General features: G+C 38.4%; 1 protein-coding gene and 1 pseudogene across 2 annotated transcripts; one reads left to right on the top strand and one right to left on the bottom strand.

Annotated features, from left to right (window-relative positions):
• Positions 1 to 56,947: 56,947 nt before the first annotated feature.
• On the bottom strand, positions 56,948 to 284,415 carry NUBPL (NUBP iron-sulfur cluster assembly factor, mitochondrial). Of its 2 annotated transcripts, none has more exons than XM_065906714.1 (11): positions 284,292 to 284,415; positions 283,586 to 283,733; positions 279,997 to 280,031; positions 236,379 to 236,469; positions 191,553 to 191,592; positions 191,370 to 191,460; positions 117,777 to 117,870; positions 100,305 to 100,390; positions 74,238 to 74,358; positions 69,855 to 69,937; positions 56,948 to 58,774 (listed from the first exon to the last, which is right to left on the bottom strand). In XM_065906714.1, exons 1-11 carry the CDS (start codon positions 284,397 to 284,399, stop codon positions 58,676 to 58,678), a joined length of 996 nt encoding a protein of 331 aa, XP_065762786.1. In that variant the 5' UTR covers positions 284,400 to 284,415; the 3' UTR covers positions 56,948 to 58,675. The 2 variants fall into 2 exon arrangements, with proteins under 2 accessions (XP_065762786.1, XP_065762787.1); XM_065906715.1 differs by having other exon boundaries at positions 191,403 to 191,460.
• Positions 75,604 to 87,307, top strand: LOC136147470 (5-hydroxytryptamine receptor 1D-like; annotated as a pseudogene).
• Positions 284,416 to 288,358: the final 3,943 nt, after the last annotated feature.

The following is a 288,358-nucleotide window of genomic DNA, read 5'->3' as shown; positions in this document are numbered from 1 at the left end:
TGGTGCCTGGGCTTTGTGTAAACGAACAACAACGCTTAGAACAAGAAAAAGAACAAGAGAGGTGTTGGCCTACTGCTTGGGGCAGATGACACTGTTAACTTTGATATGATATAGTGAACACAGAATTACTCAATTACGAGTTTGTTTCCATCTTCCCTATCAAGAAGAATGATCGGTGAGCCAGAAAGGAGAACAAAAACATGGCCGAGAGGAAATTAAAGTCTGAGATAGTGAGGGGATAGGAGGAGGGCACCTGCTGCTGCGTTTAAGTTTCCAGGCTCTGATGAATTCCATCTCGGCAGCATCTGTAAGGGCTCCCAAATACTCATTGCAACAGAGACACAAGACAAACAGCCCCAGGACCCTCAAAGAACGTAAATTCATCATTACAATATATGAAAAATGGCACTATGATAACGTATAGGTTTATGAAGCATGAAAGAATTTCCAGAGACTTGCAGAGGGGCAAATGCTTCAATTTTAGTAGCAGAGACTGTTAGCAAAATTTACACCAACTTCATCCATCTCAGAGGGTTCCTCAAATGTTAATTTGTTCCACAGACATCCTTGTTTGGAAATGGTAACAAACAAGGCTGCACAGTCTCTTTGTGAACCAAGAAGAAAAGCAGAGACTCCAGGATAGTACAAGTAAGAGAACTCAGCATAGCTCAACTATAATCCCCAAAGAGGACTAGAGAAAATAGGCTAGCATCCATCTGTAAAGGGATTTTAATGGCGCACGACTTGGTTTCCAGTGCCTCTGGACACATACAGACAGGGGTCTGGCTTGTAGAACAAAGGAGGTATGCTGACATCTGCTGGGAGAAAGATCAGGAGGCAGTGGGTGGGGTGCAGGAGGGGTTCAGAGAGCAGCTGAGGAAGCCGAGAGTCTGTGTTTGGATCCCAGCTCCACCCCATGCTAGTCTTGTGATGTTGACAGAGTTACTTAGACTCTGACTCCATTTCCTCCCTCTGGAAAATGGGAAGAATAATTGCTTCGACCTCACTAGATGACGTAGTTCCCATCAGTGTGAATTAAAGCATTTAGAAAAGTACCTGATTAGAGAAGTTATTGAGAGCCCAAACCATCTTGTCTGGCTGAAACTATGGAATCTTATAAAATGAAAGCTATAAAGTACTTATAATAAATTCTAATGCCAAATAAGGGAAACAGCCTACCAGTTTTAACAATATGGGGTTGACAGTACACATGTATGATGGAATATGACAGCCGCCAACATCATGTTACAGAAGAATAATAAAAGCAATGATGAAAATGAGTCAGGTTTAGGGAGAGGTGGGGATGAAGGCAGAGGAGCTCTTTGGGGAAGACGGTCTCTTGAGGGATGGTCCTGACCGGGGCTGAAATGAGTCTGGAGCTGCACCGTGCTGGGAACACAAAGGCCCTAACGCAGGAAAGGGCCTGGATTTGAAGGAGGCACACGAGACTGGAGCGCTGTGTGCCAGGTTAGAGGAGGAGGAGATGGGGTTGGAGAGGCCTCGCCAGGCAGCATCCTCCCAGCCAGGGAAGTTCTAGGGTTTTATTTTCTGTGACATGGGAATCCACAGGAGATTGCAAGCAGGAGAGAGTTAAGATTTTAAAGGATCGCACTGGCTACTTTTTGGAGCACAGGCTATAGGGGAGTAAGAAAGGAAGTAGGGAAACATATTTTGGGCAATAGGAATTTAATAGTTCTGCGGTATTTTAAGAAAAAGATGATGATGGCTTAAGCTGGGAGGAAATGGTGAGAAGCGGCAGACTCAGAATACATTTTGAATAGTATGACCCTAATTTTGTAAAAAAAAGAAATACATACATGCATATATGCTGGGAAGATGTATATGTAGGGAAGAAGAATGGTTATCTCTGGATCATGCTATTCATGGTGATTTTAATTTTCTACTTTGTGATTTTCTGCATTTTTCCCAACGAACATGTAGTAGTTAAAATATCAGAAAAAAAAGAGGACATTTTTGGAAAAGAAAAAATCAATTATTCAGGGACAGGCCACATGAAGTGTGGATCAGTAACTGCCTAAGTAAAGAGATCTTGAGGATTTGACTGACAGCAATTTCAATACCTGTTGACAGTATAAATGACTAACTAAAAATAGTAATAACGGCAGGTAATCGGACATAATTTAGGGACTGCCTGATAGGGAGCTCGCTCTCTGTGGGTGGTGACTGCCCCTTGCACTCTGCTTTATCCAAGCCCACCTGGTGAATGTTCTGGGTGCCACATTCTAAGATCTAAATGAGCTGGAGGAGAACCATCAGGAGAGGGAGAAGGCTTCAAACCACACACATGGTAATAAGGAGCAGTGACTGCCCCCTGAGGACCCACTCTGTGTCAGGCACTTGATAAATGTGAAGTGGTTACAATATGAGATGCTCAATTTGACCAGAGGAAAAAGGTGGCAAATGAACATTTTTTGAGCAATAATGGAGCCATCGCACTAAACATTTTTTCACACTTTATCACAGCTGATCATTACCATGATATCTGAGATAAGTATTACCTTTGTTTTGTAGAACTACAGTTCTATAAAATTGAGTTAAGGAAACAGCATTGGCATCCTTATGGACTCTGGAGTCAGACAGCCTGGGTTCAAATCCTAGGCAGCTCTGTGACCTTGGGCATGCTACTCAGCCTTCCTAGGTCTCAATTTCCTCGTCTACAAAAGAGTGGGTATGACATCTATCTCAAGGGACTGTTTGGAGATTGAATTATTTAACACATCAGAGCACTTTGCACAGTATTTAGCATTGTTAAGAAAACATGCTTAAAATCACCCTGTGAGTTGGGGAACCAGTGGAGAAGAAAAGAATCCTAGTTACTTTCTAGGAGGTAAAAGGCTGTGGATAGAGAAGGATGGGGAGGCTTGTACTGACTTTAAGAAGTAGAACCAGACCCATTGAACATAAGTATAACAGGGTGATTCAGTTCAGCTCAGTTCAGTCATTCAGTCATGTCCAACTCTTTGCGACGCCAAGGACTGCAGCATGCCAGGCTTCCCTGTCCATCATCAACTCCCGGAGCTTACTCAAACTCATGTCCATCGAGTCAGTGATTCCATCGAGTCAGTGATGCCATCGAACCATCTCATCCTCTGTCATCCCCTTCTCCTCTTGCCTTCAATCTTTCCCAGCATCAGGGTCTTTTCCAATGAGTCAGTTCTTTGCATCAGGGGCCAAAGTACTGGAGTTTCAACTTCAGCATCAGTCCTTCCAATGGATATTCAGGGTTGATTTCCTTTAGGACTAACTGGTTGAATCTCCTTGCAGTGCAAGGGACTCTCAAGAGTCTTCTCCAACACCACAATCAAAAGCATTAATTCTGTGGCATTCAGCTTTCTTTATGGTCCAACTTTCACATCCATACATGACCACTGGAAAAACCATAGCTTTGACTAGATGGATCTTTGTTGGCAAAGTAACACCTCTGCTTTTGAATATGCTGTCTAGGTTTGGTAGGGTGCAACCTGAAATTTGTTGGCAAGGTAATGTAGTTTCTTTTCTGCCAAAGTAGACACAGATTTTCCTGGTTCAGGGAAGAGTCATTAAGTGGTCACTCCATGATGCTGTGAGATGCTGGGCCCACTGACCTGGAGAGCGATGCAATGAGGAGCCAATTTCTGGTGAGAGGTGGGACAACTGCATGACGATCAAGAAGCCTCCTGGGAGGGATGTATTAGAATCTCTCTGATGGGTTAGGACAGACTCCATAAGAAACCCCCCAAGAGGAAAGGAACCAAGGACCCCAAAGGAAAAATTCACCATGATAAAAGGGGCAGTCTAGTCTGATGGTCTTGGGTTACCAGCAGGGATGCAGGGTAGCCCCTGCAGGGGTGGAGAAGGTTGACTCCTACACAGCCCGTGGCTGAGACTAGAAAGCTTTCTGATGTGGGAATGACTTGAAAACAACTGAGATTATGAACTAAGAGGGCTGCCATCTTGGTGCCCAAGGATACATACCATGCAGAAGCTCGAGGGCGAGAAGAGAATCCGAGCACCTGTGGGAAGTGGTGCTGGACCTTGCAGAGCCAGCGTTCAGTGTCATCACAAGGTGAAAGGCAGTGACACCGGGAGACCATGCAGACTCCCTTAGGTGTTCTTCTGCCTGCATTTGAAACTGGGACTAACCCTTGTGGAATGTTCTTAGTGCTCTTATATGTTTAGAAGAGGTAGGAAATGCAGGGTTTAAGAGAGCGGTTTTGGACTCTCTACTCGTCTGAGCAGGAAGATGTTCCTGGCAACTGATAGGGGAGAAAACTTGTAACCCCCACCCTATTTTACCCCAACCTAAAATATGTTAACTCACTTGTTTAAGCTCAATGTTAAGGACTTTCTAATAATAATAATAATAGCTAATATTTATTTAGTGCTTTATTATACACCAAAATCTTTACATGCCTTAGCTCATTAATCTTCACAAAACCTCATGAGATGGATATTACTTTTTATCACCATTTATAGATGAGGAAACTGAGGGTGGGGGAGGCTAAAATATCTTGTTCACAGTCACACAGAAGACAATGATGGAATAAAAATTAGATGACAGAGAGACCCAATCACAGAGATTATCCTTTTAACCACTGTATCTTTATAAAGATGGAAGGAGAGTGCATACAGAGTGGCACCAGAGCTGATGGCATTAGAACAGACGCATGTTTGGGCTAGAATACCCATAAAATCTTAGGCTACAACACTGAGATTTTACACTTCCTTGCAACCTTAAGATCTGTGTGTTTCATTTATCCCTACAGAATTGCTATCGAAATGAATTGTTTGTTATGAGTGGCAAATAAGCACAGGAACTACTGCTAAGGAATATAAAGATAAACCACACGGTGAGATGCATTCTAAGTCTGTAGGTCAAATTGCATTACAACAACCTTCAGGGGCATGGTATTTGTTCATTCAACAAATATTTATTATACAACTTTGGCATGGTTCTAGGTGCTTAGTATATAGCAATGAACTAAACAGTCAAAGGTCCCTGCTTTGTGGATTTTACAGTCTTGTAGGGGGAGGGAAAATAAACAGCAAACATTATAGCTGAGCAAATTATATAGTATATTAGAAGGCTTTAAGTACTTGATCACAGTTGTAGTTTTAAATTAGGCTGGCAGGGGAGACCTCTTTGACATCTAAGCAACAACTTGAAGGAGGGGAGAGAGTCAGTCACGTAGGTCTCTGAAGGAGAAATGTTAGAAGCAGAGGATATAACCAATGCAAACAGCCTGCCTGGTTGGAGGAACAGCAAAGGGGCCCCCTGGGACTGGAGCAGCGTTAGGGCGACAGCAAAGGGGAAGAGGGGAGGCCCAAAGAGCAGGGCAGGGGTGACAGGTCTTCCAGGTCATTGTCAAGACTTTGGCTTTAATTCTAGGTGAGATGAGGAACTGTGGTGGGACTGGAAGCAGAGAACTGACATGATCCAACTTACATGAGTATATTAAGATGCACCGCATTTTATGTTGTTTTGACTTTAAAATGTTCTTTACCACTGAGGTCGCTGCACCTGAGGAAGCAAAGCTGACACCTAAATGGTCTGTACAGTGTGCTGAGAACCGCATGGGCCTTGTGACTGGAGTGGAAGGAGAGGGGGTTGGTGGGTTTGAGTAAAAATAGTTTTGTCATTTAGTGTAGAGCTGCTGGATGAAATAACTAATAACAATAGCTGTAAAGGTCACTGCAAATAATAAGTGCTATTAAACACTAACCAATACTTAAAAATAAAAAGCCTATCATTATTCTTTGGCCCAGGAGTCAGGACCTCTGGCCGCCCGCAGGGCTCCACCAGCCTGTTATCGCTCTGGAGTCTTTAAAGGACTTTTCCTTCAGCGGGGTTATCTGATGACTGAATCTCCCATTAACAGCACTGGTGGAAGGAACCGAGTTGTTTGCCATATGTACTCAGCAACAAAACAATCTTGAGGGTAGGGGTTGATGAACATTTGTTTAAAAAAAAAAACACCCCACTGATTCATAAGTTGCCCTTACAAGACTCCCTGAAAAGCATTGAGTGTTTGAATGAGTGACATGGGGATGCAGGTAAAAAGCTCTGGCAACAAGCTGTTCATACCAATCCAACGGGTCATGGAAATTTTGCTCGAGATTTATTTGTGTGGGAATAACACTAGAATACTAGCTTGCCGGTGCCAGCTTTGAAACCGACACAATGAATAGCTATTGTTCTTGACACTGTATCCGGCCACTCACATCCACACACACTGAAGATGACCTTCCTCTCTAGAAATAACTTCCAGCCATTATATATATTTTTAATTGTTACTAGGATACTCAATGTTCTAGATGCCTGGCGAGGAGGGAAATTGTATAAAGATACTTCAGATTCTCTCCTGAAAGGATTCCACAACCTCTCTATTTTGGTAAGTCAGGTCACTGTATTCCAGCATAATGAGATATGCTAAGAGGTTATGAAATAAAGGGTGGAGAAACTAAGTTATTAAAAGTTATTAAACATCTATCAAGTACCAGAGTCCGTGTGATGATATCATTTTGTTTCACCATCACAAGCCTGTAAGAATAGATACTCTCCTCAACGTTGAAGATGAGGCAGCTAAGGCTGGGAGAGATTAAGTCACTTGCTTCAATTACTTAATAAGTGTCAGAGCTGGGATTTGCACTTAAATCAGTTGACTCCAATCCAAGGGCAACTGACACACAGATCTGCCCTCGAGAAGACTGTCATCTAGTGGGTGAGGAAGGACTTACACACAGAAATCCATTGGAGAAAAATACCAGCAGTTCAAAATCAATGCTCATAATCCATGTGACCAGGACTCCTGATTCCAATTCTATAAATGAGTATGGAAGTGAAGTCAAAGTGTTAGTTGCTTACTCATGTCCAACTCTTTGCTACCCCATGGACTGTAGCCTGCCAGACCCCTCTGTCCATGGAATTTTCCAGGCAAGGATTCTGGAGTAGGTGGCCATTCCCTTCTCTGGGGGATCTTCCCAACCCAGGGATCGAACGCAGGTCTCCTGCATTTCAGGCAGATTCTTTACTGTCTGAGCCACCAAGGAAGCTCAAAAGGCCCTAAACAAAGTACTTACAGGGACATTGGTGAAGAGATCAAAGGAAGCATGATTTTTCTAACAATGACAAAGTTGCTTCAAATGATCTAGGATGCCTGAGAAGATGGGCATGTGGCTGCAGGCCCAAGACAGCACTGCCCACCTTCTGACTCACACATTCTCCCTCAAGTTCCATGGTGTGCAGGATAATAGATGTGGGGTGGAAGGTGTCAGATTAAAAGCAAAGTCCTAAGACATTAAAGTAAAATGTGAATTAAGTCACAAAGACAGCAAATAGTACTCACTGGTAACTATGAAAATAAGACTGAAAGGTGACTGATGACCTGCTAAAGTTTTAGGAAATCTTTAGCTTCTAGCATGTCTGCCTTCTTTCTTGTCATGCACTGGGCTTTACTCTGGGAATGGCCATTGCGCTAGTTACCAAGCTAGTTACTAAACTATAAACAACCTCTGATGTTCTACCTTGTGATTCTGGAAATAGAACCACAGGAACAGAAATGGCTGTTCAGGATATTGACTGGAAGAAAAGTGGTTCTTCCGGCCAGGGCAGGACACTACGGTGCTGAACGGTCTACACAAACATCACTAAAGTCATACATGATCCCTATCATGCAACAGGGTAAGCGATTTCCCTACTGGGAATCTAGAACTCAGCTATTCTGTGTCACCAATCGTGGGGATCAGGATATTGCTCCTGGGAGTAACTGGTCCAGGCATCCCAGTGTGGTCAGGGGTCCCACACGGAAGAGGCAGTGGGAACACTTTCTGATTGACTGCTCCATCAGGGCAGTAGGATATTGGCTATCTTACCCCTCGACAGCTACTTCTGCCACCACTGGCTAATCATGCATGTACTCCACCACTTCAATGTTCCCTCAGGTCTGAAAGTACCAAGCAGGTAGATGTGGCAATACCTGTGGGACCCTGGACCCCAGGCAGCGCAAATCCAACTCCTACCAAGACCACAGTGTACGTTAACATTTTGGAGGTGAAACTGGAAAGGAACAAAGGCCAAAAAAAAAGTACAGCTTCTCTTTGTCCTATAATCTATCTTTTGATCTTTTAATATATAGATATAATACAACAATATGCATCTGTTTTTACATGGTGAAAGGACATGAGTTAGTTTGGTCAGAGATTAACTGTGACCTCTCTAAGAAAGACTTCACTCACAGAGTGGCTAAGAGAGTTGCATTTGCACACAGGCAGACATCACAGGGACTCAACTGAATCTTACCAAGAATAAACAATTCCATGGCCCTCCCTCAGGAGCAACTACATCTGTTAGACTTTCTCTCGCTTTATTTTCAGGCATCTCTGCTGAACAGTTGCACACCTATTTGCTTTTTTATCATTCTAATACTGAAATTTTGTATAAATGTGACTGTGAAAGAGCCACCAGAGAGATGTGGCTTTGGTGTGACAACAAGCATAGCATGGAGCGTGAAGCCAGTTAGCAACAAAAAGAGATACATTTCCGGGTATGATAAATTTAAAGAAACAAGCTAGATCTTTCACATCTTCTCCATGTAAAGAGCACTTTCCGTGGATGGGAACTGTTTTGAAAAACTCCACAGAAGAACAACGATGGACAGTGGGCTGGGTTGTCTTCCCTTGGTCCCTCCACATCCACTCACCACCCTCTCTTGAGGGCTGTTCCAGAAAGCCCAGCCTGTATACCATGTCAGCGGGTTCTCGTGCTTCCCGGCTTCCTGCTGGCTTCTGCCAGTGGGGCACTCACAGGAGATGGGGCCACTGTTCACACTGTCACTGGCAAATCGGAATTTCTGTCTTGGGACCTCCTGGACCACCTGGAGTAGGTGGCCATTCCCTTCTCTGGGGGATCTTCCCAACCCAGGGATCGAACGCAGGTCTCCTGCATTTCAGGCAGATTCTTTACTGTCTGGTTGCCCAGTGGTGAAGAATCCTCCTGCCAGTGTAGGGGACACAGGTTTGATCCCTGGTCCGGGAAGATTCTACATGCCATGGGGCAGCTAAGCCCATGCACCACAACTCCTGAGCCCACGCTCAAGAGCCCATGCACCGCAATGAGAAGTCCGTGCACCACACCTAGAGTAGACCCCGCTTGGTGCAGCTGGAGAAAGCCCGAGCGCTGCAACGAAGTCTTAGTATGGCCAAAAATTAAAAACACACAAACAAAAAGCCAAAACTAAGACTCCAAAAAAAAAAGTCTCTGTCTTCAGGATCCCTTCAGGTTCACTGTGTCCTTGACCTAAGGTCACTTCTTTCAAGGCAGCTCCTCCCCTACCCATCAGGGGTCAGGGTGAGGGCAGTTTTCCTGCTCTTAGTCCTGGGTTCCTGCTTGACCTCTGTGCCCTGCTCCAACACACACCCACATCTCTGCAGATAACCCCCTTATAAGTAAACTCTTTTTTTTTTTTCAACCTGAGTCACAGAATTTAATCACATCATTGTTCACAGCATTCCCTCTCCTTTTCATGTCCGTGGGGGAGACGTGGTCGGGGAGTCCCGAGGGGATGGCTGAGAACTGCCCACAGACAGCACAGCAGAATGGCCCCCATGACCAGGCAGCCCATGGGCCCACAGAACACTGACACCACCCCACCCAGCTCCCAAAGCCGCACATGAGAATGGGCCAATCCGGGGTCTCCGAGTTAGAGGGAAAGCAGAGGCCATGAGGATAGACGTGGGGAGAGCGGTCACCAGGGGCGATCAGACCCTAGACCTGCAGCCTGATGTTCCTACTGCTGCTACTACTGCTGCTGCTAGTCGCTTCAGTCGTGTCCGACTCTGTGCGACCCCACAGACGGCAGCCCACCAGGCTCCTCCTTCCCTGGGATTCTCCAGGCAAGAACACGGGAGTGGGTTGCCATTTCCTTCTCCATAAGTAAACTCTTAACAAATCGCTTTATTTGGTGTGCCATCTCTTTCTTGTTAACTGGACGATGGACTCTAACAATATACCACTCCATATGGGCAGGGGGAGGTAATATTCTAGTCTTATATTGAAAATCTGCTTTTCAAAGAGTTAAGTAATATTTGTTATTGTTAGGTAATATGCAGAGATGCTATTCAAACATTTAACATGGTGCTCTAGCAGGATCTTGCTGAACCAGGCATTATCCCTTTAGTTGCTGGATTATGGAAAGGCCTAGAAAGTTCCATGGGAGGGGTTGTGGCAGCCAGGGCAGAAAGCACTTGGTGGGAGGGGGTGTCAGGACTGTAGCTATTGACCAACCAATACTGGAGGGTTTAGTGTTTTAACAGCTGGTGCATTCCAGCTGAATATTTGTTGGGTAACATACCTACCTATCTATTTTCACCTTTGGGCCAGCAAGTTCTAACCACAAAGTTCATTTCTATGGTTATTTAATACACTCTGTAGGCAGAAATGCAGATGAAGAAGGAGCAGGGAACAGATGTTGCCTTGTATGTATAATGAATGAGCAACAAATTTTGCATTCCCTCCCCCTACCCCAAGTGAACCAAGAAAAGAACCAATTTTAAGCCTCTGGCAGAATGGGTAATGTATTGACAAGCTCGACATATGAACCAAATTTCAAGGGCTGCCCAGCACTACCAGGCGATTTTTACAACTGTGACATTTGCATCAAAGATTGTGTCTGTGCTAAGCATTTTGCATTTCTTATGACAGTCCTTTTAATCCTGGACTTTGGCTTCTTATGTTTCAGCCCATAAAATAAAGCACTGTTTGATCCTAAGCCATACACAAGAAATTTCTTGGTTCTTTTAGCACTTATCCTATGTAATATAATTGGTTATTCCTCCTCTGAAACAAAATTATATCACATATTTTTATATTTCCTTCTACTGCTTCTATGGTGACACCATTTACATATCTCAAGTGATTAGTCATAAAAACAGGCCATATGTTTGTAACACTTAACTATCTGGATTTTTAATCCTATTAGTTTCAGTCATGGACAATTATATAAATTCCCTTCTTATTTACCATGTTGAAAATAACAAATAGCTAAACTACCTAGCTAATGTAGCATCAGGTTTAAAGAAAACAGAACACCTTATGAACTTGCCAGAATTTCAAAGGAATCTTTAGCTATAGGACAATGGTTTGATATGAAAGAACACGCATGCCAGCAGCTAGCATTTCAAATACCGTTATTTCTCCTTTGTCCCATTATCCACTGGAGGTAACTTAATGACAACAGACTCAGGAAGCAGGTATGGAGTGTGTGCATATATGTGCAAGAGGCTAAAGGATATAGGATCAATTAAGTTATAGAAGAAATGTGATGATCACAAAATGTACCACGCTGTAAGCCAACCCTTGTTTAGTATTAATATCATTGTCAGCTGATATCTATAACATAATTTATAAATTTTACTTCTGTTTAATCTCCTGTTCACAAGAATAACTGATCAAGGAGGATATCCTGTCTTGATATGAAGATACATTCTTCAAAGCTTATTTGTTGAGTTTTTCCTTATGAGGTTTATGAAATCAAATGTTTCTCCTTCTTAAAGAAAAATATTACACCATAAGCCTGTAATTAAATAAGCATCTCTGGAAACAGAAAAGTAAAAAGAAGCACAATTAATTAATTGTGTTAACTATTCATCCCCGAGGATATTAGCCAGGGCTTCAAGAATTAATTAGAATAATATTAATGAAACAGAATTATCAAGCTACATCTAGCACTTTTCCATCTTATAAAACACTCCAAGAAAAGACAGGTACTTGGTCCCATTGAGTAAGCAAACAAATTCAACGTTTCTAAGTATATTGTGTTAAAATTCCCTGAGAACAGAGGAAGTCCTGGGGTCTTTGTTCATCTTGCTTCCCAACATGTTCCTAAACGCACCACACAAAAGATCTCAAGACATGGAAATAATAAGTAACCCTCTTGTTTTCTAGTAAAAAGTTAGTTGTTCTGGGAATAAAATGTACCATTACCCAACCTCCAAGTGGGGAAACTCAATCAAACTGCCACACAAGTATAATGTTAAATAGGCAGCAAAGTAAACCCCTGACTTCTAGTGCTGCTAACAAACGGGCTGCTGACCACCCACAGAGACAATTACAGAATCCCCCACAATCCATTACCTCAGTCAAGTAAATTCCCATTTACTACTAAGGAGCAGAAGCTATAAATTTTCCTCTAAATGTGCTTCCCCAGCAAATCTGTGATCAGAAGATGCCAACAGCACTGCTTCAGCCAACAGTGTTGGCTCCCCCACCTGACCGACTCCCCCACTTCAGCTCTGGGGCTGCCTTTCCGGGGGCCTTTCTTTAGTCAGAAACAGACAGCAATCAATTTGATAATAGAAAAGTGTCAAATCAATCCATTTACAGCTTAAAAAAAAATACTGCTGATGTTACAGTCTCAAAAAATCCAGACACTGAACCATCTGGATTCACAGTGGGAACTCAAAACAGAAGAGGATAGAGGCACAGAAGTCCAGGGGGCCTGGACTTCTAGTGGGATGGTTGTCCTCACACTGAGGTCACCTCTATGCCACTCCTGGCAGAGGGGCTTTTGCAAGGTGGCCCGTGGCTGCTCAGTTCAAACAGGCAATTGCTTATGCATGTGTACTAAATCACTTCAGTCACGTCTGACTCTTTGTGACTCCATAGACTGTAGTCCTCTAGGCTCCTCTGTCCATGGGATTTTCCAGGCAAGAATCCTGTAGTGGGTTGCCATGTCCCCCTCCAGGGATCCTCCCGACCCAGGAATCAAACCCATGACTCTGTTGTCTCCTGTACTGGCAGGCGGGTTCTTTACCACTAACGCCACCTGGGAAGCCCTGGCAAATTGCTCTTATGGATCTAAAACTTCCACCTGTTTAATACTCCCTTTGCTTTTAACTTTTTGTTTTTCTGAGGAAGTAGCTTAAGACTAACCCTTTTCTTCCTTCCAGTTCTGCATAAAGTCCGTGTTCACCATAATGTCTTCTCCAGGCCTTATTCCTTTACTGGCTGCCTCTATCAGGCTAAGAACACAGAGGATTCAACAATGAGCAAATGCAGTGCCAGGCACACATGTGATTAAACAATTCATTAGGATGGCTGCTATACCCATGAAGTCCTTTAGAAACTGCCTGTTAAAGTTTTTTTTTTTTATCCATACAATGTAAACCTTTTTTCAACAAAGTCTATATGGAACACAGTACATGGGTTGACGAGGAGAAGCTGCTCTGGGTGGAGTAAGATGGGGGCTCAGCCTCCCTCTGTTCCCTTCAGAGGCCCCGGAAACACCCCCACCCCATAGAGCCCCAGGGCCCTGTGCAGCACCGTGGAAACACCACGGCTCTAGAACTTAAGAGAAGGCAAGCTGATCAGATGTGGGGCGCTGGAGGGTGAAGGTATAAAGAGCAGGCAATGAGAAACATCCCTAGCATAAGTGGCACCTGAGCTGGACAGTGATGGCTGAACAGACTTGAGCAAAGGAAGCTCGCTCGGCATCCTGGCTGCACTGAGGGAGTGATTAGCACGGAGTGTGTGAGGGAGTGTCGTGAGCCAGAGCTAAAAAGCAGACTGGACAGAGGGAGGAAGGCTTTGAATGCTAGGCTAAGGAATCTGTACTTTTCCTAAAGGAAAAGCCATTGGAAGCTTTTAGACTGGGGAGCGACATGAGAAGATCTGTGTTTCAGAAAGGTAAGTTCGGTGGTGATAAGGAGTATACACCACAGAACGGAACAGAGTGGTGGAAATTAATACTGAGGTTGTTGCAGTGGTGAGATGATGCGTTCTTGTTGGAAGGACATTTTGGAGACAAAATTGGTAGATGTTGTTGGCTGGTTGATTAAAGGAGAATTTCAAGATAATGCTAAAACGCCTTATTCATTAATTCAGTTAACAAGAACTTACTGAGAACCTACTATGTGCTGGACACAATTCAGAGATGAACAAAAATAGTTTTTGCCTTCAAGAAAGTGACAGCCTGTGGCTTCCCTGGTGGTCCAGTGGTTAAGAATCCACCTACGGGGAAAAAAAAAAGAATCTGCCTTGCGATACAAGTGATACCAGCTCGATCCCTGGTCCAGGAAGATCCCACGCGCTGTGGAGCAACTGAACCTATGTGCCACAACTACTGAAGCCCGCGTGCCCGAGAGCTGTGCTCCACAAGAGAAGCCCACACACTGCAACTAGAGCAGCCCCCACTCGCCGCAACTAGAGAAAGCCTGGGTGCAGCAACGAAGACTCAGTACAGCCAATAAATAAATTAGTTAAACTTTATTTTAGAAAAGAAAATGACAGCCTATTCAGGTGAGACCGACAGGTAGGCAGTTAAGCAGAACATGAGTGGTGAGTGTGTCCACAGAATGTGTAGATGAGGGTAAGAGAGCATAAAGGGGTGACAGACAGACGCACATGCTGGCTCCTTCTACTCTGTTCCACCCTCCTTCCATCACACCTTACCGTGCATCAGGGAATGGACAGCTAAGGACTCCTTTATCTTGCAGCTCTGTTTCCCCACATGGACTTAGCCTCTGCCAACTGAAAGCAAAGACTGAAAGGTTTGGAACATAAGTATAAATGCCATGATGTAGTGGTTACCTGTGACTGGTGGCATCACTTATCCTAACAAACAAGGGTGTAGCGGCTTTTTTAAGGGGCAGCCCCCAGCTTCCCGGGGGTGCCAGTTTCCAGTTGACATGGCTTTTGGCAGAGGCAGTGAACCTTTGGTTGGCCAGTTCTGCGGTGATAATTTTGGAGTCACCCCTGGAAACTCAGCTTAGAACCTGCTCCTTCAATCCTACGATAACTTTATGAGCACCTGTTCCTTCTTTCTCTCTTTTTTTCAAGCTAGCTGAATAGATTGTTAGCTACAACTAATTCCTAATTGAATCAAAGAAATTAAGGTAGGCTGGAGGTGGTCAGGGAAGGCTGCCAGGAGAAGATAAAGCTTGGATGAATCTTAAAGGCTGAGTATAATTTAGTCAAATAGAGAACCAGAAAAGACATTCCAGGCAAAGCTGGGAAGGAAAGGAAGAGAGAATGATGCGTCCAGAGAACCACATAGGATTCACACAGGGGAAAGCTAGGAGGTAAAGACAGAAGGGCAGGCAGAGGCACATTCATGACAGCCTTTTAGGAGGCTAAGCAATCTGAGTTTTATTCATGGGAAGTTATTGGAAATTATAACCAAAGGAATAATATAAGCAGAATTAAATGTTAAAAAGCTATCCTTGCAGAATTGTGAAATGTAGATTGGCACAACTAGAGAGGAAAGTGGAGAGACTTCAGCAGGAGGGAACTGCAATCATCCTGGCAAGAAATACGGAACATTGAGAGAACAGCTAAGAGACAGTTGGAGCGGAATGGCAGTTGGGACAGATTTTAGAAGTAAAAAGGAACCAGAATCTCTGAGACTGTAAGATCATCTAGGTATAGGGTGGATGTGATTAAGAAGGTGTTGTTGAGGGGGTGACACTCCATTTTCTGGCTTTGCCAATGGGTGGATGATGCTGCCATTTATTCAGACACGGAATAAGGAGAGGGGAGTATGTTTGGTGGGGGAAGATGAAGAGTTCAAGTTTGGATATGATACACTGAAGAAGCCCATAGACAACTAAGTAAAATTATAAGCAGGCCTTGGGATAGATGAGTTTGTAATTCAGAGTTCAGTGTGAGAGTCCTTCCATGTAAGTGAATGCTAAAGACTAGGGTAGAAGGATTGAAGAGAATGTATAACCTAAAAAGGAGGTAGGGCTGATGATGGAGAAGCAGGGACAACACCATTAATAAGAGAAGAATGGCAAAAGAGGAAGATGGGACCAGAGAGAAAAGAGAACACGAAGAAATGGTGTCTTGGAGGGCCAAGAGAGAGACGTGAAGAAGAGAGTAGTGCAGTATCAGATGTCCCAGAGCGCACACACACACACACACATGCACACGCACACACATATACACACTCTCGTGCACACGCAGACACACATAGAGTTTTTTGCAAAACCTAAGCAAAAGTGTTTTAATGGGAGAGTGGGGCAATGTATTTTAATAGAGGGGGGAAAAGTAAGCACTAGAACAAGGGAGAAAATATCAAAGGCTAATTTTTTTTCAAGAAACTTCAATATGAGAGCAGAAAGAAAGAGACAGTTGCTAGGAGAAGACATAAATACTAAAGTTTCATGTGCTTTTTAAGATTGGAATGACTTAGAATAGCATACAATTACTGTGAAGTTGCTATATGCCAAGCATTGCTCTAAGTGTTTCACATGTGTTAATTCACACAATCCTTTTAACCACCCCATGTAAGAGGTACCATTAATCTCCGTGCTTTCCAGAGGAAGAAACTGAACAAGGCTGAGCTTAAGTAACCTGTCCAGGGTCACAGCAGCAGCAGCACTGGGATCCACACCTGAGGATTCTGTGAACAGGACTGCACGCATAACCACGTGGTAAGGGAGAGCCCTAGATCTGAGTGAGAAGAGCTAAGGTAACTGCTAAGCAAAGGACAGACGGCATTGTTGACAGACAGTAAAAGGACTGAGGAGCTGCCCTGAGCTGCAGCTGGGGCTGGAGCCCGGACTTTCCTCTGCCTTCAGTTTGCAAGGTGTGTGATGGGAATGAACAGGACTCACATCGGAGCAACAGAAACTAGGAGGTTTTGAGCATGAGGAAAAGGTATGGAATGATACTGGAAAGAAATAGAAATAAATAGATATTAATTTATTTAACAAACATTAAATAGTTAATTATGATGTACCAGACACTCTTTTAAAGATTTCTAAATATTAACTCATTTTAAAAGGACCATCAATAATCACTGTTTCCATTTATTGTCCTGTCTATGAGCAAGGTGTTTCTTTAAAACTCTTATGATCCTCACAACCTCCCTATAAGGAAGCTGTTATTCTCATTTAAGGAAAGTAAGTTTTAGACATACTAATTAATTTGCCCAGCATCACAAGATTGAGCAAGTGGTGAAGCCAGGCTTTGAATCTGTATTTGTGTCTCCAGAGCCTGTGCTTTCCACCACTACACCCCATCTTCTTTGTACAGAATATGGTGATGAATCAGATGTTCAGGCTAGATAGAAGACATAAGGCCAAAAGAGGACAGTTGTTTGGCGAAACTGGAGGAGCATAGGTTGGAGGTCTCCATGTGTTTCAAGGGCAAATAGAAGGGGGTTAAACTGAAAGGGTAGAGGTTGGGGTCAAACACTGGTATTCCAGAGTTTAGGATTTCAAATGCACAGCAAGAGCCATGGCTCTGGTTGGAGGGGTGCTGGGCTAAGATCTTGGATGGACTCAGGATCTGAAAATGACAGCAAGAAGGTACCATGAAGCTCAGGAGAGAAAGATTTTGACAGAAGGATGAAGAATCAGTGGGTTGGTCAGGGATGCAGTGTGGACGGCTAAGAGTGTAGCAGGCAATCTCTCCCCCTACCCTCCTACCCATTCCTACTCACCCCTTCCACTTGTAATAGAGTTAATTGATTAATTCAACACAACTCCAATGAGGTCAATGATCAAATGGTGCCACACACACACAAGATTGTTCAAAACTGTTGAAGGAAGAGCAAGAACTTGGTATAACCTGACTGAAGGTAAGCATGTATGAACACATGTATTTAACATTTTTTGAGTTCCTAGTACACTAATAAGTTGCACTGGAAAGAAAGAAAATAAATAAAACAAGGCTGATGGTAAGTGCTATGGAATAGAATAAGAGTTCATTAAGGAGTACAGGCAGTAAAGGAGTGAAGAAGCATGTGTATTGCTATTTTATACAGGGTATTTGGGGAAGGACTCACTGAAAGATGACATCTTTACACAGTCTTGCAAATATCTAAGAGAAGACACATGCATGCTAAGGATCTAAGGTGGTGCATGCTTAATGTGTTCAAGGAACATGAAGGAGACCTGAGTGGCTGGAGCAGAAAGGAACAAAACGGAATAGTAGAAAAAAAGGTCGAGGCAGGAACAGAGCATGCTCATAGAACATCAGAGTTTTTTTTTTTTTTAACAGAGGATTAACATGATCTCACTCATATTTCAAGGGCTCACACTCACTGCTGTTGTTCAGTCACTCAATCATGTCCAACTCTTTGTGACTTCATGGATTGTAGCATGCCAGGCTCCTCTGTCCTCCACTCTCTCTCAGAGTTTGCTTAAATTCATGTCCATTGAGCCAGCAATGCTATCTAACCATCTCATCCTCTTCCACCCCCTTCTCCTTTTGCTGTCAATCTTTCCCAGCATCAGGGTCTTTTCCAATGCATTGGTTCTTCACATCACGTGGCCAAAATATTGGTACTTCAGCATCTGTCTTTGAGTATTCAGGGTTGATTTCCTTCAAGATTGACTGGTTTGATCTCCTTGTAGTCCAAGGGACTCTCAAGAGTCTTCTCCAGCACCACAATTTGAAAGCATCAATTCTTTGGCGCTCAGCCTTCTTTGTGGTTGAACTCTCACATCTGTACTTGACTACTGGAAAAACCATAATTTTGACTACACAGACCTTTGTCGGCAAAGTGATGTCTCTGTTTTTTAATATGTTGTCTAGGTTTGTCATAGCTTTCCTTCCAAGGAGCAAGCGTCTTTTAATTTCATGGCTGCAGTCACTGTCCACAGTGCTTTGAAGCCCAAGAAAATAAAATCTCTCACTGCTTCCACTTTTTCCCATTCTATTTGCCATGAAGTGATGGGGCTGGATGCCATGATCTTAGTTTTTTGAATACTGAGTTTTAAGCCAGCTTTTCCACTCTCCTCTTTCATGATCATCAAGAGGCTAAAGAACTAAAGTAGTTTCTATTTGCTTTCTGCCATTAGGGTGGTATTATTTGCATATCTGAGGTTGTTGATATTTCTCCTGGCAATCTTGATTTCAGCTTGTGTTTCATCCAGCCTGGCATTTCCTAAGATGTACTCTGCATATAAGTTAAACAAGCAGAATGATAATAAGCAGGCTTGTCATATTCCTTTCCCAGTTTTGAACCACTCACGGTTCTCTGCTTCTTGATCTACATACAGGTTTCTCAGGAGACAGGTAGGGTGGTCTGGTACTCCCATCTATTTAAGAATTTTCCACAATTTGTTGTGATCCACACAGTTAAAGGCTTTAGCATAGTCAATGAAGCAGAAGTACATGTTTTTTCTGTAATTCCCTTGCTTTCTCTATGATCCAACTAATGTTAGCAATTTGATCTCTGGTTCCTCTGCCTCTTGGAAACCCAGCTTGTACAACTGGAAGTTCTCAGTTCACATACTGCCGAAGACTGCCTTGAAAGATTTTGAGCATAATCTTGGTAGCGTGTGAAATGAGTGTAATTGTATGGTAGTTTGTACATTCCTTGGAATTGTCCTTTTTTCGGATTGGAATGAAAGTTGACCTTTTCTAGTCCTGTGGTCACTGCTGGTGTTCCAAGTTTGCTGACATATTGAATGCAGCACTTTTAAGCAACATCTTTTAGGGTTTTAAATAGCTTAGCTGGAATTCTGTCACCATCACTAGCTTTGTTTGTAGTAATACTTCCTAAGGCCCACCTGACTTCACACTCTAGGGTGTCTGGCTCTAGGTGAGTGATCACACCATCATGGTTATTCAGATCATTAAGATCTTTCTTGCACAGTTCTTATGTGTATTCTTGCCACCTCTTCTTAATCTCTTCTGCTCCCGTTAGGTCCTTAATATTTCTGTCCTTTATTGTGCCCATCCTTGCATGAAATGTTCCCTTGCTATCTTCAATTTTCTTGAAGAGATTTCTAGTTTTTCCCCATTCTATTCTTTTCCTCTGTTTCTTTACATTGTTCATTTAAGAAGGTTCTTGATCTGAGTCACAGTCAGCTCCAGTTCTTGCTTTTACTGACCGTACAGAATCACTCTCACTACTGAGTGTCAAATAGTTTGTGCGCAGCAGGCCTTAGGACAGAAAGATACCATATCAGAAGCTACTGCAATAAGCCAGGTGGACCAGGGTGCTAGCAATGGAGGTGGTGAGAAATACTTGAATTCTGCACATATTTGATAAAAGAATGGGAGAACTGGATTGTGTAGTTGGCAGCTTCTATGATGGTCCCCAGTGAGCCTTCCTTCTCCTTGAGTGTGGGCTGGACCTAGTGACTCACTTTTAATGAAAAGAATACGGCAAAGGTGATGGTATGTCAGTTTCAAGACTAGCTTATTAAACGTGACTTCTGTCTAGCTGCCGTCTCTCACTCTTTTTCTGGCTAACTGTGGGGAAAACCAGATGCTATGTTGCAATCTTCCCTTGGAGAGGCCCATGTCAAGAAACTGTCATCTACAGCTAACAGCCAGTGGGGACTTGAGGCTTGCCAACAGCCACACAGTGAATTTGGAAGTGGTCTTCCATAGTCAAGCCTTGAGATGACTGCAGTCCTGGCTAGCACCTTGACTATATCCTCAAAAGAGACTTTGATCCTGGAGACCCAGCTAAGGGGTGTCCAGTTTCCCAGCATGCAGGAATTAACTTGTTGCAAAGCAATACAGAACTAATACAGACTGGAGATAAGAGGGAAGAGAAAGAATAATTGAGGATGACTCCAAGGATTTTGGGGCTTCCCCAGTGGCTCATCGGTAAAGAATCTGCCTGCAAGGCAGGAGCTACAGAAGACACAGTTTTGATCCTTGGGTTGGGAAGATCCCCTGGAGGAGGAAATGACAACCCACTCCAGTATTCTTGCCTGGAAAATCCCATGGACAGAGGAGCCTGCTGGGCTATAGTCCATGGGGTAGCAAAGAGTCGGACACAACTGAGCACGCACACGCTACCCGGTTGAGAGGGAGAGGAGGAAGCAGGAAGTGTTTTCGATGGGTTAAATTTAAGACGCCCGTCAACAGAGATCATGAATATGCAGTTGTATTTTCAAGCCTGGAGTTTAGGGGAAACATCTTGGCTGCTCAAGCCTTTGCTCGTTTCTCTATTGCTTTGTCCATCTTTTTGTTATTATTTGTAGTAGTTATTTGCATGATATAGATACAGGGCTTTTGTCAGATACATGCATTATAACTATCTCCCACTCTGTGGCTTACCTTTTCCCTCTCTGAATAGTTGTTTGGTTTACAGTCTAAATTTTAATACAGTTTGACTTCACTTTTCTGTTTTGACTGGCACATTTTATATTCTAAGAATTTTTTCATACTCCACGGTTATGAAGATGTTTATAAATATAAATTTGAAAGTCTACAAGCAATAAATGCTGGAGATGGTGTGGAGAAAAGGGAACCTTCTTACACTGTGGTGGGAATGCAAACTGGTACAGCCACTATGGAGAACAGTGTGGAGATTCCTTAAAAAACTGGGACTAGAACTGCCATACGACTCAGCAATCCCACTGCTGGACATATACCCTTAGGAAACCAGAACTGAAAGAGACACATGTACCCCAGTCTTCATTGCAGCACTGTTTACAATAGCTAGGACATGGAAGTGACCTAGATGTCCATCGGCAGATGAAAGGATTAGGAAGTTGTGGTGGCTTAGTCACTCAGTCATGTCTGGTTCTTTGTGACCCCATCGGCTGTAGCCCACCAGGCTCCTCTGTCCATTGGGATTCTCCAGGCAAGAATACTGGAGTGGGTTGCCATGACCTTCTCCAGAAGAAGTTGTGGTACATATACAAAATGGAATATTAACTCAGCTATAAAAAAGGAAAGCATCTGAATCAGTTCTAATAAGGTGGATGAACCTGGAACCTATCATACAGAGTGAAGTAAGTCAGAAAGAGAAAGACAAATGCTGTATATTAACACATATATATGAAATTTAGAAAGATGGTACTGACGATCCTATAAGCAGGTCAGCAAAGGAGACCCAGATATAAAGAAGAGACTTTGGGACTCAGTGGGAGAAGGCAAGGGTGGGATGATTTGAGAGAATAGCACTGAAACATATACATTACCATATGTAAAACGATGACCAGTGCAAGTTCGATACATGAAGCAGGGCACCCAAAGCCAGTGCTCTCGGACAACCCAGAGGGATGGGGTGGGGAGAGATGTGCGAGAGGGCAGGAAGGGGGACACGTGTATACCTATACCAATTCCTGCTGAAGTATGGCAAAAATCATCACCATATTGTAAAGTGATTATCTTCCAATTAAAACAAATAAAATAATTGTTCAAAAAAGAATATAAGTTTGAGGATCATCAACAAACTGAATAAAGTCACCTATGGAGTAATTATAGGAAGAGGAGAAATTTCACACACATGCCTAGGCATGTCAATGCTTTAGAAAACAGAGGGATGAGGAGAGTCAGCAAAAGAGACTGAAAAAGAGTAGATGGTCAGTAACGTGGAGAAGACCTAACCGAGACAGAGTGGGGGCCTGGAAGTTTCTAAGTGAGGCTATTAATGCTGACATATACTGCTGATAAGCAGAGAAGGATGAGACCCAGCAAGGACCACCAGAGTTGGCCGTGTAGAAAACACAAGATAAGCACTATTCTTATGAATATGCGTGTATGTTGGGGGTAGGGAAAGCCCTAAAGTCTAATTGGAGCAGAACAGAAGAAGTGAAGACAAATACAGATCACTCTTCTGAAAGACTGTGCTATAAATGAGAGGAGAGAAATAGGGTGGCAGCTGGAGGGAACTATGTGACCAAGGAAGGTATTTTTTTCCAGTGAAAGATGTAATAGTACATGGGAACAGCTAATATGTGTACAACCAGTGAGGAAGATCAAACTGAGGAAATAACTGATAATGAGTAGCAGTGGCTTAAGTTCTGGAACGATGTTCTTGAGTTGGCAACAAGAGATGGGACCTAGTGCACAGATGGAGACGCTCGTCACGTATGCAGTTGGCTGGCAAATGTGGGTATGGAAGCAAGTGGCAGGCGTTTTCTGATTGCTTTGGTTTTCCCACACAAATATAACAGAATGACTGAATCTAGACTGTGGGCTAGGCCACCACGGTTCACATCCCAGCTCTCCCATCTAACAATGTTATAACCTCAGGCAAGTAATTTCACCTCTGTTTTCTCAGCCTTCACATCTGTGAAATCCAGATAACAGGACCTACCTTGGAGGGCTGCTACAATGATTAAATGAATTAATATGCATAAAGCAAGGTTTTACTTGCATTCCAGACAACATTGAGTTTCTGGACGTTTTATTCTAAGGTGCTAGTCATGGACTAAAGGGAAAACACCAAAGTGCAGCTCCAGGCATCTAAGCGTTTCCCTGGGACACATACTAATGTTTCCCATGTGGATTGGGGGGAGTTCAAAGGCAACTTGGCAGGAACACACTGTGACTCTCCTGCATTGTGATTCTCAACTCTTGGCAGTAGTTACGACCTCCTGCGGAGCTTCATAAAAGCATCAGTGCCTGAGCCCTACCTTCAGAGCTTCTGACTCGCTGATCTATGGTGGAGCCTGTGTTGGTACTTCTGGAAAGCTCCTGCCATGAATGTAATGTGCAGATAGGGTTGGGAAGTACCTGTACTAGGTGGGCCTGCTGTGGAGAAGGAGGATGAGTCATGAGAGGTGTAGTCTATTAAACATTCTACTGATCCCATAAACTCTGATTCTCTATCTACCAAGCCACTTTCTAGATTTACTCTAGTTCTGTTAATGGTTTTTGCATAAGAGAACAGCGTCCTGGTATCTAGCCTGAGTGGCAGTCACCTTCTCACTGTAAGTGTCTCACTGTAAGTGACTAATGTGTCTCTGTGGTCACGTGCAGTGGTTGGCGGTCACCTTCTCACTGTGAGTGACTGACGTGTCTCCGTGGTCACGTGCAGTGGTTGGCGGTCACCTTCTCACTGTGAGTGACTGACGTGTCTCCGTGGTCACGTGCAGTGGTTGGCGGTCACCTTCTCACTGTGAGTGACTGACGTGTCTCCGTGGTCACGTGCAGTGGTTGGCGGTCACCTTCTCACTGTGAGTGACTGACGTGTCTCCGTGGTCACGTGCAGTGGTTGGCGGTCACCTTCTCACTGTGAGTGACTGACGTGTCTCCGTGGTCACGTGCAGTGGTTGGCGTTCACCTTCTCACTGTGAGTGACTGACGTGTCTCCGTGGTCACGTGCAGTGGTTGGCGGTCACCTTCTCACTGTGAGTGACTGACGTGTCTCCGTGGTCACGTGCAGTGGTTGGCGGTCACCTTCTCACTGTGAGTGACTGACGTGTCTCCGTGGTCACGTGCAGTGGTTGGCGGTCACCTTCTCACTGTGAGTGACTGACGTGTCTCCGTGGTCACGTGCAGTGGTTGGCGGTCACCTTCTCACTGTGAGTGACTGACGTGTCTCCGTGGTCACGTGCAGTGGTTGGCGGTCACCTTCTCACTGTGAGTGACTGACGTGTCTCTGTGGTCACGTGCAGTGTCATGACTCTCGGGGGCACAGGGAAGTGTTTTAGGACTTAGCACTGCACATGTCGAAGGGAAGCCATGTAAGTGGCGCCATCTTCTCAGCCTCATCTGTGGGCACAGATTGGCAGACTGCTCCCTGAAAACACTTTCATCTCAGGAAGGGAGCAGCTAGATGTAAACACCACAATTCATAAGATGTGTGGGGAAAGGGAGAGCAGAGAATGCTGGCTCAGCTCTCATACCTGTGGTGTTGGCACAAACACTGGACATAATTTCTTACAGTCTAGAGCCACAGCTCCTAATCTACGACTCATGGACTTCCTGTATCAGAACCCCCCTGTTAAATGATAATATCTGGAAACAGAGCAGAAATCCACATTCTAATAGGTTCTCTGGGGAAGTATTATGTATGAGAAAGCAAGGGGATTTAGAAAGTTGAACTGATTTTTATTTTCCATGAAGATAAAACGTGAATAAGTCAAATAATCCAGAAGACCTCAAAACCTACTGTTTCCTTCTCTATCTTCCTGTGGCACTACCCAAAGAGCAAACTTTCTTAATTTTTTTTCTTTTGAAAGTTATTTATCCCTTCTGGATAATATGTTGGATAAAATTAAGAATTATTTCTGTTTCTTAATTTCTCAACTGAAACAATTTTACTGACTGTGATAAAAAGATAAGGATTTTTATACTATCCCATTTCTCGCCTCTCTTTTCAATGTTTTAATTTTTTTTCAGTTTCTCTAATAATAATCACTGTAATACTCAAACTTCTGTTTCTTTTTACATAAAATTTTATATCTTGTCTTGACTTCCCTATTCTCTTCCACATTCTACCTTGTGTCAGGTATATTTTTAACTTTACATGACTAGATTCTTCAAAAAATAAACCTTGAATTGATAGACCACCTCCTCTTCCCCAACCCCCAGCTGCTCACACCTGCTTCCAAAGGCCCTGTTGCCTCTCAACCCAGTGCCTTCTCTACTAGGCCAACAGCTTCCTTGGCCCCTGCAACTGGTGCTAGGCTGTCTGTTACCTTTCCCTACCTCTCATCTCTCAGCTCACTCTCAACCTTCCAGAAATGTGTTCAGGTTTCTCATTCTTTTGTGAACCCTGGTTCCATTCCCTTCCCTGCTGTGGGTTTATTCTTTTGGTAGTTCTATGCTTTCATTTTGGTTGGTCTTGGGAGTAACGGAAGGCAAATGTTTGCACCTTGTTCATCTCCTTGAAACAGATGTCTTGGAACTTATTTTATAGAACAAACTGCATGGTCATTGCTGTTTTGCATATCAGTCCCAATTCCCTCTTAATTATGTTTGTCCTGCTCTTTCTTACATAAAGACTGTTCCTAATAGAATATGCATTAAGCAATTTTTCATTTTCTTTGTCATCAGTTTATAACAATCTGTTCTCCTTGCATTACACTATTTTAAAATCCAACTTAGTGCCATTAAAAGTATTTTCAAATATCTCATGTCATTGCATCTACAATTTTTGAATGTTTGTCCTACTCTTGGGTATTTAGCACTGGCCATACCGCAACCTCTCTTTTTAAGTCTAAACTTTTAAAAAACAAGATCTCCTAAAGTAAGTAAAAAAATAAAGTTGAATATCTCATTTCCAAAGACAATGATCCCACTGCTCTACAAAGCCAGTGCCTATGGGGAGTCTGCTTTTAAAATTCAAGTCCTCTGCGGTGTGAATGTCTGGTACTGTGGTTCAGATGTCAGCTTTGGAATAGGACTGACTGTATTCAAATCCTTCTCTGGCACTTACTTGGCATGAGTTCTCTAGTCATACACATAACATAGCAGAAATTACTGAGCCATTCTCCACACCACTCTCCCTTTCCTCCCGGGAATACAGGTAGACTCAACTTCCTAGCTTCCCCTGCAGGATGGATGGTGTGACCACATGATTGAGTTCTGGCCACTGAAACGTAGGTGGAGATTCTGGCCCACAGAAACTGCAGAGTCCTTCATGACCTCAGTCATCCTGGCTGCTGGCCTGATATGAATTTCCAGGGCAGGCTTGGAAGCCACAGATGGAGTGGAAACCAGCCCACCCTCAACTGATACTGACAATGAGATTTTACATGATCCAGAAATATCTTTTATATGATTAAAGGATCCGTTTCCTTTTTGCTAATCCAATGAGGTTTCAGGTTTATGTTATAGCAGTTTGATTTACTCTAACCAATGTACTTAACCTTGCTAAGCCTCACCTGTCTCTTTAGGATAATTCTAGTACCTACCTTCATAGTGCTGTTAAGAGGATTAAAAGAGAAGCAATGAATATAAAGTATGCTAATGCAGAGTGCTTGGCAAATGGTATATACACAATAAAAGTTCATCATTATTATTCTGTGAAATTTGTTAATTACTGTTGTCTGTTAAGTGTGATGTAACAGAAGTCTCTCACACACACTAAAATGCCCACTCCCTGCTGTCTGAAATTCCACCATTCCTTTCTACAAATCAATGTCCTCTCCTTTAAAGAGTAACTTTCCCACTTCTAATTATATGATGAACATGTTTATTGCAAAAAATCTATAAAATATAGAACTTATAAAGAACTAAATACTGATAATCTATAATCCTATCATCTGAATAACCATTGCAGGCATTTTGGCATATGCCCTAATCCTTCTATTAATACAGGAATGTGTGTTGTGTATATACATATTTACACACACACACATATTGGGGTTTTTGTTGTTTAGTTGCTAAGTTGGGTCTGACTCTTGCATTCCATGGACCGTGGCCCACCAGGCTCCTCTGACCATGGGATTTCCCAGGCAAGAATACTGCCTGAATTGGCAGGCAGATTCTTTACCACTGAGCTACCAGGGAAGACCATAAATACATATGTAAAATATACACACACATATAATCAAATCAGGAACAATACTAAACATACAGTTTCTTTTTTCACTTAACATTTCATCTTAAACAGTTTCCTAGTATTCAAATATACTTTGAAAAGATGATATCTGGCTCTTATTGATGTGTAACAACTTGTCTAACTATTATGGATATATCACACTTCAAACATTCTTTTTGTTGTTTCCGCCAGAATAAATAATTGGAGAATCAACCTCTTGTATGTAAATCTTTGCCTCTCTGATTATTTGCCTTTTCTGCTCTCACTTTCCTTAACCCAGGCCCTTAAAAATAGCTTTTATTCCCACAAATGATACAATAACTGATGCTTATTTCATCTTGAACTATGTTTTTACCTTTGCTATTTATTATCTTTTTCTTGGAGTTTTAAAAACAAAAAGGTGCTTGGAAAAGTTCACAGATCTTTTCTCTGACTACCTCACATTAATATATTTATTAAATTGTTTTATTTGCAGAAAGAAAACACTAAGTGAAAGTGAAGTCGCTCAGTCGTGTCTGACTCTGTGATCCCATGGACTGTAGTCCATCCACCAGGCTCCTCCGTCCATGGGATTTTCCAGGCAAGAATACTGGAGTGGGTTGCCATTTCCTTCTCCAGAAGATCTTCCCGACCCAGGGACTGAACCCGGGTCTCCCGCATTGTAGGCAGACGCTTTACCATCTGAGCCACCAGCGAAGTCCACAGGGTGATATCTAAACTGTGAGTTAGAAGCAAAAGGAGTTCTGTGAGGAAGAAAGGGACAGGCAGTGGACGTGAGGTTAGAGGCGAGACTCGCCCCGCCTCAGGATTACACATCAGAGAAAGTCTCCTCTTCTGTTGTCCCAACCAGCACCAGAAGATGAGCTACTGAAGCTCCTCCTTTATACGTAATCAGATGCAAAAAGAACATGAAGTGTTAGCAAGCTAGGATCTTGCTTAACTGAGTTTTTGCTGAGTATACACATGGCACTGACAACAAGAGTAAACAGTGGTCCCGATGAAACATCATCCTTGCTTGGGACTCTTGTTTATTGAATGGCTTTGGTCAGTGTCTGTAGATAAATCAATAATGATTCTAGCTACCTCTGTCTCCAGCAGCTAAATCAATGCCCATTCTTCAAGTCAAGGAGACGTAGGATTTCTACACTACATGGCATCTTGGCAAAATGTTTGGATATGTGTAGGAATGCAGATTGCAGCCTCCCTGGAAGGTTTTCATGAATCACAATTATCTATTCCCACAGCTGGAGGGGACCACGTATGTCTGCAACTGGCTTGGAGCATGCAGCAGTCATCATCTGAGGTGAATGCTCCTTTACCTTATTTGCATTTACTTCTGAATTGTTACCTATCATTCTGAAGGTCTAGCTACAGATATTTATTGGAATGACAGTGTTGCTCTGCTTTTTCCCTCAGGCTTATGTCAAAGTGTAGCATTAAAATAATGGACACAGATCTGCCTTTCTGTCTTCACACAAAGGATGGTCACTGTCAATAACATCCTCTTCAAACAGAAAGGGCCACAATAGGAGGTACAATCAAGATCCCAGCAGGAAACATGGCGTACTCAAATCAAGGTGATTCATGGATGGCTTAATGGAGGGAGTATTTACAAAGGTGTGGGCAAGGTGTAGGGAAAACAGATGACAGTGTGGTACTCTAAGTCTAGTAAGCAGTAGGGTAGTGACCAGCCCTAGGCTTGAAGGGGTTAGTTATCAGACACAAAAAGCACAGAATCACGTGGAAATGTCTGTGCTGACTTACTTTCTAAAAAACTGAATTATAGTTAACTTGGGCTTCCCTGGTGGCTCAGCAGTAAATAATCCGCTTGCCAAGCAGGAGATGCGGGTTTGATCTCTGGGTCGGGAAGACCCTCTGGAGAAGGAAATGGCAACCCACTTCAGTATTCTTGCCTGGGAAATCCCATGGACAGAGGAGCTTGGCAGGCTACCGTCCAAGAAGTCACAAAAGAGTCAGATGCAACTTAGAGACTAAACAACAAAAGAGTTAACGTACAACATTATAATAGAATATTACATTAGTTGCAGGAATATAAACATTGATTCAGTATTTTTGTAGATTCCACACCATACCAAGTGATTATAAAATACTGACTGTATTTCCTGTGCTGTACGTTACAGCTCTGTGACAATGATTTTGTAACTGGTAGCTTGTGTCGCTTAACCCCTTCACCTGTTTTGTCCTCCCTCCACCTCTCTTTCCTCTGCTAACTGCCACTCACCTGTGAGTCTGTTTGTGTTTCGTTATACTTTCTTCATTTGTTTTGTTATTTAGATTCCACATACAGTGAACACATGTCTTTCTCTGTCTGACTTATTACACTAAGCATAATAACCTCCAGGGCCATGCATCTTGTCACAAATAGCAATATTTCATTTTTTTTTTTTTATGGCTGAGTAGCATTCCATTTCATATATAACATCTTTTTTTATCCATTCGTCTGTCTATGGGCATTTTGGTTGCTTCTGTATCTTGACTATTGTAAATAATGATGCAATGATACACAGTGCCTGTATCTCTTGGAATTAGTGTGCTGACTTGCTTGTGATAGAGGGATGCAGCCAGCCTTAGGTGACTCTACAGGGAAGGACCCTGAGGAATAAACACCTTGACATCACTCAACTCTTTCCCTTGATCTCCTGCTGTGCTTGCCTTGGTAGAACCAACTAGAATGGAGTAGCCATACAAGTCACTCTTGCAGGGCAAAGAGCAGGAGAGTGGGGGGAAGGTGAAAAGTGAACATGGCGAGATACATGGAAGACGGCTGGCAAAGGAAGAAAGACCAGAGCTTGGTGTGGATGTGCCAACATGAGACATCAAGAGGAGCAGACAGGGAGGCAGGGTGCTTATGACTGCTGTTCAGGCCTGAGCTGGATACACACACTGAGGACCCAGCACAGAGATGCTTTTTAAGGCCATGAGACTGCAGGCAATAAAGAGGTGGGTATGGAGGGAGATGAGACCAATGGCAGAGACCTAAGTCTTTCCTAGCAAAGAGGCCTGAGAGAAAGGAAAGCTTGAAAGCTGCAGAACCCGGAGGGCAGGTGAGCAAAGACTGAGCAATGGAGCGTGAGAAGAACCCAGGGCCAGCATCACAGGAGGCTCTTGGGCTGACTTGGAGGAAACCTGAGACACAGCATCCTCTGCTGTGTTGTGGTGGAGACGGGGAGACCAGGGCTTGACTGGAGAGCATGGCAGAGAAGATGGGAGCAGGCGGATGGACAGTGTGAGTGTGAGCACATGTTGAGGAGCTTCTGCTGCAAAGAGGGGAAAAGAAATGTGAAGGAGCACTGGCAGGGGAAGCGGAGTCAAGAAAAGGTTGACGGCTTTCAACAGAGAGATAACATTAGGTTTGTATACTGATGAGAATAATCCAGAACAAAGAGCAAAAATGATGGCAGAGGAGAGGCGGAGGGCCATGGCAACAGGACGCTCACAGGCCCCTCGGTCAGGAGGCAGCTGCCACCCAATGCCAGCAGATTGTTGCCACATCTATGGTTTCTCTAAGAGAAGCCAGAGATTGATATTTAAAAAAAAAAAAAAAAGAAAGAAAGAAACATGAAGTCTCTTGCTATTTCAATGATGACAGGAAATTTAAAATTTTTAAAAATTTTCTGAAGTCCAAACAAAACTCATCTGCAGGCTGCCAACTGGCTGCCTACAATATGGCAAAGCTTCATCTCTCTCATGGTTACCAGGACCTTTACGGACCTTTGAAAGACACTGGCAGCACAATCGCTAAATTCTTTCACCTTGTAAGGACCCCCGGGGTGGTGCTTGGCCAGGGTGGCTAATGACACAGTCACTGTCCCCTTCCTAAAGGGCAGCGGAACTGAGGTTGCCAGCGCGGGCTGCACATCCTATACTTAAGTCCTCACAGCTAATACTTAGGCTTCACACATGCCCTTTGCCTCCTCCCACCTCCTGCTCACTAAGGAAACTTATTATCTGCAGGCCAATGCAAATAAAGGTCACCAAGAGACACTTTCCAGCCAAACACCGAATGCTGGCTTGCGGTAGAAGGGCTGATTGTTTGTAGGCTCCTGGCTAATAAAAGAAACGCCAATCACAGGAGGCCGTGGCCTGGTCTGAAACTCACAAGGAGCCCCAGCTGTCAGCGATGGCCTCAAGCAGGCCAGCACTTGGATTTCCAAGGATGTCCAGCACCTGCAGAGAAAAACTGCAGAGCCTGGCGAGTGGACGGTCCTTCACTGACCCAGGCAGGGCACACGACCTGCCAGGCAGGAGAGCTGACATAGCCATGCAACTGCCCTCTTCCAGAAGCAAGAGTGAGGAAAGCCACCTCGGGTGGGTTGCTGCGATTTTATACTCAGGAAACTGGTCTTTAGAATAGGGTTAAAATCGTAGACCTCTCCAATTTTCACCGTGTGAATACAAGCGTTAAAAATGCTTCTCTGGTCACAGTGCTGGCTTCCCCTAGCGGTACCTGGTGCTGCCTAGAAGCATAGTATCAGCCCTAGAAAAACTGTATTTTAAATGAGTCTCCCCCCACCAAAATAAATAAATAAATAAATGAGTCTCCCCTATTAAGAATGAGTCACTAAAGCTTCATCTGGAACAGAAACAACTTTCATCTCTGAAACATTCTGCTTGCTCAGTCACCTTTCAGTTTGGTCCCATGGAGAGCAAGGCAGAAAGGGTTCTGTCACACTGTGAGGCTCTAACGCATACCTGCTTTCCCTTCCATCCTGCGAAAGTCTGCCCAGGGAGAGGAAAAACGGCTTAAACAGGCTGAGGAGAAGAGAGAGTCCTCCATCAGAAGCACTTTTAAATGTCTTCAGCAGGGAGGTTAAAATGCTTCTCCCTGCTCCCAAGGAGAAGGAAACTGGGCAAACATCGATCAAGAGCTCCTTTGTACGGCAGGATTCTGGAAAATTGCAGAAGCAAAAGGCTATGGACAACACTTAAAACTGGACAACAAGGTGTCCCCATGCACCCCAAAATATAAATGGGTGGGGACAAACCAACACTCACAAGACCTGCATGGTAGCCCATCTGTGCAGGAGGAAGAAGACAGAAGCCACGGGGCTCTGACTTATGGACCCAAGAACAGGAAAACCACAGTACAGCCTTCGGCTTTCACTGGGAAATGTGGAAGACCGGTTTGAGAACAGAAGCTAAAACCAGGAGGTTTTACCCTCACCAATAGAAAGTGAGGGCAAGGGGCCTGAGGTTAGCAGGACACAGGGGCCCCTGTGGGATCGGGGCTCCCTCCTAGAATAGGGCCTGCACTAGGGAGGAGCTGCTGGGAGTGCAATCAAAGGTGAGCAGAACAGGGACAACAGAGAGAAAGGAAAGAGAAAGTTCAGGCCAAAGGAGAGGCGGGAAACAGAGCCAAGAAAGCTGAGTGAGCGGGCTACCATATGTTTGAACACAGCACAAAATCAACAAGAGAGGTGCTCTGTGAGGAAGAAACATTTTGTTTAATCCCCTGCCTCATCCTAAAGTTGAGAAAAACTAATTTCACTAAGAATGAGCGATAGGAAAATACCAAGGTACACACCATATAGATAATGATAAGAAAAAGGAAAATAAGGAACTCAGAAGCATCCCACAGGCAAGGAAAGCAAGCCAGAAAGACACATCCACAACACAGTACAAAACTGTAACCTAATTACTTTAAAATGAGTTCAAAGGCATTAAGGAAATAATAGGAGACTTGAAAAAAACAATCAAAATTAGAAGAGCTCAGAAATGAGGTGACGGAACACATACAAATTAGAAATAAAATCATTTCAGAAATGAAGAGTAAACTAGAAGGAATATAGAATGAATATACACAATAATGTCCCTAGAGAAATAAAATATGAAAAAGAGCAACATTTTAAAAACCAAAAAGAAATGAAGAAAAGAATTAAAAAGACAGCAAGAGAAAATGAGGAATATTAAAGATACACAAGGGAGCTTGAATGTATAGGGAAGAGTCCCTGCAGAAGAGAAGTCAAAGTGAAAGAACAACTACTAAAAATTATAACTCAAGAAAAAATCTTCTACAGTGAAAAATATAGGGACTTCCCTGGAGGTCCAGTGTTAAGACTCCATGCTTCAATGCAGGAGGTGCAGGTTTGATCCCTACTTAAGGAACTAAAGTCCCACATGCTGCAGAGCACAAATTAAAAAAAAAATAAAATATATATATATATATATATACACACACATATATTTGAAATACATATTGAAAAAAAAAACACAGTATGTACCTGAGAATATCAACCCCAAATGACCAATATGAGGCTGTATCTGGAAGGGAAAGGAAGAGACAGGAAGGGAAAATTGTTCGGACACCCAGAAAAAAGAACAGATGAATTATAAGGCAAAGAAAATGAAATTGCCACTCGGTTTTCCCCACAGCAATGCTTTTTCTCAGAAGGAAATGAGGTTAACATATTTATGATAGTCAAAGAAAGAAAGTATGAATCAAGGATGTAATATCCAGCAGGAGTTATTTTCAAGTATAAAGGGCACAGACAAACTCTGCAACATGCAAGGACTTAGGCAATACTATTCCTAAGACCCTCTCCTGAGGAAGGGCTTCAGACTACCAAGATGGCTAGGGTGACATTGATGTAAGGACTGATGGTGGACATGCATATGGTATATTTTACATGCGCAGCGAAGACTGTGGGAGGGCTGAGAAACACTGTAGTCAAAGTGCAACTAATAAAAAACAGGGGAAAGATGAGATGTGAAATAGATGTATAGATGTATGCATGTATTTGCAGACATATCTTTCCTAGCTGTGTCCACTGAAAAGGCCTAGAAACAGACTGACCCAGAAGAACTAGATATGGCTTTAAAATATAATTTCTCTTGAAAGGAACCTGTGGCTCATTAGAATAATGGAAGATTTCAGGTGCAATGTGGTAATTTTATATAGACGTGATAATCTGTTTCAATAATGATAATAAATGCAACATTTTTAAACCTATAAATATGTTTAAATCCGTAAGTTCTTAAACAGTCTTTTAAAAAAGGAAGTGGTCACCTTTGAGGTATGGCAGGGAAATAATTCATGAGAATTAGTAAATAAAAGGCAAGAATCAAGCATTTATCCTTCTTTCCCTATGTGAACTATACCATTGGTTAATGAATAGTAATGAAGAATCTCTCTATAAGTGTATTCCAACTAATAGAAAGAAAGAATAGAGCTAAGATAGCATCACTGTGCCAACTCTAATGAGTTAAAAGATGTACACATTACAGCACCAAAGTTGTTCCTATCGCTAAAAGAGAGACAACCAGATACCACGTACCTCCTATGATCTTGCCAAATACCACCTACAATTTTGCCAAAGTGAGTCTGATCCAGTGTCTGGACCTAGTTGCCAATTCTCAGGAAATAGAGAGATCAGGGGAACATGTTGCACTGCACCAAGAGATTGCAATCAACACAACCCAGATTTGGGGAAACACTAAAGGTCCAGTGGCCTGGACTCCTCTATATAGATTTTAAGGAAAAGAGAGGGAATCTGTAAGTTAAAAGAGACTTAAAGGCACCTCAGACGTTTTAAATGAGCAAGAACTAAACCACAGTGCTAAGGCAGGCACATATACAGAACAATAAAAAAGGCAGGTAAATGATTACAGTAAAGTCAGGATATGGTTACTTTTGTGGGGAAGGTGGGACTGCAAGTGGGTGTATTAGTCCGCGTTCTTGAGAGAAACAGAATTAACAGGATATTTATAGATACCTACAAATACACATATATAGATTTATTACAGGAATGGACTCACGTGGTTGTGGAGGCTAAGAAGTAACACCATCTACCACTTGCAAGCTAGAGAACGGGAAAGCCAGTGGTGTGATCCAGCCCAAGTCTGAAGGCCTGAGAATCAAGGGACTAGTGGTATACATCCTGGTCTGAGTCCCAAAGCCCGAGAATAAGGAGTGCCAGCATTCAAGGGCAGGAGAAGATGGTTGTCTCAGTTTAAGCAGAGAGCAAAGCCAGACTTCCTCTGCCTTCTTGTTCTGTTCAGGCTCTGACTGGACGGGATGATGCCAGATTTAGGGCAGCTCTAAAGGTCAAATGGCCCAGAGTCTTCTGCATAAATTTTAAGGAAAAGAAAGGGAATCTGTAAGTTAAAAAAGACTTAAAGACACATCAAAGTTTTTAAATAAGCTAAGGGCAATCTTCTTCACTCAGTCTACTGATTCAAAAACTAATTTCTTTCAGAGGCATCCTCACAGACACACTCAGAAATACAGCATGCTTTACCAGTCAAGTAAATCCTATTCCTAAGAACCTTTCCTGAGCATGAGTTTTGAACAACCTAGATGATTAGGGCAATATTAACATAAGAACATTCCTTTGCCCAGTCAAGCTGACACATACAATTAGCCATCATAGTGGGTGACAAAGTTCTATTTATTGACTTGAAAAGTACTCTCACCTCAGAATAATTAAATCATACCATCACTCTATGTTGTTTTCTGCATCTATGTTCTATAATAATAAAATCATATTATTATAATAATAGTCCACCTGAAAGGGCTCTCCAGGGTTGGTGGGCAGGAGAAGAGCTGGATGCCAGGTTAGGAGGTGGGAGGAATTCCCCTGCAGACCTTTGGGAAAAAACAAACCTTGTTCTAGCCCTCACTGTCAAATCTTGTTTCATCTAGAGCTGAGGTCAATTCAACTGGATGTGCTATGCTACGGTTATCTAATTCCTAGTGATTTAAAGGCTTTTAAAATATGTAAAATGGAGGCATTTCAGCCAATTAAAAAGAAAATTTTCCATTGCAAAAAGCTTCTTAGTCACTAGAATAAATGACTAAAGGAAGTTCTGCTCTTCCCCATGAACGTGAGAGCTGGACTATAAAGAAAGCTGAGCGCTGAAGAATTGATGCTTTTGAACTATGATGTTGGAGAAGACGCTCAAGAGTCCCTTGGACTGTAAGGAGATCAAACCAGTCAATCCTAAATGAAATCAGTCTTGAATATTCACTGGAAGGACTAATGTTGAAGCTGAAACTCCAATACTTTGGAACTGACTCACATCAGGAAAAGACCCTGATGCTGGGAAAGATTGAAGGCAGGAGGAGAAGGGGACGACAGAGGATGAGATGATTGTATGGCATCACTGGCTCAGCGGACAGGAGTTTGAGCAAGCTCTGGGAGCTGGTGATGGACAGGGAAGCCCCTGCTACATGCAGTCCATGGGGTTGCAGAGAGGTGGACACAACTGAACTGATGAACGGCCACAGGGCTATCTACTCAGAACACCCTTAGGTGCCGGCACATGTGAAGACAGGCCTGATAGATATCTCTTTGGTGTCCCCCAAGGAGATCAGGATTGTAGTGTCACTGCCCAGGTGTGCTGGCCATCATAGGAAGGCAGAATAGTGTGGTGGCTGGGGCATAGATGTGTGTCAGAAAGACTTAAGTTCAGATCCCGGCCTTGGGCATTTACTAACTCTGGGCAAATTCATTAACCTTTTCAAATGTTTGTTTCCTCACCTACAGAATGAGTGTAGTGATCACAACTATTTCATTAAGTTGTGTGAGAAATGAATGTAATGATAGATGTAAAGGGCAGAATACCTGATAATCCACAAGACCTCACTAGGTGTGAGCTATTCTATGTTTATTACTATTAATGTCACTGTCATCACCAGAAGGACAGCCTGTTAAGGAAGAAAATACTTCAGACCAGTGGTTCTCAAAGTGTAGCCCCCATAGTAGCATCATCTGCATCACCTGGGGACTTCTTAGAAATGCAAACCACCCCACTCCCTCCAACTCCAGACCTACTGCATCAGAATCTTGGGGGTGGGGCCCAGCAAGCATCACCGACTCAACGGACATGGGTTTGGGGGGACTCTGGGAGTTGGTGATGGACAGGGAGGCCTGGTGTGCTGCGGTTCATGGGGTCGCAAAGAGTCGGACACAACTGAGCGAATGAACTGAACTGAACTGAACCAGTAATTCTAGGCATGCTAGAATTTGAAAACCATTCATCTCATATCGTCAACTGTTGAAGTCTCCCGACAAACTTTCACAGCCAGAGAGGTTGAATTTTTCAGGAAGGCTGCTAAAATTTTGCTTTTTTTTTAATTGACTGAGAGAACAATGAACTTGAAACCCAGTCTTGATTTTATCAGCCAGTGATGCTGAAGAGAGAACCCCTGCCTGAAATCCCACTAGCATTATAAGTACACTGAAAGCAAGACTGTGGATTGTTATCCATGTGTCCCCAGCATCTCACTTGCTGTCTGACAGGCTGTAGACACTCAACGAATATTCACTGCCTGAACAATGAATGAAGACTTAGGAGAAAGATGGAGATGATCAAAGCATTCAACCAGCAGACAGATTCAAATCTCAAGTAATCTAACAGGATTTTGCTTAAAAATGCTTGCTTTGTAGAACTCAGGAGATAATTATTTGCTTGGCTTAGTCAGTAACATAAGCATATCTTATTAAAATGTATGATTTCCAGTTGAAATTGGAAAATAAAGGATCAACATTGATTTTAAAACCTCAAATAACTAAATTTCCAGTGAAACTGAATTTGGGGCAGGGCTCAGTGAGCCCTTGGATTAAGAGACAACCAGAAGAAAACACTGGATAAAAAAGGATTTTAGCTACTGTTTCAAACGCAATTCTGGGGCTAGAACCTGAAGATAAAGAGACATAAATGACTTTCTTCCTCCATGTATGTATATATACATATGTATAGTTCTATATTAGAAGTATAAATGATCCTTTATGTCCCAAAGCAAGATGAAATATAGAAGATAAAAGGGCTATACTGAATATAGTTTATTAAGGCAGAGAATTATAAAAATTTTGTTTTAGGAAGATTTCAATAATTCCAAATTTCAATTTATCTGCATATTTTGTTTCTTGTTCAGCTGCTAAGTCATGTCCAACTCTTTGCAACCCTATGGACTGCAGCACACCAGGCTTCTCTGTCCTTCACTATCTCCGGAGTTTGCTCAAACTCATGTCCATTGAGTGGGGGATGCCATCCAGCCATCTCATCTTCTGTTGCCCCTTCGCCTCCTGTCCTCAATCTTTTCCAGCATTAGGGTCTTTTCTAATGAGTCAGCTGGTCTCATTAGGTGGCCAAACTATTGGAGCTTCAGCATCAGAATCAGTCCTTCTGGTGAATATTCAGGGTTGATTTCCTTTAAGATTGATTGGTTTGATCCCCTTGCTGTCTAAGGGATTCTCAAGAGTTTTCTCCAGCACCAGAATTTGAAAACATCAATTCTTCGGGGCTCAACCTTCTTTACGGCCCAACTTTCACAACCATACATGACTACTGGAAAAACCATACCTTTGACTATATGGACCTTTATTGGCAAAGTGATGTCTCTGCTTTTTAATATGCTGTCTAGATTTGTCATGGCTTTCCTTCCAAGGAGTAAGCGTCTATTAATTCCGTGGCTGCAGTTGCCGTCTGCAGTGATTTTGTAGTCCAAGAAAATAAAATCTGTCACTGTTTCCATTTTTTCCTCTTCTGTTTGCCATGAAGTAATGGGACCGGATGCCATGATCTTAGTTTTCTGAATGTTGAATTTTAAGCCAGCTTTTCCACTTGTCTCTTTACACTTTCATCAAGAAGTTCTTTAGGTCCTCTTTGCTTTCCACCACCAGAGTGGTATCATCTGCATATGCTAAACTACTGTACTTAGAAAGCAGCAGTCACATCATCAAGTCGAAGCACCACATCTTCATACAGAAAAATATCTTTTTCTTTAAGAATTAATACATAAAACTAATAAGTGTAATTCTGGCAGGCATAGCAAAATTGTCAGCCTGGCATCTATCCAGACCTACAGACTGTATAGAAAAATATTAAAGTAATAAAAAAAAAGTGTCAGAGGCAGTAATGCCAGGATCATCCATATTTACTTTGCATCTTGTATTTGACCATCTATCAATGTGAGTAGCCCTCAGTAAAAATGAATGGTTTTATCAATACTCCCAGCAAAACACATTTGGTTTTACCAGTGTAAGATCTACTGCCACCAGCCTTCAAAAGTCTGGTCGCCTGGCCCCAGGACACCAGTTCTCTTGCAGATCAGTATAATCTGATGAGAAGCATATATTACCAAGAGCAGCTCTGTACATCAGAGGAAAAGAAAAAAGAAAACTGGGTGACTGACAGCAATTCCTTGGTGGCACTTGACAAAATAATGCAAGTTAACTAATGAATTAATAGTCATATTGGAACTATCATCTTTTACTTTGGGATTAGAAGTAATGAAAGACTCTGGGGCACTAAAGAAGCATCATCCATTCATTTCTAAGTAGGCTGAGAAAGATAAGGAACATCCCAAAGAGTTTAACTTACCCTTAAGGTGATACTGATTCATACTTCCATTCATCCATTTGCTCATTCATGTAGTTCTCTGTAATTCTGTACTTAGTTCCACCTTTAGATTTACTTTCGTACTTAAAAAGTAGGACAATGGACTTGTCCATTTTTCTATGCATTCTATTGACTCTGTTTTTGGTGACTATTAACTCTTCAAAGATTTCCTTGTAAAACATTCAGAAACCTCACCAATCTTTCTGAAATTAACAAAAATAGTTTTAAAAATTTCTCTAAAAATTTCAGTGTTCTGTCCATTTATTTTTCCACTTAAAAAGGTTATTTATACTTATTTATACCCTATAAGTATCTAGTAGCTCAGACGGTAAAGAATTCGTCTCAGTGCAGGAGACCTGGGTTTGATCCCTAAGTTGGGAAGATCCTCTGGAAAAGGGAATGGCAACCCACTCCAGTATCCTTGCCTACAGAATTCCACAGACAGAGGAGCTTGGTGGACTACAGTCCATGGGACTGCAAAGAGTCTGACACAACCGAACGATTATCACACACATACCTTATAGCAGTGGTTATTCACAACTGTAATAATGGAAAAAATACCTCAATACTCCTTATTTTAAAGTGTCACATGCCTACTGAATCTCTGCACAGTTAAGGAGAATATAAATTTCTAATACTGAAATTAAGGAATTTGGGAGTTGAAGAATAAAAAATTACCTAAAAAAAAAAAAAATGCTCCAACCTCCACCAGAGTGTAATGACTCCCAAACTCTATCTGAAGCCCAGCCACCTTTCTGAGCTCCAGGTTGGACACAGAGCTGCCTTCCTGTCCCTATCATTCTAATGGTAAAGAGGTCTGCAAGATCCTCACACACACACAGACACACACACACACACACACGGCACTTGCCATCATGGATTCATAAATGGCCTTTCAATAGCAGGCCTTTATATGGGAAGTGAGCCAGTTTCCCCGTCTAGAGATACGACTTGGGAGACGTAGCAGCACGTTTTCTTCCATGCCTGTTTCTGATGCCAACCAATACTGCAAATAGCAGATGACAGTTCTGATCCTTCCAGATGTCTGCAGGGCCGTTAGGCACTGCCCTCACTGCTGTTCTCCTCTTCGCTGGCTAGCATCTGAAGGAGCAATTTTATTACTTGCTCAGGTTAACTGATGAAGAAACAGAGGTCTTTTGAGAAACCTTACTTAATAGCTCTGCAGAAACTCTGCATTTGACCCAAAGAATAAAATGAGTGGCAGTGACTATAAAGGTATATTCCGGGCAGGTGGGGTAGGGGGGCGGGAGGGAGCCTCAAGAGGGAGGAGATATGTGTATACATATAGCTGATTCACACTGCTGTACAGAAGAAGCTAACACAATGTTGTAAAGCAATTATGTTCCAATGAATACTTTTTTAAAAACATGCATCCCAGCACTTCACTACTGGCTCACTAGCATCTGAATCTTTTCCTCAGGGGTGAACCTCAGACCACCAACAGCTGGGCAAAGATGACGAGAGACTAGGACAGAGACCGAGGGGTGGCTGGCACTGCCACAAGCTGGGACCTGTCTCTGTGTATGTATTCCCGTTGCAACAGGGCCTTTTCAGTTACACATAATAAATCCCTCCTTGACTAAATGATGGGGACTAGGTGATCAGTATTGTTTTTTGTTTTAGCAACCTATAAGGTGAAACGTGAACTCACATGGCCTCAAGGGAAGGGTGTAAGTCAGGCTGTATGATAAAGGCCTAATAAAAACCCATCAAGACGTCACAATGATCACATGTTCCATAGGCCTCTGAAAGTTAACATGGCCAAAGCCAGTTGTCATCCTCCTCCTAAAACACCCTGCTCCTCCTTTCTACTGTCATGTCTCCATGACTGGTACCATCTGCCCAACCACATCCAGACACCACATCCTACCATTTCTAAATTCCATTTGATTTACCACCCTGAGTTACTAGATCAGACATAGGAGTTGAGGTGGATATTTAGCATGCAAAGTTGAAAGATGGAGTGGACCACCAAGGAGGAGGCAAGGGAAGTCAGGAGGAGGTGGCAATGATCTCTGTCCTTCAAAGAGTCCTAGGTAGTGAGCTAATTCTGGCCTATATGGGTGGAACATGTGAGTCTGAAGAACAGTCAAACTAGATGTCCTCTCCACAGAGACCAGAACTTACTGTAATACTTTTTTTCCAACCACTTCTTGGTACACTGATAAACCAGATGTCAGGAAGTCCCCTTGGGAACTGATAATTGCAGCAAGCATGGGCTGGCTGCAGAGAGACTCACAGTGAGAACTATAGGGTGTCACGTTGAATGTGGAGCCATCAAAATCCAGAGGGACTCTGCAGTTCTGAGTAACAGGTAGTCTGGCTGAGCCACAGGTTCAGGAACTGAATGTAGGTCTCTCTCATCACTGCCACTTCCCTCCTCCCTGAGTAGAGCAGCCCCCAGAGCATGTGACCTTGAGAAGCATGAAGGTCAAAGCCAGCAAGTTGAATTCAAACTAAGCCACTTGTTAATCAAATAAGTCAATCCTAATGTAAATCAACCCTGAATATTCATTGGAAGGATGGATGCTGAAGCTGAAGCTCTAACACTTTGGCCACCTGATGTGAAGAGACAATTCACTGGGAAAGACCCTGATGCTGGGAAAGATTGAGGGCAGGAGAAAGGGACGACTGAGGATGAGATGGCTGGATGGCATCCCCGACTTGATGGACATGAGTTTGAGTAAACTCGGGCAGATGGAGAAGGACAGGGAAGCCTGGAATACTGCAGTCTATAGGGTTGCAAAGAGTTGGATGTGACTGAGCGACTGAACGACAACAACGGAGACAAACTGGAAAATGGGAGTTAGAGGATGGAGATGCGGGGCAGGGAATCAAGGTGCCAGCAAAGTCTAAAGTGAGAAGGGACAGAGTTGCTCTGGATGAGTTCTGAAGACAAAGTGTGAATGCCTGCTGGGCTTTTTGTCTGCTCTCAGTAATCCCTTAATGGGGGCAAGCCAAGATCGTTCAGATGATTTGGACAGGGAGCAGAGCAGCACGTTGAGGTCATTCATGCTCAACACACACGATTCCACTGCGTTGTAACAGGTGAGCTCCTCTAACGAGGAAGAGTGACTGGGCTGCGTAAGAGACACCCCAGAACTGCAGATATCTGAAATAGCCTCTATGGGAATGGAAAGGCTGTTGACTAGGGACATACAAGCAGCACCCAGGAGTCCTGAGGACCCCATTAAAGCTGGAAACCACACGTCTGCTGTAGCAGCCTTACACTTGAGTGTGTGGTTTTCTACAGTGTTGCTGAGCAGTTTCAGGAGGAGAGGAAGCCAACAGCAGAAGTCATAAGAGCTCTGGCAAGAACAAAGTAGCGTATAGTGATTATACAAAATAAGGGAGTGAGGGAGAAGCAAATTAGCCGTTTACTGTGTGAGTCTAGATTGGAGAAGAAAGGAAGATGTGATGATGTTTCTGTTTCACCTTGGCTGGGCCACGATGCCCATATATTTGGTCAAACATTATTCTGCATGTTTCGGTGAGGATGTTTTCAGATGAGACTAACATTTAAATCAGTAAACTTTGAGTAAAGCAGATTGCCCTCTATAACGTGGGTGGGTGGACCTTATTCAATCAACTGCAGGCCTTAATAGCACAAGAGACTGACTTCCCCCAAGCAAGAAGGAATTCTGCCGACAGACAGCCTCTGAACTGCAACATCAGTTTTCCATGGGTCTCCAGCCTACTAGCCCACACTGCAGATTTTGCACTTGCCAACCTCCACCATCACTTGAACCAACTCCTCAAAACCCCTCTCTTTACATATCAAGAGAGAGAGAATGCTGCTGTTCAATTACCTTATATATTGGTCACTGCCCTATTACTTGCTTTTCTGAGGAATCCTGACTAATACCAAAGATAAATCTGGAGAGAGGGGAAGGACTGGGTGAAGGGACATCAAGCCATCATAAGTCCTGCAAAGTTCACTAAAGGTAACAGAGTGTGGGAACAGGAAGAATGGTAAATAACTAAACTCACATTAGGGGACTTTCAGATTTCAGATGCAGAGCAGACCGAACGAGAACAAAGTCAGAGGAGTGGGGGCAGAGAATGTGGAAACTGAGAAAGGTTTTGAGGTTCAGATGCTTGTCGGGCTGTCTGCACATGCATACTGAAGCAGTACACTCAGTGAGTGTGGGAGAACGGAGAGAAGGCTGCGAGCTAGCGTGCCAGCAGACCTGGCAGCTCACATTTAAGGGCTCCTTATCGCCGGTAGGGCAAGTCCGGCTCCTCCGAATGGAAGGAAGCCCTTCACAACCTGGCCCTTCACCCCTTCCTAGCTCACCTCTGCTCAGGCCCAGCCCAGCCCAGCCTCAGCCACATTGCCCTTCTCATCTGTAGTCTGGATTCCGACTAAATTCTCAAGCTTCAAATCTTTGCACATTTCATTTTTCTTGCCCTTTTCGGAAGGGCAATCCACTCCTTACCTTCCTCCTCCTCTTTCCATACCGGCACCTTCAAATGAAGCCAAAAAGAATTCTTGTCTCAACAGACACTCCTAATAAACCAAAGACCCTCTGGGCAATAGTCTCTTTCAAAGGTCAGGAAAATTTCTTCCTATTCACAGTGATTAGCTGTACCTTGAATGAAACAAACTGCACTTTCCTATGGGACGGCAGGTTCTACAAATCCTTTAAAAACTTTTAGGCTGCTCAGTCTAAATCGCATCCCGGGATTTGAGCTTTCAAGGTTTAATTCAGGTAGCTTCAGAGAACTGTATTAATTACTTGGAAAGATGACAACAGGTGGCAACAGGTGGACCCACCTCCAAGCTCTTCATTTTCTGTGGGTCACTGCCCATTGCCAGACTTTCAGTCTCAATGTTTAGTGCAAAGACATGCTTTCTGCATTGATTTCTTTTCTTAGTCTTGATTTTCCCCCTACAGCCTCTCTTGAACTTAATGCTTTATTTAAAAAGTGGTAAATAAAACATGAGCCTGGTTTTAACTTTTAAAGCATAAAGTAGTTCAATAAGTAGAAGAGTGGATGGATGTTGATCAATTACACTTGATTCATAGCTTTCCAACTGATACTTAGATCAGACACTTTGGCAGTAAACTTTAAGCGCTGATTTCTTTCTTTGGCCTAAGAAAAACTCACCCCTTTGGCTCATTTTATTCCCTTCATAAAGAGTGTATGGAGGTGGGGAGAGACCTTATGGGACTGGAATAACTCTATCCCAGGTATATACCCTTGCACATTTGCTGATCTTTCCAACCCACTGTCTTCAAGTTCTCACCAGTAATAGAAACAAAAGCATCATTATAGAGTCATACTGATGGGCAGAATTGTCCACATGTGACCATTCTTTTCACAATTAAGCAAGCTGAAGCTCTTAGTGGCAGACACAAAATATGATTCCTTGCTTTAACTAAAAGCTCTCCTCTTTAATAAACTCCTCACTCACTGTGAAATTGAAAACAGCATTTTCCTGATGACCAGATGGCCGAGCAAACTAAAGCACTTCAAGCACCCCCACACTTCCTCCCCACTACCCTCCACAGTGGGCAAATCAAGAAGCAAACTCCTTATTCCTCCCAGATGCCAGCCTCTCTTGAAGGCTTCTCCCAGTATTTATTTTAAAACAATAACAGAGCAATGGAGTTGGAAAAAAGCAAATATTTCCTTAAAGCTATAAAACAAAACTCTTTCAGACAAGTCAAATAGTAAATGAATAAAAGAAACGAATCAAAATTACATTCTTGATTAATATTTCATTCAACAAGAACACCACTTATGGTTATTCTATCTGGTACAGCTGTTTGAATTACAATTTCCCTTCAAGTTCACACTTAGTACTCCAGAGTAAAGCAAAGAAATTCTAATATAGGGTAATGTGAGTAGAATCTTATCCCCATCAGTTGATATCCATTTAACATCATGGACCATTCCAGCTAATAAATGCTTATCATGATTCCTGAGATTCTATGGGTATATTTTTCTCTAACAGTCTTACCTAGACAAATTCACTGAACTTTCCAAACCTATTTCTTCTACCTAAGAAAATGGGTACCTTACAGGCTTACCAATTTACGGAAAAATAGAGGGAAAGAAATTCATATTTGTAAGGTACTTTCCCGCATGGATAAACTGACAATTTGGTCTCTCATTTCATTAGGAAATCTACTTTCTCCATCTTCCTCAAACCAGTTTTGAAGATGGTGACTAATGTTCTTATTTACATGGGAATTGATACCACTTTCATTCATTGCTTAAAATAGTAACATGTTAGGGCTGCTAGGAATTGTCAAGGGAAATTAGTTTGTAACAAGGATTTTTATTGACAGAGTTGTGAAGTGAAACCAAAACTGAGGTGGCAGTACCTATTCTGCATTTGGAAAATATGGTCTCAGAAAATACGCAAGCAAGTCACATACACACTTGTTTCTAAAAAATCAGAACACTAAAGCGGTGTTCTAAAAAGCATGGCAATAAAACCATCATGCAGAAATGAAAGTGGGTTATACAGGTTCCAGCCTAAACACTTAGATGGCATATTTTCCTATTCTTTTCAATGCTTCATTTATAAAAAAGCAACTTGACTAAATAGCTCCTGTGTCCTATTCTTTACTAACAGGAAGTGATTACTATGAATCTTCATTTTAAAAAATATTTATTGTAAAATGTAATTAATTGGAAGTTTTAGATAAATATAAAAAGCTTGTTTATATGACAATTCCTCCCTAGAAAGGATAAGAAATCTCCCTGATTCTACAGAAAACAATTACTTGCTAATTCAAGACAGTAAAAATTCTTTCCTCACCATAAAAAGATGCAAACTAATAAAAGGCTTTGACATTTTTGTTTATTGATGATTTTATGTATACTATTTATAAAAATTGGTTAGTGCAGAGGGAGACTAAATAATGTTGACTGTTTCAAGCAATAGTCTAAACACTAACCAAAGAATAAGGAGATAGATTTTTTTTCCAGAGCAATGTTTTTTCCCTCCACAAGACATTTGAACTACAGAGTCACAGGATATTTATTTTAAAACTTTCTAATCAGTAAAAAGAAACACTTCCTTGGTGCAAAAAAGGAGCAAACGTCACCCAACATTCCCTATAAATTCTTCAGCAAGGAAAACTGGATGTAATTTAAAAAAAAAACAGAATTTTGTTCCGAAAATAAACTTTATGCAATCACAGGAAGCATTTAGATCCCTTTTTTCCTCCTCTTGCAGGAAAATGAAACAATCTCTGGGCCACAGGAAATAACACAAGTTTTAGAAAATCCCTGTGGTATGAGAGAAAAACCTTCAAGTGGATGTCTTTTGAGTCCCATCGATGATGTAAAGGACAACAGATGTTCAAAGACTCAGGTACTTCAACAAGTAGTAATTGATTTGTACTGGTCAGAGTGATGACTCCATCTGAGGTTCAGGAAAAACAGGACAGAAGAGAATCACACACACAACATTACAATCAATATGCCTGCACACAACTAGCTGCCAGCTTCATTTTGACTAAAAGAGCAACTGTGGGAAGAGTGATGATGGTAAGAGCAGAAGAAAAGCAGCGTGAGAAGAAGAGAAGAAAAAGTGGATAGGACTATTTTATTTTAGCTTGCCAGCAGATTCCACTGGAAATGAGTAAAAATGTGGGCATGCCAATGATTGATGAGACGTTTAAGAAAAACCAACAATTCATAACTGTGGATACATATGAAGAAATTCGTATCATAATGCAGCTGGGTAGAAGAAAATCAGCTGAAATGTTTACAACATTTTCATTGAATTTACCTATAGGTATTAAAGAGTACATTCTGCCTTCAAAGCACTTCTTACAATATCCAGTTAGGAGGGTATCTTTGCCATTGCTACATAGGGCACATTAGTGAGCACACATTTGTATAATCTCACCATAGACTTATAAATTAAGTCCTTCTCAGGATGAGAGATCAAAATATTTTATTTAGAGTAAATCAGGAAGAATTTGATACTCTGTAGTGATTTCTTCCTTTGTGGTTTTAATGCAAAAAGGAGATTCTACAAAACCTGAAGACCATCTATATGGGCTGTGGCATTCCACAACTACATCTTGAATTCAACAGGTCATAAATAGGATAATAAAATAAACTGAATTCAACAGATTAAAAATGTAGTTTCACGTGACTTTTTAGACTGCTGGGTTTTGGCAACAGCAACTCGGCAGGATGCCCTGCTAAAGCATTCACAGCACCAAAATACACGTTTCACTTCCCCATGCTCTTCCATCATCCTTTTGCAGCCTTGGTTCCCTCAGGGTGGTATTACTGTGATGGTTTTCCAGCTGGTCTCCCTAGTTTTCCACAGTCACCTCATTTCTGACATATGGCTGAATCAACTTTTTAAAAATATGGCTTCCATTTAAGTCACTTCAAGAGTCAGGAACTTATGAGAGCCAGTTTCTTAGTAATCTTACTGAGATACCTGGCACATGCACATGTGTGTGTACATTTTAATGCAGACTGTAGCTCCATATACACTTTTTTCTTTAAGCCCCATAACCTGGGGATCATTGCATTTCAGAACATATGGAGGTGCTTTATTCTCTTTAAATGGCTGCATTATACTCCACTATATGGATATTCCACGATTTATTTAACAAGTCTCTGTGGAAGGGAAATGGGTGGTTGACTGAGTAGAAGGAGGAAATGCATTTTTTCTCCAAATGATATTTTTAAGGTCACATTTCATACACACAAAAGAATTCATACAAGTGAGTTAAGCAACAAGACAATATCCATGACCTCACCCATCCTCCCAAATTAAAAAAGAACAGTTTACCAACAATGTATTTACTTTTGTGTTCCTTTCACCTCTCACCCCTGTCTCTCACCCTAGAAGTACTTTTTACCTGATTTTAATGTTTATGATTCCTATAGGTTTTAAAGAAAATTTTATCATATTTGTTTATATGGCTAAATCATAAATGAGTTGGTTTTGCTTATTATTGAGCTCTGTAAGATAGCATTGCTATAAACGGTCTTTGCAAAGACATTGCTGAAATAGTATCTCCATATTGTAAATAGTCTTTGTAACTTGCCCCTTTTGCACATTACGTTTCTAAGATTCATTCATTTTTAAAAAGGAGCTGCAGTTCATTCATTATCAATGCTGCAGAATATTCTACTGTGTGACCATACTACAGTGAATATATCCACTCTTCTGCTGCCAGACATTTGGGTTATTTGCAGATTTTTGCTACCCTGAGCAGAGCTGCTATGAACATTCTTGTATGTCTTGGTGCACATGTGTAAGAAATCCTCTAAGAAATACCAAGAACAGAGTCATAGCTTATGTGACTGCAATATCACAACAAAGTGTTCTGCAAGTGGTTGTTTACCATTTTAACACTAGGGTCTTCCCTTCTCACACTTGGTTTATAAGACTTAACTACTTTTACAATCCAGTAAGTGTAAATGACTTCTCATTGGTTTTGATTTGCATTTTTCTGATTACTACGGGGACTGAGCTGTGTCTCATGTTTATGGGCCATTCATGTTTTCTCTTCTGTGAAATGCCTGTTTTGTTTCTATTGTCTAGTTTTCAATTAAGCTATTCTTTCTTTTTTTATTTTCTTACTGATCTGTAGGAGTTCTTGAATTCTTATGAATAACTAGTTATAGGTGCTGCAATATGTTCTCTCAGCTTACGATTTATCTCAATTTCTACATGATGTTCTTTACTGAACAGACATTTTTAATTTTAACGTAGTGCCAAATTTATCAATCCTTTCTTTTATAATGAATACCTTTTGAGTGAAAGGTTACCATTTAAGAGATTCTTCACTCCTAGGATCATAAAGTCATGTATTTTCTTCAAAATTTTATATAAGTTTTACTTTTAAAATTGATTGTTATATGGCATGAGGTAGGGATCCAATTATTTTTCTGTCTCAGCAATATTTCTCCAATGATCTGCAATACTCATTTTGTCATAAATCAAATATTCAAATGTGCATAAACTATTTCTAGGCTGTCAATTTTTCTATCCCTATATTAACTTCAAACTGTCTTAATTACTATAAATTTATAGTAAGTCTTGATATCTGGTAAGGCAAGTTGCCCACCTCCTCCTCTTGCTGATTTTTCTACTCCAAGAGTTTCTTAGCCATTCTTTGATCTTTCTCTTCACATAAAATTTGAAATCAGTTTGTTAGGCTCTATGAAAAGGCAGAATTATTTTTCATGGAATGCTTTTTTGTACCTTTTAAATTTTTCTGGAAAGCATGCATTATAGATTAAAAAAATAATTTTAAAAGTCTTATGACTACTTGTTGTATCAAGGTCACACTGCACTTAACGCCACTCAAGGCCCTCTGTAATAGGATCAGTTTTTTTCCATCCTATTATCCTATTACCCATTACATCCAAATATGAAACTATATCTCAAAGTGGGTTAGTTTTCCTACAGATTGCCAATATACACCATATTCCTTCCACCCACTGACACCCATTTCTTTGCTCATATTATTTCCTCCTATTTAACCCTCTAATCTTCAAACCTGTCAACTACAAATTGGCACTTGCCAAGAGCATTTGCCAGTGACTAAAAAACAACAAGGGCATTTGCCACCTGCCTCTGCAGAGATTGAACCCTGGGTTGTTGCAGCTGCCAACCTTCAAATACTGTGAGAGGAATTCAGGGTGGAAAGTAAGGCACTTTGTGCTTCAGGGAAACTGTGGAACAGGTCTTTAGTTAGATATTTTCAGAAACTGATTTCATGATCCCAATCCTTGCATCTCTTCATGTCTAGAAGAGCACTAAATCTCTTCATGGTGACACCAGCTCCTAGTAACTAGCAGAAAACCTTTTGTAGAGTAAGCACATGATTTGCACTGACCTCCCCCGTCACCAAAATATTACATGTTGACCTTCCCCCACTACCTCTTTGGAGCAGTCTCTCAGAGCTATCTGAGGTGCTGTCTCTGGGGCTGCAGTTTTCATTCTGCCCCAAACAAAACCTAACTCGTGACTCTCATGTTGTGCATCTTTTTAGTCAACAAACCTGATTTCAGATCTTCTTTCTCCAGGCCATTTCCCTCAAACTATTAACATACTTGGAGTTTTGCTCTTCTTCATTTAAAATATACTTTGTGACAGTTTAGTGTCCTCAAGTAACGTAGAAGCTCCTTCTGATCAAGTATGGGCTGGAAAAGAGTTGAAGAACTCAATGTTAAATGAATTTTAGACTGATCACTATTGTTGACCCTTGGGTCCAGTCACAACAAGGCCCTTTAGTTTCAGTATGGTGGCTTTCTTTTGTACTTGATCTAGGTGAGTAACTAGATTAGTGAACTATAAGAGAAAGCCAGTATTTAATAGAATTTATTTGCCAGGAACATTTACAACATAATTAGAAAATACCCTCATCAGCAAAGACAGCCTAATAACACATTCTCATGGTGGTTTTCAATTATCTGTATAGTTCTCCATCTGAAGAGATGATAAAGGAACAAGTGTGTGAACCATAATTAAATCCATTAGGCACAGTGTGAGAAACAATGTTTAAACAACAGTTCAACAGCTGCAACACCCATATTCTACAAAATGTTTTTATAAATGCTTGAAACAGATACAGTTGAAGATAATTTATTGTTCCTATTTTACTTTTCAATTTAAATAATTTAAAAAATCATTATTGCTTAATACATTCAACTTGTAAAAGATAACTGATGTTATTGTAAAGGTCCAAACTAAACTACAGTATTAAACTTAGCTAAGGCACAGGGTATAGATGAGCTAAAACAAGAACTCACAACCATCAAACTTGAAAATACCTACAAAAGGTTAAAAATAATAAAAAGTAGGAAAGTAATTTGAAAAAATCTTCAAAAACATAACCATTTTTGGTCTTCTTTTCAAATTAAAGGACAGTTTTTGTACTAAACATCCTTTATGTAGTAATCAAGTTATCTGTTATAAACCTGACATTCCTGGGAGTAAAAGTCAGCTACTTTTCAATTAGTAAGTTGAAAACATGGCACATCAATATTTATATAGGTCATCTAATTTTAGAGTTTAACAAGGTTTTCAAAGCATTGTTACATTTTAAACTGAAGGTTTAGATGTTCCTTAAATAACAGTTTATTAGAAAAGTGGTCTGTGACCAAGTTCTATACTATACTCTATGTAGAGTTTAAACCAAAGTAAATAGTTTTAAATGTGAAAACAATTTGCCACTTCAGATAACACAAGCAGACGTGGCAGAAGAAAAGAAAGCAAATAATTGAACTGATTACCCTACAAGTTTCAATCTGAACTCCAAACATCAGCAGTCACTCAGACGAGCACCAGGAAGAGAGAATGCTCATGTAGTTGTTCAATAAGGTATCTTTAGTTAAAAAAAAAAAAGAGAGAGACTTTGAAAAAGGGATTGGAAAATAACTATACATGGAAACTGTGACATTTAAGTCATTTAAAAATGGTTATTTTCTTATAAAAACACTATTCTAGAAAGTATAATCCAGTATCAGAAAGCAACTCATGAATGCATTATTTTTCTTAATAACCTTCTTGAAGTATAACTGATCATAATAAACCGAACATATTTAAAGTGTACAACTTGATGAGTTTTGACCTAGGTATACACCACAATCAAGTTAATGAACATTCCATCACTTTCCAAAGCTTCTTCATTTGCTTTTTAATCTATTCCTCTCTCCATACCCGTTCTTTCCCAGGGCCCATCTCCAGGCAACCACTGATCAACTCTGTCTAGTAGGTATGCATTTCCTAGAACGGTATGCACATAAAATTACACAGGTTGTAGCCTTTTTTTGCCTGACTATTTCATTTAGTACCATTATTTTAAGATTTAATAATTTAAGGATTTATTTTAATAATTCAAGATTTAATAATTCATTCCACTTTATTGCAGTGGTGGTTGGTGGTTTAGTAGTAAATCACATCTGACTCTTTGTGACCCCATGGACTACAGCCAGACAGGCTCCTCTGTTCAAGTTACAGCCAATCTGGTTTATCCATTCACCTTTTGGTGGACATTGGAGTTCTTTTCAGCATTTGGATACTATAAATAAAGATGCTAGGAATCAGTTCAGTTCAGTCGCTCAGTCATGTCCAACTCTTTATGACCCCATGGACTGCAGCACACCAGGTCTTCCTGTCCATCACCAACTCCTGGAGTTTACTCAAACTCATGTCCATTGAGTTGGTGATGCCATCCAACCATCTCATCCTCTGTTGTCCCCTTCTCCTCCCACCTTCAATCTTTCCCAGCACCAGGGTCTTTTCAAATGAGTCAGTTCTTTGCATCAGGTGGCCAAAGTATTGGAGTTTCAGCTTCAACATCAGTCCTTCCAATGAATATTTAGGACTGATTTCCTTTAGGATGGAATGGTTTGATCTCCTTGCAGCCCAAGGGACTCTCAAGAGTCTTCTCCAACATCATAGTTCAAAAGCATCAATTCTTGGCGCTCAGCTTTCTTTAGAGTCCAACTCTCACATCCATACATGACTACTGGAAAAACCACAGCTTTGACTAGACAGACCTTTGTTGGCAAAGTAATGTCTCTGCTTTTCAATATGCTGTCTAGGTTAGTCATAACTTTTCTTCTAAGAAGTAAGCGTCTTTTAATTTCATGGCTGCAATCACCATCTGCAGTGATTTTGGAGGCCCCCAAAATAAAGTCTGTCACTGTCTCCACTGTTTCTCCATCTATTTGCCATGAAGTGATGGGAATGGATGCCATGATCTTTGTTTTCTGAATGTTGAGTTTTAAGCCAACTTTTTCACTCTCCTCTTTCACTTTCATCAAGGGGCTCTTTAGTTCTTCGCTTTCGGCAATAAGGGTGGTGTTATCTGCATATCTGAGGTTATTGATATTTCTCCTGGCAATCTTGATTCCAGCTTGTGCTTCATCCAGCCCAGCATTTCTCATGATGTACTCTGAATATAAGTTAAATTAAGTATGGTGAGAATGTACAGACTTGACGTACTCCTTTTCCTATTTGGAACCAGTCTGTTGTTCCATGTCCAGTTCTGACTGTTGCTTATTGACCTGCATACAGATTTCTCAGGAAGCAGGTCAGGTGGTCTGGTATTTCCATCTCTTTCAGAATTTTCCACAGTTTATTGTGATCACAGTCAAAGACTTTAGCATAGTCAATAAAGGAGAAGTAGATGTTTTTCTGGAAACTTCTTGCTTTTTCGATGATCCAGCAGATATTGGCAATTTGATCTCTGGTTCCTCTGCCTTTTCTAAATCCAGCTTTCTAAATCCAACATCTGGAAGTTCACAGTTCACGTATTGCTGAAGCCTGGCTTGGAGAATTTTAAGTATTACTTTGCTAGCATGTGAGGTGAGTACAATTGTGCAGTAGTTTGAGCATTCTTTGGCATTGTCTTTCTTAGGGATGGGAATGAATACTGACCTTTTCCAGTCCTGTGGCCATAGCTGAGTTTTCCAAATTTGATGGCATATTGAGTGCAGCACTTTCACAGCGTTATCTTTTTGGATTTGTAAAAGCTCAACTGGAATTCCATCAAGTTCACTAGCTTTGTTCGTAGTGATGCTTCCTAAGTCCCACTTGACTTCACATTCCAGGGTGTCTGGCTCTAGGTGAGTGATCACACCATCATGATTATCTGGGTCATGAAGATTTTTTTGTACAGTTCTTCTGTGTATTCTTGCCACCTCTTCTTAATATCTTTTGCTTCTGTTAGGTCCATACCATTTCTGTCCTTTATTGAGCTCATCTTTGCAGGAAATGTTCCCTTGGTATCTCTAATTTTCTTGAAGAGATCTCTAGTCTTTCCCATTCTATTGTTTTCCTCTATTTCTTTGCACTGATCACTGAGGAAGACTTTCTTATCTCTCCTGGTTATTGTTTGGAACTCTGAATTCAAATGGGTATATCTTTCTTTTCTCCTTTGCTTTTGGCTTCTCTTTTTTTCACAGCTATTTGTAAGGCCTCCTCAGACAGCTATTTTGTTTTTTTGCATTTCTTTTTCTTTGGGATGGTCTTGATTCCTGTCTCCTATACAGTGTCACAAACCTCCGTCCATAGTTCATCAGGTACTCTGTCCATCAGATCTAGTCTCTTAAATCTACTTCTCACTTCCACTGTATAATCATTAGGGATTTGATTTAGGTTATACCTGAATGGTCTAATGGTTTTCCCTACTTTTTTCAGCTTAAGTTTGAATTTGGCAATAAGGAGTTCATGATCTGAGCCACAGTCAGCTCCCGGTTTTGTGGTGCTGACTATATAGAGCTTCTCCATCTTTGTCTTATTATCAGGTTATAAGAGTTCTTTATATAGTTTAGATACAAATTCTTTGTTAGATATTTTGTATACATATTTTTTCCCAATCTGTAAATTTCCTTAACTGCTATTTTAATTTCAAATAGCTGTTTTAATTTTTATGAAGTACAATTTTTGGCTTTTTCTTTTACAGTTTTATAGCGATTTTCTGTGCCATATTTAAACAAGTTTAACTCAAGATCAAGAAGATTTTTCTCCCATCTTTTCCTTTTAGAAGTTTCGTAGTTTTGGATTTTGCATTTAGGTATATGATCCATTTTGACTTAATTTTTGTAAATGCGTAAGGTATAAGCCAAGGTTCATTTCTTGGCAAAAGGATGCTCGACTGAGTACAACTGCTGAAATGATCTCTTCCTAATTACCTTCACATTTTTGTTGAAAATCAAGTTATCATATCTATATATATCTATTTCTGAAAACTCTACTCCCCTTAAAAAAAAACTTAATGAACTTAATTTTTACCAAGAGGTGCTTCAAATAGAGTGGTGGACTGATCTGAACTCCATACACTTCAGTTTTCACTTTATAGGATTCTAGAAAGGTATTCAGTGATTCCAAGGAGTCTGTTTAGGGGGATTCTTCCCTTGTTTGGAATGCAGAGAAACAGAATTCAGATAAAAGTTGAAAACAAAAAAACAAAAAACCATTAGCAGGATTAGAGGACATGTGACCACAATGGGTTACCACATACCCTACCCCTAAATTAGACGGACTTGCTCACCCATGTCCAAGGTAGAGGTAGACGGCTTTGGGCTTCCCAGTAGAAGCTTAGAAACCTTAGAAAGCTCAGGATTTGGCTGAAATCAGAGACAGAGATAGGAAGCAATCTGCCCATGAGTCACTCCTCTTTCCCTGGGATGGAGTGACTGGGGGAGTGAAAGGGTCAATTCCTAGGTAGGTTGATAAGAAGTCCGGGGTCCATGAGGAGGAGAAAGGGGTCTAGGGCTCTCAAGGAGGAGATAGGGGTCTGGGGTTCTCAAGGAGGAGAAAAGGACAAACATTATTTCTACATTGCTTTGCCTTAGTCAATATAACAATATATCTTGCTGGAGGACATGTTTCTCCTTAACAAGGACCTTCTGACTAATCTTGTTATCTTATGGGAGTGGGTCTGGTGAGAGCTTCCTATTGTTACTTAATCTTGTTAATTTAAGGTATCTGTTGTGGGAGTGGGTCTGGTAAAATTATTTAAGGCCTTGATAAGACTAGTGAGGGGGGGTGCTCTCTGTCCCCCTCTGATGTCTCTGTGAGACGCTTTCTCTGTCTGCTTTCACTTTAATAAAACTCTGCTACACAAAAGCTCTTGAGTGATCAAGCCTGGTCCCTGGTCCCGAAGATAAATCTTCAGAGATCAGGAATCTGACATGGCTCACAGTAAGCTATCAGGAGCTTGGCTTTCCCTCCTGGACTGGTGAATGGAAATTTTCTACACTCTATGGAAATGTGAAGGATGAGAAATAACTATTCTAGCAAGAGGCAGAACAGCTGTGCTTGATAGTCTGTTTGAAGTCAGCTCCCTAAAGCTTAGCAAAGGCTACCAGGGGCAAAATTTTGGAATAAGCTTCATTATTGCTCCCATAGCTACTTTCCCTTCCTTCATTTTCGAACCTGGGTATAAACTCCAACCACAGTTGTTTTGTTTTTTTTTTTTTCAGTGACTTACCTGGAAGCATCGGCAGAGACTAATAGGTGAGGGAGAAGGGAGCAGATGATTATATAAGTGAATCTTCTCTAAGTCACATATTTATGAGTAAACTCTTTCTCATTTCTTCATCAGATGTATTAAATTCTGGTACACAACTTTAGACACCTCTGGAAGCTTATTTAAATTATTCCTTTTCCAGGAAGGGTTAAGCTTGGTTTGACTACTTGCTTTTTTGGTATTTTGAAGTACTCAATGATTATCTACATAGGCCTTCTTCCAAAAAGAGAATAAAATACAATTACATATCTACCACCTAAAGTTATTTCTCCTTTTTCAGAGTGGTGAATGATGATTACTGTGTGTCCACAAATACTTTTATTCGTGATTTTAATTAGCATGGATAATTTGGTCCAGAAGACTTCAGTTCAAATATAGCAGCACAAGTTTGTTTTTTAAAATTGTACTTTTATTTTTATTTTGAGGTATTTGTAGATTCACATGCAGCTTGTAAGGAATAAAACACAGAAATTTCATTGTGCCCTTTACCCAGTTTCTTCCAGTGGTAACATCTTGCAGAGCTATTGTGCAATTTCACAACCAAGATGCTGACATTGATACAGTCATGATACAGAACATTTCCACCCTCCAAAGGATCTCTCATGTTGCCATTGTACAGCCACAAACACAATTCCCTCCCCCATCACCAATCTCCCCCTTAACCCTTGAAAACCACTCATCTGTTCTCCATTTCTGTAATTCTGTCATTTCAAGAATGTTAAGTTGAATCATATGGTACACAACCTTTTGGGATTACTTTTGCATTCAGCATAATTATCTGGAGTTTATCCAGGTCGTTGCATGTATTCATACTTTGTTCTTTTTCATCACTGAGTAGTATTCCATGGTATGGATATATTACTCGTTGTCAAACCATTTACCCAGTGAAAAACTTTGGGTTGTTTTGGCTATTACAAATAAAGCTGCTATAAACATTTATGCATAGTTTTTTAATGTGAAAATAAGTGTGCAAAAACATGTTTATAACGATATGTAACTCTTTACCTAATTTTTTGGCTGCTTAACTACAGAGAAAAGAAACTCGGGCATCTGCCAAAGGTCACAGACCACCTCCCTATAAAAGTGAGGATTAACTAATAACTCTTATCAGTACTTACAGCTTTATAACCTTGGGAAGCCCTTGACTCTCTCTCTGAGCCTCAACCAGACAAGATGTTTTTCAAGGTGTGTTCTTTGAAATATGAACTTCATGAAATGCTCCTAAAGGGGAAGGGGAGGTGGGAAAGTTAATGGTCAAATAAGCTGGAGAAATTTTGAACACTATGTTCACATTCCTCTTTTGAAATAAACAAATGCCCTTGCAGTGTACAAAAGGAAGGATCCAGTATCCAACTGCCCAAGTTCAAACCTCCACTTGCTAGAATAGTAACACTCAGTACAATACTTAACTTTCCCACATCTCAACTTCCCCATCTATAAAGCAGAGATAACAACAGTACTCCACTCATATCAATGAAAGAGTAACTATAAGGACACCAGAAAAAACTTGATAAATGTCAGTTATTATTATTATTATTGTCATCATAATCAAAACAATCAAAATCATAATTTATTTGTTAAAAATATATATGTCCAGACCCACCCCTGGAAATTCAGATTCATAAAGTCTAGGGGACAGTCTAGTCCAGATGAAGAAGCAGAAGTTCATCTGTATTAAGAAAGGGTCCAAGATAGTTCTAGGTGCAGGACCCAGACCACACTGCCTGATGGAGAAGTGTCATACTCACATCCATACTCGTTCTCAGTAAATCCTTTAACTCTACAGTCCTGCAGAAAGAGCATGGTTCTCTCCTGAATTGAAGGTTGGGCGTATAATATTAACTCGTGATTCCTTAAGGGAATAGTTCAACAAAATAAAATGCAGTTCTGGGATGCTGGCACACAACAACTTTCAAAAATATTCCTAAGCATTAAAAAAAATTTTTTTTTTAATTTAAGCATTGGTATGTAAAATTTTTATTTGTGAGTCATTGTTTAACAAATCAAATCTGAAGACTAGACATTATTTCTTTAGAAATACAAGAAAATAATTATAATTGCTATGGTTTCTGAAGTTTTCACCACCATACTGCTGATTTCCAAAGGTCTTAACTGTCAATGACCAGGCAAATTTCCAAGACACTTGGGGAATGACTCTGGAGGTGCTGGCAATCTTCTTACCACTTCAGTAGCAATCCTTAGGTAGGCTTTGGCCTGGAAAAGAATAGATTTATTTGCTGTATATTTCTCTCCAGTACACATCAAGTGACTCACAAACTGCCGTCGTTGTCTACTGAGTTGAACAGAATGTGATGAAGAAATTCAACAGTGAGAAGATACTGCTTTATTGCAGGTGGGGCAGAGGAGAAAGGATTTTAGGTTATTTGGAGGGTAACTATTTGGAAAGTGACTTTCTGAAAAAAAAAATCAATATTTAGTAGCCGCAATTACTGTTTTTCAAACTCTTAACTCCTGTTTCAGCAAACTAGCAACCCAGTCCACCTGCAGAAAAATTAACCTTCCTCCTCTGAAAAGTTGATATCCTGAGTGGGATACTGCCATAATTCTTTGGCATTAAGAGCTGTTAGTCATTTTTGAAAAGACTATCTATACCATCCTAGGTTTATCTTTGGAAAGCATTTTCGTCATTCTCTCTGAGAATGGTGTCTGATACCAGCACCAAGTACCTAAAGGCTCCTCATTCGGTGAGACTTAAGCACCATGCAAGAATTCCTATAATCAGTTGTCACAATATCCATCTCTACAACCCCAGTACAACACAACACAAGAAGCAGCTCCCAAGCATTAGGTGGGTCACAGCTGGCCTGCACAGTCCAGTTAGAACAATGGTCATGGCATTTGTGTTTCAAAGTTTTAAACAAGTAAAATGCAAATACTACTTATTTCTTCTACCTTATCTATGAAAAGTAACTGTAAGACAATAGTAAGATTTTCTAAAAATGTTAATTTGTACATTTATATACTTGTGTAGACACTAATTCTACTACCATTACAACCAGCACCACTTGAAGTAATAGTAATAGTTAAAATTTACTTGAGTACTTAATAATGGCCAAGTATTATTTCATTTTATCCTCAAAGTTATCCTAAGGGGTAAATTCTGTCATTATTTCCACTCTATAGACAAGAAAACCAAGACTCAGAAAGATGAAGAGTCTTGTTCACAGCATCACAGCTAGTGTGAGATGAGCTGGGCTTTGAACGCAGGCAGACCAGTTCCTTGACTCTGGAAGGTAAAAGAACTGTTTGAGGCTTCTTTACCCCGAGTTTACCCTATCAATCCTAAAGGAAATGAGTTCTGAATATTCATTGGAAGGACTGATGCTGAAACTAAAACTCCAATACTTTGGCCCCCTGATACAAAGAGCTGACTCATTGGAAAAGACCCTGATGCTGGGAAAGAAAGAAGGCAGGAGGAGAAGAGGACAAGAGAGGATGAGATGGTTGGATGGCATCACCGACTTGATAGACAGCAAACTTCGAGAGTTGATGATGGACGGGAAGCCTGGCATGCAGCGGCCAATGGGGTCACAGAGAGTCGGATCCGACGGAGTGACCGAACTGAACTGAACTACCCTGACTTGATGTTTAACCATGTTTCACACATCTTGATTATTTTTTTAAAACTACACTCAAAAGCAAATATTTTCTCCATTTGGAGAAATAGCTTAATATAGACCCCTGTGTATTTACATTATGAAGTTGATACAACATAATTAGAAATCAGCATTGTGAAAAGCAAAAGAATTATTTTAATATATATAATTAGGTCGGGCTTCCCTGGTGGCTCAGACGGTAAAGAATCTGCCTGCAATGCAGGAGACCCAGGTTCGATCCCCAGGTCAGGGGAGAAGGGAAGGGAATGACTACCCACTCAAGTATTCTTGTCTGGAGAATTCCATGGACAAAGGATCCTGGCGGGCTACAGTCTGTGGGGTCTCAAAGAGTCAGACACGACTGAGTAACTAACATTTTCACTTTTTCATATAATTATATACATATACACACACACATATATATTATATTATAGTTTTGTGCCACAAAAAGAAACCCATATTTGTAACTCACATCATAAATTTAAATATTTGCCACATATTATATCAGAAAGAAGAAAATTGTGTACACACACATATAGCTACCTTTATGTGTGTGTATATGTGTATGTGTAAGTATCTGTGGATACATAGGTATTACATATACATATACATAAAAACAGGGCCTACTATATGGCACATGAAATGCTGCTCAATTTCTGTAATAACCTAAATGGGAAAAGAATTTGAAAAAGAATAGGTACATGTATCATGTTAAAAAAAAAATTTACTTGCATTTCCCTCTGAGAGTTGGGAATGAAAAAGGTCAGTCATGTCTGTTATCTCTCAATCAACATGCTGGAAAACTGTTCATTAAGGAAATTTTAAATTATTCTAATTACAACAATGACAAACATCTAAGTGTATATTGTCTATATATATATTGCCATGCTACTTGTTTCATTGTTGAAACATATCATATATAATTACATAAAATATACGTTTCACATTACTACTTTACACCTTACATTTTGGCTCTACTTCTAGAAAAAGATCCAATGATTATAATCAGAAATGTTTGACTTTAAAAGGAGTAATTGGTTATTTATGCTAATATTAATAATTGATATATTTGGATTTGTATTTATCAAGTTTTTGTTTCCTCAAAAGACCTGATTTAATTTCTGATTCAACCTATATTAGCTTTTTTTCTACTAACTTTTAAAAATAAATAAACACTTGACCCCTTTTCTTTATAAGTTATATATTTAATATTTGTCAGTTTTTGATCTAGAAACAACAGTGTAATTTAAAAAAACTAATTACTGAGTAATTTTATTTAATACTTTAAAGATCTACCCTGACAATGTAAGAAGATTACACGCAAATCTACTTTCAAGTGCTACTTTTTCATTGGTGATATGTATTTAAATTTCTTTAAAAATACATGCATGGATCCTAAGTTCACACAGCAATGAAAGTGTACAAACTGAACACACTTCTGTAACTCAACACCTATGTCAATAAGCAGAATACTGTCAGACTCCCAGAAAAAAAAAGAAAAAAACTGTTTGTTCCCTAATGGGTGAATTATATTTTATTTTACCAGGAAAGTCTTAAAATTTCATTTACATTCTTTTTTTAAATAGAAGAATAGCTCTCAAAACATGAATAAGACCTTATATGTTTTTACTGAGAACATACTGTGCTAAGTACTAGTATAGGTAATCATACAATCTCAACACCATTGGCTCAACTTGGATGAAGAAATTGAACTTGTCTGCTCAGTCACAAAGTTAGCAGGATGAAGAACATTCACAACTGGGTCTGCCTGACTCCAAAGCCCAGCTCCTTCCAGCATGTCACACGTGTGGGCTGTGTGTTCAGTCGCTCAGTTGTGTCTGACTCTTTGCGAGCCCATGGACTCCCGCCAGGCTCTTCTGTCCAAGGAATTCTCCAGGCAAGAATATTGCAGTGGGCTGCCATTTCCTCCTCCAGGGGATCTTCCCGACCCAGGGGTCGAACCTGCAACTCCTGCACTGGCAGGTGGACTCTTCACCACTGAGCCACCTGGGAAGCCCACCACATCACAAAGAAAGTGAAAGTGTCAGTCACTCAGTCATGTCCCACTCTTTGTGACCCCATGGACTGTAGCCAACCAGGCTCCTCTGTCCATGGAATTCTCCAGGCAAGAATGCTGGAGTGGGTTGCCATTTCCTTCTCTGGGGGATCTTCCCAGCCCAGGGATTGAACCCGGGACTCCCGCATTGTAGACAGACTTTACTGACAGAAGCCATATCACACATTAAACAGTAAATCCAAAATACAAGTAATTCTAATCAAAATGTACTGTCTAAAAAGGGTTTCAGTCTCTGCTATAGTCACCAGAAACAACAGATTTTGCTTAAAAATGGAAATAACATATACTTTATAAAGAAATATTTCTCTTAAAATCAAAGTGTGATTTTTCAGAACTTTCCTGGAAGTCCAATGGTTAAGACTCTGTGCTTCCACTGCAGGCAGCACAGGTTCCATGTTCCATTCCTGGTTGGGGAACTAAGTTTCAGTGTGGCAAACCCCGCCCCCCACGCCCCGCAAAAGTGCTTATTTTCACCCACGCATTTTTATAAATATTAACACCTTTTCTCTCCTAGTAGCTTTCCTAGGTATTTAAGTCTAAAATTTTATTGTGTAAATAAAAGCGCATTAAGGCAAGCTGAGTCATCATTCTATAATCTCTTAGTTCTTACTTACGTTAAATTAGAGATATAAACCTATCTCACTACACAAAATAAAGATTCCATAATAATCAAATTTGCTACATTTAACCTTTGCTTTTTAATGGACTATCCCCAAGCTTAAACTTTCAATATATCACACTGAAAGTCAGTTAGATTGTCATTTGCTGAGAAACCACTGAAAGTGTTTAACACAGTTTCAATTTCCACAAAACTGTTTAGATTGAATTTTTTCAGCCAATGGAGTATCATTCAACAAATACTTTGATTCTTAGTGCAAGGCATAGTTTTGGGAAATCTGTGGGATGTAATGATACAAAAAAAAAGGCGGGGGGAGGCAGAAGCACTCTCTGGTGAAGAGTTGGGGCCTTAAGGTCAGAAAAGTAAGCTTTAAAATCCTAGTTCCATTACTTATTAGCACTGGCCTTGGGCAAGTGAATTAACCCTTCCAGGCTTGGTTTCCATTATCTGTAAAATGATTATAATAATAGTATCTACCTCAAAGGGCTTGGGGGCATATTAGGTTAAGAATAAAGTATGTGAAGTACTGTAATACAAAAAGTAAATAATAAATGCGTGTCTACCATTATTACTATTATGTCCTCAAGTAATTTACAATCTCACTGAAGAGTTCATAGTAACATATCCTTTTGGACAATTTTCCTGCCTGAGGACCAAGTAAATTAAATCCCTTCCTTTTGTTTAATCTATCATTACCAAGTAAAGGAACTGGATGACAACCAAAGTACACAAGCTTTATGTTGAGCTTTTCCTCTTTGTCTTTGTTTTTAAAGATGTGAAGTTCTAATTTTCAATACACAGTCATTTCATATTAGAATTATGAGGTTATAATGTAGAAATTATAAGACAATAAAGCTTCTACTTCTATTTTTAAAGCCTTTACCAGGTATATCTTACAGCATAACTTTTAACATCCAATATTAAAAGACTTTTACTTGACAAAAAGAATGAAACCATAAAATTAACTGTCAATCATAGGTTCATCACTGTGTCCTGGACTCAACCAAAGGCAAAAGGTAGAAATAGTTGAATGAACAATTATAATTACACAAACCAGAGGAAATGCTATTGAACTTAAGAGTTCTGAATCCTAAGTGTCCATTCTCTCTTCCTTCCTCTTATTGCTTGCTCTGGCTATTTTACACTACTTATATTTATAGCTTCAATTACTCTAGGTTCCTCAGTTGTGCACATAGTGAAAAAGGGAAGTCGCTCAGTCATGTCCGACTCTTTGCGACCCCATGGACTGTAGCCTATTGGGCTCTTCTGTCCGTGGGATTTTCCAGGCAAGAGTACTGGAGTGGGTTGTCATTTTCTTCTCCAGGGTATCTTCCCAACCCAGGGATTGAACCCAGGTCTCCCACACGCTTTACCATCTGAGGCACCAGGGAAGCCCATGGTGGACATATGCAGATGGTTTTGACTTTTGGTTGAGTAGGTAGTAGCCAGTTGGAGCTTTTTAACTGGTACTGTGGCCCCTCCTAACTTTTCCAATGATGCCTCAAATTCAACACATTCCACACCTTTCAATTAATCACTGCTGCTGCTGCTGCTGCTAAGTCGCTTCAGTCGTGTCCGACTCTGAGCGACCCCAAGGACTGCAGCCCACCAGGCTCCCCCGTCCCTGGGATTCTCCAGGCAAGAACACTGGAGTGGGTTGCCATTTCCTTCTCCAATGCATGAAAGTGAAAAGTGAAAGTGAAGTTGTTCAGTCGTGTCCGACTCTGAGCGACCCCAAGGACTGCAGCCCACCAGGCTCCTCCGTCCATTGGATTTTCCAGGCAACAGTACTGGAATGGGGTGCCATTGCCTTCTCCCAAATAATCACTATGTTTTTAAATATTACTGGAAGAGTTAAATTCCTAATGCCTAATTTTAGAAGATTTTATGGACAGAGAATGAGAGCCCTGGAACCTGGTGCTAAGAGGAGGGACTAATTAAAGATAGACAAAAGAAGGAGGAATTAGAAAGAAGACAAATAGCTAAACACGAAACTTTTATTTATTAATAACTTTGCCTATAGCAAACCCCTAAAAGCTAACAATGAAAAGTGTCAATCTAAAGAGCTAACAATTAACAAATAATTTGACATATTCCATCCCAATAATTTTTATAGAAGTTTATCATGTTTGCAAGTAAACGCTTCCTTCATTCTTTAAATGAAGACATTCAGGTAGAATGGGCACTAAGCTTCCATGCATACGGCAGAATCTGTTGAGATGGCTGTGACCAGTTACTGAGAGAAGATTTCCATTTAGATTCACAGGGGAAAAGGGAAGGGGATTATTAGAAGGTAAGATTCACCATAAAAGTCATCAGAAGGATCCCGACTCAACAACAGTTTCCTAAAGTCTAGGACATAAAATCTTAAATGCGGAGGCTGAGAACTCTATCCTCATCTTATGATTCAAATTCTGCTGATTTTTAGATGTCACCAAAGAGTAACATTTACCTGAAGCTATGTAAGGGAAAGGGCATTAAAGGGCTCAACCCTTTGATGAAGGGCAGAAGAAAGACAATTAGTACCATGACAACTTTCACAGGACATTTCAGAAGACATAAATACTCATAGCTGTATTCTACTTGGCATTTTTCAAAATATTTTCACATTATCATCTCATTTAATCCTTCTCATTATGATATTAATTTACAGACAGAGAGAAAGGTTCAGAGACATGAGGGAACTTACCTAAGGTCACACTTAGAAAGTAGCATTCTTGGTAATGAAACCCCAGGCTAATACTGATTAATGCTTTGCTTTTCATGCAGAGACCTTTTGAGAATCTAGTAAAGCTCTTGTTCAGTTTCCCAGAAAAATGCACATTCACACATTCTGGATATAACTTCATGGGATTCTCAAATCCAGGTTAAAATCCTCTGTATTACGGCTGCCACTGTGCACACCAGTGGGACCATCCCTCTTCTCTAGATCTCTGTAATATGAAAAGGAAGTGAACTGAAAGCCAGCCTAAATATACACAACAGACAGACACTGAAGCAAGTTTGCAATTAATTGAGAAGGGAAGAAGATACTGCCTTGGGAAGAGGATGAAAGCCTACAGTTTCAGAGCTGAGTATGGAAATAGCCTCGGGTACTATCTTGGACAAATTCCTTACTGCGAATGAATTTCTACTTCTTCATTTGAAAAATGGAGATTATCATACATACCTCACAAATGTGTTATGAGAATAAAATTAAGAGAATATATTGTATTTTATTCACTCAAATACTGTACTCACTTCTTAGAAGGAATTTAAGAAACCATAGCTATTAGTAGAGGACTCAGAAGGTGACTAGAGAAGGAAATGGCAATCCACTCCAGTATTCTTGCTTGGAAAATCCCATGGACAGAGGAGCCTGGTGGGCTACAGTCCATGGGTTCACAAGAGTCGGACACGACTGAGCAACTAAACCACCAGAAGGTGACATAATGAAAAGAGGACAACATTTGGAAGGAAAAGAATTGTTTTTTAATCACATCTTGGCATCTATCACTTCTGTGACCTTGGGAAAATTATTTAGCTTCTATGAGTCTCAGTTTTCTCAACTGCAAAATGGGGACTATTTATACATTGTATTAAGTTGTTGTGAGCATTGAAAGTATATAGATGCCTAACAGTGTCTAACATACTATAACTGCTACTATTGTTAGAAAGATGGTTAATAATAACGAATGTCTGCAATCTAAGAGTAGGAAATAATAACTTCCATGGAAACAAAATAAATACAAAGCTCCATTTTTTAAATCTCTTTTTATGGACATGCCTGAATCTTAAAAAGCTGCTCAGAAGTCTTCTATGTAAGGTTGACAATGCAGTGCATGAAATTCTCACCAGCTTTAGCAGACTTCACCAGATTAAACCTAGCCTAAATCACAAAGGGTTTAGACCTACCTTGCTCACATTACCATAAATGTCAGCCAGCAACAGTAAAATAATAGATCTAATTTTACGTAAATGTAAATGAGATTTAAAAAGCATGTAACCAAAAAACTCTACAAACACTGTTGCTTAGAGTTTTAAATCATATTACTTTTTGAAGGCTGCTATATATTCTCTGTTATATTACATTCCTTTAACTTTCTGAAATGTTTTTGCTTTTGGAGAATCTCAAAGAAAAAAATAATGGACAGGTGGGAAAATATTTTAAAACCTATCTTCATAATTGAAATAAACTACTAGACACTTATTCTTATTGAAAAGGATTCACCACTAAATATCTTTAAATAGGCTGCTCTCAGGAGGCATTTAAAAGTGTGTGATTTTAAAAACCCTCAATTTTCATACAACTTTTCATTCACATAAAGTACACTTATGGTAGATGAGATTGCCATGCTTCAGTTGTAAAAGCAATAAAAGGTTATTTTTTTGCTTATCTGAAAGATTTTAAAGAAAAGACTGAAAAGGAAATTTAACATTTATTACTACATAAGAGGCAGAGAAAGGAAAAACAAGGATATATACTACAGTACACTTACTCAGACATCATATCCCAGCAACTCAATCACCTGTACCATAACTGTCGACCCTTAAGAAAGAGAAAGAAGCTCTGGGTCCTGAAAGAGATAGTTCAAAATGAATCTAGTTGACCAATCTCAGGCTCCTGGCTGTCAGTTTTGGCCTTGTTGTATTCACAGTTCTAACAAAGCCTGGCTCCTTTGTCTTTCAGTTCATATAGGATTAGAGGAAGCAAACTAGAATGAAAGGTGGGATAGTTATGGGTGGACAAAATAACGGTACTGTGCATCATGAGAAATGCTGGGCTGGAAGAAGCAGAAGCTGGAATCAAGATTGCCAGGAGAAATATCAATAACCTCAGATACGCAGATGACACCACCATTATGGCAGAAAGTGAAGAAGAACTAAAGAGCCTCTTGATGAAAGTGAAAAAGGAGACTGAAAAAGTTGGCTTAAAGCTCAACATTCAGAAAACTAAGATCATGGCATCCGGCCCCATCACTTCATGGCAAATAGATGGGGAAACAGTGGAAATGGTGGCTGACTTTATTTTCCTGGGCTCCAAAATCACTACAGATGGTGACTGCAGCCATGAAATTAAAAAAAGCTTAAATTAAAAAAAAAATTCAAAAAAAAATTTTAAAAAGCTCCTTGGAAGGAAAGTTATGACCAACCTAGACAGCATATTAAAAAGCAGAGACATTACTTTGTCAACAAAGGTCTGTCTAGGCAAGGCTATGGTTTTTCCAGTGGTCATGTATGGATGTCAGAGTTGGACTATAAAGAAAGCTGAGTGCATAATTGATGCTTTTGAACTGTGGTGTTGGAGAAGACTCTTGAGAGTCCCTTGGACTGTAAGGACATTCAACTAGTCCATTCTAAAGGAAATCAGTCCTGAGTGTTCATTGGAAGGACTGATGATGAAGCTCAAACTCCAATCCTTTGACCACCTTATGCAAAGAGTTGACTCACTGGAAAAGACCCTGATGCTGGGAGAGATAGGGGGCGGGAGGAGTAGGGGATGACAGAGGATGAGATGGTTGTTGGCATCACCGACTCAATGGACATGGGTTTGGGTGGACTCCGGGAGTTGGTGATGGACAGGGAAGCCTGGCGTGCTGTGGTTCATTGGGTCGCAAAGAGTCGGACACGACTGAGCTACTGAACTGAACTGAACTGAACTGATAAAGCTATACTTATTTGGTAAGGGAAAAAAAGAGAGACGTTGAGGGGACTGATTGAGGCTGTTTGGCAAAGGAGCATAAGAATTACATTAAAACTGATGCACCAGATGATGACTCACTTTCTGACATAAACAGCAACTGCTACTTAGGAAAGAAGAGATACATATGACTTTATTACATATGATTATATGTACTATATATATAATAAAATTATACATATATTATTTTATTTCTATTTTAAAAAGAGTAAAATAAAAGAGCCATGACAAACCTAGACAGCATATTAAAAAGCAGAGACATCACTTTGCTGACAAAGATCCATATAGTCAAAGTTATGGGTTTTTCCAGTAATCATGTATGGATGTGAGAGTTGGACCTTAGAGCACCAAAGAATTAATGCTTTTGAATTGTGGTGTTGGAGAAGACTCTTGCAAGCCCCTTGAGCTGCAGGGAGATCAAACCAGTCAATCCTAAAGGAAATCAACCTTGATTATTCACTGGAAGGACTGATGCGAAAACTCATACTTTGGCCACCTGATGCAAAGAGCTGACTCACTGAAAAACTCTAATGTTGGGAAAGATTGAAGGCAAAAGGAGAAGAGGGTGGCAGAGTATGAGGTGGTTAGACAGCATTACTGACTCAGTGACATGAATTTCAACAAACTCTGAGAGAGAGTGAAGGACAGGAAAGCCTGGTGTACTGCAGTCCAAGGGATCACAAAGAGTTGGTCACAACTCAGTGACTGAACAACAACAACAAAAGAGTTTACACTTACAGGCAGTAAGCTTCAGCAGTCTTTGAAAACTCTATCTGTATCCCAAATCATATTAGAAAATGAAACACCATTAATTTTCCCACCTCACCTCCTCAATCACATTTATTAAAATAAATGCAGTGGAAATTCCATCTCTAAATGTTTATACAGTTTCCCCACATCCAACACAGTTTTTTCTTGTATTTGGTTTCCTTCTTTCAACAATCAGCTGAACTTCTAACACTGAAATAAAATAACTTCAGGCAGTTAGATAGTGCTAGCTAGCAAGAAAAGAACTCTACAAATTCCCACTGTTCATGCTCATCGTGAGAAAATTGGTTGGGTGATGATTCTTTGTAGTTGAGCCTGTTCAGTTGATAATTCAGAATCAGCACTAGTATGTCTACCTTATAGTAACTTAAAGAAGCTTTGAATAAGTTAACTAATCTTTGGTTAATACATGCATTCCAAATAGACAAACTTGATCTCCCTAACCTTCTTTCTATATATCAAAAAGTATATATCCTAAAAGAAATTAAAATACATATTTATAAATATAACTAATATTTATAAATATAACTTACCTCATCACTTTCAGGCTGTGAAAACACAATTGGCTGGCCTGTATCTGAGGCTTCCCTTATGTTAAGATGTAAGGGGATGTCTCCTAAAAGAGTCCACCAGATAACTATTAGTACCACAAAAGCTTATACAGGCATTTGAAATTTTACTCTTTGAACTGCAGAAACAAATTGATTCAAATCAACCTGAGTTATGACTATCCTCAAATTGCTAAATTTCTGAAAAACAGATTTCAAATGAAACTTAAGGACAAAATATTCCATTTGAGGGTAATACCATGATTATATTTGAAAGCAGTGTGGCAATCAATCAAGGAATAAGATCTCTGATTTATTCTTTGCTGGAGGTCTTCCAGCAAAAATGACCTGGAAGATATTTGTCAATTTTTCTCCAATAACTGATATAGGTGTATCTTGCCACAAAATAAGAGGAAAATGAAAAGGAAAGATGTCGAGGTAACGTAGTTTTTAAAAAGCACAACAGAATAATCTTCTGGAGAGTGGCAGATGGGTGAGCAGAGAACTGTTAAAAAGCAGGACAGACTTGTTAGTTCAACTACCTGCCTCTTTACCAGATAGAATTATTTTTCTTTTATTACATATCAATCGATACAGCACTATACGTAACTTGTGAACTTGATGAGCTCTCAGGAAATAATAACCTCCAATATACAGACTTGTATATGTGTGTCTTTCCTGAGGATATATTAGGTAGTAGAATTCAGAGGAAAAATGCTCTGATCCATCATCCAATGGATTCTTTCTATCACACCATCACAAATAAAGCTGAGATTTAAAATGCAGTAAGTGGAGTAGAAGAGTTGACTTTCATGCTGCTCAGCATTCTTAGAACCACTTCAAGTCCATGCAAAGGTTATTGAAACATGTGTGTATGTGTGTTTTACACAAAATATTCATTCAGTACCATGCCATTCAATGTAAATAATGCAGAAGAGGAATGTGTTACAAAGTTACAAACCTACCACAATTTATATTATGAAGTACATAGAGTAACAGTTATTTCATGTGCCTCTTATCATCATATTTTGAGATCTTAGCCAACTCTCTTTCCTAAATGTTCAATAGACAAAAATGCATGAATATTTCAGTAACCATGTAAAGACTAGTTTTTCAGTAAATTGGATGTCTATTCTATTGATCAACTTTAGACTACAGGAAGCTGTCATGGGGGAAGCAGGGGAAGATATGTTACAGAAAATATTTAGAAACCCCCAAATTTTTTTCTCTTGATTTATGAACTGCCAGTATATAGTAAAGAATCCTGAATGCTTTCATATCTACCACAGTAATAGAAGAAAAAAGTAAAATCATCTCCATTAGATAGAACACCTTGTTCACTGTTGTTCAGTGCTTGTCATGTCTGACTCTTTGCAACCCCATGAACTGCAGCACGCCAGGTTTCCCTATCCTTCACTATCTCCCAGAGTTTGTTCAAATGCAAGTCCATTGAGTAGGTGATGCCATCCAACCATCTCATTCTGTCACCCCCTTTTCCTCCTGTCCTCAATCTTTCCCAGCATCAGGGTCTTTTCCAATGAGTCAGCTAGTGACATCATTTCTGCCCTCCAGAGACTCACAGTCCGCAGAAGAGGAGAACAAGACAGAGGAAAACCTTGTTAGGAAGTAGATGGCACAGTGAGAGTCGCAGGGGACTAACAGCTGAGAAAATTAAAATTCGGTAAAGGTGATGAGAGTTGCTGAGGTTCAGTCTGGCCTTGAAAAGTACTTTTGAAGGGTTAGGGCCGAAGGAAGCACATTTCAGAGACAAAAGTTAAAGAGGTTTCTGTGACATGATCTGAGACCTTAATTACTAAGTATAAACTGTCCCTGTAGCTGAACACGGGCTTCCCAGATGGCTCGGTGATAAAGAATCCACCTGCCCAGAGGGACAGGGTGGGAGGGAGGTAGGGAGGGGGGTTCAGGTCTGGGGGGACATAGGTATACCTGTGGCCGATTCATGTTGATGTGTGGCAAAAACCATCACAGTATTGTAAAGTTATTATCCTCCAGTTAAAATAAACTAATTAAAAAAAAAGAAAAAGAATCCACCTCCCAAGTAGGTTCAGTCCCTGGGTTGGCAAGATCTCCTGAAGAATGAAACAGCAATCCACTCTAGTATTCTTGCCTGGGAAATCCTACGGACAGAGGAGCCTGGAGGGCTATAGTTCACAGGGTCACAAAGAGTCAGACATGACTGAGACACTAACAAAAACCACCACAAGCTGAATATGCATAAAATTCTGAAGAGACATTTTACCAAATAATCATTTGAAACACAGCTCCCTGGATGAAAAGAAGAGACAGCAAGAGTCAGTAAAGGACAAACAAGAGTCCTGGGAGTGTCACCCAGCCAGAAGGTCACAGCTATGAGAGCTCTTTCCCTGATTTCAGTTTCTTGTTCCCAATTCCAACCTTTTCATCATCAGAGCCCCCGTTCCAGTTCATGGGAGAGCCCTCTGGGCTCCACGATCATATTAAAGGCAGCAGATGTGCCTATAGCACTAGCCGAGCTTCTGTGATCAGTAGTCAGTGTTTCTGATATATTTTTAGGGTAACTATACATTTGATTTGCAGGGCTTCCCAGGTGGTGTGAGTAGTAAAGAACCCGCCTGCCAATGCGGGAGACATACGGGATGCAGGTTTGATTCCTGGGTCGGGAAGATCCCCTGGAGGTGGGCATGGCAACCCTCCAGCATTGGCAGCTCCAATACTGGAGTTGCCACTGGCAACATGGCAACTCCAGTATTCTTACCTGGAGAATCCCATGGACAGAGGAGCCTGGCGGGCTACAGTCCATAGGTGGGCTACAGTCCACAGGGGCACAAAGAGTCAGACTCGACTGAGGCGACTCAGCATGCATGCATACATTTGTGAGCTGTTGGTTAAAATGTAACTTCCATATGTAGATTGTTCCTCTAGGAGACATGTTTCAAATCCTAAATAACTGGCTTATAAAATCATACCACCCATTCATAAATTAGGGAATTATAATACTATCAGCATAATTCAATAATGCCATTATAATTACACATTTACTTTATAATATAAGTGAATGTCAATCTGCTATGTTATTATGCAGATTTGGGAAACTGAACTTCCTAGGTTAGTTAAATGAGAAACAGTTGCAGAATAAAATTAGTATGTTTAATTATAAAAATGTATCAAAATATATCATTAGTAGTCACCTGGTACTGTGGTAGCTGCTATAGTACAAATGCATAAAAACAATAATACATTTAACATCAACTTTTAGAAACCTAATTATAATAAAGAATGTTTTGAATTCCTTGATCTCTAAGGAATCTTAATTGTTAACTACCTAAAACAGATAATTCACTCTATGCCTCCATTATTTAGCACCTAACATCTGCCTTTACCCAGAAGAGAAACTCATATGCAGAATATGGATTTTTTTAAAAAAATGTTTTATCTAAAGTTTGTGTTTTGCTCCTTTAACACATGATTTTACTTCTCCTTCAATTACTAATTAATTTTTCAATTCAGTAACATGAACAGTATAGACAAGGTAAGTTTCAGGTGCCATACTTCATAGATACGGCATAAAAAGATTATAGAAAACAGTAAATATCATTTTTTCTAGAGCAGAGGACTTATACATTCAGAACTGATCAGGAAAGCATTTCTTCACGCTCATCAAGAACTGACATTTTCAAAGACTGCCACAACATATGAAATAGGTATTTCTGTATACATCTGCTCAGCTGGTAAAGAATCTGCCTACAATGCAGGAGACCCTATTTCAATTTTGGGTTGAGAAAATCCACTGGAGAAGGGATAGGCTATCCATCCACTCCAGTATTCTTGGGCTTCCCTTGTGGCTCAGCTGATAAAAGAATCCACCTGCAATGCAGGAGACCTGGGTTCGATCCCTGGGTTGGGAAAATCCCCTGGAGAAGGGAACAGCTACCCGCTCCAGTATTCTGCCCTGGAGAATTCCATGGGTTGTATACAGTCCATGCGGTTGCAAAGAGTCGGACACTGAGCGACTTTCACCTTCACTTTCTGCTTATACTAACAGATGTCTTTCCAACTTAGCAAACAAACTGATGACCATTATTTAAAATGTGGACTTCAAATCTGAGTACTCAAACCACAAAACTTTCTTTGCAAATTCAGGTTATGGGCAGTTTTCATCTATAGCAAGAGTTATAACTGGCAGAACAAACCCCCTATTCAAAATGTGTTCCACTAATGAAGTATCACAAAAAGCCAAAGAAAGGGTAACACAGAGAAGTGCACTATACTGACTTAATTCAAAACACAAAGCCAAAAGCATTTCATCATTCTGAGATGATCTTCATCACCATGCTAGTTCCTTTGCAAATGAATATCTGGTGGTCTTACCTAGAATATCAAGGTCAAGGGTCCGTGCTAGTCTCCTTGCACCATCAGCACCAAAAATATGAGTTTTGTGTTTACATTTTGGACACTGGAAAACACTCATATTTTGGACAAGGCCCAGAACCTAGAATAATAAAGACACATTGAAATCAAAACAAAATTAAACCAAATTTCAATCCATTATTTCAACAAGCTTCTACTGTGCGTCTACTAGGTTCCAGAGATACTATGATGAATAAGTAATGGTCTCTGCTCTCAAGCAACTCAAGCTAGTGGGAGAGTAAGACAGATGCCATTAACTCGAGTAATGAGATAAGTGCTAAAAAATTATACATGATGGGGATCAAAAATTCTGTTTTGGAAGAATAAGAGGGATCTCTGAGTTTCCCACAGAGAACTGTTTCCTCAGGCTGAGTGTAAGAAGAGGGGTTGAGGCCTATAGCAGGAATTCTAGGCAGAAGAAAAGGGCACAAGCCAAGGCAGTGAATTTTGATTCGCAGGGCCTATTTTGGCTGCAGTCCCGTAAAGGTGACAAGGCAGAAGTTAGTTTGGTAGAAAGGTCGAGGTGGTAAGGTAAGTTGCCAAGAGATGGTAAGGTGCCAAATGCTGTTCATGTATTTGAGACTTTATTCTTGAAACAATAGAGATGGCACTGAAGAGGCAGTGATACACAGCCAGATCTGTTTTAGAAATTTACTTTGAGGTCAACATGGAAAAAATAAGCAGGAAGCAACAAAAGAAAAGACACAGTTAAGAGGCTAACTGTGGAAAAAAAAAAAAAAAGAGGCTAACTGTGGACAAAGCCTCACAGTAGACAACAGCTAACATACATTGTTGTTGTTTAGTCACCCAGTCATGTCCAACTTTTTGTGACCCCATGGAGTGCAGCATGCCAGGCCTTCCTGTCCCTCACCATCTCCCAAAGTTTGCCCAAGTTCATGTCCATTGCATCCATGATGTCATATAGCCATCTCATCCTCTGACGCCCTCTTCTCCTTCTGCCCTCAATCATTCCCAGTGACATATACTGAGTACTTATTCTAGGTCAGGCCCTGGGATAAGGGCTGTATATGAACTATCTTACTGTCTCTTTACAGAACTTTATGAGATGGGTTGTTAGCATATCCTTTCTATAGGTGAGAAAACTGACACAGTTAGCAAAAGACTGAAACTCAGCTCTTATCAAAATGTTATCATTTAAGACAAAAATTTAAAGCTATATACAAAGTGTTCAGTTCTTTCTGAGTTTCCCCAGCTTCAAAAGAGATATTTCATAAACATTAGCTGAATAAAACAGACAGGCTCTATTTATGATCCTTCTAATCTTACTCCTTATTTATAGGAAGCCTGGTTGTCTTCTAGAGTAAAGATGGAGAAAACAATTGGCTTACAGGTAACAATGTCCATATCATCCTACCAATCCCACCAATACACTTATCGTTATGGGAGATATATCTATTAGAACATTTGCATTTTAAATGAAGAATAGCACTGATAGTCCACAATTAAATATATCAACAAGAAGGTGATCAAATGTGTTATTCTTTCTGAAAAGAGAAACAGGAAAGACTAAAGTTCACTACGACATATGTAAATGAAGACAAATAGTGAGGGATGTAAATTTGTAGGTAAGCATTTTCCATGCCTTATATGCCCTTTTGCTGATGGAAAGTGTCACAAAAAATAAATCATAACATGTTTTGGTAATTCAGTGCCATCTTCAAAAGCTAAGGAAAACCCAGCTAAATATCACACAGCTTATTTTATTCACTATGTCTACATAATACACTCATTACTTGAGCTGTCTTACTACCATTTACCTTGAATGTATATATCCCCTAACTGTAAGGTTTTCATAAATGTAAATATAAATAAAACTATATACTTTTATAAAATAAAATTTTCTATAAATAAAATTATATATATTTATAAAAATAATATAAATAAAATTATCACTCAAGAAGGAGAAGAAAGAAAAAGGCAACATCAAAATTTAAAGAAGGGTATATTTTAATTCAGAGAGAATGTGAAATGTATTCCTTCTCTGGAACCTCTTAGGCTCTCCAAGATATAGAGACATGGAGCAAGAGTATATTTGCAGTTTGTCTGTGATTAACTTATTATTAAATCATTTGCTATGGACTGTATAAATGTCTCAGACATTCCCTGTATATACTACATAAATGTCACAGACATAAAATTGTAATCAAACTCAGGATTTAATGCTATGCTATTATATGCCAATAACTAGGCTAAACACAAGAAGCAGCCCACAGTAGTGAGCAAAACAGACTTGGAGCTTGCACGCTAACTGGAGAAACAGATTGAATAATTAGTGCAAAAATTGATTTTAAAAACTAGAACAGTTTCTCTAGAAGCAAAGTACAGAGTATTATGAGACTGTAGAAAAGAGAGGACACTATCTACTATGGAAGTCACAGAGTGGGGAAATGTTTGATACACTGATCCAACAGTTAAAGAGTAAGCAGGTTAAAAACAAGGAAAAGGGAGGAAACACACTCAAAAAAGAAGTAGAAGCATGTCTATTTCAAGGAACTGAAAGGCAGTAGGGCTGAGGTATGGGGTGAGTGGTGTGAGATGAGCCTTGAGAGGTAGGGTCTGCAGGTCATGTTAGGTATGTAGGTTGTATGAGTGCAGAGATGCCACTGAGAGTTTAAGCAAGAGAGACTGCTATGCTTATAATTGCAGGAGACTCATTTCTCAAGACCAAAGGCTTTTAAAAATAACATGGAGTAGAAAAACTAAAAGGATTTTTCTTTGTGTGTTTATTGCTTTGAAAAACACAAATCCAGTAGGTGACAGTTTTTAGTGAAAGGCCAAGGAGAAAATGAAAAGTATACCCATTTGAATGCACAGTTCTAAAGAACAGCAAGGAGAGATAAGAATGCCTTCCTCAGTGAACAATGCAAAGAAATAGAGGAAAACAACAGAATGGGAAAGACTAGAGATCTCTTCAAGAAAATCAGAGATACAAAGGGAACATTTCATGCAAAGATGAGCACAATAAAGGACAGAAATGGTATGAACCTAACAGAAGCAGAAGATATTAAGAAGATGTGGCAAGAATACACAGAATTATACAAAAAAGATCTTCACGACTCAGATAATCATAATGGTGCAATCACTCACCTAGAGCCAGACATCCCAGAATGTTAACTCAAGTGGGACTTAGGAAGCATCACTATGAACAAAGCTAGTGGATGTGATGGAATTCCAGTTGAGCTATTTCAAATTCTAAAAGATGATGCTATGAAAGTGCTGCACTCAATATGCCATCAAATTAGGAAAACTCAGTGGCAAAAGGAGGGGAAAAGGTCAGTTTTCATTCCAATCCCAAAGAAAGGCAATGCCAAGAATGCTCAAGCTACCGCACAATTGCACTCATCTCACACGCTAGCAAAGTAATGCTCAAAATTCTCCAAGCTGGGCTTCAACAGTAGGTGGACTGTGAACTTCCAGATGTTCAAGCTGGATTTAGAAAAGGCAGAAGAAGCAGAGATCAAATTGCCAACATCTGTTGGATCAATGAAAAAGCAAGAGAGTTCCAGAAAAACATCTGCTTCTGCTTTATTGACTATGTCAAAGCCTTTAACTGTGTGGATCACCACAAACTATGGAAAATTCTGAAAGAGGTGGGAATATCAGACCACCTGACCTGCCTCCTGAGAAACCTGTATGCAGGTCAAGAAGCAACAGTTAGAACTGAACACGGAACAACAGACTGGTTCCAAATTGGGAAAGGAGTATGTTAAGGCTGCTTATTGTCACCCTGCTTACTTAACTTATATGCAGAGTACATCATGAGAAATGCTGGGCTAGATGAAGCAAAAGTTGGAATCAAGATTGCCAGAAGAAATATCAATAACCTCAGATATGCAGATGATACCACCCTTATGGCAGAAAGTGAAGAAGAACTAAAGAGCTTCTTGATGATAGTAAAAGAGGAGAGTGAAAAAGTTGGCTTAAAGCTCAACATTTAGAAAACAAAGATCATGGCATCTGATCCCATCACTTCATGGCAAATAGATGGGGAAACTGTGGAAACAGTGACAGACTTTATTTTGGGGGGCTCCAAAATCACTGCAGATGGTGATTGCAGCCATGAAATTAAAAGACGCTTGCTCCTTGTTAGAAAACTTATGACCAACCTAGACAGCATATTAAAAAGCAGAGATGAAAAAAAAAAAAAAAAAAAAGCAGAGATGTTATTTTGCAACAAAGCTCTGTCTAGTCAAAGCCATGGTTTTTCCAGTAGTCATGTATGGATGTGAGAGTTGGACTATAAAGAAATCTGAGCCCCAAAGAATTGATGCTTTCGAACTGTAGTGTTGGAGAAGACTCTTGAGAGTCCCTTGGACTGCAAGGAGATCCAACCAGTCCATCCTAAAGGAAATCAGTCCTGAATACTCATTGGAAGGACTGATGCTGAAGCTGAAGCTCCAATGCTTTGGCCACCTGATGCGAAGAACTGACTCATTTGAAAAGACCCTGATACTGGGAAAGACTGAAGGCGGGAGGAGAAGGGCATGACAGAGGATGAGATGGTTGGATGGCATCACTGACTCAATGGACATGAATTTGAATAAACTCTGGGAGTTGGTGATGGACAGGGAGGCCTGGCGAGGTGCAGTTCATGGGGTCACAAAGAGTCGAACACTACTGAGTGACTGAACTGATCTGAAAATACTCTAGTTTTTCCCCTGCACAGTTCTTTTCTGCATTGGATTCTTCTCCTTGGCACAAAGTTAGCATTTTTCTTCTTTGAATTAGGTGAGGACATGTATCTTGTTCTCGCAATGAAATGTGAGTTGAAGTGACATGTGTCACATCTAGGCAAAGGCTTTTACTGCTAATTCCCCATTATGTTTCCCTCTCTCCCTGGGACAAGCAAGCTTCCAGAAAGTGGCTGCTCAATCCATCTGGGTGCCAGAGTAAGAACAATGCAGACAAGTGTTAAAGCCAAACTGTAATGGTCGTGTAGCATGAGAAAAATAAACTCATGTTGTTTTAAGCCACTGAAATTTGAGGGTTGTTAGTACACATAATCCAGCCCATATTGGCTGACAGAAAGGTGTAGGAAGAAAGTACTAGAATTTCTATTTCTTCCTTATGATTTCCCTTTTAATCCCAACTTTTCTGTGTGTTACAATGGAAATAACATTAATAAATGTGTACTACATATAGATACATATAATTTATAATATTGCCTATATATAGTATTCCTTATAGAATCTATATATAGGTACATATAACATATATTTATATAATTTATATCTCTACATAGTATACATAATAGAATCTACCTCTATATATGTGTATATATATAACTATATACACTTTCAAACATCACTTATTCATAAGGATGTACCATCAAAACAATTTAGAGAAAACCTATATGTTTGAAATTAAGAGATTGTGATACCTAAGCTTGGCTCTACTACTGATATTCTTCTTCTAGTTAAAGGACAAATGCCTAATACTGCTTCCTAAGTTATTTTGAACAAAGTATTTCCTCTTAACTCTAGAATTTCCTCAATTAAAAACTTCCCACACAAATACCACATTTCTTTTAAAAAAATGCTGTATAGTAATGGAACAGAACAGACAGCCCAGAACAGACTCATAAATGAAAGTCACTAATTTACAATGGAGATGACACAGTGCTGCAATGTTAATTGGACATCCATATAGAAAATAAGAAATTTTAACCCTCTATCTCACACGATGCACAAAAAGTAATTCCAAGAGCTAATATGAAAGATAAAACAATAACATATTTGGAAGAAGACAGTAGAATATACTTAAAACCTTGGAAGCAGGGCAAGATTTTTTTAGCAGGACACAAAGAAGCACTAAACATAAATGAAAATTTTTTGCTAAACTGGACTACATTAAAATTAATAACTTATCAGAAGACATAATTAAGAGTAAAAAGGGTACCTATAGAGCAAGAGAAAGCAGCTATAATATACATATATAACAAAGGACTTTTATCTAGAATATATAAAGAACTCCTGCAAATCAATAAGAAGAAATAAGGCAATACAACAGAGAAATGAGCAAGAGACTTAAAAGGCACTTCATAAAAAAGGATAATCAAAGACAAATAAACACAAGGAAAAGTATTCAATTTTAATTATCATCATGGAAATGCAAATTAGAATCACAACGAAATATCATGCATTTATGCTTAAGACCTGATTAGAACAGAAAAAGGTCCTATGACTACAACAACCCCCCTGCCTACAAAAAGTTAAAAACCCAAATATCAAATGTTGATGATGACATACAACAACTAAAACCCACAGCTTCAGCTGAGTGCAAAGTGGTACACCATTTTGGAGAACTGGTAGTTACCGACTTAAACTGATGTATGCCTATACTGTGGCACAGTATTTCCATTCTGTTATATGTTAAAAAAAAGTGGACATAACAGTCACCAAAGGACATGCATGAAAGTGTTCATAACTAATTATCCAAAAATGAAAAACTACCTAAATGTCCATTAACAGTAAAATGGACAGATAAATTGTGGTATATTCATATAATGGAAAGGGCTTCCCTGGTGGCTCAGATGATACAAAATCTGCCTGCAATGTGGGAGACCCAGGTTCAATCCCTGGGTCGGGAATATCCCCTGGAGAAGGAAATGGCAACCCACTCTAGTATTCTTGCCTGGGAAATCCCATGGACAGAGGAGCCTGGCAGACTACAGTCCACGGGGTCGCAAAGAGTCAGACACAACTGAGTGACTAACATACAATGGAATGCTACACAGCAATGAGAAAGAAAGAACTTTAGCTACAGTCCGCAGTATAAGTGAATCTCTCAAACATAATTTGAAGCAAAAGAAGCCACACAAAAGTATATACTTATTATTCCATTTATATAAAGTTCAAAGACACGTAAAACTAACCAATGGTGTTATAATTTGGATTCTGCTTTGGGGGCAGTGATCAGGAGGTGGCTCAAGGCAGAAGCTTCTGGGGTAAGGGTGATGTTGTGTTTCTTGAACACAAACAATGGGTGTGTTCACTCTGCAAAAATGCACTGAGCAATATATATCTACAATACATGCCCTTTTCATATGTATATTGGACATCAACAAAATGCTTGCTTTTAAAAAAAGGTGATCATGTGAAGAGCGGCTGAGAAAGCAGTAAGAAAAAATATCCAAAATGATGGTTTACTGGGCATCTTGTGAACCTGCACACAAAACCAACCATCTGTTTTAAATAGAAAATATTCCATAAAAAGAGAGGTAGCAGTAAAATTAATATGAGGTCTTCAGGAAGAATAATCCCCTATTCTTTCCACATGACATTCCAAGGAAAGAACTGAAAGAAAAACCTAAACCCAGGGAAGCTCTGAAATGGTGGGGTGTTAGACCCTTAATGTCTCATAAGGTAGCCACTAGTCCACATGTGGCTGCTAAGCGTTTGAAATGCGGCTAGTCTGATTTGAGATGTGCTGTTAAGTATAAAACATATGCTGGAAACCAAAGACTTAGTACAAGTAAAAGAATGTAAAATATGTCAGTAATGTTTTAAAGTTTACAAGTTATTCTTTAACCTTTTTTCATTGAAGTATATCATGAATATACACAGAAAGCACACAAATCGTAAGTGCATGACTGAATGGACTTATCATAAAGTAGGCCCATGTTACCATGACGCTGTTAATAAAATCTAGCCAGCACCCTAGAAGTCTCCCTCTATACTCTCCAAAACGGGTTGCCAAAGGTATAAACTAACAGCCTGATTTCTAATACCATATATTTTCTCTAGTTTTGAACTTGATATGAATGTAATCATGCAATATATTCCTTTGTGTCTGTATGATGCATCCAGCTAAATCACATACATCTGCAGTTCATTTTCATGGAGTCCTAAGAGTCCATGATGACTATATCACAGTTATTCATTTTCTCGTTGGATCATCTGTGCTGTTTCTAGATTTTGGCTATTATTAAACAGTGATTCTACTAATGTTTTAATACATGTTTTTTGTTTGTTTGTTTTTGTTTTTTTGCTGGATATTAGGTTATGCATATTTAACTTCAGTTAAAAAAAAAAGCCAGTTTTCCAATAAAGTTCTACCAATTTATACTCCCACCATCAGTGAACCAATTTATTTTCTCACACAATACCAGTTCTGTGCCACAGCTTCACCAACATTTGATATCAACAGGCTTCTTTCATTTGGGCAGGTAGAGTAAGTATATGGTAGTATCTTGTTGTGTTGGATTGTTCCAGTGTCAAGCTGTTTGTACTAGGAACTGTATTTCCCAGAATCTCCTTCCTTGTATGGCTCCTGGTTAAATTTCACCAAAGGTAAAGTGGCATGACATTTGGAAAGAGTAAGTGTAGCCTCAGGCCTTACCCTCTAAAGGTTTCCTGTGGTCAGAGGTGGTGACAGAAACTTACAGAGGTGCAGATGTATTCTAGTCTGTTCTTATTCTTTCTGATGCTATGCCCAGCTCTCCTTTGCACTGTGATTTTGTGTCGTCAAAATTACTAGTGAAGCTAGGCATATTTTTACATGATTATTAGTCATTTGTATATTCTGCTCTGTACTGCTCAGGTCTCTTCTCTATTTTTTCCATTGATTATGTGGGTTTTTTTCTTACTGAATTGCCAGAGTTCCTAGTATGTTTAAATGGCATCCCGTTTTGTTTGATTCTCAAGTTTTATATTGACTTCATGTTGACAGTATTTTCAATATACTGAGTTAACTATATTTTTAAAAATAACTTCCAACTGACAAGGGATTAATCTCCAAAATATACAAACAGCTCATGCAGCTTAATATAAAAAAAAAAATTCAATCCAAAAAACGAGCAGAAGATTGAAATAGACATTTCTCCGAAGAAGGTATTACAGATGGCCAAAAAGCACATGAAGAGATGCTCACAACACTAATCATTAGAGAAATGCAAATCAAAACTACAATGAAGTATCACCTCACATTGGTCAGAATGTTGTTGTTCAGTCACTAAGTCGTATCCTAATCTTTGCAACCCCACAGACTTTTGCAACCCCATGCACTGCAGCACATCAGAACGGCCACCATCAAAAAATCTACAAATAACAAATGCTCGAGAAGGTATGGAGAAAAAGGAACCCTCCTACACTGTTGGTGGGAAAGTAAACTGGTAAAACCACATGGAAAACAGTATGGAGGGGCCTTTAAAAACTAAAAATAGAACCAGCAATCCCACTCTTAGGCATATCCCCAGAGTAAACCATAATTTGAAAAGATACAAGCACCCCAAAGTTCAATGCAGAGCTATTTACAATAGCCAGGACATGGAAGCAACTTAAATGTCCATCACCAAAGGAACAGATAAAGAAAATGTGGTACATACAGAACAATGGAATATTACTCAGTCATAAAAAAGAACAAAATTGTGCCATCTGGAGCAACATGGATGGACCTAGACATGGTCATACTAAGTGAAGTCAGACACAGAAAAACAAATATCACATGATATTGATTATATGCGGAATAAGTGTAAAAGTGAACTTATTTACAAAGCAGAATTAGTCACTGATGTAGAAAACAAGCTTATGGTTACCAGGGGATGGCAAGGGGAGGGAAAAGCTGGGAGACAGAGGTTGACATGCACATACCAGCATATAGGAAATAGACAACTAATAATTAGAATCTACTGTGTAGAACAGGGAACTCTAAACAGTCTGGAACAGACTATATGGGAAAAGAGTCTTAAAAAAAGAGTGCATACAGTACTGCAAAGCAATTATCTTTCAATTAAAAATAAAGTTTTTGAAAAAGAGTACATACAGACATATATGTATGCATGTATCTATTTAACTGAATCACTTCACTGTACACCTTAAACTAACACAACATTGTACATCAACTATACTCCGATAAAAATTTAAAAGATAAATAAATAAATAAATTTAACTCCACCTGTTTTCTTTTCCCATTTTTAAAAATATGGCTACCAAAAACTTTAAAATTACATTTGTGGTTTGAACTATATTTCTATTGGACAATGCTGCTGTTGATCACTAAAGGTGAACGGTAGAACTCCTCTTGATAGTTCTCCTATCAAATGTTATTCTAAGGTCCTAAAAATGCAAAAAAAAAAAAAAAAAACAAAACCTTTTATCAGGGCCTCTAATTTATGAATATTTTTAAAAACTGAAGAGAAATGAAACATTTCCCTTTAAGACTATTTAGGACAGATAAACGGTCAGGTTTCTCTGCTTTTAGCTGAAATTACACCAACTGGGTGTGAAAACACTCATGTGTGGTTATCGCTTTCTGTTCAGAAGTTCACACAACAGTGATACACACACATATCATTTAACTAGAAAACAGAAAACAAATTACTTCCTAAGATACACAGACTATGTGGCTCAACAACTTTTTCAAAAAATGGGATTGGGTGGGAGAACATTTAAAAGAGAGCTTTCAGTATTAAAAAGATTAGAAAACACTGCCCTAGTCATTTAAGAGCAGTGCTCTATAATTAATGATTTTTGAACAGGGGTAGCTAATGTAATAAAACAGAAGATTATAATACCCATATTACAATGCTGTTCATAAAAATTCCTTAAATAGGAAGGAATACATATCCATATGATCACTCCTTCCCCTCACCCCCCAGAAAGCTTTACACTTTGTGAATACTTTATATGTTGTTAAGCTGTTTGTGTTTACTGTAGAGCTATTTTGTGTATCCTTTGATCACAGAAACATTAGAAAACAGACGCTTTGCCACAGCTTAATTTACATAAAACCACTGAGACACAGCTGTGAGCATGCTCAACCATTTTTTAATGTCTCATCAAAGTATAAGATCCTTTTTTCTTTTTACCTCAGCTGGTTTCGCTGAAAGAAAGTAAATGCTACATGCCTGCCTAACACCAGCCACCACAAACCTTTAGCACGCTATTCTTACGTGATTCTAATCCATCACTGGCTCAGAAGGGCACTTCTTTTATTAACTTTAAAAAAATTGACTCTCTTGAAATATCAACATTGCCCTGAAATACTGGATTTTTGTGTCTAAATGTATTGAATTAAGCAGACTCAGAAGACTCCAGTTTTAATTTCTTCTTGGCATTTTAAACCTAGACTCAAGTAAGTAACAAGCAAGATTTTCAGGCTAGTATATAATCCAATTTCTCAAGGTTACAATCAGGTTAAATTCTTGCCGACTGGAACCTGTCACAAGGATAAAGAGTTATGATTTAAGAAAAAATGAAGAGGAAAAACTCACCGTTAAACAGAGAATGAATAATAATAACTGAAATTGATTAGAATCACAAGTGCTTTTCAGTTCTCCATTTAGCCTTGAACCAGGTTTTGGTATAGTTTAAAGCATGTGTACAGATATTATAATTTTAAAAAATGAGACTGGCGTTCTTGTTTTCTCTTTCAAAATTAGTTTGGCAATAGACAGAGCAATGAGAGGGGAAGGCCTGCAATCATTCTTCTCTCAGGGGCCAACTACTTCTGGATCCATGAGGTACGACTTAACTTCTCCAAGCCTTGAATTCTAAAATGGGAGGTTGTAAGGATTTCTCAAATCTACCACTATAACAATAACATTCAGAGCTACCCATCACAGTGTCATGAGGTAAGACCTATGCTAAGTACTACACATGTAATCTTATTTAACTGCCACAACAACCTATGAGATGGGTCACAAACCACTTAAGCTAAATTATTTTTTAATCTTCTTAACCCTGTGATATTTGATGATATCCACATTACTAAACCTCAACTCTAGATAATTCACAGAAATAGCAATTAAGAATGCAGAATCTGGTTGGTAGTCACCTCAGTGTTCCTTAAATAGTCGAGTTTTGAGGTCTTTTCACTTGGTCTGTTCTGATGGCTGACTCCCTCCAGTGTGAAACAGAAGGATGACTTTATTCTGTCAGCAGCACAACTATGAAATAAGAAGCTGTATGTGTGAAAGTCTGTGGAAAGAGTCACCTAGAATGTCCCCTCAAACCAGTCAGTGGAGGCCTTCTGCAGGTGGCTCCCAAGAGATCCCCAAATGCCACAGAAACTCCAGGGACTTAGGGAGAGGGACTCCAAGCACTCAAGATTTCTCTGGCCGTCTTCTTTACCAATGCCTTTGTACTTACTGCTGTCTCTAAGACCAGGAAGTTCTACATCCCTGCCAACTATTTCATTGGCTCCTTAGCCATGACTGGCCTCTTAGTTTCTATCTTGGTCATGTTCATCAGCATCACAGATACAACCACCCACACCTGGAGCTTTGGCCACCTCCTGTGTGACATCTGGTCATCTTCTGACATCACACGGTACAAAGCCTCCATCCTGGTGCTGGGCCATCACTGGTACCCTGGAGTACAGTAAACCCCGACAGTGGGCCATGCGGCTGCCAGGCTTGCCATCACCTGGGCCACTTCCATCCACATCTCCATCCCATCACTCTTGTGGCAGCAGGCTAAAGCTCACGAAGAAATATCAGCTTGCCTGGTGAATACTTCTCAGATCTCTTACATTATCTATTCCATCTGTGGGGCCTTCTACATCCTGCCTGTATTGCTCATTATCCTCTGTGGACAAATCTACATGGCCTGGAACCATATCCTGAATCCACTATCGCTTTATGGGAAGTGCTTCACCACAGCCCATCTCATCAGAGACTCTGTGGAGTCCTTGCTCTGCTCGCTCAATGCCAGCCTTCAAGAGGGGCACTCGGATTTGACTGGTTCCCTCTAATTTTCAACCATGTGAAAATCAAGCTTGTGGACAGTGTTCTGGAGCACAAGAGGATTTCTGCTGCCTGAGACAGGAAAGCCACGAAAAGCCTGGGGAAGCATCCAGGGGGCCTTTATCATCTGCTGGCTGCCCTTCTTTGCTGAATCTTCAGCCCTCCTTATCTGCCAGTGCTCCTGCTGGGCCCACCCAGCCCTTTTGAGTTTTTCACTTGGCCAGGCTATCTAAACTCCCTTATAAAACCAGTAATATACACTGTGTTTAACAAAGAGTTTCAGCAAGCATTTCAGAAAACTGTCTATTTCCAGAAACTCTCTTAGTCTTGTTAATATTTGGTGTAGTTACTGCTGTTGTCTTCTACAGCCTGTAACCTGATTGAGTGATTGAAAGTCACTCAGTCGTGTCTGACTCCTTGCGACCCCATGGACTATACAGCCCATGGAATTCTGCAGGCCAGAATACTGGAGTGGTTAGCCGTTCCCTTCTCCAGGGAATCTTACCAATCTAGGGATCGAACCCAGGTCTCCCACATTGCAGGTGGATTCTTTACCAGCTGAGCCACCAGAGAAAGTCTTTTTTATTCTTCCTAAGAGTTGGGTTAATCCCGGTATCTTGGGTTTGGGTTCAATTAATAAAATTCTCAATTTCTTTTTTTTAAAGAATGTAGACTCTGGAAAGCAGACCATTTAGAATAGGACCCCAGAGACCCATTAAACAGATAGGCAGGTGGGGAACTAAGATGGCGAGGAATAGGACGGGGAGACCACTTTCTCCCCCACAAATCCATCGAACGATCATTTGAACTCTGAGCAAACTCCACAAAACAACTTCTGATCGCTAGCAGAGGACATTAGACACCCAGAAAAGCAGCCCATTGTCTTCGAAAGGGGGTAGGACAAAATATAAAAGATAAAAAGAGAGACAATAGAGTTAGGAATGGAGATCCATCCCGGGAAGGGAGTCTTAATAGAGGAAGTTTCCAAACACCAGGAAACCCTCTCACTGGCGGGTCTGGGGGAAGTTTTCGAATCTAGGAGGGCAACGTAACTGGGAGGGAAAATAAATAAACAGATAGGCAGCCTTATATGAAATGTTTAATCTCTGTACTACAGTTCCCACGTAAGAAAAATGGGGAAAATAATGTTATTACCTCACAGGGTTATTGTGAGGGTTAAATTAGTTAATTCAAGTAAATCACATAGAACAGCATTCCCACTTAAAGCATACATGGACCACTGGAGAAAGACAAAAATGAGCAAACAGCTTCAGTCTCTAAGATGAAACTGTGGCTGAGATGCAGAATGCTATCTACTCAGTCTTACAAAGGTTGTGACTGAAGGAAAGTCATTTTTTGAAAATGGAAAAATTATCCAGTTGTGAAGAAGGAAGCCACATGTGATATATCATGTGCAAACTAATAGAGTTCCTAGAAAGAATTCTAATAGCATCTTCCAAGGCCTTCAAAGCCAATGATGAAATACTCTCTAAGTACATCAAGGGTATTAAACTTTTCAGAGAATCAAGTGAGACAACTTGATGATCATAGAGGAAAAATTATGCTCAAGGATGAAGAGAATAAATGTGTCACTTGCCTCTATCTTCATGTAAGGTTACCTATTTCTAAGTTGCTTTGTAAGGTAGGTAGACTTGAGGTATTAAAATTGAACTTTCACGGTCCAAAAGACAAACTAGATGTTGAAAAAGCTCCAAGATAGATATAAAGAACACGTGACTCTTGAAGGCATTCAAGGGTGAAGATGTGAAACTCCTGGTCCAAATGGATAACCTACTGCCACGAATGGTGACTGCCAGAAAAAGAATGAACTACAATTTTGATCCTCATCACTCAGAACAACTTATGGGGCCTTCTGTTTAAGAAAAAAAAAATTGATAAGAATCAATTATTTTAGGCTCTAAGATCATCTGATTTTTCTTAGGAGACAATATAATCATTAACCCTTGCAAATAAATACCACAAAGTTCCATACCACAGTGGGATTCTTAATTCTTTGTTTTAAACCAGCAGAAAAAACAAACCACAGGAAAAGCAAAATTCCAATCTCTCTCTTATAAAATAATTAACTATTTGTAAGACTGTAATAGTTATATTAATAGAATTGTCAAAATTAATTAAAAGGGGAAAAAAGTTCAGTACCCAGCACTAAGCTTTAATTTATCTGTTGCCCGGTCAATAGCAGCACAGACAGCTAGCTGCTCACCAAAACCCACTCTCATCTTTCATACTTAGCATGCAGCTATCCTATGTCTCTCAGGCTCCTTGAGAAATAAGACTGTGGTCACGTAACAGAGCTTTAGTTAAGAGAATGGGCACAGAAGTATAGAAGTATGTATGCCACAACTAGGCCTCGTCCATAAAAATCTCCCATGACGTATGTCTGTGCTGTCTTCCTTTTCTGGCTCGCTCAAATGAGGATGGCCCAAGGGTGACCTTAGAAGTCACATGTTAAAATGGCAGTGGTCTTTAAGCCTAAAAGACTTTGAGGAATAAAAACCACCATGCTCACCTGTTCACATACTACTATTGTTATATAAGCAAGAAATAAACTTTTACCTAATCTGCACCATTATAAATTTTGAGGTCTATCTGTGGCAGCAATTAGCTGACATTAAGTAATGCAGAAATTCAGGCTCTAAATAACTTTAGAAACTTAATAATATATGAAGAGAACAATTTAGGGCCAACAAAAATACTCAAGAAATAAAGAGATTGCAAAGACCCTATTCATCTAAATTTTAAAAAATTTTTTAACATTCTTATTAGCAAATAAAGAGACCAGTCAAAATACCTTGGCCAATACATAAACACATATGAATTGTAAATTTATGTTTCATGATATGAATAATAAGTAACATTAATTATATAACATTATGTTGACATCAAGTGTTTAGATTATACCAAGTACTGTACTAAGCCCTCATTTTTTTTCACCTCAATCCTCTGAGGGAAATACTATTATAATTCCTATATTATGAATGAGAAAATTGAAGCACAGATTAAGTAATTCACTCAGGTCATACAGCTACAACGTGACAGATCTGGGATTTGAAACCTAGCATTCACTCTCCTGAGTTCACTCTTCTAAACTACTATGTAAAAATGTCTCTATAAGCTGCACTCTACTGCCTTAACATTATAATACAGTTTCTAAAGTAATTAAACTTGCAACCATAAAAGATATACTTAGAAAATATAGCTCTCTATGTACTTAAAAAAAATCTGTGTATAAAAGGCTACAACTATACAGATAAATAAAAAAAATGTGGTACAGTGAGAAGGGACAGACACATATATCATGGGATGTAAATAGTACTAAAAAGGCCAACACCAGTTTCTTCCTTGCCAAACACTTTTAAATCACAATCCTTAGAGAATAGGATAGGGATTTGTGACTGAGAATCTAATCTCTTACTTCTAGTACACCATAATCCTGAGAGTAAAAAACTAGCTTCTAGTACATTTATGAATGGTGGCATAACTCTCAAAATCCCTTTGATTTCTGACTTTTTTCCTAACCACCCTACCCTATGTAATCAATTGCTAAGCCTGTCTATTCTTTCAAAATGTCAATTATGTTGTTCATTTTCATTGCCATTATTCTAAATTAGACCCTCACTACCTATCACCTACACTAATGTTTTTGCAACTTGCTAAAACTGTCTTGTAAGAGAAATATTTGACATCTTGATCTAATACAAAAACACATGTATATGTGTTTATGAATGAGACCATATCCCTATGAAATAACAGTTTCTCTTCCTAAGAGCAATTTACCCTGATACTGTTTAAAAACTTTGGTTACATCTCTCACTGTACTGATTTCCTGACTCATTGGTGGGTCACAACCTGGAGTGTGAATGACTCTGACCATTGCTAATGCTTTCTTATTGCCTCCATACTCCTGGCTGCTATTCTACTTATCTCCACAAGATTAATTCCTTTTAAAGTTCCATTCTAATTTTGCCTATTTCCTATCCAGCATTCATTATGAATGCCTCTAAATATTTCAGGAAGAATGTCCAAATTTTTTAAGTTAGTATTTAAGGTTTGACGGAACCTGAACCTAGCTAGCAAAGACACATACAAATGTATTACTTCAACTACAGACAAACTGAATAACCCTGAACACTAGTTATTTCCTGATTTTTTTTCAGACTGAATTCTGTCCCTTCCCTAGTCTCATGATAAACTAATAACAATCCTCCTCTGCTCATTCATTCAGTATAAATTTAGTGAGCAGCTATAGGTTCTGGGGGCTTCCCTGGTAGCCCAGTTGGTAAAGAATCTCCTTGCATGTTGGAGACCTGGGTTTGATCCCTGGGTTGGGAAGATCCCCTGGAGAAGGGAATGGCTGCCCACTCCAGGACTCTGGGCTGGAGAATTCCATGGACAGAGGAGCCTGGCAGGCTACAGTCCATGGGGTCGCAGAGTCAGACACGACTTAGTGACTTTCATTTTCTTTTCAGTTTCATATGTTGTGGACACAGTAGGAGATCAGGGGTCCCAGTACTCACAGAGTTGACAGTACGGCGCTATAATGTGAAAACAGTGACAGAATGTGAAAACAGTTACAAGAGGGGAAGCAGAGCATTACCGAATCATACACTAGAAAGAGCTTACCTCGTTAACAGGGTCAGAGCAAGTCCACCAGAGAAAAAGTCATTTAATCTAAGCACCAAAGGATAAAAAGCAGCTTACCAAGTGAGAAGTGAGGGTAAGGGTTCTGAGATATGAAAACAGCATGCTGAGGACCACGAGAAGAGAAACTATGGAAATCTCAAAGAAGAGAAAGACAAACAGTTTGCCTGGGGCAGAGAGAATGCCAGTCAGAGTGGCCTTGAGCTGGGAACAGCAGATTGTGGATGGCATTATATCCCAGGTCAAATGTCAGTGTAGGAAGCATATATATGCCTATTACATGCCACGGAAGGAACATTTGAGGATATTTAAGGTGTGTTTCTTGCCCTCTAAGAACTCAGATTCTTCTATTGGGACTGATAGGTAAACCTGTAGTGGAATAAGAGCCAAACTAGATGTATGTTCAAGTAGTTCAGAGAAAGAAGTATTAACCTTTTCTGGTAGCTTAGGTAAAGCTTCCTAGAGGATGTCATGCCTGAGCAGGAATTTGAAAAATGAATATGAACTGGCAATGGCTTTTCAGATCAGGGACCAGCAAGTACAAAATTACAGGAACATTAAAAAAAAAAAAAAAAAGAATGCCAAACATGACTTTCCCATGAAAATTTTCCTTGATAGCCCAGAGAAGAAAGAGTGCCCATGTCCCTCAGAATTCAGGGCCCCTGCACCATAATGGAGTTAGTCTACAAGGTGATAAGGTACTTGAAGAAAAAGGCTTCATTCTCACTTTTTTAAAAAAATCATCAATTGAGTTTACCACAGTACTGTGTTTACAGAAGGCACTCAATGTAAGTAAATATATATTTGTAGAATAAATAAACATAAGTATTTGTTGAATTAAAATTACTAAGTGACCCTTTATATATAGAAAGAATAAGAGAGGAAAAATACTTTAATATGGGCTTCCCTGGTGGCTCAGGGGCGAAGAATTCACCTGCCAGTACAGGAGACACGGGTTCAGTCCCTGGGTCGGGAAGACCCCCTGGGGAAGGTTATGGCAACCCACTCCAGCATTCTTGCCTGGAGAATTCCATGGAAAGAGGAGCCTGGCAGGCTACAGCCCACAGGATCGCACAGAGTCAGACATGACTTAGCGACTAAACAATGACATACCTTAATACACTTTTCAGCATCTGGAAAGATGACCTAAGAAGAAAGGGCTGGGTAGTGAAATCCCTGTGACTTTACAGTTCAAACAGTATGGGAAGGGCTCTAAATTGAGGTATCTGGGCCTTCCTTATCAGTCAGTTCAGTCGCTCAGTCGTGTCTGACTCTGCAACTCCATGAACTGCAGCATGCCAGGCTTCCCTGTCCATCACCAACTCCCGGAGTTTACTCAAACTCATGTCCATTGAGTTGGTGATGCCATCCAGCCATCTCATCCTCTGTTGTCCCCTTCTCCTCCTGTCTTCAGTCTTTCCCAGCATCAGGATCTTTTCCAATGAGTCAGCTCGCATCATGTGGCCAAAGTATTGGAGTTTTCAGCTCAACATCAGTCCTTCCAATGAACATTCAGGACTGATTTCCTTTAGGATGGACTGGTTGGATTTCCCTGCTGTCCAAGGGGCTCTCAAGAGTCTTCTCCAACACCATAGTTCAAAAGCATCAATTCTTCGCCACTCAGCTTTCTTTATAGTCCAATTCTCACATTCATATATGACTACTGGAAAAACCATAGCCTTGACTAGACGGACCTTTGTTGGCAAAGCAATGTTTCTGCTTTTTAACATTTATAAGGGCTTTCCTTACAAAAGGCAACAAAAATGGATGAGAATGACACAGTACATCGTCATCATTAAAAATGTGTAAGATTGAAAAATTATTATTCTTTAAAACTGTCTATCTACAAATACTGTCATAATCAAGAATTTGGCAAAGTTGGTATCATTTCAGGCAGAGAACAGAGAATTTAATAGCTCTTCTTCTCCTTCCCCTAAGGAGCCTTGAGTTTTAGGAAATTATTTAAATTAATTTCAAAACGTTTTTGTAGACATTAATAAACTCTGACCATACCAATGAATTCCAATGACATCACTGTTTCCATGGTAACTAATGCACTTCAAAAGGGGGAAAAAAGAGAACAAGACTAAAAACCAGGAAAAAAAATGAAATGAAGTGGTATAAACAAAGCAAAACATTTCTCCTTTGCATTTAGGGAACACTTCTTAATTTCAAATGCTTTACCATTACTCAGACTGCAAGGCTCTTAAGTGCCAGAAGGATCTCAGAGGTCATCAAATCCACATCTTGCTCAAAGCCAGGATTCCCTTCACAAGGCAGCTATACCATGGCTGTCCTCCAACTGCTTACAGAGCTCTCTGCTGGGAAGTTCTCACTCATTTACTTGCAAAGATTACTGAGCACCTGTCTTGCTTTGCAGGTTACAAGCTGACTACAACATTCTACTGCTTTTTCAAATTTTTTGCAGTTTAGAAGGCAAATAATTAAAATGGGTGAAGAATGAGGGCTATAATAAAGACAACAGACAATGTCAAAAAAACAATGGAGGGATCAAGCATTTCCAATGACTTTCATTTCCACTCCTCTTCAGTCCCACACACCCATGACCAACCACATCCTGTACCGTGTCATGACCCAGGACTGCTCTGACTCTGCAAATTTATATTCCAACATTCACTTTCACTCCCCAAACAGTTCCTTTTTTCCATAACTAATCCTGTCCTAATCCCACAAGCCTTATGCAGTCCAGTACTTCCTCACAATACTTTCTGCTTGACAGCTCAACTTTTATCCTTCAGTGACACCCACCTAACAAAATTCTGGCTTCTTCTCTTTTAAAAACTTTTCTCTCAAGGATTTCATGCTCCTTTTGAGTGAGCTGGACAATTGCCTCTGCACTCATCTTACAGAACTAGAAGTTAAGCATTCACTTATGTGTTGATAGAATGGTTATTATCCTGACCTTGAAGTGGCAGTAACAGATCATTGGTTCAGTTATCTAATTCCTGCCAAAAAGACGGATTATGAATTACTTGTTCCCATAATTTTGGGTGGATAACTATCTAACTTTTTGCTGATTTATACTTTAAAATCTCATATAAGTATTCTTATTAGTTATCTGAGTAGGCATCACTTGCATCTAGTTTATCTTGGGGGGCATAATAGGAAATAAAGTTGTTCAACTAAGTGCTTTATCGAGACAGTTTTCTATCTGAAGCAGGTATTTGGTTACTATTGCTCTAAAATTTGTCCAAGCTAAACTTCAAATTTACACGTTTGTGCACAACAAAGGAAACCATAACAAAATGAAAAGACAACCTATGGACTGGGAGAAAATATCTGCAAATGATGCAACTGATAAGGGCTTAATTTCCAAAATATACAAACAGCTCATACAACTCAATAACAAAAAAACAAAACAACCCAATCAAAAAACGGGCAGAAGACCTAAACAGACATTTCTCCAAAGAAGACATACAAATGATACTCAAATCACCAATTATTAGAGAAATGCAAATCAAAACTGCAACGAGAAAGGCCATTAGTAAAAAATCCACAAACAGCAAATGCTGCCAAGAGCATGGAAAAAAGGGAACTCTCTTGCACTGTTGGTGGGAAAGTAAATTGGTGCAGTCACTATGGAGAATAGTAAAAAGGTTCTTCAGAAACCAAAAAATAGAGCTATTATATAATCTAGCAATCCTACTCCTGGCCATATATCCGACAAAAGTAAATAAAAAAGATACATGCACCCTGATGTTCACAGAAGCATTATTTCCAATAGCTAAGGCATGGAAGCAATCTAAATATCCAGTACACCAATAGAGAAATGGATAAAGATGTGGTGTGTGTACATACATATACAGTGAAATAGTACTCAGCCATCAAAAAGGACGAAACAATGCCATTTGTAACTACATGGATGGATTTAGAGATTATCACACTAAGCAAAGTAAGTCAGAAACAGAGTTGAATGTCATATAATGTCACTTATATGTGGAATCTAAAATATGACACAAATAAACTTACCTGCAAAAAAGAAACAGATTCACAAACAGAACAGACTTCTGGCTGTTGGGGTCAGGGGGTTGGATTGGGAGTTTGGGATTAGAAGATGCAAACTATTATATATAGAATGAATAAACTACAAGGTCCTACTGTGCAGCACAGGGAACTATATTAAATACCCTGTAATAAACCATAATGCAAAACAAACAGTTCTGCTTTACAAGCTCTAAAATCTAACCAAGAATTAAACATAGCCATTAGGAGCCACAGAGATGAAAGTATCATGTTGGCTTCATATAGAAACACTTGATCTAAACTACACTTTGGCACAAGTCCACTTACTTTTGATGAGGCACACTAGGAGGAAGAACCCTCTATTCATGGTTACAAAGGTGACAAAGATGTGTTCATTACCTACAGGGTTTCTTTTATTAACATTCTTGAGGATCTAGGAAAGAGTAATGCCTCGCCTCTCAGTTCTGCTTCTTTTGAGCATCAAGCTCTTTTTAAAAAAATTTACTGAAATATAGTTGACTTACAATGTTGTGTGAATTTCTTCTGCACAACAAAGTGACTCAGTTATATATAATTATGTATATATGTTATCTACTAATCCCAAACTCCTGTTCCTTTGCTTCCCTACTCCCCCATCCCCTTGGCAACCACAAGTCTATTCTTTATGTCTGTGAGTCTGTTTTTGTTTTATAGATAAATTGACTTGTATAGCACTTTAGATTCCATATATGAGTAATATCATATGGTATTTATCTTTCTCTTTCTGAGTTACTTTGTTCAGTATGATAATCTCTAGGTCCATCCATGTTACTGCAAATGGCACTATTTCATTCTTTCCTGATGTCTGAGGAATAGTAATCTCCTTTATCCATTCATCTGTCAGTGGACATTTAGGCTGTTTCCATATCCTGGCTATTATCAATCGTGCTTCAAGCTCTTTTATTTAACCTCACAGAAATGGACAGTCTTTTTTTTTTTTTAATTTTATTTTATTAGTTGGAGGCTAATTACTTCACAACATTTCAGTGGGTTTTGTCATATATTGACATGAATCAGCCATAGAGTTACATGTATTCCCCATCCCGATCCCCCCTCCCACCTCCCTCTCCACCCTACTCCTCTGGGTCCTCCCAGTGCACCAGGCCCGAGCACTTGTCTCATGCATCTTACCTGGGCTAGTGATCTGTTTCACCATAGATAATATACATGCTGTTCTTTCGAAACATCCCACCCTCACCTTCTCCCACAGAGTTCAAAAGTCTGTTCTGTACTTCTGTGTCTCTTTTTCTGTTTTGCATATAGGGTTATCGTTACCATCTTTCTAAATTCCATATATATGTGTTAGTATGCTGTAATGTTCTTTATCTTTCTGGCTTACTTCACTCTGTATATTGGGCTCCAGTTTCATCCATCTCATTAGAACTGATTCAAATGAATTCTTTTTAATGGCTGAGTAATATTCCATGGTGTATATGTACCACAGATTCCTTATCCATTCATCTGCTGATGGGCATCTAGGTTGCTTCCATGTCCTGGCTATTATAAACAGTGCTGCGATGAATATTGGGGTACACGTGTCTCTTTCAGATCTGGTTTCCTCAGTGTGTATGCCCAGAAGTGGTATTGCTGGGTCATATGGCAGCTCTATTTCCAGTTTTTTAAGAAATCTCCACACTGTTCTCCATAGTGGCTGTACTAGTTTGCATTCCCACCAACAGTGTAAGAGGGTTCCCTTTTCTCCACACCCTCTCCAGCATTTATTGCTTGTAGACTTTTGGATAGCAGCCATCCTGACTGGCGTGTAATGGTACCTCATTGTGGTTTTGATTTGCATTTCTCTGATAATGAGTGATGTTGAGCATCTTTTCATGTGTTTGTTAGCCATCTGTATGTCTTCTTTGGAGAAATGTCTGTTTAGTTCTTTGGCCCATTTTTTGATTGGGTCATTTATTTTTCTGGAATTGAGCTGCAGGAGTTGCTTGTATATTTTTGAGATTAATCCTTTGTCTGTTTCTTCATTTGTTATTATTTTCTCCCAATCTGAGGGCTGTCTTTTCACCTTACTTATAGTTTCCTTTGTAGTGCAGAAGCTTTTAAGTTTCATTAGGTCCCATTTGTTTAGTTTTGCTTTTATTTCCAATATTCTGGTAGGTGGGTCATAGAGGATCCTGCTGAGATTTATGTCGGAGAGTGTTTTGCCTATGTTCTCCTCTAGGAGTTTTATAGTTTCTGGTCTTACATTTAGATCTTTAATCCATTTTGAGTTTATTTTTGTGTATGGTGTTAGAAAGTGTTCCAGTTTCATTCTTTTACAAGTGGTTGACCAGTTTTCCCAGCACCACTTGTTAAAGAGATTGTCTTTTTTCCATTGTATATCCTTGCCTCCTTTGTCAAAGATAAGGTGTCCATAGGTACGTGGATTTATCTCTGGGCTTTCTATTCTGTTCCATTGATCTATATTTCTGTCTTTGTGCCAGTACCATACTGTCTTGATGACTGTGGCTTTGTAGTAGAGTCTGAAGTCAGGCAGGTTGATTCCTCCAGTTCCATTCTTCTTTCTCAAGATTACTTTGGCTATTCAAGGTTTTTTGTATTTCCATACAAATTGTGAAATTATTTGTTCTAGTTCTGTGAAAAATACCGTTGGTAGCTTGATAGGGATTGCATTGAATTTATAGATTGCTTTGGGTAGAATAGCCATTTTGACAATATTGATTCTTCCAATCCATGAACACTGTTATGTTTCTCCATCTGTTTGTGTCCTCTTTGATTTCTCTCATCAGTGTTTTATAGTTTTCTATGTATAGGTCTTTTGTTTCTTTAGGTAGATATACTCCTAAGTATTTTATTCTTTTTGTTGCAATGGTGAATGGTATTGTTTCCTTAATTTCTCTTTCTGTTTTTTCATTGCTAGTATACAGGAATGCAAGGGATTTCTGTGTGTTAATTTTATATCCTGCAACTTTACTATATTCATTGATTAGCTCTAGTAATTTTCTGGTAGAGTCTTTAGGGTTTTCTATGTAGAGGATCATGTCATCTGCAAACAGCGAGAGTTTCACTTCTTTTCCTATCTGGATTCCTTTTACTTCTTTTTCTGCTCTGATTGCTGTGGCCAAAACTTCCAACACTATGTTGAACAGTAGTGGTGAGAGTGGGCACCCTTGTCTTGTTCCTGATTTCAGGGGAAATGATTTCAATTTTTCACCATTGAGGGTGATGCTTGCTGTAGGTTTGTCATATATAGCTTTTATTATGTTGAGGTATGTTCCTTCTATTCCTGCTTTCTGGAGAGTTTTAATCATAAATGAGTGTTGAATTTTGTCAAAGGCTTTCTCTGCATCTATTGAGATAATCATATGGTTTTTATCTTCCAATTTGTTAATGTGGTGTATTACATTGATTGATTTGCGGATATTAAAGAATCCTTGCATTCCTGGGATAAAGCCCACTTGGTCATGGTGTATGATTTTTTTAATATGTTGTTGGATTCTGTTTGCTAGAATTTTGTTAAGGATTTTTGCATCTATGTTCATCAGTGATATTGGCCTGTAGTTTTCTTTTTTTGTGGCATCTTTGTCTGGTTTTGGAATTAGGGTGATGGTGGCCTCATAGAATGAGTTTGGAAGTTTACCTTCTTCTGCAATTTTCTGGAAGAGTTTGAGTAAGACAGGTGTTAGCTTTTCTCTAAATTTTTGGTAGAATTCAGCTGTGAAGCCATCTGGTCCTGGGCTTTTGTTTGCTGGAAGATTTCTGATTACAGTTTCGATTTCCTTGCTTGTGATGGGTCTGTTAAGATCTATTTATTCCTGGTTCAGTTTTGGAAAGTTATACTTTTCTAAGAATTTGTCCAAGAAATGGACAGTCTTATAATGGCCCTCTGTTTCTTTCCCTGTGACTGCTTGAAAATACATGGCATACTTCTAGCACAGATCTAAGTCCCTTAATAACATGCAAGTTATTTACAGACTTCACTTCTGACTCCAACTGATTTTAATTGTCCTTTCTCTCCCTTGTATAATATTTTTATTTTTTGCCACTTTGTATAGCAAATTCTTCCTTTCAAGAAGATGGTGAGGCTATAAATGAGTTAAACTGTAGAAGACAGAAGGAAAAAAGTCATCTACCTACATAATTTCCCAAAATTCTCATTATGTTTTTTTTAGTCAGTGACAGGTACAAATAGTTGAAGGGAATAATTGTTCAGAAAACTCATACCAAAAAAAGAAAATTCATACCTGAACGATATTTCAGCATTTTCTTTGATTAATGTAATATGCATTCCTGTTTCCACCTATATGTGTATTTTTAAAGTAACAATTAAAATGAATTACGGGCTACCCTGGTGGCTCAGTGGTAAAGAATGTGCCTGCCAATGCAGGAGATGTGGGTTCAATCCTTGAGTCAGGAAAATCCCCTGGAGAAGGAAATGGCAACTCACTCCAGTAATCTTGCCTGGGAAAGCCTATGGACAGAGGAGCCTGGTGGTTACAACCCATGGGGTCGCAAGAGTTGGACATGGCTTAGCGACTAAACAACAACAAAAAATGAAGTAGGGTGTTCATACAGATTTCCACCCAGAACTAAATTAAATTTTCAATTGTGTTTCTCAATGATCTGCTTTTTTAGTTAGAAGCATTTCTTATTTTTCCAACAGTGAAGGTGTAAATACTTACAGGCACGTGGACTTTTCGAAACATCTCAGCCCCCTTGTGTGCATCCATCAGTGCAATGTCCTGAGGCGTGGAGACGATGACAGCACCTAACCAAGTGAGAACAGACATAGCGAAATGATGCTATTATCTAATTCCTTACGGAAAGAATGCTTCCAAAATTCTGTTGACTACACACTAAAAGAGTCTATTCTATTAACTGCTTAGGTAATGTGTATAAATTTCACTTACATGAATAGGAAAGATAAGGAAATGTCTATTTTGTTCTTGCCAATTTTTGACTCCTTACTCCTAAAATGAAAACTGACCTGTGATTCATGATCACAGCGGTATCAGCAGGATCTTCTTGCCTTTCACACACACAATGTGCCCCCTAGAAGATGCACGAAGTAAGCTTTACTTTCAAGAACATAACAGCCTACCTGGGGAGACCCCCCCAAATTAGGGATTCAACACAGTGTGCTACCAAGGATTATAATAAAGGTAGACCGAGGGTGTTATGGAGTTATGAAGGAAGAACAAAGGAAAAATAACTAATTGAATCTACAGAAGAGGATGGTGAAGGTGATCATGAATGGGATGAGGAAACAGGTGATAAGAAGAAACAAGAGGGGAAAGTTTTCAGAAAGAAATGATACCCCAGCTGAGTTCTAAATCTGTATTACAGAAAACTCGGTACTGTGGTTTACACTGTAGAGAACAGTTTGGTGGGGATAAAACTAGGGGTTGTGGGAGAAACTTGGATGCAAAACAGTGGTAGTCTGAACTAAGGCAGCACTGAAAGTAGATAGAGATGGAGGCTTTCCTGGGTCTCCACTATGACCCCACAGTAACCAGATAGTTTTGAGTTTTGAGGGAAAGTGCAGTACAATTTTTTTTCTGTAAGTAGAAACACCAGAGACCTGGTTATGATTTGTAGACACTGTGAATTTCTTAAATTTGAGGGTTTCTTCTAGATGACAGACTGGAAAAAATGAACATATTTTAGATCACCTGATGAGCACAACTGATAATTAAATATTTACTGCTATGACATCTCAGCATTCCAAACCACCAAATTAGCAGTAGTACTCTGGCAGAGCAATGAAAACAGAAGTAGGGTTAACAATAAATAACTGATGGCATCAAGTGAAGGGCAAATGATACTATTACAGAGTACTACAGAGTCTGAAGAAACAGTCTGAAGAAGACAGAATAAAGTAGCAGCAGAATCAAGTTCTCACAAAGCACGTGGCAGGACTGGCTCACTAAACTCAGAGTAACTGCAGTAGCAGTTAGCCGCAAATTCATCTTGCAATTGGTATTTTCATTACAGCAGAAACTTCATCTTTCATATTAAATTAATGTCAATAGTTTGAATTTTATTGATTTTATACATTTGCTTGAATTTAATTTGTAAGTTTTGTAGTTTTTAAAAATTATATAAAAGCTATAAGCTTAAGGAATTTGTGTTTATGCTTAGTTAAGTAGCCTACTAATAAAAATAAGTCTATTTGGGGCATGGAGCAGATTATTTTCCTTTAGAAGAAGGGTTTATTCATTAGACAAGCTTCAGAAACACTGGCTTGGAATTCAAACAGAATGAAAATTCAAATTTTTATTCCATAGCTGACTACCAGTGTGACAAGGGGAATAACTTAATCTCTTTGAGATTTAGCTTCTAATTTACAAAATGGCATAGTAATACTTAGGTAACAGGATGCAATAATTTAATGAAGTACTGTACATAAGATATTCGACATGATGCCATAGGTAAACGTTCAATAAATGATAAATGTTGCTGTTGGTTATATGTTTTATTATTTTTATTACTATTATTAGTAAAAATGTCCTAGAAGTTGTTGGCAAGGTCATTTTCATATTTGCCATCAGGCAGCTCATCCTATTTTTTGAACTGTTCCATGGATCACTACATTCTTCTATTTTGATTTATTCTTCCCAAGAAACCCAAAACAAACCAACATTTCTCTTTTTCCTCTTTTAAAGACTGATGGAAATAACTGTTGTGCAAAAATATACTCAACTCTGCACATCCAACGTATTTCCCTAATTTGCCACCTTCCCGGTTCTGTCATCATATCCAGGCATTTGGAGAAAAACTAATTCCAGTTCTGCCCCCATCTATCTGTGTGACTAACCTTGGGCAAATAACTCAGAATCACTCCAGGTCTCAGTTTCCTTAGTCATAAAATTAATGCAAGGGCAGACAGTCTTCGAGGTCTCAGCCAGCTCTCTGATCATGCAACTTTGCATTCCCTCTTAACTGTAGTTTTCAGTTCAACCAGGCTGCCTCAGTAATCCTATTTAAGCAGATGTGAAATACCACCTCCCCTAAGAATTATAGTCCCTCAATCTCAGAGCCATTCTCTTCACCTGTAAACAACACCCCCCGCCCCACCTTGGCTATTTCCTCCAAATTCTCTCATAATGATAAATCAGTACAGAGGGGTTTTCTATTAGCCCTAAAAAGTACCTTTAGCTTTACAATAACATAAACATTTTTTGTTTGAAACACACTTCATCTACTGTTTGTACTACTACTACACAATACAGTTTCATGGACGGTTATTTTTCTCAATTTTTAATCAAACAAAATAACCCAGTGCTGTACACAAAACAGGCGCTTAACAAAGGATGGGGGATTTAAATAACTGTCCTATGTTTTCGAATTATCCTAGACTACAGTTCTAAGAACGCCTTGTAACTCCTTGAACCAGGAGTCAAAAGCTACGAATTCTGGTTTTGTTGACTATGCTAATGTATTATATAATCTTGAACAGCTCACTAAATCTCAATACATCTCCATTAACTTCTCTATAAAATGAACCTATTTCCACTGGTCTTATTTAAAGAGCTGTTTCACTTTTTAAAAAACAACATAAAACTATTACATAAATGCTTAGTGATAACTATAAGACCCTAGAGAGAGGGATTAAAGTGTCTTGGTTTTCTTTTACTTAACGCTAACACGGTATCACAAATAAGCATCCATGGTGCCCGAGTTTGTTTGCAACTTAAACAGAACCACTCATACATCATAATACATTTCTGACAAGGACAGACAACGATCATCTTCCATGTTCCATAAAATGCTCACAAAACATGTACATATTCCACTGGAACTACCAGCTACATTCATAAGAGTTTTTGGTGTAAGATTTTTTTTTCCCCTTAAATATATGTTCTTAACTATTGACTAATTGCAATGTAATCAGTCTTCAGGATGCAGCTTTGAGAAAAAAATTTCTAGCCCTTGTTAAACAATACAAAAACATAACTGACCCATAGAGAAATCACTACACTTCTTTTGCTGTACCAAATTTTAGTGCATTGCACATGTAACTATTCCAGACACCCTAAAGTGACCTCTACAAATTATAAAGAAATAAGGTAAACAAAAGAGAAACAAAACCTCCAGTAAAATTAATCATTAACCAATTTGTGCATCACAATGCACATTTTTAAGTTTTAAAGGAATTATGGTTTTTGTTACTAATCTCTTAACTTAAAATATGATCTCTAAACCTGATATTACAGTTTATCTCTACAATTCTTGACTTTCTAGTTGATAAATTTTAATTTTTCTCACAGACAATGGAACATGAACCAATATGAACTAGCCTAGATTGTTCCTCTCTATACCATCACTGATGATGTCACTTCAGTTTTGTGATGGTTTGTTAGAAAACTTATGCTCCCTCTACTGACCACAAGAAATACTAATAGCAACAAAGAGAATGTTTAGTTTGCAATAAATATAATAATTTTCAAGGGGTAAAAACACAGTATCATAAAGTGCCATCTCAAGAATTCCATGAAGAATTTTCTATCCATTTTCTAGGGTAAATGTCTAAGTCTAAATAAACAATATTGTTTAAATGTTATTTTCCAAGTTGTAATCTATGTAAACGGCTTTTTACTAACTGGGATTTACTATAAGAGGTTAATTGTCTATCAGATTCTGCAAAGTATGCAAACATCTTGAAAAATAGTTATTTAGAGTATTGTCTTAACTGCTAATTCTCTTGAGTATTGAGAGGAAATTGCATCTATAACTGCATATCTAGATTTGGGTCCGAGTTCAGAGCAGTTAGTTCCAGTATTCATGTATGGATGTGAGAGTTGGACCAAAAAGAAAGCTGAGCACTGAACAACTGATGCTTTTGAACTGTGGTGCTGGAGAAGACTCTTTGAGAGTCCCTTGGTGTGCAAGGAGATCCAACCAGTCCATCCTAAAGGAAATCAGTCCTGAATATTCATTGGAAGGACTGATGTTGAAGCTGAAACTCCAATACTTTGGCCACCTGATGCAAAGAACTGACTCACTGAAAAAGACCCTGATGCTGGCAAAGATTGAAGGTGGGAGAAGAGGATGACAGAGGATGAGATGGTTGGGTGGCATCACCGACTCAACAGACATAAGTCTGAATAAGCTCCAGGAGTTGGTGATGGACAGGAAAGCCTGGCATGCTGCAGTCCACAGGGTCGCAAAGAGTCAGACATGACTGAGCGACCAAACTGAACTGAAATGAAGCATTTAAAACTAATCATTCCAGATGTTAAGCTGATCATAATTATACCAGTGTGGAATTACTCAACTATGGCATTCTAAGTCTCCAAGGCATAAATTGTATCTAATTCCCATGCTTGATTGAGAATTTCAGTGTTGGAACCTAATAAAAATATACAACAGAAACCGCCCTTAAGTATACCTGGATGAGTAATTCTATATAATCCTTTAGCACGCCAATGTAAAGTCAACTAACACTTAAAAGAAGAAATTAACTGCTACCCTTAGAGTTCACAGTGCTCTAATATTTAGTGCTGCTGATGCTCGGTGATTTATTTAAAGATACTTGCAGCAAAATAATCATTTTCTGCTAGCTTAGCATAAACATAATTGTTTATTGACTATAAAGGAGATTTGCTTCAGTATTTTTTAGCTCTCCCTTGCCATTCTTCTCTATAACTCCCAAACTTCCTGAATTGTAAACATTATTGCCTGTAATATCAATAAATGTCCACTAATATTAGCATCAGATTAAGTAAAACAAAATTAAAAAGGCAAATTCACCTTAAATGTACCCCCAGATTGTGTTTCAACAGGGACTATAAATAATTCTTTCATGAGTCACTGTTTTGGATTCTATATGCCATTCCAACAGAGGAGTGAATTGGCTATAGTCACAAAGGGTATATGTTTTACTAATTTAAAGATCAATCATTATGTTGCTCACTTTAGAAATGAATTTTGTCACAGAAAATTATGCCAATTGCTGCCAAAAAGCATTATAAAACACAATAATTAGTGGAAATCATAGTATTTCAAAGTCATTGGTGAGAGAGAGCATGTGCATTTTTAGTTAAGAATTCAAGTTTGTTAAAGGAATCTGGACACACATCTGCTATTTAGAAAGAGAGATTAGCTCTTCAATAATGGAGTCAAAAGGCAACAGGCTTCCAATCACCTCACCCTAATGATGAACTCACTAGGGGATTCAGACTGCGTTCACTGTGAACCACTGAGGACAAGAGAAGTTTCCGGAGATTCTATAGAGCTTGGGCTAGAACCATACAGTTCTCTCATATTCTACTCACAAGCTGTTTCTCTCTCTCATTCTCATTCTCCCCCTCAGTTCTGATGTTATCAGTAAAGATTAAATCCTGACTTCTCTCCAGTCTTGAGTCCATCTTTATGTTGATCAGTAAACACCTAGAGAAGCCTACTTGTTGTACACAAATGTCTCTGCAATGTTCTTCTATATGTGTCTGTTCATGCTGGACTCTTAAGATTTAATATTTTGGATTTCAAACTCTGTTAGATGCACATAAAGTCCAACCTGCCCATGCTTGCAGTGAGCCACCACCAAAGGCTGTTTTGTTCATAACGGTACACATTCCTTTCTGAACACATTCTTTATCCAACATGAACGCCAAAGAAGAGAACTGCTATACCCTGATTACCTTAACTGTATTTAACCAGGTGTATTTCACAAAAGAAACTCCGAGATTTTTCATGGAAAAGCTTTGCTCCATTTTCAAATCATACTTAAGACATGAAGACATTCTTCAGAGCTACACAGCACTCTGATCAAATCTTTAACATCTATGACAAAGTGCAAAAATTTTTAAATGACAGATTGTGAGTCTCATCCTTTTTCTACATACAAATGTTTAATAGATTTAAAAGTAGTTTTAAATATGAATCTGACTATCCATTGGCCATTAACTATTCATTGAACTTTAAGATATTAAGGAATTTTAGTTGTCAGACATATGATGAACAAAGTGCCTAGAAATTCTTCTAAGACAAAACTGAATGAATGCTATCAGAAGGGTCCCATCAAAACACAGGCTGGATAAATCAAGGAATTCTATCATCAGATAAGTTGCTCTAGATGGAATGATCCTGAAATCTACATAAGAATCATTTGGGGAAGTTTTTCAAATCCTGGGTCTTTCTATGTCATAGTTTAAAAGTTGTTAATTTTTAGGCTATTTCCTTGAACTGTTAACTGACACACGATAACTTCCACCTATAATATATGTTGACACAAACACAGGGGCCCTGCTTCTTAAATTTAATTGAAAACATTATTGTTCATTAACCAATAGCATTATATTTGCTTTATAATTTGATTTCCAAACTAACAAAGACTGAAGTTTCAGACTGAATATCAGGAGTGTCCCTAGAGATAAAACACTGGAATACAATTCCTAATCTTTAATCCTTGGCTACAATTTGCCTAACAAAAACCAAAAAAAAAAAAATTATTTTGGAAAGAATTTTTACAATTTGATGGATAAAACAGTAATTCTCTTCTACATCATGTGATTATTTGCCAAATATCCATTAATTATAACCCTGCCCAAGATTTTCGTGGAAATACACCAGGGGAGAAATCCAAAACTGACTGTCTCCTTTAGTTTCGTACTACAAACTGAAAACACAATGAAGATTTACTACCTCTGAATACCAGAAAAATCTATGACCTAAGTCTGCCACCTATCAGGTATTAGCATGCTTTAAGCTTTACAGTTTGAGGTAATTACATATTGTAAAATGTTGGGGAAAAATATCACTAAAATCCGAAGCAGCCAAATATGGCCCATGGTAATTTACTTAATGAAGGCAACAATATGTTTCCAATCCTTTCATCTTATAAAAACTACTGTTGGGCTTCTCCAGTGACTCAGTGATAAAGAATTCCCCTGCCAATACAGGAGACCCAGGTACAAGCCCTGATCTGGAAAGATCCCACAGGTTGTGAAGCAACAAAACCCACGGGCCACAACTATTGAGCCTGCGCTCTAGAATCCAGGAGTCGCAACTACTGAAGCCCCTCACCTGTCCTAGAGCCCATACTCTGCAACAAGAGAAGCCACCGCAATGAGAAACCTGCACATCGCAACTAGAGAGCAGACTCCACTCGCCACAACTAGAGAAAAGCCTAGAAGGCAACAAAGACACAGGACAGCCACAAATACACACATAAATAAAATTACACACACACACACATTCCCCACTATCAAAATTGGCAGTCAGAGAGTATTGCTATAAAAGAGATAACTGAATAGCCCAAGCTGGTGGTGGGAAAAATACAAGTGTGGGCTTGGACTAGCATCTATGATGAGTGAATAGGAGTTCAGTTAATGTGGCAAAAGGCCCACTGCCTTTCACAAGCAATAAATGCCTTTCACTTTAAGTGATGACTGAAATATTAAGGTGGCTTAATTTAAAATTCCCATCTCATCTCATTTAAGTGAGTAAGAGGCAGAAAGGCCTCTGGCTTTCCTTCTATCTGCAGTGTCCAGACAGGAAGGGCTCTAGACAGGAAGAAGGGCATAACCTCATTTTCATAATGCAATGCCAGTCTGCTAGCGCAGCTTCTCTTAAGTCCATGGATATTTAGCATATTGTCTAGCTGCCTACCTGCCACATGCAGTAGCTTCTCCCTCCTTGTGGGAAAGTAATGAAGACAGTACCCACAGCAGGACCACCTGGCTGTTTTCTATGCCCTTCCTTGGAAGTAAAAGAAAGAAGACCAAGAAGGGATCATGTGCTCCCCTCATGAATGTTCAGTCTTTGTCCCTTCTATTTTAAGAATCATTTCCAGAAGTTTTATTCCCGCATCTATTTTTACTTAATAAAGTGAAGGAGAACTTTTTTTTTCATAACCCTATCCTATCAAAATAAACCCTTCTATCCATCACTCCCCACTGCAACAAAATATACTTAACATCACAATTTATCTCCAATATAAATATTCTGTTCATTAATTTGACAACAGCAAAATTTTGCCCTCTGGTAACATGAATGTTCACTAATTTGACTGTATTGAAATCTGTATTAGCTTCAAATTTTCAGAAGGCAGGGATCTGTACTTCATCAATCACAAGTCACTAATTCACAGTTACAATGACAACCATGAAGGGAAAAAAAGCTGTTTTGATTATTTTCCACTTGCTGTGCTCCACTTACTTCCTCTCCTTCTTCCCCAGGCTCTGCTTCATTCTCTGTCCTGATCAACCCAGGCAGCTGACCTGTGTGAATTCTATCGCCTGAATTTCCTTATCCTCTGGCTTTCATTAGGGATCTGCCATAGCAGGTACCCAGGATACAAGGATGTGGGAGGAGAAAAAGGTGGGAGCACTATAAGTACCACACACATGCTTCCTCTCTATCTTGCAGAAGTTCTGCGCTTGCTTGCATTCCTCTGTGGTTAGCGCTCCCAACAATCAGCCCCTCTACCATGACTTCAGCAGTCACCAAGTCGCACTAACATGGTTCACACTCTGCTCCTTCAGGCAGACAGTAAAAATTCCTGACTGTCACTAGCCTCTGGGTATTTCTCTGTCCCTTGCTGGTTTCCTGATATTGCCCACACCTTAGTAACTAATCTCTTCACTAAACTCTATTAATTCTTTTTAAGATGTGTCACCTCTTTCCAGCTAGGACCCTGACTAATATAGCACCTTAATATGAGTGACTCACTAAAACTCTCTAGTCTCTCAAAAAATAAAATTATGCTTCACAGATTTCATGAGAGGAATAAATTCTCCACTTAATTCTAAGAGTTAAAGTCATCTAACAAAGGAAGAAAAACATTTTAGGCAACATCTATTAGAATTCAAATAGTAACATGATGCATATATTTTCAAACTTTCAAGGAACTTATAATGTTTCTCAAAGAAATATTAATCCTCTTCTATTATGGAAGAGCAGTTTAGTGTTCGATAATTCCCAAGAGTACATCACTATGCAAAAAAAAAAAAAAAACTACAAGTCAACACTGGAATATACCCAACTCAATATATGGCACCAACTAATTTACAAGTAAAAGAAGCAGCAAGCAAAAACTCAGCAAACTGTGCAACAAAAAAAAAGTAAGAAAAATAACACAACAAAACCATCACTGGTAATTCTGGCTTCTCCCTTTGACAGGTTCAACAAGACAAGAGCAAATGCAAGGACTATAATTGATTATTTCTCACCCTCTATTCTGCCTCCTTTCCCTCTAGAAATTACTACAACTACTAGATATTTGCAGTATATAATGATTCAGTAGTCCATGGAAGCTCAAACTTAAATCATTAGCCACTAATACTGCTGTCAACACATTTATCACTATTGTTGCTACACAACACTTTTAACAAATAAGAGGAGGATTTTTATTTAAAGTTTCCTCTTATAATGAGCTTGTCATCTATCCCATGGAACAAAATGGAACACATAAAAAGACTTGCTAATTAGCACTCAGAAAGATCTTTTACTTGTACAGGTCTGTCTCCATAAATTTTGCAAAACGATGTCTCTTTACAAGCATAAAACACAATTTCATCCTCAACATGGCTTGGAGAAATGCAAAGTTCATATAAAGATTCCTAATTCACAACATTTCACACCCCCCTAAAAAAACTCTTCTAAAGTGTTCAAGTAGTTTCTAAAAACTACTATACATTTATACAGGGCTGTTATGTTCGTTATCTCATTTGCTCCTTCTAAGTCTATGGGGTAGGCAGGTATTCCACACATAAGGATAATCAGATATTTAGTCCCTTGCCAAATATCCCTGCAAGTAAATAAAAGAATTTCTTATTATCTTACAATGGAGCAGAACTAGTGACTCTCATCAGTAATTTAATACAGAGCTTATTGTTACTATTGTTGTTTAGTCTCTAAGTTGTATCCACTCTTTTGCAACCCCTTGTCCGCTGGATTTCCCAAGCAAGAATACTGGAGTGGGTTGCTATTTCCTTCTACAGGAGATCTTCCCGACCCAGGAATCGAACCTGCATCTCCTGCATTACAGGTTTACCTGATTCTTTACCCCTGAGCCACTTGGGAAGCCCTAATACAGAGCCTGCATGTAACCAAATAACAAGTGCCCACATGCATACTATTATCCCAGACACCAGAGAAAAGTTAGTATCAAAAGGTATCAACTAACCACAAGTATGTTACATATAACACAAGAAAAAGGATGACATAAAGAAATCCCTAAAATAAAAATACTTTTCACTCAAAGGAAGAGTTAAATAAAATCTGTGTTGCTTTTGAACTGGGGTGTTGGCGAAGATTCTTGAGAGTTGCTTAGACTGCAAAGAGATAAAACCAGTCCATCCTAAAGGAAATCAGTCCTAAATATTCATTGGAAGGGCTGATTCTGAACCTGAAACTTCAATATTTTGGCCACCTGATGCAAAGAACTGACTCATTGGAAAAGACCCTGATGCTGGGAAAGATTGAAGGCAGGAGGAGAAGGGGACAACAGAGGATGAGATGGTTGGATGGCATCACAAACTCGATGGACATGAGTTTGCTCAAGCTCTGAGAGTTGGTGATGGACAGGGAAGCCTGGCATGCTGCAGTCCATGGGGTCGCAAAGAGTTGGACATGACTGAGCGACTAAACTGACTGACTGATATTTTTAAAGGTAATGCTTTAACTGATACACAGAAAAGAGCTCCCAGGTAAAAGCAGCTGGGGTAGGAGAGATCATAGGAATGAGTTAGTGGGCTGGTAAGAAAGATAAGGGGGCACATAAACAGTGACAACTAGTCAACTAACTTTGTCATTTATTCAATCAATATTAATTGCAAAAGACATTGCCCAAGGTACTCTGAGAAATACTATGACAAATGGGGAAAAAATAATTGCATTCAAACAGCTTACCACCTACTTGGTAAGATAATACCAAAACAGATAAAACACTCATTCACTGATCAACATTTCCTGAGTGATTACGGGAAGGCACCGAGTTCGGCCCTGTGAGAAACGCAAAGATGAACGAAACAGAGGCTTTACTCTCGAGGGTGTAACAGTCTGGTAGAGAAGATAACATAGTTATGCAAGTGTTGAACAGAGAACATAAGAAGTGCTATAGAAATCATTCAAATAAAATGCTATGTGAATTCCAAAGAAGGAGAAACAGTTCCTAACTGGGAGGCTGTGGGAAAATGGCAAGTAGTAGCCATTAGAATAAAGAGTAAGCAGGACCAGGGTACCCAGTGAATGGGGAAGGAAGACATTCTAAGTGAGGGTCAACTGTGTCTTATATTAGAGAAAGTAAAGGAAGGAAAGAAGGGCAGAGGGTATATAAGGTTTAAGGGGAGCAATCCCAGGTTATATGAAGGAGTTTAGTGGGAAAGGAAAGGAAGTCGAATCACAGCGGGGCTCAAATGAGAGCTGAAAAAGTCTCTGGGTTTGTGGAATACAGGACATAAGAAAAAGTAGAACACAGACTATCCTAAAAGAGTTCTAAAGTCAGTGATAAGAAAAAGGAAAATAAGGTTCATAGTTAGAGAAAAATAATTCAGGTAGGTCTCGAAAGGCAGACACGATTCTGTCAGGCTGTTCCAGATTATATGAATTGATGAAAGCCATGATTCAAGCCAGGCCAGTAAGTCTGTGGTTGGTGCCCTTCCCTCTAAATCCTGGGAATTGGCTCAATTCTAGCATTTATTTAGAAACGTTAGCTGTGAAATGACCACGGCCTGAATAAAACTACACTTCAAGACCTAAGCCTGTAAGAAAGATACATATACAGAGACAATCACCAATGCACCTGTCCCCTCAACATCCCCTCACATCCTTTCTTGTATGTTTCTGGTATGTTCTGCTTGTTCTGTTTTTCTCATTATAAAATTAAGACATGTTCACTATAGAAAATCTAGTCTTCGCACTGCTATTAACGTTAACATTGACATAATAAACCATCACTGTATTAACATCGATAGCTGCAATTCTATACTGACAGCCAGTGTTCCTGGAAACCAGTCAAAGTCCCAAGACCAGTATGACCAGCCCAAAGACAACACTGGTCTTCCCAAGAATGATTTGGAGGTCTCCTAGGGCTGCCCTGGTGGCACAGACAGTAAAGAGTCTGCCTGCAATGTGGGAGACCTGGGTTCCATCCCTGGGACAGGAAGATCCCCTGAAGAAGAAATGGCAACCCACTCCAGTATGCTTGCCTAGGAAATCCCGTGAACAGAGGAGCCTGGCAGGCTGCAGGCCATGGGGTCGCAAAGAGTTGGACATGACTGAGGGACTAATACTACTTTCCTAAAGCCCAAAGGAGACCGCTTCTAGACTGCCTTCAGGTCTTCCCTAGGATGTATAAAGAGGCCCAAAGCAATCTCTCAGGAGTCAGAAACAAACAAACAAGCAAAAGCCTTGAATACAGGAGAAACCAATCTAAACCACTGGTTGGATACTCATCACATAGGGGTGCACAGGTTTAGGCATATTCACAGACAAGTTTATTTTTATCAGAGATAACCTAGATTAGAAAATTTACAACATAAATGGGTGGAATGGACTAGAACTAAACTTGGTAAATCCATGAGTCAAATTTTGCTGGGCTTTCTATTAGGGCAGCATGACGTAGAGCTTGACAGTATAAGCTTTAAACCCAATCAAAACTAATACAGACCTCAGCTATGATGCACTGTTACCATGTGGTCTTGAGAAAGCTACTTAACCCTTCAAAAATTTAAAAAAACAGACATAACACCTGTGATCCTCAAATAAAAAACTAATACATGGAAAACTGTCATTAAGTGGCAGTTTGTTAATAACAACCAATCATCATGGTATCTGTTTACACAGAAATGCATTGTCTTTAAAGAATGAGTGTTTTCTCAGCAAAGGAAACCATAAACAAAATGAAAAGACAATCTATGGATTGGGAGAAAATATTTGCAACTGATACAACTGACAAGAGCTTAATTTTCAAAATATATAAACAGTTCATACAACTCAACAACAAAAAAACAAATAACCCTATCAAAAAATGGGCAGAAGACCTAAACAGACATTTTTCCAACGAAGACAAACAGATGGCCAACAGGGGCATGGAAAGATGCTCAAACTGCTAATTATTAGAGAAATGCAAATCAAAATCACAATGAGATAGCACCTCACACCAGTCAGAATGTCCATTATTGAAAAGTCTACCAATAACAAATGCTGGAGAGGATGTGGAGAAAAAAGGGCACTCTCTTACACTGTTGGTGGGAACGTAAGTTGGTGAAGCCACTATTAAAGACAGTATGGAGGTTTCTCAAAAAGCTAAAAATAAAATTGCCATATGATCCAGCAATCCTACTCAGGCATATATCCAGAAGAAACTATAGTTCAAAAAGATATTTGCGCTATGTTCACAACAGACTATTTATAATAGTCAAGACATAGAAACAACCTAAATGTCCATCAACAGATGAATGAATAAAGAAAATGTGATACACACACACACACACACACATATATATATGTATATATATACATATATATATATATATATACACACATATGCAGGGGTTAATAGTCAGCCACCTGTTGCTCTGGCTAAGCCATGAGAACATCACCATGGGAAAAGAATAAAAGCAAAATACAGCAATACAGCATAACCCAAATAAAAGTACATTGGGCTGATCAGTTGGGGTTGTCATGCTCTGCTAGGCTAAGGAAAAACATAGTGTGAACCCTGGAACGCTGGGTCAGCACAGGTCCAGAACACTGCTTGTGCACACACTAAGATGTTTTCCCAAGGCATAAGCAGGTCTATAACCTCCAGCGAGGTGACACTCCTTGTACAAAAAGATAACAAAGATTGTTTAAAGTAATCAATAAAATGGGAGCGTGACTGGGAACAAAGGAGGCTGACTTCATTGCAACACAAAAGATACTTCCTGCTTGCCAAGACAATAAATAAAAGTGATGTGGCTCCCAGGAACAGGGCTCTTGATCTAAGAGGTCTTGAGTCCACCCATCCCATCTTTAAACCTTAATTCTGTCTCTAGTTTCTTTTTCCCAAACTGTGTCGACCGGTGCACGCACGCACACACACGCACACACACACACACACACACACACACACACTCAGTGGTTTTAGTCATGTGTGCCAGGCTCCTCTGTCCATGGTATTTTTCCAGCAAGAATACTGGAGTGGGTTGTCATTTCCTTCTCTTACATATATATATATAGGGGTTCCTGGGTGGCTAAGTGGTAGAGAATCTGCCTGCCTGTGTAGGGGACACAGGAGATGTGGGTCAACCCCTGAGTCTGAAAGATTCCCTGGTGGAAGAAATGGCAATCCACTCTAGTATTCTTGCCTTGAAACTCCCATGTTCCATTTATAGGTATTATAAAATATAATATCCTTGTAGCTTATATTATACATAATATTATGTATCTCTACTCTCTACCCTCTCCACTTCCCTCCCTCAACTAGTAACTACTAGTTTGTTCTCTATATCTGTAAGTCTGTTTCTTTTTTGTTATATACACTAGTTTGTTGTATTTTGGGGATTCCACATAAAACTGACATTGTACAGTATTTGTCTTTCTCTGTCTGACTTCTCTCACTTAGCACAATATTCTCCAAGCCCATCCATGTTGTTGGAAATGGCAAGTTTTCATTGTTTTTTTAATAACTGAGTAGTATTCCACTGTGTGAATGTGTGTACGCATATGTATACATATATATATATATATATATATATACACATACTCACCACATCTTCTTTATCCATTCATCTATTGATAGGCATTTAGGTTGCCTCCATATCTTGGCAACTGTAAATAATGTTGCTATGAACATTGGGGTGTGTTTGTCTTTTTGAATTAGTGTTTCCATTTCTGTCAGATATGTATCCAGGAGTGGAACTGCTGAGTTATATGGCAGTTCTATTTTCAGTTTTTCCAGAAACCTCCCTACTGTCTTCCCCAGTGGCTGTATCAATTACATTCCCATCAACAGTGTACAAGGATTCAGATGGGACTTTTAACCTGAGGACAGCAAACCTTCTGAAATTATACATAAAAATTGTGTTTCTGTAGGTACAAATACATTTCCATTTATACATCAAATTATCAAAAAAAGATCCAAGAATCAAAAAAAGGTTTGGAACACTTGTCTAGGGGAAAAACTTGATTTAACCATCCCTGGATCCTGTACAGTGCTAAGCACCTACTTTCATATGGATAGCGTTTGTTGCTTTGCAACCTCAACTATACTTCAATAAAAAATAAAAAGGCAAAAAAGAGAAATGTAAACAAAAACTTGAAGAAGCAGCAGTAGCAACAGCAGCAGCAGCTACCTACTATGGAGTACAGCACAAACCAAGTTGATGAGTTTTTCCCAAAGGCAGATGTTAAGAATGACGACAAAATTAAGAAGTAAACACTGCTTCTTCATTTTAAAAAAATAATTAAAATTTATTAATAAATCATAAAATCAATGTTAGGTTTATGTTTAATGCAATCTTATAAATATATTTGCCTCATTCTAGAATCATTCTCTCACCTTATTGTAAAAAATACTGTTTCTGAATGGTGCTTACCAGGGGCTAGGGGTAGGAGGGAATTCAGAGTTATTGCTTAATGGGTAAAGAGTTTCAGTTTGGGAAGATGAGAAAGCTCTGGAGATGGATGGTGGTGACGGCTGCACAACAGTGTGAATGTACACAATGCTTCTGAATCGTCATGCACATTTGACAAAAATTCTAAAAACACTGTTTTTTCTTTCATCTAATATCAATTACTTATTAGAGGGTAGACTCTTCATCAAAGGTAAGAAATAGAGATACTAGTTAAATTTTAGGATATTAGAAAGAAATCCTCAAAGGAGAAGTAAATCTTAACCCCAATCTACACATTGTTTGTTTTAGAGTATAAGCACAAATTAAACAGGGTGATATAATCATAAATCCTGTCCACACAGAGGGGCTATTATCTGAATAAACAAAGGAAAATTGCATAGGGACATCAGCTTATCTGTGAGAAGTAAATTAAACTTTTTCAAGGTACCAATTCACAACTCAGGGAATAAATAATAATTTAGCCCAACTTTATCAATATTATCCACATAAATAAGAGCTTTGGAATCTTGCAACAGGCATTTCAAAGTTCAAGGAGTACAACTTATTCAATAAACATCTAGTGATCACTCTTGATATTTAAAGAATAAAAGTACCAAAACTACTTTAAAAAGAAAAAAATACAGACTATTTAGAATTCTGACTACAGAAAGGACAAATTACTTTCCTGTTTTACTGCACTTTACTCCCATCTCATGCATTATAATTTGCCCCAACAAAGTAAAAGCCTAAGCCTCCAGAAAGGTTATAAATCTATTTAAAATATCAAAAGTAGCCATAATTATTAGTAACATCATAATGATATTTTCTAAGAATGTATATATATCATCAAATACATAGGTTCTAAACTTTTTGGTGACTGTCCATGATATCTCCTGGTTATTTATTACCAACAAATAATGGATTTGAAAAGACATATTAAAATTCCATTATTTTCCTCAAAGTCCTTATATGTATATAAGAGAGATTTACAGAGAGATTTACAACTATTTCTGCATTAGAATCTAGGAAAATCCTTAGAAACAGATTCCATATAAAAGCTAATACTAATATTTAAATTCCATTGCAAAAAAAGATATCCACTACCATACTGAAGTGTTGTGTATTTTGTATTTGACATAAACTAACATCTATTGCTCTCAACTTTAACATTAACTAATTGGCAAGATATAAAATTTTCCCATAGCTGTATTTATCCAAAAGCCAAATTTTCCCAGTGTTTATTCTTACTCAATATTTATTCAATAACTATTACTGAGTGCCTGCCACATATCAGGCACTACGCTGTAAGTGCTGAACGACTGTGAAGCGAACAGCCAGGTTTTAACTAAATGGTACTTCAGCACTACTTCTTTTCTAAAACACAGACTTACATCACTACCTTTTCAAAGTGTCTTTCTTTATATTTTTGTAAACATGCTTATTCTGGCAGTTCTTTGAAACTTTTGTTCATGAATCTGGTCTCTAAAGGTAAATTTATAAATGATAATGTTTCTAAGACACAAAAATGTTTGCCTGTCATAGTTCGTTTTACTGTATGACAACAACAAAACATCAAGGACAGCACAAATTCCATTTAACTGTTAGAGTTACCTGAAATGGGAATATTCTGTGAGACTGATAACTGCACGTCTCCAGTTCCTGGTGGCATGTCAACAACCAGATAGTCCAGTTGACCCCAATCTACCTAAAAACCAAGACGACACAAATATCACTGTAAAAACAAATGTGGTGAATAGTGATGTAAACAAAAAGAATGAATTAATAACAAATCTAAAATAGCTTTCATTTGAGCTATTACTAAGTTCCAGGGACTATGCTGAGGGCTGATACAGATGTATAAGAAACCATGGATGTATAAGAAACCATCTTTGCTTCTAGCAGACCTTCTCTATTAAGGTTAAATTTTCAGATGATCCCACAAAACACACACATACCATAATGATAAGCTCACTGCACAATGGACTTCAGGACCAATAATCTATTTTCACTGAGAACAGCCCTAATTTTACCTAAGGAAGTCTTAGTTTTTTGTCCTTTGAGTTTTTAGTAATGCTTCCTATAGCAGATCCTACTATAGTTTTCAATGTTTATTATTTTTCCTTCATAAAACACACTGATAATGAAAACTGAAACTTGATAAGAAAATTTTATAAATATAACTAGGCTTCCAAACTATTAACATTTGATTATTTCTTTCCAGGCACTTTTCTAAGTATCTATACGTAGAAAAATGCTCAGCCTCAATTAGACAGATATCAAGGATACCTCGGGGTTTCCCTAGTGGTTCAGCCGGTTTTCAAAGAATCTCTCTGCAATGCAGGTGACCTGGGTTCGATCCATGGTTCAGGAAGGTCCCCAGGAGAAGAAATGGCAACCCAATCCAGTATTCTTGCCTGGGAAATCCCATGGACAGAGGAGCCTGGCAGGCAACAGTCCATGGGGTCCCAAGAGTCAGACACAACTTAGCGACTAAACCACCACCACCATCAAGGGTACTTCAAGCTCTTTTCCCCTCAAATGGTTCTTCCTTACGAATCCCCAGTTTCAGCAAAAGGCCTTGGGGTCCTCTCAGGTGCCTAATGCAAAGACTTGGGATCATGCTTAACTTGTCCCCTTTCCCTCACCATTTATATTATGCTTTCTAAAAAATTTCTGAAATGTATTCACTTTTTCTGCATGGCCAAGAACCCAACATGAACCACAGTCATTTATCACCAAAATCTCCCAACCAATTTCCCTGTATCAGCACTGCCCACATAAGTCTATTCTTAATATCACAGAAAAAAATGATTTGATGGTGCAGTGTTTTTTTTTGTTTGTTTGTTTAAAACTTCTCTATCGCTTTTAGGATAAAGGCTAAGCTTAAGCTTTAGAACTTCTGCCTGGTCTTCTTTACTTGTTAATTCCTCCTCATTCTTTTTTGTTTTTTTTTTTTTCATTTATTTTTATTAGCTGGAGGCTAATTACTTTACAATATTGTAGTGGTTTTTGTCATACATTGACATGAATCAGTCATGGATTTACATGTATTCCCCATCCCGATCCCCCCTCCTACCTCCCTCTCTACCCGATCCCTCTGGGTCTTCCCAGTGCACCAGGTCCAAGCACTTGTCTCATGCATCCAACCTGGGCTGGTGATCTGTTTCACCATAGATAACATACATGTTTCGATGCTGTTCTCTCGAAACATCCCACCCTCGCCTTCTCCCACAGAGTCCAAAAGTCTTTTCTGTACTGAGGCCTCAGCTTGAAAGTTACTTCCCATAACTTTCATTAAAGATTAGATATGGTGTTCCTATTATGTAGAATAGGTGTTCCTATTCTAATCATTTGTTCATTCATTCAACCAGCAAATGTTTACTGAGTATCTACTATATACCAGGCATTGAGCAATAGCTATTCAATAATTGAATAGTATCATGGGCCCTAGTCTCACAAAATTTACAATACAGAGGGAGAGAGATATTCAACACAAAATGATATAACCTGTGCAAAAAAAGGTTAGTGAGAGAAATTGAAAGATCAACATAGCTGAAAAGCAGTGCAAGAGGAAAGTGGCATTAATTTACTATTGTTTCAGTATCTATCTTCTCACGAAACTGTAGATGACTTAGACATATCTAACATAGAATGGACATATAGGAGATGCTCAAATTTTCTTTCAAGGAATGAATGAATACATACATACATGCAAATACTTAAAATGTTTTGAAAGGAAATGGAAATTATACTGTGTATCCTGCTTCTTAAAACTTAATAATGTGAAATAAGCCTTTTCCATAAAATCACATATTCTTAAAATATGCTATTGGGTCTGATGGATTCATTTATGTTTTAACACATTTATTCAACATATATTTACTGAGAAATTATTCCAGGCACTGTTCCAGGTGATGAATAGATGAATAGACAGCAGTGAAAAAAACAAAGTCCCATCCACCAAGCAACTCAAGTTTTAGTGAGGGAGACAGGCAGATAAACAGAAAGACAAAGAGTAAAAAGTACTGCAAAGAAAACAAGCATCCCTTTCTATACAGAATTACTTGGTTCTTGATTTGGGTATATCCAGATCAAACAGCAAGAGAAATTTTAAAAGTCTTCAATTTCTGAGTTTCAGAGAGCGGGTAGTGAGTTCAGACAGCTAAGAATTTATCAAAGGAGTTCTTTGAGTCTCTTCAGTTCCCAGGGTCAGATAGTGAGGAACACATGAAGAAGAGAGAAAAGGAAAAGAATGGTGTAAGGGACTACCTTCGACAGGGTGGTCAGAGCCTGAAGTGAGAAAAATAACTGATGCAATCCTTAGAAAGCATTCTAGGCAGAAGCAATGGCAAGTGGAAAGGCCCTGAGATAGGGATATGCTTGGTACATTCATAGAATAGCTAGGAAGGCAGCATAGCCTTTCTAAAACAGCACTCCCCCAACCATCAGTCTCTTTCCTTCTCTGAATGTGTTTTTCTTGAAAACATTTATCAATATCTGACATTATATCAATATCTGACATATCAATATCAATATCTGCCATTATATACTGACATGTCTTTTAGGAATACTATGATATTTCTCAAACACAAGTATTTGATACTGATGTAACAACACATTTTAAGAGAATGACAAAATGATGAACATGAAGTAGTTCATTTTCAATATGGGGTTTCTTGGTTTGAAAACAGCTATCCCTAAGTTACCCATGGCCATCATCTATGAAACTATTTACAAAAAAGATAAAGGGTACTTTTCATTTTACATCCTCTACACTGAAACTCCTAGCACTGGCAGACTGACAAGCCTCTTTGTTTCAGAGGACATCAAATGACTGGTGCCAGCAATTTATAATTGTTGTTCCTTGGCATTTAATCATATTTATCACATTGGCTCCAATTTCTTACATCTTTAAAGAGAATTCCTATTGTATTTCCAAGGACCTAAAAATACTGCACTGGTAAGGCAATGAATTTCAAATGACTCTTAAACTGAATTCAAATTCTATGGGGGAAAAAAAAAACCTGGCCCAGAACCTTCATCACACATAGTAGGCATTTCACCAAGGCTTGTAGACTTGAACTGAATTCAGTATCTGACCTCCAGTTTTATGGTATTCACTCATTTATCAATATATTGCTATTAATGAATATATAATAATTAATATAAAATTAACATAATTAACACATTATTGTTGTTCAGTCACTAAGTCATGTCTGACTTTTTGTGACCCCAATTAACAATTAACATATTAATATAATATTGAAATGAAATGTTAAATGCTCAGTCGTGTCCTACTCTTTGCAATCCCACAGACTGGGGCTCACCAGTCTACTCTGTCCATGGGATTTCCCAGACAAGAACACTGGAGTGGGTTGCCATTTCCTTCTCCAGGGGATCTTCCCAACCCAGGGATCGAACCCAGGTCTCCTGCAATGCAGACAGATTCTTTACCAACTGAGCCACCAGGGAAGCTCTCAAGGAATATAATATTAAAATGTACTGTCTGCCAGAAAGTTCCAGTTCTCTTGTAAAAGAACTACCAAAGCATTGATTTTAGAATGACTTGGGGATTCTTTACATTCTATTCAATGTAGATTTACTCACATAAATTATTTATTACTAAATGCAGAGAAATAAGTACTAGCAAAACACCCAGGCATCTAATTTAGTAAAACCCAGCAGCAGATCCTGGCTTCCCAGGATACTTAATGGTAAAGAATCTCCCTGACAAAACAGGAGATGCAGATTCAATCCCTGGGTTGGGAAGAGCCCCTGGAGAAGGGAATGGCAACCCACTCCAGTTTTTTGCCTGAAAAATCCCATGGACAGAGGAGCCTGGTGGGCTACAGTCCATGGGGTCTCAAAGAGTCAGACAGAATTTAGTAACTGAGCACACAGTACAGCAGAAGATCCAGATTTTGGGGTGTCATGGAGCACATACAACTTCGGTGGTCTTCTCTAAGAATAAGAATGCAAAGTCAGAAATGCAAAACTAGGTGCAAAAGTAAATATTTATTTAGAATGTAAAAGAAATCATCATAACATGTTAGCACCTTAGAATTCCTTTCTCTGAGACCTCCGGAACACCAGAAAGGCTTACAGAGAAATTGTCCCTGACTTCAACTGGCTTCCGCTCTCCACTGAAAACATTCTACAACCCAAGACCGTGTGGAATCCTGAATGTAAGCTTCATTACCCTCAAGGTAACTCCACCTCTGGTAAAACCTTCTCAGCTCCCTCCCAGGCTCCAGACTTAAAGGATCCCAGTGGGACAGACTGAGTCAGTCTAGAGGTGGAGTTACCAAGATGGTTCAGAGATGCCCTGTGGATAAAGAGGCAGTTGCTGCAGCAGAGAAAGCAGCAACGCAGTTAGGAAGTCAAAACAGGTGCATCGAATCCGAAGGGGCACATACACAGTATAATAGGAGAATTTTTAAAAAATCCAGTGGTCAGGGCAAGTGAGAAGGATGGGATGTGGTATAGATTAGGGGCAACAGTGCAGACCTCAGTCTGCCAACAGAAGCCCTGTGAAAGATGCCTCTTTTACATAGTTATATGCAACTTTTAATTTCCTCTAAAGTGTTTGAGATACAGGACTTTTGGAATCAAGTCAGTCACTGAGCTTTTGTCCAAAGTCATTAAAGTAAGATTAGAACAGCTGTTGTTTTTTTTTTTTGTCTTATAAATATGCATTTGTAATTGCTAAAACAGCACATCTTAAGGTATTGCTTTTTTAATTGCTCTTTCTCTGTTATTAAGACAACCAACACTTGAAGGTTATGCCATCAGAAATAATTACTAAATCTCTGTTAAATTATTTTTATTTTTTGTTATCTTACTATTTATCTTTTTTGTCAACCTTATTCAGGGAAAATATTTCAGCTAGCACTGACTGGGGTAATTCTAGGCTAATATGTCTTCCCCAAACAATATTTTGTGTTTTAGTATTCAAAATAATGCCTGATAATCAGAGAGAAACCCAAAAACTCAAATAAAGATAATTCACTCTTTACTGAGGAATAACTGGGAGATAAAAATGTGTCTTATATTTGGACAGATAAGGTTGTGAAGACAGCAGGACATCAGTTATGAAGAATATGGTGCTATGAATGGGTAAAGAAGATGGACCACTTCCTTCCACGGATACTTCTATTAAGAAGCTGACCAAAACAGCACTTATCAGGCCTCAATGCAGAGGATGCTGGGAGTACGAGTGCAGTGTCTGAGCTGTAAGTGTTAAAAAGAAACAGCCCATGGATGCATTCCATTTTTAGCTTCTCAGCTGGCTGGAGCAGTGTACCACAGTCAGCCTCCAGTGTAGTAATTTCCATCATGAGCACTACCCAGGCCATGTTTAAGTACCACAGGGTCAAGATAGTTTTTCCAAAACAAAAGGAAGAGTGTCCCAGCCATCCTAGGTTTGTGAGCAAGGCCAATGGGAGCCAGGTGAAAACAACATCAGCCAGGGTGGGCCCTGGGTCCCTGGGGACTCAGGGAGGCGCATCACTGCCAAGAAAGAAGAGCTAGGGTTATGACCTGCTGGAGCCAAAGTGGTGGCCAAGAAGAATTACACTCTTGAGGAGATGAAAAAGGTGTGACTTAAGAACAAAAAGACAAATCATGAAGCAGGAGAAATGGGAGAAAAATCTAGAATGAATCATTTAAAAGTGGACTGTAACTCGAAAACCTATTCATACAATGCTTAAAATATTCCATCAGTAACAGGGCAAATTCTAAAGGAAGCTGGCTAAGTCAGACATTGCCTCTTCCCTTCCTGTCTGCTCTTAATTGGTCCTTGAATAGTTGGTTGACTCTTATGCCCACTTGATTCATAATGTCGTGTCCTGACATCTGACTCTGGCCATCCATCTTCTATCCTGTACCTAAGTTGTTCCTTCTATCCCGTACCTAAGTCCTGCTACCTCTCCCTGATTTCCTGGTTCTCCAACCACTGTTAAGCATGATCTAACCCTAACAGCAAATAGAACAGTACTTGTACTTTGCTTAGAATCCCAGACATGAAACCATGCCACCTCTGGCATAGGAGATGCAGCTAACCTTGTCTCAGACTCATGGACAAACTTGCCAGGCAAATCACCAAGCTACTAGGATTTCTGCTTCAACTAACTTCCAAAGTTTGAAGAGGTCTTCAGCTCCAAGAATTCTAGGTAATTATTTTTATATACAATTATCTCCTTAACTTCAGTGTAAGTTCCTTGACAGAAGAATCCATTCTTTATGCATCCCTGGACTCTCTTTCCACAACTAATTCCCTCCATAATGAACCAGTGTTCAGTGTTCAGTCCATATCCACTGAGTGTAATTTTGAGTCAAGTTATTACACTATTAAAACTAATTTTTTTGCCATGTGAGGTACCTTTTACATAAAATATAGATCTAAAATAGAACACAAATTAGGATTAAGTCTGAACCATAGCTTTTGCTCTGCTCAGCGGCTTATTCATAAAATCATACATTTTATTTTGGTTGCAAGAAGAAAATTTCTACAAAGATGAAATTATTTAAATAATAAATAATGCAATAAAAACTTGAATAACAAAAATTTAAATAATAATGTAATAAAAACTTGAATAACAAAAAAAAATTCCACTTGAGTTGATGACCTACTGACTTGTAGAAATAAAAGACACAACCAAATTTAATGAACTTATCCTTGAGACTATTTTGATAAGAGCTAACCCAGTTAGATGGTGAAAACACATTATTTGAGTTATAACAATGATCTAAAACTTCTTTAATATTTTCATTTTTTTCAGATAAAAATTCTCTAGTCCATTATAAATTTCTTTCTTGCCATAGGAAAAGGAGGTGGGGTGGAAAATGTCTTGAATAAATCCCTCCAGATACTACCAACCCAAATGACAGCAATAATGTTCTGAGCGAGAAAGAAAGAGAAACTTTATTCTTTTTCCTTCCCTTTAACATCATCTTTCATTTCATTTTATCCTTCTCTTTAACACGATCTTCCATTTCATTAACTGTCCTAGCAAAGAGAGAGAGCAGAACCTGCCAACACGGAAAGCATCAATTCACAGATGACTTCTGACCCAAAAGTTGATAGATGGGCTCATCTTTGGTAATTCTGTACCCAGTTTCTGAAGCAATATTTAAAAGATTATCCAATTCCCAGGTCCAGTCAACAGACACCCAGGTAAATCCACAGTAAAACTTCACAGTATAAAAATAATAATGTTACCACAAAAGTAAGAATATATATTATGAGAACATCTCTCTAAGATCTCCAGACTCCTGCTTTAGACCAACTGCTTATACATATAGATGTTCATAACCTAGGAAGATGATGTTAGTAAAGGACAGGACTGCTACCAAAAAGGCCTAAAATATTACAAACTTGCCTGAAAATCAAGATGTTTTTATTTTTTAAAAATACTATGGACAGGATGGTGGGAGGGATGTTCAAGTGGGAGGAGACATGGGTCCCTATGTCTGGTTCATGTTGATGTTTGGTAGAAACTAACACAGTACTGTAAAGCAATTATTCTTCATTTAAAAATAAATAAATTTTCTAAAATTACTAAAAGATATTTAAAAAATAAAAACTCTCTTATGTTTTTTATTATAAATCTAAAGGCTGAAGCTTCAGAATTTTTAAGTAGGAGTAACAAACCACCTTATTAACCTAATTTGCATGCTTAGTCACCCACTCATGTCTGACTCTTTGTGACCCCATAGACTATAGCCTGCCAGGTTCCTCTGTCCATGGGATTTTCCAGGCAAGAAGACTAGAGTGGGTAGCCATTCCCTTCTGTAGGGGATCTTTCCGACCTGGGGATCAAATCCGGTTCTCCTGCATTACAAGTGGATTCTTTACCATTTGAGCCACCAGGGAAACCCAATCTAATTTGGGACAGTTTATAAAATATATTTAGATGTGTAGGACTCTCTCTAAAAAAAATTAAAAACTATTAATACTCTTTTTAAGAAACTCCTTAGGAAAAATACTGTATTTGGGAGGATCCAAGGTCCTGAAGGTGGTTCTTAAAGATGTTACAGAACTGCAGGGACCTTCTGCTCCTGGAAAGCAATCTACCCAATGTATTAATAGTATTGAATGCTAGGGGTGAGCTGACAAATTGTTCCAGATCATTTCTTGAGCTCCAGTTACCTGCCATCTAGAGTCCTACACTTGAGCCTTATGGTGCATCAAAAGGAACTGGGTTAGTGAACAGGGAAGAGGGGGAGGGAAGCGTCTGCAGGTAACAGGTAAAGGAGAGCAAATGGCAATGAGTAGTTTTTGAGAGTCTAAGGTAGATACATTTATGTAACACTGCAAAATGGGTATTATAATTTCTTTTTTATACAGATAAGAATATTGAGGATTAGAGAAGTTAAGAAAGTTGCCCAAGATAGGGCTGATGGTGAGTGACAGAGCTGGGATATAAATTCTGGTCTGCGTGACTCAAGTCACGTTTCCAAGTCTCCCAGGTATTAGGAGCAGCATCACTATTCCAAGCCCATTCTCCCAGGCCTTGTTCTATTAGCACAACCCCAAGAACAAATGAGCTTTACTACACCACTTTTTCAGAGTATGATTAAAAAAAAAAGTAAACACTATATAGACTCATAGAAAATTATTTACTTACATAATATAAGTAAGAAATAGAAGAATCATTTGTTTCCTTAGTTTTCCCCTTTACTGGTTAATTAGAATGATGTTTACTCTATTTCTGAGTATTTTTTATGGTATGTCATAGTATTCTTTCCTTACATGATCCTTTAAGAGTCTTTTACATATTAAAGCAAGATCAACCAGTCAATCCTAAAGGAAATCAACCCTCAACCCTGAATATTCACTGGAAGGACTGATGCTGACGCTAAAGTTCCAATACTATGGCCACCTGATGCAAAGAGCCAACTCATTGGAAAAGACCCTGATACTGGGAAAGACAGATGGCCGGAGAAGGGGGCGACATCTAACATCTCTGTTGGATGGCATGAGATGGTTGGATGTCATCACTGACTCAGTTTGAGCAAATTCTGGGAGACAGTGAAAGACAGGGAAGCCTGGCATGCTGCAGTATATGGGGTAACAAATAGTCAGTCATGACTGACTGAATAACAACAATAAGTTAAAGTAAGGGTCTTATAACCATGGAAATGTTGACTATGTGTTATTAAAGAATATTAATAGTAATAATAATAACCCACACTAAATTTTGGTTTTGTTTTCAACCAATAAATCATTAATAAATCGTAGAATCATCATTCAACCAACCATCTACACAAAAAATATTATGTGGAGCAACTGTCTGAAACAAAGTAAATAACTTCTCAAGACTAAGACAGAAAATAAATATGCTTTTGCTACTGCTAAGTCACTTCAGTCATGTCCGACTCTATGCGACCCCATCCCTGGGATTCTCCAGGCAAGAACACTGGAGTGGGTTGCAAATACCTACAATTTTGAACACGGTGTTTCTTAAACTGGTCCAATAGGTTTTAATCCAAAAATTTAAAGATCTAACATCAAATAGAAAACCAACTGTGAGGAATTATAGCTCCATATGAAGCTATATTTTAAGTATGAGCTATTATAATGCAGCTTTTAGATTTCAAATTCTGATTCAGACATTAATTAGTATGATTTAAAAAAAAAAAAAACGGCACTGGAAAGAAGGAGTTCAGCAAAAATCAAGACTATGAATCTAGCTGGATATAGATAAGAATCCAGATAGCTCTTCATCAAACAGAAGAGTTCTAGTCTGGGAAACTGGTATACCTAAGTTCCAATCATTTTTGTCTCTAATTAACTGTATTAACATGGGTCAACTAATTAACCTCTGTGGCCCTAACTATTCTCTTCTGCTAAAATCAAGTGTTAAAATTAAATAATCAATAAGATTCCTTCAAATAACTTAAAAAAAGAAAATGTGACAATGACTTGTTTGTGTAAGCTGAAAAACATTTGTGAGAGATTTGCTTAGAGGAAAAAGTGAATAAAAAGTATTCTTATCCAAAAGCACCAAAATGACAACACACGCTTTTTAAAAAAATTTTTTTAATGGGAGCACTTTATATAAAAACAAGAAAGATAAGAGCAAACTGGTATATTTAACAAATTTATTTCATGGAATGATCATATTTCTTATGGAAAAATTAGCTGAATTTTACAAAGAAACATAAATTTGTTTTGATCAGTCCTGACTACCATCTTAAAATATCTCATTCTGGCTCATTTAGGAATTAATATGTTATATCTCTATAAAATGTCATAATTTACAAAATAGATGCATCCTGAAAAGTTGTATAGGGAACTACCACTGAGGTAAGGAGTGGGGAGGGGATTCAATCACAGACCCTTAAAGGCAGAAGACCTAACCCAGTTTTCCCGCTAATACAAAACTTCTTTCCATAAGCACTCATTATGGAGATATACTTAGCCAACAACAGAAAGTTTGAATCATTCCAATGCTTATTACACATTCAAATACAAATTGTGGAATAATTTACACAAAAAGGATGGATAAAAGTTGTCACTTAAGAATTTTTTCGGTTTTTTTCTTTTGCTATATATAAGATCTGTTTACTTTAACTTACTTTATTTCTCCTACAACACAGCTTAAAATACGCTTTGTTTTCTGATTTGCCTTTGTTGGTATGGTGGTTTAGTTGCTAAGCCGTGTCCTACTATTGCAACCCCATGGACTGTAGCCTGCCAGGCTCCTCTGTCCATAGGATTTTACAGGCCAGAATATTGAACTGGGTTGCCATTTCCCTCTCCAGAGGATCTTGCCAATTCAGGAATCGAACCCAGGTCTCCTGCACCACAGGCAGCTTCTTTACCGACTGAGCTACCAGGAAAGTTCTTTGTTTGGTATGGGAACCTCTATTTATAAAGACCTCCTCCTTTTAAAAATATAAATAAGCACCTACTAAATTATAAGGATTTAACTTGAGACTACAGACATATACTTGGGCTTTTAGAAAATAAAAAGGATTATATATGTAGAATAATTTTTGTAAACTGATGTGCTTTCAGTAAAGAAGGGAAGATATCAGCAGTTTCAGGTATAAGGGTTGTGTGAAAGTGTCAAAAAACAGGTTAGTAAGAAAGTCAGATATTAAGGTTTCACTATTAATTGATTGCCTGAACTTAACCAAGCTGCTTAACTTTGGATGCCTCTGTATCCTCATCTTGAAATGGTTTTCAACAGAGAATTTCAGAGATAGCAGAGACTCTAGAGATTATCTTGTACAAAGCGCTTCTGCAGATCAGCTCAGTCACTAAGTCGTCTCCCACTCTGCAATTCCATAGACTGCAGCATGCCAGGCCTCCCTGTCTATCACCAGTTTCCAGAGCTTGCTCAAACTCACGTCCACTGAGTCGGTGATGCCATCCAACCATCTCCTCCTCTCTCGTCCCCTTCTTCTGCCTTCAATATTTCCCAGCATTAGGGTCTTTTGCAATGAGTCAGTTTTTCACATCAGGTGGCGAAAGTACTGGAGCTTGGGCTTTAGCATCAGTCCTTACAATGAATATTCATGACTGACTTCCTTCAAGATGAACTAGTTTGATCTCCTTGCAGTCCAAGGAACTCTCAAGTGTCTTCTCCAACACCACAGTTCAAAAGCATCAATTCTTCAGTGCCCAGCTTTCTTTATGATCCAACTGTCATATCCATACATGACTACTGGAAAAACCAAAGCTTTGACTAGAGGACCTTTGATGACAAAGTAATGTCTCTGCTTTTTAATATGCTGTCTAGGTTGGTCATAGATTTTTTTTCCAAGGAGCAAGTGCCTTAATTTCATGGCTGCAGTCACCATCTGTAGTAATACTGGAGTCCGAGAAAATAAAGTCTGTCACTGTTTCCACTGCTTCCCCATCTATTTGCCATGAGACCGGATGCCATGATCTTAGTTTTTTGTATGTTCAGTTTTAAGCCAGTAAAAATCACTCTCCTCTTTCACTTTCATCAAGAGGCTCTTTAGTTCTTCTTCACTTTCTGCCATAAGGGTGGTGTCATCTGCATATCTGAGGTTTATTGATATTTCTCCCGGGAATCTTGATATCAGCTTGTGCTTCATCCAACCTGGCATTTCGCACGACGTACCCTGCATGTAAGTTAAATAAGCAGGGTGACAATATACAGCCTTGACAAACTCCTTTCCCAATTTGGAACCAGTCTGTTGTTCCATGTCCAATTCTAACTGTTGCTTCTTGACCTGCATACAGGCTTCTCAGAAGACAAGTACAGTGGTCTGGTATTCTTGTCTCTTTAAGAATTTTCCACACGTTGTTTTGATCCATACAGTCTAAGGCTTTAGCGTAGTCAATAAACAGAAGTACAGGCTTTTCTGGAACTCTCTTGCTTTTTCTATGATCCAACAGATGTCGGCAATTTGATCTCTGGTTTCTCTGCCTTTTCTAAATTCAGCTTGATCATCTGGAATTTCTTGGTTCACGTACTGTTGAAGCCTCGCTTAGAGAATTTTTAACATTACTTTGCTAGCATGTGAGAAAAGTGCCAACTGTGTGGTAGTTTGAACACTCTTTGGCATTGCCTTTCTTTGAGACTGGAATGGAAACTGACATTTACCAATCCTGTGGCCACTGCTGAGTTTTCCAAATTTGCTGGCATATTGAGTGTAGCACTTTCACAGCATCATCTTTTAGGACTTGAAACAGCTCAACCGGAACTCCATCACCTCGACCAGCCTTGTTCGTAGTGATGCTTCCTAAGGCCCACTTGACTTTGCACTCCAGGATGTCTGGCTCTAGGTGAGTGATCACACCATCGGGGTTATCTGGGTCATTAAGATCTTTTTTGTACAGTTCTTCTGTGTATTCTTGCCACTTCTTAATATCTTCTGCTTCTGTTAGCAGAAGATAGCATACATACTGAAGATGTATATAAAAGATAGAAGACAACTAACATACTGTTAACATACCATTTCTATCCTTTATTGTGCCCATCTTTGCAAGAAATGCTCCTTTGTTATCTCTAATTTTCTTGAAGAGATCTCTAGTTTTTCTCATTCTATTATTTTCCTCTATTTCTTTGCACTGATCACTGGCTTTCTTATCTCTCCTTGCTATTCTTTGGAACTCTGCATTCAGATGGGTATATCTTTTCTTTTCTCCTTTGCCTTTCACGTTTTTTCTTTTCTCAGCTATGTAACTTCTCAGACAACCATTTTGCCTTTTTGCACTTCTTTTTCTTGGGGATGGTTTTGATCACTACCTCTTGTACAGGGTCACGAACCTCTGTCCACAGTTTTTCAGGCACTCTGTCTATCAGATCTAATCCCTTGGATCCATTTGTCACTTCCACGGTATAATTGTAACGGATTTGATTTAGGTCATACCTGAATGGTCTAGTGGTTTTCCCTACTCTCATCAATTTATGTCTGACTTTGGCAATAAAGAGTTCATGATCTGAGCCACAGTCAGCTCGAGGTCTTGTTTTTGCTGACTGTATAGAAATTCTCCATCTTCAGTTGCAAAGAATATAATCAATCTGATTTTGGTATTAACCATCTGGTAATGTCCATGTGTAGAATCATCTCTTGTGTTGTTGGAAGATGGTGTTTGCTATGACCAGTGCATTTTCTTGGCAAAACTCTGTTAGCCTTTCCTCTGCTTCATTTTGTACTCCAAGGCCAAACTTGCCTGTTACTCCAGGTATCTCTTGACTTCCCACCCACTTTTCATTCCAGTCACCTATGATGAAAAGGACATCTTTTTTTGATGTTAGTTCTAGATCTTGTAGGTCTACAAAGAACCATTCAACTTCAGCTTCTTTGGCATTAGTGGTTGGGGCACAGACTTGGATTACTATGATACTGAATAGTTTGCCTTGGAAATGAACAGAGATCATTCTGTCATTTTTGAGATTGCACCCAAGTACTGCATTTTGGACTCTTGTTGACTATGAGGGCTACTCCATTCCTTCTAAGGGATTCTTGCTCACAGCAGTAGATATAATGGTCACCTGAATTAAATTTGCCCATTCCAGTCCATTTTAATTCACTGGTTCCTAAAATGTTGATGCTCATTCTTACCATCTCCTGTTTGACCACTTCCAATTTACGTTGATTCATGGACCTGACATTCCAGATAAGGAAACTGAAACTGAGAAATCAAATGATTTGCCTAAAACTTACTCTGCAAAATAGGGATAATAAAAACACCTTTGTCTGATATATAGAGGTTTTTTTCTGAAGTGGAAATGAGATCACTAATTTTCTAAAAAGCATTAAATAATTAGTATCATATTGAAAAAAGTTACTTTAAAGAGCAATTTGTCACGTAGTGCAAGTCAATACTAAAATTTCTCTCAATGAGCTGCTGCTGCTGCTGCTGCTGCTAAGCCACTTCAGTCGTGTCCGACTCTGTGTGACCCTAGATGGCAGCCCACCAGGCTCCGCTGTCCCTGGGATTCTCCAGGCAAGAACACTGGAGTGGGTTGCCATTTCCTTCTCCAATGCATGAAAGTGAAAAGTGAAAGTGAAGTTGCTCAGTCATGTCCAACTCTTCACGACCCCATGGACTACAGCCGACCAGGCTCCTCCGTCCATGGGATTTTCCAGGCAAGAGTACTGGAGAGGGTTGCCATTGCCTTCTCCATCTCAATGAGCATATCATGTCTATTCTTCTAATCAAGTGCTAAGAAAATATGTGTCGATTTCTGAGGTCACCACATTCCAAAATGGTCTGAAAATGTAATTTAGAAATATATTTTCCATATGTTTAGATGTCATAAGCTGATTTAAGTGGCTTTTTGCAAATTAAAGGAAATTTTCTCACCAGTAAAATTAAGCATGAAAACATTGTGTCAAAGTACAATTTTAAAATATGTAAATGACTAAAAATAAAGGCTAAGAAAAGAGCAGAAAAGAAGTCACATCTGTTGTTTGAATATATTAATTAAATTTCTACATTTTAGTGACCTGTATCCTGCTCCTGTTCAGTAGATCTGTGACCTACATATCTGAAGAAAAAACAATAAATGTACTGTCAGAAATGATTTTTCCTAGTGAAAACTAAAAATATAGCAGCTTTTTAGCTGCTACAAACTACGAACGACCAAGCTGCGTTTAACAAAGGATTTTGAGAAAGATTAAGGATGGAGAAAGAACAGAGATGAAGATGATACAGATACAGATTGGAAGTAGGTTTGTGGATAGAGGGGGGGGAAAACACATGAAACAATCTACTTCCCATCTCATCAACTTCCGAATTTCCCAACTCCCTAAACTACATAATTACTGTAGAAGTACCCAATAAGACATCTAAGAAACCTGAAACCACCAAATTGCAAAGAAATAGAAAAACGGACTGAATTTTATGCATCTCATTAAAAGACTATTAAATGAACAGCTGTTCCTTCATTCTCATTTATGAACACTGGTCATTATATCCAGACTTGTTCACAATAATCTTGTACCCTGATGAGCAAGTGAATGTGGTAATGTATCTAGAAATTGTTCTTTCCTAAACAGGTATCTGGTGCTCTCTTATTTATCTTAATATTGCAGATCACACATTAATATGCATGCCTAATGCCAGAATATAAGAGGGTACACAGAATCATCATTATGGAGTTTAACCCTGAGAAATTAATTCCAACATCTGCATGTGCCAAGTGCTGTTCTAGGCACTGAGAATACAGCAATGAACAAACTGACTGAAGCTCCTGTGCCCATGAAATGGGGACAGAAGGACAAAAACAAACCAAATCTGGTATATCACTTGTAATCTTGATGAAAGTCATCTTTTGAGACCTCAGTCTGTTGTCTATAAAACTGGAAATTAATATTACTAAGTATCATTAGACTCTTCTCAAACAAAAACTACACCAAAAACCTGCAAATCAATAGAACTTGCACTACAATTTCCCCTTATCTATCCCTGCCTCCAGTGGTACATACATAACAGAATGCAGTCCAGAGTAGGAAGTGTAAGCCATGCCATGAAACAGAAGAAAAATAACTGGATAATGGTGAGACTCAATACAAGTGTTAGTTGCTCAGTCGTATCCTGCTCTTTGCGACCCCATGGACTTTAACCTACTAGGCTCTTCTGTCCATGGAATTCTCCAGGCAAGAATGCTAGAGTGGACAGCTATTCTCTTTTCAGTTCCGACCTAGGGACTGAACCCTGGTCTTTTGCATTAAAGGCAGATTCTTTACCATCTGAGCCACAACTAACTCTAGTTAGTAAGCTATGGTTTCTCAAATAAGATGATAATGTCATATATTGCTATTCTGGAACATATTTTCTCTTAGCTTCAGTACTAAGGTCCAGAGAAGTAATTTTTAATTTAAATATCAATGGCTATCTGTTTAAAAAATCTTTGTTATCAACTAGACTAGTGTTTTCAGATTATGAATTTCAAGGCACATTTAACATGAGAATACTTTTTTCTCTTCCAGTTGAAAAATAATATTAATAATTTTGTTTAATATGATGAACACATACTTTTTCAAAACTGCATTGGCATAGGCATAGAGTATGAAGTTTGATTTCTTGCATTTAAAACAGCAAACTAGGGACTTCTCTGGCATTCCAGTGGTTAAGACTTTGCTTTCCAATGCAGAGGGTGTGAGTACAATCCCTAGTTAGAGAGCTAAGGGCTCACAGGCCTTGTAGTCAAAAAAACAGAAGCAATACTGTAACAAAGATTCAATGAAGACCTTAAAAATGGTCCCCATTTTAAAAACAACAGCAAAATAGTTATGGAGGAACAAATTGAGGGTTGAAGTTCTGACCAAGCTACTTTAGCATCAGAAAGCAAGGATATCTGGGTGTAAGAAATTAACTCCATGAATCAGGTATAGTTTTAGTAATTCTGAAATATTAACATAGAGGACAGTAAGTCAGAGTAAAGAAATATATGAGGATTTCCAACATAAAATGTAAGTTAACTTTATGGCTTGAATCAATCTGCTAGTATCTCCCCTCTCTCTCTGAATTCCTCAATCAATGACATATTAAAAAATAAAAATAAGAGAGAAGAAAGACCAACAGGGAGAAAACTAAGTCTAAAACTTGGGTACAAACCAAGAAAACTGGAAGAAATGTGTACCAACAGTAGAACCAAGCTGCTATCCTGTTTAAATAGTAAATCTCTCTCTAAAGGGCAGAAGACAAGTCTCTCATTCACCTTTGTATCTTCAGGCCAGGTACATACATGCCCAATAAAAAGTCTCATTCTGTTGAAAAACAGAGACAATCAAAAGAAATCTTCCACAACTTCTACCACCAATGCTACTAACCTTCATCACCACAGCCCACATTCTTTCCATATAACGTACTGCTTTTCAATAACAGTTACCCCCATCCCTTCTAGCCCATTCTCTTTCCATCATCCTCCAAAGGAAGTAGAGACCTAGACATCTCTTACATAGACTCTTTTTTCACATTAATTTTTATTGGAGCATAGTTGATTTACAATGTTGTGATGGTTTCTGTTGCACAGTAAAGTGAATCAATTATTAAGTAGACTCTTGATCAAAGTTCAGAACATAACATTTTCAGGGTTCTATAAGACAACTTGGGAATGACTGGTTAGCATTCCTCAGCTAGGCCCTTTCAATCAGCAATCATCTTAGGCTTGTGCTAGACATTTGGCAACAAAATTCTGCACATGAAACTTTTACCAGTACTCCTAATTTTGTTCTCTGACATAGTCATTCACAGAAATATGGAGCACCTAAAATCAATACTGGTAGTTATTGGGTGGTTTGCAGGATCTGGGTTTTATACCAGGAGGTGCTATAGGCATCATCACCATAGGAAAAGTAGACTTCCTACTGATGGCCATCAAACTGAGGGAAAAACCAACTACCCATGAAGCTACAAGTAAGATGTCTGGCTCTTTCAAAAACTCCTTCCTCATTTTAAGTTTATTTTCTTAAACATATATACTCAATTTCATAGGTCCTGTCATGTCTTTGAAAACCATTCAGAGTTTAGTTAAGCAAGAAACTTCCTGAGACACAAATGATTCTGCAGGACTATCTTTAACCTAAAGACCCATGCACAATACCTTATGCTCTGATACAGTTAGAAAAGATTTTTGCAAGCTACTCTCAACTCTGCATCTTGAAAATACAGGACCTCTGTCCTTTTCCCATAAAACTAACTGTGGCAACTACTCAGTTTCATTATGAGTAATTACAGCATGACTAAATACATTTTCTGATTTATTTATTTAGTTCCTGTTAAAGATTTTTTTCAAAAACTGGTTCCCCCAATACAATGGGGAAAGGATAATTTCTTCAATAAAAGGTGTCAGGAAAGCTGGACAGCCACATGCAAAAGAAGGAACTTGGACTCCTATCTTATACCATACCCAAAAATCAACTCACACTGGATTAACAAATTGAAAGTAGATCTGAAATGGTAGAACTCTTAGAATAAAATGGAGCTAAGTTCCTTGACACTGGTCTTGGCAATGACTTTCTGAATTTAACACCAAAAGCAAGGAAACAAAAGCAAAAATTAACAAGTGGGACCACATCAAACTAAAAAGTTTCTGCACAGCAAAGAAAGCAATTAACAAAATGAAAATGCAACCTACTGAAAGGGAGAAAATATCTGCAAATCAAATATCTGATAAGGGGTTACTATTCAAAATGCATAATGAATGCATAACACCAACAGCAAAAACCAAACAATCTGATTTTAAAAGGAAGCAGAGGAACCAAAAAGACACTTTTCCAAAGAAGACATAAAAATAACTACAGGAATATAAAAAGGTGCTCAAAAACAAAAATTAATCAATGAGAAATGCAAATCAAAAACCACACTGAGATATCCCCCGTTAGAATGAATATCATCAAAAATACACTGAGATAATAAGCGTTAGCAAGAATATGGAAAAAGAGAACTCTTGTGCACTATTAATGGGAGTGTAAATTGATGCAGTCACTATGGAACACAATATGGATGTTCTTCAAGAAACTAAACACAGAACTACCATGTGATACAGCAATCCCACTTCTAGGCATATTTCCAAAGAAAATTAGAATAGAATAGCATAAAGATATCTCCACTCCCATGTTTACTGTGACCTTATTGACAAGAGCCAAGATATGGAAACAACCTAAGTGTCTATCAATGGAGGAATAGATAAAGGAGATCTCTCTCTCTCTCTAAAGGAGATCTCTCTCTCTCTCTCTCTCTCTCTCTCTCTCTCTCTCTCTCATACATACACACACACACACACACACACACACACACACACACACACACACACAGAGGAATATTTTTCAGCCATGAGAAAGAAAGAAATCCTACCAGTAACAACAACATTGATGGACATTAAGCTAAGTGAAATAAACCATGCAGAGAATGACAAATACTGCATTGCTGTTCAGTCACTCAGTCGTGTCTGACTTTTTGGGTCAGCTGGACCACAGCATGCCAGGCTTCCCTGTCCTTTACTATCTCCCAGAGTTTGCTCAGATTCATGTCTATTGACCTGATGATGCCATCCAACCATCTCATCCTCTATTGCCCCTTCTCCTCTTGCCCGGTCTTTCCCAGCACCAGGGTCTTTTTCAATGAGTTGGCTCTTCACATCAGGAGACATAGTATCACTCATATGTAGCACTTTTTCTAAAAAATCTCAAACTTATCGATACAAAGTAGAAAAGTAGTGGTGGGGGAAAAGGAAAGGTTATTAAAGAGCACAAACTTTCAGCTATAAGATGAGTAAGTTCTGAGGATCTGCAGTAAAACATGATGATCATGGTTGATAACACTATACTGAATAACTGAAATTTGATAAGAAAATAATTTAAATTTTCAAACAGAGAGAGAAAGAGAAAGAAATGAAGAGGAAGAAAGGAAGGGATTCTCAAAAAACTTAGTACAATGTTAAGGCACCTAAGCAAACATCAAATTCATTTGTGAATCTTAAACACACAAATTATATATCCTAAAAAAAGTGTTATTGCTTTTACAAAGAAGCTCAGTGCAATAATTTCTTTCTTAATAAAGAAAAAGTGGCTCAAACTTCAATGTCCTTTAAAGGGACAATGGATAAGTAAGTTACCATTAGTTAACAAACTGGAGGAGTTGCTGTGCATCTGAAGGTGGAAATGGGGCCCAGCATCCACCCAGCTTGCAGCTGGGTTCTAACCACTCTATTCCTTCTAGTTGAGAAGGGCTCGGTCAAGAGCATCCAAGTCACTCCACACGGCCTCCACGGCATGGCATGCCATTGCTCTACTGGCAGATCCCTAGTCACCCACTGCAGGCCTCCTGTACACTCCTGTTTAAGTGTAGACCCCACACCCCAAACGACCCACAGAGGAGTGCTGGCAGGGCCTTAATCAGTCCCAGGACTCCAGTGCCTGCACCCCTACCCTCTGTACTGCATGGATACCCATGAAGCCCAGCAGCACAGACCACATCCCAAACTCACTGGTGAAACAGTTCAGTGAACTATGTGAGACTGAAGCCCCCAAACTGGATCCTTCCCCAGAGCCTGCTCTGCCTCCAGAGGCATCCTCATCTGACCTGGAATTGCCTGTGGGCATTGGTAATCCCTTGAGGACCAGATATCATCTTGAAGTCAGACTGAACTTCCTTCTGGACAGGAAGAAACAGGACAACTCACCAAAACCCCTATAGCCAGCCTTGAGAGACCCCGAGCCTCTCCAATCTTCAGGTTCTAAGCACAATGGATGGGAAATAAGGTACTAGGGAGGTCTCTGCTCACCATCCTGTAGGTGACAACTCCCCCAGGACCCTGTCACAGGTAAGCAGCCTTCTTCCCTGAGTGAAAATCCTAGAGAACTAAAGGAAGGGGGTTTGGGGAAGTGAATGACTTCTAAACACTGGAGGATGAGCTTGGGAGCAAGGCCAGGACCAGGACAAGGGAAATCTGCACTTCCTTTGGTGGAGAACTAGGCCCTATTAGACCCTGGAGCCTGATGAAATTCTGTCTTTATAGCCCTCTCCCAGGAAGACAGGAAAGGCTCATTTTCTCAGACTCCTCCTAAACCTAAGATAGGACTATAAATGAATGAGCACATAGATAACGTAAAAACTCATTCTAAAGGCAATTCCAGAAGAGATGTTCCAAAAAGTGCAATTATCCAAGGCAACATCCTTGGAGTAAGTATATTATGTCATGTTCATTTCTATCTTATTCTCTAAAATCTCAAAGCTTGTGCTTTCTACATGACAAACCACAATAAACTAGCATTAAATAAAGAAATAGATGGGGAAATAAGCAAAAGAGCAAACAAACAAGCCCTCTTAGAATAAAATATGTCTTGATCAAGAATCAAATCTAAAGAAGTTCTCTGGTCTGTAGCAACTACTCTTAGAATAAAATATGTCTTGATCAAGAGTCAAATCTAAAGTTCTCTGGTCTGTAGCAACTAACAGGAGATAGTTAAGGTGAGAAGCAACAGCATCACGTTTCCAGTGGAAAGGCCATGATCTAAGACTCCTGTGCGCCAAACATGGAGGACGGTGAAAGGAACCACCCTGGCCATAGCAAAACAAGCCCAACTCTGGAGCTCAAAACGTGCTCTGGAGCGGAAGTATCCTGAGGACACGAGGAGGAGAAAATCTACCAGTCGTTTGTGTTTCTACTTATAAATATTAGGATAAAAATTATTTTACCAGTGAAACATATCATTTTACTCAACAACCATAAAGAACAACTTCCTTAAGCTATTATTTTGAATGACACCTCATATATGTATATATTTTTATTTGTACATATTTTTACAGTCTCATTCCCTCTATGCATTTACCTATAAATTATTTCTCAGTTCCCTCATGATGGAAGACATAATTATAAGTGTCTATTATTCACATAAGCCAAGAAATGTTCGCCAAATTTTTATATCACATATAAACACATATCATAAAACTTAACCTCTGCTTATCCAGATATGAAAAACAGCTTTTAGACATGATGTGACATTAATTACCCAAAATACAAATATTTTTAAATAAATGCTAAGAGAAAATGTGACATTTTGTGAATTTTAAAAAAATCTTCCTGAAGCTTTGCTACACAGTTAATTCTCCCACACATGAGCCTTTGAAAACATTAATAATGAAAATGCCAGCTGAATATTAAATACTTTCATTAGGCAACAACAGTATATATATATATATATATATATACTGTTAATATTCCAGATGTAAAAGATTAATAATTCACCAGCTGCACAAACATTTCATTGATTCATTCAAAACATTTATTAACCGCCAGCTGCATCTGCCAGGTATTCACCTGAAGTGCTGGGAATTTAAAAGTGAACATGCTAGTCAAGATCTTATCACCATGACTATGGAGCTTACACTCTAATGGTGGAAACTGTCAATAAATAAATATAAAAGAAAATGTCAAATCACGGTAAGTGGTGTGACAAATAAGATGAAATGATTATCACAGCCAGCTCTTCTGGGATAACACTAAAACAAGACCTGAAAAAAAATTAAAATGAGACCTGAATTTTAAGAAGGAACAGACACTAAAGGTCCAGGAAAAGAGGGTTGTAGATAGAACAGCAATTTCAAGGGCCCTAAAATGGGAATGAACTTGTAGTACCTGAGAAAAAGGAAGAACCATACTCTGAACAAAGGTAAACATGGCAGAGATGAGCTAAGAAGAGGTCATCTTAGGTAGAACCTGCTAAGAGAAATACTTTTGACTATAGGCACAGTGACTTCTTGTTTTCCTTCCAATTTTATTAAAGGAAATTAAGACATATGTGAGAAAAGCAAAATGGATCCTGATATCTTTATTATCCAGTTTCAACAATTATTAATTTGTAGCTGGTCTTGCTTAATCTGTACTTTTATTTATTCCCTACCTACTCCTCAGACATCATTTCATTTTAGTATGTATCTTTAAAAGATAAGGACTCTTATAAATATAACCACAATCAATATTATCACCATTATACATTATTTTCAATAATAATTTATTACAATCATCAACTATGTAGATAAGTGTTCAAATTTCCCTGTGTATCATTTTCTGAAAAAGTTTACTGGTTCAAATCAGAATCAAAATAAGGCCCAGACATTACAATTAATCAGTTTCCTGACACTTTAAATCTATAAATCATTGTTCCTTTATTTTTTCCCCTGTAATTTATTGGTTGAAAAAACTGAGTCCTACAAGATTTTCCAATTCTGGATTTCCTGACTGGACCTCACTGTGTCACTTAACATGTTCTTCTGTCTCCTGTATTTCCTATAAACTGGTAGTGAGATAAGGTTTAATCAGATTCAGGTTAGAATTTCAAACAAGACTGCTTCAGTTTATGCTATGTACTCTAAACAGGAGGTAGATAAACATATAGTATACTCTCTTTGTCTCTGTCTCTGTCTCTCTGTCTGTCTGTCTGTCTCTCTCTCTCTCTATATATATATCTCCTGTGCTGTGTTTAGTCACTCAGTCGTGTCCAACTCTTTGCAACCCCGTGGGCTGTAGCCCACCAGGCTCCTCTGTCCATGGAGATTCTCCAGGCAAGAATACTGGAGTGGGTTGCCATGCCCTCCTCCAGGGGATCTTCTCAACCCAGGGATTGAACCCAGGTCTCCCACACGGCAGGCGGATTCTTTACCATCTGAGATACCAGGGAAGCCCAAGAATACTGGAGTGGGTAGCCTATCCCTTCTCCAGGAGATCTTCCCAACCCAAAAATTGAACCAGAGTCTCCGGCATTGCAGGCGGATTCTTTACCAGCTGAGCTACCAGGGAAGTCTATATATATATATATATATATATATATATATATATATATATATATGCAACCAGTGTTAATTACTTAGATCTATTATAATATTTCATTAAGAGTTGTAAAATGATGACTATAATTCTATCATTCCTTCTTTATCAGCTGAAATATTTCTGTAAAAAATTTTCTTCATCAATTTTATGGTTAATAGTACAGGAAAAGTAAAATAAATACTTGATTTTCTTTATATTCAAGTTTTCCAAATAATAAGATGGTTGCCTAACATATGGATGATTTTAAGCACGGAAGGTTTTAAAGATCATTCTGAATATCATTTGGAGAACAGAGTGAAATATAAGAAAGAGTAAAAGCAGAGATATCACCTAGGAGGCTCCTGCACTATTCTAAACAAATGATGATAGATTATACTAGGTTGGTGGAGAAGATGACAGAATTAAGATCTATCTGGAATGTAAAATCTATAGAATTTGCTGCTAAGTTTATATATAAGGTAAGGGAATGAAAGAAATTAAGAATAAGTCCTAGATTTTTGGCCTGAACAACTTGTTATGGAAAACCCTAAGGGACACACAGATTTAGGAATCAAAATCATCTACGTAATGATATGGATGAAATTCAGTCAATATTTACTCAACTTATTATTGATTTTTTTTCTTCCTTATCCTAGCTGCAGATAATCAAAATTTTCAGCAAAGAAAAATAAAATACTGTTATTTGTTGTTTTCTATAAATAATATTTCTGCTCAAAAATAATATAAATTCCTACTTTTTTTCTTAGAAAATTCATTTTCTTACCATATCCCTTCATACATACATCAACAAAGAATACTGTGTTAAAAATTTCAAAGAATAGTATTAAATATTATTTTAACCCACATTTATTATCAATCTTTTATATTTTCTAATGTGTATGCTATGCTGTACTAAGTCATTTCAGTCCTGTCCAACTCTTGGCAACTCCATGGACCGTAGACTGCCTGGCTCCTCTGTCCATGGGACTCTCCAGACAAGAACAGAGTGGGTTCCCATGCCCTCCTCCAGGAGATCTCCCTGACCCAGGGATTAAAACTATGTCTCTTTAGTCTCCTGCATTGAATTCTTTACCACCAACGCCATCTGGGAAGCCCATATCATCTAATCAGTTCAGTTCAGTCGGTTAGTCATATCTGACTCTTTGCGTCCCCATGAACTGCAGCACACCAGGCCTCCCTGTCCATCACCAACTCCCAGAGTTTACTCAAACTCGTGTCCATCGACTGGGTGATGCCATCCAGCCATCTCATCCTCCGTCGTCCCCTTCTCCTCCTACCCCCAATCCCTCCCAGCATCAGGGTCTTTTCCAATGAGTCAACTCTTCGCATGAAGTGGCCAAAGTATTGGAGTTTCAGCTTCAGTATCCATCCTTCTAATGAAGACCCAGAACTGATCTCCTTTAGGATGGACTGGTTGGATCTCCTTTCAGTCCAAGGACTCTCAAGAGTCTTCTCCAACACCATAGTTCAAAAGCATCAATTCTTTGGCGTTCAGCTTTCTTCATAGTCCAGCTCTCACATCCATACATGACCACTGGAAAAACCATAGTCTTGACTAGATGGACTTTGTTGGCAAAGTAATGTCTCTGCTTTTTAATATGCTATCTAGGTTGGTCATAACTTTCCTTCCAAGGAGTAAGAGTCTTTTAATTTTATGGCTGCAATCACTATCTGCAGTGATTTTGGAGCCCAGGAAAATAAAGTCTGACACTATTTCCACTGTTTCCCCATCTATTTGCCATGAAGCGATGGGACCAGATGCCATGATCTTAGTTTTCTGAATGTTGAGCTTTAAGCCAACTTTTTCACTCTCCTCTGTTACTTTCATCAAGAGGCTTTTTAGTTCCTCTTCACTTTCTGCCATAACGGTGGTGTCATCTGCATAGGTCACCACAAATAAGGAATATACAGAGTCAGGATACAGAAAAAAGGAGAAACAGATTAAAAACATTACCATTTAATAAGTATTAATGAATTAATCTTGGGGGAATATTTCACTTTTTAGATTCTAATTTTTCAATCTCCCATTTCTATGTGAGTAATAATAATTCTATGTGAGTAATAATAATAATTGTTTCTACAAAGGAAGATGTGGAATGTTCAAGAGAGAAGAGAAAGAAAAGAGTCTAACATTAACATATCATCAATAACAACAAAAATAATTAAAATTATCTTCTAAATGACAAGATTTCTAAAGATATATTATCTAAATTTTCACACAAGAAAGGAATATCAGATGTGTCACAAACTATTTCTATATATAGAACTTTTAGAATATTATTCCATTTCGATAATACACATCTACAAAATACCTGATTACCTAGTGAGTTAACAAATAACTCCTTTCATAATGTGTTATTCATATACATATTGTATTTCTCGATAATAGTTTACCAACGCTTTTGATCTGCATTAGGTCTTATAACTACGTGTAAATACAGCTTTTTTAATAGGAACTGGGTTCCAGAATAGAATGTCTTTCTTTTTAATATGCAAATAATAGCTCTGGGTTATAGTTTCCAGCCTCAACCAGTGTCTTGTTAATTGGACTCTACTGGATTACTCAGAAAAAGTAAAAGAAACAGTTTTTCCAGCTACAAATCAAAGTATAAAGATAGAAAATAGTATAAGCACAAATACAATTCCAAAAATTACCAATGCAGATCAAATACCTCTTAATTAGAAAGAGAGATATCCTAAACCTACAGGGAACTGATGAAAGAAAGAAGTCTGCCCATGACATTTTTGTACCTGTTTTATATCCCTAGATATGTTCCAATGTCTCCTGGTTTACAGTTCAGGGGAACTTGAATAGAATTTGTATCCTGCTATTGCGTGAAAACTATATAAATCTCAACTATGTTGAACTGATTCATTGTGCTTTTTAGTCTAATACATCTTTCTACTTTTCTGTCTATTCATTCTATTAATTTTTGAGAGTTTGATATCGAAACTCCAACAAGAAATCTTTATCTTTTTAAAAAAATAATTGCAATATATACTGAAACTGTATGTAACCTTGTTCAGTATTTTTCCAAGTATCCTATAAATGTGTTATCATACTTTAAACAAGAAAAGAAGGAAGGAGTCTGAGTTCATTTAGAAAAGCAAAGCCATTAAAGTAAATAATAAAAAACCTTCAACATAATGTATACACTGAAAGTGGCTCAGTTGTGTCCAACTCTTCGTGACCCCACGGACTATACAGTTCATGGAGTTCTCCAGGCCAGAATGCTGGAGTGGGTAGCCTTTCCGTTCTTCAGGGCATCTTCCCAACCCAGGGATCAAACCTAGGTCTCCCACATTGCAGGCACATTCTTTACCAGCTGAGCCACAAGGGAGGCCCAATGTATACATTAAAATACATAAAATTATCCCATGCACAGCTATAAAATATTGTGAATTCTGAGATAAAATTTTCCCTTAGGTACTACATTTTATCTTACTTTTAAATGCTTTTCTTGACACTTATTTTTAAAGAAATATAATTAAGTGCTCTGTGATTCTGTGTATTTTTCTTACTCAGAATCATGATGAATGTTTTAATGCAAATCAGTTCCATCAACATCTTTATAGATGACAAATTGTATTTTGAATATAAATTATTCAAAAATGCATAGTCAGAAGATTTCTAAACAGCTTGTTTAAATATAGAATGCACAAATTTCAGACAATGTATCTATTCATTATCTGTAATACAAAATAGATCCTTTTATTTATGTATGTGACATAAGACTAACTTACTTAGTCTTAAATTTCTTTACTGCTCTACCTTCTCCATGTAAAAGATCACATTTTTTCCCATATCTATTTCATTCCCACTGGCTCCCTCTTTTTTCATTCTCCTTATCTAGATGCTAAGACTTCCCCAATGTAAATTACTGACAGTTTGTTTCTTCATTAGCTTCCTAATACATTATCCTTAATCTGAGTAAGGTGAGAAACAGGGTTATGGGCTAGCTTGAAAATAAGCAAGCCACATATTTTCATTCCTTTAACCTTTCTGATTACTATTTCTTTGAAGAAGTGAAGTGAAGTCACTTAGTTGTGTCCGACTCTTTGCAACCCCATGGACTGTAGCCTACCAGGCTCCTCCGTCCATGGGATTTTCTAGGCGGGAGTACTGGAGTAGATTTCCATTTCCGTCTTCAGGGGATCTTCCCAACCCAGGGATGGAACCCAGATCTTCCGCATTGCACACAGATGCTTTATCTGAGCCACCAGGCTATTTCCTTGATTTCCTCTCAAAAGGACTCTGCTTAGTCCTACCCTTAATTATAAAGAAATAGTGCAACATAGTTTCTGAGGAATTGGTTAGAATGTCATCCTAATTACTTGAAATAAGCAGAGATGCAGATCCAGAATTTTAAAGATTATCTGATCCTGAGGGAAAACTGTTCTCTTGTTTTAGGTTGATTAGCACCAGGACGAAAAGGCAGTACCACCATGAGATGTATGTTTTCCAAGCAAACCAGACAGATTTGGTTTCATCAAGTAAACCAGACAGAATTGGATTCACAACAAAATAGGCTCCCTCATCAGAAATATTTAGAATCTTAAATTATATAGGAAATTCAAAATTGAAACAAAGAATATTGGAAATAAAAGCAAAAATAAACAAATGGGACCTAATTAAACTTAAAAGCTCTTGCACAACAAAGGAAACTATAAGCAAGGTGAAAAGACAGCCTCCAGAATGGGAGAAAATAATAGCAAATGAAGCAACAGACAAAGGATTAATCTCAAAAATATACAAGCAACTCCTGAAGCTCAATTCCAGAAAAATAAATGACCCAATCAAAAAATGGGCCAAAGAACTAAACAGACATTTCTCCAAAGAAGACATACAGATGGCTAACAAACACATGAAAAGATGCTCAACATCACTCATTATCAGAGAAATGCAAATTAAAACCTCAATGAGGTACCATTACACGCCAGTCAGGATGGCTGCTATCCAAAAGTCTACAAGCAATAAATGCTGGAGAGGGTGTGGAGAAAAGGGAACCCTCTTACACTGTTGGTGGGAATGCAGACTAGTACAGCTGCTATGGAGAACAGTGTGGAGATTTCTTAAAAAACTGGAAACAGAACAGACCCAGCAATCCCACTCCTGGGCATACACACCGAGGAAACCAGATCTGAAAGAGACACGTGCACCTCAATGTTCATCGCAGCACTGTTTATAATAGCCAGGACATGGAAGCAACATAGATGCCCATCAGCAGACAAATGGATAAGAAAGCTGTGGTACATATACACAATGGAATATTACTCAGCCATTAAAAAGAATTCATTTGAATCCGTTCTAATGAGGTGGATGAAACTGGAGCCCATTATACAGAGTGAAGTAAGCCAGAAAGATAAACACCAATACAGTATACTAACGCATATATATGGAATTTAGAAAGATGGTAACGATAACCCTATATGCAAGACAGAGAAAGAGACACAGATGTATAGAACAGAATTTTGGACTCTATGGGAGAAGGCGAGGGTGGGACGATCTGAGAGAACAGCATCGAAACATGTATATTATCAAGTGTGAAACAGATCGCCAGTCCAGGTTGGATGCATGAGACAAGTGCTCAGGGCTGGTGCACTGGGATGACCCAGAGGGATGGGATGGGGAGGGAGGTGGGAGGGGGGTTCAGGATGGGGAACACATGTAAATCCATGACAGATTCATGTCAATGTATGGCAAAAACCACTACAATATTGTAAAGTAATTAGCCTCCAACTAATAAAAATAATTGGGGGAAAAAAACAAAATTGAAATAAAGAAGATGCCTTTATAGAGAATACCACTATAAATTGTAATAAGCAGTATTTAGAGTTACTGTGGCTTTTAATATATAACATATGTTATAGTCATATAACACATTCACCAACTAACAACTATTTAGGACACAGCCACTCTAAGAATCACTGAAATTTTTACCTGCCAAATCTCCTTTCACAAGGTATGAATACCTTTGGTTTTTACTTTATTCAGAACATTTTCACAATAGTTTATGATTTCTAAATATAGACCTAAATTATATCAATTATACTTAAGTAACAATTTCTTGATGGCACTTATAGAGGTATCACTGTAATCAATAATGAATGTGCAAATTAGATTTGAGGAAGAGAGGCATTTTGGATACAGCAATTCTCACTTCAAGAATGAAGTTTTATTAAACTTAAGACAATGACTCTTCCTCTTGCTTTTCGTTCTCATATCTTTTTCCCTTTCTTAATGTCATAGCAGTGAAGGAAAGTTATCAACTCTAGACGATTTTGGAGAAATCAGGAAGAAAGGAAATGATGAAAGTACACAAAAATATAGAGTCTTGAATAGGGAAAGGAACCAGGAATTGAGAAGTACTGCAGATACGCAGGCAAGAGCTGAAGTGGGTAAGGGAAACAAGGAATGTTCTGCCATTCAAACTCCTGAAGTTCTGCACACCCTGAGGAACAGCATCACTGAGGCATCTGAAAAGTCTGAGTTCTATCATTTGTTAAATAATGTGACAAAAACAACAGTTTCTATTTTCAGGGAAACTTCATCTTTCTTTTCTATATGAACTCTCACACAAAAATCTCCTCAAAAATATTTTCTCCCTATAAAATACTTTGGAATAAATTTAACCAAGAAGCTGTAAGATCTGTACCATGAAAACTATAAAATCTGAGCAAACTCCAGGAGACAGTGGAGGGCAGAGGAGCCTGGCATGCTACAATCCATGGGGTCACAGAGAGTCGGTCACAGTTTAGCAACTGAACAACAACAACATCCAAAATATATAAGGAATTCATATAATTCAATTAAAAAAATTCAATTAAAATATAGGCAAAGTTCTTGAATAGACACTCTCCCAAAGAAGACATTAAAAAGGCCAACAGATACAAGATTAGGTTCCCAGCATCACCTAATCACCATGCAAATGCAAATCAAAATTATAATGAGATGTCACTTTATACTTGTTAGAATGGTTACCATCAAAAAGATAAGAGATAAATGGTGGCAAGAATGTAGAGAAAAGGGAAAACTTGCAGACTACTGGTGGGAATATAAATTGGGACAGCTGTGATGGCAAACAGTATGAAAGTTCCTCAAGAAATTAAAAACAGAACTACCGTATGATCCAGAAATCCCACCTCTAGGTAAACATTTAAAGGAAACAAAATCACTGCCTCAAAGACATACATACTTGTACTCCCATATTCACTGCAGTGCGACTCACAACAGCCGCGGTACAGAAACAACCTAAGTGCCACAGATAAATAAACGAATGAAGACGGGCACGTGTCCTCAGCCACTCAGTCATGTTCTGACTCTTTGTGACCTCATGGGCTGCAGCCCAAGAGGCTCCTCTTTCCATGGAATTTTCTAAGCAAGAACACTGGAGTGGCTTGCCACTTACTACTCCAGGGGATCTTCCCGATCCAGGGATCCAACCTTCGTCTCCTGCATCTCCTGCACTGGCAGGGGGATTCTTTACCACTGACCCACCAACCACACGGGAAGCCCCAAGGATGTGGTGTATACATACAATGGAATATTGTTCAGTCTCAAAATGGACGGAAATCCTGCCATTTGCAACAACATGGATGAACCTGGAGGGTGTCATGCTCTAAGTGAAATGAGCCAGACAGAGACAGAGAAATACTGCATGGTACCACTTATATGTAGAATCTAAAAAAGAAGTTGAACTCATGAGCAGAGCAGAATGGTGGTTGCCAGGGATTAAGGGGGTAGAAGAAATAGGGAGAGTCTGGTGAAAAAGGTACAAACTTTCAGTTACAAGATTAATAAGGTCTGAGTATCTAATATATACTGGAGAAGGGAACAGCAACCCACTCCAGTATTCTTTCCTGGAGAATCCCATGGACAGAGGAGCCTGTCAGGCTTCAAGTCCATGGGGTCACAGTTGGACACAACTGAGAGACTAACACACACACACATCTTATGTATAACATGATGACTACTGATGGTAATCTAATCAGAATTTGTTAACAGAGTGGAACTTCAGTGTTAAAAGCAAAAACTTTTAAAAGAAAAAAGAAAAAAAAAAAAAAAACCACCCAAAATATGTGAGGTGGTGAAAGTGCTAATCATGTTGGAATCCTTTCAAATCATCATGTTATACTTTGAAACATATTTTAATATTATTTCTCAATATACCTCAATGCAGCTGAAAAATAAACAAACATACATGAATGTATAAATAAATATCAATCAATCAGTCAGTCATATACTGGTTACCTTTGAGAGTGAGCACTGAGTGGGAAGAAATATGAGGGAACCTTCAGGAATTGAAAACATTCTAGATCTTGGTCTGGGTAGCAATTATGCAGGAGTGTATAATATATTAAGATTGGTGCACCATACTTAACTATTAAATACTTTTGAAAGTATTTTTAAAGTTAGAGTGGTAGAAAAAAAGGCAAAAAAAGTCAAGAAAAATCTAAAGCAAAAAGTAACATTACAAATGGCTGCCCAGACCCTTGGGAAGCAATCTGGCTTTATAATATAAACTCTTTGAAATGCAGAGAAGATATTTTTCGTACAAATATTTATAATGGGAGGGAAACAAAGACACTGAATTTCTAACAATGGGGAAAACTTGAGAAGATTGAGTTATATATACTCATTCTAAAGTGTATAGCTTTTGTCAGGAGCTACCTTTATTAAGAGAAGATTTTATGTGCCACTGCAGTAGTTTGTGAAGCATCCTTCAGATATTTATCACAAAAATGAAATATAAACAAGAACTGTGCCTTTCTCACTGTCCAAGATTATGAATGCATATCTACCCTGATTTTTAAAACCAGGGAAGCAGTTCTGCTTCTCAGCTAAGATTAGTGTGAGACATCTAAGCAACAAACACAGAAGAGAGAGATACTGTTCCCCGGGACTATTCTGCTATTTGAACCATACATTCAAATGTCTGTAGTCCCTGATCCAGATATCAGTTGTATAACCAAATAAGGTAGGAATGATAGCATCTAATCTATAATTTTCCTACTGTTTGAAACAGCTAATAGTTGTTTTTGCCACATTCTTCCCGGTTTGCTATCAATTGAAAAAAGCAATTTAATATATATCCATTTTTGCATGGAAATTTACTATATCTACAGGAATAACAAAAATGACACAAAGATACTAGCCTAGAGTGATAGTTCTCAACCAGGTACAATTCTGACCTCATCCTCAAACGAGAACATTGCCAAGGTCTAGAGAAGATTTAAATTGTCACAAGTGGAGCTCCTGTGGGCACTAGTAGATAAAAGCCAGATACACTAAATATCCTCCAGTGTACAAGACAGCCAACCTTCCCCTGCCAACAAAGAAATTACCCAGTCCAAACCTAGAGCTCCCATGACAGGGACTAAAAAATCTCATGTCATCAGAACAACTCCTCTGATTTATCTTTTTGACTATAATCTGGAGCCCAAAAGCCCAGATCCACAGAGACTATACAGCATTCATAGAAGACAGGTGGTTGCTGTTCAGTCATTCAGTCATGTCCGATTCTTCGCGACCCCATGGACTGCAGCATGCCAGGCTTCGCTGTCTTTCACCATCTTCTGGAGCTTGCTCAAACTCATGTCCATTGAGTTGGCGATGCCACCAAACCATCTCGTCCTCTTTTGTCCCCTTCTCCTCCTGCCTTCAATCTTTCCCAGCATCAGGGTCTTTTCTAAAGAGTCAGCTCTTTGTATCAGGTGGCCAACATACTAAAGCTTCAGTTTCAGCAGCAGTCCTTCCAATGAACATTCAGGACTGATTTCCTTTAGGATTGACTGGTTTGAACTCCCTGCAATCCAAGGAATTTTCAAGAGTCTTCTCCAACATCACAGTTCAAAAGCATCAATTCTTCGATACTCAGCCTTCCTTATGGTCCAATTTTCATATCCATACATGACTACTGGAAAAACCAGAGCTTTGACTAGATGGACTTTTGTTGGCAAAGTAATGGCTCTGCTTTTTAATATGCTGTCTAGGGTGGTCATAGTTTTTCTTTCAAGGAGTAAGTGTCTTTTAATTTCATGGCTGCAGTCACCAACTACAGTGATCTTGGAGCCCCAGAAAATAAAGTCTGTCACTGTTTCCACAGTCTCCCCATCTATTTGCCATGAAGTGATGGGACCAGATGTCATGATCTTAGTTTTCTGAATGTTGAGCTTTAAGCCAACTTTTCACTCTCCTCTTTTACGAGGCTCTTTAGTTCTTCACTTTCTGCTGTAAGGGTAGTGTCATCTGTATATCTGGGGTTATTGATATTTCTTCTGGCAATCTTGATTCCAGCTTGTGCTTCATCCAACCTGGCATTTCACATGATGTACTTTGCAAATAAGTTAAATAAACAGAGTGACAATATACAGCCTTGATGAACTCCTTTCCCAATTTGGAACCAGTCCCTTGTTCCATGTCCAGTTCTGTTACTTCTTGACCTGCATACAGATTTCTCAGAAGGCAGGTCAGGTGGTCTGGTGTTCCCATCTCTTGAAGAATTTTCCACAGTTTGTTGTGATCTACACAGTCAAAGGCTTTTGCATAGTCAATAAAGCAGATGTTTTTCTGGAATTCTCTTGCTTTTTCAATGATCCAGCGGATGTTGGCAATGTGATGTCTGGTTCCTCTGCCTTTTCTAAAACCAGCTTGAACATCTGGAAGTTCTCAGTTCATGTACTGTTGAAGCGCAGCTTGGAGAATTTTGAGCATTACTTTGCTAGCCTGTGAGATGAATGCAATTGTGCAGTAATTTAGATATTCCTTGTTATTGCCTTTTTTTGGGACTGGAATGAAAACTGACCTTTTTCAGTCCTGTGGTCACTGCTGAGTTTTCCATATCTGCTGGTATATTGAGTGCAGCATTTTCACAGTATCATCTTTGAGGATTTGAAAGAGCTCAGCTGGCATCCCATCACTTCCACTAGCTTTGTTTGTAGTGATGCTTCCTAAGGCCCACTTGACTTCACACTCCAGGATGCCTGGCTCTAGGTGAGTGATCACACTGTCGTGGTTATCTGAGTCATTAAGATCTTTTTTGTATAGTTCTTCTGTGTATTCTTGCCACATTTTCTTAATATCTTCTGCTTCTGTTAGGTCCTGTCCTTCATTGTGCCCATCTTTGCATGAAATGTCCCCTTGGTATCTCTAATTTTCTTGATGAGATCTCTAATCTTTTCCATTCTATTGTTTTCCTCTATTTCTTCTCATTGATCACTGAGGAAGGCTTTCTTATCTCTCCTTGCTGTTCTTTGGAACTCTGCATTCAGATGGGTCTTTCCTTTTCTCCTTTGTCTTTCACTTCTCTTCTTTTCTCAGCAGAAACCTGAGGATGTACTAAACCATTTTCTGAAACCTTATCTTGTGACAAGGTATACAGTATTCCTGCTGTAATATTTAATATATTTGATTAAAATAATATGCAACATCTATTTAAAATGAGGTAGCCAAAGCAATACTCAGGGAAATATTTATAGACTGTACTTACATCTATGGTTCAAAAGAAGATTCAATTAAAAAATAGAAAAATAATAATAAACTTTGAGAAAACAGAAGAGAAAAGCAATTTAAAACTGAAGAAATTTATGCTCTTAGAGTACCAAAGAGCTGAAGACAACCTTGACAATAAATCACTACAAAGACATTCTAAGAGAAGAAAATTATAACCCAACATCCTTTATGAACACAGATTTTTAAAACCTATAAATGTATTAGAAAAAACGAATTTATCAAAATATAAAAATAATTAAACATCATGACAAAGGGATTTAACCTCATGAATACATATTAGATCTAATTCATATAAACTCATGCAATTTATTAATTAGTAAAATAAAAGACAAAAACTGTATGATCATCTCAACATATATAGAAAAAGATTAAACAAGATTCAATCCCCATCAGCAAAGTAGGAAGCGAAGTATCTGAAGTTAAGAGATGGAATCCATAAAAAAAACTACAGCTTACTTATGTAATGTATTTACTTAATGATGAAATATTAAATGCTTTTCAAAAAGTCAGGAAAAAGATGAAGAAATCCATTCTTACTGCTGCTACATTATACTGAAAAAGCTGGTCAGTGCAGCAAGCCAAGGCAAAGAAATAAAAGACATAAATATTGAAAATGGAAAGCTTCTTTATTCCTAGATGATATGACTGCATCGTATGCAGAAAACTCAATGGGCTCTATAAAAATCGCAATAATAAATGATTCTAGGAATAGAGGAAGATGTAAGATCAATATACAAAACTCAATCGTATCTCTATATACTAGCAATACACAATTCCAAATGAAGTTAAAATCAAAACAAAAAGGTATCTAAAAAATAAGCCTAACAAAGATGTACAAGTTTATTACACTACAAAATGCTACTGTAAGAAATTTCAAAAGACCTACATAAATGGCAAGATAAATAATGTTCATGGATCAGAAGACTCAATACTGCTATGACAGCAATTCTCTCCAAATTGAGGTATCAATTTCACAAACCCCCCAGCAAAAGTCCAGCAAACATTTTGAAGAAACTGACAGGTTGATTCCAAAATTTCCATGGAAATAGCACACAATCTAAAATTCCCAAAACAATTCTTTAAAAAGAAAACAAATCCAGAAGTCTTACCCTACAGCTATTAGACTAAGTCGTACTGGCATGAGGCAGATAACAGAATACATAATCTAAAAAGAGACTCCCCACACACATACACAAATATCTATCTACCTTTCTATACATATATACACACACGTATTTTTCTTTCAACCAAGGCTTCAAGTCAGTTAAATGGAGGAAAGTGTCTTCTTAAATTTAGTGCTAGAAAACTGGACACATGTATTAAAAAAATGAAGTTTAACACTATACACAAAAAATAATTTGAGATGAAGCACATGTCTAAACACAAAAGACAACCAAAATTAAAAAAGAATTTGTCCCCCAAAAGACACCATTTAAAAATGACTGACAAATGTGAGAAAATATTTTTCTTTCTTTCTCTTTACCTCTCCTCTGTCACATGTGCACATACAATATCTTGCTAGCTCTAGATAGATCGATGAAATCACATCTAATTATATAACCAATATGTGACTGTTAATAGAAATATTACAAATCAACAGAAAACAACCATCTAAAAATGAGCAAAAGACTGAACAGATTCTTTGCAAAAGAAGATATTCCAGCAGCTAATAACCATATGAAAAGGTCCTCACACTTTTCGGCCAGCAGAGAAATGCAAATGTAAAACACAGTAAGATACCACTACACTCTAAGCAGAATGGCTAAATCAAGAACAATGACAGCACCAAATGTTGGCAACAATACATGGCAAATGGTATTCTCATACACCGCTGGTGGCAGCATAAAATCACTTCAGAGAACTCTTTGGTAGCTTGTCATAAGGTTAAATGTATATCTAATCTATAACTCAGCAACTCTATTCCTAGGTATCAACATATAGAAAATACCTTTTAAATGTTCATAACAGAAACTCTATTCATAATAGCCAAAAAACAGAGACAAACCAACTGTCCCTCAACATAAAGTAAATAAATTGTGGCATATTCATATGATTAAATATTATTCAGAAAAAAGAACAAATTACTAATACATGCAACATTGATCATCTCAAAGACTTAATGCTGAACAAAGGCAAAACTATTCTATGATCATAAAAATTCATAAAGTGGCTTCCTGTGGGGTATGGGGAGAGGAGATGACTGAAAAGGGGCACAAGGGAAGTTTCTGTTGTCATGAGAATGCTCTTTATTTTGTTTTGTATATTGGACACAGCATGGCTGAACCCAATATAAAAATCTCACCAAAATGTTCACCTATCATCCTTGTATCTTATTATATGTAAGTTATACTTCAATAAAACAAAAATAATCAATAAATTCAATCAGCAAAACCAAAAGCATTTTTTCCTCAAAAAAGACCAATAAAATAAACAACACTTTAACAAGTCTCACTAAGGAATTAGAAGAGATTTGATATTATAAGAGATTACTAAGTACAATATCATACTAATAAACTCAGTAAATACTTTTCAAATAAATCTATCAGAAATGTTATAACAAAACACAGGAAAAGAAATAAGTCAATTTAAGAGGTTGTCAGTTTCCTCACTCGGGTTCATGGGAATTAAATATCAAGTAAAAACATCTGAATCTGGTAAAAATATGAGGATATTAAATGCTGTGACACAAAGTAGTAGAAACTACTAGTGTCAATTTTTTCCTCTACAGGGAAACTTGGATTTCATCTGACAATTTCTATACCAGTTTCAGTGCAAAGCAATTTAGAAATAGACAAGTCAGAAACTCCTTAAAAATGCATTAGGGCCTATAATGGAAATGCTGACAGATGCTTCTCTACAATAATGCCTGGTGAGACTATCTTACAAATGACTACATCACAATATGTATGCAAGTGTTGTATATTAAAATGCAACAATGCCTAGCTTATAATTAAATCAAAACCATGAAAACTTCAGTAGAACATGTTATAAAGAAAGTGTGATGTGACAAGAATTTATATGAAGTTAAAATATAATGCAAATAAGGACTTCTTAGAACTTACTATTTAGAAGATTTAAACAAGAGAAAATAAACTCAGCACAGTCTAAAATGAAGTGAAGTTGCTCAGTCATCTCTAACTCTTTGCAACCCCATGGACTGTAGCCTGCTAGGCTCTTCCATCCATGGGATTTTCCACACAAGAACACTGGAGTGGGTTGCCATCTCCTTCTCCAGGGGATCTTCCCGACCCAGGGATCAACCCAGGTCTTCTACACTGCAGGCAGACTTAACCGTCTGAGCCACAAGGGAAGCCCATATAGTCTAAGATAGTTTAGTTCTATGGTGACCAGTATACACCATAGTAACTTACAAAATCATATCCGTTTTTGAGATGATCATATCCCTAGACTAAGACCAAAGTATAAACTTAAAACACAGATATAAGTAAAAAAAAAAAAACCTCAGTATTCCTTCTTCTAGAAGGAATGTTGCACTCTGCTCTTGCAACATTTCCTGCCATTATACCTCAGCTGTCTTTGATTTTGACAGTTATAAGCCACCATCTCCAGTAACCTTGTTTAGAACTCTCCACACCTATACTGCAATATATAATGGTAGTCAAAGCAATTCCCTGGTGGCTTATATGGTAAAGAATCTGCCTGCAATGCAAGAGATCCAAGTTCAATCCCTAGGTTAGGAAGATCCCCTGGAGAAGGAAATGGCACCTCATTCCAATACTCTCGCCTGGAGGAATTCCATGGACAGAGGAGCCTGGTGGGCTACACTCCATGAGGTCGCAAAGAGTCAGACTCAACTGAGAGACTAACACTTTCAGTTTTTTTCATTCAAAGCAATTTGGATCCAAAGACCCAGAATAAGCAATTCTACCACTACCAAAGAAATATGGTAAACCTTCATTTACTAAGAAGCTAAAACTAAAGAATCAACTTCATGTTTCAAAGCAAAGTAGAAACCCAGAAGTATTACACAGACAACTTCATTATAAAGCTGTATGCAGATAACAACATACATTTCATGATACCAACACATAGTTCATCTTAAAACAAATAATTTACAAAGAGTTTTCTTAAAGGATACCATTTTTTCTATTTTCATCTAATGAAAATACTGTATTTGTCTACTTGCATTGGTGTGTCCTACTGAGTTATTCACTGACTCAGAGGTTCTCAACAAGGGACAATTTGTTCCCCAAGAGATATCTGGCAAAGTCTGGAGACATTTTTCACTGTAATGAGTGAGGAGAGGGATGCTACTGATTTATTGTTGTTATTTAGTCACTACATTTATTTGGACTCTTTGGAACCCCATGAACTGTAGAAAGCCAGACTTCCCTGTCTTTCACTGTCTCCCAGAATTTGCTCAAACTCATGTTCCAATGAGTCAGTGATGCCATCCAATCATCTCTCCTCCTCTGTCATCCCCTTCTCCTCTTGCCTTCAATCGTTCCCAGCATCAGGGTCTTTTCCAGTGAGTCAGTTTTTTGCATCAGGTGGCCAAAGTATTGGAGCTTCAGCTTCAGCAGCAGTCCTTCAATGAATATAAAGGGCTGATTTCCTTTAGGATTGACTGGTTTCATCTCCCTGCAGTCCAAGGGCCTCTCAAGAGTCTTCTCCAACACCACAGTTTGAAAGCATCAATTCTTCAGTGCTCAGACTTCTTTATGGTTCAACTCTCACATTTATACATGACTATTGAAAAAAAACACAGCTTTGACTATATGGACCTTTGTTGGCAAAGTGATATGTCTGCTTTTAATATGCTGTTTAGGTTTCTCATAGCTTTTCTTCTAAGGAGCAACTGACTTTTGATTTTGTGGCTGCAGTCAACATCTGCATTGATTTTGGAGTCCCCCAAAATGAAATCTGACACTGTTTCCACATTTTCCCCATCTATTTGCCATGCAGTGATGGGACCAAAGGCCATGATCTTCATTTTCTGAATGGTGAGTTTTAAGCCAGCTTTTTCACTCTCCTTTTTCACCTTCATCAAGGCTCTTTAGTTCCTCTTTGCCATTAAAGTGGTATTATCTGCATATTTGAGGTTGTTGATATTCCTCCTGGCAATCTTGATTCCGGTTTGTGATTCATCCAGCCCAGCATTTCGTATGATATACTCTGCATATAAGTTAAATAAGCAGGGTGACAATTTACAGCCTTGACGTACTCTTTTCCCAATTTTAAAACAGTCTGTTGTTCCATGTCAAATTCTAAATGTTGCTTCTTGTCCTGCATACAGATTTCTCAGGAAGCAGGTAATGTGGTCTGGTATTCTAATCTCATTAAGAATATTCCATAATTTGTTTTTATCCACACAGTCAAAGGTTTTAGCATAGTCAATAAAGCAGATGTTTTTCTGGAATTCTCTTGCTTTTTCTATGATCCAGCGGATGTTGGCAGTTTGATCTCTGGCTCTTCTGGTTCCTCTGCCTTTTCTAAATCCAGTTTGTAAATCTGGTAGTTCATGGTTCACATACTGCTGAAGCCTAGCTTGAAGGATTTTGAGCATAATTTTGCTAACATGTGAAATGAGTGTGATTGTGTAGTAATTTGAACATTCTTTGGTTGTATCTAGTGGTCAAAGTAAAGTCCAATGCTGTGAAGAACAATACTGCATAGGAACCTGGAATATTAGGTCCATAAATCAAGGTAAATTAGATGTGGTCAAATAGGAGGTGCCAAGAGTGAACAGCGACATTTTAGGAATCAGTGAACTAAAATGGACTGGAATGTACAATTTTAATTCAGATGACCATTTTATCTACTACTCTGGGCAAGAATCCCTTAGAAGGAATGGAGTAGCCCTCACAGTCAACAAAAGAGTTTGAAATGAGGTACTTGGTTGTGATCTCAAAAATGACAGAAAGATCTCAGTTTGTGTCCAAGACAAACCATTTAACATCACAATAATCCAAGTCTATGCCCCAACCACTAATGCCGAAGAAGCTGAATGGTTCTATGATGACCTACAAGACCTTCTAGAACTAACAACAAAAAAAGATGTCCTTTTCATCATAGGGAACTGCAATGCAAAAGTAGGAAGTCAAGAGATACCTGGAATAACAGGCAAGTTTGGCCTTGGAGTACAAAATGAAGCAGGACAAAGGCTAACAGAGTTTTGCCAAGAGAAGGCACTGGTCATAGCAAACTCTTCCAATAACACAAGACGACTCTATGCATGTACATCACTAGATGGTCAGTACCGAAATCAGATTGATTATATTTGCAGCCAAAGATGGAGAAGCTCTAAAAATAAGAACTGGAGCTAATTATGGCTCAGATCATCGGCTCCTTTTTGCAAAATTCAGGCTTAAACCGAAGAAATTAGGGAAGACCATTAGGCCATTCAGATATGATCTAAATCAAATCCCTTATGATTATACAGTGAAGGTGACGATAGATTCAAGGAACTAGATCTGGTAGGCAAAGTGCCTGAAGAACTATGGATGGAGGTCTGTAACACTGTACAGGAGGTGATGCTATGGATATCTGATGAGTATCCAACAGCTAGCGATGTTGCTAAAAATTTTACAACGTACAAGATAACCTCTTCCAAAATAGCCATCCGGCCCAAAGCGTCAATAGTGCTGCTCTTGAGAAACGTTCCACTAACTCATTTCTTTTCTTACCAAGTGGCAATTCACAGTTTCCCTTATTTTTAGCCCAAACAAACATATCAAAACATCAACCAAAAACTAAGAACTAAACTTAATTAAGGAGAGTGAAGAGGAGTGAAAAAATGCAGATAATCATACTCTTTAAAAGAGGAGTGAAGAATGCAGACAATCGTACTTGAAGTATGCAACTGACTCACTCATTCAACATATGACCGTATTGTGATCAGATCACAATCTGATCACAGTACTAGGCATTGAGGACATCATGGTGCTAAGACAAGAACTCTGCTTTCATCTAGCTTATGTCCCAATGATTCCAGGTTGAAGAAATATTCAAACTAAATTAAAAAACCTTTCATTGCTGACACATTCTGGAAAACTGGTGTAGCTATGCACACAGTTCCCGATAGAGCACTCATTCTATTTTTGGAAGTATCTTCATTTTAATGAGACAAAATAACCTTCCCTGTAGTTTTCACCCTCTGTTCTGCTCTCCTGAATCATAAAGAACAAAGCTCTGTTCCACATGACAGCCCTTTACACATTTAAAGACAGATCTCATACATCTCTGAATTTTGTCTCCCAGAGGCTAAAACAATTCCTCCACTACTCTGACAGTTCTTCATAAGACATGATTCTTAAAACTGAATGGAAATGAATAAAAACACTAAGATTTTGCAAGAATTTTGGCTATTAATTAGTAATTGATAAATTTTCTTGAGCTATCCTTCTCAAACCCACAAAGCTGTTTTTAAAAAGAAAGAATATATTTACTACCTCCATGTACAATATACGTGACATTTTATACACATCATCATATTTAACTATCACAACAATCCAGTGAAGAACATAATTCTATCTTCACTTAAGACATGAAGAATTCATGCTCAGGAAGATAAAAGGAAAGAAATTGTGGTACATATACACAATGGAATACTACTCAATCATAAAAAGGAACGCATTTGAGTCAGCTCTAATGAGGTGAACGAACCTAGAGCCATTTATACAGAGTCAAGTAAGTCAGAAAGAGAAAAACAAGTATCATACATTAATGTAAATATATGGAATCAAGAAAGGTGGCACTGATGAACCTATTTGCAAGGCAGCAGTGAAGACACAAACACAGAGAACAGACTTATGGACAAGGGTGGAAGGGGAGGAATGAGAGGGTGAGATGAATGGAGAGAGTAGCATGGAAGCAAATACACTACCATATGTAAAACAGATCATGAATGGGAATCAGGGAACTCAAACTGGGGTTCTGTAACAACCTAGATGGGTAGGAAAGGGTGGGAGGTGAGAGGGAGGTTCAAGAGGGAGGGGACATATGTACACCTGTGGCTAATTCATGTTGATGTATGGTAGAAATCAAACCAATATTTTAAAGCAATTATCCCTCAATTAAAAATAAATTTAACAAAAAAAAAGGTATCTGGGGAAAGGATTAGTAAAGAACAATTCAGTTACACAGCAATAAACATTCCTTTCATTAAAAATAAAAAGAAAGATTCAAGCAATTTTTTGAGATCATAGGCCTTTCCTAAGCCCATGCTCTTTTCACTATACCATGTTATCTAAAAATGGTGCTTGTGTTACATTTTAATTAAATCACTGAGTTTTCATTATTTCCATGAACCAGAGTTTCAATGAAGCTAAATCTCAGAGTACTTTATGCCTGCATAAATAAGAAACTTGTTCTAATATAAAAGGATTGTAACATTAAGTGCCTTTTAATAAGAATATACATAAATTTCACTCTACCTATACAATTCTCCCTATTTTAAATTGAATTCTGCTTGATTAACAAATCCTATGTAATACATGAGTTCACAAGTTGCTATAACTTAAGAAAACAATCTAATTAAGTAAGATAACATTCATTTGAAATCTATACACTATTAGCTATACTGAAATACAATGTCAAAAATTCTTAAAGCTCATTCATGGAAATCAGGAAGAATAATATAATGGCAGCAATTAATGACAGACTGGATATGCAACACTGAATAACCTCTTAATCTCTTTGGGCTTCTCTGCTCTAACCTAAAAATGGAGAAAATAATAAAACCTAACTTACAGGGCTGTTGGGATACTGTAACTGGTCCTGAATGGGTCTCCCTACTTCCACCATTCTCATTCGTTCCTTCCCATTCCACCTACTTCTATACACAAGCAGCCAAAGTTTAAAACAAAAATCCTATCACATGATTCCACTATACAAAACCTCCAGTCGTTTGTGCCATTTTTGGAACAAAGTCCAAAATCCTTACCAGAGTCTGTAAAACCCTAAATGATCCAATCCTTGGCTTCCTTGCTCACTTATTCCCTCCTCTATGAATGTTCTTCCCCGGATGCCCGGATGGCTCAATCTCCTTCCTTCCATTCAAGTCTGCTTTAAATGTCACCTCCTCATATAAGCTTTGCCTAGTTTCCTCTACTTATTTCCAGCAGCACTGATCAGTAACCTCTACTATATTATGTTTTTATTTATTTGTTAATTTCTGTCTCTCCTACCAAAAAATATTAACTAACCCATGAGAACAGGGTCTTTATGTGTCTCACCACTGTATCTCCAGTACTAAGCATTGTGCCTAGCACATTGTAGGTGCTTAATAGTTAATCCATGAAATAATGCAAATAAAGAGCTTAGGACAACTGTCTGGGTAACATAAAACATTCAAACAGTGTTAACAACAATAATAACTACTACTATTACTACCAATACCAGTATTTCTGTTATTTTTCATACATTCATGAAACAAACTACCTCTAAACACTAACTTTGTGCCAGGCATTGTACTGTGTAATTTTTTACATGTTGATTTGGGGCTTTGGAAAGTTTTTGAAAACTAGCTAGAAAGCCACTGGCATAGGATGATAGTTGCAATTCACAAAGTAATTAAAATACCTCGAAAAGGCTTCTAGAATTCTACTACTTCCAGAATTTATGGTTTTTCCTTTAACTTGATCTGTACATCCCATTAGTCCAGGCATAGTACCAGGCAATAGCAATCAATAACAAAAAGTTAACAGTGGGGGCATTATCAGTTCCTTTTTTAACATTTTTCCAGGCTATTGACTTTTCTTAAAACCAAAACCTAAGACATACTCCAGCCATCAACAATTATAAAATATATGAATCACCAAAGCTACCCAGAGGCACTGATTATATTAACAATTCAAATGAGGTTACAGGTGAGGCAGCTATGGTATAATAGTAAAGTCCCTTCCCAGCTATATATGACCTCATGCAAGCTACTTAGCTTCCCTATGCTTCTGTTTCCTTAACTGCAAAACAGAAGAAGAAAAAAAACTACCTCATAAAGATATTATGGAAATGAAATAAAAGAGGTGAGATTTCAGGCACACACAGACACTAAATGTCTACTCTCACAGCTCATGGAATGTAAGTTCAAGCAGAAGTGTGGAATTTGGCAATGCTTTATGCTTTGTGTAATGTCCACAATATCTGGCACAGATTCAGTAAATACTGACCTTACATTACATTATATAGGGGAAACATACCTAATTATACAGTTTAAATGTTAAAAGCATCAGAAACCAAGATCTGTCCAAGGTTTTGTGAGTCACTAATGAAGAGAAACTGATAACCATGCTCTTTACAAGATGGAATCAGCATTTCTCTAGACTTGAAAAACCCCTAACACTGTCATTATTCATATGACTCCCCAAAAATCATGTCATGTTTTTACTCATTTGTTCAAGCCAACACATCCTGAAATTCAAATGCATGCCACCTATTATTCTAGGTGCTAGAGATAAAAAGAATAAGTCTTGGTCTATCATCAACCCTTAAAGGAATGCAAGGGCTTTTAAAAATAGCTCATCTTAAGGGTTATGGAAGCTCTGAGGAAGGAATCAATTATTTTAGGAACGGCTTTATAGAAATGTTCTCCAATAGAGGTTTCTGCAAGGATGAAAATGTTCTTATAATATGTATTGTCCAATACAACAGCCACTAACCACATGTGGCTAATATAACTGTAAAATGGAATTTTTAATTTTAATTAACTTTAATAGCTACAGGTAGCTAGTGGTTACTTTACTGAATAGCAGTAGGGCTTTACAGGATAGGTAATAACTGAGCTGGAATCTTAAAAGAAGGGAGTAAGGAACTGATGGGGGTAGAGGACAGCATAATCCCATTCCCAGGAAATGAGGGCACAGATGAGACAAAGGGCTGTGAGAAGGATTTCCTAACATGTTTAGAGAAGGCTGCCTGGGATATGTAAAATGTGGAAAATAGAAGTGAGGTCAGAGGGTTAGATAGAGCCAAAATATGACACCTATGAATATCAAGCTAAGGAGTTAAACTTTATGCACCAGAAAGGGGAACACATTAAAAACTTCAAAGTCAGGGAACATATGAATATGACCATATCCACAGCTTAGAAAGACAATTTTGACCATAAGAGGAGCCATACATTGAAAGAAAGAGGAGACCAGAGAGGTAGCTTCAGCTATGGATGAAACTACTGCAGTTCTCAAAGTAGTTTCAATGATTCTGATGACCACAATCACAGGGAGAACAAAGATGAAGAAACAAATTCAAGAGACATTTTGGAGATAAAATGAGTAAGATTTAGAAAACTGAGATATGGCACACAAGAAAGAAATCAAAGTGAAAGATGCTGGGGTATCAGCTTGGAAAACCAGATAATTTAGTCACTTTCTACAATGACTTAAGGGATAAAGAAAATTTAAAGGCTCTTGCTTACAGTTGCTTGTCAGAAAACATTCTAAATATCCATTAATATCTTAAAAGTTAAATAAATTTTGTAATTGTTTGAGATAGTATAATCACTAAAATTATTTTTAAAGAATATATAATACCAGGGTAAAATATCATGACATGATAAAAGAAATAAGTAGACTACAAAGCACCATATACAGCCTGACACCAATTATGTTCTGTATATTGGTAGAATATTTTTTAATTGAAGGAATATGCCAAAAGTCAATAGTAGCTTACTTTGATAGTGAGGTAATGGGCCACTACCTTCTGTCTTGAACATTTTTTTTTCTTATTGTCTTATTCCAACAATTACAGAATCTATTTTCTCTAAAAATAAACTTTCGCTCTAAAGCACTGTACTTTACGGGCACAGTGGCTCAGTGGTGAAGAACCCGCCTGCCAATGCAGGGGATACCAGAGACATGGGTTCTATCCCTGTGTCGGGAAGGCCTGCTCAAGGAGGAAATGGCAGCCCACTCCAGTATTCCTGCCTGAAGAATCCCACGGACAGAGGAGCCTTGCGGGCTTCAGTCCACGGGGTTGCAAAGAGTTGGACACAGCTGAGCGACTAGGCATGCATGCACGGTACTTAGAGCACCTGTGGAAAGCCTACTGAAGTGTGCAGCTGTGGCTCAAACGGAGGGATGTCTTACTGGAGTATATTTGCTTTACAGTACAGTGTCAGTATCTGCTGTACAGAAAAGTCAATCAACCGTATGTGTAGTATATCCTCTCTTTTTATTTCCTTCCCATTTAGGTCACCACAGAACACTGAGTCGAGTTCCCTGTACTATACAGTAGATCCGCATTAGTTATCGATTGTATACACAGCAGTATATATATGTCAATCCCAATCTCCCAGTTCATCCCACTGCCTCCTTTCCCCTTGGTATCCATACGTTTGTCCACTATGTCTGTGTCTCTATTTCTGCTTTGCAGACAAAATCATCTTTACCATTTTTCTAGAATCCACATATACGCATTAATATACAATATCTGTTTTTCTCTTTCTGACTTACTTCACTTTGTATGACAGTCTCTAGGTCCATCCACATCTCTGCAAATGACCCAATTCTGTTCTTTATAGCTGAGTAATATTCCACTGTGATATATGTGTGTCACATCATCTTTATCCATTTCTCTGTTGATGGGCATGTAGGTTGCTTCCATGTCCTGACTATTGTAAACACTGTTGCAATGAACACTGGTGGGCAATTAACTTTTTGAACTATGGTTTTTCTCTAGGTATATGCCCAATAGTGGGATTGCTGGGTCATATGGTAGCTCTATTTTTATTTTTTAAGGACCCTCCTCCATACTGCTCTCCATAGTGGCTGTATCAATTTACCCTCCCACCAATAGTGTAAGAGGGTTCCCTTTTCTCCACATCCTTCCCATTTATTGACAGAGGGAATATGACATGACCATTCCCCAAAGTCTACTGCAGGCTTGTTATGGGAGACTAAATTCATGACAAATTGAAAAAAGCAGTTTTTCTCCATTTGAAAAATTTACCACAATTACAAAGTATAAAATGGATTCTTCCCCATTAAATTTATTTATAATGTCTTATCATGTATAGTTTATGTCTACATAGTTGCGACTACAAGTGGGAATTTGCTACAAACCTATCTTTTATTCTGTGTAGTCATGCAAAAAAAAGATTTATTCTGCTCATACTAAATTTCAATTACTCAGGCTCACTTGATATACAGCAGACACTGTATGCTCAAGAAGTGGTTCAGCAAATACTAATTTCTTTTATAGGTACATCCAGTCCTTTTTGCATTTAGCAAAAGCCCAGCTTTCCAAGCACTACATTTAGATTTACAAGGAAATCCTAATCTGGTATAGATAAGCCTACCAGAGAGGCATATGGCTATGACAAATCCTCCTACATTCTGGATGTGAATAAAACACAATTAGATAAGCAATGTAATAACTCTTCCTTCACTAACTAGGAAATGAATAGTTTTTTTCAACTATAATGTTAATCACTCTGCCACATGATAGGGTTTTTTGTGTTTTTTTTTTTGTCTTGGGAAACCACATGTACTTTAAAAGGGAATCTTAGCCTAATATTTCTAGCCACATGCCAGGTCTTATTCTCATCATTTTATAGAAAAAGAAAGTAAAGGGTTAAAATTAAAAGCATTTTTCTATTTCAGATGAATCAGTTCTAATGAGATGGATGAAACTGGAGCCCATTATACAGAGCGAAGTAAGTCAGAAAGATAAAGAACATTACAGCATACTAACACATATATATGGAATTTAGAAAGATGGTAATGATAACCCTATATGCAAAACAAAAAGAGACACGGAAGTACAGAACAGACTTTTGGACTCTGTGGGAGAAGGTGAGGGTGGGATGTTTCGAAAGAACAGCATGTATATTATCTATAGTGAAACAGATCACCAGCCCAGATGGGATGCACGAGACAAGTGCTCAGGCCTGGTGCACTGGGAGGACTCAGAGGAATCGGGTGGAGAGGGAGGTGGGAGGGGGGATCGGGATGGGGAATACGTGTAACTCTATGGCTGATTCATGTCAATGTATGACAAAACCCACTGAAACGTTGTGAAGTAATTAGCCTCCAACTAATAAAAAAATTAAAAAAAAAAAAAAGAAACCTGGTTTGTTCTCCTTAACTAAAATTAGTTGTGTATCTTATTTCTATGTTTTCTATGAAAACACACTTGTAGAGAAGCAGGCTTTTCTCTGGGACATTTGGAAATAAGCCTCAGGGCTAGGTGGTAGCAATGGGCTCATCCAATAAATCTGATGAAACTGACTGAGGTCAGACAGTGAGACAGTAACAGACCTGGGCCCAAGGCCAGGTATCCTGGCTTGAAATCAGACAAGATTGCAGTTCTAAAATTAAAACATATTTTCCCTCAGAGTTGAAACAGGGAATAAGCTTTTACAAAACTAGTTAGTGACAACTGGGAAACATCAACTAGCTTCCAAACTCAGAAACTGCCTCAGATGTTTTAGCTAACTACCACATACTACACAGTGGGCAGGAGTCACTAAAATAATCACTCCATAGACAAAGAGAATCCAGAAATCTGCAACAGCAATTAGCCACCAGTATCTTACTATGTTTCTGTGATCTGATGTCCATTTCCATGGAAACAGAAAAAGAAGTGAGAGGTAGCCAAGAGAAGAGATGTCGGAACTTGTCAGGTTCAGTGACTAGAGCTGAAAGCTATAAATGCCTTTTTTTTTTTTTTTTTTAAACAAACAGCATCAGCTGACTTCTGGCACATAATCGATTCTCAAGTTAGGCAATGTCAGCTTGCTTGGAGAAGCATAAAGCTGAAGAACAGGCTTAGGTTTTTTGTTTTGTTTTTGAAGGTCTGGATTAAGGGAGAAGGAGATGCAAATTAGAAGCAAATGGTTCAAAATTCTACATTCCTAATATATAAGAATACCATAGAATTGTTTCAGATTTCACAAAATGAAGAGGAGGATTTCTTAACTGTAATGGGGGGGAAATGTAAGCTCACCACAGACCATTATCTGTAATGAACAGCAAGACGACAGAGGCAGGGAAGAGACAGAAGGCAGAGGAGGCAGCAAGTACAAAGGCCCTGAGACAAGAGAGTGTGTGCGCCTTTCAAGGCACTGCAAGCATCACAGAAGGCTTTCCCAAAGGAGCTAACACCTAAGCCAAGACCTCAAGGACGAGATGGAGTAACAGAAGAGAGCATTTTGGCAAGAAGAAAGAGCACGAGGGAAGTCCTGGAGGCAAGAGAGCAAAATGAATCCAGGAATAGCAAATAGTTTAGGACAGTTGAAGCAGAGAGTGGGAGTAGGGGAATGAGCTGTGAGCAGATCAAGAAGGGCTTTTTTTCCCAACTTGGATTTTTGAACTTTTGTCCAGAAAATAACAAATTGTCACTAAAGAGTCTAAATCAGGAAAGTACATGATGAGATCTGCATTTTAAAAAGATTAGTCAGACTATCTCAGATTACAGAGGGATATAGATGTAGAAGTCTGTTACAGCTTTCCCAGGAGAGACAGAAGGGGGAGTGCGGGAGGGGCAGCCACAGAGATGGAAGACTAGGACACAATGAATATGAGGGGTGGAGGGGAGAAGGACGAATCAAAGATGACAACCAGGATTTTGGCCAGAACAGGTACATGTATGGTAGTGTCAATCACTGAGTCTCCGTCACCAGCACAGAAGGAGGAGTTTCAGGTGTGGGAGACAATGACGAGCTCTCATCTGGACTCCATGACTTTGAGATATTGATGGGTGATGATCAATCCAGCAGGCATCTGCCCATGGGATTGGGTGTGTTTACCACTCAGGAGAGATACATGGGGTGAACATAGTATCTGACCTTCAGGGCTGGATGCTATTGTCCAGGGAAAGCACAAGATCAGACAGGATTCCAAGAGATGAACTGTAAAGGCTTTAGACTCAGTTCAAATGTTGGCTGCACCATCTACTAAGTAGGGTCACTTAGTTTTCAAGCCTGTGAGTTGGGATAATTATACCTGTGCTAAGGACTAATATTTTTTAAATGAGTAGAGAAAGAAGAAACTCTAAAGGAGAAAGAAAAAAAGAAGATTAAAAAGTAGATATCATAGGAAAATGTAGTATTATGAAAACCATTTTGAAAAGGGTATTCAAAAGTAAAGTTAATACATCAAAGAGATGTGTTAACTTACTGCAAACAAATCAATTAAAATGAGAAAAGTATACAAAGGATTTTTTAATAGACATTTCTGGGGATCCTGGCTAAAGTAGGGTGAAGGTGACAGAAGTAGATGATAAATGAAGGAGTGAGACAGATTTAGAAAATTCCTTCAAGAAGCCTGCCTGCAGAAGAGAAGAAAAATTAGACTGGCAAGATGAGCAAAATGAGCACTTCCAGAGGACAAGATTGAGGGTATACCATGAGAATGGGTGGCTGACATAGAATGGAAGTTAAAGACACTCACATTAAGAAGGCGAAAACCTGGAGAAGAAAACGGCAACCCACTCCAGTATTCTTGCCTGGGAAATCCCATGGACAGAGGGACCTGGCGGGCTGCAGTCCATGGCACTCTTTGTGTCATAAAGAGTCAGACACAACTGAGCTACTGAACAACAGCCACGAGCTGTCAGAAGTCGCGCAAAACATGATGGATAGAACACACACATAAGACTGGCTTCCTCTCATCGCTGAGCTTCAGCTGAATGGTAATGTGTGCCACTGGGGCCCCCTTCAGGACTGAGTCACTCTTTCTTCCAACTACTGGGAGTGCTGGCAGAGGATGTCACTCAGTTGAGTCACAAAGGCATCCCAAGCCTAAGATCGTGCATCCCACCTGGGGATAACCCACATGCAACAACCAGCCCATGATGGAGGATAAAGGCCTGGCCAAAGGGGTGATCCCCAAGAAGTCACTCCATCTCCAGAACCCCCAGAGAATGTGCTGAGGCTTGTGTTAAACAGTAATACAACAGACACAGCCATAGAGAACAAATATATGGACACCAAGGAGGGAAAGGGGTAGGTGGGATGAACTGAGAAATTGGGATTGACATGTATACACTACTAGGTATAAAACAGATAACTAATGAGAACTTACTGTATAGCACTGGGAGGAGGGTAGGGGAAGGCACAACCTGCTTAGAGACACATATTAAGTTAACCTTAAAAATGCACTGCAATATACAGTGGGTGCTTTCCAGGTGGCTCAGGGGTAGAGAATTCACCTGCCAAAGCAGAAAACGCAGGTTCAATTCCTGGGTTGGAAAGTTCCCCTGGAGAAGGAAATGGTGATGCACTCCAGTATTCTTGCTGGGAAAACCTCATGGACAGAGGAGCCTGGTAGGCTACAGTCCATGGAGTTGGACAGAGTCTGACACAATTGAGCCACTAGGCATATGCAGTAGATGCAAACAAATACTGCTTGATTCTGCTTTTACAAGGTACCCACAACAGCCAAATTTATAGGATCAGAAAGTACACTGGTAGATGCCAGGGGCTGGGGATGGTGTGGGGAGGGGGAACAGAGAGTTAGTATTTAATGGGGACAGAGCTTCAGTTTAGGAAGGTGAAAAATTCAAGAAATGGATGATAGTACAAGCTGCATAACAATGTGAATGTACTTGGTGCCACTGAATTGTACAGTTAAATATGGTTAAATAGTATGTTTTATAGTATGTGAGTTACACCACAATCAAAAAAAATTTTTTAAGCTCTGTTAAAAAAAAAAAAAAAAGAAGGCAAAGAAATTCAAAGACCAGGATATTAACTGGATTGTCCATATGGACTCTGAAGTGATCCAAGATGGTGGCTGGAACGGGAGTAGAAGGAAATGCCAATATCTTTAGCAACTAAAAAAGAATGATGGGATTTTTGTGGTGGTCCAGTGGCTAAGACTCCAAGCTTCCAATGCAGGGGACACAGGTTCAGTCCCTGCTCAGGTACTTAGAGCCCACATGCCAAAACTAAAGATCCCACCTTGCTGTAATGAAGGCTGAAGATCTTGCTTTCTACAAAGACCCAGCACAGTCAAATAAGTTTAATTACTTAAGTATTTAAAAAAAAAAAAAAAAAAAGAATGACCAAAGAAGAACAGGAGACGTCAACCACCGACTGTACTTTTTGTAACCATGACTATCAAAAGAGAATGTAAGTATGGAGGCGTACCAGAGCAGAAGCTGCTCTAGGAAACAATGTGTCAGACCTTATCCTAAATCCACTGGTACACAGTAAGTGAAAGAAGAGATGCATCCACTTAAGAAGACTTCATGCAAAGTGCTGTCTATGAGGAACTGCAGTTTTCAATAAGGGCAAAGAGACAGAGAGGAGTTCTCAGTTAAAGATATTAAGGAGAATACATTTAATACAAGTAGGGGCTCCAGAGATCATCGAAACAAAGCTTTGGGAAGAGGAAAGTAAATTCAAGTTTAGGAGAGAAGAAGTCCCAAGCACATAAAAAGATGAGAAAAAATTTGTAATGACCAGAGAAGATTATATTGGGGTAATTACCAAAATGGCAGGTATTATGAGGTGTAATGGAATTAGCAGACCTCAAGGTTTCCAAAAGAAGCAGTCTAAGTAGCCTTTCTACAACTGAAAAAAACTGTACTTTCAAGGAATTCCCATATTGAGTGACAATACCTAGAAACTCTCAGCAACAATGTTTTTAGTGTACTAGGTGAACACTGTGGAAAATTCTGAAAGAGATGGGAATACCAGACCACCTGACCTGCCTCTTGAGAAACCTATATGCAGGTCAGAAAGCAACAGTTAGAACTGGACATGGACCAACAGACTGGTTCCAAATAGGAAAAGGAGTACGTCAAGGCTGGATATTGTCACCCTGCTTATTTAACTTATATGCAGAGTACATCATGAGAAACGCTGGGCTGGAAGAAGCACAAGCTGGAATCAAGATTGCTGGGAGAAATATCAATAACCTCAGATATGCAGATGACACCACCCTTATGGCAGAGAGTGAAAAGGAACTGAAAAGCCTCTTGATGAAAGTAAAAGAGGAGAGTGAAAAAGTTGGCTTAAAGCTCAACATTCAGAAAACTAAGATCATGGCGTCTGGTCCCATCACCTCATGGGAAATAGATGGGGAGAGAGTGGAAACGGTTTCAGACTTTATTTTTTGGGGCTCCAAAATCACTGCGGATGGTGACTGCAGCCATGAAATTAAAAGACGCTTACTCCTTGGAAGGAAAGTTATGACCAACCTAGACAGCATATTAAAAAGTAGAGACATCACTTTGCCAACAAAGGTCCATCTGGTCAAGGCTATGCTTTTTCCAGTGGTCATGTGTGGATGTGAAAGTTGGACTGTGAAGAAAGCTGAGCACCGAAAAATTGATGCTTTTGAACTGTGGTGTTGCAGAAGACTCTTGAGAGTCTCTTGGACTGCAAGGAGATCCAACCAGTTCATCCTAATGGAGATCAGTCCTGGGTGTTCACTGGAAGGACTGATGCTGAAGCTGAAACTCCAGTACTTTGGCCACCTCATGTGAAGAGTTGACTCAATGGAAAAAACCCTGATGCTGGGAGGGATTGGGGGCAGGAGGAGAAGGCAACGACAGAGGATGAGATAACTGGATGGCATCACTGACTCGATGGGCATGAGTTTGAGTAAACTCCGGGAGTTGGTGATGGACAGGGAGGCCTGGCGTGCTGTGATTCATGGGGTCGCAAAGAGTTGGACACGACTGAGCGACTGAACTGAACTGAACTGAACTGAGGTGAACACTCAAGTTTAGCTTAGGCATACATTCATTCTGGAAGCCAGTTTTATTCACATTGTATGTGTGCAGTGAATAATCTAACCTTGCTCAAAAAGACCCCTAAACACTGACCTTTGACTTCAGCTTCTGGGAAGTCATCTCTAAGGTCTCTGTTTTCCTGGGCTGATGGGATAGCCAGGTAGTAACAATGTGATTTAGAATGCGGGCTTTCTCTTTTCGGTCAAGCTCAGAGGAGCTAGAGACTAAAGATTGAGACCAGCCTCAGAGAGTCAACGATGACCATGTCACAGAGTCCCAGCAAAAGCTCTGCGAATACCAGCGCTCAGGTGAGCTTCCTTGTTTGGCAATACTCCATGCACAGAGTCGCACATCAATGCCAGGGAAGTACTGTGTCCCAGCTCCACCGGGAGAAGACGATGGAAGCTCCATACTCCATAATAATCCCTCAGATACTGCATTAGGCACTTCTTCCTTTGGCTGATTTTAATCTCTTTTTCCTGTAACAAACCATACCCATGAGTGCAGTTGTTCTCAGTGAGTTCTGCGAGTCCTTTTAGCAAATTACTGAATCTAAGGATGGTCTTGGGAATCCCTGGATTTGTAACTAGTGTCAGAGCGAAGGCAGTCTTGTGGGACCCCTCTAAATTTATATTTGGTCTAAACTACAGTATCTGTTCTCTCTAAATCAGTACGTTTGCCAAAAAAAATGATTTGAAAAGAACTCAATATATGAGGTTAGCTGAAATTTGTCACTGAATAGTAACTAGTCTATTCTGCTATCGGTGACTCTTTGCTCCCATAAATTCCTCTGAACTGTGAAGAAGTCTCAACAAATAACCACTAAGAAAAGTAGGGTTGAGGATTCATCTAGATATAATAGACACTCACTATATCACTGAGACAGAAAGTCATTTCCCTTTACTGAATCGCAGCTTATTCTGGGTAACTGAGAAATGCCATAGCATCTCAGTGAAGTGTGATCAAACCCAAATAATGAATCCCTATAAAACTATTTTAATTTTTTAAAAAGGCATTCTATAACTACTACACTTTATAAATGGTTTGTCAAATTTCCTATTATCAAACACTGCTGAAAAGACTTTATAACTCACCTTCATATAAAAACTGTATCAAAATAACATATTGGCTAAATTTTTAAAAATGCAATTGAAGTGGAATGAAAAAGGGTATTTAACTAATGAATGTTACTGTAAAGAGATTTATCAAGACATTCTCTCACATATGTCTTACATGGTACAAAGCATAAAATACATAATATACAGTCAAATGACAAAGGAAAGGTCTCAATATACTAATACCTATTAGTATTTCAGAGATGATAGCAAAAGGTGTGTTTTCATTCTTTTAAGTGAAAACTTAAACCTTTGAGATTTCAGTTGTACAGTTTAGTTAAAAGCTCAGCCTAGGGAATCAGAAAGATTACTTGTAGGACCTGCTTTACTTATATAATGTCTTTAGGCCTCAGTTTCCTCATATGTAAAAATAAGAATAATAGTATCTATTACACAGATAATTATCTATTAAATGAGATAATCAAAGCAAACAGCATAAGGCTCAGTATATAGTAAAAACTCAATATTAGCTATTTTTAGTAGTTTAAAATTATCCAGTGATAATACATTAACTCAACCTATCTAATCTGATGCTTTCTACATTGAGGATCTGACATATCTCTTGCTTTGGACACACACACACACACACACACACACACACACACACACGCTTGGCATAAATACAAAAATAAATTTTCTTTAAAAAGGATGCTTTAATTCACCATGAGTCATTTCATTCAGTGCACTTTTTATCAACATCAAATAAACGTTAAGTAAAGGTTCACAGAAACAAAAAGAAACTATGCCATCGAGTTTCACGCCTTTCTTATCTACAATTTCTCTAAATCTAACCACCGAATAAATGAAAAATGTCAGAGGATAGGTTGCTGTAAAAAGTAATAGGGAGACACAATGACTGACATCCCAAAAATTAGACACTGGGAAGAATAATCTGGCAGTCTTTGGCTAAGCAATAAGGAGGAAAATTAAGTTAGTGATGAGGAGATGAAAGAGGATGAGGAGATGAAAGAGGATGAACAGGTTGCCAAAGCTGTCACCAGCAGTTTAAAACAGTCTTTCAACAATAAAAATACCTGACCAAAATGAATGACATAGAATCATTCTACAGTGAATGCGAAAAAGATGAGAATATAATTCAATCAGCCCCAAAGCAGTCACAGTTAAAATAATTACTATATTTTCCATATAGAAGACATTATAGATTGTAAGATATACCATTATTTTATATACCACAAAAAGATTAAAAAGTTAATAATTAAATGTGATGTCAAGATTTCATGATTATAAAATATACTCCAATTTCAGAGATACTGAAATTTGAAAAAATAGGTATCTTAAAATCAATTAGGTACAGTATCTATTTAAATAATAAAAAGGGGTCAAAATCCTATAAAGTCCCCAGTAACAACCATAACTCTCCTTATAGCCTGTTTGGGATCTAGTCAAACCTTTTTGGAATTTGAACAGCTCTAACAGGCTTCTAACTTATGATTCTGACCCATGATTCTCCCTCTGGACCTAAGGAAATAGAAAAAGCCCTGTCCATCCAAAATGGCTACAGCTCTAAGAAATTCTCCTAAGGTAAACTTACTTTATTAATCTTGATCTTTATTAAGGCTTAATTATAACTGCAGCAGACAAGGTCCTACCTTTTATAATTATCCTCTATCCTAGACTCGGCTCAAATCATTGTAGCTTATCCTTAAAAGTCTGGATCAACAACATAAAAGAATCAGAAAGTCAGGAATTCTGAAGTGTTCAAGGTAGAGATGGGAAATTATAAGGTTTGGGTAATTAGTCTACTTTTAACTTATTCATTTCCTAAGGCAATTATTTTAGCCTCATTGGTTTTTGCTGCTAATGATTTGTATTTGACATCATTCCATCACCCTTTGATTAATGTATTTCACTGGCTTGGCACAATTTTCTAGTAGTGATTCCTTTTGCACTAATTTTGATTGCTGACTTCAACTTAAATGAGACACCCCATTTTGTCAATTCTCTTAAATACACGACAGGATTCTGTATGCTTCCTACTTATGTCAGAGTTACAGTGAGAGCCATCTTTAATATGAAATGACTGTCCAAGGACCCCTATTACTTCCCCCTGGTAGTTACACAAAGAAGGAAATGGGGAAAGCTTCCTGTACTGTTAGACACAAAAGAATACTAAAGCATCTCTGCCTGATCAATGAAACACTGACCAAGTTGAAACCACAAAAATGACCTCAACTTCCTGGTACCTTTCTATCCTTTCTTGTTACTTCCTTTCCTGCTCTCTTTCCAGATGCAAGGCCTGGAGTCAAGCCAGATGCTCTGTTTTTCTTTATTTGTCCTTACTTCCCGATTTAGGTGTCAGAAAAGTCATAAATGAAATCTGCTGCTGTATTTCACTGGGACTGAATAGTCATACTGTGCCTCCCCTCCCATTCTATGTCCTGAAAATATGAATCCTGATTCTCTATGTTCACTACTGAGAATGAAAAATTGATATGATGGGACAGAACCAGGAAGGCCCCATCTCTCTCATTGGGAAGCACCAGAACCACTGTCAGGAAGTAAAACTGGTAATCTGAGTCCACAGCTTCTATCACTCCTAGAGGGTGGGCGAGCCTACAAATAGGCTGATAACATGCTTTTCACTCAGGCAAAAAGATCTATCCAAAGTGAACAAGGGCTTTGAGCTGAGAAGAAAAGGGAAGACCAGAAATGAGAAACTGAATACACTACTGAAAAGTTCTAGGGAAGAAGGACATTTAACTAGACAGGTGACAAAGCCTATCCTTGCCAAAGGGGTAAGCCATGTGAAGAAATAGCTAATGGTGTACCAAATGAGAAAGGATATGAGACGACATGCTGGTTCCTGCATCCAGACCAGAGCAAGATATGACTGAAAGACCTAAAACCTGAGAAAGGAATTCATGACCACAAATAGGAAAATTCATCTTCCAAAGGTACTAGGAGTAGGGCTGATCCAAGAAGGCCAGTCACTGATAGACAGCAGAGAATAATCTGACTCAGGTGTATATGGTCAGAGGGCTGGAGCAGGAGGCCTTCTGTGGGTGTCAGGTTAGAAATGAAGCTCTGAGAAGCAGGGCCCTCCCAAACTTAGAAATTGCTCCAACCCAAAACTAGACAGAAGAATAGCAGTGCTAGGCAGAGAATATCAGTGGCTGACACTGGACAAAACAAGAACCCTTCTTTTATATATATACTTTGGTTGCTTTACTTCTATTGTTTTCTTCATAAAATTACCCACTTAAACATTCTGGTCCTTAAGTAGTTCTATCAGGTGACAAAGTATCTCTGTGCCTGTGTTAACAGGGATCAGCACACATGAGAAAACTGGTGAAGTAATGGCACGTTAGATCCACTCTGATTCTTGAGAAATTTAGCATAAATGGCTTGGGCTGGGGGAATAGGGAAGTCGGTGCGAGCCTAGAACACTGTAATAGCCTGTATTCAAAGCTGCATATATAAGAATAGTCATCATGGTAAGCTGGAGGAACTCATGTAAGTCATCTCTGACAACTAGTATTTTAAAAAGGGTATTTTAAGTTGGAAGAAATAACCAGCAATTTATATTCATAAGCTATTTCCAACTCCTGAGAACTCATTCCCTTTCAATGTGACTGCACGGTTTCCTCTATGACATGGAGCCTAAATGAATCTGGGAAGCCTGGTCTCATAACAATACCACCAACTTGAATGGTCAACACTATATAATATTCAGCTTTGTCCTCTAAGTACCAGCCTTGACTGTCTTAAACAAAACACTGTAAAACAGTATCATTATCAAAATGTCTAACGTTCTAAACATCTTGCTTATGACCAAAAGTCAAAAGTAGGTCTGCAACTAAAAGCTTTGGTATTTTCAAAGGTGGAAATACATCTTACATAATCCTTGTGTCCTCGGCATCTAAACAATGCCCCCCCAAACACACTAAGTAGCCACTTAAATATGTGCTGCTGACAATGACAAAAAGTATGATGATATTTTTAAAGTACAGAATTGTACTGTATTTGTAGAAGTACAAGTATCTGATACTGTACAAGTATCTGGTTGTGAAATGAATGAATAAATGCAGTGATCAAAAGAAACCCCTGCCAGGTTAATCAAATTGAGCTATTTCTTAGCTAATACTGCCTCAGAAAAGTATTTCAAAGAACTAGACTTTAGTTATATTGTATCTCTGTTTCCTTGTTGACTAATCTGTAGTTTTAAAAGGGAAAGGATAATTAAAAACTAGGCTTAACATGCTTGATTCTGTCACCTCAGAAGTCCCAAAGAAATCTAAGAGTAGTAATTGAGATATTACACAGAAACTGTGCCTCATGTTTAAAGAGTTTTTAAGGAAAATTTATGTCTTTAGGTGCCAGAAAGACTACTGTCCTGTGTAACTGAATTCATTAATGTTCTCTGTTCTTTAACACTTCATGGAAGCCTAATAAAGTGTTTTTAAATATGAGACTTGCTAAGTATCTGATGATGCAAAAATCATAGAAATGAATAAGGTCAGATGCCCAAAAGTGACAAGGAAAACATTCAATAACTTGATCTACATTTAATGCATAGTCTGAGAAACTTTTCCATGCAAGGCAATAAATTTCTTTGGTCTATTTAGACATGACTAACTTAATTATCTTAAGAACATCATTTAACACTTTATTTCCTTGACTAAGTAGCTAGGAACTTCTGAAATTTAATATACTGTATTATAATTCTTAATGATTATTAGTTATATAATGTCAAAGGAAGACAAACAGATAATTTCCTTAGAAATTGTTTAAACTATGAATGACTAAAAGAAAATCATTTAAAGTAATATTTTCATGCCTCCATATATCTTAATAATCAGAAGACCTCTGATCTATTACCACTGCCAAATAAGGATTTAGATATGCTATAATTAAGTACAACTAAATATTAGCAATTATTGAAAGTTAAACATTAAATTGTTCAACAGTTTACTATAAAATGAACTACTGTAATAACTGGTATAATAATAATTTTGTTTATAGAATACTGTTTGAAATCAAGTAGATTATAGATTAGAAGATGTTCTTGTTACACTGTCTGTATGTTGAAATGTTAATAAAGTTTCATATATATTCTTCCTACCGCACATTGGCCAATACTTAATAAACCTTGGTTGCCTTAAACTTTAAATACAGAAAAGAATCTGGCTGTTAATTATCCTGTTAAACACTGGGAAAAATACACCCATTATAGCTTCTTGTATAATCACTTGCCATTTGAGAAATGATGTATCAAACTCCTTTGGCTCTTCCCATGAGAGGTACTTAGGGGGCTCAAGAAATTTTTTTCATTTTATACAGGATTAAGCAGAGCTTAGCCCACACTCAAAAGCAAAATTCTTTAGGAAACCAAAGGCTGAGAACATTCCTTATTCAGAAGTGAAATTCCATTGTCAGGGAAATCACTAATACCAGCTATCAAGGGAAAATGTCTCATTCCTATTGCAGGATCAGCTAAAGTGAAACTGCTTCTTTAGTTGCTAGGAAACAACCAACTCATTATATGCCATTATCAGAGCCCTAGAGAAGAAACTGGCATCCGCTTCACATTTGGGGATACTGGAGAATGAACTAAAAGCACCGAGATTGCTGCCAAAATCCCTGGTCCCCAGGGTTTACACTGTGACCACAGCAGGTGCTCACACCAGACTAGCCTTTGAAGTTTTCCTTCCCATAGTCTTCCACTAACTAAAATTATTTTTCCAACATCCCACGTTTTTAAAGTCAAAGATTCTAAGACAAGACTTTTGTTTGAGTTAAACTAATCATATCTATGTTGAGCACCACTTAAGAGGAAAAAAAACATTACTCCAGAATCAACAAATAATAGAAAAATTTTAAACTATCAGTTATTCATTGAGTGAAATGATACTAAATGTCTGAGCCTTTAATTATTTAAAGTCAAAATGGAAAATAAAAGGAAATTATTTCCAAAATCAGGAGAATAAAAAGAAAAACATAAAGATAAATCTACTATTCAAAATGACATTCTAGCATTTATCTGCCTAGTGTTCCTAATTGATCATAAAGTTTAACTCCTATTTTTATGGGCTGGCATGCTTTCCTGCAACTCATCACAAAATGCATTCATGAACACACAACATTTATTCATCAATCTCTTCCCATCCTTTTAGCAGATGAGGTTGAAAGAAGGTAGGGAGATATTATGCAGATAAATTAACTAGACACTGGCAACTGAAACCATGAGACACTCCCTATACAACTGCTTCTGTATCCAGAAAAATAAGTTATGATTCAGAAGAAGCTGCAGACGTTGGGAAAATAAGTTGACAAACCATCTTTCTTTACAAAATTACAAAGAATGATCCTGGCAGAGCTCCCCTACTTTAATATACAATAATTCTTTGTCCCATCTCCCACTCTAATGCTCATCTTATTTTGATTATTTATACCTGACACTCTTGGCTAAATAATATTCCCCTGATACTACTTCATACTTTTATTCTCAAACAACTCAGTTCCACTCCACCACCATGACAACCTTCTCCCAGCCTGGCTCTTACCTATATCTTATGAAACGTCATTTCTACTAAAGGTTGCCAGACTTAGCAAAAAAAAGATAGAGGACACTAACTCAGTTAAGTATGAATATCAGAAATACAATGAATACTTTTTTAGTGTGAACATGACCCAAGCAATATTTGGGACATATCCATACTGAAAACTTATTCACTGTGTATCTGACACCCAAACTTAACTAGGTATACCTTGCATTTTATCTAGCAACCCTATTACCATCCAACCATGAGATAACTTGATCCTTGATGTTTTTCTCACTTTGAGAGAAATGTGCCTTTCTTCAACAACACCAAATTTTCAAATAAGGAAGGAAGGAAGGCCCAACCCTGCTAATGCCCCTCCCTTCCCTAACAAAATTATTTGAAATTTTCTACACTTGTTCCTCCCAAGCTACTGAACCACTTCTTTCCCATAAAGTATGATTCTCAATTATGTGATGCCTCCAATTTTACACTCAGCCTCCTGATCACTCCTGACTGCTGTCTTCCAGGAAACCAGGCCTTGAATTTAATGTTTCCTTCATTAATGCCCTGGATGTGTTTCCTGTCTGGACTTTCGGCCATGCTGATCCTGGATCCAACAACAGGCTTCGCCTATGTCAGCTTTCAGGCTTTGAAGAGTTGCTAAAGACAGTCACAAAAACTCACCAAACCTAAAAAATCATATTTAGCATCCAGGGGGCCTCGGCTGTTGCACAGGGCTCATTTCTCTCATCTTTTATTCCTCTGAAAGCAGTTCAAAAGCACTGCCTCTAGCCCAAGGTATAACCAAGTTTGATTTCAGAACCACCAGCATTAATAAAACTCACCTGGGATAATCTATCAAAAATGTAAACTCCTTGACCCTCCTTTGGACCTAGTGAGGAACATGTTCAAGTGGGGAAGTGGGATGGGAAGGCTACAAATTTGAATTTTCAACTAGCTCCCCAGACGATTTTTATAAATACAGAAATTTGTGAACCAAATTTGCTCACCTGAGTGAACTCACTATCTTTCTCCTTCCACTGAGAAGATCCAGGAAATAACAATTTTGGTTAACCTCTTTTTAGTGTCAGTTATGATGGGGTTCCCTCATCTGTTCTTCTTTTCATTCTACTCACCAAACTTGGACTGAAAACTTATTTTCCATAAATAATCCATAACCTTTTAATCCCCTTCCCTCTCTTTCATAATATACCTCTTTCAAGAATCCTCTCATTTTCTCATCTTCAGTCCTTCTACACTATATTCTGCACTTTGGAAAAGGTATGCCTGCCCTACTTGGAAAACAAATGTAAAGGGTTTTCATTTGATACCATTCCTCCTTAAGCTTCCACCCTGTTTTTCTTTCCTTTTCCCCACCACTGCTGAATGGCCTATTTTATATTATGGGCTTTATACAACTCTACCTCCAAGATCCTGTTATAAATTCATTCTTAAACATCTATCATCTGACATTTTTCATTCACTATACTACTAAAAGATCATAAATGGTTACCTACCATCTATTATTTCTTGCCCTTTTTCAATCCTCACTCTCACTGATCTATTTTTCTTGAAACTAGTGGTTCCCAAACTTATCTACACAGTGTAATCAGATGGAAGGTTCCAAAAACACTGATGCCTAGGTAACACCCCAAGAGTCTATGATTTACTCTGTCTTGGGTGTGACCTGAAATTTGAAAATTTTTAAAAATTCCCAAATGACTCTACTATGCAGATATGTTGAAAAACCATGGCTGCAAACACTTTATGACATTAGTATCCTTAGTTCTTTTCCTATTTGAACTACTTTTCTTCTTGACTAATTCCTTTTCCTCACAAAATCACCACCTCAAACTAGGAATATTAACCAAAGAGAATTCTGCTACTATAATTGATATAACTGAAGTCATGAAATTAGAAGAGATGTCTCAGGGAGGATGGTGGTGATTATGACAATAATAATGAACCTAATATCAACAAATCTAATACCCTACTTATTAAAAGATATATTATTATTTTACGTCAGAAGAAAAGAGGGGAAACACCTACGATGAGGAGTCTCAATAGAAGAAACTTTCATAAAGTTGGGGCCCTAAAAGACTAAACTCTCTTCAACTAAAGGTAAATAAAACATAAATCCTCAAGTGAGAAATAAATTTCAAGGAAATATGCACCTCTCCAGGCTGTGGCAGAAGGCAAAAAAATACCTCCTAAAGACAATGAATCAAAATTGGTACCCATGGAGCTTTCCATCTGAATTCTGACCACCAGACTGGTCCCAAAAACCTTTAACAGATAATTCTACTTAAAGTTGCCTCAAGGGGTGGAGGTGGGAGGGAGGCTCAAGAGGGAGAGGATGTGTGTATAACTATGGGTGGTTCCTGTTGATGAACGGCAGAAACGAACACAACATTATAAAGCAATTATCCTCCAATTAAAACTAAATTTTAAAAACAAATAGTTGCCTCTGAAAACGCCCCAGATGAATGAAGAAACAACACAAAATATCTCTGGAAGAACCAGAATTCAAGCCACAGATAAAGGAATTCTGAGAAGTTATCACTCATAAGATGCATTCTGATTAGAAAATGTTAAAATCTAGAGAAAATCTAATTTGTATTAAGGTTGACAAAATACAGTAATAACATGGCACACTTATATAACAATTACTATGCTTTCTAAGCATATTACACATATAAACTCACTTAATTTTCATAATGTGGTAGATACTATTAACCCATTATACTGGTAAGGAAACTAAAGCCCAGAGAGCTTTCTGCCCAAGGATATACAGTTTTTACATGTGTGGTAAGTCAGGCAGTTGAGGCTCCATCGTCCATGCCCTTAGGTACTGAGCTATGGACATCAATTAGACAAATTAGGGCAGATTTCTTATTGGAAATAATGAAAAGCAGAAGACAATGAAACAGCACCAGATAGTCAATATGGAAATCAAACTGATTATATTCTTAGGAGTCAAAGATGGAGCAGTTCTATATGCTCCTAATTGCAAAATGCTCAAAATTGCAAAATTTCTTAAATTGAAGAAAATAGGGGGAAACACTAGGCCATTCAGGTGACCTAAACCAAATCCCTTATGATTATACAGTGGAGGTGACAAATAGATTCAAGGAATTAGATCTGGTAGAGTGCCTGAAGAACTATGGACAGAGGTTTGTAATGTTGTACAGGAGGCCGTGACCAAAACCATCCAAAAGAAAAAGAAATAGAAAAAGGCAAAGTGGTTGTCTAAGGAGGCTTTACATAAAATGGAGAAAAGAAGGGAAACAAAATGCAAGGGAGAAAGAGAAAGATATACCCAACTGAAGGAAGAGTTCCAGAGAATAGCAAGGAGAGATAAGAAAGCCTTCTTAAGTGAACAATGCATAGAAATAAGAGGAAAACAATAGAATGATAAAGACTACAGATCTATTCAAGAAAATTGGAGATTTCAAGGGACTATTTCACACGAGGATGGGCACAATAAAGGACAAAAACAGTAAAGAACTAAAACAAGCAGAGGAGATTAAGAAGTGGCAAGAACACACAGAAGAATTATACAAAAAAAGTCTTAATGATCTGGATAACCATGATGGTGTGGTCGCTCACCTAGAGCTAGAAATCCTGGAGCATTACTTGAGAGAAGCATTACTACAAACAAAGCTAGTGGAGGTGATGGAATTCCAGCTGAGCTATTTAAAATTTTTAAAGGTGATGCTATTAAAGTGCTGTGCTCAATATGTCAGCAAATTTGGAAAACTCAGCAGTGGCCATGGGATTGGAAAAAGTCAGTTTTCATACCAATCCCAAAGAAGGGCAATGCCAAAGAATATTCAAACTACTGTACAACTGCACTCATTTCACATGTTAACAAGGTTATGCTCAATATCCTTCAAGCTAGGCTTCAGTAGTACACGAACCAAGAACTTCCAGATGTACAAACTGGGTTTAGAAAAGGCAGAGGAACCAGAGATAAAAATTGCCAACATTTGCTGGATCATCAAGAAAGCAAGAAAATTCAAGAAAATATATCTACTTCTATTTCACTGACTAAAATTCTTAGAGATGGGAATACCAGACTATCTTACCTGTCTCCTGAGAAACCTGTATGTGGTTCAAGAAGCAACAGCTAGAACTGGGTACAGAACAATGGACGGGTTCAAAATTGAGCAAGGAGTACCACAAGGCTGCATATTGTCATCCTGCTTATCTAACTTACATGCAGAGTACATCGTGTGAATGCCAGGTGGGATGAATCACAACTTGAAATCAATATTGCCGGAAGAAATATCAACAACCTCAGATATGCAGATGATACCACTCTAAAGGCAGAAATTGAAGAGGAACTAAAGAGCCTCTTGATGAGGGTGAAAGAAGAGACTGAAAAAACTGGCTTAAAACTCCACATTCAAAAAACTTAAGATACGGCATCTGGTCCCATCACTTCATAGCAAATAGAAGTGGAAAAAGTGGAAGCAGTGACAGATTTTATTTTCTTGGGCTCCAAAAGCACTGTGGACGTTGACTGCAGCCATGAAATTAAAAGACACTTGCTCCTTGGAAGGAAAGCTATGACAAACCTAGATAGCATATTAAAAATCAGATATATCACTTTGCCAACAAAGGTCCATATAATCAAAGCTCTGGTTTTTCCAGTAGTCACATACAGATGTGAGAATTGGACCATAAAGAAGGGTGAGCACCAAAGAACTGATGCTTTTGGAGTACCACGGACTGCAAGGTAATCAAACCAGTCAATCTTAAAGAAAATCAACCCTGAATACTTATTAGAAGGATGATGCTGAAGCTGAAGCTCCAGTACTTTGGCTACCTGATTAGGAAGAGCTGGGTCATTGGGAAAGACCTTGATGCTGGGAAAGATTAAAGGCAAAAGGTAGTGGCAGAGGATGAAAGGGTTAGACAGCATCACCAACCCAGTTAGACAGCATCATCGACTCAATGGACATAAATTTAAGCAAACTCCAGGGGATAAAGGAGGACAGAGAAGCCTGGTGTGCTGCAGTCCACTGGGTCACAAAGAGTTGGACACGACTTAGCAGCTGAAGAACAACAAATCCTAATGAAAATAGTAGTATGCTTTTCCACAAAATTGATAAGTTGAATATGAAAATTATATAGAAATGTGAAAAAACCTAAAGTAGTCAAAGTAATCTTAAGAAAGAACAAAGCTGGGGGACTCTCACTTTCTGATATTAATAAGCCTTCTAAAGAGCTACAATCATTAAGACAATATAGTTTTACTGTAAGGATTCAACTATTACTGGAACACAACAGTGTCCAGAGATAGACCCTTATACATAAGCTTAATTGATTTTTGTCTAATGTAACAAGTCAATTCAATGGGGAAAGGGAAGTCTTCTAAACAAATAATGCTAGAAAAATTAGATAAACTATTATAATGTGTATTTTCCAATACCACCAAGCAATTAAGTTAACTCTGACACTATCTACCTGGAGATAGCATTAGATTCCATACTAAGGGCTTAGTCCCACAAGACTGCACCCAATTCAGATGCCAATCACAAATCCAGGCTGTTACATGTGCTTTTGGGCTAACTGGGTATTAATCAGAGGTTCTCAAGATCCCTCTCCTTAAGTTCAATTACAAGCACATCTCATTTTATTATGCTTCACAGATACTGCATTTTTTACAAATTGAAGTTATGTGGCAAACCTGCATCAAGCAAGTCTACCAGGACCGTTTTTCCACGTGAGCATTTACTCACTTTGTGTCTCTACATCACATTTTGATAATCTTTACAATATTTCAAACTTTTTCATTATTACTGTATTTGTCACTGTGACCTGTGATCACTGACCTTTGATGTCACTATTGTAAAAAGATTATGACTTGCTGAAGGCTCAGATGATGGTTAATGCTTTCCAGCAATAAAGTATTTCTTAATTAAGATAACGTATAATTTTTTTTTAGACATAATGCTACTGTATACTTAACAGACTAAAGTACAATGAAACACAACTCTTTGTGCACTGGGAAACAAAGAAGTTTGTGTAATGGCTTTATTGTGATACTCTCTTCATTGTACTGGACTGGAACCAAACTTAAAATATCTGAGGTGTGCCTGTATTGTACTTGAGCAGCTCACAGAACTCAGAGAAATGTTTACTTACATTTCCCAGTTTATTATAAAGGGTATAGGATGCAGATGAAAGGGCAGATGAAGAGGTGGTAAGTACACAGGGCAAGGCTCAGAAGGGCTCTGAGCACCTTCTGTCCCCTGGAGTTAGGGTATACAACCCACCCAGCACATGGATGTGTTTTACAACCCAGAAGCTCATCAAATCTTGTTCAAGAGTTTTTACAGCATTTAATCTGCAATCCACCCCACATCCCCTTCCCAGAGGTAGGCAGGTGAGGTGGAAAATTCTAACTCTCTAAATACTTGATCTTCTGGTGACCAGTCCCATCTGAGGCTATCTAGAGATTCCACCCTAAGACATCTCCCTAGCATGAACCAGCCGGTGTGGTCAACAAGGGGCTCCTTAAGAAAGACAAAGGACAAATCTACCACTCAGGAAATTCCAAGGGTTTAGGGAGCTTTGTGTCAGAACCAAAGGATAAAGAATAAATGTATTTCCTGTTATCACATAACAACGAAAAATATAAACCTTGATCATTATCTCACTTTACACATGAAAATTAATATATACAAGCCAGACCTATAAATTTTAAGAGAAAAGAAATATACACAAGTATCTTTACAACCTTGGGGTAGACAGGCAAAGATTTCCTACAGAGAACACAAACAGCACTAAGCATTAAACAAAAATTTTTGATAAATTGGATTTCATGAAAATTTAAAACTTCAGCTCATCAAAAGGCAAGCCACAGACTGGGAGAAATATTCCCAATATATGTATCTGGCAATGGACTCATAGCCAGAATACTCAATTGTAAGAAGAGAAATGAGCCCAAAAAAGTGAAGGACTTGAACATACACTTTATGAAAGAAGATACAGCAATATCTAACATGCACATGAAAAGGGGCTTAACATCATTGACCATCAGGGAAGCACAAACTGAAACCATCAGAAGACATCATTTTTATAGCCACCAGTGAAGAGAATGATAACACACACAAAAAAGATGTGAAACAATTGGAATCTTTATGAATACTTGTATAAGTATTTACAGCAGCATTATTCATAATAGCCAAAAACTGGAGACTATACAATTGTCTATCATCAGAAGAATAAATAAACAAAATTGGGTTATATTCATGCAAGGGAATTACTACTCAGCAATAAAAAGGCCTCAGCTACTGATACATGCTACAAGGATGATTTTTAAAGCGTTAGGCTAAAAAAACAAATGAGATGCAAAAGGGAATTATACTATAAGGTTCCCTTTCTATGAAGTATAAGAACACACAAAACTCACTTAGAATGACAGAAATCACAACAGTGATGGCCTACGGGAGCCCAAGGAAACTTTCTAGGGAGGGATAAAAATGTTCTCTATCTTGACTGGGGTGTGGTTACATACTTATATATGTTTATTAAAAAATCATTGAACTCCATACATAAGATATGTGCATCCTACTATATCTGTAAGCTTAACTCAGTAAAACACTGAAAGACAGGAAAAAGAACTTTTAAAACAGATTTTAGCTCAAGATGGCAGACTGACCACAAGTACTTATCATCTCCCCACAAATTAGTATCTGAGATGAGATAGGAGAAGAGCATCTGAAACATTGGTATTCTATTTATTTTGTCCTAAGTGATGAATATAAAGGTATTTTCTCTTTGGGATAAACCATCTATCTGGACCATTATGTACATGTATACATGCTATATTCTGTACATGTATACATGCTATATTCTGTACATGTGTTACATTCAATTTTTTTTTAATTGGCCAATGAACCAGGTACCCTCCACAATTCACTGCTAAATAGAGCATCAAGAAATGAAGGAAATTTATTGCTGACGGTAGCCTTCAAGGCTCCTCTGTCCATGGGATTTTTCAGGTAAGAATACTGGAGTGGTTGCCATTTCCTTTTCGAGAGGATCTTCCCAACCCAGCGATCAAACCTGAGTCTCCTGTGTCTCCTGCACAGAGCATCTAACCAGCTACTGTATTTTCACAAAGCATGCTCCTCAGAACACCAACCTTTGGCCTGTAGTTCTGTGTCTCTTCTCACTGACTTGAATCTCTAAGTGTCTGATTACTGTAGAAAGTGGAAGAATTTCCACCTTCTTGTGGCCATCCATAAAGCTTTAGGAGGAATTCTGAATCATTTCCTGTTGAGATTTCTAACCCTAACATAGGAGGGAGAAAACTGATAATGACAGTGAAAAAATGTTGCCTACCATATCAGTAAACCAAGGATTTACAGCCATCAAGCCATTGCATGGTAGCCTCCCTGACAGTTAGCCCTGAGGGAACTCAGGATAGAAACAGGATGCCTGTCATCTAGCAATCTGTCAACTGCTGCAGCCACCCGGACGGTGCACCCTGAGCAACCTCAGAAGGAGAAAGCACAGGATACTGGCCGCAGAGAACTGAGGGCCCCAGAGAACTGAGGGATGATTTCAGTGAGCCCAAACTCTGGCATCTTCCTGTACATAAACAAGCACTAAATTCCTTAACTTGAGATATGTGGTTTTCCTTAGTAATAGTAATTTTTTTCTTTAACTTTTGTATTTTATACTGGAGTATAGCCAATTAACAGTGTTGAGTTTCAGGAGGACAGCAAAGGAACTAAGCCATAAATATACATGTATCCATTCTCCCCAAATTAACGGTAATCTTTTGATGTTCTGACTACCTGGAAAACTTTGCTGCAAAACCTCATATATCTTGGCTCCTCCTGAAGAAGGAATTCATAGGGCCTGGACTCCATCTCAGGCCTGTTCATGCAGATCATGCTCGGCCACCTCTCCAATGGACTCTGAACGCTGTGTTTAGTGTCTATGGAAACCACAACAGAAGGACAAGTCTCCCTCCAGACAGGGGAATCTTGAAGATCATATCCAGGTTACTCATCGCCTAAGAGAACATACACTAATCACCCCTTCCTCCAGACAGGCCATAAATTTTTCTGTACCTATTGGAGTGTAACCTCGTGCTTATTGATTATTGGCTAATTGTTTAACTGTCTGAGCACATGGCACATAAGTGATGGGGTTATTGGGATTGTATTTACCCTTCCTTAGTTTATGTAACTCCCAAGGAATTTGGGGTGGTGGGTTCGGACACATACACAAGGGGTATAAGAGATTTTCACAAATGCTGGTTGGGGTCCTTGGCTAAGAGGAGACTCTGCCTTGGGTCCACTGGTGTAATAAACTGCACTTCACTATCTGCATTGTCCTTCTGAGTGAGTTTGTTTCCCAGAACTCGTGGCTACAACACTCCCTTACCGCTTCGAAGCAGTCGCTTAGAGTTATCTGAGAGATTGCATCCCAGGATTAAGTCCTCAGTTTTGCCCACCAAATAAAACATAATTCTCAACTTATAGCTTGTACTTTTTATCAGTCAACAATATTAAATCAGAATTCTCCTTCTGTGTTTCCAAATTTTCATTGACTCTAATTATAAACTGAATAAAAATTGTTATAAAATTTCCTTAAAGGGGAAAAAAAAAGCTGGTTTAATCCACAAAAATAAAGGTCAAGATCACAGAATGGACAGGATGTTGTTAGGAGTATAACTGAAATAACCAACTATGGGATCTGAGTGTAAAAGAGAAAGAAATGTAGCCAAGAGACTTAAATGTGCTGAGAAAATAGAAAGATTGTGGGAACAAAGATCAGAAAGCAAATTTATCAGAACTCAAGTAGCAGAAAAATAAGACAAGATGTTACAGGGGAAGAAGAAGAGTTTCAGAGTTCAAGAAATATCTACTTACTTTAACAACTGGAAATTAATATAGGAGTACCTATGATTAGAACTGTTAACCTATGGCATGGTACCTGACCTAAAGTAAAACGTGAATAAATAAGGGGTAACTGTTGTGAGTCAGTGGAGAAAATGCAAAATACTTATAACCTAGAAGATAATTAACTATAAATGTACAGCAACTAAGAAAAAAATGAAATTTATTTCTATAAATAACACAGAGCCCATCTGATATTTTTAGATAATCCAATCAAATGTTCTCTTCCTTAAGGATAAATTAAAGTTGATTGGACAGTTACTATATATATAAATATATAGCCACATGTACTCAGAGTAAAATAAAATTTCATTTTCTTCTGAAGCAATTTTAAATCATAAACACGGTGGTTTAAATAATTTTTTCTACATTTGAGGAATTTCTACAATGCCCTTGTAACTCAATATGGCCACAATGAAATTAACCATAAATCTAAAGAAGACAGATTACTTATAAAATAGACATCCTCATTGTACTGCAGACTCAACAGAGTCTGAAGAGAGAAACAGAACAATATAAAATAAGACATTAGAGATTAGCACTAATAAGCAATGGGAAAGATTCAACCACATGACAGTGGAATTTGGTCTTGGCGCCACATAACTCATTATAAACTCAGTCTATCAACTGGATTCTTTTGCAAAACACCTCAAACATGACGAAACTTTAATGACCCCTCAATCAGCAAATATTTACCACAGTGTACCCATAATAAAATTCTACTTAAAGCAATTTTATTACCTGCCTCAACAGTTTCTCAATGGCTGACATTACCATAAGACCTCTCCAAACAAGGGGGGCAGTCTCTTCAACCAGGAAGCCCATGGACATGCTGCAGAAGGAAATCAAAAATACAACTAAATTACATAAGGTAATCAATATTATTCTGAAAACTAACATAAAGTAAAAAAAAAATATGCTCACCAAGCAATACCATAATTCAAAAGAGGCCGCATTAAGTTGCCTGAAATAGAAAAAAAACATCTTTTAGAAGAGTAAGTCACTATACATAAATATAATCATCAAACAGTGTCAAGTTAAAAATATAACTAAGCTATTGGAAGAAAAGCTATGATGAACCTAGACAATGTATTAAAAAGCAGAGACATCACTGTGCTGACAAAGGTCTGTATAGTCAAAGCTATGGTTTTTCCAGCAGTCATGAATGGATGTGAGAGTTGAACCATAAAGAACGCTGAGTGCCAAAGAATTGATACTTTCAACTGTGGTGCTGAAGAAGACTCTTGAGGGTCCTATGGACTGTAAGATCAAACCAGTCAATCTTAAAGGAAATCAACCCTGAATATTCACTGGAAGGACTGACACTGAAGATGAAGCTCCAATACTTTGGCCACTTGATGTGAAGAGCTGACTCATTAGAAAATACCCTGATGTTGGGAAAGATTGAAGGCAGAAGAAGAATGAAGTGACAGGATGAGATTAGCTGGATGTCATCACTGACTCAATGGACATGAGTCTGAGCAAACTCTAGGAGAGAGTGAAGGACAGGAAAGCCTGGTGTGCTGCAGTCCATGGGGTCCTGAAGAGTCAGACAGGACTTAGCAACTGAAAAACAACAAAACTACTCATATTGCTATTGTTAAATTAACACACCTCAATTTGCAAACATCATACCAAGCATACAACTAACACACCCAACAGATGCAACATCTAAAAACAGGTGTGATATAGTTTCAGAAACACTTCATCTATCATTTTCAGGTGTTCTAAAAAATAGCCTCAATAAGTAATTCTGTCCATCAATTTCTTACTTCAAATCTCAACATAATACAAGCCAAATGTGAAAAACATAAAACAAAATAGTATTCAATAATACAAGAATGAATGTTTCTCCTCTAGGATCAGGAGTAAGACAAGGATGCCCACTTTTGCCACTACTACTCAACATAATACTGAAAGTTACAGTCAGAGCAATGAGGCAAGACAAAGAAATAAATAGCATCCAAACTGCAAAGGAGGAAGTAAAGTTTCCTCATTTCACAGATATTATGATCTTATATATAAGACCCTAAAGATTCCACAAAGAAAACTATTGGAGCTAATAAGTAAATCTAGTAGAAGATACAAAGTTAAAATTAAAAAATCACTTTCTTTCTTATACACATGAACAATTTTAAAAGGAAATTATGAAAATCCCATTTATAACAGCATCAAAAAGAATAAATACTTTGGAATTAACTTAGTCAAGGAGATAAAAGACTTGTTAAATTAAAACTAAAATATTGCTGAAAGAAATGAAAGAAGACAAAAATAAAAACACATCCCGTGTTCATCAGCTGGAAGACTTAACATTAAGATGGCAATACTACCCAAAGTCACCTACAGATTCAATGCAATCCTTATCAAAATGCGGTTAACATTTTTGCAGAAATAAATCCATCCTAATATTCAGATGGAATCTCAAGGGATCCCCAATATGAAAATCAATCTTGAAAAAGAAGAACACAGCTTGAGGACTGATACTTCCTTATTTCAAAACTTACTACACAGCTACAGCAATCAAAACAGTGGGGTACTGGCATAAAGGCAGACATATAAACCAATGGAACAGAATAGAGACTCCAAAAATACACTCTCACTTATATAGTTAAACGATTTTTTCACAAGGAGACCAAAATCATTCAATGGGGAAAAACTGGGAAAATTGGGATATCCAAATGCAAAAGAATGAAATTGGACCATTATCTAACACAAAAAATGAACTCAAAATGGGTCAAAGCCCTAAATGGAAGAGCTATTAATTATAAAGCTCTTAGAAAACACAGGGCAAGAGTTTCATGCCATTGGATTTGGTGAGGCTTTCTTGGATACAACACCAAACGAGGGCAACAAAAGAAACAACAGACAAACTGGATGGAGTTCATGAAAGTTTGTAAATGTTGTGCATTGGGAGACAAAATCAATAGGGTGAAAAGGCAATCCACAAAACGGGAGAAAATATTTGTAAATCATTTATTTTAGAGATTAATACCCAGAACATAGAGAAAATTCTTAAAACTCAATAAAACAACAAAATTCAAAAATGGGCAAAGGAAGTGAACAGACATTTCTTCAAGGAAGATCTACAAATGGACAATAAACACATGAAAAAAAGTTCAACATCACTGACTGTTATTAAAATGTGAATCAAAATTACAATGAGAGCTCTCTTTTCATTTTGGTGGTGGGCTGGTTGAAGATGGAGTCCACTGAGGAAGGAAAGCCTGGGTCTTCAGCACCACATGTGCCAGCCCAGAAGCAGCAGTGTGAAAACCTCTATAACATCTGCAGACCCCTAAAAATTAAGGAGACTTTGATTTGGACATTCTCAGTAGGAATGGTTAAAGGCTAATGGGACCATAGAGAGATGCCGGATGCTTGACAGATCCTGATTCCGAGAGAGAAGCTGTTCATATGATACCAGAAAAATGAAATTTCAGGAAACTAGACTGGAGTCTCACTTCTTTTCCAGCCCGGAACTCTTGGGAGCTGTAATCCTGGATATACAGTAGATAATAATAGCATTTTTGTTTTATGCATGAAGGTGGATGATTCTTCAAATTAAAGATGGACACTGACTTTTCTCACCAGAAATTGTTTATAAGAATCAACTTGCAAAAATTTAAGAGGCAGTAAAAGAAAGAGTAAAATATTTTCTTCTATCATTCTTTGATTCTTTGCTAGATTGTAAACTCCATGAAAGCAGGATAACTTGCTGCTCTGTAATGCCTGACCCAGAATAGATACTCAAGAAATTCTTGAAGTTAATTAAAATATCTGTAGAATTTTGTTTTTTGTTTTTTTTTTTTTGAATCTCTGGAAATGACAACCATTTTAATGGCATTTCAACAAGATTACATGGAATATTTGGGACTTAAATTTTTACTTGATAAACTACCTGGATAGCAATGTGTCTTGATAATAACTTCTGTTATAATATGAAACCTGTTCTCTAGATTAAGATTCTTCTGTTAAAGCAAATATAAATATCAAATTAGATTTAGAGTAGATGATGCTGACTATCTCAGATTGAAACACAACTAGGAAAATTATTATTTCTGAAGCTCTTAGAGAAATGTGGTACATAATATACCCAGTAAGTACTTATAATATCTAAACAAGATCAAAATCAAACTTCATGGTAAAATACCAGTTAAATGGTATATGACAATGAATGCACAAATTGTGCTGTCAGAGTTTATCCAGGCTTTTTATGTTAAGAAGAATGGATTAAAGATCTGTAAATGGAAAGCAAAACTTCAAGCCTATATAAAAGCAAAGACTATGGCACTGTGATATTGGATTAGCCACAAGGCAAAAGCAAGACTGATACATTTGTATACACTAAAATTCAAACTTAAGTTTGCATGCTATGTAACTGACAAAGGCTCCATTTAAATCAAGAAAATGATCAAAGGATATAAATGGGCAATTCATAGATGAGGATCGTTGAGTAGTCATTCACATGAAAAGATGCTTAATCTAACGACTGATAAAATAACTTTACATTAAAACAACACTGAGATTCCATTTCACTGCCATCAGATGGGCAAAAATCAAAACAGAACAAATGAACTCTGACACTTAAACATGTTGCCAAGGCTGGAGTTGCTGGTAGCAGTGAAATTAATTTATTACTTTGGAGAAGGTTTGGCAACATCATTTTTTTTTTAAGATGATTATACCCAATCGTTGGGTATTCTTAAGGAGTTCTTAACATGTATACTCAAGGAAATGGGCACAGAAAGTTTATTGCAGTAAAATATTTTTAGTTGTAAAAACCTGGAACCAATGTCTATTAGAAGAATGAATAAATAAATTGTGGTTTGTGGAATATGGCTGTTAAAATGAATTAATATAAGGTATGTGTATTAACTTTACATCTCAAAAAAAAGACTTAAAAATGGCCAACTGATATGTATTGTGTGAGATTTAGTAGTTTGAGAACATGAAAACAAAGTCTGATGTATATACATATTAAAAACCTGTATGAGATTGATAAACCCCCAAATCTGGCTTGTTTACCTCTGGAGAGGTAAGAGGAAAATGGATTGAGTATCTGTAACTTGTTATCTCATTAAAAAACATCAAACTTGAAAAAAAAAATGACAATGAGAGATCACCTCACAATATTAGAATGGCTGCCATCAAAATATAAAAAATAAAACCCTACAGGAAATAACAACAATTGGCAAGAATACAGACAAATGGGAACCCTTGTGCACTATTCACAGGAATGTAAAATGGAAATGCTACAGAAAATAATATGAGTTCCTCAAAAAATTAAAATAGAATTACCATACAATCCAGGAATTCTACTTCCTAGTATATACCCAAAAAAGGATTGAAAGCAGGGCCTCAGTGTCCTGAAGAGATTTTTGTACACTTGTGTTCATAGCAACAGTATTCACAATAGTTAAAATGTGGAAACAAACCAAGTGCCCATTAATGAATAAATGGATAAGCTAAATGTGCTATAGGTACACATGGAGTATTATTCAGCCTCAAAAAAGGAAGAAAATTCTGACATATGCTACAACAAGGATGAACCATGAGAACATCATGCTGAGTAAAGTAAGTTTGTCACAAAAAAAGAGAAATACTGTATGATTCCTCTTAAACGAGATACTGAAAAGTAGTCGAAATGATAGAAAGTAGAATGATGGTTGACAAAGGCATGGGGAAGTGGCAATAGAGAGCTACTGTTTAATGGGCAGAGTGTTTCAGTTTTACAAGATGAATAGAACTATGGAGATAGTTGGTGGTGATGGTTGAACAATATTATAAATATATTTAATACCACTGAATTGCAGTGTTAGAGAAGACTCTTGAAAGTTCCTTGGACTGCAAGGAGATCCAACCAGTCCATCCTAAAGGAAATCAGTCCTGAATATTCATTGGAAGGATGGATGCTGAAGCTGAAGCTCCAATACTTTGGCCACCTGATGCAAAAAGCTGACTCACTGGAAAAGACCCTGATGCTGGGAAAGATTGAAGGCAGGAGGAGAAGGGGACGACAGAGGACGAGATGGCTGGATGGCATCACCGACTCAACGGACATGAGTTTGAGCAAGCTCCGGGACATGAAGACGGACAGGGAAGCCTGGCGTGCTGCAGTCGATAGGGTCACAGAGTCGGACACGACGGAGTGACTGAACAACGTACACTTAAAAATGGTTAAGAGGGTAAATTTTAAGTTATGTGTTTTTTACCACAATAAAAGAAAGGAAAAAAAAAACTTGACTCTCTAATCTGAGACAAGAAATTGTATTAATCTCAAGAGAAAACCAATGTACTACTTATGCTCACAACAAAACAAAGAAAATACACTTCATGTGGCAAAAGACTATTATATAGTCTCTTTTATCAAACCATCTGTGCAGTCATGCCTTCAGTCATTCTTGCTATCATATCCTACTTCTTCACCATAGCAAAGTATATAAGAAGCCCTCTTACCTTATATACCTTAGACAAGTACTGGGCTAAAAGTTTAGGACAAAATCATAAAAATCTAGCAGAATTACATATTCAGATTTTATCATATAGTCTTCAGTTCTTTCTCCTCTTTAAAGAGGTTGAAATTTAAAATAATGTATAAAACATATAGGCATGGTTTATATAAGAAATCCATTACTGAACTCTATTCATTGGATCCCTACACAAAGAAAAGGGCTTCCCTGATAGTTCAGCTGGTAAAGAATCCGCCTGCAATATGGGAGACCTGGGTCTGATCCCTGGGTTGGGAAGATTCCCTGGAGAAGGGAAAAGCTACCCACTCCAGTATTCTGGTCTGGAGAATTCCATGAACTGTATAGTCCATTGGGTCGCAAGGAGTCGGACACAACTGAGCGACTTCACTTCACACAAAGAAAAAGCTATGGCCCTTCATTAAAAGAATGGTGAATAAGAATGCATTTTACTGTTCAAAGCTAAAATGTTTAAGAATGCATATATTTCTTTACGGCTTCCCTCTATAACTTCTGACTAAACTAACAAGCTCAATATTCCCCACAGCTAATTTGGTAATAGGACTCTTTCCCACATAACTTCATCAATTCTTTCCAAAGCATCCAAGTTAAATTTTCAGAATAACAACTTTCTTTCATTCTGCTTTGGACTTCATTCTACTTTCTGTTTTCTTCAATAACATATGCATAATGATTAAAGAGTCAAGTAGTACAATAAAAATTATCACTAAATGTCAATAATCCCCAACTCTCTATTACTCTCCAGAGCCAAGAACTCTTAACTTTTTTGCTGTTGCTGTTTCCTGTTTTCTAATTTATTTTATTTATTTTTAATTGGAGGATAATTGCTTTACAACACTGTACTGGTTTCTGCCGTACCACAGGTATACCTATGTCCCCTCCCTCTTGAGCCTGCCCTTCCATCTCCCAACCCACCCCACCAGCTCTAGGCGGTCACAGCGCACCGGGTAGGAACTCTCTGCATCATATAGTGAATACCCACTGGCTATCTAGATTACATATGGTAATTTATGTCTCAATGCTACTTTTTCAATTCACCCCACCCACCGAAACAAACATTTCTGAAAAGACATACAGATGGTTAATTAACTGACTTTTTAAACTTCTTATGATTAATTAACCCTACACTTACAGAAAGCTGCAAATATAGCCAAAGTCCTCATATGCCCTTCACCTAGCTTTCCCTAATGTTAATAATTTATATAACCATAGTGCAATTAGTCACAACCAGAAAATTAATATTGATACTATACAATTAGCTAATCTACCAAACCAAAAGTCTGACAGTTTTTAGTTATGATATATTATTTAGCTCTTTTCCACAAACACTGACACACTTTTCATGCACCCATCTTCCCAATGCAATTATATCACACAATTTTCATTATATAAATCATGTAAATGTTAGTAACAGCTGAGCAATACAGCACACAATATTATTTTTCCTTTGTCTCTCTGAACAGATAAGATCTTTGTGGAGAATGTGTATATGTGTTTCCTTCATTTTCTATGTATTTATTAGCTACTTGTTCCTAAACTATTTTCCAGTTGCACAAGTATCAAATTGATTAATCAAATGCATTAGGTATTTGAGTTCATCATCTTGAACTAGGCTCTGCTGAATCCTCTATAATGTCTTTTGAATAACAGAAGTTCTTTTTATGTAACCAAACTAACCGATTTTTTTCTATTATACTCTATCCTTTTTGGGTCTTCTTTAAGAAAGCCCTTAGTAATACAGTCATTGAGACAGTCTCATATTATCTTCTGAACCTCCACGGCTTTGAATTTCACATCTAGGTCATTAGTGCAAGTGAAGGCGCTCAGTCGTGTCCGACTCTGCAACCCCATGAACTGTAGCCCACCAGGCTCCTCCATCCATGGGATTTTTCCAGGCAAAAGTACTGGAGTGGGTTGCCATTTCCTTCTCCAGGGGATCTTCCCAACCCAGTGTTGAACCTGGGTCTCCCACATTGCAGGCAGATGCTTTACCATCTGAGCCATCTCAGTCATTAAGCCATCTAAAATTAATTTTGGTGTGTAGTGTGAGGATTCACTTTTTTATTTTCATGTGGATAATAAACTGTCCCATCATCAATAATCTGCAGTGCTAGCCTTGTCATAAATCAGGTTTCCATAAATGTATAAGTCTGTTTCTAGACTACCTATTCAGTTCTAGTTGTTTATCTGTCTACACTTGAATCCACACCAAACAGGGCAGATAGCTCAGCTCTATAGTAAGCCCTCTTATATATATAGCTCAGCTTTATAGTAAGTCCTCTTATCTGGCACAGCAAGTCAACCACTATTCTCTTATCTGTTCATAGACCCTTTGCTCATTTCTATAATACGTAAATTCAACTTGGTCATCACTCTTGACAAGTGGAGTTTTGATTAAATTTGCAAGACTATTAGGAAGACTGAGATTTTTATAAAATTTAGTCTTCCTATCCATGATCATCATTTGTTCTCCATTTATTGACATTTTTAAAAATTTATTTATTTTAATTGGAGGCTAATTACTTTACAATATTGTGGTAGTTTTTGCCATATATTGACATGAATCAGCCATGGGTGTACGTGTGTCCCCCCCATCCCAAACCCCACCTCCCACCTCCCTACCCAACCCATCCCTCTGGGTTGTCCCAATGCATCGGCTTTGAGTGCCCTGTCCCATGCATTGAACTTGGGCTGGTCATCTATTTCATATATGGTAATATACATATTTTAATGTTATTCTCTCAAATCATCCCACCCTTGCCTTCTCCCATAGTCCAAAAGTCTGTTCTTTACATGTGTCTCTTGCTGTCCAGGATATAGGGTCATCGTTACCACCTTTCTATTTCAATAAAACTTAAAAAAAAATTTTCCACATAAAATTTGTACATTTGCTAGATTTGTTCCCAGGTATCCTGTATTTCTGAAGTTGTTTGTATCTTTTTTGAAACTGAACTTTCTAATTCTTTATTGGTACTAAATAGAAGTTTGATTTTCTCATATATTAATTTTATATCTAACCACCCAATTAAATTTGTGTCCATTTCAATAATTCTTCTATAGATTTAAATTTATTTCTACTTAAATAATGATATTTTCTGCAAATACTGACAGTTTGCTTCTTTTATTTAATTCCTTATTCATCTGTGTTAGTATGTGTTGGAACTTATTTTGCAGGTTAGGAGTGCCTGTATAATGTTAAATAAAGCTGTGATACCAGTCTTTTTCTCTTACTCATAATTTTAAAAGGAATGCTTTTAATAGTTCACCAATGAGTATGATTCTTGCTATATATTTTTTAGAGATACACTGTATCAGGTTAAAGAAAGTTCCGATAATTTTGTCCCTTGTTCGAGAAGAGTTTTGATCATAAATGGTTGCTGGGTTTTGTAGAATGCTTTTTCAGCATCTTTCTGAATTATATTTTTTCTACTTTAATCTGCTAAAATAGTAAGCTAAATTAACAAAATTTTACTGACACTGAATCAAATGTGTTTTTCTGTATTAAATACAATTTAATCATTATATAGTTGCTTTGTATAATGTTGAAATTGGTTTGCTAACATTTGCTTCAGTCTTTTTACATACATCACTTAGGGAGACTGTTCCATAATTTTTCTCTTTTCATCCCAGCTTTCTAAGGATTAACTAGCCTCACAGATAAGCCTCTTAAGTTGTAAAGTATTATATACTTTTCTATTCCATGAGTGAGTTTGTGTAAGACTGGAATTACCGATTTTCTGAGTACTGGCTTGCTATTTTCATCATAGTAAGATTTTTTTACTGATTCCATTTTTTAAAATAACTATGGAATGAACTACATGTTTTATTTATTTCTTAACCTGTTTTAGTGATACATATTTTTTCAGGAATTTTCTATTTCAGAAAATGTTTAAAATATTTTCTCATAATTAAAACTAATGGCTGCATCTGTCAATTCCCTTCTTTATTTCCAATTTATTTATCAGTTCAGTTCAGTTCAATCACTCAGTCGTGTCTGACTCTTTGCGACCCCATGAATCACAGCACACCAGGCCTCCCCGTCCATCACCAGCTCCTGAAGTTTACTGAAACTCATGCCCATCGAGTCGGTGATGCCATCTAGTCATCTCATCCTCTGTCATCCCCTTCTCCTCATGCCCCCAGCCACTCCCAGCATCAGGGTCTTTTCCAATGAGTCAACTCTTCACATGAGGTGGCCAAAGGATTGGAGTTTCAGCTTCAGCATCAGTCCTTCCAATGAACACCCAGGACTGATCTCCTTTAGGATGAACTGGTTGGATCTCCTTGCGGTCCAAGAGACTCTCAAGAGTCTTCTCCAACACCATACTTCAAAAGCATCGATTTTTTGGCTCTCAGCTTTCTTCACAGTCCAACTTTCACATCCACACATGACCACTGGAAAAACCATAGCCTTGACCAGACGGACCTTTGTTGGCAAAGTGATGTCTCTACTTTTTAATATGCTATCTAGGTTGGTCATCACTTTCCTTCCAAGGAGTATGCGTCTTTTAATTTCATGGCTGCAGTCACCATCTGCAGTGATTTTGGAGCCCAAAAAAATAAAGTCTGACACTGTTTCCACTGTCCCCCCACCTATTTCCCATGAGGTGATGGGACCAGATGCCATGATCTTAGTATTTTGAATATTACGCTTTAAGCCAACTTCTTCACTCTCCTCTTTCACTTTCATCAAGAGGCTTTTTAGTTCCTCTTCACTTTCTGCTATAAGGGTGGTGTCATCTGCATATCTGAGGTTATTGATATTTCTCCTGGCAATCTTGATTCCAACTTGTGCTTCTTCCAGCCCAGCGTTTCTCATGATGTACTCTGCATATAAGTTAAATAAGCAGGGTGACAATATACAGCCTTGACGTACTCCTTTTCCTATTTGGAACCAGTCTGTTGTTCCATGTCCAGTTCTAACTGTTGCTTCCTGACCTGCATACAGGTTTCTCAAGAGGCAGGTCAGGTGGTCTGGTATTCCCATCTCTTTCAGAATTTTCCACAGTTTATTGTGATCCACACAGTCAAAGGTTTTGGCGTAGTCAATAAAGCAGAAATAAGATGTTTTTCTGGAATTCTCTTTCTTTTTCGATGATTCAGAGTATATTGGTAATTTGATCTCTGGTTCCTCTCCCTTTTCTAAAACCAGGTTGAACATCTGGAAGTTCTCGGTTTATGTATTGCTGAAGCCTGGCTTGGAGAATTTTGAGCATTACTTTACTAGCGTTGAGATGAGTGCAATTGTGCGGTAATTTGAGCATTCTTTGGGATTGCCTTTCTTAGGGATTGGAATGAAAACTGACCTTTTCCAGTCCCACGGCCACTGCTGAGTTTTCCAAATTTGCTGGCATACTGAGTGCAGCACTTTCACAGCATCATCTTTCAGGATTTGAAATAGCTCAACTGGAATTCCATCAGATCCACTAGCTTTGTTCATAGTGATGTTTTCTAAGGCCCACTTGACTTCACATTCAAGGATGTCTGGCTCTAGTTGAGTGATCACACCACTGTGATTATCTGGGTCGTAAAGATCTTTTTTGTACATTTCTTCTGTGTATTCTTGTCACCTCTTCTTAATATCTTCTGCTTCTGTTAGGTCCATACCATTTCTGTCCTTTATTGAGCCCATTTTTGTTTATTCAGTTCAGTTCAGTTGCTCAGTCGTGTCCGACTCTTTGCAACCCCATGAATCACAGCACACCAGGCCTCCCCGTCCATCACCAGCTCCTGAAGTTTACTCAAACTCATGCCCATCGAGTCGGTGATGCCATCCAGCCATCTCATCCTCTGTCGTCCCCTTCTCCTCCTGCCCCCAATCCCTCCCAGCATCAGGGTCTTTTCCAATGAGTCAACTCTTCATATGAGGTGGCCAAAGGATTGGAGTTTCAGCTTCAGCATCAGTCCTTCCAATGAACACCCAGGACTGATCTCCTTTAGGATGGACTGGCTGGATCTCCTTGCAGTCCAAGGGACTCTCAAGAGTCTTCTCCAACACCACAGTTCAAAACCATCAATTCTTCTGTGCTCAGCTTTCTTTAAAGTTCAACTCTCACATCCATACGTGACCATTGGAAAAACCATAGCCTTGACCAGACGGACCTTTGTTGGCAAAGTAATGTCTCTGTTTTTTAATATGCTATCTAGGTTGGTCATAACTTTCCTTCCAAGGAGTAAGCGTCTTTTAATTTGCATTTATTTAATTCTACATTACCAGAAATTTGTCTAAATTATTCATTTTTTTTTTGTTCTGTTAGTCCTCTCTACTGTATCTTTGCTTTCAAGTTCATTAATTTTCACTCTTAATCACTTTATTCCTTCTACTACCTCTGGGTTGACTGCATTATTCTAACTTCTTCAGTTAAATAGTTACCAGATTTATTTTCAATTTCTTCTTTTTAAATATAACATGACTATCTCTAAATATTATTTTAGCACTATCCCATGTTTTCATTTTCATTATTTCTTCTTTCAACCATATGTTATTAATCAACTTAATTTCCAAATGTGTAGATGTTTTAAGTTACTATTTTGTTATAAACTTCTAAATTAATTGTGTGACAATTAGAGAATGTGGTCTGAGTGTATAATCTTTGAAATTCACTGAAACCTGTGTCAGTGGCTAGTACACAGTCAATTTTTGCAAATATTCACTTATATTTGAAAAGAAGAATCTATAGATAGCCATTAGAGGAAGCTTGTTTACAGGTAGCAATTCCTCACTTTCAGTAATATTTTTGCTTTAAAAGTCTTCAAAGTCTATTTTGTCTATTAATATTATACCCACTTTCATTTTGCCTGATTTATCATTTTCAATCCTTTAACTTTTAACCTATATACATTTTTATGTTTTAAGGAACAACTCTTCTAAATAGCTTTAACCTATCTGGATTTTGCTCTTGCTGTAATTATGGTTTTAGGTTTTGTTTTATCCTGTCTTACAATATTATTCTTTTAACTGGAGAGTTGCATAATATTAATATTTATATTATTGGTACATTTCAATTCATATCAACTATTCTGTATTGTACTTTCTCTTTGCCTAACTTTTTTGAGGAGTAGCCTTATTTATTTTTTATTGTGATTCTTTCCCTGATTTCCCCCTTTTAAAATAGAAATTACATGGTCCAGTTCTACTCTAAAACATGTAAACAAACATTTAAAGTATAAAGTTAATCAATACTGCTACCTTTTGCCATCTGAATGCTTAAAATCTAATGATCCTCTCTCCCAGGCCAAATTATATGCTATTGTTTTCCTAAATTTTAGTTCTATCTGGAAATCTCTCAACCATTATCTATCTCTTTAAATAATGCCTCAGTCACATTTTCTCCATCATCTCCTTCTAGGAGGTCTTATTAGACCTATGACGACCTTTTCATGCTATGTTCCATGCCCTTCAAATTTCTTTATTTTCCCCCAGTCTTCTCTATAGGCTATATTCTGAGTATTTTCTTTTCATCTACATTCTAGTTAACTGATTTCTTCTTTAGTTGTGTCTAATCTTTTGTTTTATCTGTCTTCCTCCCCCCCTCCCCTCCTTCTTTGATTTGCATTCTACCCAAAGACAAGTTCAACATACATCCCTATAACCACCAATGTAAGGAAGAGATATTTCACTCATCATTTATTAAGGATGTCATCCTTCAGGCATCCCAGCTTTTTACATGATGATTCTCCACTGAAACTTCTTCCCCTCCCCACCACCTAAGGTGCCAAACTTCATCTCCATTCTCTCATACACAGATCTATAAAAGTATAGGTCCTAAGCCAACAAGGATCAGCAGGTAATACCTGGGTAGATATCAATCCAATGCTAACCAATACTAATTAGCTCACACTTTCTTATTATTTCTAAGTTCTCAGCAACTTTCTTCCTTTCCTACTACCTCAGGCATGCATTGAAAAGTACTTTTTGTTAAAATCCCACATAATATTTTAAGGTATGCCATTATAGGCAGAGTTTTTCTAAACACTCTCAGCCTACCTGACAACTAAAAGTGGAAAGCTGCTGATTTTTATTCAGTGATCTTATAATCCCCCAAAATACCTTGTGGAACTCTATTTTTCAACTAGTCTTCTACTTATATCTTTGAATTTTCAAGGTAGACATATTACATCAAATTCATGACAATTCGATCTTTTCCTCTCCATTATTAATAATAGTTACTTCCTTTTCTTGTTTCAGTGCATCAGCTAAAACCTGCAATAGTAATGGCAGCCTCATCTTGTTTTTAATGTAACAGGAAAAAGATTACACTAAAGTAAATTAAGAAAATATGAGTATCATCTATTCCCTTACTCCTCCATTTGAAATATAGATGGTCTGAGTAGTTTGCTCAAAACATGGGAGTGAAGTTCAAACTGGAATTAGAAATTCAAACTAGGTGTTATGGACTAAATGCTTGCGATTTCCACCCCCCCACCTCCACCATCAAAACTTAGGTTGCAAACCTAACCCCCAATCTGATGGTACTAGGAGGTAGGGCCTGAGGACTAAATGTTTGCGATTTCTGTCCCCCACCTCCACCATCAAAACTTAGGTTGCAAACCTAACCCCCAATCTGATCGTACTAGGAGGTAGGGCCTGTGAGGCGACTAGGTCATGAGAGTGGAGTTCTCATGAATGGGATGAGTGACCTAAAAGAGACCCCAGAGAGTTCTCTGGCCCTTTCTACCATGAGAGCACATAATGAAAAGATCTGTGAATCAGGAGGCAGGTCCTCACCAGACCAAAAGCTGCTGGCACTGTGCTTGTCGACTTCCAGACTCAAGAACTGTGAGAAATAAATGTCTGTCTACAGCCATACTACCCTGAACACACCTGATTGCGTCTGATCTCGGAAACTAAACAGGGTGGGGCCTGGTTAGTACTTTGATGACAGAAATAAATGTCTGTGATATAAGCGACCCAATATATGGTATTTTCGTTAACAGTAGCCTGAAGAGACTAAGACATTGGGTCAATCAAAGTCTTTTCACAAAACTGAAAATTAAAATGTCTAACACTATAAACTCAATGAACAAGAGTTTGAGCAAGCTCTGGGAGATGGTGAAGGACACCAGGAAGCTTGGAGTGCTGCAGTCCATGGGGTCGCAGAGAGTCAGACACGACTGAGTGACTGAACAGCAACACGATAAAGGAACAATCTTTAATCTACTTTATTAGTATGTTAATTCCTAATCCAGAGAAAATGCATACTTTTAAGTATCGCTTGTACTTTAGTGAATAATCAATTATAAACCGAAAGCTCAGCAATGTGAGCAGATTCATCACCATGTTAAATGTTTTTTCAAATTTAACTGTAAAAAAGGTAGACTGAAACTCAAACATCTATTGCATACACATTAAAGAAAAAGGCACATCCTTCACTATCTTCTCCTATGTAAGTTGGAGTAAACAAAATTGATACTGCCTAAAAGCATTTTAGTTTAATTAATATGACTACCAAAATATATTGCTGGCACAGGCTGAAGCCATGCATTTAAATTAACAGAGAAAGACTCTGAAAAATAACTCACAATTACATGTACAAATTAGTTTCTCTGCCCTACACTTTTATTTAAAGAAAATGTGTACGGCCATTTCCCCACATAAACCTAACAGGAAAACTAACACAGTACTACTGCAAGCTTGCATAGATACTTTGGAATCCACTGTCCCATGAATAATAGCATTTTGAAGAGACTATCATTAGCAGAACATACCATGACACAGATCATTATTTCCCACTTCCTCATTATCTTCACAATAGCTCATGCATTTAAGCACAAAAGATTCTTACTGTAAGTCAAACTATCTCAATTGCCACAATGCCACTCACAGAATGAAAGACACACTGTCGTATCCTCCTCATTCTGTTACAACAAAGTTCCATCATTTCTAACAGGTGTGAATTTAATTAACGGATTATATGTCACCAGTGGATTTCAAACAGATTTAGAGACTACTTTCATATTATAAATTAATTGTCAAGCTAGAATAGACACTGTGACCATGTCAAGATTAAAAACTAGATAAAAAGGAAATGGGCATAAGAAAGGCTGTTTTAAACCTTTCTATTAAAGTTGACATCATTAAATGTTCCAAAGATAACTCTGATCTAGAATCAAATCTTTTTCTGTAGCAATCCCACTGTTCATGAATCAGCTAAATAGTAGACATTCCCATTTACTTGGTATTAGCAATAAGCCTGAAAAATCTGTACCTTCTACTCTGTCCCTTAGCTCCAAAAATAAAGTATTTTAAACACAGTTGAATGCCAAGGTCAGGAATATATGTCTTGAAAAAAATTATAGCTTGATATCATATAATTAAAGGTATTAAATCTATTTTTAAAATGCAGACAGAGTGCAGTCAAGAATATAGAACTTCATCTTGTGAATTTTAAGAAGTATTTAAACATAGAATCAAGTAAATAATAAAACAGTTTTATAAAAACAAGCCTTTACCAACATATTAATGAGAAGACACTCAAAGGTATAAGAACCTTCAAAAAGTAAGAAAGGACTGCCAGTGCAAATCTTACAATTTCACTTTCTCACCATCCACTTTTCTTTCTAAAACGAATAACCTTTCTTAGGAGAAATAAGATGCAAGGAGTTGTATCCACTATTGTTCTTTCAGGAGAACTTCAAGTGGTTTGGTGAAACAAAGTAGTTCCACCAATTAATAGTGCCTAGGAAAGGATACCTACTAGCTCACCTAGAAGAAAAGAAGAAGAATTTAGAGAGAAGATGAGTAAAGGTGAAAATAAAATGGGTCAAAATTCAAGTGCAAACCTGGATGGCCCAAAAGTAATAATACTGTACATATTAATAGAAGGGGAAAGGAAAGAGATCTAGGATATTAGAGAAGGGAGCAAAAAGTATGAACACAAAGCAAATTCTTCAATGCTTTTATTGTATACTTATTAATCATGGAGAAGGAAATGGCAATCCACTCCAGTGTTCTTGCCTGGGAAATCCCATGAACAGAGGAGCCTGGTGGGCTACAGTCCATGGGGTCACAAAGAGTCAGACACACTGAGCAACTAATACACCTATTAATCAACATTACAATTGCATTTATCTTCAGCATACTTTTCATTTTTGTACCACCTTAGAACCATACTATACCATCCCAGGAATCCACTCATCTAAGAACTGAAAGCCATTCAAGCAAATCTTGCTCAAAATCTAACCCTTTTCCCAATTAAAATGCTGCCTCTTTCTTTTCCAACCCATTCCTTCCCTCAATTTAAAACTCTTATTTTCTCAAGTAGGGTGTTCCCCTTAGGAAAAGAATCTGATATGAGTAAGCCACATTGAGAACTTAAGTTTTATACAGGATATAAATATTTTTTAAATAGAAGCTGCTCTCTAGAATAATATAAATAAGATGATACATAAAGAGATATTTTGGAGGAAGGATTACTATCTCAAATTCTTATCAATCTAGAGCTATGATTTTCTGATTTTCTTCATTTAATGAGTGTGTGTGTGTGTGTGTGTGTGTGTGTATGTGCATGTGTGTATGTGCATGTGTGTATGTGTGTGCTCACTCACTCAGTTGTGTCCAACTCTTCCTTCCCCGTGGACTGCAGCCTATCAGGCTCCTCTGTCCATGGACTTTTCCAGGCAAGAATACTGGAGCAGGTTGCCATTTCCTCCTCCAGGGATCTTCCCAATCCAGGGACTGAACCCACATCTCTTGCGTCTCCCGCACTGGCAGGCAGATTCTTTACCACCGCACCACCTAACTACTTAGCAAATATTTACTGAGTAACTAGAAATACAAGGACAAACTTGGCATCCTACATCTGAATCTTGTCAATTTATACTGCAGAGTTTAACAAGAAGTAAAAGGAGGACTAGAAAAAAATAGGTGATAACAGGATGATAGGTAAGGAGGATAAATACTTGCTTCACATACTCCAACAACCCATATACCACAATTCCTGGCCTCCAGCCTACTTTACACCTGCTTTGGCATCACTAACTGAGCACTAACTGATCACTAACTGATCACATTTTTTCTTGCTGCAGCCAGATATAGATCAGAATTTTTTCAACATTTTGTTCCAGATAACCAGTTAGTATTTAAGTTGAAAACTATGTGTTATCTCCAAGTTAATGGAGTAGTTGGGCATCTGCAAAGGAAAAATTTTTTAAGATGACAGAAGGAACCACTTACATTCAGTGTAGAAGAATAACAAAAATAGCAGTTATGTGTCATATAGCACTGAATAGATACTTTACAGATACCATAGTTCACTGAATCCTTATAACAATCCTATGAGGCAGGACTATTTCCATGTTACAGTTGAGGAAAGTGGAAGGCTATCCCAGTCTCTAATCCCTTTATTGCATGGCAGCCTCCAAACCAGCTCTACATAGCCATCCCCTCTTCTAATCTCCTCCAGCATCGAACACTTAACAAATGGGTGGGAGGCATGGAGAGAGTGACATGGAAACATACATTACCATATGCAGAATAAACAGCCAATGGGAATTTGCCGTATGACTCAGTAAACTCAAACCACGGCTCTAGGATGGGGTGGGAGGTGGGAGGGACGTTCAAGAAGTGGACATAGGTATACCTATGGCCGATTCATGTTGACGTTTGGCAGAAACCATCACAATATTGTGAAGTAATTTTCCTCCAATTAAAAAGTAAACAAATTTATTTTTTTTAAATGTTACCCTTTATGATTATTTATCTTTTTCATGCCTCTTTCTTACCTCTCCAACCAATACCATATTCTTCTTGTTCAGTAAACCTGGTACTCAAAACTACATGTTGACATAATGGCCAAAACAGTTTTGTAAATAGATAAAACAGTCAAAAGTAAATAGATGTAAAGTAAACCTGCACACCCTATATTTGGTCACTCAGGCATTTTCAGTACAGTAAAATATTATTACCATTATTTATTATTATGATTATTAGTTTCTTTTTAAGTTGTAGCATGTGAACACTTCTTTGTGGCATGTGGTATCTAGTTCCCCCAACCACTTATTGAATCTGGGCCCCCTGCTTTGAGACTGCAGAGTCCCAGCCACTGGACCACTAGGGAAAGCCCCAGGAAAGCCAATTTATTATAAGAAATTAGCCACTTCTAGCTGTGGCCTTGAAAAGTTTCCTTCATATGACACATGAAGTATTTATATGTCATACTTCTTATAACATAGTCGAGGATCAGAAAACTAAATTGCTCAAAGATAAACAGCTAGCAACAAAACGAATAAGGATTTGAGTCTAGGCTTGTTTCATACTAAGACTCATATTCTTACCACACACATCTCCAAAGAAGCAGAAGGTTTAATTAAGGTCATGCCAACATACATGAGATCAGAAGATAACACACAGTTGAAAGAGTAGCAAATACAGGAGCATGTTTTCTTTCTATTGCTTGATGATGCCCAGACGAGTTTCCTGAAATGATTTAACTCTGAAAGACCAAGTTATTCTATAGTTAATGTGTATCATCTTTTAAGTCAACAGAAAAGTCTTAACTAGGGTTATGGCTGTAAAATTATAATTGACTATGTTTGGCTATTTTGATATATCTTCTATCTTTTATATAAATTTCTGTAATCCCTATCTTTCTGTTTATATGGTGACATTTCCGGCCTCCTTATCAAATTTATATGACATATAAAACTGGCTTTATTAACCCACCGAGCTTTTAAAAATCTCAAATTCATTTTTGAGCAGCTACAGCAAGCTCCAAGTAAAGGGGATTCAGGAGCTAGAATTTGAAACATACTAGCAATACATGCCAACAAGGCAAAAATAAGAGAATTTAGCAGCAAAAAGGCAATGGCACCCCACTCCAGTACTCTTGCCTGGAAAATCCCATGGATGGAGGAGTCTGGTAGGCTGCGGTCCATGGGGTCGCTAAGAGTCGGACACGACTGAGCAACTTCACTTTCATTTTCCACTTTCACACATTGGAGAGGGAAATGGCAACCCACTCCAGTGTTCTTGCCTGGAGAATCCCAGGGAGGGGGGAGCCTGGTGGGCTGCCGTCTATGGGATCACACACAGTCGGACACATCTGAAGTGACTTAGCAGCAGTAGCCACAGCAGCAAATTAGCAAAACAGGAGTGACATTCTGGGACAAAAGCTACCTTAGCCATATGACAAGGGCTTAACACAAAACTGAGCTGCATACAGTAACTAAAACACCTATTGATGTGTATACTGTGAAGCAACAAAACATAAAAAAGTTAGACAAAATTATGACTGCCAACATTTAAAAAACACAAGAATACAAAATACAATAGAGAAAATAAGTAGATGTACAGCCAAAGACAAAACTCTGGTTACAGTGCACTCTTTACACCAGTGCAGTTAAAACGATATATTAAACTCAAGTGAAGAGGAAAGGAAAAGATACAAGGCATAAAAATGAAAAATCATCTTAAGAAGACTACTGAAAAAAAAAAAAAAAAGACCTAACATGACAGCAACAAAAATAAGCCATAATAAAGACATAGCTAAAAATGTTAGTCTTTCAGTTGTGTTCAACTCTTTGCGATCCCGTAGACTACAGTCTGACAAACTCCTCTGTCCAGAGAATTCTCCAGGCAAGAATACTGGAATGGGTAGTCATTCACTACTACAGGGGATCTTCCCAACCCAGGGATCAAACCCGGGTCTCCTGCATTGCATTCTTTATTATTTGAGCCACCAAGAAAGACCAAAGGTATAGCTAAGAAATGTAAATAAACATAAATTACAATAAAAACATTAAAAACTAGGGAATAAAAGAAATAATACATTTACAAATACTCAGAGGCAAATTCCTTTCAATAAGCATTTTTCCGTATACAATAAAAGCCTTAACATTACCCATTAAGTTATACTAGATATCTGGGAACTTATATGAATGGTCCATATATCAGAGTATATAGATAAGAAAACAGAAAAAAAAAAAAAAGGATTAACAGGAAGCAGAGTCACTAATGCCCGTGACCCCACAGTAATCTGAAAACTATTCAGAAAGGTAATGAAACTTTGCAGTATTAGATAGTTTTTTATTTTGGTTATGGGCTACCATTAAAGCATTTATAAAATAGTAGCTGATTTAAAAATTCTATTCTCTGCCACTTAAAATTATAGGCAATTAGCTTAAATACAAGTTGTAACACTACAAAAGACTAAATATAAATTACATTTCTGTAAAAATGAGTTTTATTTTAAGGTATCAATGAACACTTACCACTTAAAGAGATTTCTTTCCATTCACACTCTCATTCAACATATTAGTGAGCATCTGCCATATACCAAGGGCCTTCCCTGGTTGCTCAGTGGTAAAGAATCCACTTGCCAATGCAGGAGACACGGGTTGGGAAGATCCTCTGGAGAAAGAAATGGCAAACCAATCCAGTACACCTGCCTGGGAAATCCCAGGGACAGAGGAGTGTGGCATATAGTCCAATGGGTCACAAAAGAGTTGGACACAAAACTGATTGAGGCTCCTAACAGCAAAGAGCTAAACTTGTCAAAGTCTCATGAAAGATATGCAAATATTAAAGCAATTATTTACTCCCCTTTGACAATGTAAAATGTACACTTAAAAGCATTTAAAAAAATAATGTCAGCAGTCTCAACTCCAGGTGCATAGCATGTTACCTCCTCATTATCTCCAATTATACAGTTAGGTAAATTAAGTTGTCTAAAATATTTAAAACTATATTTAGAAATCAGATAAACCTGACACTCTCAAACCTTACAAATGCCTGACAGGGTAGCCTTACAAACTATGAAAATTACTCTAAATACCCAAGCGACTCTTGTAAATTTAATAAACAGAAATAATAAATGAAATAAATCCAAGTATCTTGAATGCTCTAACACTTTAGAAATTTAACCAAATTATTTTAAATTTTTCAAGTTAAAATCTTCCTAAATGTGCTGTAGCAGCAAACTGAGGGGAAAAAAAAAAAAAAAAAAAAACCTGATTCCTAAACACCTTGTGGAATAAAACTGTCTTATCAACCCTGTATGGATTGCATACAAATTCTTATGTGAAAGAGAAATAAACTACCTTGTTTAAGCCAATATTGTGCTATGTTTCCTTTCACCCACAATAAAAAATAATACAAATTAATACATGTTTAATATCAATGAAACATTTCAAATTAAAATTACAAAGCTAACATGAGATTCTCTAATATGTTTAATTCTCTTAAATGCTTCAAAAACCTTTAAAAACAAATATACATACACAGTATCACAATGATTATAAAACTTTTTCTTAAACAATACAGAAATGTTATTACTAATGGATTTGATTTGTTTCATAAGATAGCACATTTACCACGATATGGTTTAGGAGTATAGTTTATCAGTCAGCATCAAACAGGGTTACAGAACCTAGGGTCTTCTTCCAGGAGAGTTCTACTTGGCTAGCATGCTAAGTTTTGTCGTGTTGTTTTTGTTGTTTTAATAGTTCTAGGACTTTTCAGGCCAATGGCTTTTCTTACAACTCAATATATCATGTTTCTTCAATTTTTTTTAAGCAACTTCCCAACACATCATTTAGTTGCCTCTTTGATTTGGTAATAGTCTGTACGGTGGCTCAGGCTGGTAAAGAACCCACCTGCCAATGCAGGAGATATGAGTTCAGTAGTATCTCATGGGAAGATCCCTTGGAGAAGGGAATGGCAACCCACCCCAGTATTCCTGCCTGGAGAATTCCATGGACAGAGGAGCCTGGTGGGTGGGTTACAGTCCACTGGGTCATAAGAGTTCAGCACAATCTAGTGACCAAACAACAACAACAACATTCTGTATACTATACTCATATTCAACCAATATCTTTAGTGACTGACTGGATTCTGCCTTCTTTCCTCATCTTTCTCACCTGGCTCAATGCCACAATGCTACATTCATTTACATTCATTTTACTGGCAGCTGAGACACAATAGAGAAATTTTAGCTTATTGCTGTTGCTTTTACAAATGATGATCAAAAATTATGTATGACAGAAATCAACTCTTTAAAACAGAAGCTTACATGTCTACCGTTATTGATCACTTGACTTTCACAGCTAGCTACTTATACAGTCTAACCATAAAGTTCAGTTCACTTCAGTCACTCAGTTGTGTATGACTCTTTGCAACCCCATGGACTGCAGCACACCAGGCTTCGCTGCCCATCACCAACTCACAAAGCTTGCTCAAACTCATGTTCATCAAGTCAGTGATGTCACCCAACCATCTCATCCTCTGTCGTCCCTTTCTCCTCCCACCTTCAATCTTTCCCAGTATCAGGGTCTTTTCCAATAAGTTGGTTCTTTGCATCAGGTGGCCAAAGTATTGGAGCTTCAGCTTCAGCATGAGTCCTTCCAATGAATATTCAGGACTGATTTCCTTTAGGTTGGACTGACTGGATCTCCTTGCAGTCCAAGGGACTCTCAACAGTCTTCTCCAACACCATAATTCGAAAGCATCAATATTTTTGGTGCTCAGCGTTCTTTATAGTCCAACTCTCACATCCATACATGACTACTGGAAAAATCATAACTTTCACTAGATGGACCTTTGTCGGCAAAGCAATATCTTTGCTTTTTAATATGCTGTCTAGGTTGGTCATAGCTTCTCTTCCAAGGAGCAAGTATCTTTCAATTTCATGGCTGAAGTCACCATCTGCAGTGATTTTAGAACCCAAGAAAATAAAGTCAGCCACTGTATCCCCATCTATTTGCCATGAAGTGATGGGATCGGAAGCCATGATCTTAGTTTATTGAATGTTGAGTTTTAGCCAGCTTATTCACTCTCCTTTTTTTCACCCTCATCAAGAGGCTCTTTAGTTCTTCTTCACTTTCTGCCATAAGGGTGGTGTCATCTGCGTATCTGAGGTTATTGATATTTCTCCCAGCAATCTTGATTCCAGCTTGTGCTTCTTCCAGCCCAGCGTTTCTCGTGATGTACTCTGCATATAAGTTTAATAAACAGGGTAACAATATACAGCCTTGACATACTCCTTTTCCTATTTGGAACTAGTCTGTTGTTCCATGTCCAGTTCTAACTGTTGCTTCCTGACCTGCATACAGGTTTCTCAAGAGGCAGGTCAGTTTATGAAGAATTTTCCACAGTTTATTGTGATGCACACAGTCGAAGGCTTTGGCGTAGTCAATAAAGCAGAAATAGATGTTTTTCTGGAACCCTCTTGCTTTTTTGATGATCCAGCAGATGTTGGCAATGTGATCTCTGGTTCCTCTGCCTTTTCTAAAACCAGCTTGAACATTTGGAACTTCATGGTTCATGTATTGCTGAACTCTGGCTTGTAGAATTTTTAGCATTACTTTACTAGCATGTGAGATGAATGCGATTGTGTGGTATTTTGAGCATTCTTTGGCATTGCCTTTCTTTGTTTTTCCATGGACCACATCAAAAGCAGATCAGAAAGAGGAAGTGGGGAGTGGTTAGGGCATTTCATTTCCTGACTTTCCCTCTGTAGGATGATCTTCAGCTAGCTGGGTACCTCCACCGACTGTCAATGCTTCTCCCAAAGCAGCCATCTGTACAAGAACAGTCTCCTTCTAGGCTTAATATGCTCCCTCTTCTAACCTCTTCAGGCCTAGAAGTACTAACCTCTATCAACAGTTACTACTTCAGCTGTTATCAACAGTTATTATCCTACCTCTTGTGGTTTCCCCGCCCACACTTCTTCTACATATTTACAAATAGTCCCTCTCAGATAATTTGAAAAGCACACTTCTGTGCTTCTGGTGAAAAGTGATCCCAGGAAACAGTTGCTTGAAATGTTGATTTTGCTGTTGTTCAGTCTTTCAGTCATGTCCGACTCTTTGCAATCCCATGGACTATAGCATGCCAGGCTTCCCTGTCCTTCATTATCTTCTGGAGTTTGCTCAAATTCATATCCACTGAGCCAGTGATGCCATCCATCCATCTCATCCTCTGTTGCCCCCTTTTCCTCCTGCCAATCTTTCTCAGCATCAGTGTCTTTTCCAATTACTAGTTGGCTCTTCGCATCAGGTGGTCAAAGTATTGGAGCTTCAGCTTCTGCATCAGTCCTTCCAATAAATATTCAGGGTTGATTTCCTTTAGGATTGACTGGTTTGATCTCCCTGCTGTCCAAGGGACTCTCAAGAGTATTCTCTAGCACCAGAGTTTGAAAGTATTGATTCTTTAGCACTCAGCCTTCTTTATGGTCCAACTCTCACATCTGTACATGACTACTGGAAAAACCATAGCTTTGACTATATGGACCTTTGTCTGCAAAGTGCTGTCTCTGCTTCTTAATACGCTAAGTTTATCACAGCTTTTCTTTGAAATGAGATTGAGATTACTCTAGAAACTCAGGAGTAATCTCCATAGTGAGAGAAAATGGGGCCAAAGGTAATGCATTTAACGTTATCAACATTAATGATTACATAAATCAGATGAAGGGCAAACTGGGAGATACTGTGGTGTGATATATAATTTTATGGGAATTAGCCAGAATCACAGGGTATCCAGATACTTGGTTTAACATTATTCTGGGTGTGCCTGTGAGGGTGCTTCTGGGTGGGATTAACATTTGAATCAACAGACTGAATATAGCAAATTACCCTCCCCAATGTAGGTGAAGTGAGGTGAAAGTCGCTTAGTTGTGTCCAACTCTTTGCGACCCCATGGACTATACAAACAGTATGTGGAATTCTCTAGGCCAGCATACTGGATGGCTAGCCTTTCCCTTCTCCAGGGGATCTTCCCAACCCAGGGTTCGAGGGATCAAACCCAGGTCTCCCGCATTGCAGGTGGATTCTTTACCAGCTGAGCTACAAGGGAAGCCCAAGAATATTGGAATGAGTAGCCTACCCCTTCTCCAGTGGATCTTCCCAACCCAGGAATCGAACTGGGGTCTCCTGCACTGCAGGTGGATTCTTTGCCAGCTGAGCTATCTGGGAAGCCCCTGTAGGGCAATGCAGGTGGGCCTCATCCAATCCACTGAAGGCCTCAATAGAATAAAAACGCAGAGTTAGGGAGAATATCCTCTCTCTGCCAGTCCTCAAGCCAGAACATCAGTCTTCTCCTGCCTCCAGACTCAGACTGGAATTCACACCATCAGCTCTCCTAGTTCTCAAACGTGTGGACTTAGACTGAAACTATACCATCAGCTCTTCTGTGTCTCCAGCTTGCTGACTGCACATCTTGGGACTTCCTGGCCTTCTTAACCACATAAGTCAATTCCCTATTATCCATCTATCTATATCTCCTATTGGTTCTGTTTCTCTAAAGAACCCAGACTAATACAAATGGCTATGGAACTTAACTGCTATGAAAAAAGAAAAGAGGTGATTGTAAAGATTGTGGACTCATCTGACTTACTAGAGAGCACATAGGAAGGAAAAAGAAAAGCTATTAACATATCTTTGCTTCTGGCCATAAAAACGTAAAAGCAGTATTTACCTTATAAATACCCCTAGCCCCAGGACTCCACCCCACTAACACATACAAACTTGGAAAAACTACATTTTCAGACACAGGACAACAGGCAGGAAGCCCACAGTCCTTGAAAGAACAGAAAGCAGAAGATGAGCCCCCGTTTACTGCCCTTGAGGTAGTTTCCTGACTGTGGCACAGGAAGGGGGAATCCAAACAAAGCCCAGTAACATGGTGAATTGAGAAAAAAATAATCAGAGTTAAGTGAACCAAAGGCAGCAAGAATTTATGGGGCAGAATATCAGAGAGGAGGAAGCAACACAGAGAACTCCAGGGAACTGCAAGGGGACCAGAGGAGTCGCTGTTGAGTATTCATCTGCACATGAGTAAGAGGAAATTCCCTGGGACTGAGGAAAGAATCAGCAGAAAGCTGCAAACTATACAATTTCCCAAGATCACATATGGCTGGGAACATTTGCTATGTTCCCACCAGCCAGAGAAGAAAGATTTACCAATACATGGCAGAGTCCTCTGGAAGTAATCACAGTAGTATTGGGGTAAACTAGCCCTGGACTGAAGTCAGTTCTGGAACCACTCTAAGTTTAAAAGTTATCCTCAGAGAATCAAACTGATTTCAAATAACTTAATTACATATAACAGGAACTGGCAAACTTTTTTTGTAAAGAACCAGACAGTAAATATTTTAGTCTTTTATATGGTTGGACCTCTTGAACTGGGCAATGTGTGTCAAGATATCCATGACAATTGAAGCTGACTATCTTCCTAAAACCATTCCCATTTATTGTATAAATAAACTAAGGCTTGGAGAGTTTAAGTCAACTTGCTCAAAGTAAATGAAGATAATAATATAGCCTGCAGTCAAGATCTGACTCCAAGTCTCTCAGACTGTGAAATCCATGATAACAATTCTGTATTACTACCCCCTTGTAATAAGCCCTTTGCTATCCCAGTCTAACAGATAAATTTAATCATAGCATGAAAGTTGCTCCGTCGTGTCTGACTCTTTGAAATCCCATGGACTATACAGTCCATGGAATTCTCCTGGCCAGAATACTGGAGTAGGTAGCCGTTCCCTTCTCCAGATCTTCCCAACCCAGGGATCAGGCCCAGGTCTCCTGCATTGCAGGTAGATTCTTTACCAGCAGAGCAACCAGGGAAGCCCAAGAATACTGGAGTGAGTAGCCTATCCCTTCTCCAGCAAATCTTCCCGACCCAGGAATCAAACCAGGGTCTCCCGCATTGCAGGCAGATTCTTTACCAACTGATGCTGTCATCTTAATTGACGCATCCTCTGTCACTATCAACTACTTGTAATAACAGTGAAAGGCAGTGAGCATTTACTGGGAACCTTTATACTTATTTTTTTACTTATTTTTTATACAGACTTCAAAGTTGTAAACCTTGCCCATGGGCAGTAAACAGTGACATCAGAAATGAGGGTTGGATTAGTGAGATCCCAAAGCCTAATATCTTTCCACCACAGCACACTGTCTTAACAGCAGCACAAATCACAGGTCTCAGAGTGGTCCAAAACTGAGAAGTGTAAGAAAAACTATGTCCCAAACCACAGAAAGGGAAGAAGGAATGCAAGGGGGAAACTGAACAGCTATTTGGGAGGGGAAAAGCTTCACTGTGAAGTATGATGCATTCTCTGTGCTTCTTGGCTTACTATCATTTCCATTTCCATTAAGGTCCAGTTTAATTCTATCAAATTCATAAAGACATTTTCTACTTCTCCTTGCCCTCTCTAGTCTCCTATATTCTCCAAAGCAATCATGTAATAGCATAAAATACATTATATTGCTATTTCTGAGTGTATATTAATCAGATTACAAGCAGCTTTGAGGACATCGTTTGTATCTTATAGTCTACATTCTAACATCACTGCACTGTCTGTGTTAATAAAGATCATATTCAAGTATTATACTTTTGAAAAATTAATTAGAAATTTTTAAAAAATAGGTTATCAACTCCAGGTACCTTAATGCCAAAATAGTAAACAAAATAAATGGAGAGAAAAGTCCCAGTGCAACTCTACAGGACTTCTTTACAAAGAGCCGCCTTTAAATAATATTTCCAGGCTTCCGACACAAACTAATTCATTTACAAAGCACTCGCTTCCACATTACTTTAAAAAAGGAAGAAAAAAATGAGGTCAATAATTCCCTGAAATCCATAACAAACATTACTAAACCAGAATTCTGACTTCTGGTTGAAAAATGTCCTACTAAACAACTAGGTCTCCAAGTACACTCTCTGGTCCTCTAGAGATCCCAAAAAACCTTTCAGATGATCCAAGAGGGTAAGATTATTTTTTTTTTCCATTTATTTTTATTAGTTGGAGGCTAATTACTTTACAATATTGTAGTGATTTTTGCCATACATTGACATGAATCAGCCGTGGATTTACATGTGTTCCCCATCCCGATCCCCCCTCCCACCTCCCTCTCCACTCCATCCCTCTGGGTCTTCCCAGTGCACCAGCCCCAAGCACTTGACTCATGCATCCAACCTGGGCTGGTGATCTGTTTCACCCTTGATAATATACATGTTTTGATGCTGTTCTCTCAAAACATCCCACCCTCGCCTTCTCCCACAGAGTCCAAAAGTCTGTTCTGTTCATCTGTGCCTCTTTTTCTGTCTCGCATATAGGGTTATCGTTACCATCTTTCTAAATTCCATATATATGTGTAAGTATACTGTGTTGGTGTTTTTCTTTCTGGCTTACTTCACTCTGTATAATGGGCTCCAGTTTCATCCATCTCATTAGAACTGATTCAAATGAATTTTTTAATGGCTGAGTCATATTCCATGGTGTATATGTACCACAGCTTTCTTATCTAGGTTGCTTCCATGTTCTGGCTATTATAAACAGTGCTGCGATGAACACTGGGGTACACGTGTCTCTTTCAGATCTGGTTTCCTCGGTGTGTATGCCCAGGAGTGAGATTGCTGGGTCATATGGTAGTTCTATTTTCAGTTTTTAAGGAATCTCCACACTGTTCTCCATAGTGGCTATACTAGTTTGCATTCCCACCAACAGTATAAGAGGGTTCTCATTTCTCCACACACTCTCCAGCATTTATTGCTTGTAGACTTTTGGATAGCAGCCATCCTGACTGGCGTGTAATGGCACCTCACTGAGGTTTTGATTTGCATTTCTCTGATAATGAGTGAGGTTGAGCATCTTTTCATGTGTCTGTTCGCCATCTGTATGTCTTCTTTGGAGAAATGTCTGTTTAGATCTTTGGCCCAATTTTTGATTGGGTCATTTATTTTTCTGGAATTGAGCTGCAGGAGTTGCTTGTATATTTTTGAGATTAATCCTCTGTCTGTTGCTTCGTTTGCTATTATTTTCTCCCATTCTGAAGGCTGTCTTTTCACCTTGCTTATAGTTTCCTTTGTTGTGCAAAAGCTTTTAAGTTTAATTAGGTCCCATTTGTTTACTTTTGCTTTTATTTCCAATATTCTGGGAGGTGGGTCATAGAGAATCCTGCTGTGATTTATGTCGGAGAGTGTTTTGCCCATGTTCTCCTCTAGGAGTTTTATAGTTTCTGGTCTTACATTTAGATCTTTAATCCATTTTGAGTTTATTTTTGTGTATGGTGTTAGAAAATGTTCTAGTTTCATTCTTTTACAAGTGGTTGACCAGTTTTCCCAGCACCACTTGTTAAAGAGGTTGTCTTTTTTCCATTGTATATCCTTGTCTCCTTTGTCGAAGATAAGGTGTCCATAAGTACGTGGATTTATCTCTGGGCTTTCTATTTTGTTCCATTGATCTATATTTCTGTCTTTGTGCCAGTACAATACTGGTAAGACTATTTACATAAAAGTACTAAGATATCATTTGGCTTTCCACTCAGTCAACTTTTGCACTGATGGTCCAAAAGCAACGATGGGAACTAGAACTAATGATGCCTTAGCACAAATCAAGGCAATTGCACCAAATGTACTAGCAGTCATCAGACTCTCCCCCACCATGAACTGCAGTCAAAATAAAGGCCAGCCCTGGATGACATAGTGAAATTTGTTTATTAAATCTTGACCCTTGAGTACACATCTTTTTAAAATTCTGTGTGACAACACAGAGAATACATATAAAGCATCTCTGCAGCACACAATTACAATCCTCAAGGGAAAGCACTTGCATAATCGTTTGAGCTGTAAGCTAATTGGCTATATTTTTCATGGACCACCATTTTTACTTGAAAGACAAACTTAAAGACCACATAGAGGATAAACCTGTGGTTGCCAAGGGGCAGAAGGGTAGGGAGGGAAGGAATGGAAATTGGGGATTAACAAACTATCATATATAAAACTAATAAACAGCAAGGTCCCACTGTGAGCACAAGGAACTATATTCAATATCCTGTGACAAACCATTATGGAGAAGTGTATAGGTATACACACACACACACATATATATAAACATATCTGAATCACTTTGATGTACAGTAGAAACGCAACATTATAAATCAACTATACTTCAGTACATAAATTTTTAAAATGAAACTACTACTTGTCAAATTTTGGTGTAGCATCAAAGAAAACCGACACTTATTTGAAATTACTAAAATATCATTCTCTTTTGCTAACTACATGTTTGTGTGAGGCTGGAATTTCTTCATATATTTCAACCGAAATATTGCAACAGATAGACGGAAAAGCTAGTTGTGAAAGTCAAGCAGTTTTCTATTAAGTCAGCATATAAATGATTTACAAAAGTATAAAACAATGCCACTTTTCTCACTGATTTTTTACTTCAGAAAATACTTTTCATTAAAATGCTTTTTTATGTTAATAAGTATGAGCTTGATGTTATTTTTAATGAATAAACTTTTTTTTTAATTTCTCAGTCTTAACTCTAACTTGATAAATATCAGTAAATATAATCTCCCGTGTAGCTCAGCTGGTAAAGAATCCACCTGCAATGCAGGAGACCCCAGTTTAACTGCTGGGTCAGAAAGATCCCCTGGAGAAGGGACAGGCTACCCACTCCCACATTCTTGGGCTTCCCTGGTGGCTCAGATGGTAAAGAATCTGCCTGCAATGCAGGGGACCTGGATTCGATCCCTGGGGGTCAGGAAGATTCCCCTGGAGGAGGGCATGGCAACCCACTCCAGTGTTTCTGCCTGGAGAATCCCCATGGACAGAAGAGCCTGGCAGGCTACAGTCCATGGGGTCGCAAAGAGTCGGACATGACAGCGACTAAGCGCAGCACAGCTAGTTAGCAAAAGCTGTGTGGGGTCCTCAGCCATGTTTAAGAGCATAAGAGGCCCCACAGAGCAGAAAGTCTGAGAAGCTCTATAGGGTGTGCTGTGGTTGTGCTCAGTCGCTCAGTCGCATCCGACTCTTTGCGACCAACACTCAGAAGAATATGAAGATAAGTAAACAGCTTATAATCTAAATATTAAAAATGAAAAAATACAAATTTGTGAGAAAAAAATCTCACTTCACGTCTGGTCGCACCCAGGGTTGGGATGTGAGGAGATGACTACCGTTTATTTTGCAGGAAATGGGTAGATAAGAGGAAAAGCCAACTCTAGGATAAACTAATAGATTCTCCAGAAAAATTCCCAACTCCCCACAGCCCTCAGTTATAACTACCATTTCCTATCTCTGCTTGGAATTACAAAGAAACAGAAGTGTGTAGAGAGGAAAGAGAAAGGTTACAGAAATGAGACAAGCCTCAGGCACATTTTAAACAAAGGGCTGTCTTGGGGTGGACCTAGGACGTGGTAGTTTACATTCTGATTTATAAGTGAAACATCCCATACATACTGCTCATGACAGAACATATCAGCCATAGTCCCAATGGCCATTTTTAACACTAAAATTAAAAAAAAAAATAAAAACACCATAATCTTTCCATTATTTGTTTTCAACATGCCCAAGTCTTTTGCTCTTTCAAGCCTTATCCGGATCCAGGGCTGGCTGTATGTACTACATCACAGGAAGATTAGAAGGTCCACTCCACCTCCACGGTTCTCTGTTCATACCTCTTCGTACATTACATTGTGTGCTGACATTTCCCGTCTCTCCCACTGTAAGCTCCTCAAGAACAGAGTTTACATCTTACTCATCTTTTTCCCCTAGAGCACAGCACAGTACCATTATAGTCTTGCTCAGTTTCCAAACGATTGATCTCCCAGAGGCCAAATGTAAATATTTTATAAAATACATTTCTTCAAGAAGCACAAGTTGTGCACATTTACAAAACAGTAGTTTCATAAACTGAAAACAGAAATATTATCAAATTTAAAATACATAATATTTAATTCTTACCTAATTTAGCCTCTCTAAAAATGTTGACCCCATGCAACCAGATGGACTTGCAAGCCAAGGACTGTAGCCTACCAGGCTCCTCCGTCCATGGGGTTTTCTAGGCAAGAGTACTGGAGTGGGTTGCCATTTCCTTCTCCAGGGGATCTTCCTGACCCAGGGACTGAACCCAGGTCTCCCACATTGCAGACAGATGCTTTACCTTCTGAGCCACCAGGGAAGCCCAAAAATGTTGACCACTTCATCCTAAAGCTCCCCCTTGGCTTCCAGGATGCCATTTCTTCTTGTCTTCTTAGTTCTCTGGTCACTCCTTCTCAGTCTTTCTCTGATCACCTTAGGTTATTTCCCCAAAATTCTATTCTCAGCCCCATACAGTACTGCAATCTCTCTGAAATTCTTTTGGGTTACACTATCTAAATCAGGAATTCCCAGCTTCAGCAGAAGTGACATTTTGGACCAGACAATAATTTGTTGACTTCCCTAGTGGCTCAGTTGATAAAGTATTTGCCTGCAATGCAGGAGAGCCAGATTCAATTCCATCCCCTGGAGAAGGAAATGGCAACCCACTCCAGTATTCTTGCCTAGAGAACGCCATGGACAGAGGAGCCTGGTGGGCTACAGTCCATGGGGTCACAAGAGTCAGACTCAACTTAGCAATTAAACCACCACCACCAATAATTTATTGTGGATGGCTTGTGCATTGCAGGATATCTAGCAGCATCTCTGGTGTCTACCCACTACATTCCCCCCAGTTACGACAATCAAAAACATCTCTAGTTATTTTTGACAGCACATTTTCATATTGGCTCTCCATCCTTGTCTCCTTCCTCAGTCCAGTTTTACTCCCTAATAAACTATTAGTGTGCAGGGCTCTGCTTTCTGGGGAATCCAGTTTTTCCAAGAAAAGTCTGTGGTTTGTATATTGCAAGGGAGATCCCAAAGCCCATCAAACTGCAAGCTGCTATTTCTGCTTTCTTTTCCTTAACTGAAATACCTCAGTGGCAGCAGAATAAAATCAAAACTTACTGTCACTGCTTCCTCACTCACCATGTCTCCAAACCTATTACAAATAACAAGTTCCAGTATAAACAGTCTCAAATAACATCTTTATACTAATGCCTTCACATAATAATCTTTGTCCATGTACTGTTTTAGACTGAAATGAGGATGGTCAGAGGAAAAGAATGATAATGCATGCTGAGATTCTAGTTCCTTTACATTTTCTAGGTTGTTCTGTCTCAGAGCAGGGATTATGAACTCTGCCCTTTCCATTATGGCCCAAATTCAGGCCCCACAAGCCTCTATCTTTATAGGTAACCAGATCTATACTCAACATTTTAAAGTTAAAATATGAGGCAAGAGTGGCAACTGTCCTACCACACTGAAACAATGTGAACAGCCATTTCACTCCATGTAACATAATTCTCAAATGTCAAATTACTAACCATATAGGTTCTTTCTCTTTTCCTAAAATGGAAAAAAGTGGTATTAGTCATTCATCTACCACAAAGACTAATGGCTAAGAAAATATCTTAAAACTGTCTATATTATTCATTAAAAAAATAAATATTATGATTGCAAATTAAGTTAATCATATGCCCAAAGTAGAAAATAAAGTATGCATCTAATGTACAAGAAACTTAACAGAAAACTTCTTCTTTTATTCAACTAAGATTGACTGAGCATCTACTATATAACCAAGTCTAAATGAAACTAAGCCAGAAAGCCTCTGCTCTGTGATGTTCTACTGTCTGATAGAGGAGACTGAAAACATTAAACAGATAACTTACCCTTGCAATTGCAATAAGGAGAGTGAGGAGTGAGAGAAGGAGTCAAAGAAGAGAATCATTAAAATTGAGATTTGATAGTAGAAATTAGTTGTGGAGGAGGGGCAGAAGACAATACAAATGTAAGGTGTCTCAGGCAGAGAGAATATACTATGTGAGGATCCCCAGCACAGAACATGGCATTTTTGAGAAAAAGAGGCCACGGAGAGTGGTACTCATTGAATAACAGAACAAGCTTATTGGAGTTGAGGCAGTGGAGGTAAATAGAAGACAGGGGCCAAATGACAGAGGTGTCTGTAACACTGATAATGTTACAAATGGTAATACAGGTAGCAATAACAATAAGAATTTTAAATATAATAAGCTCTGTCACTTTTTGTAACACAAAAATATAGTTTTTGGCTATAATTCATAACAACTTGTACACTAGTGAAGTTTCCAAACTAAACAACAGAAAAAGTTTACAGCTAAGCTTACTAAGTCTCCCAAAGTGAAACTGAAAGTAAACTCGCTCAGTCCTGTACAACTCTGCGACCGCATGGACTTCAGTTCAGTTCAGTTCAGTGGCTCAGTCGTGTCTGACTCTTTGCGACCCCATGAATCACAGCACGCCAGGCCTCCCTGTCCATCACCAACTCCCAGAGTTTACTCAAACTCATGTCCATTGAGTCGGTGATGCCATCCAGCCATCTCATCCTCTGTCGTCTCCTTCTCCTGCCCCCAATCCCTCCCAGCATCAGGGTCTTTTCCAATGAGTCAACTCTTCGCATGAGGTGGCCAAAGAACTGGAGTTTCAGCTTCAGCATCAATCCTTCCAATGAACACCCAGGACTGATCTCCTTTAGGATGGACTGGTTGGATCTCCTTGCAGTCCAAGGGACTCTCAAGAGTCTTCTGCAACACCACAGTTCAAAAGCAACAATTTTTTGGCGCTCAGTGGCTTCACAGTCCACTCTCACATCCATACATGACCACTGGAAAAACCACAGCCTTGACTAGATGGATCTTTGTTGGTAAAGGAATGTCTCTGCTTTTTAATATGCTATCTAGGTTGGTCATAACTTTCCTTCCAAGGAGTAAGCGTCTTTTAATTTCATGGCTGCAGACACCATCTGCAGTGATTTTGGAGCCAAAAACATAGTCTGACACTGTTTCCACTGTTTCCCCATCTATTTCCCATGAAGTGATGGGACCGGATGCCGTGATCTTAGTTTTCTGAATGTTCAGCTTTAAGCCAAATTTTTCACTCTCCTCTTTCACTTTCATGAAGAGGCTTTTTAGTTCCTCTTCACTTTCTGCTATAAGGGTGGTGTCATCTGTGTATCTGAGGTTATTGACATTTCTCCTGGCAATCTTGATTTCAGCTTGTGCTTCTTCCAGCCCAGCATTTCTCGTGATGTACTCTGCATATAAGTTAAACAAGCAGGGTGACAATATACAGCCTTGACGTACTCCTTTTCCTATTTGGAACCAGTCTATTGGTCCATGTTCAGTTCTAACTGTTGCTTCCTGACCTGCATACAGGTTTCTCAAGAGGCAGGTCAGGTGGTCTGGTATTCCCATCTCTTTTGGAATTTTCCACAGGTTATTGTGACCATGGACTAACCTGCCAGAATTCTCTATCCAAGGGATTTTCCAGGCAAGAGTACTGGAGTGGGTTGCCATTTCCTTCTCCAGGGAATCTTCCCAACCCAGGGATTAAACGCGGGTCTCCCGAATCGTTGGCAGTCGCTTTACTGTCTGAGCCACCAGGGAAGTGAGTCGCTCAAGGAAACCTCACTATTCTATTTTCTCCCAGTTCTGTAACGATGGCTCTTTTACAGAGCACGCTGATTCACTGGGTTGAGAGCATAAACACACTGAAGATACCCTATACTGTTAAGCCTAGTACAGTTAACACTGTCAAAAAATACACCAAGCTTTTTCCCTTTTGTAATGGTGGTAAAACATTCATAACATAAAATTCACCATCTTAATCATTAAGTATACAAGAGAATGATGCTAAATATAATGTTGTCCAACCATCACTACCATCCCTCTCCAGAATTCTTTTCATCTTAAAAAACTGAAACTATATATCTACCAAACAATAATTCCCCATTTCCCTTTCCCCCAGCTCCTGGCAATTACCGTTCCACATTCTGTCCTTAAAAAATTGACTAAGTACCTTATGTAAGGGGAATCACACACTATTTCTCTTTTTATGACTGGTTTTACTTCACTTAGCATAACATCCTCATGATTCATCCATGTTTCAGGTTATGTCAGAATTATCTCTTTAAGGCTGACTAATACTACATTCCTGGAGAAGGAAATGGCAACCCGCTACAGTATTCTTGCCTGGAGAATCCCATGGACAGAGGAGCCTGGCAGGCTACACTCCATGGCGTCGCAAAGAGTCAGACACGACTGAGCAACTTCACTACCACTAATACTACATTGTATGTATATACCATATTTTGCTTAACCATTCATTAACTGATGGACATGTGGGTAGCTTCTGCATCTTATCTACTGTGGATAACACTATGAACATGGGTATACAAAATCTATCCAATCTTAAAGAACAAGATGGCATTTCAATCCATTGCCCGATATAGATGTATGCCACATAGACAAAAATCTAGAGTGGAAGTGCAGAAAGAAAATGAAAAAGATGCCTTATTTCATTATTTTTGTGTGTGTGTGAAAGTCGGTCAGTCATGTCTGACTCTTGTGACCCCAAGAGTTATACAGTGCATGGAATTCTTCAGGCCAGAATACTGAAGTGGGTCCCTTCTCCAAGGTATCTTCCCAACCCAGGGATCAAACCCAGGTCTCCCACATTGCAGGCAGATTCTTTACCAGCTGAGCTACCAGGAACAGCATGCCTAATTTCTCTTCTCTCTTGATAGCCTCCAAATCCAGACCATCAAAACTTTTCATGCCTCTTAGTATAATTTCATTATTAATGGCCGCTTGCCTTTTGCCCTGGAGTCCCCAATTCATGGATGAATTATTTCCCTTATCTTCCACTTCAAGACTCATTTTACATTCTGCTTTCACCAAACTCTTTTTCTGTCTTAAATGCTTTACTTTCTGTTAGCCCAAAAAGAAAAAAAAAAAAAGGAGGAGAGAAGCATATGTTTTGTTAAAATATTCCTCAAAGGTTTCTAAAGTACTCACTGAATTATTAAAGTAACTATGAATCAGCAATAATGTGTTCTGTTTTAAAAAGCAAAAATTCAGAGAATACATACATAAAAACTAGAGTATTACAAACAAAATTGCAAACTATCCCTCCACAATACCTAATAATAGTAAGTTTCTTTTAATTTTCCTCATTTCAGAGAAGACACTGAAAATGTCCTCATAATGTTGAGAAACACTGAAAATGATCAAAGATTAGGAAATAAGGGGAAAAAAAAAACCCACATTTTTTTCCAGTCTGGGGTTAGACTAGAAAAGAGAATATGAACTGAGGTAGAAATTACTACGCAGATAGTGTAGAACTCTGAGACCTCTTGTTTTCAGTAAACATTCCACTCCATTGTCCTGAATTCCTGGAATGTATCTTTAGTCTGATAAATTATTAGCACTTAGATCCAGGGAAGGGTAGTAATTAACATCAGTTTCATACTGAGTTCAGGTCAGTTGCTCAGTCCTGTCCGACTCTTTGCGACCCCATGGACTGCCCCATGCCAGGCCTCCCTGTCCATCACCAACTCCTGGAGCTTGCTCAAACTTATGTCCATTGAGTGGGTGATGCCATCCAACAATCTCATCCCCTTTTCCTCCCACCTTCAATCTTTCCCAGTATCAGGGTCTTTTCAAATGACTCAGTGCTTCGAATCAGGTGGCCAAAGTATTGGAATTTCAGCTTCAACATGAGTCCTTCCAATGAATATTCAGGACTGATTTCCTTTACGATGGACTGGATGGATCTCCTTGCACTCCAAGGGACTCTCAAGAGTCTTCTCCAGCATCACAGTTCAAAAGCATCAACTCTTCAGCGCTCAGCTTTCTTTATAGTCCAACTCTCACATCCATAGATGACTACTGGAGAAACTACAGCCTTGACTAGATGGACCTTTGTTGGCAAAGGAATGTCTCTGCTTTTTACTATGCTATCTAGGTTGGTCATAACTTTTCTTCCAAGGAGTAAGTGTCTTTTAACATTATGGCTGCAGTCACCATCTGCAGTGATTCTGGAGCCGAAAAAACTAGTCTGTCACTGTTTACACTGATTCCCCATCTACTTGCCATGAAGTGATGGGAATGGATGCCACGATCTTAGTTTTCTGAATGTTGAGCTTTAAGCCAACTTTTTCACTCTCTCCTTCACTTTCATCAAGAGGCTCTTTAGTTCTTTGCTTTCTGCCGAAACGGTGGTGTCATCTGCATATCTGAGGTTATTGATATTTCTCCCAGCAATCTTGATTCCAACTTGTGCTTCATTCTGCCCAGCATTTCACATGATATACTCTGCATACAAGTTAAATAAGCAGGGTGACAATATACAGCCTTTATGTACTCCTTTCCCGATTTGGAACCAGTGTGTTGTTCCATGTCCAGTTCTAACTGTTGCTTCTTGACCTGCATACAGATTTCTCAGGAGGCAGGTCAGGTGGTCTGGTATTCCCATCTCTTGAAGAATTTTCTATAGCTTCTTGCGATCCACACAGCCAAAGACTTTGGTGTAGTCAATAAAGCAGAAGTAGATGTTTTCTGGAACTCTCTTGCTTTTTCGATGATCCAACGGATGTTGGCAATGTTATCTGGTTCTTCTGTCTTTTCTAAATCCAGCTTGAACATCTGGAAGTTCACAGTTTAAGTACTATTGAAGCCTTGCTTGGAGAATTTTGAGCATTACTTTGCTAGCGAGTGTGATGAGTACAATTGTGTGGTAGTTTGACCATTTTTTGGCACTGCCTTTCTCTGGGACTGGAATCAAAACTGACCTTTTCCAGTCCTGTGGCCACTGCTGAGTTTTCCAATTCTGCTGGCATATTCAGTACAGCACTTTCACAGCATCATCTTTTAGGATTTGAAATAGCTCAACTTGAATTCCATCACCTCCAATAGCTTTGTTCATAGTGATGCTTCCTAAGGCCCACCTGACTTCGTATTCCAGGATGTCTGGCTCTAGGTGAGTGATCACACCATCATGTGTGTGTTATGTACGTTAAGTATCTTGACCTTTAAATTGATTGGTTAGAAAAAATGTGACTTAAGGAAGGATATAAAAATAGCTGTAAGTCCCACGATGGGGGGACTCTACTCTCTCAGTGTCTATGCTGAGAACTTTGTACTTACCTCCTCTTTAATAAATCCTATTCGCTTGCTACCATGAATGTTAGAATGTTCGTAGATTCCATTCTTCAGCTCCATGGACAAGAACTCAGATTCCTGTCTCAGAACTACAAATAGCTTTTAAATGTATGGCTATATTACAAATGTACCCTCCTATCAATCTACATATCTTAAGGGTAGCCCTCTGATATAACTCAGAAAGCAAAAGAGGCATAATAGGACACCAATCTTGTCTTGGGGCAGGTGCTAATTGTAAACACAAAGATGTAAGGACTATTCGACATATAAGCAGACACATCTGGTCAACACTATTTGCTGTCATCCTGTGAAAGAAAGCAAAAATTAACAGGTAGTAACTACTAAAAAATGGCATCCCAGGTGGCTCAGCAGTAAAGAATCCACCTGAGAAGGCAGGAGACACGGGAGGTGTGAGTTTGACTCCTGGGTCAGGAAGATTTCCCTGGAGGTGGAAATGGCACCCACGCCGATATTCTTCAGCTTCCTCCAATATTCTTTTGTTTGTTTGTTTGTTTGCTTTTCCTCCAATATTCTTAGGCTTCTCTTGTAGCTCAGTCAGTAAAGAACCTGCCTGCAATGCAGGAGACCTGGGTTCGATTCCTGGATCAGGAAGATCCCCTGGAGAAGGGAAATGGCAACCCACTCCAGTATTCTTGCCTGGAGAAGCCCACGGACAGAGGAGCCTGGCAGGCTACAGTCCATGTGGTCGCAAGAGTCAGACACAACTTAACTGCTAAACCACCACTGGTATTCTTGCCTGGAGAAATCCATGGAGAGAGGAGCCTGAAGGGCTAGAGTCCATAGCATCACAAAAAGTCAGATATGAACAAGTGCCTGACTATGCACACACAGCTACTAAAATACACTTGGTTGTTCTGTAGATAAATAAAGCATTCTTCATTGACTTTATATGCTACAACGTTTGGCTAAGATGATTTGCAGCAGAACAAGTAGAACTCCAAAAAAGAGGCTGCCTATTCTGCAGCTCAGAACTGGCAAAGAAAAAAGGAAAAGGGTTTTACCATACTAAAACAAGTATTTAGTTCAGACTATTCAATGACCTGTGTAAGAAACAATAAGTCAAGTGAAGGGTAGACTTTTGTCTTGATAAAGTAGGGTGACAGGATTCTTCAAAGAACACAAATCTCATCTCTGAGGTATTTTAAAGATTTTAAAGATAAAAGTGCCTAAAGCCAGATTTAACAAGATCAAATTAATAAGATTTCAATTCAGTTCAGTCGTGTCCAACTCTTTGCCACCCCATGAATCGCAGCACGCCAGGCCTCCCTGTCCATCACCAACTCCCGGAGTTTACTCAAACTCATGTCCACCGAGTCGGTGATGCCATCCAGCCATCTCATCCTCTGTCGTCCCCTTCTCCTCCTGCCCCCAATCCCTCCCAGCATCAGGGTCTTTTCCAATGAGTCAACTCTTCGCATGAGGTGGCCAAAGTACTAGAGTTTCAGCTTCAGCATCAGTCCTTCCAATGAACACCCAGGACTGATCTTTAGGATAGACTGGTTGGATCTCCTTGATTCCTTCAACTCCTGATTTGCACTCTGCCTTAATATTCTGGGCTTCCCTTGTGGCTCAGTGGTAAAGAATTCACCTGCCAATGCAGGAGACATGGGTTCTATCCCAGGGTAGGGAAGATCCCTTGGAGAAGGAAATGGCAACTTACCTCTGTATTCTTGCCTGGGAAATCCCATAGACAGAGGAGCCTAACAGGCTACACAGCCCATGGGGTTGCAAAAGAGTTGGACACAATTCAGTGACTAAACAACAACAATTTAATACTGTAGGTATAAAACAGATTGTAAACAAAATCCAGGAAGGCAGCAAGAAAAAAAGTCATTTCTATAAAACTTTGTTTATGCAATACATCCCAGAACCCTTTCCAAAGATAATCAGAGGAACTTTAGCATCAGATGAAACCCAAGAGTCCACAAGACAATGATCAGAAGAAGCAAATTATAATTGAGAAACTTTCGGAGCTGTAACTACTGCATCAGAATTTAATTATTCAAGTCAGTAACTTCAGTAACACCCCTAACTCTCTGGCTTGGAAGAAAAAAGGTAATTTCAGAAATAAATAGAATTCACTCTCATTCTTTATGCACTTAAATTACCTTAAAAAAATTTAGTCACCTCTTGGCAGTTCTTGCTGGAGATGACTGCTATTATAAAAAGTCATTTCCCCAAGCTGATTTTCCACATTTTCTCTGTCTCTTCTGTACACACATTCATTTCATAAACTTGGAAAATGCTTATTAAGACAGAGAGAGCAGAATATTGTGACATGAGTAGAAAATCTATCCCCCAACAAAAGAAAAGTGAATCCTACTTGAAAAAAAAGGCTCATAGTTAATCATTATTAATAATCACTGTTTCATCCTCAATAAAATTACTTGACATTTCAATTTTAGTAACCTTTCTCCACAGGCCTTAAAAATTTTCCTACTTTATTAGCTAAATATACTTTAACACATTCTTTAGTAAAACTAAGTAGTGATAAATTCACAAGTGTGATAAAGTGTGAATTCATCATCATAAAACTGTGAAAGAAAGCAGATTTCTACCAATAAAAGTTAGTTGAGAAAGTTTAGTGAAAATCTTCAACAAAAAAGAGTTACATTAGTGAATTAATAACACATTTCTGTGTGTAACTACCATGTAATATTTTCTTACAATTTCAACTGAAAACCTTCCTAGTCAATAATTTCTAGGACTATAGTTTGGCTATACTATAATATGAAATCTGCATATTATGTTATTTACAAACTTAAAAAAGAGAGAAATGACTGGTATTTGTTCTTTAGACAAAAAAAAAAAAGTTTAACTCATGCTAAGATGATAATTTCTCAAACTACACATGGATTTTATTCTAAATTCCATTAGGTTCCCAAAGCAACTGGTCATTTGCAGCCATTATAATGTCAACCTGGTGAGGTTTTTGTACAATACTCTCTCTACAAACTGGCTAGACTTTCCATTACCATAATTTTGCATACTGCATACCAACATAGAAAATCACTGTTGTCATTTTAAACTGATAGCAACATTTTCAGCTTAAGAAATCCAAAACTATTATAAACAAATTTTTCCTCAATTACTGAATTCACTTCTCTAGAATCAAATGTAAAATTTCCCTTGGTGATCAAGACTAAAACATCTAAGTACAAGAAGCGTGGTTTTTCTATAATCCCCTCAAAAAGAAAAAACATAAGAGAATGAATTTGCCAACTTTAACATGGAGTTTTAAAATTAAAAAATTGATCAAAACTACATTACCATATGTCTGCTTAAATAATGAACAAAAAAAGACAATCCTGAAGTCCCATTCCCCCTATGGTTGTGTAGCTAAGTGCAAGAACAGGGGAAACATTTATAAAGCTAAGATTCTGTTCACAGTTCTACCTCCCCAAAATCTGAACTGCTGAAAACAAATCTTTTTTCTTACTGTTAATAAGATAATTTCATGTTGCACTGTGCTTTCTTTAATAAACAGTAATACAGAATAAATTAAAATGACAAAAACATAGAAAAGTCAAAATGATGCCAATTAGCACAATGGGAGCAGGTTTATCTAAGATTCAAAAACCAATTTAAAAGATGGGCTTTCAAGAATCCACACTCTTCTAAGTGAATGCCTTAATCGTTCAGTTTATTTCTTATGGGACTTGAGATCTGCTTGTCAACACACATTCTTTTCAGGCTTTCCAAGATTTCCAGTAGCTAATTTTTACCAGAAAGTCTATTTAATGGCAGCCAATTTGCAAACATCAAAGTTAAGAGTACAGCTTCAGGAAAACAAGAAAGAAATTAAAGTTCACTTCAAGTATTTATACTGGCATAGACTAAACAGACTACTTAAGAAAAAATTGACACCAAGGACTTCATTTTGCCATTACTCAAGTGCTACATGCACTAGTTTTCATGCTACTTAATCAAGAGACAGACATAAAGAGTCTATCATTTAAAGTACACAAATTCATTACTTCTTTGTGTAAGTTTGACATTTTGGCTCATGGCACATATTTGTAAAATAAGTACGCATTCCACTAAAAGGGCAAAGAACAAAGAAACTAGAATAAATTAGCTTTCTTTTAAGTCTCTATACTCACAAAACAAGAAAACAACTTAAGTGGATGCTTGTAATGTAGGACGGCTAGGGTCACTTTTATCACCACTAGAGCCTTAAATTCCTTCAAAATAATAGGAAGAATCCTTATTATCTGATAAGAGGTTATTCAGAACTTAATGCTGTAACTGATTTCAACAACTACAGCACAAACAAATCCACCTTGGTGGTGGTTTAGCCACTAGACTGTGTCCAACTCTTGCAACCCCATGGAATGTAACCTGCCAGGCTCCTCTGTCCATGGGATTCTCTAGGCAAGAATATTGGAGTGGGTTGCCATTTCCTTCTCCGAGGGATCTTTCTTACCCAGGAATCAAACTTGGGTCTCCAGCATTCCAGGCAGATTCTTTAACGACAGAGCAATGAGGGAAGCCCATCTCAGCACAAACAAAGGCACCTTAAATAGCAGATAATGTCTTACTACCTAACATTTAATCACAACGACAAAAATAACACCTTCTGTTATGTACACAGAAAATTCAATAGAAACTCTTCAGTAAATACAGGCATTTTGCCCTAGATTCATGGAAAATAAAAGGTCCAATAAGAAATAAAAGAAATTATTCAATCTCATATGCTTACTATAGTTACAAATAAATTTTAATAAAGTGTCTTCACTCAAAACTATTTTTCAAGGAAAGTTACCAGTTGTTTCAATTTTTCCTTTTTTTGAGCATAGAATTTCCTTATTCTTAAAGCTTTATATTTAATAGTTTTGTAAGAAAATATAATAACAACAGTTATAAATATTAAAGATTTATCAAAAAAATTACTCTGTCCTATTATTGATGGCAATGAAGGCTGGAGAGAGAAATTAATGTTGTATGGTTTTTTCAAAAACAATTTAAAATAAATATAACAAAAATCTGATTAGAGAAAATAATTTTCAGCTCTTCTAACAAATATATTAGTTAAGTCGCTCAGTCAGATACTTTCTATTCAAATACCCCCACACACCCACACATTTTATATACAAAGACGATGATGAGCTAAATTTGACCATGTACAGTGCACCAAGCACTGTGCTTCATATGCACTGCACTTACCGCAATTTTGTAGTTAAGCAATTAAATATAGCAATTCTATCTGGTAAGTACAAGCGTTTAACCCTGTTTTACACATGGGGACCTTGAGGCACAAAGAGACTGAACAAGTCATTCAAAGCTACACTGTTTATCAGTGACAGAGCCAGAATTCAAACCCAGACAGTCGGGCTCCACACCTTATATTGCAGTGTGCATGAGGTATACACGGCATAAGGCACAACGCCTGACACCCAGCAGGTACTAAATAAAAGTGGAGCTACACTGTCGTACTCTTTATCTCTTCTCTACTTACTCTGTGATAATTCGGGATTGCCTTTCAGATTCATCATCTTTGGAATTGAAGGGCCATACACATCCACATCTAACAATCCAACAGCCTTCGACTGTAAGAAAACAGAATTTACCATAAAATTTCCCCACTCTTCATCAGAGATAAAGTGTACAGCAACAGTAAGTCGAACTACAGAGAAGCTAATTTGTAAAATACTTCAAAATCATAACCTAAACTTTTAAAGCAACAGTAAGGTAAAAGAACATAAACTGCTCAGTGTAAATATTTTTTGTTGGTTTCCTAATCTCTTCCAGATAACTGACCAAAGAAATCCACTGCACACACTTTAAACATTGTGGTTCAGATCTCCCATACAGTAACAAACAGACTAAGATTTTTTTGATCTGAAAACTAACAAATTACATGCACACAATGTTAAAATAATGGTTTACAACAGCAAACATAACCCCAGGAAGATGGAGCATTAACTTTTGGAAAGACTATCTAACACACCAAAGAATACAAAATAAGGGGAGAAAATCATGGAAACAAGACCATAATTAAAGCAAGTGAGGAATTCTGATGCAAATCTGGCATGGAAATGCTAATGAGGATAGTGGCAGACATAATACAGAGGCAACCTCTTATGTGCAAGTCACAGTAGAACACCCAAAGTCTTCCAGAGAATTCATAAACAACCAAAACTGTTTTCTTTGATGATTTATGCAGCTGCCCAAGAGCAGAATATCTGACTGGTCTCTTCACTAGCTGACAGTTAATCAGCAGATTAACAAAGAAAGACAAACAAAATTCACTATCTCTAAGTAGGTCTTTTTTTCTTCTCCCCCCACCACCTCCCTGCTCTTTCTCCTTTCACAGATTAAATCAATTTGTTACTGGTTTTTCTCATATACAAGCAAACAGAATGCTAATACTAACACGTGCTTTTGAGTTCTGTTTCCCCAGGACATACAACTCACCCGGTTCTCTCCCTGTATGCTGGCAAGATAAAATTTTTTACAACTCTCAAAACTTTTTAACACTAAACAATCTCTCATTTTCTGTTATCTACCTGTTTCCAGACACAAAATTACTTTTTAAACCTGTCTGGTTCCTATAAATAGACAAAATAAGGTACATTCAAATTTATGACCCTAACTTTGACTCAAATGGCAGTTCTAAGAAAATCATTTAATGTCCCTCTGTGACTCACAGAAGCTAAAGGGCTCAAGATTACTATCTATCTCTCAGTTTACTGTAAAATAAATGAAAAAGGAGGAAGAATACATTACCTTTAATAGAATGGTGATATATAAAAACTGGGTTTAATACTTTAAAAATTCATTTTGAGTGTTAGTTTCTAGCTTTCTCATCAAAAGTAGGTATAATACCACCTTACACAGTTGCTATGAGGAGTCAATGAGAACTGTAAATAAAATCCTTAGCAGAGTGCCAGGACCCAGAAGGAATTCAAGTGGTAGGAAGAAATAATCAGGAAAAGTCTAGGAGGTTCTTTGGGTGATTTAGCATGGCATGTGTTTACAGATTCTGATTTCTCCACAGAGCTGGCCGTGGAAGTCTAGTTTTTCCAGGTTCTTGACATAACATTTCTGATTAACCTTCTTCTGTCCTTCCCTCTCCTCCTTCCTTCCCTGTGTCCCTCTCTCCCTTTCACTTTCCTCTCTTCCTACTGGTCTTTGTACCTTTCTCTCCTCTGTTTCCTTTTTGATGTATATAAGCACCGGTACTAAATTCAGGTCAGTCAGTAGCTTTAAAAAGGTAGAACATTCAACGAGAAATTCTGACCCAATTTAACTCCTTTTCAAACCACAAACAAAAGAATTCAGTTGAATTGAAAATAGGAGTAAATTCACTATGGATAAAAAGATTTTCAAACCTAACAAACGTGGATAACTGTTAACTATTATCTATGGGTCTGCTAATATTATAACTATTACCTCTTTTCCATATCTTTTCCATGATACCTACAAAACTAAATGCTATCGTGGATAACTGTTAACTATTATCTATGAGTCTGCTAATATTGTAACTATCACCTCTTTTCCATATCTTTTCCATGACACCTACAAAACTAAATGCTATCATAAAATAATAATAATGCCAATTAAAACAAAAAACATTCTAAGATTCTTTGTCCTTGCTCTCATTTATTTTAACATTGCCTTTAAAGTAACTTGAAAGGGTTAGGTCCCAGGTTTCAAATTAATCTTCTAAAAGTACCTGTCAAGTAAAATAACTTAGTTTTCTAAGTTTATGTTTTCATGAAACAAGAAAACAACTAAGTGGGTACTTGCAATATAAGATTGCCAGCTCAATTTTATCATCACTAGATCTTTAAGTTTCTTTCTGTTAGGTAGTCAGAATAGGGGAAAGGAGTCCAGAATGGCGGGGGCTAAAAGACCTGGAAGGGTATGGTGTTAGAAAGTGTTCTAGTTTCATTCTTTTACAAGTGGTTGACCAGTTTTCCCAGCACCACTTGTTAAAGAGGTTGTCTTTTTTCCATTGTATATCCTTGCCTCCTTTGTCAAAGATAAGGTGTCCATAGGTTCGTGGATTTATCTCTGGGCTTTCTATTCTGTTCCATTGATCTATATTTCTGTCTTTGTGCCAGTACCATACTGTCTTGATGACTGTGGCTTTGTAGTAGAGTCTGAAGTCAGGGAGGGTGATTCCTCCAGTTCCATTCTTCTTTCTCAAGATTACTTTGGCTATTCATGGTTTTCTGTATTTCCATACAAATTGTGAAATTATTTGTTCTAGTTCTGTGAAAAATACCGTTGGTAGCTTGATAGGGATTGCATTGAATCTATAGATTGCTTTGGGTAGAATAGCCATTTTGACAATATTGATTCTTCCAATCCATGAACACGGAATGTTTCTCCATCTGTTTGTGTCCTCTTTGATTTCTTTCATCAGTGTTTTATAGTTTTCTATGTATGTATGGATTAAAGATCTAAATGTAAGACCAGAAACTATAAAACTCCTAGAGGAGAACATAGGCAAAACACTCTCTGACATAAATCTCAGCAGGATCCTCTATGACCCACCTCCCAGAATATTGGAAATAAAAGCAAAACTAAACAAATGGGACCTAATGAAACTTAAAAGCTTTTGCACAACAAAGGAAACTATAAGTAAGGTGAAAAGACAGCCCTCAGATTGGGAGAAAATAATAGCAAATGAAGAAACAGACAAAGGATTAATCTCAAAAATATACAAGCAACTCCTGAAGCTCAATTCCAGAAAAATAAATGACCCAATCAAAAAATGGGCCAAAGAACTAAACAGACATTTCTCCAAAGAAGACATACAGATGGCTAACAAACACACGAAAAGATGCTCAACATCACTCATTATTAGAGAAATGCAAATCAAAACCACAATGAGATACCATTACACGCCAGTCAGGATGGCTGCTATCCAAAAGTCTACAAGCAATAAATGCTGGAGAGGGTGTGGAGAAAAGGGAACCCTCTTACACTGTTGGTGGGAATGCAAACTAGTACAGCCACTATGGAGAACAGTGTGGAGATTCCTTAAAAAACTGGAAATAGAACTGCCATATGACCCAGCAATACCACTTCTGGGCATACACACTGAGGAAACCAGATCTGAAAGAGACACGTGCACCCCAATGTTCATCGCAGCACTGTTTATAATAGCCAGGACATGGAAGCAGCCTAGATGCCCATCCGCAGATGAATGGATAAGGAAGCTGTGGTACATATACACCATGGAATATTACTCAGCCGTTAAAAATAATTCATTTGAATCAGTTCTAATGAGATGGACGAAACTGGAGCCCATTATACAGAGTGAAGTAAGCCAGAAAGATAAAGAACATTACAGCATACTAACACATATATACGGAATTTAGAAAGATGGTAACGATAACCCTATATGCAAAACAGAAAAAGAAACACAGAAGTACAGAACAGACTTTTGAACTCCGTGGGAGAAGGTGAGGGTGGGATGTTTCAAAAGAACAGCATGTATATTATCTATGGTGAATCAGATCACTAGCCCAGGTGGGATGCATGAGACGAGTGCTCGGGCCTGGTGCAATGGGAGGACCCAGAGGAGTCGGGTGGAGAGGGAGGTGGGAGGGGGGATCGGGATGGGGAATACGTGTAACTCAATGGCTGATTCGTGTCAATGTATGACAAAACCCACTGAAATGTTGTGAAGTGGTTGGCCTCCAACTAATAAAATAAAATTTAAAAAAAAAAAAAAAAAAAAAAGACCTGGAAGGGAAAACCCTGCGAAAACAGAACAAAGGAAGGTCTGAAGACCGGGAGTGAGAACCTCGGGTAAAACAAACAACACTCCTGGCTGGTCCAATTTACATAAGACAGGCCCAGGGACAGAGAAACATATAAAAAGAGGAGCCAAAGCCCTCTTCTCTCTCTCCCTCCCAAGCGATGGGGCGCTCTTCTCCTCGCGTCTTTGGGTCGACATGCTCTCATGCCTCGAGGATGGATTTTCCTGCTATTATCTAAATAAAATAGAGCTGTAACACTGAGCCGTAACACTGATTTATTTAAGAGCTATCATACGGTCCATTCGAGACCTGAGAGCTATAAACACGGTCTGTCCTCCAGAGCTGTGACCCGCCAAGGGGGCTTTGATGTCCGCCACTCCAAATTCTTGTTGTGTGACGAGACAAAGAACCGAGGAGCATACACTCGCCTGACACTTCAAAATGTTAGGGAGAATCTATTTATCATCTACCTGTCCTGTCTTCTAGAAGAAAACTATGCTTGTCTACAAGTGAGCCCTTGGCATCATGGGTTAAAACAAAACTGAAGACCTGTTCTAAAATTTGCTGTGGTAGAAATGGATTTTGCATATATACCTAGATATCTGCTAGTATACATTATCACATAAGAATAAAGAGGGTAGGGAGGGAGATCACAAGAAGCTAATTTCTTCTGCATCCTAGAGGATGGAACCAAGAATAATGGAAAATCCTCTACAAGTCTCTACTGACTGACTAAATTTAGTATTAATGCTTACATATATCAAAAAGGAAACAGAGAAGCAAAGGTATTGAGACGGGAAGGAAGAGGGCAGGACATAACTGTTAAAAGAATGACACAACCACGAAAAACAAGAGGATAAGACCAAAACAGGTTAGAACCTACTAGGCTCAAGATGGAGGAAGATTCGACTTCCAGTAGACCTTGAGCCACACTATATGTTCACTGTAATATATTTGCATATGCTAAATATATACCCACAGGTGCCATGACAGTTCAGAAGCCAATTAAAAAGGGCCTAAAAGTGGGGGAAAGTTATGACCAACCTAGACAGCATATTAAAAGGCAGAAACATTACTTCGCCAACAGAGGTCCATCTAGTCAAGGCTATGGTTTTTCCAGTGGTCATGTATGGATGTGAGAGTTGGACTGTGAAGAAAGCTGAGTGCTGAAAAATTGATGCTTTTGAACTGTGGTGTTGGAGAAGACTCTTGAGAGTCCCTAGGACTGCAAGGAGATCCAACCAGTCCATCCAAAAGGAGATCAGTGCTAGGTGTTCATTGGAAGGACTGTTGCTGAAGCTGAAACTCCAATACTTTGGCCACCTCATGCGAAGAGTTGACTCACTGGAAAAGACCCTGATGCTGGGAGGGATTGGGGGCAGGAGGAGAAGGGGACGACAGAGGATGAGATGGCTGGATGGCATCACCGACTTGATGGACATTGAGTTTGAGTAAACTCCAGGAATTGGTGATAGACAGGGAGGCCTGGTGTGCTGCGATTCATGGGGTCACAAAGAGTTGGACACAACTGAGAGACTGAACTGAACTGAATTGAAAAGTGGGTGGTGCCCCATCTCCTGAAAATCCCCACTCCTTCTCTAAGATGGTTAGACTATTCCTGCTACTCCTTGTTTGTTGTTTAGTTGCTAAATCCTCTCTGACTCTTTGCAACCACAGGGACTATAGCCCACGGGGCTCCTCTGTCAGTGGGATTTTCCATGCAAGGATACTGGAGTGGGTTACCATTTCCTTCTCCAGGGGACGTTCCTGAGCCAGGGATCAAATCCCTGTCTCCTGCATTGGCAGGCGGATTCTCTACCTCTGAGCCACCATGGAAGCCCATAAAAACTAAATTACATAGACCACTAAATACCAGCCACAGCCAAGCTCTGCTCTCACTTTTCAAAAGGATTCCATGCCCTGGGGTCAGCTCTTACCTTCTAAAAAGAGTGTGTGTGTGTGTGTGTGTGTGTGTGTGTGTGTGTGTGTGTGTGTGTATTAGTAGATCAGTCATCTCAGACTCTTTGAGATCAGGCGGATTCTCTACCTCTGAGCCACCATGGAAGCCCATAAAAACTAAATTACATAGACCACTAAATACCAGCCACAGCCAAGCTCTGCTCTCACTTTTCAGCCACAGCCAAGCTCTGCTCTCACTTTTCAAAAGGATTCCATGCCCTGGGGTCAGCTCTTACCTTCTAAAAAGAGTGTGTGTGTGTGTGTGTGTGTGTGTGTGTGTGTGTGTGTGTGTGTGTGTGTGTGTGTGTGTGTGTGTGTGTGTGTGTGTGTGTGTGTGTGTGTGTGTGTGTGTGTGTGTGTGTGTGTGTATTAGTAGATCAGTCATCTCAGACTCTTTGAGATCCCATGGACAGTAGCCCACCAGGTTCCTCTGTCCATGGGATTCCATGCCCTGGGGTCAGCTCTTACCTTCTAAAAAGAGTGTGTGTGTGTGTGTGTGTGTGTGTGTGTGTGTGTGTGTGTGTGTGTGTGTGTGTGTGTGTGTGTGTGTGTATTAGTAGATCAGTCATCTCAGACTCTTTGAGATCCCATGGACAGTAGCCCACCAGGTTCCTCTGTCCATGGGATTCCATGCCCTGGGGTCAGCTCTTACCTTCTAAAAAGAGTGTGTGTGTGTGTGTGTGTGTGTGTGTGTGTGTGTGTGTGTGTGTGTGTGTGTGTGTGTGTGTGTGTGTGTGTGTGTGTGTGTGTGTGTGTGTGTGTGTGTGTGTGTGTGTGTGTGTGTGTGTGTGTATTAGTAGATCAGTCATCTCAGACTCTTTGAGATCCCATGGACAGTAGCCCACCAGGTTCCTCTGTCCATGGGATTCTCCAGGGGAATAGGTAGCCATTCCCTTCTCCAGGGGATCTTCCCGACCTAGGGATCAAACCTGGATCTCCTGCATTGCAGGCAGATTCTTTACCATCTGAGCCACCAGAGAAGCCCCTCAAAAGTGTATCTCTCTAAATGAACCTTCTTTCATTTTACTATGGCTAGCTCTTGAACTCTTTTCTGAAATAAGGTCAAGGACCCTCAACTGGCAGCCCATCCCAGATACTCAGTCAAGACCTGGGACATGACCATCCTCTCATACCCCATTTTTCCTGCAATATACAATGGTCAGTAGGAAGAGAGGAAAGAGAAAGAGGGGCACAGGGAAGCAGGAAGGAAAGGATGGAGGAAAGTTAATCAACAATGTTGTACTAAGAAACTGTATAAACTAGGCTTCCACAGCCAGCTCTGTGGACAAATCAGAATCTCTAAAAACATGCCATCCTAAATCACCCAAAGAAACACCCAGACTTTCCCTGATGATATCTCCCCACCACCTGAATTCCTGCTGGGTGCCAGGCACTTTAAAGATTTTATTTACAGTTCTCATTGACTCCTCATGGCAACTGTGTAAAGTGGTATTATACCTACTGTTGATGAGGAAACTAGAAACTAACACTCCAAATGATTTTTTTAAACTATTTCCTCCTTAGAATGAAACTGAATGGAAAATTGAACACAAAAATGCCAACCACATAAAACTCCACCATAACTTAAACATGACCTATCTACAGAAGACTTAGATTAAAAAACAGGAGTCAGCACGATTCTCCCGACAGGGCCAAATAATAGAAAATATTTTAAGCCTTGTGGACCATTTGATCCGAAACTATTGAACAGTGCCACTGTAGCACCAAAGCAGCTATAAACAACATGTGAACACAAATGAGCATGTCTCTGTACCATACTTCATTTACAAAAACAGACAGGATCTAGTCCACAGGTCACAGTTTGCCAACAGGGATTTTAAAAATACACTTTTTCATGACAAAGTTATTCAGCTGCCCAACAACCTAATTTTGGTGAAGCCAAGAGCAGGCAGAACACAGTCATCCCTTTGGTGTCAGAGGAGCTATCTCAGTAAAGATTTACTTCCTCATCCTTAATTGGCTAGTTTTAAAAAAATAATAAGGTGCACATTTTTTAGGCTGTTTCATTGGAACTTAGTATGTCTTGTTTTGATTTTATAAAATTCAAATACATCAGTGTTCATTAAATAGAAACTCCAAAGCCTGTATTAATTAAAGTATATTGTACTTTGATTGTGGCACAGCTACCAACCTGATAAAATTTCCACAGCTACAAAAATCAGCTGAAACATATCTTCAAGTCTAGAATTCAATAATATTCAAAAGATGCAAAATAAACTTTGTTTTTCAAAATTTACACCATTATTTTTCAATAGGCTCCTATTTTAAGTTTATGAACAGTTTCAATTTAAACTTTCAACAATTTTACACTGTAGGAAAATAAATGAGCAAGGTAGAGGTTACAAATATATATATGCAGCTGATTGTTCAACTAAGTTTTATGATGCCCTTCCGCCTCATTCCTCCTAAAATAATTATATTTAGTCAAGAAAGGTCCAATTAAGATTTCTCTCATTTTAGTCAAGTCCAAAAGAATAATCACTACAAAAGCCTCATCAAATACACAACAGACAAAGAAAATGATTATTAGCAAAAAAAAAAACCTTGTAAATGCACCGTTGTAAGGTGGGCTTTCCAGGTGGTTCAGTGGTAAAGAAACCTGCCTGCCAAGCAGGAGATGTGAGCTTGCTGCCTAGCTCCGGAAGATCCCCTGGAGAAGGAAATGGCAACTCACTCCAGCATTCCTGCCTAGGAAATCTAATGGACAGAGGAGCCTGATGGACTACAGTCCATGGGGTCACAAAAGAACTGAACACAACTTAGTGGCTAAACAACAACTATTGCAAAGTAGAACTGCCATCATAAACTTAACCTAATATATTGGTACCTAATATTATACCCTTTCTCTGACTCTCCTGCAGTACTCAAACTCTAGCAGACAACAAAAACACTACAGATAAACCCCAAGATACTACTTAGATTTCTGTATTTGTTTCTCTATAATTCACAATACCCTGTGAGAGCTAGACAAGGTGGCAGAATTATTCAGAGTGATTATAATGTTTCATTACCGCTGCATGAAAGCTGCAATTTGAGAGCCTACAAGTCCTGTTTTTTATGTGTGTTGGATTTCAAAGCCTCCAGCAACAAATTTGATAGTGCTTTGTTCTTCCAACAGAATTATTACTAAAAAAGACTGCAAAGCTTCATGATGTTCTTTTTATCCATGACATCTGCTAATAGAACCCATCAAAACAACATCTTAGAGTGGTCTACCTGATTATTTGTAAGTAAACATTCATTTAAGATTAAGACCTACTCAAAAGTGTCCTTTCCATAGAGGTGTCCAGTTAAGAATCCCATGATTACCTATACATTATATTACATTTAACCTTGGACTAGAATTTGGGATTTATTCAATTTGAAGCTTAGTCAAGCCTCTTTTTCCTCTCTCTGTTAAGCTTTAAGTCAAGCTGTCATTCAAAGAATTTAAATCTCTTAGTAGAGAAAAATGCTTCTTATCTTGTTCTTGTTCTTCAGTCACTGTCATGTCCAACTCTTTGCAACCCCATAGACTGCAGCACGCCAGACTCCTCTGACCTCGACTATTTCCTACAGTCTGCTCAAATTCATGTCCATTGAGTCAGTGAAGATATCTAGTCATCTCATCCTATGCTGCCCTCTTCTCTTTCTGCCTTCAATCTTTCCCAGCATTAGGGCCTATTCTAATGGGTTGGCACTTCACGTGAGGTAGCCAACATACTGGAGCTTCAACTTCAGCAGCAGTCCTTGAAATGAATATTCCGAATTGTTTTCCACTAGGACTGACTGGTGTGATCTTGCACATTCTCAGGAGTCTTGAGACTCTTGAGGGATTCTCAAGAGTCTTCTCCAGCACCACAATTTGAAAGCTTCAGTTCTTCGGTGCTCATCCTTCTCTATGGTTTAACTCTCACATCCATATATGACTACTGGAAAAACCATAGATTTGACTATACGGACCTTTGCTGGCAAAATGAGGTCTCTGCTTTTTAATATGCTGTCTAGGTTTGTCATAGCTTTCCTTCCAAGGAGCAACTGTCTTTTAATTTCATGGCTACAGTCACCAACTACAGGGATATTGGAGCCCAAGAAAATGAATCTGTCACTGCTTCCACTTTTTCCCATCTATAAGCCATGAAGTGATGGATGCCATGATCTTAGGATTTTTTCATGTTGGGTTTCAAAAGCTTTTTCACTCTTCTCTTTCACCCTCATCAAAAGGCTCTTTAGTTTCTCTTTACTTTCTGCCATTAGAGTGGTATCACATCTGCATAACAGAGGTTGTTGACATTTCTCCAGCAATCTTGATTCCAGCCTGTTATTCATCCAGTCCAGCACTTCACATGAAGTATTCTGTATAGAAGTTAAATAGTATACAGTGACAATATACAGCTTTGACGTACTCCTTTCCCAATTTGGAACCAGTCAATTGGTTCATGTCCAATTCTAACTGTTGCTTCTTGTCCTACATACAGGTTTCTCAAGAGACAGGTAACGTGGTCTGGTATTCCAGCTCTTGAAGAATTTTCCACAGTTTGTTGTGATCCACAGTCAAAAGCTTTAGCATAGTCAATGAAGCAGAGATAGATGTTTTTCTGGAATTCTCTTGCTTTCTCTATGATCCAAAAAATGCTGACAAATTGATCTCTGGCTCTTATGCCTTTTCTAAACCCAGCTTGCACATCTGGAATTTTTCAGTTCATGTACTGCTAAAGCTGAGCTTGAAGGATTTTGAGCATAACCTTACTAGTATGTGAAATGAATGCAATTGTATGGTAGTTTGAACATTCTTTGACATGGCCCTTCTTTGGGACTGGAATGAAAACTGACCCTTTCCAGTCCTGTGACCAGTCCTGTGACCACTGCTGAGTTTTCCAGATTTGCTGGCATACTGAGTGCAGCAATTTAATAGCATCAACTTTTAGGATTTTAAATAGCTCAGCTGGAATTCCATCAGCTAGCTTTATTTGTAGTAATGCTCCCTAAGGCCCACTTGACTTCACACTCTGGGATATCTGGCTTTAGGTTAGTGACCACACCATCATAGTTATCCAGGTCATTAAGACCTTTTGTATATAGTTCTTCTGTATGTTCTTGCCACTTCTTAATCTCTTCTACCTCTGTTAGGTCCTTACCGTTTCTGTCCTTTATCATGCCCATTCTTACACAAAATGTTCCCTTGATATCTCCAATTTCCTCGAAGAGATCTCTAGTCTTTCCCATTCTATTGTTTTCCTCTACTTCTTTGCACTGTTCATTGAAGAAGACCTTATCTCTCCTTGCAATAGCAAGGAACTGTGCATTCAGTTGGATATAACCTTTCCCTCTCTCCCTTGCCTTCCACTTCTCTTCTTTCCTTAGCTATTGAGGAGTAAAGCCTCCTCAGACAATTTCCCCTTCTTGCCTTTCTTTTTTGGGGAATGGTTTTGGTCACTGCCTCCTGTACAATGTTACACACCTCCATCCACAGCTATTCAGGCACTCTGTCTACCAGATCTAATCCCTTGAATCTAGTTGTCACTTCCCCGTATGATCATAAGGGATTTGATTTAGATCATAACTGAATCGTCTAATGGTTTTCCCTGCTTTCTTCAATTTAAGCCTGAATTTTGTAATAAGGAACCAATGATCTGAGCTACAGTCAGCTCCAGGTCTTGCTTTTGCTGCCTGTATAGAGCTTCTCCATCTTTGGCTGCAAAGAACATAATCAATCTGATTTTGGTATTGACCATTTGTTGATGTCCATGTGTAGAGTCGTCTCTTGTGTTGTTGGAAAAAGAGTTTGCCATGACCAGTGCATTTTCTTGGCAAAACTCTGTTAGCCTTTGCCCTGCTTCATTTTGTACTTCAAGGCCAAACTTATCTGTTACTCCAGGTATCTTTTGACTTTCTACTTCTGCATGATGAAAAGGACATCTTTTTTGAGTGTTAGTTGTAGAAGATGCTGGAGGTCTTCATAGAAATAGTCAGCTTCAGCTTCTTTGACATTAGCAGTTAGGGCACAGACATGGATTACTGTTATGTTGAATGATTTGCCTTGGAAACAAACTGAGATCATGCTGTTGTTTTTGAGGTTGCACCCAAGTGCTGCATTTCAGACTCTTTTGTTGACTATGAGAGCTACTCCATTTCTTCTAAGGAATTCTTGCCCACAGAAGTAGATACAATGGTCATCTGAATTAAATTCGCCCATTCTCATCCACTTTAGCTCACTGGTTCCTACGATGTCAATGTTTAATCTTGCCTTCTCTTGCTTGACCAAGTCCAATTTACCTGGATTCATGGACCTAACATTCCAGGTTCTTATGCAGTATCTTTCTTTACAGTATCAGATTTTACTTTCACCACCAGACACATCCACAACTAAGCATCAATTTCCCCTTTGGCCAAGCCGCTTCATTCTTTCTGGAGCTATTAATAATTGCCCTTCACCCTTCCCCAGTAGCATATTGGATACTTCTGACTTGGGTGGGGGCGGAAGGGATGCTCATCTTTCAGTGTCATAGCTTTTTGCCTTTTTATACTGTTCATGGGGTTCTCCAGGCAAGAATACTGGAGTAGTTTGCCATTCCCTCTTCCAGTGGACCATGTTTTGTCACAATTCTCCACCATGACCTGTCTGCCTTTGGTGGCCCTGCATGGCATTACTCATAGCTTCACTGAGTTATGCAAGTTCCTTCCCCGCAACAAGGCTGTGATCCATGAAGAGGTTCTTAATTCTTAGTTAACATTAAATAACTTTGTCCAACCATTACTACTTCTGACACTCAAAGTGATAGGAGAACAATTTCCTACTATATTTTTCAAAGGACTGTCTAAATCTTCAAGTTCAACCAAGAAAGAAAGAGGAACAAGGTCAACATAAAGGGAAAAGTTCACATGGCTAGACAGAGGGCAGAGATGAGCTCGTGAAAAGGACAAAAGAATCTCAAATGATGAACTGTTTATAAATAAGCTAGAAATGGAGGAGCATCAAATTAAAGACTATTTAAGATTAAAAACAAAACAAAACAAAAAAACACCAAAAGAGATCATCTTAATCTTCTGACTGCTTTTTAGCCAAGAAGAAACCAGTCCAGAGATAATGTCATAGCTGGGTCTAGCTTCCAAGTCTCTTTCCAACATACCATAAGGTCTAATTACTAACACTCACTCACCACTCCTCTTTCTTTTCTTCCCCTCTCATCTCTTCCCCTACTATTTTTCCCCTTTCACTCCATTCCAGACATACGGCCCCTGGCAGTGTATTGAACACACCAGATTTGCCCCTGGAGAAGGAAATGGCAACCCACTCCAGTAATTCTCGCCTGGAGAATCCCATAGACAGAGGAGCCTGGTGGGCTACAGCCCACAGGGTCGCAAAGAGTCGGACACGACTGAGCAACTTCACTTTCACTTTCACTTTAGGACTTCTGTAGTTCTTATTTCTTCAGTGAAGAATGCATACCTCCAGGGATCTACCTTTTTCTGTCACTTTCTTCAAGTCTCAATTCAAACATCACTAAATGGTGAGGTCTTCACTGGGCACACGCTGTTTAAAACTACAACTCCCTCATCGTTACATGGCATATGTCCTTTCCCCATCGTGTTTTTTCTTTCTTCTTAGCACCTATACAAATATTTAACTTACTATATAGTTACTTATTTATCTTGTTTATTTGTCTCACCCACTAGAATACTAATTTCATTAGGGTAAAGAATTTTGTATGTTTTATTCACTACTGTAAATAGAATCTAGAACAGTGAGCAGTCATGAAGATACTCCGTGCTATCTCAAGAAATTTTGATTCAGTAGGTCTGGGCCAGAGTTCAACAAACTGCATTTGTAACACTCTCAGGTATAAGATGACCACAATGTGAAAAACAGTAATTTGGATAGTATGGAAAGCAAAGATGAAAATTTGCTCTAAGGCCCATGCCTTGGGATCAGCAGGATCAGAGTAACAGTCATCTACAGTAAACGACAGTAACAATGAAGAGTGTTTTTTTTCTTTTTTGAACTATAAGATAGTAGTTTACATTCTGCCATATAGGTAAATAGTCACATGGCATGGAACAAATGTATATAAAAAATTGTTTATCTAAAATTCAAATTTAATTTAGTGAGCATATTTTTATTTTCTAAATCTAGTAACCCTACTCCAGCATCTCTTCTCAACAGGGCAGTCAGAATGATTCAGAGTTGAAACATAAGTCAGATGATGTCTACTCAAAACCCTTCACTGACACCCCTTCTTACATTTCATTCATGAAAAGCCAAAGTCCCTACAGCTCACCAGACACCACATAATCTATTCAGTTTCTCACACCCTTGCCTTACAGTCCTGTTAACTTTCATCACCTGTTAACTTCAGTCCACTTTTACTCCAGAAGCCAAAGTGATGTTTTTACTATTCAGTGAACAATAAGCTAGACATGGCCCCATGTATCAGCCTTTGAATTGGCTATCCCTTTTGTCTGACACAATCTTCCCACAGATGTCACACAGATTACACTCTCATCTTCAAGTTTCTGCTCAGTCATGTTTTCATTGGGACCTACTCTATTTTGAAGTGCAAATGAAACCCACACTCACATAAGCACTTCTCTCCCCCTTATCTTAGACTACTTTTATCACTTTCCAATATGCTATTTACCTACTTAAGATGTCTAATATCTATTTATTGTGAACTCCATAGGCTAAGGATATTCCCAAGAACCTAAAATAGCAATAGTAAAATAAATATTCATTGAGTGAACGGGCGGATGAATCAATGAATAAACCTCCAGTGTTCCTCTACAGAGTATCAGGATTGGTTACGATATGATCCCTTAAGATCTAATACTCTATATGAGTTCATGAAATTCCCTCTCCTAATACCTCTGCACTAACAGTTTAAGTTAGAGAATTCAAAATTAACTAATGTAGGTAAAGTTTAAAATATCTAGTATTAAGAAAAGGAGGGGATCATACATTTCCTTGCAGTCTATTCTTAACCACCACTTTTTCCCAAGAAAATTCAATGTTATCTTCATTTTTCTACTGATCTCAACTCCAGAAAAACGGGACTTCATAGAAGAAAATCTAGTGCAAATACTGGTTATAGTGGGCTGCTGTAAAATACATGCATGTATGTATGTGTGTGTATATATATATATATATATATATATATATAATAAGAATATACTATCTTTAAAAAAAAAAGCACACTATCTAAATTTTTAAAAACTAAACCCACAATATAGTGCGAAAGGGCTCATTAAAAAGAAGGCAATTTTTATACCTGTTCACTACCAAGATTAGGTTCAACCCAGAGTTTTAAACATAAAAAGGGTGTTTTTCTTTTTAACATAAAAAACACAGAAGTGTGTGTGTGTGTGTGTGTGTGTGTGTGTGTGTGGAGTTCGTTTCCAGAGTACACATACACACCACAGAGACAGGCAACATCTTATCTTCTTTAACAAAAAGTAATTGCCTTAAGTTCTACATTTTCATCTAGCAAGTAACAGAGAAAGTAAATTAGGAATAAAACAATTAAGATTAAGAAAAACCTTGCATTTTTGGTCTTTATAGTTAAAAAAAAAAAAGTATCGATGCTCTTAGTAGAGTCTTCAAAATCAGAGAAAAATTAGGAAGCCTTCTATCACCATGGTAATACAGATGCAGAAAAAGATACTTCTAGATACTAACGTCTAAAAATAATAATCATCTTATCTGTGACATCAACCAGCCACTTTTTTGACAGAATCTAAGCCTACAGAACTACAAACATAACCAAATAAGAACCTTCTTTCCCAAATCAGATAAGGTACTGCAGCAAAAACACTGAAAACCAACATCAATTCCTTCAAAATGTTCTTAACTAAACTGCAATGCAGGGGAGAACATTTACAATTCTGACAGCAGCTCTTGCAAAGAAAAGCAATGCAGCAATGCAGGAATCAGATGTAAACAGAGCACCTGATCCACCCTCCAGATTCAAAATCATAGGAGCCAAGCAGCTGGTTTTACAATCCATGTCTTCACGTGTCCTCTGCTCTCCTTTCACCAATTGTTTCAACGCTGCCCTACTGCAGATTTAGGGTCCTCCTTTATTCCTCAAGGAGAAAAGATGGAAACAAACTACTGAGAAGAAAAAAACTGAGAGTGAAGACAGGAATTGGTGAGAGCCAAGTTAGGGAGGAAGGGGAGAATAATTAAGAAAAAGAAAAAAGACAGACTGTTACGTGAGAAAGATCTGGATAACTTCTTATTGTACAGAATCAGATTATGAAATTCAAAGGATGTGGAACAGTTCTGCCACCAATATGTTATAGACTAAATGAAACTAAGGAAAAATATATTGAATGTAAAATTTGGGTAACTGTTCTCTTTCTAACCCATAATCAAATCCAGCAACTTCCATTCCATTCCAAAGAGAGAAAATGAATTTCTGGCCACACGCTGCACTTTACCAAAAGAAATTTATAAGGTAGGCCAAAGAGTGCTGAGGAGGAAACACATAGCTTCTTTAGAGCTATTCAAAACAAAATCCCTATTGCTTCTAATGGGAAATTTCAAAGCAAGTTGTGCATAATGCTTTCCACCTAAAACTATAAAGGGGAAAAGCTGTCTGGGGCTTTTTACCTTCTGAAAATTACCTTATAAAACAATATTTTTATTTTATTGTTTGGTAAGTGTGGTTCATGTAACTGTGTGCTTAGAGAGAAAGAGGAAGAGTAAGTAAAGAAAAATTTCTAATGCAAGATTGGCTTTAGATTCTAGTTTAACATACTTCCACCCCCCTGTTACAGAATTAATTAAAAACAAAAAAAACCAGTCTATCTTTCATTTTAATATTTTAAATTAAGTTTCTTATTCAGTATACAATTATTCATATAAAAGATACAGATAGGTAGACACAAATGTCTCAAGTCAATACTATGCATACACATTAGTGGCTATCTGTTAGCAAGCAAAACTGTGTATATATTCTGTAAAATGTATTTAGGGTTAGATAATTCAGGATTTAGATTTAGATGCATCACAAATGCATCCATATTATAAATGAAATTAATAATAGTACTGTATTCAAATATTTATATAACTACACAACAAACAAAAATAAAGTACAAAAACCTCAAGGTACTATTATGGTTGCAAAGAGTCGGACACAACTGAGCAACTGAACTGAATTGAACTATTATGATCATCAAGTATAAAATGATGTTATAAAAATATCATTACCTAAACCCAAGTAAATTATATTTATGTAATTAATTTCAATTAAATGCCTACTGCAATTACACCATACTTTAAAATATCTCAATACACCTTGATACAATATTTAATTTTTACTGAAATATAGTTGATTTATAATATTATGTAAGTTTCAGGTTATAACATAGTGATTCACAATTTTTTAAGATTATGCTCCACTAACTGCTGTTAAAAAATGCTGGCTATATTCCCTGTGCTACACAATATATTCTTGTAGTGCATTTATTTCATACATAGTTCAGTTCAGTGCAGTACAGTCGCTCAGTCGTGTCCGACTCTTTGCAACCCTATGAATCGCAGCACGCTAGGCCTCCCTGTCCATCACAAACTCCCGGAGTTTACTCATACTCATGCCCATCGAGTCGGTGATGCCATCCAGCCATCTCATCCTCTGTTGTCCCCTTCTCCTCCTGCCCCCAATCCCTCCCAGCATCAGGGTCTTTTCCAATGAGTCAACTCTTCGCATGAGGTGGCCAAAATATTGGAGTTTCAGCTTCAACATCAGTCCTTCCAATGAACATCTAGTACTGATCTCCTTTAGGATGGACTGGTTGGATCTCCTTGCAGTCCAAGGGACTCTCAAGAGTCTTCTCCAACACCACAGTTCAAAACCATCAATTTTTTGGCATTTAGCTTTCTTCACAGTCCAACTCTCACATTCATACATGACCACTGGAAAAACCATAGCCTTGACCAGATGGGCCTTTGTTGGCAAAGTGATGTCTCTGCTTTTTAATATGCTATCTAGGTTGGCATAACTTTTCTTCCAAGGAGTAAGCGTCTTTTAATTTCATGGCTGCAGTCACCATCTGCAATGATTTGGGAGCCCAAAAAAATAAAGTCTGACACTGTTTCCACTATCTCCCCATTTATTTCCCATGAGGTGATGGGACATAGTTGTACTTAATTCCCTACCCCTATTTTGCTTTCCCCCTTAATTTTCCCCTATTGGTAACCACAATTGTTCTCTACATCTGTGAGTACATTTGCTACTTTGTTATATTTTTTGGATTCTACATATAAAGGATAACACACAGTATTTTCTTTCTCTGAATGACTTATCTCACTAAGCATAATACCCTCCACATTCATCCATGTTTTTGCAAATGGCAAAATTTCATTATTTTTTGTGGCTAAGTAGTATTCCGTTGTAAATATATCTTCATCTATCTATTCATCTATTAATGGATATTTAGGTTGCTTCCATTTCTTAGCTTTTTTAAATAATGTTTCTATGAACACTGGGGTGCATGTGTTTTTTTTCAAATTATTGTTTTTGTTTTCTTCAAATATATACCCAGCAGTAGAATTGCTAGATTATATGACAACTTTATTTTTAGTTTTTTGAGCAAACTCCATACTGTTTTCCACAGTGGCTGCACCAATTTACATTCCACCAACAAAGTGCAAGGGTTATCTTTCCTCCATATCCTGTGATGCAATATTTTTAAGGGAGGATCAATAAAAAATGTTTTTCAAAATATTACCAGCTTACTCAAAGTTCAAAGAAAGTTAATCCATTCTATTGCCAATTAGCAAAAATATTTTTTATAAATTGAAATCAATATTACTTAATACCATATGAATCACATGAGTAATTATTTTTAGAATTTTTTAAAAATAACTAAATTATTAAAGGCATAGTAGATTGCAGAAAGAAGCTACCTAGGATTTGCATCACCAAATAGATGGCATTGTGGTTAAGTTACTAACCACTTCAAACCTCAGTTTTCTTACCTATAAAAAAAGATTAAGAAGATACATAACTTTACAGGATTTTTGAGAGACTGCAGAACAGCGTAAATTTGTGAAATTTGTGAAACTAAGAATAGCCAACAGTTATACAGAACTATAAGCCAGGCACTTCGTAAATACTCTAGGTATGTTAGCTTATGTAATCCTCACAACAACTTCATGAGGTAGGTGTACAGTATAATGTCAAGGCATGCAAAGATTAGTAATTTACCTAAAGTCACATCTGTAAGTGCAGGAGCTGAGAAAGGAACCCAGACAGCATGCCTTCAGAGTCCACAGGTACACACTACAGCAGGCTGCCTCTCTCCTACAAGACACATTAAGTCAAATTCCCTAGCACAAAGTAAATAGCCAATGTAAGCATCTTCTCCCTTACACCAAGACCTCCTTACGCACTGAAACAGGAAAAACAAGCATTCACTCTCAGTGAGTAGTTATTTATCACTAGACAGTCATCCACAATAACATTCCAATTATTAACCCAAGCAACTGCATAAGCCCCTAGAATAACAAAATGATCCTAAATGTGCACTTACTACTTTTATCAGAATTGTCTGGTTTTTGTTTTATAAGAGCAAGAATCCTGCCTAGTTTAAGGTTTTATATGAGAGTATGGTGAAAAATAGCCTCTACTGAATATTAAATAATGTATTTCACAGAAATTGGATTAGTAATTCTGTACACTGACTGATTTTTAGGTTATATACTTATATATATTATGCAGAACAGACACAGCCAAAAATGCAGTTTGGAAAATAAACAGAGCTTATATGCTCAAGCTTAGAAGATGTTCGGCTGGGCCAAAAAAATCAATTATTGATTACAGTGGATACCAAGTAACAAGAAAAGCAATTTATTATATTTGGCTTTTTACTTTCTTTTTATTGTAGCTTTACAGAAATGTGTTTCTTTCCTAAATTAAACACCCAGTACTTATTAAGGTACATGAAAATAACCAGTTACTGAATCCTTACAATATGGCAGTCATTAAGCTAGACATACTACATTAATACTATGTGTTTCAAAAAGCTATGTAAAGTAGCTATTTATCGGTGATGTTGTTGTTATTACACATTTCACAGATGAGGGACCTGAGCTCTGTGAGTCAAGGGCTTTGACCAAGTTCACACAGTTAATAAGTGAAGAATTGGAATCTAAAGTCAGGTTTGCCTAAAACCAAAGTCCACATTTTTCCTACCAAATATACCTAAACCAAGCTGTGCATCAGAATTACCTGGGGAGCTTGTTAACAAAATTGATGGTCAAATCCAAGATCTAAAAATAATCAAATTCCCAAAGATTCTGATTTATTTAACAAGCTCCCCAGGTGATTATTATGCAGCAAACTGACACTGGTCCAAGAAGTAGTCCTTAAAAATGAAAAGCGGACATACATACACCTGTGGATAATTCATGTTGATGTATGACAGAAATCAAACCAATACTGTAAAACAAACAATTAAAAAAGAAAAGACTGAACTACCTCCAACAGTCTCCTCCAAGTTCCATTAGGTTGGTGGTTAGAAGGTACAATAATAGGGTCCTAGGCCTGGGACTGGAGAAGGCAATGGCAGCCCACTCCAGTACTCTTGCCTCGAAAATCCCATGGACGGATTAGCCTGGTGGGCTGCCATCTAGGGGGTCGCACAGAGTCAGACACGACTGAGTGACTTAGCAGCAGCAGCAGGCCTAGGACGGTATTCACCTTATAAGTGGTATTAACAGGTTAAGGACCCAACTCAATTTTAGATCAGGAAATACACTTTGGTAAATAGCATTACCATCTCTTCACTCACCACCGAAACAGGAGTCAATCTTAATTTCTCCTTTACTTCGAATTTATCTCTTAAATCTGTCTGTTCTTTTGCCTTTTTACTACTAGAGGGTATTAGCATCTCCTAACACTACTAATTTCTAGCCTCTGAGAACACCTACTCCCACCTGTTCTTTTCATCAGCAGAGCTCACCTCCCACTATAAAGGTGGGAAAAAAATCAGATCCCCCATTTTCCCAGCTTCCTTTGCAGTTAAGTCACTGTCATGAGATCCAATCTTGGTCAGTCAAGCTAAGAGTGCTTAGTCAGTTTTCTTCTCTTAACAACAAGACAGCCCAACCTTTTAGCTCCTGTTTGTGATTGAATGAGAGTCATCTTGTGATCATAAAGATTAAACCAAGAAACATGCAGCAATGCCATCCTAGAGCCCTGATATAATTGGGTTTCTTTTAACCAACTCTTTAACTTCCAGATTTCTTTCACGTGAAATAATAAACCCCTATCTTCAGTGAATTTTAGTTGATAAGTCATTTCTCACCCTTCTCATTACAAATGCCTCCCTTGTCTCCCCATCTATCTCTAATTTGTTCTTCACCATCACTATGCATTTTACCTTTGAAAAGCACAGATTTTATCATGAACTGCACACTAGAAGATAATTTTCTAAAGTATCCCACTGATTACAGGACAAAATTCAGAGTCCTTTACGTGTCGTATGCATCCAGGCTATTTTCAGCTGCATCGCCCAGGAGCCATCTTGTCCCAATACAGCAGAAACTATAATCACACAGACTACTTCTCATTCCAAACACCTTATAATTTCCTGTTTCTAGGACTTGGCTTACATAGTTCCTTCACCCTAAAATTCTCTTCTATTCTGCTTTCTACCAGCCAAAATTCTACCTAGTCTATAAGTTACTGACTCTGCTAAAAACTGGAATTAATTTCTAGTTAATAACTCTGATAGTAACACACTCTGTTTATACCCGCCAACTGCTACACTTGCCACATTCTTCCTTATATATAAATAAATGTGTATCTGTCTCACCCACAAGATTGGAGGATTTGTGAAGGTAGCCCCCATGTAAACACAGTAAAAAGAGTGACTGGTACAAGATGGTCCTTGGATTGTTCAACTGAACTTGTCCAAAATCAGTAGATGTTCTCAACTATGTCTCTTAGCAGCCAAAGGGATGAAGACTATATTTTAAAGGGAAAGAAAAACTGTAACAAAAATATTCAGGGAATTTGAAAAAAGTATTTTGGAACCTCAAAATTATTTTGATTTTAAGGTACAAAATAAAATGTCTTCATTGTTAATTGATAAATAAGAATCCTTAAAAAAAAATCCTAAAGATAATGCAAAGTCTTAGAAAATGATTAAAATACTTACTTGCATATGCCAATTCATTTCTACTCTCTTATGATTAACATATTCTGTCAGCCAGTAAACTGTCCTTCCTCTATCTTATTATTACTTTAGTCCAACAGAAACACTGTTGGGAAACTCATTTTCAAAACTATGAGAAACCACTTAACACCCACGAGGATGACTATAATCAAAAAGAGAAAATAAGTAAAGCACTGTTGAAGACATAGAACCTGGAACCTTCATATAATGCTGGTAGGAATGTAAAATGGTATACCCAGCAATTCCTCTGCTTGGTATACCCTCAAGAGAACTGAAAATATGTGCATACAAAAACTTACACACAAATATTCACAACAGCATTATCCATAATAGCCAGAGTGGGAACAACCCAAACGTCCATCAACTGGATGAAACAGATAAATGTGTTATAACTATACAATGGATTACTACTCAGAAATAAAAAGAAATGAGGAAACGAAACATGCTATGACATGGATAAACCTTGACAATATTATGCTAAGTGAAAGAAGCCAGGCACAAAAGATCATGTATTGAATGATTCTCCTTATATGCAACGTCCAAAACAGGCAAACCTATAGAGACAGAAAATGAGACAGTAGTCCTCATAGTCAATAAAAGAGTCTGAAATGCAGTACTCGAGTGCAATCTCAAAAAAGACAGAATGATCTTGGTCAGTTTCCAATGCAAACCATTCAAAATTACATAATCCAAGTTCATTCCCCAACGCTGATGCCAAAGGAGGTGAACCTGACCGGTTCTGTGAAGATCTACCACACCTTGTAGAACTAACACCAAAAAAAAGAGGTGTCCTTTTTATCACAGGTGACTGGAATGCAAAAACAGGAAATCAAGAGACCTGGAGTAAAGGCAAGTTTGGCCTTGGAGTACAAAATGAAGCAGGGCAAAGGTTAACAGAGTTTTGCCAAGATATCACACTGGTCATAACAAACACCCTTTTCCAACAACATAAGAGACGATTCTACATATGGACATCAACAAATGGTCAATACCAAAATCAGATTAATCAATCTGTTCTTTGTGGCCAAAGATGGAGAAGCTCTATACAGTCAGCAAAAACAAGACCTGGAGCTGACTGTGGCTCAGATCATCGGCTCCTTATTGCAAAATTCAGGCTCAAATTGCAGAAAGTAGGGTAAACCACTAGACCATTCAGGTATGACCTAAATCAAATCCCTTATGATCATACAGGGGAAGTGACAACTAGATTCAAGGGATTAGATCTGGTAGACAGAGTGCCTGAATAACTGTGGATGGAGGTTCATAACATTGTACAGGAGGCAGTGACCAAAACCACCCCCCAAAAAAGAAAGGCAAGAAGGGGAAATTGTTGTCTGAGGAGGCTTTACTCCTCAATAGCTAAGGAAAGAAGAGAAGCGAAAAGCAGGGGAGAAAGGGAAAGATATAACCAACTGAATGCACAGTTCCTTGCTATTGCAAGGAGAGATAAGGTCTTCTTCAATGAACAGTGCAGAGAAGTAGAGGAAAACAATAGAATGGGAAAGACTAGAGATCACTTCAAGAAAACTGGAGATACCAAGGGAATAGTTCATGTAAAGAGGGGCACAATAAACAACAGAAATGGCAAAGACCTAACAGAAATAGAAGAGATTAAGAAGAAGTGAGAAGAACAGACAGAAGAACTATACACAAAAGGTCTTAATGGCCTGAATAATCATAATGATATGGTCACTCACGTAGAGCCAGATATCCTAGAGTGTTAAGTCAACTGGGCCTTAGGAAACATTACTACAAACCAAGCTAGTGCAGGTGATGGAATACCAGCTAAACTGTTTAAAATCCTAAAAGATGATGCTGTTAAACTGCAGCATTCAATATGTCAGCAAATCTGGAAAACTCAGCAGTGGCCACCAGAAAAGATCAGTTTTCATTCCAATCTTAAAGAAGGACAATGCCAAAGAATGTTCAAATTACCATATAGCTGCACTCAAGTTGCATGCTAGTAAGGTAATGCTCAAAATCCTTCAAGTTAGGCTTCAGCAGTACATGAACTGAAAACTTCCAGATGCACAAGCTGGCTTTAGAAGAGGCAGAAGAACCAGAGATCAAACTGAATATTTGTTGGATCATAGAGAAGGCAAGGAAATTCCAATAAAACATCTACTTCTGCTACAACAACTATGCTAAAGCCTTTGCGTGGATCACAACAAACTGTGGAAAATTTACCAGACCACCTTACCTGTCTCCTGAGAAACCTGTATGCAGGTCAAGAAGCAACAGTTAGAACTGGACATGGTACAACTGCCTGGTTCCAAATTGGGAAAGGAGTTAAAACAAGGCTGTATACCATCACCCTGTTTATTTAACTTATATGCAGAGTACATCATGTAAAATTCCAGGCTGGATGAAGCATAAGCTGCAATGAAGATTGCTGGGAGAAATATCAACAACCTCAGATATGCAGATATGATACCACTCTAATGGCAGAAACTGAAGAGGAACTAAAGAGTCTCTTGACAACAATGAAAGAGAATGAAAAAGCTGGCTTAAAACTCAACATTCAGAGAACAAGATGGCAGAGGAGTAGGTGTACATAGAGTACAACTCTCTCCATGGATACATCAGGAATACATCTTCAGACACAGAAGTGCATGCAGAACACCAGCTGAGAGCAGAAAGGAGTACCTGACCAGAGGAAAAGAATATATAAAGCCACGCAAAACTCAGTAGGACAAAGGACCTAGGCGGAAAAACAGGGAGCATTAGTAGGACTGGATGGTGGGGGAACTGAAGCAGGGGACCAATCCCCGTTTTGGGGCAATCGTTTGAGTCAGAGGTGGAGAAGGAAATGGCAACCAACAACAGTATTCTTGCCTAGAGAATCCTGTGGACAGAGGAGCCTGCCGTCTATGTGGTCGCACAGAGTCGGACACGACTGAAGCAACTTTGCATGCATGCATGCACTGGAGAAGGAAATGGCAACCTGCTCCAGTATTCTTGCCTGGAGAATCCCAGGGACTGAACAATAGAGAGGTTGGCCCATCAAACACCTGATGCGCTGAACTAAAGAGCAGGATCCCACCCAGGGTGCTCCTTTAAGTGCCTGGAAGAAGACTCTAACCGGGCCATGACTCCTACAGTGGAGGCAGTCCATGTCCCCGCACACGTGGAGATGTTAGGGTCCCCGCAAGCCAAGCAGCTGCGCCGCCTTCACGCTCAACTCTCACTGGGGCAGAGCTGCCACAGGCAAAAAAAGCCTTGCGCCTATGCATGCAGGGTCACTTCAGTAGTGTCTAACTTTCCGACCCTGTAGACTGTGGCCTTTTCTTTTTCTTTCACCCTCTGCTGTAGTTGTCAATTTTATTGGCACTATGAAATCTAACTAAGCTTTTGGGCTTTTTTTTCTCAGTCACATTTTTTATTGTTGTTATAAACCTCTGCCTCTACATTTGGCTTTTGCAGTTCTGTGGAGTTTTCCTTTTTTTCTTTTTTTAAATTTAATTTTTAATTTTTTAACCTATTATATTTTTCCTATATTTATTCCTTTGTTTGCCTTTCCTACTGTTCTTTTCCCCTTGCAGTTAATCTTTACTATATATAAATCTTCTTCATCTATGTCTATTTAACTATGCATATCTATTCTTTCTTTTCTTTCCTTTCCACTCAACATATTTGTTAGTTTTATTTTCATTGCTTTATTCCCCACTTGGCATCTTGCTTTAGTTTTGTTTTCCAGTTTGTGCTTTTAGTTTTGTTCTTAGCGTGTAAATATAATTTTTTATTTCCTTTGTTTGCTGGGTCAATCTACTGTACTTTACTTTTGTTGGGCTGTTTTGACTTTGCTCATGGGTGTATATATATATGTGTATATTCCATTATTTTAATTATTATTTGCCTGATTTTGTAACTGCTGTTTGTCTGGGGTTCATCTTTTGTTTCTTGTTTTTGGATATTTGTTTTGATCTCACTTAAATGCCATAACAAACCACTTGTGGAATCTTCATTCCTGACCAGAGATCAAGCCCTGAGCCTTTGAAGTGGGAGCATTGACTCCAAGACCCTAGACTACCAGAGAACTAACCCTAGGGAGTATCAAACAGTGAGAACTCACACAAAGGAAACGGCACCACCCAACCACCAGTAGCACCCTGTGCAGGGTGCCTCATCTAAACAACAAACAAAACAAAAACACTGAAATGTTGTGAAGTAATTAGCCTCCAACTAATAAAAAAAAAAAAAAAGCACATTAAAAAAAAAATACAAACCCAGTCATCAACAGACAGGAATACCCCCTCACTCAGCCTTGCCCATCAGATGAAAACAAACAAATAAACAAAAACTCAGCACAAACCTTACCCTATATAAAGCTTACACAAACCACTGGATCAGCCTTAGGAGGGCAGGAACCAAAAGGAAGAAAGAATTCAACCCTGAAGCCTGGGAAAAGGAGACCTGAAACACAATAAGTTAAAAAGAAAAGGGAGAGAAATATACTACACAAATGAAGGAACAAACTAGAAACACAGAAGTCCAAATAAATGAAGAGAAAATAGGCAAACTACCTGAAAAAGAATTCAGAATAACAATAGTAAAGATGATCAAAGACCTTGAAAAAAAAAAATGGAGAAAATGCAAGCATCAATTAACAAAGACCTAGAAGAATTAAAGAATAAACATACAGAGAAAAACAACACAATTACTGACATTAAAAATACTCTAGAAGGAATCAATAGCAGAATATCTGAAGCAGAAGAATGAATCAGTGAGCTGGAAGCGCTAACTCACTGGAAAAGATCCTGATGCTGGGAAAGACAGAAGGCAGGAGGAGAAGGGGGCAACAGAGGAAAAGATGGTTGGATGGCATCACCAACTCAATGAACATGAATATGAGCAAATTCTAGGAGATAGTGAAGGACAGGGAAGCCTGGCCTACAGCAGTCCATGGGGTCACAAAGAGCCAGACACAACTTAGCCACCGAATAACAACAATAGAAACAAGAAAGTAAATTAATGGTTGCCTAAGGCTGGAGTACAGAAGGAGATTGAAGAATAATGGCTAAGCCATATAGGGTTTCTTTTGGGGTAATGAAAATGTTATAAAACTGATAGATATACTAGTCTGTGAATATACTAAGAGTCAGTGAACTGTACACTTAAAATAGATAAACTGTATCTATTTGTATGTGAATCTAACTGTATGTAACTGTATGTGAATCATATCTCAAAACCATTAAAAAAAGAAATGTTCAAACCCTAGTCAGACATAACAATTAACAAGCCTTAAGCAAAGATATAGATTACTTATTAGTAGGTAAAAGAGTATAGACTAAAAGATGCACTTCTGTCTTGACCAAAAGTTGACTGGATATTTTGGATACATTTGCTGATATTTCACAATCAAGAACAATTCTACTATATATAAAACTTGACAATGTGCACGTTATTTTTCAAAGGCATCAGGAAAATGTATCTGACATCAACTCAGTTGTACAATAAAGAAGTCTGGGATGGAGGGCACCCCTGACTTCTTCACCTCCTCTCTTGTATCCAATCCATCATCAAGACCTACCAATTTTACTTTCTTCTCCATTTCCACTGCTAAAATCTGATTCTAAGACATCACCCATGTTCTGGTACTTAGGTTACTATGATAGCCTGAATTGGTCTCTTGGGCCCATTCTAACATCTCTAGCATTGTTCATGCAACAATGAAGTAATGTTTAAGCGAATCTGAACATTTCTATCCCCTGCTTATAACTGCTTCCCACCGCCCTCAGGATAAGTTCTAAACTTCTAAAATCCCTGACATGGTCTCCAAGGCTGCTAGTCTCCCTCTCATGCTGACTGCCACCTCACTGACCTTTTTTACATTCGTCCACCTCCCCACGTTCCTTTCAACTTAGGGTTTTCTGGCATAAAGGTCCTTGCTTTCCAGGAGTTTTCATTCTAATGGGGGTGACAGGGTAGGGGAGTTGGAGAAGAGACACGAAGGAAGAAGAAAAGTGAAGAATTTGGAGCAATAACAGGTATTAAACTGGAAAAAAAAAAAAAAGAACAGAGTACTGGGAAAGACAGCAATGGTGGCTGTTGGAAAGAAGATGTAACCGCTGTTACTGCCTCAGGGAAGTCTTCCCTGAGCCCCCAGATTAGGATCAGCACCCTGTTACAGCTTTCCTGACAACAGGATTTCTCCTTTGCAGTACTTAGCACAGACATAAATAAACAACTTGAACTGTCTTATTCACCACTCTATTCAAAATACCTATCATAGTGTCTGACGTAAAGCAGACAGTTAAACACACTTTAAAGGAATGCCTTGGGTTCTCCAGTTTCACAACATGAATCATAAAACCACAGACCATGTGATGTAATCAGTTAACCTAGCCAACTATGCCAGAACCAAAACCAAGAGTTACCAAGAAAAACCAGAGGTTATCTGTCCCACCCCTGCCCTGCAAGCTTCAGCAACACCCACTCTGCTGCCTTCAGTTTACTATTGCCTATGTTACAGTCCCTGCAGTCTCAGAAGATACACACTTAAACATCTGGCTTCCATCTTCTCTATATAATCAAGTATAAAAATAAAGCATCATTTATATTATCACAATCATATCCATGGCAAATATGAAAATGTCAGAGCCCTAATTCAAGGACCCCAAGTAAAAGTACCAGCTTTGCAGGGAATTCTGTCAAAGGCGGATGTTACTCAAGTTCCAATTACAGGACTTGTTTCCAGGCAGGTCTCTTCTTTCCTGAATTCAATTTCCTCCTTTAAAAACGACATTTCAGGGGCATTCCCTGGAGGTCCAGGGTTAGGACTCCGAGCTTCCACTGCACAGGGCACAGGTTTGATTCCTGGTCAGGGAACTAAAATTCCACAAGCTGCATGGAGTGGCCAAAAAATAAATAAATACTTTCTGTAAAAGAAATGACATGTCAGGGACTCCCCTGGTGGTCCAGAGGTTAAGACTGCACTTCCACTGCAAGAAGCATGGGTTCAATCCCTGGTCAGGGAACTATTAACAAGCTCCTGGGTGGCACAGTCAAAAAAGTTTTAAGAAGACGTATCACAGACTCTTAAATTTCCCTTTTTCTTTTGAGTACTTATAACAATCTTCGGTCCTTTTTTCTCCATTACGAAAACAATTTCTACTACCAAACTACTTTTGCAAAGATCTGATGCTCAAAACATGTATTATTTATTACTATAACGTGGGGAAAAAATTTTTTTTAAGTATTCACAAGCTCTGTGGTGTGACCACTGCAAATACAAAATTGGGAGCTAATTAAGCTCAATCATTCTCATTAAATGGAAGAAAACAAGTAATATGAAGATTTGGCCCTTGAGTATTTGGTCAAATGCCCATGAACCATAGTGTTTAGGGGAATTCCAGCCCAGTATTGTTGCAAACATCCCTCTTATTCCACATATGTCCTCCACCACCATCTCATCCCACCAGAGTGGTCTGATCCTTCCTTTGAAACTTAATCCTCTGTAAAAGAAAAGAGACCAGTGGTCTAACTAAAAAACAGTCTCTCTGCTGTTAAAAAAAAAAAAATACACAAATTTCCCCCAAAACATCCTTTGCCTGGATGAATGCCACCCTTAGTCACACACAGCTGGTGCTTGCTCACTAAAATACTCTGTTCATAAACAAGCCCCCTCTATCCTATTATCACTGGCATCTATTAATTTTCAAATTGTCCCTGCCATGATAGAATTTCTATGCTATGTAGCTTTTGGAAATTAACCATTCTAGTCAGTACCCAATTCATCCTGACATGATTTTTTTTTTTTTAATTCCTTAGAGAACTTCTAAAAGAACGAAGCTTTCCACTATTTTAAGCCAAAGAAAGTATGGGGAATTGGCTAATAAAGTAACAAGCAGACAATTGCTTCAAACCAATGTGCTATACCAATTAGAACATTTAAAACCAATGTCTTTTTTTTACCTCTCTACGGGTTTAGCAACTTGGAAAAGTCTTAAAATACATGCATTCCATTATCACAACCTTAAAAATGTACTACTTGATATAAGACCATTTTCCCAAATCCCAAGTTTCAGTTCGGGATGATGAAATAGTTTGAGTGATGGATTTGGTACCTAAGTACTTAATTAACACTACCTCTACCACCAAGGGCTTACCTGGTAGCTCAGCTGGTAAAGAATTCACATGCAGTTCAGGAAACCCTGGTTCAATTCCTGGGTTGGGAAGATCCCTTAGAGAAGGGATAGGCTACCCACTTCAATATTTGGGGGCTACCCTGGTGGCTCAGATGGTAAAGAATCAGCCTACAATGAGGGAGATCTGGGTTCAATCCCTGGGTTGGGAAGATCCCCTGGAGGAGGGCATAGCAAACCACTCCAGTATTCTTGCTTGGAGAATCCCCATGGACAGAGGAGCCTGGCGGGCTACAGTCTGTGAGGTCGCAAAGAGTCGGACACGACTGAGTGACTAAGCACAGCACATAGCCACCACCAAGGCAGATGACCGTGCAAGCTATCATCTTTGCCTAAACTCCTGCAACTGCTACTAGCAAGTCTCTCTGCTTTCATTCTTACTCCCCTACAGTCTATGCTCTACAATGCAGCTGCATCCTTCTAAAAAGTAAATAAGATCATGTCACTGCCCTGGTTTAAAAATTCACATCGTACTCAGAAAAAAAGTTCCGAGTTCCACCATGGCTTATAAAGCTGCATGATGAGGCCCTGCCAACCTCTCCCCTGGTCCACTCTAGTCACACTGGCCTTCCTGGTATTCTTTAAACAATTTGAATGGAGTCCACGTCAGGGTTTCTGTTCTTCCCTAGGCCCAGTTTTTCAAATTACTTAGGTCTCTGCTCTGACATCTTTCAACAGTCCCTTCCTGACAACCCAATCTAAAACAGCACCTCCCATCACTTTCTGTTTCCTTACACTGCTTTATCATCTTTCATAACTCTTGCTACTACCTAAAAGTATATATTTATTTATTGTATCTCTTCCACCAGACCGTAAACTCCTTTAAAACAGGAATGTGAACTTTTTTATCATTGTATCTCCAGGACCCAGAAAAGTACTCAGTACGTAAGTACTTAGTAAGTACTTGAATGAATGAATCAAAGTATCTCTATCTGTAGAAGCACTGAGAATTTTCATTTCTTACAGATAGACTTTATTGAACATTAAAGGAAATCACGTTATTTGAAATAACCAAGAGGAGCCTCAACAATCCAAGTTTCCATTTTTACCTTTTCAGAGTCTGACCTTGAAAACAGAATAAACCTTTGAATATGAAAAAATGCAGGCAGTGTGGCTCACAACACAAAACTCTATTAGTGTAAATATCACCTCAATTTCTAAAATTAACTATTTATAAAAGACTTTGAACACAATGCTGCAAAGCAACTACAGCCAATAAAAATTAATTTAAAAAATAAGTAAAAATTTTAGAAGGCTCTTCTATCAGCATCAGGCAAATCCCCATAGTCTCTGCTCAGACCATCCTCCTCTGTTCACCAGTTTCCCACTGAGGAAACAGAAGAGTCTGTCAAAGCTCAGACTTCTAAGGATTACCATAAATATAAAGTCCTCCCTAACTTTAGTTACAAACTGGTCATTTTAGAAGATGTACTATTATATGTCTATAATACCTGAATACTTAATTATCTTAATTGCTCACAGATGCCTTTAACTCGTCCATCTCTGTACAACATAAACCACATTTCACTTGGCAACGGTATAATACACATGACTTAAAATCTATGTCAAGTCCCTCTCCATCACTAAGCAGTAAATGGAAATTCAGCATTTGTTATTCTATTGCATATATAAGCACAGAGGCCAAAAGACAAAATCACAAACCAATGGAATTATGCCCATCCAAAATGAGAATTTTCATTAATGTTTCTTGGCCAGAATAGTCTTCAGCTGCACAGAATGTTTTAAATAGCCTAATAAAAATAGGATACAGATACCCTTTTCTCTCTTAGTAAGCTGTATTTTTAATAATTTTTAAAGAAAATACATATGTGGGGAATAGGATTACATTTGCTGGTCATCTTTTATTTAAGTCACCCCAAATAGCCCAAAGGATAGGACTAGATAGAGCTTTGGTCAGTTTCCATGGCAACTGACAAAGAGCCCCATCACATTCCAGATAACATTCCAGCACAAATTTGAGAGCAAGGCTGTTCCAGGGTTTGGAGAAACCATATGTGTCTTATCTTACTCAGGAAAAATCTAAACATAGAGCAACCATATCTCCATGCAGGGCATGGAAACTGCTTTCCAAGATTACCTGAGTACTTTTTCTCTTTAATTTAAGAATGTTACATTGTTTAAAAGCCACAAGTAATAAACCAACTTGTCATTTATTGCTCTTACAAAATCCTAGCTTGTTATCTGTCCTGACCGTGATAAAATCATCTTTTAAAGAAACAGTAGGATAGAGTTCTTCCTTCCAGCTCAGCTGAAAAATAGGTGGTTACTGTACTTTATCACTCACTCAAGCAGAACATGCTGCCTGCTCTCATAAATGGCCATTTCAGACTTTTATAGACATACAAAGGAGACTTATGTCCTTTTGGAGGACAACAGAAAAAGACTTTCTGAAGAAGCTTCTTAAGAATAATAGCTAAAGAACTATTTAAAACAGCAATCCATTTTCTGTAAAATTTGTTGATGTGGTTAATTTGGCAAGGCATTTGAGAGATGAAGGAGGAAGTAAGGACACAGTAAGAGGTTCAAGCTTAAAATTATTTTGTCTTATTACACCAACAATAAATAAAGCCTCTTTAAAAGTTTTCTTCGCTTTCATCTGAACGCCCATTGACCCATTTCTGCAGAGCAGTGCTGACCCCAGCCCTTTCACACACTGCAGCTGCCAAAAGTGAACTATCACATGTTCCTGACCAAAAAGAAATAGGCTGGAACAAAATCTGTAACGTGAACTCTTTCAAGGCCAAAACTGAAACTTTAAAATGCTACAAATGAAAACAACACTATTCTGGTTTCAACTTTATTCTCACAGGCTTTAATCTTATCAAAGCTTCTTTTAAATCTAATCCTTGCTCACTTTCCTAAATTCTGGCACACAATGATAATATTTCAAGTATAAGGTTTTTGGTTTTGTTGTATATTATTTAACTGAACTAAAATGTTGACACACAGAATGTAAACTCCCTAACTTCAAAGCTTCTCTGAGCATAACTCTCCCAAGACAAATAAGACAAAATAATTTTAAGCTTGAACCTCTTACTGTGTCCTTACTTCCTCCTTCATCTCCCAATATGACTCCTTGGTAATTTTATAGACATTTTAGAAAGCCCAGTAACTCATTCAAATCTTTAGAGAATTCAGCCAAAGTGAAATTTGTTTTCAGTCACCTAGCAAGCATTTACTGAGTATATAACAGGACAGGCAATAGTAGCAGCTAATTTAAGACACAGTCCCTGACCTTGTGAAAGTTATGGTCATCCTAATGGCAGGAGATAACTGTATGAACCAATGAGGAAGAAGTGACGTTGACATTATGTGAAGCCACTAAAAAGGCTTCAGAGAGGAAGGAGGTTTAGAAGAGGAGTAAAACTGCCAACATGAGACCTGAAGAATGAAAGGAATTGGGCAAAGAAAACAAGGAAGACAGCTAATGCAAAGGAGCAGCTGAAGCAGTCAACCACAGAGTGGAAATCCAGGTAGACACAACCTTTAAGAAACTGCCTGCAGTGCCAAGAGACCTGGGTCCGATCCCTGGGTCAGAAAGATCCCCTGGAGAGGGAAATGGCAAACCACTCCTGTATTCTTGCCTGGGAAATCCCATGGACTGTGAGCCTGGCGGGCTCACAGTCCATGGAATCATGAGAGTCGGACATGACTTAGCGACTAAACCACCACCAACAACCTTTAAGAGGAAGTTAAGCAATTTGGACATAGACCTCTATGCAGTAAGAACTATCCTACAGTCAATGTAAGGAATCACTATTTAATTCAAGGTGGGAGAGATAATAAAGACTAATTAAGAGGTTATGAAAACTCCTAAGTGAAAGGTAATAAAAGTCTTACTTATGTTCATGATAATGGAGAAAAGGAGATACTTCCAAATTTAAAAAGGCCAGCACTTAGGAACAGATATATAAAAGTGGAGTGGGACTGGAGAAATGAAAGACAGGATAATATCAAGGTTTCTACATAGGACACCAATAGATGTGGTGTGATATTTTTAAAACATGGCCACATATTTACTAGTACTCCACCCATTATGAAGTGAGGTCTATGCCTCCTCCCCCTTGAATCCGGGAAGCACATGAGTACTTCAGTCCAGAACCCAGCCTGACGACCAAGACTAGGTCACAAAAGGCCATACACCTTCCTCCTCATTCACTGGGGCATTAACTCTCAAAGCTCTGAGCCATTATATAAGAAGTCCAACTGCACTGAAGCTGCCACGCTGTGATGAAGCCCTTGTGATAACGGAAAGGCCAGGTAAAGGTACTCCAATCAACAATCCCAGCTAAGCTCAGCCTTCAGATCATCCCGGTCCAAGGACCAAGCATATGAATGAAGAGTCCCAGATAATTTCAGTCTGCAGTCATTTGAATCTTCCCTGGTGAAGCTCCAAATGTTGTAGAATAGGACAAGCCATCCCACCTATGCTTTAGCCCGATTTTTGTACCATAGAAAAAGTAAAGTGAAGTTGCTCAGTCGTGTCCAAATCTTTGCAACCCCACGGACTGTAGACTACCAGGCTCCTCTGTCCATGGGATTTTCCAGGCAAGAGTACTGGAGTGAGTTGCCATTTCCTTCTCCAGAAGATCTTCCCAACCCAGGGATTGAACCCGTGTCTCCTGCATTGTAGGCAGAAGCTTTACCATCTGAGCCACCAGGGAAGTCCTGTCCCACAGAAATCATGAGCGAAATAAAATAGTCATTGCTTTATATAACTAAGTTTAGGGTGGTTTGTTACACATCAATAGAAAACTGACATGAGTAATGGTAGCATATGAGTGAATTATCAAAGAATACAGGAACAGGAGGTTTAGGAGAGGAAGAATATTATGGTAGTTCCACTTCAATCATTTAAATCTGACAGATCTGTAGAACACCAAATGGAGATGTTGAACAAACTACTGAAAAGAAAGGTCTGGATTTTTAAAAAAAGACAGATGACAAAGAAGCAGTTATATAAAGACAAATGGAAGGCAAGTAAGTATAAGGGAGAAAAATGTTAAAATACAGGAATGGAGCAATATGAAAAGTTAGAGAGGAAACAAAGTGTTGGAGAAAGACAGAAGAATCAAGATAGAATGATAAAAAAAGTCAAATAAATAAAGATTCTCTACCACGTGAGACACTGTGGTCAGCAGTATCAAATGTAGCAGAGTAGCAAGTAGAATCAAGCAATTTGGACAGAGAATATATATTTGGCGGAGAGCTGATAACTACAAGAGGAAATTCAACAGCATAGTAATAAGTCAAATTCCAGAAGTTGAGAAATAAATGAGAATTGGGTAAACCAACACAGCACGTGCAGACAACTCTCTCAAGTATGGCTATAACTGGAAAGTCAGAGGGGGCAGAAGCTTGAGGGGACCCAGGGGCTAAAGAAGACCTGCTGATTCATTCACTCACCCAACAAATACACATTTATACTTTTCAATGTGTGTGAGTGAGATGAGGAGCTCTCTAGACCAAAGGGAAGGAATGAGTAAAGATAAACTGAAGATAACCAAAAGGAATGTATGAGTCAAATCCTAGAAAAGGCAGGAAATGAAGGATCAAGAGTCCAGGTAGAGGTATCGGGTCTGAAATCTCTTTCCCTAAGGAAGGAGAGGAAGGTAGTCATGATGATCACAGAAAGATACAGATGATAGAGGGAGAGGCAAACAAGTTACCAAGGAAAAGTCCAGTTCTCAAATTGAATAGGAGGCAAGATCGCATGCTAGAGGGGAAGAAATGTGGAATGTGACAGACAGATTGAAAATGGGAAAGATTTGGAAGAGCATCTGTGGCAAATGAGAAGAGAATTAGACCAGAGACAAGTCAAAAAGCATCTAGTCACACAGAGATCCTGGCTCCAACTGAAATAACAATCTCCCAAACAGGCACTCAGGCTGTAAATTAACTAAGATGAGGACAGCGGTAGGGCTTTTTCAGCTCTGAATTCCCATGTCAAGCACAGAACCTAGGAGATGACAGGCCCTCAACACAAGTTTTTATAAAAGAATGAATGAACAAACCTATATATGAAGGAATAAGACAAAAGCACTCTGCTAAGGTTAGTCACTCATTCGTGTCCGACTCTTTGCGACCCCATGCAGTGCAGCCCGCCAGGCTCCTCTGTCCCTGGGGACTCTCCAGGCAAGAATACTGGAGTGGGTTGCCATGCCCTCCTCCAGGGGATCTTCTCAACCCAGGGATTGAACAGGTCTCCCGCATTGCAGGTGGATTCTTTACCAGCTGAGTTATCAGGGAAGACAAAAGGGCTTCACTGGAAATCTATTCATTCTTTTCATTGATTATAAACTGATAATCCCCTATGAATGTAATATGTATGGATATGTGTAGTGATAACAATTATCAAATATTTGTAAGAAAGTCATTATAAATTTATTTATAACTACTAAAATAAATATATTTCTTATCCTAAGACAAATTTTTAGTTTTAATTAAGATTTTTGCTCTAGTTACAAATAGATCTTCTGAGTCTCTCCTCAGTAAATGTCAAAATGTGAGTTCAAATTCACTTAAAAAACACTCTTCTTGCCAAGAATTACTTTTGAATTGAAGAACAAAAAGGAGGAAAAATGATTTTGCAATTGCTCCTTCTGGATCTCTTGTCCGAGTTTCCTCTCCAGCTTTAAAATATCTATACGTTGAACACTAACAGTGTACCCTTCCTCCAAAATGGCTAACCATTAACAAAGCAATATTTTATAGGAAATATGTATGTTGAATATACTACCAAGCAATGATTTAAAAAAATTAAGAACAGGTTGCTTTAATATACTGTAATTTCTTTACAACACTGGCATTAAAGAGAAGATAATCCCCAATATGAGCTAAGTAGTATACATCAGGATTTCCTATGAATTGTCAAAAAGTTTCATTCCTATTTAATCCAAATTCACATTATAACTAATATTATAGTTAATGTGTCCAGGCTGGCATTTAGAATACTAGAACAGCTAATGCTCTTACTGGCATTTACTGTATGCCAGACCACGGGGTTGCAAAGAGTCAGAGGCGACTCAATGGCAACAACAATGTGCCAGACACTGTGCTAAGTGCAGTATATGTATTATCTCCTTTAATACCCACAGCCTTAAGAGGTAGGTACAGGCAAAAGTTATACAGGTTGCAAGAAGCAGAGTCAGAATCACACCCAGGTCTATTTGCCACCAAAAAGCTGGACTGTTAACTGCTATATACATAACTATTAATGAAGAAAATCGTAGTGTTTTAAGTGGCACTACATATCATGTTCTGTTTCCAAGATCAATGAACTTTTCAAAAACCAAAACCTAAATCTTGAACTAAAACTTCCCAATTTTTCCCAACATAATCACAGAACTTCAAAGACTTAAGACAATCTTAATTATGTTTAAGTGCCTCTCATAGTAATTTTGTGAAATAGAGCAGTACAGCTGCAAAGAATAAGAGTGAAGATATTATGTAATCTTGGGAAAAAAATAAATATTTTGAGATAAAAATCAATGGAAAAAAATAACCAAAGAAACACAAACTCTTTGAAGATTATACTGCTTCCTGTTCCATCTTTCAGTCCAATTAAAATTCTACTTAATGATTCATTGTAGCAATGGAAAATAAGTAAAAACTTAAAATAAGTTTTTGTTAAAATAGTCAAGTAAGTAAAATGCATATCAATTTTTATTTTGAGACATTACTTGCAAAAAAATTTTATTTAGTTACAATACTAAGAAGTAATTTAAAGCTTACTATGTATCAGCCATTGTGCTAAGCATTTCACATTATCCCACTTAGATTTCAATTTCATTTGCTCAGGGGGGAAAAGGGCATAATTTAGCATTAAACAAATGATAGATAGCTTATCCAACACTTAGAATCTACATATGTGAAATATATTAGTATATATATTCACAACCATTCTTCACTTAACGTGTTCCACTGTCATTACCAACATTTACCAAGAGCCTACTATATACCATCACTGGACTAGAGACTGAGAATTTTAAAAAAGGGAATAAGGCCAAGATCCTTGGCCCAAAAAGGTTCCTAAACTAGCACAGAAGTTAAACAAGGAAACAGATCTCTAAAATAATATGGGAAGTACTAGTCCCGTCATCAAAGCATCATAGCAGAGAAAATAAACAGCTGGAATCACCTCATGAAAGATCCATAATAAAGGTCTGAAAAAGATATGGCATTAAGGAATGAAATGAGAAGACATACTCCAGAAAGCTTTGAGTGGTAGAAGCAGCAGGAACAGGTATCTGATTTGGAGGTGGGAGGGAATCACATGACTGTCACAGGACAAAGACAATTACAAGAAAGAAAGGTTTGGTTTTATACATGTTGAGCCTGAATGTCTGTAAAGCACTCAAGTGGGCATCTACAGTAGGTGAGGCAGCCAGGTCTGGCACCCAGGAGAGATACCTAGGTTGCTGATGCATTTAGAATCCAGGGCACATGGGTAGTCACTGGGGTAGTGGGAAAAGATGAGATTACTTGACAGTATAAAATGAGAAGAGAGCCAAGTAGAATGATGGAGCACACTATCATTTAAGAACCAGGAAAAGAATAGTGTGCAGGCCACTAAGCCACAACAAGCCCTCCCATCCCACACCATTCCTCAAAAAACAATGCAAAACAAAACTTTGCACTTAAATACTATGAAACCCATTTATACACTCGATTCATCCATGTAGCAAACATTTGTTGTCTATTTCCTAAGTCAACAGCCAAGAATGAAGACAACACAGTTCTGAATCATAAGAATCTAGCTATCATAGGAGTGGTATAACAAATAGGCTAAGGGCACAGGATCTTTCAAACCTGGCTCTGCCATTTACTTCCTGGGTGAGCTTGGGCAAAATACTTAGCCTCCAGCTGCTTCTGCTTCTTATGTACAACAGGGACCATAACAGTATCTATTCCCATATGGTTGCTATGAAGAATAAATGAATTAAGAAACATATCATGAGAAACAGTGCTTGACATATAACAAATGTTCGATAAATGTTATTTTTATTATTTGCTATATAAAATTACCAGAATGGTTACATGGGTACATAATAGTAACAGTAAATAGTGCTACTGGATTTCACAAATGGAAGAAAGACACTCACTGGGACTGAATTCAGGAAGCATGTCACTAAGTACCTCTCAGGGCAGGCTGGCTCATACAGTGCCTCGGTGTGAATCAGAATGCAGTCTGCAGGTACACACGAAAAGGAGGATACCCTGGATGTCTGTCATAACTCAATTCCCTTGAGAAGTACTCTAGGGGCAGGATATAACCAGCACAAGCCATGCATCACAGCCTGGAGGAGAGGACCTATAAAGCTGAAGAAAAAGTAGAGAACACTCCAGTAGAAACACAGAAGAAACACTGTAAGCTATTAAGAACATAATATCAATATAGTCAAGCCCAAACTGGCAACAGCAAGCAACCCAGACTTGCCAGAGCACAGGGACCATTTAGAAGAGCTGAAGATAAGCCCAGAAAGGTGGATGGGAGCCAGATTATAGATCTTGAAGCTCACCAAAGGCATTCAGGAGTGACTCTGAGCAGGGTTAAATGGGGCTCCAATGGTCCTCAAGTAAGCATAATCTGGCATTATGTGCTGAATGGATTTGTGCTTGGGCAGGTAAGAGGAGCTTGCAGCAGTCTGCTAGTCTGGGAGGCCCTTAAAGGCAGGGACTGTATTTCATGCATTTCTATATTCTCCAAAGTAGCAAAGTTCTTGGGGAAGGGTAGGCACTCTGTAACTGTTTGAGGTATACATGAATGAATGAGCCAAAAAGATGTAATATGAGGCTCAATTAGAGTGGGAACAGTGAAAAGAGAAAGATACATACTGGAAAAATATTGCAGAAACAAAAAAGGACATTTGCTGGCTGATGAAATGTGACAAGGATAGGGCAGAATCAATATAAGACTGTAAAACTGATAAATACTAAGTGTACTGCATTATAGGTTTCTGTGAAAGGCAAATATAATTATGCTAACAAAAATGCTCTATGAAAAAAAGATGGCTTTTCTCTGAAATAAAAGCTAGTTGTCTTGGACAGAAACACTATTATATTTGACCTTGGGCACAGTTCATCATTTTAAGACATTTATCTTCCTCTTGCCTTCACTAGATTATAAAACCTTTAAGAGTGCACAGTGTGCCTACTGTGAAACAAATTACGATAAAACCTTATTAAGTGTTGTTTAAGTACATTTTCTCACTCACAGAAGAAATGATTACCATCACCAAAATAGACACACACATACACAAAAAGACATATATACACTTATGTAATTATATATACACACACAAAACAGTTTTGTTAATGCAGTCTTCGTAGGCATGTTTACTTTTCTTTATATACCCATACTCATGGTGTCTGACAGTGAGTGTTAGAGGGGCTCACTAAATGTCTGTTGAACTAAAATGAACTGAAGTAAACTGATTTAGGAACATCAGGAACATCATTTAGAAACAGAGCTCATCACTGGTTTCTGGTGACCTTTACCTTCCCCTCTCCAGTTTCAGAGCTTCTCTGGTCACTAAATTTATACTGTGGAAGAATGAGATCCACAATAAAAGCGGTTAAGAAGATAGAAACAAGAAAGACTGAAATATATGATTGGTAATATGTATAATCACTGTTGTGCCAGAAGATGTTTAACAGTGGCCCAGGGTGAGGTGGAAAGTCTAACTTTCAGTATTTGTCAATTTTCATTAAATACTCCCACCATGGCCTATTTTGAGCTAACAACAGGATATCAACTGCAAAATTCTTGCAAATTTGACAGCCAGTTCTCACAACTAGCATGAGCCAGCTCTAATATACCACAGGATTGAGTATTTAAAATGCATGGTACACATGACAGGATCCCAAATTCTGCCCTGTAACACTACCTTCTACATCCCCAAAGCAAAGTACAAAAGGCAAAGAAAAGGCAGGGAAAATTCACACCCTACTCCTATAAGGCTTTTATTTCCATCTATAAAGTAGTCTTCTTTTGAACTGGCAAATGATCCAGCTCAGAAATTTTCTTTTGCCTTGGCCAGTGACAACCAAACTGTCTTGACCACGTTCCCCACTTGGTGAAAAATGTTCAAGTATACAACCTCAATACATGTTAATATATCTGTTGACTTTATTAGAGCCACTATACTAATTTACTATAAATTATAAAGTGTATACAAAAAACATAAATTTTAAAAGGTAATACAAATAAAGAAAAATTCCACATCCCAATGACTATCTTACATATCCCCTGGGGTTTATATAACCCTGTTTATAGAGATTATTAAGACCAACATTGTCAGTAAAATGAATAACTTCCTGGATCTGTTTCCTCCAGGCCAACAAACAAGTCTTATTAGATCTTCCCACTGCGATGCTGGAAAAGGACAACCCAAGGAAGAAAGGAGAAAACAGTTATCGAGGTCTTGGGCCAAGTTGGCTTAAAGGGTCAGCAGGTCAGAGACACCTCTTACAACACAAGCTCCACGGAATTAAGACTCCATGGGAAAGAATCAGGGTATAACCAGCCCTCCCTAATTTAAGAAAGATGGGGTCCTTTCTTCAAGGTAACCAAGTGCTTTAATAAAAAGTATTCTTTAAAAAGTAGTACTGGCTTTTATTTCAATAAAATTGCCTAACCATACAGAGTATCTCTCTTCTATTCCAAATTCGCATTGAAACAAACAAAAAAGTTTTAAACTAAATTAAAAACAATCACACAAGAAAACAAAAAGGGTGCATTAGCAATTTAGAGTTCTAAAAAATTCTAGGTACATGGTTCTCAAACTTTAGCATGAATCAAAATCATCTAGAGGACTGGTTAAAACACAAACTGTAGGACTCCACCGTGAGAATTTCTGATTTAGTAGGTCTGGGGCTCAAGATTTTATGTGTTTAACAAGTTCCCAGGTGATGCTCATTCTGCTGGTTAGAGGACCACATTATAAGAACAACCATGCTAAATAAATAGAGATCATTAAACAGAACCTTTTTTATTAACTCTAATTAGCATCTTCAGAGAGACTCAAACTAATGGTACAACCATTTTTAAGTGATCAGGAAAAGCAACTGCAAAATAGGGAAATAGTTCTGAAAAACTAGAAAAAATATAATTTCCAAATTAAAAATAAAAAGGGCTAAATAACAACCACAACCTAATATAGCAGTGTGGAAAACAGTGTAAGACATCTTTCAAAACACAGAGCAAAAGACAAAGAGATGGAAAATATGAGAGAAAAATTCACAAGCGTAAACAGTCAATATCTACCTAATAGATTTCTGGAGAGAGAACAAGCACATCACAAAAAAATAATCAATGAGGAAATCTTCCCTAAGCTGACAAAGACTCAAGTCTTGTACTGCTTGCCCAATTTCCAAACAGGTAAAAAAAAAAATGTAATGCCAACAACCAGACACATATCTGTAACATTTCTAAACTTAAAAAGACATAAAGGAAACTCATAAAAGCCTTAAGGGGAAAAACACAGGTTATTACAAAGCAGTATGAGTCAGACTATCATCAGACATCTTATTAGCATGCTAGAAGAAAATGGAAAGCTGTTTTCAAGGTTCAGAGAGTAAATTATTGTGAACCTAGAATTCTACATCTAGTCAAACTAGCAAATATGAAGGTAAAATAAAGACACTTTTGGAAATTTAAGGACTAAGAAAACTGACTTCCTGTGTCAGTTTCCTACTTTTACTGTAAAAAATTATCACAGAAATTCAAATGGGTTTCAACGAGTTGGAATTTAGGTGCTGACATGATGCCATACCTTTGGGAGGCTCTAAGGAAAAAAAAAAACATTTCTTGCCTTCCCTAATTTCTAGAGGCTACCTGAATTCCTTGACCAGCAATCCCCTTCCATTTTCATCACCATTATTAAATGTAATCAGTACTTACGGCAGATTTTTTAGCCCCTTAAAGACATGCAAATAACTAGAGCTACAATATACAGTCCCTGATAGAGTAAATGGAAAACATCAGTATGCTCTAAATCACTGACTTAAAAATGTTAATAAATTAGTAGTTCTATTAATAAATACCTACCGAATCATTCGCTGCTAGAGCAAGTGCAAGGTTCACTGTAAGGAACAAAAAAGTAATTAAACTTAGTAACTTTCCTTCTACCAGAATTCATTTTGCCTTTTAATATTTTCAATGTAATAACCAAAGCAAATAAAATTTTAATATAAATCCTTTATTAAAAAAATAAACAAGGACATGGAGAGACTATAGAAAGTAAAAAAGACAAAAAGGAAAGTAAATTTCAGCATAAGCAATAGATGCCTGTCTCAAAACTTTAAATAATCCCTTTATCACATGTTACAACTGTATTTAAATAATATATTAAATGTTTTATTCTCGGCCTTTTGGCTAAGATCAAGTGTAAATAATATATTAAATGTTTTAATCATATTAATGTATATATCATTCAATTATTTTCAAAAAATACTTTGCAGAAAAATTACTTTTTAATAAATAAAAATGGAGCTGATCCTATGGTTTTTTAAAAATAAATGCTGGTAATACAGGAATTGCAAATAATCTAACTCAGAAATACCCACATAAATGAAAGCTTGGACCAGTCAGAAGAGGGAAGGGAAAAAGGTAAAAAGGTAAGACAGTGAAACATTTTCCCAATAGTGCCGATTAATAGTGAATCTCAGACAGAAACGGGGAAAGCAGTAGGCCCCAAAACCACCATTAACCCGGCAGGAGAGATATGCTACATCTGAGATGAGAAAGAGGTCCAAAAGGAATACATTCCCAAACTGATAATCAGACCTTCATACTGTGGATCACCATTCCTTATCAGACAATGTTCTAGATGATGCCGATACTCTTTCTTTTGAAGTATTTAAGAACATAAACTCTCAAGGCAGACCTGGTTCAAACCCCAGTGTACCCACTCTGTGTTTTATAATCTTGAGTATTTTTACCCCAAGTATGTTTCCTCCTCGATAAAATGAGGTCCTATTTTATAACTGTTATAAGAATCAAATCAAATTCTAAGTGTAAAGTACTCAGCCTAGGGAATGGCACTTGACAATTCATTATTAAATCATTATTAATATTTAATATTTGATTTAATCATTAAATCATAAATTATAAAGTAATTCTGAATTTCAGGTATGCTGTAGGTTAAACATAATCCAACTCTGAGGCAGAGTGATTCATTTCAATGTGAGGATCTTTCTCCATTTACACAATAGAATCTAAGAGCATGTTTGCATCAATCATATGTCCTCATTCTAATCCAAAATATTTCTAGCACACATATTCAGATGGGAAATATTTTGAGATACTTTGGAATTGGAATAAATATGTATAAGGGAAAGAAATATAATGCTGACAGAGTTATGTAGAAATAATCTATTTCTAAAGCAGAGAGAGCAGTTATGAAAAAGTATAGATCAATTATTTGAGATAGATTGTATGGTGTTAACAAAGATGAAAAGCAGGGAAGGGATGCTTACTAAAGCACATATATGTCACACACTGAACACTTTCTCATATATTTTCCTGTCTAAATGCTGACACAGCCCATGGCATTAGAAGATCTTATAACCAAAAACAATAAATAAATTTGTTTTAAACAAGTGCTAGCCTACAGATTTGACAAATTATATTGCACAAAACCCAAAGAACTTGTGGCTATTATCATGAAAACGCCTTCCATCTTTAACCAATCCAAGTAAACTCAGAGCTTGCAAAGGGATTCATACCACTGAAAACAGGTATTTTTTTTTGGAAACCTTAATTTTCAAAACATAAGTAGAGGTGGATTCTAGAATTGAAAACTAAGAGTTTCCAAATTTTAAAAACAAAATATTAAATAGGTAGATTGTACGTCCTTAGGAAAGAAAGCAAGAGTGTATAGGATACAGCATAAATTCATTAAGAACAATCACTAACCATTTTTAATAACAATATGGTATCTACCAAATAGTATAGTGGGAGCCTATCATAACTACAATACTTGTTAAATCTTGATTTCTTCAAAATATCTGAAAAACTCTTCCACGATACATTCAGGTCAAAATGGGGGGGGGGGGGGGGGGCGGAACTAAGCTAATAACACTATATAGTTGGATCTATAGCTGGTTATACAACTACAGAACTGCTATATCCAGGAATTACCAAATATGGCTCTGAGTCAAGACACAGGATCGCTAGTGAAAGTCACAGAACTCTGTACCTGACCCTTTTTATTTCAAAATGTCATTGGTTTCAAAGGAATTAAGTAATTTTAAGGTACATATGTGCCTCAAGTTTAGATTGATATCTGAGAAAAAAAAAAACTTTACAGATCTTAGGGAGGAGATGCAAGATGGAGTAGGGAATTAAGAGGTACAAACTACTATTATAAAATAAATAAGTTACAAGGATATATTATACAACAGAAGGATTAGACCCAATATTTTACAATAACCGTAAATGGAATATAATCTTTAAAAATGTGAACTATGCCATATACCTGGAACTTATATAATACTGTACATCAGCTACACTTCAATTTGAAAAAATGCAGAAATTTGAGTTAAAAGCTGAAAATAAGTACATGAATATATACAAGATCTTAACAGTGAGGAACTATGTCAAAACTAACAAAATGAAATATAATAAGGATAGTTATTTTTTTAATCAACTACAAAAAGGATAGATTGGGTAAGATCTGAATTAAGCCATTCCTATTAAAATGACTGAAAATTTTAAGTGATGCAACAAACCTTGAGAGATTTATGACTTCAAATTGATAATACAAGTTGCCTCTGTTGAACTGGAAGAAGGGGAGCTACCTTTTTACATTATTATACTGAAATTTTTTTTTTTTAAATAAAAAGTTTCTTTTGAAAAAAATTGGGAATACCTGTTCATTAGTCCTGGATGGTACCTCTTACATTTCTAGTGGGACTTCTTTTATGGGTTCTGAATGCAGCATTTCAGTCACAATGAAATCTATAATCAACTTGCAAACTCCACCAAAAATAAAATCTCTGTTCCAGTATTAATATAAAGATCTAAAGATTAAATGTTTTAAATAATGAAAATATTTTCAAATATTAGATCTATTTTGACTTTATAAATGCTGAAAAACTGTTATGATTAAATGAAAATAGGTCACAATAATGTAAACAATTTCATTGCAACTACTTAGCTAAATGTACACTGAAAAAGACTAGAAAAGAATGCAAATAAAACAAATAAATTTAGTATTAAAAAACAGAAATAAATTTAATATTAAACTTACTAAATGTTTTAAAAATAATAACAACAACCAAACATTGAGTACTTAAATGTAGGAGACAGGGGGCTAAGTGGATAACTTGTTTAATTTGCATGATCACCCTATGAAAAAGATTATCATCACTGTCACTTTACAGTTAAGTAAACTGAAGATGTGATGGGCAACCTGACTACCTTTTCCTCAGTTAAGGAGTCAAAGACCTGGCAACATATCTAGTTCTGCCTAACTCCAAAATCTAAGCCCTCAATCACTACCAACTCCTCATACTAAGGAACCAGCTATTAGAAACTTCACAAATACTTTTTCAAGAACAAAACTATAATTTTAATATTGTGCACCTGCCAGTTGGCCTAAAATTCTACTCAAAATGAGAATATCCTATAATACCTGCTGTAGTAGACTTTCCAACTCCACCCTTTCCAGAAGCCACAACTATAACTTGTTTAACACCTTCTATCGGTTTCTGCTTTGGAAGTCCTCGAGCCATGATTTGTGATCTTCTTTGTTTTAGGGTCTCACTCTCAGCGCCAGAGAACTTGAGAAGAAGAAGAAAAAACAGTTTTAAAATAAGCTTTCCGCGGTTAAACATTTCGGTATTTGCGATTAACAGGGCTTTCTTTTCTATTTTAATTCTGCTCATTTCCATTAGTTAGGCCTTTAGTGTTATTTACAAATAGCTGTTGATCACAACTGCAGAGACACATTGTTTAAGTTGAAATTTATTTGCCAGGCGCTAAAAATGGAAAGTAAGTAATCTCCCTCTTTACGGAGTTAAATCCCCCACGTGTTTTCCTTCTCTTTAACCTATTTTCTAAATAAACTTAACACTAAGAAAGCATGTGCAAGTCACACATCCATGTTCTAACCGTCTATTTCACATCCCTCCAGCCTCGCCCTGGTCCTACGGGGGGCCTGCCTGGAAAGTGGGCACATCCAGACAACTGGGGTCTCACTGAGCAGGGGAGGGGGCCCAAGAGGGACTAAAGTGAGCCCTTGGCAACAGGCAATTGCAGCGCACCTGCGGAAAACCTGCCGCCCTGGCGCCCCAGATCTCCGACCCGCCCGCCTCCACCTGCCCTGCAGCACCACGGACCTGGCGCCGACAAATCAATAGTCGGCTTTCCCCAAGCGGGACACAGGCCCCGCCGCAGCCCCGAAGCGACACTCCACCAGACACCAGCAAACGCTGCCAAACCCCCATGACGCGGAATACTGCCTGAAGCCCAAGCCGGAAACCGTCGCGTCTGGCGCGGAGTGATGACGTCACGTAGCAACGCTCGGCTTCCATTCCCTAGCGATTAGCCTCTGAGTTTCTTTAGCCCACGAACATAACTTGTTGTCTCATCTGTAGCCAGGTACAAACATTTTGTAGCGTTTTACCAAATGTCTGTGAAATATTTTCACGTATGTCCTCCGATTTGCTCCTCACAGAAGTTCTGGAGTATGTAGGTAGGAGACTCTTACTACGATCCTCTTTTCGTAGATAAGAAAACTGAGACTTCGAAAGTTTAGAAAACTGACCCGACTAAAAAGTAGGGAGTGGTGGAAGTTAAAAATGACTCCAGGTGTTCTCACAGCGCAGAATATAGTCACTTAAACACTGCCACTATTAAGGATTTCTTTTCTCCTGAGTGATCTATAGTAATAGTCTCTTTTGTGTTGGTTTTTACTGCTGTGTGCTGATAATTCTCTGAAAGAGAAGTCAGGGTGCTTTGCTAGGCTCGGAAAAGTTTAGCTAAATAAAAAACAGGTCTAATGAAGCAAATTTCACTCAAGAAGCAACTTGAGTGAGACAAAGCTTGAAGGAGGAGATGTAATTTATCCTGGTAAAAGGAAGGATATATCCATACAGTCAAAGCAGATGAGAGTGAAGGAAATCACTTTAGGAAAGAAAGCTGCAAAGCTGATACAAAAACCCAACAAAAATAAAAATAAATGAAAAAAAAAAAACCAACAAAAGGATCATTTAGGGTGTAGGGTGATTTACCCTCACATATACCCCATATTTTCTATGGTTGAGTTTTGTTTCATTTGCTTTCTATCTGTAGAAAGTTTATTGTATAATCATTCAGTTTATTTTACTCTGATCTTTAATTTCCTTAGTTTTAATGCAGCTGTAGCATAGCAACCTCAAAGAATTATTCTAAGAATTAAATCAGATATTACCGGGAAAAAATCCTTTCAATTTAGAAGGTGCTGAAAAAAATTCAGTTCCTTGCTTTTTCTTCCCCAGTCTCAAACTTTGTTACTTCCTTCAGTCTTCTTTATCTTACATTAAGTTTAACACTCCTAGGTTACTGTTTTATATCACTTTCTTATTTTATTATTTGTGATATGTTTTTATGGTTAATTTTCTCAATTTTTAAATTTGCATCTGCTCAATTTTTATAAATTATAAGCCAAAAGAATACAGTTAAGGAGAAATAGCTGTCAGAATAATTCATTTACTAAACAAGAAATGCTGAATATCTGTTTCTCTCCAGGTAACTTTGTAAGTTCTTCCAGACTTCTCCCAGATTCATTCATTTAACAAATATTTATTGAGCAACAAATATGCACCAAGCACTACCCTAATCTTAGGGTTTTCAAAACTAAACTATACTTCATCTTCCTACTCAAAGACTTTACAATCCAATGCAAGAGACAGAATAAGTTGACACACAATTACAGCATGGTTTGATAAGCATAAGAGAAAATCACTGAGTGATACAAAAGTATAAAGGAGGAGTACCAAATTCAATCAGGAAAGGCCTCTGAATAGGGTAACATCTAAGTCGAATCCTGACTATGGGTAATGTGTAGGAGTCTGCGGGATAATGACTACAGGGTTGATGTGCAGAGGAAAGAAATGAATTGTTATGAACTGCAAATAATCTGTGTGGCTTGGGGATAGACTGTGAGGTACAAGACTGAAAGAGATGAGGCTAGAGGTTGGTAAGGTAAAGACTGCCCAGATCATAGAAGGTTGTATACATCCTGTTGTATACATCCCAGGTTGTATACATCCCAGATCATAGAAGGTTGTATACATCCCAGATCATAGAAGGTTGTATACATCCTGTGAAGCAATTTGGACTTTATCTTGAGGGAACCTTATAAGGATTTTAAGCAGGAAAGTAGCATGATCAAACATAACAAATCTGTTGTGTTTTAGAAATACCACTATGACTGTCAGGCAGAAAAAGAATTGGAGAGGCCATAACAGAGGCAGGGAGATGGCAGGTTACTGCAGTAATCCAAAAGAGATGTTGAAAGCTTGACTTAACATCTCTAAATTTCACTTTGCTTATCTACAAAATAGATAATACTTATTTGTAGTTGTTCTGAGATTGAACTTAAAATAATGTACATAGAAAGCCTATCACATAGTACAATATTCAGTGAATATTAGCTACTGTGATGCTTATTGGTGGTATAGAATTAATGTGGGCAACTACATAAATGGTACTGACACTCTCTGAAAGAAAACATAAGAGGAAAAAAACTGAGACCAATGTCTATAGAATGAATGAATGGTTAATTTGATTTATCTTTCCTCAGATTGGGCTCCCCCCCCCCCCCCACTTTTCTGGTGGCTCAGACAGTAAAGAATCTGTCTGCAATGCAGGAGACTGAGGTTCGATCCCTGGGTCAAGAAGATCCTCTGGAGAAGGGAATGACAACTCACTCCTGTTATTTCTTCTTCAATAACCACTGCCACACAGACACATATACACCCATGGCCCCTTTTCCAGCGTATTCTTGTTCAGCTCCTAAGAACTGCTAAGTCCTTTGACCCATCCCCATGGTCACAAATTGGATTAAAGATTGACATACAGTCAAGATTGGACCAATCATATTCTTTCCCCAGAGAACTTAAAACATAAGAGATGCTACTCAATCTTAGTTGGCATTTGAACTGGTATGACTAAAGTGACCATTTTCTAGTTTGTACACAGAGAAATATAAAAAGCCAATGCCAAGAAAGAAAAATAAAGCAGACAATAAGAGATCATGTGTCCAGAGAAGGAAGGGAGGACAGCTGTACTGGTTCATAACAGTTTTCTGGTTCCTGCTTCTAGTCCACAGTAAAGTTCAGCTATACTTCCTATCCTTAGGTCCATAAGATATATCTTCTAACAAATTCTCTTCCTGCCTTGGTCTAATATGGATGGCTTTCTGTGATTTGTAACTATGGTGAGATAAATTTTATAATATTTATAGAGGACTTCCCCCTATAATTTCTTGTACCTCATATAGCCCTTCCCCATTTGGACAATTATATGGCATTGTATTATGATACCTTGAGGTGTGCCAGTCATTGAGTGAACATGACAAGCACAATGGTGATAAACACAGTAACAAAAGCTAACAGCTAAGGGTAACAAATGGAAGTATGGCAAGAAGATAAATTCCTGGTTATATAGTGAAGCTGCTATGCCAGTCCTGGCCTGTGTCTCTGGACCTCTTGTATGAGATAATCAATTGTTTAAACCACTGTTGGTTAGGATTTCATTTATTTGAAGCTAAAATTATCTGCTCTTATCACAGCTCCTAAGAAGGAACCCCATAAACTTTGACTACCTCTTCTCATTCAGCTAAGATTGAGCCCCAGTGAGGAAAGGGGAAGAGACAGCCTCAGATCAGTTAGAGGGATGTGAGAAGAACAGAATCAGTGCCCGCATTCCCAGATAGAACTCAGTGTAGTGGCAGGGACTACAGAATAAAAATGGCTGAGTGTTGTGTTTAGGCAAACAGTCTGAGGCAGCCTCATTGTATTTGCCCCCCACAAAGAGCCACAGGAGTGGCTGAGAGAAAACGGATCCGTAAAGAGACCTAGGTGGTGGTTTAACCTCTCAGTCATGTCTGACTCTTGAGCCCCCATGGACTGTAGCCCTCCAGGCCTTAAGATCAACTAAATAGACATTTCTCCAAAGAAGATATACAGATGGCCAATAAGCACATGAAAAGATGCTCATCATAGTTAATTATTAGAGAACTGCAAATCAAAACAGCAATGAGGTACCACCTCACATCAGTCAGAACGACCATCATTTAAAAGTCTGCAAATAACATACGCTGGAGAGGGTGTGGAGAAAAGGGAACCCTCCTACTTTGCTGGGAATGTAAACTAGCACAGCCACTATGAAAAACAGTATGGAAGTTCCTCAAAAAGCTAAA

The sequence above is a fragment of the Muntiacus reevesi genome, chromosome 15 (genome assembly GCF_963930625.1).
Source record: "Muntiacus reevesi chromosome 15, mMunRee1.1, whole genome shotgun sequence".
Lineage (NCBI taxonomy): Eukaryota > Metazoa > Chordata > Mammalia > Artiodactyla > Cervidae > Muntiacus > Muntiacus reevesi.
Note: the sequence above shows the minus strand (reverse complement) of the source record. Positions and strands in the feature narration are given on the sequence as shown.

Bases quoted from the DNA above. Each gene is read 5' to 3' on its own strand.
- NUBPL (XM_065906714.1), bottom strand. From the start codon at position 284,399: ATGGGGGTTTGGCAGCGTTTGCTGGTGTCTGGTGGAGTGTCGCTTCGG. The intron at 100,391-117,776 runs GTAACTCTAACA...TCACTTGGTTAG, and splicing joins ACAGAATATTCCCATTTCAG to GTGCTGTCATCGTCTCCACG. The intron at 74,359-100,304 runs GTAAGTATTTAC...TTATTATTCTAG, and splicing joins TTCGAAAAGTCCACGTGCCT to GTTCTGGGCCTTGTCCAAAA.